This window comes from Heterocephalus glaber, unplaced genomic scaffold, assembly GCF_053883595.1.
Source record: "Heterocephalus glaber isolate CG9 unplaced genomic scaffold, H.glaber_assembly_v1.0 deba00000676, whole genome shotgun sequence".
In the NCBI taxonomy this organism is placed as follows: domain Eukaryota; kingdom Metazoa; phylum Chordata; class Mammalia; order Rodentia; family Bathyergidae; genus Heterocephalus; species Heterocephalus glaber.
In genome coordinates, this window is record NW_028258156.1 from 4,822,223 (window position 1) to 5,066,015 (window position 243,793).

Sequence of the window (243,793 nt, forward strand, 5' to 3'; positions counted from 1 at the left end):
TTCACCTGAGCACTACATTTAATATGTTACAGGTGGTCAGTAATAGCAAACTTCCAGGTGGTAAAAGATCTGACAACTTTGTCCTTCCTTCTTTTTTAAATAGTTTCTCCAGTAAAAGTTGATGGTGCTCCTCTTCTTTCTCCTTCTCTGCCTTTCAAAAATATTTTCTGAGCATTGTCTATGTGCTAGGCATTTTCAAGGCCCTGGAGAATAAGTTCCCAGGGTTCCCATGTGTCATGTCTCAGCTCTGATGGTCTGGCCTTCTGGGATCTCTTCTACAAGAGCATTGGTATTAGAGAGTGAATGCAGGGATATATAAGGCAGAGTAACTGGGGATTTAGCTCAGTGGTTCCGGCACCTGCCTCACAAGCACAAGGTCCTGAGTTCGATCCCCAGTACCAAAATAATAAAAAATAAAGCAGAGTTGTTATTAAAAAAAAAATAGGTAGAGTGTTTGCTGATACGTGTATGTGCGAATGAGATAGATTGCAAAGGAAGTTGGTGGATGTCACTGCCCATCTAGAATCCTGCCATTGTGCCAGACTGAGAAATGATGGGTTGACAGTTTTAGAGATGACCATATAATCATACAAGAGTAGAAAGGACCAATTAAAACAAAACAAATGCTTATGTCAGCAGCTTGGCTTCCATAATACCCATCTCTTCCTGACTAATTCAGGAGACATGGGGGCTGGGGATTTAGCTCAGTGGTTCCGCCGCCTGCCTCGCAAGCGCAAGGTCCCGAGTTCCATCCCTGGTACCAAAACAAAAAACAACAACAAAAAAGAGACAAGAGGTTTAATTACCAGATACTATTTCCTTCTTCAGCTTCTAAAAGGATTCTGGACACAGACTAGGATAAGTTTAGAGAATGAGGGGTTGAAGTTCATCAGTGGTCTTTAACGTGAAGAAACAGCTCAGTTTGTGGTTGAAATGGGGATATGCTATTGTCATTGCTTCAGCTTCTAGAAAACTAAATTCCCAAAAGACTGAAATTTGGCTTTCTGACTGGTCTGTGATTTCTTTCAGAGCAGCCTTATGCACCAGACAAGTTTTTCTGTTTCCTTGCAGACCCCTCATATGGGCTTTCAGAGTTGGAAAGAATCTCAGAGGTCATCTCTTCTTACCTTCACTGGTCGAAAATCGAACACCTGAGTCTGTTAAATGAATAAACATAGTATAAATAAGGCACTGGTTAGTGATACATGAAAAAATACCCAGCCCAGATGTATGCAATGTGATATATATGGAGAATCCATTGACAAAAAGATGTTGCTGGTATTCGAAGTTCAAATGTCCAACCCAAGGGATCGGAGGTATGTACCCAAAGTGACTGCCTACACTCTTGGCCTCATCACAGAGATTAGAAGAACTAAAGCACCTTCTTTTAACTGAATTCCCTACCTAGGCACATTGATGTTACTTGCTGCCATTTTTCTATAATCCTTGTTTCTTGAAAATTTCTATACAACTCAAGCAGTTTCTGAAAGCTGCAATTCAGTCATTATTTTTGAAAGTAATAGTATTTCCTTCCACATGTACACAGTGAGCTGAATAATTAATTAGCTTAATATTTAACACATACTTATTGTCTACAAGTTGCTTAGAAACAATCAAAGTAAAACTTTTCAAGTGGGTTCCCAACTAAGGAATGTAAGGAATATAAGAATAAAACTACTGCATTAAATTCTCTGAAGGGAATTTCACTGATTTTTTTTTCAAAAGTCATAAAAACATATATTCACCTTGACCCTACAATTCTATTTCTAGGAATTTATCCTAAGATAGGGGATATCATAACAAGAACTAGAAATAATGCAAATATTCAATATTAGCTGTTAAGACAATTAACATTTGCTTGCTCTTATAAGTAATACAAATCCCAGTTGCTTAACACAGTAACTTTAATTTTTGCTCATGATACAATTGAATTGTTTAGTGTCTCCATGCAGTAACTTAGGGATCCTTATTCTGTCTTATAGTTCTACTGTTTCAGGACCTCAAAATCCCGCTGGGGGTCCCCTGAATTCATCCAACTGAGGAGGGAGAGCCAAGAGGAAGACCTGAACTTGCTGTGGGCTGGATGTGGCTTACATCATTCTGATCACATTCTCTTGGCCAGAACCTGTTTATGTGGCCACAGGTAACTGCTAAGGATGCTGGGAAGTGTATTCTTCAACCATACCCAGGAAGAGAAAACAGGATTGGTAAGTATGTATGTGGTCTCTGCCATATCCATAGTTTGGTTAAGTTGAGTTTCCTACATGAATAAACATGATACTAATGCAGCCATTAAAAATGAAGCTGTAGAAGAATATTTAATGAAAAAGGAGAACTTAGGATACGTCAAATGCAAAAGGGCAGATGACAAAGCACTTAGTATATGCACCTGACTTTGTTAACAAACACATATTTACAAGTGAAAATCCGAGTAGATACTGATGTTTCCTCCTAAGTGGTGAGAGATGAAGGATCTTTATCCTGTATTTCTATATTTTCTAAACTTCACACCATGAATACACATTCAATTTTATAATAAGAAGAGTTGTTAAAAATAAGTTTACCCTAGGGAAAGGGAATCATGATGTTGGTCAAAGGATGCGAAGTTTCGGGTAGAGAGGATGGATAGTTCTGGAGACCTTTTGCACAGCATATTGAGTATAGTTAATAATATTGTATTGTGTACTTGAAAACTGAAGAGAGTGCTTAAGTGTTCCCATCACATACACACAAACACAAGCACACATGTATGGGAGGTGATGCATATGTTAATTACTTTGATTTACTCATTTTAGAGTGTAATATATATCAAAAATCATGTTGTATGCCATAAATATATATAGTTTATATTTGTCATTTATTTATTAATAAAGCTATGGGGTAGAAGCAGCTCTACTTTGGAATACTTTTCTCCAATAGAAATAGAATGCAAATCACAGAAACAATTTCAAGTTAAAATAAAAAGAACTAGGTAAAATTAATTTTGATAACATGTTTTATTTAATGCAGTCTATCCCAGATGTCATTTCAACATATAATCAATAAAAATTGAAATATTAAAATAGAATGAAATATTTTATACATTTTTACATGAAATCTTCACAATCCGGATGCATTTTGCACTTACAGCAGGTATCAGTTGGAATTAATCATATTTTCAGTGTCACATTTTCATAGCCTTGAGTGGCTGGTGGCTATGAACAGCATTGCTGTTGAGTGTAAGTGGCCCAGGGTAGATCAGGCAACAACATGAGAAAGCTCATAAGAGGCAAATGTCTCAGACATGTGTGATGCAGGAGAAACTTCATGAATAAAATAGCTTTCGGGGTTTGGCCTTTAAAGATATATATATATATATATATATATATATATATATATATATATATATATATATATTTTTTTTTTTTTTTTTGGTACCGGGGCGGATCGAACTCGGGTCCTTGAGCTTGCGCAGCAAGCGGCGAAACCACTGAGCTAAATCTCTGGCCCTCTTTAAAGATATTTTTAATAATGCTGTGATAAGCATAATCCCAGTAACTTCTAACATATATTCAAGCTTGGCGTATAGTCATCTCTATGATGACCACTAGGGGGCAGTAGAGATGAAGAGAAGAACTTTCTGAAAGTGGAAAAGGAGCAAAGGCATCAGCAAAAACAGAGTCTTGGTCGGGAGAGTGGGTATATAATCTCAACGCTCTGGGAGATTGAGGGAAGAGCAAGTTGGAGCCCAGTCTGGGCAATCTAGAAACTTAGAACCTGTTTCATAATAAAGACATATACATCCATCCATATAAAATGGCTGGGGGAAAAAATGGCTGGGGATAGACCATAGTGTGAAGGCCCCTGGGTTCAATCTCCAGTAACACACACACACACACACACACACACACACACACACACACACACACACACATGAGGCCTTGGCTTATGATAGGGCTGCTTTCCAATAAATCCACTATAAGCTGAAACTATAGCAGGTCAAAAATGCGTTTAATACACCTAGCCAACCAAACATCATTAGCCTACAGTTAGGCAAAAATCGTCTAACACAGAGCCTATTGTATAATAAAGTTGGAAATCTCATGTAATTTGTTGAAAACTACTGAAAGTGAAGGGCAGTATGAAAAAATTGTAAGTCAAAAGATCATGAGTCAAGGACATCTGTGTTTGGGGGGATTAGGACAATTCCGTGTTGGATTCGGGGGAGAGCGGAAGAAGAGAAGCCCAGAAGGCAAGGTGGAGGCATTTAGAAGAACTTTGAATGTGAAGGGAGGAACTAAACCTGGTCCAGAGAGAAAATACAGCAATAATACAGAACAATCCATAAGCTCCTGTGGCAGGTGCTATTTTCCTGCTTAACAAGCATTAATCCCCTATGAAATAGGTACTAAGATGGTCCTCATATATTTTACAGAGGGGGAAACTGAGGCACAGAGCGACATTAGGAAATTTCCCATAGTTACACAGTGTGTTGCAGAGACTGGATCCCAGACCAAGTATTTCTGGTTCCAAAGGCTACCTCTTAAATCATTCACAAAGGCTACAAATTTTGCATTCCATGGTCTACACTCATCCACAGAAGACCTGAAGAAGGTCTCTTGAGTTTCTGTGCCCTCACCTTTCACTTCCATGCCCTGTCTTGGCTCTCTAGAAGTGTTATTTCATGGATGCAATGACACTGGGCACAGAAAACACAAATTACACTGCCTGGCACTGAGCAGAGGTTGATAAATTTTGGTTTTCTTGCAAAATGCACTAGGGAAACATTTTAGGCCTTTGCTGGGGAAGTAACTAGACTACATTGTTGGCAGATGCATGCTGAAATACCCCTCTTCCCCAACTAATCTGCCCGCATGGATTGCAGCTGGGAGAAATGTGTTAGACTGCAATAGTCACAAGACAAGGTGGAGAGGGCCTGTGCTGGGGCAGGATGAGGGGAATGTGACTCTATTGTACAATCAGAGGATTTTAGACACAGAACAGAAATTACAGACCATGTTGTCCAACTATTCATTTTACAGAACAAAGGAGCCAATACCCAGACTTACATGCTGTTTCCAAGGATAAATAATGCAAATAGTCCAGGTCTTTAACTTTTCTCATTCGCTGATTCTTTTTCTCAACTCAACCAGTGCTGGTATGACACATCAACACTAGAACTCAACTCAAAGATAACAGTGTCTCAGTTTTGTGTCAGTTGTATACAGTACTTTCTGTTCCTCAGTAGCTTCCATGGACATTAGTTACCTTTGATCTTGTCCATAGCAACCCCACCAGAAGATAGGTAGGAGATAGATAGGCTAGAACAAGCCCAGTGCTGCACGGGGCTAAACTGAGGCACATAAGAAGACGACCCTTATTGGTGCCCCCAATTTTCTCATATCTACTTCTATTGGTCTTTTAAAAATTAAAGCTCATTTCGTTTTTATAAAAGTTAACAAAATGTTCACATGTTACAATATTGAGCAAAGTTTACCCTGACGAGAATTTCATAGAGACAAGAGGCTGAGAAATGTATCTTTATTTATATCTTAAAGGCTAGTTACTGTATTAGGGTTCCCTTCAAATTATGTCGAAAGGAAGATTTTATTCTGTGACTGACTGAAAGTTGTGTCTCTGTAGTTGTTCTATTTTTAAATATGGTGAATTACAATATATTATGCTGAGAAGCTACCTCTCACTATCGCTTTCCATTAAGAGCAAAGGAAAGAAACCAAACGGGATGATACAGAATTAGTTTTCCTATCTATGGTGAATGCGAAATTCTACCACTGGAGGGCGCGGGAAACGAAAATGCTTTTTCAGAACACAGACACTAGGTGGTGCCGCTCGGCTAGTTTTCTTTGAATCTGTTTTTAATTTAATTTTTTTATTCCTTTGTTTAGTACCAAGGTTAATGGTTTAGGTTTAGCCATGTAAAACTCGTTTTTATTTTCCTATCCTTTTTTTAATGTCTGGATCTGTCATTATACCTCTATAAAAGTATGCTAAGAAAAATGGAACTAGTTCATCAACTTTATACAGTTTCCTTACAGTATACAGATTGTATTTTGCTTTTGCAGCTATTTTTCAGAGCATCCAAGTATGAGCCTAGGTTAAATTTTCCTTTTTTGTTTTTCATTGTCTCACACTCTTTAAAGTTTTGTTGGAAACCAGTTTGGTTTGATTTTAACAGAAGGAACAATTCTGAATCCTATTAGAACTACAAAACTGTGGCATAACTTGCAAGCAGAAGGGCAAAATAGGCAGCAATATAGGAGGTTGAATGAATTCTCCTAATTGGATTGTGTAAAGTAGAGTTTTTCCAGCATTATTAATTATTTAGTTAATTAATTATGTGTCTGTGAGTTATAACTCTCTCCAGAGTTTGGGTTCCTAATTATTAAAATGAAGCAGAGCCTCTAAATATCTCAATGATCTCTTCACAGTCAATCATTTATGAAACTTTAATATATGTATATATATATATATATATATATATATATATTTGTGCCCTTGCTTGTCCCAAACAATTTTTGAACGTATATAAGTAAGCTATAACTTAAAAAAAAATCTAGATAATTCTCAGTGACACAACATGTGCAGTTATGAGCCCAAATTAGCTTTTCAACCCATGTCATTTGACAGAGTTCTTATGAGATAATGTCTTAGTAGAAGGAATAAGTTGTCAGACCTAGTAGAATTGTATCATGGAGCAGAATTTGCTGGACATGCTGGCTGGGAGGCTTTGAATCCAGCTCTGGTTCCATCTCTTCCTGCTGGGAGATGTTAATCCATTCATTAATCAATAAGCATTAAGTTTGGTGTTAGATACCATGAAAGATAGATGGAGAAGTATTCAGCAAGCACTGGGTGCCTCACATTTGTGAGGGGACACAAGTTGTCTGCTATTGGAGTGTTAATAATCATGAGGAGGAATTGCCAAATGAGATCAGGTCTCCATCCTTGGCCTAACTCTTGATCCAACTTTTGCATGTGATTGTCATCCTGAGAGGTGATCTTAAGTCAACACCAGAGACTGGCTGGGTTTTGCAGAATCATCAGAGTTAGGGTAGAGAAGACCCAAGGAGGACCAGGGAAGGATATTAATAAAATTGCTCAATATTCTTTGTTAGTTGGTAGCAAATGTTAGACATCTTGATCAAAGGTGTTATACTTTCTGTGAGACAAAAAAGGTGGTGTAGCTATAAATGTATTAGGTTAGCAAAGATATTCACTATCCTGGAAGTCATAATATCCAAAAGTCTGCAAAGCAGTGAGCAGAAGGAGAGTCAAAAATCCTTAAAATGCACTATGCATGCTTGATGATATTCACTGGGTTCAGCAAAACCTCCAACGTGTTCTCATCACATCTTATGGTACATATGGAACCCTTTCAAATGCTAGTAATGGTGATGATACAGGGCCCATTTCTAACGTCTTGCAAATGGAGACCAAAATAGTTGCACATTTTTCTGCACACTATGTCAACTGGTCACACAGGCACAATGGCTAAGTGACTTGCTGAAAACCACGAAGCATATTAATGTTACGAGAACAGGGCAAACTTGGAATAATTGTGCAACTAATGTCATGTAGGCGGAACCAAGTGAAAATATGGTAGGCTATTCTGAGCTCGCTGGTGATGTGGGAAGCAGAGGCCCAGATCTCCTGGGGTAGGATAGTGGATTGGCTATGGGGAAGCAGGAGAGGGGAATTAAGTGTAGTAGAATCTGAGTTTGGAAGCTGAGGCAATAAAACTAGGAATGAGGTAGAGGGTCCAGAGACAGCCACTCAGCTGCAAAAGTTTAAGACCCACATCTTTGCAAATCAAGAAAAATTCATTAAGTTTCAACATGGCAGTAACAACAGCAGTGGATAAAGTTGTGAGTCTCCCTAGCAAGAAGCTGGCTTGCTTTCTTCCTGATCCACCTTAAACTAATGATACCCAAAGGGTGTTCCTTGGCACATGAGCACTGAGGAATGTTAATGGGTGGGAAATGTATTGGTAAATTATTTGTTGGTGGGGCAAAATACCTGATACTGGCAACTCAGAGGAGGAGAGGTTTATTTGGCTCTTTGGCTTGTAGTTTCAGGGGATTCAGTCTATGTCTCCAAAGCAGGAATATCATGGTGGAAAGGCATGGCAGAGGCTATCTGATCACTCCATGTGGCTGGAGGTGAAGCAAGAGAAGACCCAAAGAAGGGATCAGAGACCAGATATAGTCCCCAAGGTCATGTCCCCATGACCACCAGACATACTCAGAGGGATGCTTTACTCATCTCCTAGGTGTTTCTCAAGTCAATCAAGTTAACAGTCATATTTACTATAATAGGGAGAATACATGTTTTGTATCAAATTAGTTTGGAAAATGCTGGGTTAAAGAAAATCAACCAAGTTTCTTTGGTACCCGATGCCTTTACTATGCTAAAACATATTATAATTACTGAAAAGAAGAACTTATTTTGTAAGGCTTTCCAAAATTCTATTACATAGGGATTCCCAAACCTTTTGAGTTCAGAAACTTTAAAAAAATTATAGAGTATCTCAAAACATATGATCTGAGAAACACTTCTTAGAAAACAATATCCCAATGAATACAAATTTTTTTATTAAACTATTTTAGCAATTTTCAGTGTGAAATTCTCAGGATGAAATAACAGAAAAGGATTCATTGAAGCAGCTTGGTTGTGACATGTAAATTTAAGGACTTTTATTTTACTCACATATTTGAATAACTTGTGAGCTAGATATAGTTTTAAAAGAGTCAGTGGCCCCATTTCTGGGTTCCTTCTGTCTCACTTGGATGTGTGAAGTCACCTCTTCTGGCCACAGAATCGGACCTTGTCCACACGGTGACACAGCCCAGGAACCTGGTGTCAGTTTGACTGTCAGTCTCTGCTGTGAGAGTAAGAAGAATAAATACAGTTCCTGATTTCCAAGTCAAAGACAGTGCGGATTGATATTACACAGTAAAATGCAATGAGATTAAATCAATAACATCTGCAATAAGGCATAATGAAGGTAAAATTATATCTCTGGCTTCCTGAACAGCTGTGAATCTATTTTTAATGATCCTCATTTTTGGCAGTCAGCTAACAACTTCTAAAATGTCCTAGAAATTGGATTGTTAAGCAGATGAGCACTGCAGTGGCTCAGAATATCATTAATTTCATCTGCCTTATCCATCTGCATGGGTGAGATGGAGGCTCATCGAGAAGATAAGAAGACTCATCCCCACTCACCCTGCTACTCACCCCACTCTCGGACCGTGGGTGGCCCCAGCAGCAAATGCTGACAACTGCAAGGGAGGGGTGCTGGGGAAAGAGGGGTTCTGCTGGCAAAAGCATAGGCTGTTGGGTTAAGGAGAGAAAGCTAGAGTTCTCATTCTTGTGATGTGGGTTACACCAGGGAATTAGTTCCACGTCACCACTGCAGAGTGCTCCACCCATGACATAGTCAAGGCCACACCCTTAGCACGTGCAGGAGCCAGGGCTCAGCCTAGGTCTTCTCATGCTAAAACCAGGGCCACATCTATTTCCCAGCAGGTCCTCTGCTTGTTTGAATAGTAGCCATGGGAAAGACACCACGAAAATTTTCCTGCTGAGGAAATATGAACACTGAGTATTATTCATACTTCTCTTAACTGCCTGGCATCTGTGGATTTTGCAGTAGCTTTTACTACTAGCTGTGCCTGGTTCAGGCACTGACCCTTTGGTTGCTTGTTTTGAGTTTGTTTCACTTCTCTGGCTGGCAGGGAGAGCCGTGGCAGGTACAGGTGCACACCCTGCTCTGCACCTGCTATAACCCCTGCATCTCAGGTTCTTAAGTCTCAAGTCACTGGCTGAGGCTCAGGAGAGCCCAGTCTAAATGGTATCTAGATTTCAGCTGAAGACGAGAAATCACTTCTCAGTTTCATTGCCTGAGTGCTGAGAGAGAGATGAACCCCTTGTGCTCTCCCCTGAGAAGTATCTATGTCTAGGGTGAAGATTTCCATGCACAGGATATAGCTGCAGCTGCATCCAAAGCCTGCAGACTCCAAAGCCAGCTTGTTTTCAGCAGCAGGCCTTTGCTTTTGCTGTCTGAACTCTGATAAGCAAGGATTTCATGGGGCAGGCGGTAGGACTGTGCCATGTGTGTGGCCTGGAGAGGAGAGACTGGTACCAGTTGACCTAGGACAAAGGGGATCTGAAATGTTGGATCAAAAAGTATAAATAGATCCTTCTGTTAAGGAAGAAGATACTGTCCAGTGCTGAGATCAATGAGCAGGAATGCTGTTAGGAAAGATGGGAGTAGAGCAGAGGAAACAAGTTTCATTATAGTGGGACAATAAAATAAAGTGCTCGTGGTTAGAGGATGGCTGGTGTGCTTAACAACAAAGGCAGCTGAGATTCTGGGGGAATGGGAGCGTTGCACTTCACACAAAATGATGCCCTGGAAGAGAAGGCAGGGAGCCCAGGGGAAAATGAGAGAGCTAGCAATGCCAGGCTGACGGGGGCTGCATGTTGCATGGAGTGCAGGGACCAACAGTCCATGCAATGAACGAGAGGCACTTTTGGGTGGACCAGCCACCATGCCAGGTCCTCCTGACGGACATGTCCAGATGTAGCGTATCTCTCCGTGTGTAGAGGACTGACACTTTCTCCAGGCTTCTCTACCACTAGCTCCCCCTGTATGTATTATCTGATGATATGAACCTTTCATTGTGGCTTAAGAGAAGTTCTTAACTGACAGCTCTGAAATTGGTTGCTTACGAATATATACTGGACTGGGCATAGTGATACATGCCTGGAATCCCAATATTCCGGGGGCTGAGACAGGAAGATCACAGGTTTGAGTCTAGCCTGGGGGCAACTTAATGACTTGATGAGACTCTGTTTCCAAATACATTCATACATACATTATGTGTACATATATGTTGCGCATATATATGTATATATATGTACATATGCATGTATGAGGGGGCTTGGGGATATGAGAAGGCTCTGTGTTTGATCCTTAGTACTCTTCCCCCAAGAAAAAGAACATCTATTGGCCTTGCAGTGTTAGTTGATGGTCCCCAGGGCTGGTGGCAATGACACAGCCTCTCATCACAATAGGAGCTGGTTGTCTGTCTGGGATGTGACTTCACTCCTTGCTCTACATTGCCAAGAGCTTAACGCAGGGCTGGAAGATAGGATTTGTCTCAGGTTCACTTCAGGCTACTGGATCACTGGGTTCAGAAGGAGTTCAAGGTTGGTTCCAAGTTCCTGGGAAAGAGCTTTGCATTCAGCAAGTAAAGAAGTAAAGTTTGCTTTGGGTGGGAAAGGAAGGAAACTGCAGAGCCCCCATCTCCACCCACTACTTTTTCCAGTGAGGAATTTGCATGTTATGTGGAGCTGCCGAAGCTTCAGAAACCAGGGGAACTTCAGACTCACAAGTGAGGGAGAAGAAATGGACAGAAGACAGCTCACGCCAAAGTGCAAAACACTGGGCCAATTCAGGCTCTGGAAATGTGAGGATCAAATTCACTGCTCATAAGGCTATTTAGAGGAATGGAGGCTCCGAAGAAAGGTTAAGTAGAAGCCAGAGGACCAAAGCATGTTGTCCAGGTAGCCTGGTTTAGAGTTAAGAGTAGGGAATTAGTGCTCTGAGAGGCTGAGGCCGGGAAGATCACAAGTTCAAGCTCAGGCTAGGCAACTTAGTGACTTAGCAAGACTCTGTCTCAAAGTATAACAAATAAAGGGCTGGGGGTGTGGCTCAGTGCGGAGGCTCTGATCCCCCACTACCAAGTCCCCACTACCAAAAAATAATATTAATACATATATAAGCTACGCTGATGCTTTTTTCCTTCCTACTTTTAACAGAAACAGAAGATAGAAATGCATCTTTACACACACAGGTGATCCACACTCTGTGTATGAGTAGATGTACATATAGAACATGCACATCACTCCTGACCACATATGCACACACACAGACCACAGTTGACACCTCACCATTGTCTGTATCTTGCATGGAAAGAGCAACTTGGGAAGGGAAGGCCCTGAAACCCATTGCCTCGCTGGTCAGGATTAGATTTGTGTTTTGCTAACCAGATCAGCACATTAAAAACTCAAGATTAGAGGGCAGGCACCTGTTGGTTAGAAACCTGAAAGCCAGTTGTACGACAAGCTGCAGCTCCCTGATACCATGGAGCATAGGCCACAGAGTTGGGGTAGCAGTTTTCCTGTGGCTATGAACAGTACAAATGCAGGATAGTAGCTGGGTACAGTGGCGCACACCTGTAATCCCAGCCACTCAGGAGGCTGAGGCAGGAAGATCAAAAGTTCAAGGCCAGCCAGGGCACCTTAGTGAGACCCTGTCTAAAATTAAAGGCAAAGGTTTTAAAAAGATAGAGTACCCCTGGGTTGGATTCTCATAATCCCTGGGTTGGGAAAACACAAAAATCAACATAGGATATTGGTGAAGGCTGGAAATTTTCACTGTGAGTTTTGGTGAGTTCTAGAGCTTTGTTGAGTTTCGAGAGCACCTATTTGGCCTGAGCAAGTTAGAAAGCAGAGTTTAAGAGTATACGAATCAAGAAGGGGCTGCTTTCCAAAGATAATTCTACATATTCTTATTTTCCACCAAATACTAGCTTTCTAATAAAAAGCATTTCATTGGCAGCATATTTTAATGGTAATAAATAATAGTATTTTGTCTTTAAAAAGGAAAAGCAACATCAAATGTCCCTGTCAGCTAGTTTACCTTTATGTGTCAATGCCACACAATGGTATAGAATTTGCCCACATGGACAGAATTGCCTAAGCCGAGGTCCCTGGTGACCGCAATGGAATCCAGTGTAGGCAGCATGCTGGGACCACCAGTGTTGGTAGTCACTGGGTGACTCTTTACCTTCCATGCTCATGAGTGGAAATCAACAGTCACACTAATCTATGACAAGAGTTACCCTCCCCATCCCATTCTCATAGATGAAAAAGCTTCAAAATTGTTCTCAAGATAGCACGAAGACCCATCAACAGATGAATGTATAAAGAAAATGTAGTATTTATACACAGTGGAATACTACTCTGCCATTAAAGAGGGCTAAATGTGAGTCATCTGCAGGAAATGGATGCACCTTGAAATCATAATGTTAAATGAAATAAATCAGACACACAAGATTAAATATTGCAAAACTTCTCTTATATGAGAAACCAAAAATATACATAATTTTTAAAAAGCAAAATAAAAGATGGACACTAGAAAACAGAGCAATAGATCTTTAGCAAATGGGAAGTGGTTCTAGAGATGGAGAAGGTGGGGAAGAGGAATAAAAAGAATTGAGATATGTCAAGTCCATGTATCTACTCCTTAAGATGAATGTAAATATACTGCAAACATGGACTAATAAAGAAAAAACGAAAATTGCAAAAAAGAAAAAAGGACACAAACATTACCTACAATCTGATTACAGTTGACACAAACACAGTGAACCTGACTGCGTTTAGGGCAGGGGTCCTCAAGTCCCAGATCACAGACTGGTCCTGGTCCATGGTCTGTTAGGAGCCAGACTGCACTGTGGGAGGTGAGAAGTGGGCCACAGGGGAAGCTTTGTCATGTTTACAACTGCTCCTCATCACTTGCATGACCGCCTGAGCTCCACTTCCTATCAGATCATCAGCAGCACTAGATTCTCATAGGAGAATGAAGCCTACTGTGAGCTGCACATGCAAGGGATCTAGGTTATGCATTCCTTGTGGGAATTTAATGCCAGATGATCTCAGGTGGACCTGAGATGGTGATGCCAGCACTGGGGAGCAGCTGTAAATATAGATTAACATTAGCAGAGAGGTTTGGCTGCACAATAAATATAATGTGCTTGACTTGTCCCAAAAGCAACATTCCTTCCCAGTTGGTAGAAAAATTATCTTCCACAAAACTAGCTCCTGGTAGCAAAATGTTGGTAACCAGTGATTTAGGGGACTTGCCCACCTATTAAATAGGGGAGTTTACCTATGTGCTCTTCATAGAAAGACAATAATTGTACTTGGGGTCTGCTGCTCATTAGCTGTTGAGATTACAAGCCATCCTAAATAATGAGATAACAATTTGTCAGATACTTTGAGTTCTTTGTTTTTTGTGGGTGCCCTTAAAGTTGTACAATATGGGAAGTCTTAATTTGAGGGTCCACAAGCCTCCAAATGGTCCATACATAGAGTCTGAGAGTCTGTGATCTTCATGTGAAAAAAAATTACATTCTTATTTTTACTGATTCTACTTGAAATGTAGCATTTCCTTTGATCATGAGAGTCAGCAATTAGTGCCAATTAGCAACATCTATGAATCCATCATTAATATAAATCACAGATTCCAGTATCCTTAGAATCACAACTTTGATCATCACAACCTTGAAATTACAACAGTTCTTAGGCTTGCCACTAGTACTTGCTATTTCATATATTATTAGAGAAGCACATATATTATTATGTCATAAATTTGGTTTCTCTAAAATATTTTGATAACTGTATTTTAGTACAATTGGCTTTCTTTGTAATCCAGTGTATGTTATTTGAGATACTAAAAGCATGATTCTGAGAGGTTGGCCTCTGAGTAGAAACAGAAGCCCCTTCTGAGGAGGAGCCCTGGATTATAGAACCTACTAAATGATTTCATCAAGCTTCCTTGTAATGTATTTTTATTATAAAAATTGAAATACAATTTACATAAAGTACATTTTGCCATGCTAAAATGTACAATGCACTGGATTTTTACATATTAAAAAGATTTTGTAACAATTACCACTGTCCAATTCCTGAACACTTCATTACCTACAGAAAGAAATCTGTTAGCAGTGACTCCCCATCTTCCCCTCCTCTAGCTTCAGGCAACCATGAATCTGCTTTGTTTCCTATAGATTTATCTATTCTAGACATTTCTTATAAATGAAGCCATAAAACTTGTGGCCTTTCTTGTTTGGCTTCTTTCACATAGCATGTTGTTGGCTGTGTTGTGCTTCATTCCTTTTCATGACTGAATCATATTCCACTGTGTAGATGCTCCACACTCAGTCTGTTGTAAAGTCCCTTTCCAGTCCACTTTCTGCTGTTTTGAATGCTGAGACGAGGGAAGATTATGGCTAAATATTTCTCCACCTCTCCAATAGTGTTGTCCTTTTAGCCTCACCTCTGTTGTTTTGCATGAAAATCTTCTTAGACCCAATTCCAAGTAAGTTCTCAAAGACCAGCCTATCAAATTCCTGAGCACATGATTTTCAAATATAAAACTTTATATATATATATCAAAAGCTTTTCAAAACCATTTTAGAAATCCTAATTTTTTCAGCTTTGTAAGTAGAAGGCCCAGCCTGGGTTATTTTCCCTCCCTTGTCCAGTTATGTTTACAACACTATAGCAACCAATCAAACTGTGCTGGGCTGGGCACATACACAGAAGACTGGATATGGGAAGCACAACCAATAGAAAATTTCTTTTTAAAACATCCGTGGTGCTCTGTATGTCCTTGGGAACAACTTGTGGTCTGTTCTAAGGTTTTCACTCTTATATTCTCAATCCTTAATTCTAAAATTTTAATTTGATGTTTCAAACTTTCAGTAGATCCCAAGAGGTTATTTCCACAAATATATAAAGGATTTGGAAGATGAAGGAGTAAAAGGGTCTTGAAGATAAGGGACTCACAATAAATACTCAAATGGTAGGACGGAGCACTTTCACAAAGTTCACTCGAGAACCTGGGCCTATTTCTTAACTCACTGACTTTCACTCTTGGTCTTTACTAGATTACAGAACAGCACATTACTAACTACAGTCAGAAATAACTTCATGTACAAAAATACATATTTAATGTGAAAAAAGAAATTGTAAATTACATATTTATTACATATTATAATATGTAATAATATTACATATTATTCAATTATATGCTACCTATGTAGGTTAAAGGTTAAAGGTTAAATGTCATCCTTCTTTAACCAGTTACTTCCTTGCCATCAGCAAAGCCCAGCTCACTTAGGGCTTGATCCTTCGTTACAGGATGACACTCCCCATCCACCCCTACATTTCCTTTGCAGGACTTCCCATCCTTCTGGGGCTGGGGACTTCCTGTTGGGGACACCTCATTACATCTACTGCCATGTGTTGCCAAGGAGGCAGTCACTGTGCTCCACCCAGGGCAATCTTTGCTTGAAAATGCTTCAGATTCTTTTCCTGGGGAGCTAAACGAAGAAACCTCCACATTCTAACCTAATCTGTCATAGCCCTGTCACCCAATTCTCTCCTCTCTAAACAAAATCCTTTTGGTGAGAGGAAGACAATACACCATTTCATAAATAATTTTTTTCCACCAACATTACTCTGCTGTCTATGAATATTAATGAGCCTCATCGATTCATGTCTCCATTTTACGTCCTATTTTAGACACCTTGCCAGAAAGCTAGCTGTCAAGATCGCAAAGGAGCCTATTTTACTTTCACATTAAATTAACAAAATGGAAAAGGGAGACTCTTGGCATGTAGGTTTCAAGAGGTCCCCTTTTAGCCCTACACCCTGCTTTCTTTCTCATCATTCCTACATTACAGGTGATCCTTAGAGGAAGGAGGAAAAAGTTACTTCTTTTTCTGTCTATTCCACAGAAGAGCTGACTGGTAATGGTGATGTAATGCCATGGGGGTGGGGAGTAGAGGGTTTTTGGTTTTGGAGGGGTTTTTTTGTATCTTTTTTTGTTTCTTCTAGGCCTGAGTTCCTCAGATTCTGCTTCCTCGGGCTATTCCTGCCTTTCAAATATTTTTCTAGAGAGCATATATTCAGGAAGACTGGTCCATGACTGCTGCTGGTTCATAGAGAATCTGTGTGAAAATTCTGAGAGTGCTCTTCTGATAGACATTCCCTCCAGAGGGCACAGTGCACTTGATCCCCAGGGGTACGTGGTTATGCTTCCGGACCTGATAGAGGACTGCAGCCTGTATGTTAGCACCAGCTCCTCCCTCTCCAGGGGCACCCAGATCATTTCTTCTATTAAATCTTTCATATGTCTCGCTGAGCATGTTTCTTCGACCCAAGGTGTTTCTGGGACACTTGAAGCCTGTCCTTTATGCTTAGATCCCCCTTGATTGCAATGCACTCTTCCCTTCTTTCCTCTTTTGGACAACGTTCATGTTAACGTCCTTGTTTATCTTCCAGATTCACTGAAACACCCTTAATTTATCTTTATGGCTTCGAGCAACGTGACTAGGAATTCCAATGGCATAGATGGGTTTTTCGATTCTTTATTTGGTTGGTTGATTTTTTAATGCATGTTTTCAAGTGTTTAATGACTTGCTGATCCATAGCACTATTTGTTGCTGAAATGGTAAACATTTGGCCAGCTTCCAGAGGGCGCTGTTTTATTTGAGGAGGCCTGGGAAATCTGCTCTCCTCAACATACCCCTTCTTGTTTGACACTAATGTGTGAAATTCCACTATAAAGTTATATCCTTTTGGATTAAATAAATACCACTCTGCTTAGCACTTTGAAATAACTAAATAAACTGTATCAGTCATGGATACTCTAGTGAGAATTAGTTCATAAATCCAATTCCAGGGACAACTATATGACAGAAAGGAGAGGGCTTTGGGCATTTAGGGGAGTAAGCTTCTGGAATGCAGGCCTAGTTAGATGGGTACAATGTAGTTTGAGAACATTAAGAATTTTGGAGGATCCTACACTGCATTAGTGAAATGCAGACTTCCCTTAGCTATGTTTTTGTCTAGAGTAATCTCAGGGAACAGTTTGGTACTAACTGTTCAATAGTATTGATGTTTCCCAAGGTGGTTCAGGATGAAACACTTTTTTTCCTTGTTGGAACAACTTAGAACTCTAGTTTTTTTCTTTGGAATTAAATCAATAACTCCATGTTTGACCTGTCTGGAGTAGACCTTGAACTTCTTCATAGGCCCAGGGTTAGTGATGTATAAGGACAGGACAAACACATCCAACAAATTTATTTCTCACATGATCATGGCTGTCTGTGCATGGATCTTTGGGAGACATCGCAGATGCAAAGAATATTGAAGAAGTGCATGTCCTTAAAGATCATAGGTTTAGTCCTGAGATTCTCAAAGTGGGCTGCATGTGCACCAGAAAGCACAAAACTATGGGTTATTTACAAATGAAACATGACACATCTTCCAGAGTATCAATTTTATTAGATATTAACAAATTTAAAATGTTCATTTCAAATTAAAATAAACATGGCTATATCATAGAATGGAATATAGTAGTAGCATGAATTTTAACTAGAACCAAAAGAAATGAATACATGACCACAGAAAAGCTTAGAAAGATCCTAGAAAGTATCTAGGCCTATGCTTTCAGAACTGATTGTGCCTCAGAACCATCTATAGAATTCCAAACAAAACTTCAAGCTAACCCAGCTCTGGACCCTATTCCAACTGGGTTCAGGCCCATTGACATTTTCCCAAGGCTCTGAGGATGATTTGAAGGTGTCCCCAGGGCTGAGAGTCACCAATTCTAGCCCAGCTGACACTCGGAAGGGTTAAGTGACTGGCCTAATGTCACACTGCTAGTTTTTATTTGGTTGTGTTAGCCATTGTCCTTTCTGTGATGTGCTTCTCAACAGGATTGGCTACACAATTGGTAGGGCCTAATACAAAATGTAAACTCAGAGCCCTTGTAGCTAAATTGTCAAAAAATTTAAGATGGCAACACCAGAGCCTTAAAGTAAGCACAGAGCCCTTTGATGCCTAAGGCCCAGTGTGAAGTCAGCCCTGCCCTGAGAAGCCTGACCAGCCAGAGCAGCCTTGGGGGAAGGAAAGGAACCACACCTCCTCCTAGTTATTAGTTCTTGGGATCATTCAACATGCACATGCACACACCTGCACAGATACTTCAGAGACACTCTCTGATAGAAGTGCTTAGCAGAGAGGAAATGTGTTTTCATCCTAATTTGAAAGCACACTTGCTTCTTAATCTAAGTCAAAGATGAAACTGTCATCTTTTGTTTGTGGTTGGGTAGCTTTAACATTCTAGGTTGTACTTTCTCCCCAAACCACAACTTCCTTCCCTGTGCCTACACAAATGGTTTCACTTCAAAATCTTTATCTGAAATTGTAGAGTTAGATGACTGAAAAGTATTTTTGTCATATTAAGACAAGTGGGTCAGGACCCTCTCTGAGGTCAATGAGTATGTCTGTTGTGTTGGGGGTGGCGAGAAGTAGGGGCTGCACACATGCACACGCATACACACACATCACACATCAGAGAAGGGAAACAGAACCTGTGAGGCCTCTCCAGAGAAGCATGCGCACTGTACTTCCCTGATGCCTTGGCACGGGGTTCTTGGGGAAACTGCAGGAAGGCCAGGACTGTGGCCAGTGTCCTGGCAGGATCCTCCCGCCCCAGGGCATCCATTGTCTTCTTGAAAATCAGCAGCCAGGTGAGGCAGAGAGCTGATAGGCAATGGCAGGAAGGAGATACCATGCAATTCACAGTGAGTGAATGAAATCCTCTTGATGTGGCCACTGGAAGCAACATACAAGCTTTCTCCTCTCCTCACGTTTTCTTTGGCAGTGGCTGCTATGAAATATCTGGGGCTGAAGACAGAGCAAAGTCTTAGAAGAAAGAAGGTGATTCATGTTCCTGGGAATTTGCTCTGTTTCCTCCGTTTATGTGCAGGGCAGGGTGGCATTTCTTAGGCATCTCTTGGGCTCCGTTCCAGTAGATGGAGAGGGCTCACCCCGATCTATCAGAACTTCTCAGGGGACCCATGCCCTTTATGAATGCATTATTGAGCTACTGCAACATAATAAAAGTAAAGTGAATGAAATGGGGTTTATTTTCTTCATAAAGCTTTCAATTGGAAAGACTATCTTCTGTGTGGAGATAATGGTTTGCTTATATTTTGGTATAAAGATACATTGTTTTGGTGTCAAAAAATGGAAGGAGTAGATGAGAGTGGTTATTTTTAACCCTGAGTGGCAAAATTAAAGATAGTTAACCTCATGTTATCCTCCTCATCAGCAACCACTCAATTTAATATATTATAATATATATATTTTTTTTTCATGAAATTTTTTTTAAAAAGCTGGAAACCACTGATGTAGACCACCCTGGCTGTTTGAGAAAGAAAATAACTTCCAGATTAGCAGTTACCTGGAATGTTTCCCCAGACTGTTGGCCCCTGGGCTTCTGCTGGGTAAATTACTTCATGTCTCATATGTGGCTAACCTGGCAAATGAGGGTGTGAGGTGCTTTATGAGAGTTTATAGGTTCCCTCATAAACCCACTATGTACTAGAGAGGATAGGAGCAGTCCAGTGAGCTTCCCTGTCCCACCACAGTCACAAACACTTCCTTTGTGGGACTGAGAACAGTCAGTGGTTTGGTACTTTGGATACCAACAGTATATTTTCGTACGAATGCTTATGTGAGAGTGTCAACTTCAACCTGGTTTTGTTAAGAGTTTGAAAAGACCATATTTTGGGGGTTGAGAAGAGTCTAATATTTTAATATGACCTCTTCTATCATTATAGCTAGTAGGTCCCTTCAAACTTTACTAGCCACAAGGTTACATTTGCAATCATCAATCCCATATTATACGGAGTTTTGTCCTGTCCTCATGTTTGCCAAGGCCACTGCAGTATTTCTAGAGCTCCCTGAGGAGGGCTGCTAATGGCTCACTTTGGGACACACCAATGCTGACATCACAGAGTGTCAGATACCCACTCATGTCCTGGTCATCCACTGCCTCCTACACTTCCTGCTGGCCTCAGTATCCATCATTCTCTCCTTTCCTGCCTGATAGCCTGTACAGTTTCTTTCTGCTGCCCCCTCCCAAAGAGTCCTTCCCCTCCTCCCGGGTCCATCCCTAATCACATTTCTTCTAGGAGCTCTAAGACCCTTAGGGTGTCAATTGTCTCTCCTCCTTAGCCTCCTACCACACAGCATGGCTCACAGGCCAATGTGTATGTGATAAATACTAACATGATTATTTTTGTATGCATCTTCCTGCCACCTCCAGCCACCATGTGAGCCCCAGGATGCAAGGACTGAATCTCATTCCTATTTTTTAATTCATCAAAGCTCTGACACAATCTATACATGGTAAGTTTGGCACACATAAATTAAACTAAATTGCTTCAAGTTCTCTCTAAGGTGTAAATGGTGGATGGTCATACCTCTTCCGAATATACAAGAAAAAACTTTTCCTCCACAGTAGGAATTTCTATTTTTAATTAGTCCATGGAGAAAAAAGGAGACTTTTAAACATTTAAGGAAGTCACATAGATTGAGCAGTCCAGATGATGTTCAGGTGGGTAAAGTGCCAAAGGAGAATCCTGACTCATGACAAGAAACTCCATCGTGCCCCGCTCAGTCTTTCCAGACACATCACTGGCAGACTTTGCACAATATTAGCCTCACTTAACCAGCCATCATTTCCTCTTTAAAAATGAGAGGAAGAGTTAAGGGTGAATGAAAAAAATGCGTTTGAATTAAAATCTTAGCTTTGCTTTGAACATCCATATGATTAAATGAGATCCAGACGAAAGCAGGCAATTTCCAAAAAAGCAAGGCCAGCCGGGGGTATCTGCATTCCCTCATGTTTCTATGGGTAACCCCGTGGTAAAGTCAAGTCATGATTGATTTGAGGAGAATTATGGCTATTATAAACTGTAATCAGTGGTGGATGAGAATAATTACACAGGGAAAGGGGGAAGGAAGCTGGAACATGGCTGAGCAGCATTCTGATGGATGGGGAAGTCATTTCCTGGCTGTTAATGACTGATGTTTTCAGCAGTCAGCGCACAAACTTTAATCCCAGAGGAGAGAAGGAGAAAGGAATGGCCATGTTATTAAAGATGCTACTGCTTTCACCTTAGATTTTCATGTGGCTCTAGCCAGTGCTTGTGCCTCTGCTGGCTTTGTGTTTGTCCCAGCTATTGCAGTCACAGTCTCTGTGGGTGGGGTTAGCACCTGGTCTTTAACTCCAAGACACCAGAGTGAGTCATGGTCACAGAAAACTGTCCCATAGCACACTGCAAGATGGAGCATCAGTGTGTCACGGCACATCCTACATGTAACAGCCTACGTCAGTGTATAGGTGCTGGAAGGAAGGACCACAGAAATCACCCAATTCAATCTGCTTGTTTTAAAGATGAGCCTAGAGAGGCAAAGTGACTTGATTAAGTTACACAGTAGATGGGCTTTAGACATAAGGGAAAATTGTCCCCAGAGGATCAGAGGAAGACTGTCCTGTAAAGAGTTATGCTCAGACTTGTGAGGGTGACTGCTTTGCTGAATCCAATTCAAAATCTACTTAGCCTCCTGCCATGGGAGACAGGCTCTGGGGTTCAATGTTCTCTCCGCATAAGCTGTCACTGAGCGAGGCTACACAAGTCAGAAAGGGCAGGGGCTGTGAAATGATCTGTTTTGGTTTGCAGACCAGTTGTGAGCTCCCTAAACTGTGACTGAAAGAGGAAAAGGGGGGGGGGAGAAACCCCAATTTACCTTATCGTTTTCAGCCATAAAACAAGATAACTGATGGAGGTAGATTAAAAGTCAGTCATAAAACTATAAAACAGGACAGGCAGGATTCCATTGGTGACAGACATCCCCCTTCAGGGAACTTATGACTTTGAAGGGCCTTTTGGATGCTTCTGTGAATCTCTGAACTTCCCTCTTGCCTGGGATGCAGAGGCCCCGGGGAGAGAGGAGATTCAAAGTGGTGTTGGACAGAGGACAAATTCCAACCCCCTCCCACCCCACCACTCAAGGACAAAGCCCATCAGAGAGAAGGGAAGGATCATCTTCTAAGAAACACCACTGCCTATGAGGCTAAATCATGTTGAGAAACAAGATGGGAATGTCCAGATGCACTTTATCCCATCTTAATTAAATTTGGACTTCTTTGGGGGAACTAAAATACCTCAGTTCCAGAAAAAGTTGTTTTGACCCCAAGGTTCTTTGGACTCTTTTATGAAAACAAACATTTTAATCAAGATTATAATCAACATTCTGGGATTTTCCCTATAGAGGTATTTTCTGGAGCAAAATCTCTTGAGCCACTACTTCTTGAAATTTGATTCGCTAGTGTTAAATATCTTGGCTACTTGTCCATTTTCATTTTTAGTTTTCTGAAATTACTTTCAACAGGATTCATTTTCAAAACATAGGCTCCAATAACTGCTGACAATGAGAGATGCATGATGAACCTGGAAATCCAAGTTATCATCAACAAGTCTGCTTAGCCTGCCCTATACAGTACTGTAGTCTGTTGTTACTTGCACAGTAATCTGTTGTAAATATTTCTACTTCAAAAATAAATACTGCACACTCTAACTAAAATTTAAGAGAACTCAGACCAGCTTCAATGAGAAGTTTTTGTCTTAGAACTCCTTGAGTTGAGAGTGACAGGAAAACGAATCTATCCAACTTACATCAAAGGAGGGAATCCATTGTTTTTGAAAACAAATGATTGATCATCAGTCTGGGCTAAAAGTCTTCCAGATATCATTAAGGACCAACTGGAAGTCTCTATCCTGTCCATAGGATTGTTTGACTGAATGCTTCTTATTTGTAAGCCATGCACATATCATCTTACATTACTTCACAGAAGTAAAGTACAAGCTCCCTAGAGGAAACGCTTGAAATAATTGCTCTACAGGCAATTTAAGGAAGAGTTCCACACCCTTCACAGATAATGCCAATGGCTGGATTGATTGAAAGGAATCCAAAGAGATCCAGAGATGCCATAGCAGAAATTCAGGTATCTGACTCAGCCATTGCTTTCCATTCACCTTTTCCTTGTGGGTCCCACCCTACTGTACCTGTCAGGATTAGGTTATGCACAAGCATAAACATTGCATTTCTCAGCTTCTGCCTGGTGCTGCACAAAGCAGGAAGGAAGCTGGAAGGGTGCTGAGATGCCAGTCCTGAGAACTCAGGTGCAGAAGGTGAGTGCCTAAGGCCCCCAGGCTGTCGAATGACTCCTCCCCTTAGGGCTTATCCAAGGGGACCACAGAGTACCTGTTAGAAAGGTCACTAGGTGGTGACTGGTAGAAGAGGCTGGCGGGGCAGCCATGTCAACAGAGACCACGAGAAATCATTCGGCTCCAGAATCCACCCTGGCATTGGGTTTGCACTATCCCAAGAGAAAACCCCTCTGCTCTGTTCTAGCAGTGTGAAGTGCAATTTCTCATATGGGAGGAGGGAAAGGGGAAAGAAGCCACCCTGGGCACAGATATCAGTGAAGATCATCATCGCCATGGTGGTACATAGCTTCTGGTCCAGATAGGGCCCTCCCCATTTTATCTGTGAGGATAACAATCCTCACAAAGAGTAAATGTATTATTTTGCAGCATATCACAGTCAATAGGTATCTCTTTGTCTTATTTGTTGTTGAACTGCTTGGTGTTACTTATTTCTGTGGATTTACCAGAAGGTCAGTGCTACATACTGGTGGGTCTTTGAAATTAATCATGATATAATCCATACTTATATTTATGTGGTGATAGACACCCAGGGCCATATGCACATATTCATGTGTATGCATAAGTGGCTTAGTGTTGTTTTCATTGGTAAAAAGTGAGAATACTCATTGAAGAAAAATTAGAAGCGGGGGCTGGGGATTTAGCTTAGTGGTTCTGCCGCCTGCCTTGCAGGTGCAAGGACACAAGTTCGATCCCGAGTACCAAAAAAGAAAAAGAAAAAAGAAAAATTAGAAGCAGAAATTCATAAAGAGCAAAAGGAAATGCCACCAAAAATTCCACTAAACAGAGAAAAGTGTGCTGCATTATTTGTTCCCATCTTATCAAGTGTATTTTATGAGTATACCTTTCTCATAGCTGAAACCATGGCACTTCAATTCTGCATGCTACTCTTTCCCATCTCATCCTCTAGGAGCTATTTCCCCACTTTTGTAAAACAAATTTGAAGCCTACTTTATGCATTTCTTTATAGGGGTCTCCAGCAAGTAAATGTGTGTGCTGTTTGTGTGGTCTGATCCCAGAATCAGACAGTGGGCTCTAGGGCCCACTCTCTTTTAAATTGTTGACAGGTCTGCCTGAAGGATCAGAGGATTCAATAAGGCTTTGCTCGCTGGCATGCAGCTGGCCTCCAATCCCCCTAGGGCTCCCTCCAGAACACCCTGCTCTTACCCTAGCACAGTGAGGGGTCTACCAGGCATGGTGGTACACAGGAGGCTTCTAGGCAGGTGAATATACCTTTCTTGAAGTGACAGTGCACAGCCCTGGCTCTGACTTGTGACTGGCACTTTACCCTGCACTGAAGGCCCCTGAGGTCAGTTTGTGAGCAACAACTACACATTTGTTGCAGCTTTTTATTTTCTGATGGTGGTCCTGGTTTTGAACCCAGGGACTTCACACTGAGCTATATATCAGGGTCTTGCTAAATTACTAAAGCTGTCCAGACTGGGCTTGAACTCACGATCCTCCTGCCTCAGTCTGCCAGAGTACTGGAATTATAGCTGTGTCCCATCATACGTGGCTAGGATGCAGCTCTGGAATGGGGACTTTCCTCCAGCCTCTCAAAGGCACTTGCTATCTCTGGAGTTGAATATAGGGAAAAAACTCGTGGCTATTTTCGTAAGAGATGTCACTCTGTGTGGCAGGAGCATTGCTCAGAAAGAGGCCAGGGGATGAGCTGCCTCTAGGAAGAGTCTTGGTGAATGGCTGGGTGAGAAATCAAGCCAAGAAGAAGCAGCAGTTCTCAGTTCAGCCGCCTCCACTCTACTTTAGCCTTTACCAGATCTGCTGCCATTTACTTGGGCCCAGAAGTGCAGGCTCCAGTACAGAAAACAAAAAGCACAAGATAGAGAACAAACATTGTAGAGAAGGTAGTTATGGAAAGATTTATGCACAAAACACTTTTATACATTTTTTTAAAGGATCCATAAATTCCTTCTCATAAAAATAACAGGAAACCAATTTGAAATAAAGGAGAGAAATTCACATAGAGGATCACTAAAGATATTTGAAGCCAAATTAATATAAGCAGAAAGAGCTCCGGAGCAAAGGCGTTGATCAAGAGGCTGACTGGGGCTCTGCTGGCCCAGCCCAAGCTCAGGGTGACACCTAGCCCCCAGTAGCTCCCAGGGACAGTGCAGAGAGAAGAGGAGACAGGGTCAAGGCATGCTGGGAGTTCAGCACAAGCTTAGCTCTCAAAGATGAACCTAGAGTGGCATCCACAGAACTGTGACTTTCCCACTCCCAGGGCCAAGCAGGTACCTGCAGCCAATAAGAGAGATTCTAGGAGGGCACAAGGAAGAGTAGGTGCCTCACTGTTGGGGATTAAGATTATGCTTTAACTAGGCTTGTCTGTCTGTCCATCTGCTAGTTCGTAATGATAGGACTTTGCCCTTTCTAAAACTGTGAAAGATTGATTTGAAAGAAAAAAAGTTATGTTTCCATGTTCTGTTCTCAAGTCTTAAACTTGGCAAAAAAATGTTTAAAGATAATTGTTACCTTTTTTGAGAATTAGAGAGTTCTTAGAATTAGAGAATTTTTAGAGAATTTAGAGACACTGAAAAAGTAAAAAATATTGACTCTTTTTATTGCCAGAGAACTATGAACTTAGAGATTACGTGTTCTTTCCTTTTCTCTTCTTCTCTTCCTTCCCAATTGACCTTGGACTGTACTTGCAAGAGCCTTGGAGTTTCCTTAATATTGGGGCATTTTGAAAACTCCTAGGCTATGATCTAAAAACACGGGGCATTCTGATTAAAGGTATTGGGTGCATCCTACCACCCCCTTCTCAGAGATGCTCAGAGAATCCTTGAAGTTGGTTCACAAGGTCTCATAGTCCCATTTGGAAAGTCTTGGAATAATCAATTCCATGTTAGCACACACATCATCATCCTGTGAAATGACTTCAAACACACAGATTTGGAATTGTGTTGAAATCATGAGAAATGTGAAGAGCCCCCTACCTGCTCCTGTGATGCTGGCTTGTACTTTACGCTGTAACAAGCAGCTGGTCAGCCTCCCTGAGCCCCAAAATGATGATTCTAGTTCAGGAGCAGGCCTTTGAAATACCACTGATGCGATTCCGCTTGACATCCTGGATAATTTTATTATTGAGCCTCCCCTTGCCATTCTGTTAAAAACACTTTGGTGTCTTGTTTCCTGCTGACTATCATCATCATTATCATTACTGACGTTTATTGAACATTTACTGCTTCCAGGCACTGTGCTGATCCCTTTATGTGAATTATCCTATTTAACCTCACACCAGCATTAGCATGGAGGTGGTATCATTCTTCTCACTTAATAGATGAGAAAACTGAGGCTCAGATTGTTTAAGTAACATACTTGGGGCAGTAAGCTTCTGCATGGTTTAACTGGAGTCCAAATGCATATGGCCTCTCTGCTCTTAACCATCATACTCTGCTCACTTCAAAGAGCTCACCTCAAAACTTGCAAACATCCAAGACATTGAGTGTGCACAGCTTATGTATTATCCCCTGCAACATATTCTGTCCCTTACCTTTTGTAAGAATTTATGAAATTTCTATTAGATGTCAAATGGTAAGTCCAGTGTAGTGTTGAAAATTCATTGTTAAGATGTTGGCCTTTCCCATAGGGAGCTAACAATCTGAGGTACAATTGAAATGAATAAATCAATGACCAAATGTGTTCCTTTGTGGACCCAGGAAAGCAACACCATCTAAACTAATGGAAGCCAGCGAGAACCATCCAGAAGAGGTAGCTAGAAGAATGGAAAGAAGACTGGAAGCCTGTTTTGGATGCTATCTGAATATCCTGCTCAAGAGGAACAGAGGCTCATCCTGGTAGTAGCAGAGGGCTGAGAAACAGTTGGAGCTGTGCTCATTTCAAAAATAGGTAGGAGGGATGTGTGAGGCATAGGTCAAAGGTAACACCAAGGTTTATGACCTGAATTGGAAGAATGGAGCTTTTGTTTATGGAAATGCATTATATGTTTATTTAAATACTCACATTTATTTTTTGTACCTGAAATAGATCTTTGTATCTTGCTTCTTCCCTCAGACTCCTACTAATTTCCTCTAAAAGCGAAAAATTAAAGGAAACCAAATTGGAGACATACTTCTTGTTTACCTTTTTACTTTTCTTAGGTTTTATTCCCACTTTCTCCTTTTTCTTGCTGGGAAATCAAAATGCACATGAATTAAGCCATGCATTCTGAATTTTGCTTGTGAAGGAACTTGACTAGAGGCTGCACTTTATTTGAACTTTGTGGCCAGTGGCCAAGAGAAATAAAATTTAATTAATGCTAATTTTTCTAACCCCTTTCTGTGCCTTTTCAGCAAAATAAAACTACCTTTGGGAGAACTAGTAAAAAAGTTAAAATGGACACTAGACTACTAAATCTAGCCATTGATATAGCACAAATATTTTCCTACATGGTTGTGTTTGGTCACAAAAGAGAAAATATTTTGTATTGCTCCTCCCCCTCCTCCAATTTCCTTTTTATTTTTTTGGTTTGAACAACTCAGTCCATTTGTGTTTGTCTTTATTTCTTTAGAAGATTCAGACACAGTCTGTGAGCTTGTTTGCCTTGGGCTGTGATCTGAGTGTCTGGGCCTGGTTGGCCATTGCTACAGCTGCTAAATTTCTGGGGTAGAAAGAGCTGGCAGGGTGGGCTACCTCCTAGGTTGCTCAATTACAGTTCAATTTGTTGGCCCATTTTGGTCTGTAAGATTCTTAGACTAGCACTCAGGGACAGCTATTAGGAAGTAATCTGTTTCTAGAAGTGATGGTCTTTGTTAATCAAGCTCAGAACCAAGGCTGACCTGTGGACCTAGTGGAGAGGGCCAGCAGCTGCTGGAACTGAGGGCAGCTTTCTGGCCTTTGGTGTATTTGCAGAGCACTTTCCAGGTTCTTTTGATACAATATGGTTGAGAAGTATAGTGGTCTCTGGAAGCTTCGGCAGTTCTCTGAGAAAATATTGTAACAGAAATCTTTAGAAGGTGATGGCTTTGTAATCATTTGAGAGAATCTAATCTGATCCTATCCCTCTCCCTTTCTCCTACACCCAGATTCAAAAACAAAACAAACAAGTAAAAAGAAACAAAATCCTCCACCATTACCACCACCACCACCACCACCACCATCCTGTATTAAGAATGAGGATCCCTGGGCCAGGGATTTAGCTCAGTGGTTCCACTGCCTGCCTTGCAAAAGCAAGGACCTGAGTTCAATCCCTGGTACCCAAAAAAAAAAAAAAAAGAATGAGAATGAGGATCCCTAAGTGAATAATGTGAAGGCTTTGCATAGAGTTACCCAGCAAGCAAGAAGCAGAGCTTGGGCCTAGCTTAGGAGGTTGCTGCAAAGGACCTTAGGAGGTGGCAGCTATAGTGAAGACTCAAACACATTTGCCCTCTAGTTGCATTTTGGCCATGACCTTCAATGGAGTCACGCATTAGGGCAGTGACCTGTCTCATCTGAACCACAGCCGGAAACACTCTGTGTGTCTTTTCTCTCTAGTTCTCACTGGGCAGATCTGGGAAGTCAAGAGAATCTCAGAGTATTGAGAAGATGAAAGCAGAGCAGTGACTAAGATTTGCAAAGTGGAGTGAGGTGCCTTCCATAAAGAGCTTTGTTTTCTTATGAGGCTCCTCTCCTGCCTGCTGATAGTAGAAAACACTCATTCTTCTCAATTTAAGCTGTTAGTATCTTGAGTAAAGCAGCCTCTTTGGAATAGTTACTTTTTCTGCTCTCAAGGGCTTTCTCCACCTCCTCTCTCATAAGAAGGCACCTGAGCCAGTTGCAAGAAAAGCCCATGTATATTCCTGATACTGTGAGGTTCTTTTTGTCCCTTTGCTATGTCTGTCAATGAGTAGCTGAGGCTGGTGAATCTCTGGAGCTCATGGCCTCATGGCTTTTGTTTCCCCTTCTGATCCCTGAGGCCTGCTCATAGCTTCTACTGAGAATCCAGCTAGGGGAGTATTGCAGAGCTGACCCTACAGGAATTCCTTGCTATGGGCATCTGCCTCTCCCCACAGAGCCTGATAACCAGCACATCAGCTATGGTCTGTATTCCTCTGGGATACATGGAAACTCCTATAATATGTATGAACCGTAAATTGGACACCAGTGATGCAGCAAACATTGTCCTGTCTCAGGCACCTCTCTCAAGAGCATCTCACCTTCTTGTTGAGGTGCCAGGCTAAAAATCATACCTGATTGGCAACAGGGCTTCTCGGAGGGGCCTGGAGTATTTTCAAGATAAACCCAAAGAAAAAATAAGAACATTTCTTTTGCTTCTGGAAGCACCTCCTGGAATCCAGACTTGATTCCTGCTCACTGGTTTTGTACCATTGCAAGGTGATGCTACATGCTTATTTCAAAAATGTTTTGGTGTGAAGGAGAGCCACTCCCAGCACCCAGAAGGAGGCTCCTGGGCCACCGTACCACCCCATCCCCCAGTGCAGAGGAGGACAGCTGCTCCCAGTAGCCAGGAGGAGGCTTCTGGGATGCCATACCACCCCCATAAGCACAGAGGAGGTGAGCCGCATGGGTGCCAGCAACACTCCCCCCACCAGTCAAAATGAGAAGACATGTAAACAAGTCTCAAAACAAGACTTCCCAATTACCTAAAGCAACCCCAAAGATGGAACACTCTGATACTCAACCACCTGGACTCTCTGAACTGGCAACAAAAAAGGATCTAGAAAAAATGAAATCAGAAATAATTTCTCACATAACAGCACAGATTGTGCCCATAGTGCAAGACATGATTAATAAATCTAGAAAGGACACAGATAAAAAAATAGAGGATCTGTGCAACATGATAGAATCCCAACATAGGAAACAAATGGAATCCATAAAACAGATGCAAATAGATTTCCAGGAGATTAAAACTCCACTGAAAGTCTACACAGCAGAATGAGCCAATGTGAGGACAGAATTTCAGATATAGAAGATAAGATTGCAATTAGTGACCAGGAAAAGAAAAATTGCTTTAAAATTGTAAGGGACTAGGAGAAATCAATCCAGCAGCTGCTAGACAATGCAAAGAAGAATAACATAAGACTGATCAGAGTCAATGAAGAAACAGGAGAGAGTGCAGATGACATTAAAAAAACTGTTCACAGAAGTGATGGCAGAAAACTTCCCAAGGAGGGGAAAAGAACTTGACATACAGGTAAGTGAGGCATATAGGACTCCAACTAGCCTTGATCAAAAAAAATCTACACATAGGCATCTAATAGTTAGGATTCCAGAAATCCAACAGAAGGACAAAATTCTACAAGAAGTAAGAGAAAAGAAACAAATCACATACAAAGGAAAGCCCATCAGAATCACAGCAGACTTCTCAATGCAAACCCTCAAGGCAAGAAGAGCTTGGAGTGATATATTTCAAGCCCTAAAGGAAAACAGCCTCCAACCCAGATTGATGTACCCTGCAAAACTATCTTTCAAAATTGATGGAGAAATAAGATACTTTCATGACAAAGAGCACCTTAGGAACTTCATGAATACCAAACCAGCACTCCAAAAAATTTTAGAATATATCCTAGGAAAAGACAATGAGGACCTCAACCCCAGGAAGCCCAACAGAATGAATCTGTTGAGCGTGACAAGAAATTAAATGCAAAGGGGGAGAATCCAATGAAAAGAAAAAGTCATGACAATGATAAGTCAATACATATGAGCTATAACCATCAATGTTAATGGTCTCAATTCACCAATCAAAAGAAATAGACTAGGGCCAGGGATTTAGCTCACTGGTTCTGCCGCCTGCCTCACAAGCGTAAGGACCCGAGTTTGATCCCAGGTACCAAAAAGAAAAAAAGAAAAGAAAAGAAAGAGACTGGCAGAATGGGTCAAGAAGCAAGATTCAACAATATGCTGCATGCAAGAAACACATTTAATTCAAAAAGAAATTCATAGACTGAAAGTTAAAGGGTGGAAAACAATACTCCATGTGACAGGAACCTGAAAAAAAGCAGAAGTAGCTATCCTCTTTGAAGATCAAGTGGATTTCAACCCAAAATCTGAAACACTTCTGGTCCCAAGAATTTCAGATAAGAGGTAATCAACTTGTATGTACAAATCTATTGTGAACATGTGTTTTCATTCCTCTTAAGTAAAAACTTAAGAACAGAACTATTGGTTCTTAACAGTAATACAAGAAATTTCTACATTGTTTTATCATTTTATATTAGCAGTATTAGAAAGTTCTAACTGGTTCACACCTAAGCTGACATTTGTTCTTTTAAAACTTTTAACTTTATCTCTCTAATGAGTGTATAATATGATCTTGTTATTGTACTGATTAGTATTTTTTTCTTTGTCTGATTAGTATGTTTCTGATTCTAGTGTTGTTCAGCTTTCCTTGTGCTGTACTGGCTATTTATCATCTTCTTGTGTCTACTTTTTAATTGGGTTGTCTATTAATGAGTTGTAAGAGTTCTTTATATATTCTGGTCATAGGTTATATGTATTATAAATATGGTCTGTTAAAGGACTACTTTTCATTTTCTTAATGATGTCATTTAAAGTTCTAAATTTTGATGGACTCTCATTTATCAATTTTTTTCTTTTATACATCATGTTTTTTGTATCCTAGGAAATTCTTGACTACCCTAAATTCATGAACATTTTCACTTACAATTTCTTCTTAAAGTTTTACAGTTTTAGTCTTTCATATTTATGTTCATAGATCCTTTCACGTGATTTTTATGTATGGAAATAAAGAGTTGAGGTTAATTTTTTACATACGGATAACAGGTGTTGTAGTACCATTTGCTGAAAACACTATCTTTTCCTCTGCTCTTGAGTTGAGTTTATGTTCTATAAAATGTTAACATTAAATAATCTTTCAAAAGTCAGTAGACCATATATGCGTGGTTCTATTTCTAGATTCTCTGTTTTATTCCAATGATCTGTATGTCTTTCCTTATGCCAACACTGCCTTGACTACTGTAGCTTTAGAGGAAGTCTTAAAATTAGGTACTAAATGTCTTCCAACACTGTTTTTTTTTTTCTTTTTTTTTCTTTTTACTTTTCTAGGTCCTTTGTGCTCCTACATAACTTTCAAATTTCAATATCCAATTATTCATTTATAACAAGTGTACATAGACCTGCATTTTTATATATACCTTGTGTTTTCTAATCCTGCTAAATTCAGATACAAGTTCTAGGGGCTCCTAGAGATTTCTTAGTATTTTCTCTGTAGATGATCATTTCACCTACATGTAAAGATTTTACTTCTACCTCGCCAATCCTATGGTAATTGTTTCTTTTTATTGCCAGACTATTTTGGTTTGGGCCTAAGTTTCAAAGTTTAATGGACAGATGAAGACTAGGCATATCTGCCCTTGTTCCCCACCTTAGGGAGAAAGCATTGCATCTTTTCCATTCATATAAGGCATTTTTACTGGAAGTATGGAGTACACATCTTTTATTTGTTGAGAAGTTTATGTTCTACTTCTAGTCTCCTGATAGCTTTTACCATGAACAGCTGTAGAATTTAGTCCAATACTTTTTTTGCAACTACTGACAGGATCATATGGTTTTTTCCTTTCCTCTGTTAAAATGATGACTTATGGGGATGGATCTTCCAATGCTGAACCAACACTGCCATCCCTATAATAAGACTATTCCTACATACTGCCAAAAAAACAAACAAAAATGTTTTGATGTGAAATATTTTGCCTGTATCATAAATTTTCTGATTAGATCATTGTCTGTTTTTAGGAATTCATCTTTAATGCTTTTGGAATTATGGGATATTTTGAGAATGCAATAAAAGTTATGTATTTCCTTCCAGAAATATACACTTCCTCATCTACATAACAACAATTTGGTGTACAAATTCAGAGAGTTGCAGACTACCTGAATGCCATCCTAGGAAAGTATAAAAGGAAGATAAAAAAGTTCTGTCTAAAGAGCAAGAAAAAAGAAAGTATTATAATCAAGCATGAACGATGAATCTAAAAGTGTACCTTGACTTAGCACAATTGTCTTACATGTTTTATATGTTCTCTGGCCTCTTAGTCTGGTTTTCAATCTATATGTATGATAATTAACTTTAAAAGGGTTTGTAAATAATTGAATCTGATGCTGGAAAAATAAAAGGAGGTGGATGGAAGGGGAGGGAGAAGGGAATGGAAATGTGTTATGTACATGTACCAGCCTAATCCCCTACAGTGAATGTAATCACTATGTACTGCAAACATATACTAATAAAAGTTTAAAAAGAGAATTATTCCACCAAAAAAATAAAATAAAAGTTTATTTATAAATTTTGCTCTAAATTTTAATGTCTTTAGCACTTCCAAAATTATGCTATAAAAACATTCTTAATGGGTCAAGAAGCAAAATCCAACAATATGCTGCAAAGAAGAAACACTCTTAATTCAAAAGGAAACTCATAGACTGAAAGTTAAAGGGTGGAAAACAATACTCCATGTGACGGGAACCCGAAAAAAAGCAGGACTAGCTATCCTCTTGGCAGATCAAGTAGATTTCAAACCCACACTGATGAAGAGAGACGAAGAAGGACACTACATCCTTGTAAAGGGAACAATCCAAGAGGAAGAGATGACAATCATAAATATTTATGCACCAAACACTAATGCACCCAACTATATAAAACAAATATTAACAGACATGAAAAGTCATGTATGCACTAATACAATTGGAGTGGGGGACCTCAACACTCCACTGTCACAAATAGATAGATCAACTAGACACAAAATGAGTAATGAAATACTAGAACTCAATCGAACTCTTGAACAAATGAACTTAACAGATGTTTACAGAGTCTTCCACCCCACAAAATCAGAATACACATTCTTCGCAGCTACACATGGGTCATTCTCAAAAATAGACCACATACTCACACATAGAACATGTTTAAGTAAGTGCAAAGGAATTGAAGTTATCCCCTGTATATTATCAGACCATAGTGTGATGAAATTGGAGATCCATAGCAAAAGAAGCTCAAAAAATTTCATAAACAGGTGGAAATTGAACAACACACTTCTGAATAACCAATGGGTCACAGAGGAAATTAAAGAAGAAATCAGACAGTTCCTTCAATTCAATGGCAATGACAATACAACATATCAGAATCTATGGGACACAATGAAAGCAGTCTTATGAGGGAAATTCATAGCAGTGAATACGCATATTAGGAAAACAGAGCAAGCTCAATTACACACCCTGATGCTGAAACTCAAGCTTCTAGAAAAAGAAGAACAGGACAACCCCAGAGCTCATACAAGGGAGGAAATTATAAAATCAGAGGAGAAATCAATGCAATGGAGACTAAGAGAATGATACAAAAAATCAATGAAGCCAAGAGTTGGTTCTTTGAAAGAATCAACAAAATTGAAAAACCTTTAGCCAACCTTGTCAGAAAAAGGAAAGAAAAGGCCCAAATCTATGCAATTAAGAATGAAAAGGGTGAAATTACAACAGACCCAGCAGAAATCCAGAGGATCATCAATACCTACTTCCAGAACCTATACGCCAATAAGATGGACAACACAGAAGAAATGGACAGATTTCTAGATACATATGAATTACCAGAGTTGAACGAAGAAGACCTAAAAATTCTGAACAACCCAGTATCAACCAATGAAATTGAAAATGTCATTAAAAACTTATCAACTAAGAAAAGCCTGGGCCCTGATGGCTTCACTGCTGAATTCTACAAGACATTTAGAGAGGAACTGCTGCCGCTACTGTTTAAACTCTTCAATGAAATTGAAAGGGAAGCAATACTCCCAAATTCATTCCTGGAAGCAAGCATCACCTTGATCCCCAAAGCAGAGAAAGACCCAACCGAAAAGGAGAACTATAGGCCAATTCACTAATGAACACAGATGCAAAAATCCTTAATAAGATACTGGCAAACAGAATGCAGAAGATCATCAAGAAGATCATACACCCTGATCGAGTGGGATTCATCCCAGGGATGCAGGGATGGTTCAATATATGAAAATCAATCAATGTAATACACTATATCAACAGAGCCAAGGACAAAAACCATATGATTATCTCCATAGATGCAGAAAAAGCATTTGACAAAATCCAACATGCATTTATGATAAAAACTCTACAAAAAATTGGAATAGTTTGTCTCTACCTCAAACTGATAGAAGCCATCTTTGAAAAACCAACAGCCAATATCATACTAAATGGTCAAAACCTGAAATCCTTCCCACTAAAATCAGGAACAAGACAAGGATGTCCACTATTGCCACTCTTGTTCAATATAGTTCTGGAAACATTAGCCATGGCAATTAGACAAGAGAAAGAAATAAAAGGAATAAAGATAGGAAATGAAGAAGTCAAATTGTCATTATTTGCAGATGACATGATACTCTATAGAGAAGACCCCAAGAACTCCACCAAAAGTCTTCTAGACTTAATAACCAAATTCAGTCAAGTAGCTGGTTACAAGGTCAACACACAAAAATCAATAGCTTTCCTCTACACCAATGACAGACTCACTGAGAGAGAAATAGGGCAAATGATTCCTTGCACAATAGCATCCAAAAAACTGAGATACCTAGGAGTCATCCTAACGAAAAAAATCAAAGACCTCTTCTCTGAAAACTATGGCACTCTGAAAAGAGAGATTGAAGATGATATCAGAAAATGGACAGACATCCCCTGCTTCTGGGTAGGAAGGATTAATAGAGTGAAAATGGCCATACTTCCAAATCTGCTGCATAGATTCAATGCAATTCCACTTGAGATCCCAGCAGCATACTTCATAGACCTTGAGAAAACAATCCAAAAATTCATTTGGAACAAGAAGAGATCCAGAATAGCAAAAGCAATTCTAGGTAACAGAGACATGGCAGGGGGCATCACAATCCCCAACCTGCAACTCTACTACAAAGCTACTGTGATAAAAACAGCATGGTACTGGCAAAGAAACAGACCTGAGGATCAGTGGAACAGATTAGAAGATGCAGAAACAACACCAGACACACTCAGCCATCTCATCTTCGACAAAGGAGCCAAACACCCTCACTGGAGGAAAGATAGCCTCTTTCATAAATGGTGCTGGAAAACTTGGGCTTCAACTTGCCAAAGATTCAAACTAGACCTGTATCTCTCACCATGCACTAAACTAAAATCAAAATGGATTAAAGATCTAAATATTAAAATAGAAACTCTGAACCATTTGGAACAGAGGTTAGGTAGAACCCTTAAAGACATCGGTGTAGGAAAAGATTGTATGAACAAAACCTCAGTTGCCCGTGAACTAGCACAAACAACCAACAAATGGGATCTCTTCTTATTAAAAGGCTTCTGCACAGCAAGAGAAACCACCAGCAGTGTGAAGAAACAACCCAGAATGTGGGAAAAAATCTTCATCTGCTCTTCCTCAGACAAAGGTCTACTATCTCGAATCTATAAAGAACTTAAAAAGATCAGACCTCCCAAATTTAAAGACCCAATCCAAAAATGGGCATCTGAAATGAACAGACATTTCTCAGACAAAGAGTAGAAATAGCAAATAAATACATGAAAAAATGCTCAACATCACTGGTCATTTGAGAGATGCAAATGAAAACAATTCTGAAATTCCATTTCACTCCAGAAAGAATGGCTGCTATCATGAAATCAAGCAATAACAAATGCTGGCAGGGCTGTGGGGAAAGAGGAACCCTGCTCCACTGCTGGTGGGAGTGTAAATTGGTGCAAGCACTGTGGAAATCAGTATGGAGATACCTCAAAGAACTAGGACTGGAAGTCCCATTTGACCCTGCTATTCTAGTGCTGGGGATCTTCCCCAAAGAATTAAAAGAATCATACCACAGTGATATATGTGTGCCCATGTTCATAGCAGCTCAGTTTGTAATAGCTAAAACTTGGAAACAGCCCAAATGCTCATCAACTGGAGACTGGATAAAGAAAATGTGGTTTTTTTATGAAATGGAGTACTACTCAGCCATAAAAAATGAGAAATTAGAGACATTTATAGCTAAGTGGATGCACATTGAGGTGATACTCTTAAGTGAAATAAACAGGACACACATGTGTAAATACTGAATAGTTTCTCTGGTGTGAGAACCTGAAAGTGTAAATGAGGACTAAATGTATAATAGGTCATGTGAAATCGGAAGAAAAGGGGCAAAGGGGAAGGAAGTGGGAGGGCTAGGGGAAAGGATAGAAGGGAATGGGAATAATATGAGAAAATGGAAAAATCGGAACAATATCTTAGTAAATAGAGAGGACTGGAGGGGTTGAAGGGAGCGCTGGGCAAGGGTGAAAAATAAGAACCAAGAGAGACTATGTAAAGGTGCAAATTTCCAATGATGAATGTCATTATATTGTATACCTAAAATGTACCAATGATTAGAATGAATAATCGATAATATAAAATAGGAAGAAAAGGTCCAAAGGGGTCGGAGTAGTGGGAGGGGCAGGGGAAAGGAAAGAAGGAAAAGGAAAAGTGATGAGAAATGGAAAAAATGGAAATAAAGTCTTTGTAAATAGGGAAGGGTGGAGGGGGTGAAGGAAGGGCTAGGAATGGGGAAAAAATAAGAACCAAAATGCATTATGTAAAGATATAATTCCCAATGAGAAATGTAATTGTATTGTATACCTACAATGTACCAATAAAAGAGTTTAATTTAAAAAAAAAAAAGAAAGTGGGATTAAAAAAAAAAAATTCTTGAAGGGCTTTGCTTCCCCAGAATTTAAACATTGTTCTGACTTCGATTATGTTTCTTCCTTTTGAAGCTGCATTATCTTTCAGCTGCTTGACTTGCAGTGTCTTTTTTTTTCTTGAGCCCTTAAGATATTTTTAATGCATTTTTGGAGCATTCCAGTTTCAGATCTATTGTTGTCTAGGGAGAATGTTTTTATTTAATTTACTGGAGAATATTCTTGTTCTATAGGCTTTTAAATATTTGACATACTCTGAGGTTAAACCCACCACCTATAGAGTTCTATTGTGTGGCGCCGTTATTTGATCACCATATGACAGTTCCAATGGTGATGCAAGGCTTGCACTGACAGCCAGCATCTATAGGGTCAAGCTTAAGTTTATCACTTCACAATTCAGAAATAACTTTTTTGGAGTTGTTTTTCTGGGCTGTTTATTCTGCCATTCAACTAGATGACTATTTCAAATTGTTTTTTCTCTCCTCAAACTCCAGGACTTCTTACCCACCTTCATCTCAGCTGAATAGTTTATTTTATATTTCACTAATAAAATTGAGCAACCTGGAGAGAGCTTTCCTAGGCTCCTATAACCATGTTCTGCCATCTGCCTGCACCTATTCTGTGGCGACCATGTGTCCCCAGTTAGGATGAGGTCAATCCCTTCACTAGTGCCCTAGATCTTACCCTTCTCTCCTACTCATAGATAGTGCTTCAGCAACTCCTCTCCTCTCTGCTCAAACATCACCTTTTTCCTTTGCCTGCCAATTCTCATTGGCAGATGAGCCTACTGTAATCTTTCCCATTGTAAAACAGAATTTCTCTTGATCTCACATCTCTCTCTACTTAGGGCCAGATTTATTGGCTCCAATTACAGCAAAACACCTTGAAATTGTTGTCTCTGAGAATCTTCCTTTTGGCTGTTCCCACTCTATTTAGAATCCGCTCCAATCAGAGTTTCATCCCCACTATGCAGTGGAAGCAGCTCTGGGCAAGTTTATTAGTGAGTGCCATGCTGCTTGGCTGGACTCTGTGTGCTCTCTACGGTTACACAAGGGCCTGTTCTTGAATTGCATGTTTGTAAAACAGGCTAACACATGAGAAAGGAAAGAATTTTTCCTCACCTGCTCCCCAAATTTGATAATGTTGCGTGTTTACTCTATTTGGTACGACATCATTTTATGAGAGAATTGACTCATACAATTAAAAATATAAGCTTGCTTAGGTCTATGAAGACAACACGGGACATTGACAATTGGCCAGTAAATTTGGATTTTGTAGGCAAAAAAGGAGAATAATAGAGTTTCTGACCCTTTCCCCCACAGCTCAGCACTATCTTTTGCCTCAGTTGTACAATTTGGTCCTTAAAGATATGAACAATTGTCTCAGCGTTTGTGCTATACCTGTTGAAGGTCTAGAATGTCATCTTCTTTACTTCAAAGGAAACCGTGCAGCTGAGAATGGAGTCTTAGGAACTGAGCCAGCTGTGTCCTCTCTTAACAGACTGTTGCAGAGACAGGGTATCTCACAGGATCTGGGGGGATGGCTGTGTATCAGGGCCCCCAGAGGAGTGTATGTGTGGACAAGACAGCATGGCGGGTTCTGGGTGCTGGAGGGAGGCATTCCTCGTAGATTTAAATTAGAAGGCATGCTTTATAAGTGACTCACAATTCATTGTAATGGGAAATGCATGTCTTTGCCAACCAAGAGAGAGAAGGAGCTCTCAATCCATCTTTTAAGAACTAAGACTACTTCTTTGTCTCCTCATGGGGCATTCTCCATTCTATCACCTTCCAGAATGAAAGGTTCATTTATTTCCCTAGATAAGGTCTGAATAAGGGCAAGATATAATTTAAATGCATTCAGCCGTAAGATAAATCAGTCATAAAGAGGCAATTATTTTATATTAAATCTGTGTCTTTTCTAAAAAGGAATTTGTATTTATCAATTAACTCATTTCCACCATTTAATTTTTCTGAAGAGGATTATAAACTTAAAAATATTCACTGTGGCTTTTTTATTTGTAGAAATATTTAGAGGTTTTGAGGTTTAATATTATATTATAGTCAATTTATTTGTCAACACTTTCTAAATGATGTTATGGAATACTGTAGATCTCATTACTTTGCTCTAGGTATTCAAAAACTCAGGCAACACTTTGACCATACATTGCACATTATTAGATTAATAGCAGTAATGTCTAGTCGGCAACTGAGAATAGGAAATATCAAATGTCACATGCAATTGGACTGGTGTTTGAATTTCATGCCTACACCGCATAGTCTGAGGCTTGATACTTCATCCAGCTCAGTTTCAATTTTCTCACCCAGGATATGGGGCTGCAAACAGCATCAGATTGTAGAGAATATCTAATTCTTTTTCCCTGTTCATCATGCATTACCTGTCTTTCTGGGTTTGGGTATTTTCTTTTCTCTCAAATACTAACCCCCTTCCTATTCTTAGCCCCCAAAGTTTGATATGATTAATCTACCTTCTGCCTTTGAATTGACTCAGAACTGCCAACCAGAGAACCTCACTTCTTCGGTGCTATAGTCTGAATGCTTGTGCCCCTCTCACCCTTCCCCATTGTATGTTGACACCTAATCCTTAATGTAATGGTATGAAATGGTGAGGCCTTTGGGGGTGATTAAGTCATGAGGACAGCACCCTCATAAATGGGCATAGAGTCCTTATAAAGGAGGCCCGAGGGAGCGTATTTATCTCGCCTGACATTTGAGGGTACAGCTGTGGTATCATCTTTGAAGATGAGAATAAGCCTCACCGTACTCTGAATCATATTCTTCGCACATGAAAATTGCATGTTCCATACACAAGTATCGTTTACACTGATAGCACATATGTTTTATTTTCCTGTCCTTTCTTGTAAGGCACAGTTGGCATCTTTTTGGTTTCCCTGTTGTCATAGTGGGTCTTTGTGATGCTGCACCTGCCTGTTCTCCTGTCAGCTCACCAGTGTGCTCCACAGATATTTTGTGTAGTTCCCTGGGCTGAAAGGTTGTTTTTCCTCTGCTGCAAATGATCTCTTCTGAGTTCTAGTCCCAAACCTTTAAGAAAATTTTGCCATAGTATTTTGCACTTGTTATTCTCTGTGAAATATTTGTGCCACACATGTTTAGGATCAAGTAAAACACAACCATTGGCCAATCCTTTGTGTTTTGAGTGACATCATAGTTGCTGCATAACTCTTCAACAACATCTATTCCTCCTTTGGTTTTGTTGTAGAAAGTTTCCATCTCAGGCTTCCATTTTGTTGAGGTTTCCCTATCAATATTTCCTTTATGGTGCAATGTTGACATCAGCAGTACCAGTTTGTTTTTCTTTGACATATACAAAGCCAATGTAAATCTTCCTGAAAATCAAAGACGGTACTGTACAATTCTCTGTTTTGAAATCATAACATTTCATTTAGAATTTCTGCTTCATTCCTGCATACAGTTCCTCAACAGGTCAACTTGCGCTCATATAACATCAATTGGAAACTGGTACACTAATTGTTGAATGTCACATTCCAATTCATTTGGGAGATGAGAGCAACAAGTCTGTTCACAACATCATTTGGTTTATTATTATATGAATAAGGACCCAATGGCTGAGTTCCAGGATCAATTGCTAAATGGAAAGTATAAAAAGTGTTCATATCTACAAGGGCATAAATTTTTATTCCATATTTTGACTCATTGCTTTTCCATAGGTCTTTTGCATTCCTGGGATTACCATGAGAAAGTACAACAGACCTATGAATGTTTTCAGTTCAGCTAGTGAGGTGTCATAATAAATAGACTTTTGAATATGGCTATTTGTGCATATGGAACATTTTAATTTTATTTCAGCTTTTGTGTATTTCACAGCATCGTGAAGCATTTCATGTTACAATTTTCTTTACTTTTGCAGGGGGGTTATTTATTTATTTATTTATTTATTTATTGTATTAAATTCTTTTATTGGTACATTGTAGGTATACAATACAATTACATTTCTCATTGGGAATTATATCTTTACATAATGCATTTTGGTTCTTATTTTTTCCCCATTCCTAGCCCTTCCTTCACCCCCTCCACCCTTCCCTATTTACAAAGACTTTATTTCCATTTTTTCCATTTCTCATCACTTTTCCTTTTCCTTCTTTCCTTTCCCCTGCCCCTCCCACTACTCCGACCCCTTTGGACCTTTTCTTCCTATTTTATATTATCGATTATTCATTCTAATCATTGGTACATTTTAGGTATACAATATAATGACATTCATCATTGGAAATTTGCACCTTTACATAGTCTCTCTTGGTTCTTATTTTTCACCCTTGCCCAGCGCTCCCTTCAACCCCTCCAGTCCTCTCTATTTACTAAGATATTGTTCCGATTTTTCCATTTTCTCATATTATTCCCATTCCCTTCTATCCTTTCCCCTAGCCCTCCCACTTCCTTCCCCTTTGCCCCTTTTCTTCCGATTTCACATGACCTATTATACATTTAGTCCTCATTTACACTTTCAGGTTCTCACACCAGAGAAACTATTCAGTATTTACACATGTGTGTCCTGTTTATTTCACTTAAGAGTATCACCTCAATGTGCATCCACTTAGCTATAAATGTCTCTAATTTCTCATTTTTTATGGCTGAGTAGTACTCCATTTCATAAAAAAACCACATTTTCTTTATCCAGTCTCCAGTTGATGAGCATTTGGGCTGTTTCCAAGTTTTAGCTATTACAAACTGAGCTGCTATGAACATGGGCACACATATATCACTGTGGTATGATTCTTTTAATTCTTTGGGGAAGATCCCCAGCACTAGAATAGCAGGGTCAAATGGGACTTCCAGTCCTAGTTCTTTGAGGTATCTCCATACTGATTTCCACAGTGCTTGCACCAATTTACACTCCCACCAGCAGTGGAGCAGGGTTCCTCTTTCCCCACAGCCCTGCCAGCATTTGTTATTGCTTGATTTCATGATAGCAGCCATTCTTTCTGGAGTGAAATGGAATTTCAGAATTGTTTTCATTTGCATCTCTCAAATGACCAGTGATGTTGAGCATTTTTTCATGTATTTATTTGCTATTTCTACTCTTTGTCTGAGAAATGTCTGTTCATTTCAGATGCCCATTTTTGGATTGGGTCTTTAAATTTGGGAGGTCTGATCTTTTTAAGTTCTTTATAGATTCGAGATAGTAGACCTTTGTCTGAGGAAGAGCAGATGAAGATTTTTTCCCACATTCTGGGTTGTTTCTTCACACTGCTGGTGGTTTCTCTTGCTGTGCAGAAGCCTTTTAATAAGAAGAGATCCCATTTGTTGGTTGTTTGTGCTAGTTCACGGGCAACTGAGGTTTTGTTCATACAATCTTTTCCTACACCGATGTCTTTAAGGGTTCTACCTAACCTCTGTTCCAAATGGTTCAGAGTTTCTATTTTAATATTTAGATCTTTAATCCATTTTGATTTTAGTTTAGTGCATGGTGAGAGATACAGGTCTAGTTTGAATCTTTGGCAAGTTGAAGCCCAAGTTTTCCAGCACCATTTATGAAAGAGGCTATCTTTCCTCCAGTGAGGGTGTTTGGCTCCTTTGTCGAAGATGAGATGGCTGAGTGTGTCTGGTGTTGTTTCTGCATCTTCTAATCTGTTCCACTGATCCTCAGGTCTGTTTCTTTGCCAGTACCATGCTGTTTTTATCACAGTAGCTTTGTAGTAGAGTTGCAGGTTGGGGATTGTGATGCCCCCTGCCATGTCTCTGTTACCTAGAATTGCTTTTGCTATTCTGGATCTCTTCTTGTTCCAAATGAATTTTTGGATTGTTTTCTCAAGGTCTATGAAGTATGCTGCTGGGATCTCAAGTGGAATTGCATTGAATCTATGCAGCAGATTTGGAAGTATGGCCATTTTCACTCTATTAATCCTTCCTACCCAGAAGCAGGGGATGTCTGTCCATTTTCTGATATCATCTTCAATCTCTCTTTTCAGAGTGCCATAGTTTTCAGAGAAGAGGTCTTTGATTTTTTTCGTTAGGATGACTCCTAGGTATCTCAGTTTTTTGGATGCTATTGTGCAAGGAATCATTTGCCCTATTTCTCTCTCAGTGAGTCTGTCATTGGTGTAGAGGAAAGCTATTGATTTTTGTGTGTTGACCTTGTAACCAGCTACTTGACTGAATTTGGTTATTAAGTCTAGAAGACTTTTGGTGGAGTTCTTGGGGTCTTCTCTATAGAGTATCATGTCATCTGCAAATAATGACAATTTGACTTCTTCATTTCCTATCTTTATTCCTTTTATTTCTTTCTCTTGTCTAATTGCCATGGCTAATGTTTCCAGAACTATATTGAACAAGAGTGGCAATAGTGGACATCCTTGTCTTGTTCCTGATTTTAGTGGGAAGGATTTCAGGTTTTGACCATTTAGTATGATATTGGCTGTTGGTTTTTCAAAGATGGCTTCTATCAGTTTGAGGTAGAGACAAACTATTCCAATTTTTTGTAGAGTTTTTATCATAAATGCATGTTGGATTTTGTCAAATGCTTTTTCTGCATCTATGGAGATAATCATATGGTTTTTGTCCTTGGCTCTGTTGATATAGTGTATTACATTGATTGATTTTCATATATTGAACCATCCCTGCATCCCTGGGATGAATCCCACTCGATCAGGGTGTATGATCTTCTTGATGATCTTCTGCATTCTGTTTGCCAGTATCTTATTAAGGATTTTTGCATCTGTGTTCATTAGTGAATTGGCCTATAGTTCTCCTTTTCGGTTGGGTCTTTCTCTGCTTTGGGGATCAAGGTGATGCTTGCTTCCAGGAATGAATTTGGGAGTATTGCTTCCCTTTCAATTTCATTGAAGAGTTTAAACAGTAGCGGCAGCAGTTCCTCTCTAAATGTCTTGTAGAATTCAGCAGTGAAGCCATCAGGGCCCAGGCTTTTCTTAGTTGATAAGTTTTTAATGACATTTTCAATTTCATTGGTTGATACTGGGTTGTTCAGAATTTTTAGGTCTTCTTCGTTCAACTCTGGTAATTCATATGTATCTAGAAATCTGTCCATTTCTTCTGTGTTGTCCATCTTATTGGCGTATAGGTTCTGGAAGTAGGTATTGATGATCCTCTGGATTTCTGCTGGGTCTGTTGTAATTTCACCCTTTTCATTCTTAATTGCATAGATTTGGGCCTTTTCTTTCCTTTTTCTGATAAGGTTGGCTAAAGGTTTTTCAATTTTGTTGATTCTTTCAAAGAACCAACTCTTGGCTTCATTGATTTTTTGTATCATTCTCTTAGTCTCCATTGCATTGATTTCTCCTCTGATTTTATAATTTCCTCCCTTGTATGAGCTCTGGGGTTGTCCTGCTCTTCTTTTTCTAGAAGCTTGAGTTTCAGCATCAGGGTGTGTAATTGAGCTTGCTCTGTTTTCCTAATATGCGTATTCACTGCTATGAATTTCCCTCATAAGACTGCTTTCATTGTGTCCCATAGATTCTGATATGTTGTATTGTCATTGTCATTGAATTGAAGGAACTGTCTGATTTCTTCTTTAATTTCCTCTGTGACCCATTGGTTATTCAGAAGTGTGTTGTTCAATTTCCACCTGTTTATGAAATTTTTTGAGCTTCTTTTGCTATGGATCTCCAATTTCATCACACTATGGTCTGATAATATACAGGGGATAACTTCAATTCCTTTGCACTTACTTAAACATGTTCTATGTGTGAGTATGTGGTCTATTTTTGAGAATGACCCATGTGTAGCTGCGAAGAATGTGTATTCTGATTTTGTGGGGTGGAAGACTCTGTAAACATCTGTTAAGTTCATTTGTTCAAGAGTTCGATTGAGTTCTAGTATTTCATTACTCATTTTGTGTCTAGTTGATCTATCTATTTGTGACAGTGGAGTGTTGAGGTCCCCCACTACAATTGTATTAGTGCATACATGGCTTTTCATGTCTGTTAGTATTTGTTTTATATAGTTGGGTGCACTAGTGTTTGGTGCATAGATATTTATGATTATCATCTCTTCCTCTTGGATTGTTCCCTTTACAAGGATGTAGTGTCCTTCTTCGTCTCTCTTCATCAGTGTGGGTTTGAAATCTACTTGATCTGCCAAGAGGATAGCTAGTCCTGCTTTTTTTCGGGTTCCCGTCACATGGAGTATTGTTTTCCACCCTTTAACTTTCAGTCTATGAGTTTCCTTTTGAATTAAGAGTGTTTCTTCTTTGCAGCATATTGTTGGATTTTGCTTCTTGACCCATTCTGCCAGTCTATTTCTTTTGATTGGTGAATTGAGACCATTAACGTTGATGGTTATAACTGAAACGCATTGACTTGTCATTGCCATGACTTTTTCTTTTTGTTGGGTTCTCCCCTTTTACATTTAATTTCTTGTCGTGCCAGATGGGTTCATTCTGCTTTGCTTCCTGGGGTTGTGATCCTCAATGTCTGTTCCTAGGATATTGTGTAAAATTTTTTGAAGTGCTGGTTTGGTATTCTTGAAGTTCCTAAGGTGCTCTTTGTCATGAAAGTATCTTAATTCTCCATCAATTTTGAAAGATAGTTTTGCAGGGTACATCAATCTGGGTTGGAGGCTGTTTTCTTTTAGGGCTTGAAATATGTCACTCCAAGCTCTTCTTGCCTTGATGGTTTGTGTTGAGAAGTCTGCTGTGATTCTGATGGGCTTTCCTTTGTATGGGATTTGTTTCTTGTCTCTGACTGCTTGTAGAACTTTGTTCTTCTGTTGTGTTTCTGGAATCTTAACAATTATATGCCTATGTGTAGATTTTTTTTGATCAAGGCTAGTTGGAGTCCTATATGCCTCAGTTACCTGTATGTCAAGCTCTTTTCCCCTGCTTGGGAAGTTTTCTGCCATTATTTCTGTGAAGAGATTTTTTATGTCCTCTGCACTGTCTCCTCTTTCTTCATTGAGCCCAATCAGTCCTATGTTATTCTTCTTTGCATCATCTAGCAGCTACTGGATTGACTTCTCATGTTCTCTTAGAATTTTGAAGCAATTTTTCATTTCCTGGTCACTAATTGCAATCTTATCTTCTATATCTGAAATTCTGTCCTCACATTGGCTCATTCTGCTGTGTAGACTTTCAGTGGAGTTTTTCATGTCCTGGAAATCTATTTGCACCTGTTTTATGGATTCCATTTGTTTCTTATGTTGGGATTCCATCATGTTCCTGAGCTCCTCTCTAGATTTATTAATCATGTCTTGCACTAGGGGCAAAATTTCTGCTGTTATCTGAGAAATTATTTCTGATTTCATTTTTTCCAGATCCCCTTTTGTTGCCAGTTCAGTGGGTCCAGGTGGTTGAGTATCAGAGTGTTCCATCTCATTTCCCTTTGGGGTTGCTGTAGGTGATCTGGAAGTCTGGTTTTGAGACTGATTTATGTGTTTTCTCATTTTTACTGGGGCGGGGGGCTGTTAGCACCTGCACGGATTATCTCCTCTGAGCTGGGTGAGGTAGAACAGGGCAGGGAGCAGCGGTAGGGATGGTGACCCAAAAGCCCTTTCCTGTGGGCTGGGAGCAGCGGGAGGGATGGTGGCTTGGAAGCCCCTTCCTCTGGACCAGGAGCAGTGGGATGGCAGCTCAGAAGCCCCTCCCTCTGGGCCAGGAATGGTGGGAGGGATGGTGGCCTGGAAGCCCCTTCTTCTGGGTCAGGAGCAGCAGGACAGAAGGTGGCCCAAAAGCCCTTTCCTCTGGGCTGGGAGCAGCAGGAGGGATGGTGACCGGGAAGCTCCTTTCTCTGGACCAGTATCAGTGGGACGGCGGCTCAGAAGCCCCTACCTCTGGGCAGGGAACAACGGGACTCAGTACCTTGGTCTGGTGTCCTCTGCATCTTTGTAGTGTGGAATCAGGTGGCTGCCTGTCTGCAGTGGGGTGATTTGGTGCCTTCCGCACAACTCAGGACCTCGGTAGGGCGTGCACAGACCTTTTTGTGTGCAGTGGGCTTATTCCGTATATTCCTTGCCACTGGGGACCTCGGTAGGACATGGGCAGACCTGCCTGTCTGGAGCGGGGTGATTCGGAGTCTTCCACGTGACTCAGGACCTCGGTAGGGCGTGCACAGACCTGCCTGTCTGCAGAGGGCCGATTCGGCGTGTTCTCATGTTACAATTTTCAACACTGAATCACAGGGCTGACATTCTGTCCAATACCTTTCACCCTTTCCAAGAGTCTCACTCTATTTTCAGATCTAGTTCTAACATTAGATCATTCCATTTGGTTGCATGATCATTTTGCCACATTTTGACTAGTCAAATATGTAACTCACATTGCTGCTTTCTTAGTCATCTGAATCAAGGAGGTTTGCATTCTCTGTGCCTATATCACTCAATTCTTGCTCCATTTCACTGTTACAGGAACTTTGGCTCACATGGCCGAGATCAAAGTCATCATCATCATCATCCACCCACATCACTCTTTTGCTATGAAAACATGTATTTTACTATAATGGATAATTTTCATCATCCATGCATGAGTAATCTGATGATTCACTTTTTACCTCCTCCAAAACTTGCAAATCTGGTTTTTCACGTGCCATTGTACTGAATTGTGCTACTTCTACCAGAAAAATCAAAAGAAAACTTAAAAAAAACAAATCCGAGAGTGATGTGGGTGTATTACACCTTCTGTGATGCTCAGGTAAACATATGTGAAACCTGTTAGAGCATCGTGTGGGTGAAAATCTTGGCTTAACACTTTTTGCACACATGCACACACCTTGCCTTTCATCATACCAAGTGGGTAAACACAAAGATTGATTCCTGTACCCTCAGGTAAAGGTAAGCAGCCAGCCACTATTCTGCTAAAGTAAAACTTTACAGTAGAAAAATAAGAGATGTGTTTGTGGAACCCAATATTATGTTCCACAGGTCAAAACTATGGGTCTTGATTAAACACTACCCAAGGTTTGTGAAGCTTCTAGTCCCATTAAACCTTACTATTGCTGGTCACTGGAAATGCCAAGCATGGCTTGTAGAAGATAAAGTGCTATACTTGAGCAGTGTGTGGGAAGGAATTGAATCTGTCTGCATGGGCTAAGGGTCCTGTGCTGAGGAGATGCTGTTAGTATTGATGAGTGCACAGGTAGTGAGGAAACTTTGCCCTCATGTCTTCACGAACCAATGCTAGTTCTATTTATCTTCTAGTAAGCAGAGAAAAATGGTTTGTTGTAACTATTGTTAAGAGAATGAAATAAAAGAGTAGATGATTGCTTCATCACATACACTGGCAATGAGAAACCCATGGTCTCTGCTTGGCCTCCATGCAGGGATTATGCTGTCTATTTACAGTATTTCTCTCTACTATCATAATGATAATGTAAGAAGATTCTGTTGTCCCTACCACCACCCTTGGATCAGCCTAAACCATTGAATCAACCATTTCTTTTTTTAGGGAGAAAAGGAAGCAGTGGGTGCTAGAGACTGAACCCATATCCTCACATATGCTAGGCAAGTGCTCTACCGTAGAGCTACATCATCAGTCTTTTTAAAATTTTATTTTGAGAGAGGGTCTCTCTAAGTTGTTCAGGCTGGCCTTGAATTTGTAATCCCTCTACCTTAACCTTGTGAGTAGCTGGGATTATAGTAATTCCAGTACATGCCTACTTTGAAATCAGTGATTCCATCATCATAGACATGATCTGAGCTTCAAAGTATGATTTTTTTAAATCATGTGGACTGAGTCCTTAGTATATAAAGAAACACAGGAAGACTTTAATATTCAATTTTGATGTTGTCACCATGGGTGAAACATTTAAATTTTGTACATTTCAGCATAGTTACAAAATACCTCTGACTGGCTACAAAGTGCCTTAATTTTCCTTTTCATCAATGCAAGATTCCAATTCCAATTTAATTTTCAGTCAGCTAGAGAATTCCCCAAAGATGATTTAGTATTAGTATTAGGTTTATGTTAAAACAAAATCTTTCTTTTAATATTATCAATGACAGAGCTGTCTATATTTCCCTTTTTGTGATGGTCATTAGGAAGCTCATGTTCAAATTTGCAGCCTGATCTTGGTAGCAAAATATGGGGAGGGGGAACCTGCATTCTACATATAAATTTACTCTTAGTGATCTTTTATTTTATATACCTTTATCCCAATCCTTCACTCATTTTCTTCTCACTTACTTTCATCTTTACCCTTCATATCATTTGCAATTATGTCAATTTCCAAACCATAGTAAAAACAAAATCCAAACATTTGCTATGATCAAGAAAAGCAACAGCTCTCTCATTTTGACTTCTCTAAATACATCTTCCATCATCCTCTCCATTGTTCACATGGGCCTCCTCACTCTTCCTTACACTCATTGAGCACTTTTTCATCTCAGGGCCTTTCCACATACTGTGCTCTTGTGGCAATGCTTTTCTCTCACATGCCCCACTCCTTTCTCTCACTCAGGCTCTGCTCCAATGCCTGCTCTTCAGATGGGCCATTCCTGTCTACTCTGTCTACAGCAGAATTCTGTAAATTCTTTCCCCTGTGTTTCCACCGTACTGATTTAGTTCTCTTAGAGTTTTTCTCAGGATCTTAAAATTTAAAAGCATTCTATGTAGTGAAGCACAGAGGAGTAGTTATGAGCACAGAACCAGGGGCCAGACTGGGCTCACAAACTTTCTTTACTGCTTAACCATTGTGTGATCTTGGGCAAATTATTTTACCTCTGTGTCTCCATTCCTTCATCTAAAAATGAAAAACATTTAAAAAATTACCCGGCACATAATGAATGTGATTTAAGTATTTCACTTGTAAATAAATAAATTGCTGCTTCGCCTGTCCTACTACATCACTGCACTCTTAGCTCCAAGAAGAGATCCTGAAATATGGTAGGCACTTATGTGCCTGTTGAATAAATTATCTTCTGGTAGAAAGTGGGGGCATTGAAAAGTAAATAAATATTTTTAAACCTGGAGCTAAAGAGAATGAGCACTGAGCTAAGACTTGGAAGATCAAGATTTCAGTTCTTTCTCTGCCAGTGAGGAGCCAGTTGATTTTAGGCAAATCAGTTAAAATCTGTCCAAGTCATCTACAAACTGGAATGGGACAGAATATTTTGTTGCAGGGATGTAGTGAACATAAATTAAGATTTTTGCAAACATATTCATTCTATAAGTAAAGATTTCAGTGTTTCACGGAGAAAGTGAAGCCATGTTAATTAAACACTCCTATGTGCTGGGCTCCGAATTCATCCCTGGAAACATGGAGACTAAAGACTTGCTCTAAAGAAAATGACACAATCACTAGAAAAGAAAAGGGAACACTTACATTAGCATGATGAGAGCATTGGTAGAAGTAATTTCAAGAAGTACAGAGAGGAGAGATACCAATAGATGTGACCCTCATGCTGAACTTGGGGGTGTAGTGGAGTAATCTGAATGAAGTGAGGCATTCTGGCAAAAAGTGTGTGTGTGCAAAGATGTGGAGCTGAGTTTTCATGGTGCATCTCAAGAAATGAAAGCAGCTCAGCGAGCCAGATGGTGGGAGCATGTGAGAGGAAACGGGAAAGTGTGTTGCAGGATGGGAAGGCACAAGTGGATTCTGTAGAGTGATGCTGAGATTCTCTGCTTTGTCCTCCCAGGCCTCTGTAGAAGTGGCCTGAGCCCCACTGGAGCCTAGGAGATGCCTCCTTGCCTTAGGAGCTCTCCTGACTTGGTCTCAAAGCTGTCTGCAAAGATGTGAGGCTGATATTTGAGGAAGCCAGTAGATTCTTCAGACAGAAGCTGGATGATCACTGAGACACTCAGACATGGGTGTCTCAAATTATTCCCATGCATTAAGTCTTCCAATGCTTGAAGACAGGGCTGGAAAGAGGGCATAGGCAAGAGAGACAAGAGCATGGCAGGAGTGAAGAGCAATCCCATTTTTTTAGACAGCTTGAACCTGTTCATCCTTTCTTCCAAGTTACTTTACTTATCATGGCCAGTGGACTACATCACTGGACTTAATTCTCCACCCACCTCTGCATCTGTGCCTTTTGCCATGGGACTTTGTGGCACTGAGAGGAGGAGCCTATTTCTGGCTTGGCTACATGATTTGCTTTGGTCAATAGAATGTGGTAGAAATGCTAGCCTGGGATTCTAGTCTAATCCCTAGGTGCACTCTCCCCTCTGGCATCTGACTTTACATCTGGACAGTCTTGGTTGGCCTGCAGAAAGATGAGGGACCAAGTGGAGGACTGCAGCATCCTTTCAGCAGAGACTGTTGCAGACAGGAAACCTGCTGGCCAGCCCAGCAGTTGACCTCAGAAGCCTGAGCAAATCCCACTGAGATCTGCCAAGCTGCCACCACCAGCAGAACCACTAACCCAATACCTAGGTGTGGGAGAGGTCATAAATGGTTACTGATCAAAGCCACAACATTTTAGAAGTGTTGCTACACAGAACAACTAACTAATACACTTCCCAATTATTTTTTCCCATTTTTTGTTCTTTCTTCCCCCAATAGGATTAAGGAGGCACAATACTAGTGGATGAAATAGAGAGAAAGCTTGAGTCACCATTTGGGGCCTCTTTCTCTTTACCCTTTCATCCTAGGATATCAAGTTTCTATTTATGTGACTATTAACTACCCCAAAGAGACACCATTTAGGCTGCGTGAAGTGTTTTCCATTCTGATGAACAATTTTCCCTTACCCACAGCATGACTCTTCTGTCTTCCCAGGGCTGAAGGTCATTGTTAATTGGCATGGCTGCTCAAATCATATTTGGGCATCGCCTCATAGAAAAATCCTTGCAAAGTGGAGAACCCGAGGGGAACAGCAGAATTCTGATAGTGGGCTGAAGATAATTTCACTGGCTCACCACGGGCCTTGTTTGTCAGTGATAAAATAAAGGACAGGAGCTCAGAAACCAAATTGGCTTCAGAGTTGATATGTGGCCGAATTATCTTGATGAGAAGGCTGGGAGCTGTAAAGCAAGCTTGCCCTTTAATGGGTGCTTTGTGCATGTCTGGCTTCTTGTCCAGAGATTGGGCAAAATCTATTAGTGAGATCCACACCATTTGCTCCTCATACCACAGCCATCTGGGAGACGACTTGCCCATTTCTTTTCTGATCCCCTAATTGGAACTGCTGACTGACTCTTAGGTACCTAAGTGGCTTAAAACAGGGATGCTAAGAGCTCTGGTATCAAAGCATTTTAAAGGGCAGCAGGAGACGTCATTCACATTGTCTGCAGATGGATGTGGATGTCTGCCAGGAGCAGCCGGCCTGGAAGGTGTCTGTGCAGAGACTGCTGATTGGCAGTGACCTCTGATTGCTCTTCAGCAGCAGAATTCTGCTCAGTCCATTGGGCCAACACTGCATATATTTGAAGTCAGCTAGGAAAGAGTAGAGGCTCCTTTTCTGAGCCTTCTTTATCACCTCAGGGAACACAGACAGGAAGTCTTCTGAAAGAGGCCTCTTGGCTGTAGTCTTCACTGGCAGAAGGAAGCTACCTCCAAATTTGACATGAAAAACAATTCAGACATACTTGGTTGGTTCAAATTAATCCCCCACATGGCTCTACAGATGACTGAAGGGGTTATGGTCCTTCCTTTTGGTTGACGGTTTAGTAACTGAAGTCTGCACTCTCAAAACTTGTCATTTTATTTAGTCATTTTCTGATAAGGCCAAGTCAACTGCTGTTTAGAGGTTACTAGGCTGCTAAGTCTCCAAAAGAGACTTTATCAGTGTGAGGATGGGAAATAGCTTGGGAGGAAGCAAGACTTTCTCCCTGCATTTCTTTACATTTTGCAGGGTAGGTCCTTTCTAAACAAGGCATTCAACTCAATTTATCAACCTTTTACTGGGCACTTACTATATGATGGAGCCTGTTAAGTATGGGAGAGCAAGAATAAATACAGCGTGGCCTGCTTTCAGGTTCCTCAAGAGGTGCCAGGCTCCCTTCTGGATTCTCCTCTCTTCTTTTTCTCCCTGCACTAAGTTCAGCAACTACCTTCTACCTGTATTCCCTAGGCTCTAATGTTGCTGTGAGGTTGTGGGTGGTTTATACTTTCCTCAGAAATGTGATGGGAGATATTTTCCTCCTACAAACTGTGAAAGTGAACCTTACATATTTTGTGGTTTTTATGCTATCATGTTTCAAAACGGACCTAAAAATTATAGGTCATAAAATAAAAATGGAAAGGACACAAGGAAAATACAAGAAGGAAATAGATAGCCAAAATATGTGCCATAAAACTTTATGTGTTTGCTTGGGATAGGTATAGGGAGCATGCCTTTGGCTTAGAGCATTTTTGATTCCTAATGTAAGGGAGAAAACCTAGACAGGCACTGTATCCATGGCATTCTTGGGACAGAAACAATTAGTTACTTTGAGGAAATTGCTGTTCATGAATGGAGAGAAATTACTTTCATAGGTCTATAGAGAGTAGTGTATAAGAGTATAACTTACAGGGTTCTCTTTGAATTTCAAAGATAGATAAGGGCTTTTATCAGGCCAGTTGTCTCATTCATTTGCTCTTTAGCAATGGTTTTTCAAAGAGAAAACCAATCCTGGTATTGCTGTGCTTCCAACATTCATTATTTTATTTTATTTTTTTAATTTATCTTTTCTTAAATTTTTTTATTGGTACATTGTAGGTATACAACAAAATTACATTTCTCATTGGGAACTTGTACCTTTATATGATGCATCTTGGTTCTTATTTTTTCCCCATTCCTAGCCCTTCCTTCAACCCCTCCACCCTTCCTTATTTACAAAGACTTTATTTCCATTTTTTCCATTTCTCAGCATTTTTGCTTTCCCTTCTTTCCTTCCCCCTGCCCCTCCCACTACCCCTACCCTTTTGGACCTTTTCTTCCTATTTTGCATTATCCATTATTCATTCTAATCATTGGTACATTTTAGGTATACAATATAATGACATTCATCATTGGAAATTTGCACCTTTACATAGTCTCTCTTGGATTTATTTTTCACCCTTGCCCAGCCCTCCCTTCAACCCCTCCAGCCCTCCCTATTTACAAAAATTTTGTTCCTATTTTTCCATTTTCTCGTATTAATTCCATTCCCTTCTTTCCTTTCCCCTACTCCTCCCACTTCCCCTTCCCCTTTGCCCCTTTTCTTCCTATTTCACATTACCTATTATACATTTTAGTCCTTATTTACACTTTCAGTTTTTCACACCAGAGAAACCATTCGTTATTTACACATGCGTGTCCTATTTATTTCACTTAAGAGTATCGCCTCAATGTGCATCCATTTAGCTATAAATGTCTCTAATTTCTCATTTTTTATGGCTGAGTGGTACTCCATTTTATTAAAAAACCACATTTTCTTTATCCAGTCTCCAGTTGATGAGCATTTGGGCTGTTTCCAAGTTTTAGCTATCACAAACTGTGCTGCTATGAACATGGGCACACATATATCACTGTGGTATGATTCTTTTAATTCTTTGGGGAAGATCCCCAGCAGTGGAGTAGCGGGGTCAAATGGGACTTCCAGTCCTAGTTCTTTGAGGTATCTCCATACTGATTTCCACAGTGCTTGCACCAGTCTACACTCCCACCAGCAGTGGAGCAGGGTTCCTCTCTCCTCACAGCTCCTCCAGCATTTGTTATTGCTTGATGTCATGATAGCAGCCATTCTTTCTGGAGTGAGATGGAATCTCAGTGTTGTTTTCATTTGCATCTCTCGAAGGACCAGTGATGTTGAACATTTTTTCATGTGTTTATTTGCTATTTCTACTTCTTTGTCTGAGAAATGTCTGTTCATTTCAGATGCCCATTTTTGGATTGGGTCTTTAAATTTGGGAGGTCTGATTTTTTAAAGTTTTTTTATAGATTCAAAATAGTAGACCTTTGACTGAGGAACAGCAGGTGAAGATTTTTTCCCACATTGTGGGTTGTCTCTTCACACTGCTGGTGGTTTCTCTTGCAGTGCAGAAGTTTTTTAATAAGAAGAGATCCCACTTGTTGATTGTTTGTGCTAGTTCACGGGCAACTGAGGTTTTGTTCATACAATCTTTTCCTACACCGATGTCTTCAAGAGTTCTACCTAACCTCTGTTCCAAATGGTTCAGAGTTTCTATTTTAATATTTAGATCTTTAATCCATTTTGATTTTAGTTTAGTGCATGGTGAGAGATACAGGTCTAGTTTTAATCTTTGGCAAGTTGAAGTCCAATTTTTCCAGCACCATTTATGAAGAGGCTATCTTTAATCCAGTGAGGGTGTTTGGATCCTTTATCGAAGATGAGATGGCTGAGTATGTCTGGTGTTGTTTCTGCATCTTCTAATCTGTTCCACTGATCCTCAGGTCTGTTTCTTTGCCAGTACCATGCTGTTTTTATCACAGTAGCTTTGTAGTAGAGTTGCAGGTTGGGGATTGTGATGCCCCTTGCCATGTCTCTGTTACCTAGAATTGCTTTTGCTATTCTGGATCTCTTCTTGTTCCAAATGAATTTTTGGATTGTTTTCTCAAGGTCTATGAAGTATGCTGCTGGGATCTCAAGTGGAATTGCATTGAATCTATGCAGCAGATTTGGAAGTATGGCCATTTTCACTCTATTAATCCTTCCTACCCAGGAGCAGGGGATGTCTGTCCATTTTCTGATATCATCTTCAATCTCTCTTTTCAGAGTGCCATAGTTTTCAGAGAAGAGGTCTTTGATTTTTTTCGTTAGGATGACTCCTAGGTATCTTAGGTTTTTGGATGCTATTGTGCAAGGAATTATTTGCCCTATTTCTCTCTCAGTGAGTCTGTCATTGGTGTAGAGGAAAGCTATTGATTTTTGTGTGTTGACCTTGTAACCAGCTACTTGACTGAATTTGGTTATTAAGTCTAGAAGACTTTTGGTGGAGTTCTTGGGGTCTTCTATATAGAGTATCATGTCATCTGCAAATAATGACAACTTGACTTCTTCATTTCCTATCTTTATTCCTTTTATTTCTTTCTCTTGTCTAATTGCTGTGGCTAATGTTTCCAAAACTATACTGAACAAGAGTGGTGATAATGGACATCCTTGTCTTGTTCCTGATTTGAGGGTGAAGGATTTTAGGTTTTGACCATTTAGTATGGTACTGGCTGTTGTTTTTTCATAGATGGCTTTTATCAGATTGAGGTAGAAACCATCTATTCCAATTTTTTGTAGTGTTTTTATCATAAATGCATGTTGGATTTTGTCAAATGCTTTTTCTGCATCTATGGAGATAATCATATGGTTTTTGTCCTTGGCTCTATGGATATAATGTATTACATTAATTGATTTGCATATGTTGAACCATCCCTGCATCCCTGGGATGAATCCCACTTGGTCAGAGAGTATGATCTTCTTGATAATCTTCTGCATTCTATTTGCCAGTATCTTACTAAAGATTTTTGCATCTACATTCATTAGTGAGATTGGCCTATAGTTCTCTTTTTTGGTTGGGTCTTTCTCTGCTTTGGGGATCAAGGTGATGCTTGCTTCCAGGAATGAATTTGGGAGTATTGCTTCCCTTTCAATTTCATTGAAGAATTTAAACAGTAGTGGCAGCAGTTCCTCTCTAAGTGTCTTATAGAATTCAGCAGTGAAGCCATCAGGGCCCAGGCTTTTCTTAGTTGATAAATTTTTTATTACATTTTCAATTTCATTGGTTGATATTGGGTTGTTTAGAATTTTTAGGTCTTCTTCGTTCAACTTTGGTAATTCATATGTATCTAGGAATCTGTCCATTTCTTCTGTGTTGTCCATCTTATTGGCGTATAGGTTCTGGAAGTAGGTATTGATGATCCTCTGGATTTCTGCTGGGTCTGTTGCAGTTTCACCCTTTTCATTCTGAATTGCATGGATTTGGGCCTTTTCTTTCCTTTTTCTGATAAGGTTGGCTAAGGGTTTTTCAATTTTGTTGATTCTTTCAAAGAACCAACTCTTGGCTTCATTGATTTTTTGTATCATTCTCTTAGTCTCCATTGCATTGATTTCTCCTCTGATCTTGATAATTTCCTCCCTCGTATGAGCTTTGGGGTTGTCCTGCTCTTCTTTTTCTAGAAGCTTGAGGTTCAGCATCAGGTTGTTCAATTGGGCTCGTTCTGTTTTCCTAATATGCGTATTCACTGCTATGAATTTCCCTCGTAAGACAGCTTTCATTGTGTCCCATAGATTCTGATATGTTGTATTGTCATTGTCATTGAATTGAAGGAACTGTCTGATTTCTTCTTTAATTTCCTCTGTGACCCATTGGTTATTCAGAAGTGTGTTGTTCAATTTCCACCTGTTTATGAAATTTTTTGAGCTTCTTTTGCTATGGATCTCCAATTTCATCACACTATGGTCTGATATTATACAGGGGATAACTTCAATTCCTTTGCACTTACTTAAACATGTTCTATGTGTGAGTATGTGGTCTATTTTGGAGAATGACCCATGTGCAGCTGCGAAGAATGTGTATTCTGATTTTATGGTGTGGAAGACTCTGTAAACATCTGTTAAGTTCATTTGTTCAAGAGTTCGATTGAGTTCTAGTATTTCATTACTCATTTTGTGTCTAGTTGATCTATCTATTTGTGACAGTGGAGTGTTGAGGTCCCCCACTACAATTGTATTAGTGCATACATGGCTTTTCATGTCTGTTAGTATTTGTTTTATATAGTTGGGTGCACTAGTGTTTGGTGCATAGATATTTATGATTGTCATCTCTTCCTCTTGGATTGTTCCCTTTACAAGGATGTAGTGTCCTTCTTCGTCTCTCTTCATCAGTGTGGGTTTGAAATCTACTTGATCTGCCAAGAGGATAGCTAGTCCTGCTTTTTTTCGTGTTCCCATCACATGGAGTATTGTTTTCCACCCTTTAACTTTCAGTCTATGAGTTTCCTTTTGAATTAAGAGTGTTTCTTCTTTGCAGCATATTGTTGGATTTTGCTTCTTGACCCATTCTGCCAGTCTATTTCTTTTGATTGGTGAATTGAGACCATTAACGTTGATGGTTATAACTGAAACGCATTGACTTGTCATTGCCATGACTTTTTCTTTTTGTTGGGTTCTCCCCTTTTACATTTAATTTCTTGTCGTGCCAGATGGGTTCATTCTGCTTTGCTTCCTGGGGTTGTGATCCTCAATGTCTGTTCCTAGGATATTGTGTAAAATTTTTTGAAGTGCTGGTTTGGTATTCTTGAAGTTCCTAAGGTGCTCTTTGTCATGAAAGTATCTTAATTCTCCATCAATTTTGAAAGATAGTTTTGCAGGGTACATCAATCTGGGTTGGAGGCTGTTTTCTTTTAGGGCTTGAAATATGTCACTCCAAGCTCTTCTTGCCTTGATGGTTTGTGTTGAGAAGTCTGCTGTGATTCTGATGGGCTTTCCTTTGTATGGGATTTGTTTCTTATCTCTGACTGCTTGTAGAACTTTGTTCTTCTGTTGTGTTTCTGGAATCTTAACAATTATATGCCTATGTGTAGATTTTTTTTGATCAAGGCTTTTTGGAGTCCTATATGCCTCACTTATCTGTATGTCAAGCTCTTTTCCCCTGCTTGGAAAGTTTTCTGCCATTATTTCTGTGAAGAGTTTTTTTATGTCCTCTGCACTCTCTCCTGTTTCTTCATTGACTCCAATCAGTCTCATGTTATTCTTCTGTGCATCGTCTAGCAGCTACTGGATTGATTTCTCATGTTCCCTTAGAATTTTGAAGCAATTTTTCTTTACCTGGTCACTAATTGCAATCTTATCTTCTATATCTGAAATTCTGTCCTCACATTGGCTCATTCTGCTGTGTAGACTTTCAGTGGAGTTTTTCATGTCCTGGAAATCTATTTGCACCTGTTTTATGGATTCCATTTGTTTCTTATGTTGGGATTCCATCATGTTCCTGAGCTCCTCTCTAGATTTATTAATCATGTCTTGCACTAGGGGCAAAATTTCTGCTGTTATCTGAGAAATTATTTCTGATTTCATTTTTTCCAGATCCCCTTTTGTTGCCAGTTCAGTGGGTCCAGGTGGTTGAGTATCAGAGTGTTCCATCTCATTTCCCTTTGGGGTTGCTGTAGGTGATCTGGCAGTCTGGTTTTGAGACTTATTTACATGTTTTCTCATTTCGACTGGGGGGTCAGGCTGGTGCTGTTGGCACCCGTGATGCTCACCTCCTCTGAGCTGGGAGAGATGGGACAGGGGCCGGGAGCAGTGGTAGGGATGGTGGCTGGGAAGCCCCTTTCTCTGGACCAAGAGCAGTGGGACTGCAGCTCAGAAGCCCCTTCCTCTGGGCCAGGTGCAGTGGGACAGATGGTTTCCCAAAAGCCCTTTCCTCTGGGCTGGGATTGGTGGAATGGATGCTGGCCAGGAAGACCCTTCCTCTGGGCCAGGAGTGGTGCGACAGAAGGTGGCCCAAAAGCCCTTTCCTCTCGGCTGGGAATGGCAGGATGGATGGTGGTCCAAAAGCCCTTTCCTCTGGGCTCAGAGAAGTGGGAGGAATGGTGGCCAGGAAGCCCCTTCCTCTGGACCAGGAGCAGTGGGATGGTGGCTCAGAAGCCCCTACCTCTGTGCTGGGAGCAGCAGGACAGACGGTGGCCCAAAAGCCAACATTCATTATTTTAAATACCAGACTAAAGAAGACCTCAAACCACATCACAAAGGAGATGCACTGTTTAACTTGCCCCACAATAGCCTAGGTGTAAGGTGGACACCTAGCTATTAGTAACACTACTAGATGATAACCTTGTCAGTTTAATTTCCCTCTCTGTATTTTAAGCATGAAGTGTGGGCCTTTAGGTTTGAGGGAAGATGGTATAGACTCTCACTTTACTGTTCTTCCTCTCTAAATACAACTAAATTCCACAATTTTGAGACAGTTCTGAAAGATGGGAAAAAGCACAAGAGTATCAGAACTCAAATAGCAAAATAATGAGTTTCCTGGGTTTTCTTTTTGTCTCCTATACATCCCAGACTAGATAACAGAAAGGACTTCAAGCCAGGAGACACAGACAAAAAGAAAGAAACAAGGAAAGCCTGTGTTCTCTAGCCAAAGCACCAGGAAAAGGGTCTGAGTGGGAGCTTAGTGTGGAGATTCATGCCCCATGGCAATACTGGATCCCATCTTCCTGCAGGAGTGGCAAGAACCCTAACGCTAACCCTAACCCCGGACCCAGGTGGGTCAACATCCCTGCCCCATACCTTACAGCAGCAGTGGGAAATTCACTTTCAGCAGAGGCTACATAAAAATCAAAGAAGGCCAATTCTTTTCCCTCCCCACACTGTGCTGCAGCAGCACTTCTGCTTCCTAGGCTGGTAGCTCCAGAAAGCCCACTGTGTCTGAGGCTCTCACCCAAAGCAGAAGACTATGAAGGCCAGGTGTCTCCATGCCCTTCAATCTCACTAACAGAAAAAAATCGAGGCCTAAAATCTTTTGTGTGGCAAAATGCAAACTAAGCCTACAGTCTTCTGAGCGCCTATCTAGTAACAGAACTACTCAGATCCCATGGTTTCTGGCTTTTCACCCAGCATCAGAAGATATCTTGGGTAGGCACTTCCCTCTTTCTGTAGAAACAACAAGCGTCATGTGACTGAAGAGTAGACTAGGGGACCTGCTCCTCATCCTGAGGGTTCCAAGAATGCTTCACCTTGCTTTCCACCTAATGCCAACAGTTGGTCCATGCAAGTGCCTTCCACCCTCACTGACAGCAAAGCAGTGGTCCAGTGGGGCCTCAGTAGAATCAGAACCAAGAAGACCAGAATCATACTGAAAAGGTGCAGAAAACAGAAATGTGATGGAACAGTACCCATTCAACTAAGCCATAACCTACATACTCAACTGGAACAGCCTGCTAAAATGTAGGATTTAAATGGGATCTATAATCTTCTAAAATAATATCCAAACAGTCCAGGATACAATTGAAAAGTCTCTTGGCACACCAAGAACAAGGAAAATCATAACTTGAGTGAGAAAAGACAATGAACTGGCACCAATATCAGCATGAATGGAGCTGTCTGAAAATGGCTTTAAAGCAGCCACCATAAAGTTGCTTCAGTAAGTGATTATGTACTCTCTTGAAACAAATGGAAAATGGAGAATCTTAGCAAAGAAATAGAAGCTATAAAAGAGAACCAAATGGAAATTATAAAATCTAAAATAAAATAACAACCCCTTCCCCAGGAAACAAAACTCTCAATGGATGGGGTCGATAGTAATATGAAGATGACAAAAGATAGACTCAAGCTGGGTGTGTTGGCATAGGCTTATAACCCTAGCACTCAGGAGGCTGAGGCAGGAAGATTCCCTAAAGTTCCAGACCAGCCTGGGATACAGAGTGAGTCCCTGTCTCAACACCCCGTCCCCTGACCAAAAAAAAAGTGTACTTAGGGAACAGTAGAACAGCAGAATTTATGTAATTTCAGCAATGAAATAAAATAAAGAAGAAAGGAGAAGAGGACTTTAGAATCCTGTGAAAAAAATTAAACATTTGTATCATCATATTTCCTAGTGGAGAGGAAAAGAATGTGGGGCTGAAATGCCACACAAAAAATGACTAAAAATATTCCAAATATGGTGAAAAGCATAAAGGTACAGATTCATGAACCTGAGTCAATCTCAAACAGGCTGAACTCTCCAGAAATTGTCCCAAGGAACATCATAATTAAATGTCTTAAAATTAAGACAAAAATCTTAAAAGCAGTAAGAAAGAATAATACATTACCCATAGTGGAGCACAATTTGAGTGATAGCAGGTTTCTCATCTAAAACCATGAAGTCCAGGAAGAAATGATATAACATGTTTAAAATGTTGAAATAAAAGATTTTTCAGTCACAAATTCTATATCCTTCAGGAATGAAGAAGAAATAGACATCCCTAGGTGAAGGAAAGCTTAGAGCATTTGTTACTAGCAGCTCTACCATTACAGAATGGCCACAGGAACCTCCCAAAACAGAAAGGTATCAGATGGCTGGGGATATCAAAAACCAAAGAAAAACAACAAATTTGGCAAAACTAGGGTAAAATATAGTAGACTTTGAACTTTTAAAAATATTTGATGGGTGGTACAAAAGTTATAACAATACTATAGTGCTTAATGTACATGGAAAAAAATACTCAAGAAAACTATATTCTTAAAACAGAGCATAGGTATCTAAATATAGGTAAGTTTTCAATACTTGACTCAATCAATGCCAGTGGACTACCAAAAGTTGTACTATGTGTGTTGTAATATTTAGAGCAACCACTGAGAAAATGAAAAGCCAGAGACCTAAAAAATGGTCAAGTAAAGCACAGGAAGAAGAAAATAAAATAGATGAATAATAAACTGAAGAAAGAGACAATAAATAATAAAATGCACACATATACTTTCACATACTAATAACTACTTTATATGTAAGTAGTCAATTAAAAGACAGGGTTTAGGCATACAGAAGTGAATCAGACCTTGAAAATATATGGAACATACTAGTAGAACCACCATATAAATTCCTTCAGTAAGTAATTATAGATTCCTTTTAAACAAATGATAAAACAGAAAAATCTTAGCATAGAAATGGACATTACAAAAAGAACCAAATGGAATTTATAGTATTGAAAAATACAATAATAAAAATAAATCATTGTGTGGTCTCAAAGATGTAGAGTGCAAAGATGTCAGAAGACACAATCAGTGAACTTTAAAATACAGTGGTACCTTGGTTCATGAACTTGATTTGTTCCACGATTTGGGAAGAGATGGCCATGTTCATGTTCATGTGGGAAAGATGGCCATAATAATGCTCATTACCCAAAGCAGAGTTCACAAACAAAAACAAAATTTTTCCAAATTCTTCTGTTTGTGAACCAAATTGTTCACAAAGAAAAGTGTTTGTGAACCATAATACCATTAGAGATCATTTTGACCCAAATGTACACTGTCTACAAGAAACTTCAAAACAAATACCACATAGGTAGGTTGAAAGTGAAAGTATGGGAAAAACATCACAACATTGATCAGAACAAGCAAGAGTACCTACGTTGTTTACGTTACCAAATAACATAGACTACAGAACACAATTACTAAAAGTATTACATAATTTTGACACCAATCCATCAAGAAATCACAGTCATTTTAAATCTGCATACTATAAACAAAAGAATTTCAAAATACATGAAACAAACAGAAAATATGATAAAGATGAAATCCACTGATGCATCTATGTCTTATTTACTTCCTGTTTGCTGAGATAAGGTACCTGACACCTGCAACTTAAAGGAAGAGGTTTATTTTTGGCTCACATTTTCAGCCCATAGTTGACTGGTTCCAAGGCAAGAAGTACATGTTGAAAGGGATTGGAGAAGGAAATTTCATGTCATGGCAGCCAGGAATCAAAAAGAGAAGGGAGGAATTGGGGATGCAGATATACCCTTTCAGGTCACACCTCCAATTACTCAGGTCTAACTAAGCCCCACTTCTAGTAGCAAGTCAGCTGTAGCACACCCATAATTCAATTAGCCTCCAAAAGCCCTGTCAATAAGTGCATGAGGACTTGGAGGGCATTCTTGATCCAATCCATAACATTCCACCACTGCCCTACCAAATACTCCTATGTATCTCTTTATGCAAAATTCATTTAGTCCACCTCCAACAGTCACCACAGTTTTCAGAATTACTTTATTGCTAAAAAGTTCAAATCTAAAGTCTCCTCTGAGACTGATGGAAATCTCTTAGCTGTGAGCCCCTGTTTAAAAAAGAAAGAAAAGAGACAGAAATAAAGTTAAACATTGTGACATGCAATGGCATAGGATAAGAATTCCCATTCTAAAAGGGATAAATAAGGGAACAGAAAGCAATGGGACCAAAGCAAGACCAAAATCCAGCAGGGTAAACATTAAACTGTGCAATTCCATGTCCAGCACCAAGGGCAAAAATGTGAACTCCAAATGCCATGGGCAGCCCTACCCCTAGAGCATTGCTGGTTGCAGCTCTCATAGCCTCTCTCTTGGGGTACTCATTGCCTAGTGTTTTCCTCAGATGTTCCATATCTCTGGCTTCTCCAACTTCCTGGGGTCTCCACTGCACTTCTGGATTCACTCTCACATCTTCATGCATTGTCCTTCAGGAGCATTGCCTGGCCTCCTAGGCCTTCTCATGAAATCTGAGTGGATGCCTCCCTGACCTCACAACAGCACCATGTGGATGACACCAAACTCTGCCATTTGCTCAAGGAGTAGCCAGGCCCCTTTGGATCATGGTTGCAGAGACCTCTGAGTGCCTGGATGGCTGAGCCCTGTGAATGAATCTCAAAGAACCAATTTTCAACCTTTTTGAGCTGGTTGCCCTGGACTCTTTTCTCAATGCAAAGTCTTTTGTTTTTGGACCTATGTGCCTGTGAAGAGTGGGGGTTTGCAGATTCATAGGATGCCCTTGAGGTATCCATCTTACTGTCAAAGTCATTGGCTTCTTTTTAATACTAATCTTTTTAGCAACCAAGCTCTTCTCTGCTTCAACTTTACAGTTGCTATTTTTCTGGAAAAACTGAAAACTGAATCAGGTTTTTCCTCTAGTTTCTCAGTGTAAATCTTGCTAAAAGAAGTATAAAAGCTACACCTTGAATTTTGGGCTGCCTTGAAATCTCCCCCACCAGATTAATGAGTATGCCAGCCTTAATTTCAGTCTCCCACCATCTCAAAACATGAGCAAAATGTAGACAAATTTTCTACCACAACATAATACACATGGCCTAGAGTCCAACTGCCAGTAGAGTCCTGTTTCCCAACTAAACCTCTTAAGCCTGACTTTTTTTTCTGCATTTCTATCAGCATTATGATCTTCTGAGCTCAAACTAGAATCTCCACCAAGGTTGGCCTATAGCATATCATGGATACTTGAAATGGCATTTCCAAACCTATGGAAACTCCTCCCACAAACCAGTTCCAAAGGCTTCTGAACCACACAGTCTGGTAGTAACAATAACAATGCCACTCCTGGTACCAAAATCGATTTTAATAACTTTCTTGTCACTGAAACACAATACCCAACACCTGCAACTTAAATGAAGAGAAGTTTATTTGGGCTCACGTTTTCAGTTCATAATTGACAGCTCTGAAGCAGAAAGTACAAGATGGAAGGGTCTGGATGGAAGAAGAAGTGAGGGAAGGGAAGAATAAGGGAGGGAAATATATGCTTCAAGGTCATGCCCCCAGTGACTCATCTCTGACCAGGCCACACCTTCTAATAATAAGTCCATTGTAATGCCCCCATAGTTCAATCACTTTCCTAAAGCCCCTTCTATGAGTGTGTGAGAACTTTGAGGTTCATTCTTGATCCAAACCATAACAAGTTAGTAGATGAAAAATTAGTAAAGATGGGAAGAAACTGCACAACCAACTAACATGCTACAAAACAGGATCTAACTGATATTTAAAGAATACATGACCCAGAAATATCAGAATACACATTTTCTTTTTATGCAATCATGGAACATTCACTTAAACAGATCATACCCTGAGATACAGAACAAACCTCACCTCAATCAATGTAAAATAATTGAAATTATACAAAGAATGTTCTTTAACCATGATGGAGTCAAACTAGAAATCAAGGGCTGGGGATTTAGCTCAGTGGCATCCCACCTACCTTGCAAACACAAGGTCCTGAGTTTGATCCCCAGTACAAAAACAAAACAAAATAAAACTAGAAATCAATAGCAGATGAACAATAGGAAAATATTCAAATATTTCTATATTAAAAAATACACGAGACAAATATGTAACTAGGGAAAATTTTTAAATGCATGGAACTGAGTTAAAATTAAAAACACAACACCTAGAATTTGTGGAATGCAGCTAATACAGTGCTGAGAGGAAACTTTATAGCACTAAATGCTTACTGTGGAAGAGAGGAAAGTTTCTAATTCAAGAGTCAAAATTTCTATCTCAAGTATGAAGTAATCTTAATGAATTTAAATATTCCCTCTGAATAGATGTCCATAATAATATTTTAAAAATTCTCTTTCCTCTATAACTATTTTCTTTTGTATAAATTTGTTTACTTGGGAGCTACAATTACGTGACTGAGTGAAGAGATGACCTCATCCTTTTGGGACCGCTCCTGGATTGGCTGAACAAGAAGTTCTTGGTCAAATGGCCATTTCACTCAATATTGTACTTCTCAGATGAGAGCTTCTGATGGACTTTTGTTCCTACCAAAAATTCTACTTTGATGAATAAGTACAGAATACAAGGGAGCACGTTTACTTTCTACAAGAAATGTACCAGCCTAAAGAGTCACAACCAAATGACCATTCATATATTTATTCATTCAGATCCTATGTCCTGGATATTCTTCTAGATTCTGGGGACAGATTGAACAAAATGGAGGTTCTGGCTTATAGTTCTACTTGCTGTAAAAAGCATAAAATATCAGGCAACAAGCCTTTCCCCTTAAAGCCTACAATCTATCTAATAAGGCAAATAATCTTATAGCCTATAAAATAGAAATACGCAATTGGAAGTGCAGTATCAAATGGGAATCTGTGGAGAGCTTAGACAACACACAATAGACCTGAGGAAAAGATGATGTTTGGTGAGCAGGGAAATTTCTGAAGAGGCTGAGTTAGGGTTTGGAGGAAGAGAAGAGGTAGGTTATAATGGTGGAGAGAAGGGGTTAGCATTAGAAGTGTAAGGGCAGAGATGAGAAAATACACAACTGGGCCCACTGAAGCCTGTAAGCAGGGGACTAATGTACTTTTCCCAGATCTTTGGAGGAGTAAGAAGTAGAAAACAACCACAAACAACAACTAAAACTGATGCCTATTTTATGCCAGTGGCTTGACGTAGATTATTTTATTTAGTATCCCAATACCGAAATATATAGATAAATATTCTTATTTTACAAAAGAGAAATTTAGGTCCAAGAAATTAAGCAACTTGCCCAAAAATACAAAGCAATAAGCAGTAAGTCTGAGATTTGAACCTGTTTGGTACATTTGTTCTGTACCAATACCATTTTTTATTCAGCTACATATTTAATAACCTCCCGTTTTCTGGTAAATTTCTTTTTTTCACCTGACTCTATTACTGCAATTCACAGTCCTGTCATCACTTAGATTGCAGTTAGCTGGGTTGTTTCCAAGCACAGAACCTACTTTTCTGCTGAGTTTGGCTTTAGTAATACACACACATCAACATGACCATATTAGTATATTTTACCAGGACATTCCTCCTTAGAAATAAAATCCAGCATACACAGAGATTTAGCCAAAGCTCATTCTTTGTTCTCTATACAAAAGTATTAACTAAAGTATTGGATGCAGGTGAGGTAAAGAAAGAATAAGGGATCAAAGATGGTTCCGAAGTTTTTAAAAAAGTTATTTGGCCAGGAGAATACTGGGACCACTATAAGATATAAGGGATGGTTTAGACTAAGGAGAATGAGTTTGACTTGGGAGTTTGTATGTGAGGGAGGGGTAAGACATTAAAGAAAAAACTCTTCTAGTTAATAAACTGATAAGGTGTTGTATCGCTAAAGCATAAACCTCATAAGAAAGTGGACACCACGGTTCATGGTTGCATTCCATCAGTCAAATTTGTATGGTAGTGTAACTAGAATTCTGAGATGAACATAAAAAGGATAACAAAATAACATAAAAAGGAGATTTACCAAAAAAAGAGAGAGGTTATATAATTACAGTTAATTCTAAAAGGATTTTTGGATTTTATAAAATTTAATTGTGTACTTCTTGTATTCACTTTTCCTTACTGTGGCAAAATATTTGTGTCTGACATACAATTTAACATTCTAACCAGTTTTAAGTTTAGGAGCATTAAATACACTCTCAATGTTGTGTAATCATCACTGCTTTCCATCTCCAGAACTATTCGTCATCATGAACAGAAATTCAGTATCCATTAAACAATAATTCTCAATTACGCCCTTTTATTAGTCCCTGGTAATCACTATTCTGATTTATGTCTCTATGAATTTGACTATTTTAGGTACATAATATGAATAGAATCTTTGTCCTTTTCTTCTGGCTCCTTTCACTTAGCATAAATGTCATCAAGATTCATCTATGTGATAGGATGTGTGAGAAATTCCTTCATTTTTAAGGCTGAGCGATATTTCATACTGAATAGGGAATTATGTTTACTCACTCATTCTTTGATAGGTGTTTGGCATGTTTTTGCCTTTTTGGCTATTGTGCTGCTATGAATGTGAGTGTACAAATACCTGTCTGAGTCCCTGCCTGTAATTCTTTTAACTGAAGATCCAGGAAGCTATATGGCCAATTTAAAAGAGATATCTAGAGTGCATAGATAGACCTGTTCTCCAAGAGTAGAAGACCTGAATTCTCACCCTGTTTCTACCAGAATAGGCTAAGTGACTTCAACTTATCACTACATTCCTCTGCAGCAGACAAAGTCTAACATTCCTGAAGCGCTGATCCTCACCAAATGTTATGCAAAGAGCTCTGGGGAACACCACTGATGTCCTCTCATACTGGCTGGAATTTGAAGGCAGGAGAGTCAGTAGATGTATGGGTTTCTTATTCTCTCAGCATCCTGCACAGAGGTGGAATGGATATACCATCAGAACGTGCTCCAGAAGAGAGACCATGCTCTCTGCTGCTTTTCTTTTTAATAGGTTGAATATTAGAATGTCTTTGCTCAGGAAATTTTGGGTTCATTTGGGTTCATTTGGGTGCTAGTAGATGCTTAAGTATTTAGAGGTGTTCTGGGAAATATTTGCATATATTGTTTCCTATTTTCTTTGAACATAAAACTGGCTGTCCAGCCTCTCCTGATGAAGGCCAGGGGACTCACCTCTGGCTTGTTTCCATGCAACCCAGAAAAATTCTTGGGTCATTCTTTGAATAATCTTCATTTCCACTGTTCTGTATTTGTACTTCAGATACAAAATTAAGCCTTCTTTCTTGGGAAAATGCACAATACAGTAAAGGAACTATCAAGCAACAGGGTAAATCACAATGGGAGACATGGAACCCAAGGATTTTGTGATGACCCTAATGTCACAGTGCAGAAATGGCAGTCACAGTCTAACATGTGGGGGCACACTGTGGGCACTCCTCCCCCAGCTAGGAAACATTCCTATAACATCTGTTATATGGAAAAAATCTTGAGAACTTGTTCCTAGAGGCTCCTCACTACTGTGCCCTAAGAGCCCTTCGGCCTGTAATCCCCCTCCCCACCCATATATAATCTTTATACCTTCTTATCTCCCCCAGATAAAGAAGAATAGAACTGAACATATTCTCACTGGGTTTGTCACATAACTGGCTAAAGTGTTGGGTCAGGCATGTATTCTTCCAGTCTAATCTACTATTGGGTGTGGAGAAAATCAATTTCTTAGGTAATAAAATTAATTCTTAGTAATGAGATGAGTCTGCATTATCTGTATCACAATTGTGCCAAGGTATTTCAAAAAATCTACAAAGGGATGATAAAGTATCTATTCATTATAGGTTAATAAACTGATAGTATAGGACATTTATTCATTTTCATATAAATGTAGTGGCTGCCTGTTATCATGATTTATTCCTCAAAGTAAGTCTTGTGTGCTTAAATTGAGAAGTTACAATGTAAAAGGTTTATCTTTATAGCTGTCATTGGTGTCATATTTATATACATGCTACTTCACCAACACTTTAACAACTAAGTAGCAATATAAATTGAATAACTTTAAAGACTATATATGTTTCCTTCTAGTACAAGTGTATATTCATTTATATTATAACCTCATTTCAGTAAAAGATTGGCTGCAGCAGAATTGACTCCAAATGGATTCAATCATTGCCCCCTTTTTACTTGAAACACACAATATATTACTTTAGTCTCCTTTCTTATTACTATAAAAATAACTATAATATTAAAAGCTAATGATTGAATGATTGAAACACGTGCATAATGAATTGTCAATTTGAGAGCTAACATTTTACTATTGTTAAAGTACTGTTCGTATTTTAATATTTCTCTACATTTTTGAAGAGTAAGGCCCTATATTCTATGATATTGTTACTAATGTTCCAGAGTCAGGTGGACTTGGTTTTAAAAGATATGTGGGCTACTGAAAGCCATTTAAACTTCTAAGATTCAGTATCTTCATCCAATCAAGGAGATAATAGGATTTCCCTTGTGCAAGGGGTATAAAGATCCATAAAATAGTGTATGTAGAGCATTAGTGGTTAGAATACCTGCCAAACAGCAAATACTGAAACACTATCAGTCAGTACTACAATTGTTATTACTTAAAAAGTTGAGCAAAAGGATTCCAAGTCAATTTGTTCATGTTTTCTCCTATGACCTCCTTTGTAAAAAGAAATTGAGTAAGCTTATAATATTTATTTCATGGAACAATCCTGGGAATTTACACTTTCTGTAACACGCAGATAAACTAAAAGAACATATTAAAAGCTAAATAAGTTGACCTCATGGACATAGAGTGTAGAATAGTGATTATCAGAGTCTGAAAGGGGGAAGGGGAAAAGGAGGTAGAGAGAGATCGGTGATCAAGTACAAGAATAGTTATAAGGAGAAATAAATTCTAATTAACAGTATTTTATTTTATATTTCAAAATAGCTAGTAGAAAGGAGTTTGAATGTTTCTAACACAAGCAAATGTTTGAAATGATGGATGTGTTACACTATAATAACCTGATTATTGCATATGGTATATATTTATGGAATTATTGCACTAACTCCATAAGAATGTATAACTTTGATTTTTAAAAAACAGGAAATTGAAAAGAAAGAATTGGAGTCTGTGGACGTTGCTTTCATATAATGATTTCAGTCCATGTGCAAATTAAATATTTATGAAATTAGAGGTGGGAGGTCTGTATTAGCAATTTTACAGAGAAAAAAGGAGGCAAAAGAAATTTAGACTCTTGTCCATGCTCAGAAAATGAGTGGTTGAATTGAGACTGGAGTCCCTTGATTCCAAGGTCAATAAATTTCAAATCAATTTTCAAGCATTATTGAATTAAGCCCTTGGTGCTCATTTAATATAAATTCTGTGGCTTTTTCCTACTTCTTGGGTTTATATAAAATATTAGGATCTGAGCATAAGATAGAGAAAAGTCCCTTAAAACTGTATATGTAGTTCTGTTCTGTTATATATGTTAATATACGGTACATGTTATCATCTGGCAGCTGCATTTCTAGACTGTACAAAATTATGTATCTTTTTGAACTTCCAGTAAAAATTAAATATTCTAGTTTCTGAAAAAGCTAAATTACTGCTACTCTCTGCCACAGCTAAAGGAGGGGGAAAACAAAAATATAGAAACAAAACTGGTCGATATATTCTGGTTCTTCATTTTATCCAGGGGAATTCAGATAAAAGTGGTTGTTAATTCCTAATAAATTAAACATTTTGTTCTTTTATTTTCAAACAGTTTTTAATCCCCACAGTTGACACTGAATTTCTCTGTCAATATTATTTATTGCCATCCATGTGGCTAGGCTATTTGGGATAACATAATGGAAAACTTTGTCCAGTGTGCCTGAGGCACTGAATGATGTGTATCCAGTTTGTTCAGAGTTGAGGATGTGATCTTGAGGTGTTAGTGGTTCTCATCATCATACAGCTCCATTGTATTTTGCAGCTGGTAAAAGTCTGGTCCTTTAGATGTAGTTTATATTAGTCTTACCTTTCATCCTGAGGAAATGATTGGATCCTTCTAGAAAAGGCTGAAGAGTAAGAAAAGATTCTGAGGAAGAAAGGTATCCCCACTCCTGAATCTAATTGCTAAGTATCAGCACATCCAAAGTTGGGTCCACATAATACAACTAAATTTCAAGCAGCAAATGCAGCACCATTGAAAGTTTTAGAAAGACTGGGAAAACCATGTAATTTTTCTTGCCTTTTGATTTCTACTCTAGCAAATGCAACCAGTGATATCTACTTTAGCTCTTAGAATTCAGTTATAATCATATATGCAGGGTACACAGAAAGAATATATATATATAGAAGATATACATACAGAAAGAAGATATATATATATATATAAAACTATTTTAAATTATATGATTCAGTAATATTAGGCACATTTATGTTTTTCTGCAACTGCCACCACTATCTATTTCCAAAACTTTTCATCATCGTAAACTGAAACTCTACACCCATTAAACAATAACTTTATTTTGAAACCATTCATATTAGAAATGAAATTTAATGTCATATATGGTTTTCCTTCTCAATTGCTTCCTTGTAAATGCACTATTTTTAAAAACGTTTTCTTTAATCCCTATGTGCTGCTACATGAGATACTGAGGAGGACTCTTGAAATCTATCACAGAACTGAGTTTTCACTAGCTGTACTCAAATATTGGACTTGAATGGGTTACAATACTGGAATCTTGCTTCCCATTGCTCCTAAACTGTTTCTAAAAGGGATAGTGTGAGGCCAACCATTACAAGTCACTCTAGGATCTATCTTAGCCTACAATTCCCCTGGTCCTCAGTGGGATGGAATCTTGGAAGCTTAAACTGGAAAAGAATGCAAATTTTGAGGGTCATGCCTGGTCTAGTCAGTCTTATTTCTCTAGTTCTAACATTCCAGATAACCCTATTAGACCAATTTCCTTACAGTTCATACTTGATCCACATATTTTCAGTTGCAGCAGAGTTATTTTCATAGCATCAGTATTAAAAATGGCAGCATCCTACATTCTCATAGTACATGCCTTAACTTTCTTACAAGGCTTTAAGGTGCAAATCATAATTGATTATTTGTACAACTTGGATCCATAGAACTTTAGGAAATGCTGTGGTTAAAATATGGCTTCCCGTTTTAGCTCATATTTAATGTATCATGTCTTCAGTGGTTCCCTCACTAATTCCTATAAACATTAATTAAACACCATCTATGTGTCTGTTTACTGAGATACAGAGATGCTCGAGGTACAGTCTGGTGGAGAGATAGGCAGGAACATCCAGCCAGAGTCCAGGATGAGACCTTGGGAGACATGCTAGAGGGCAAATAAAATATAATGGAAACAAGTAAGCACAACAAACTCCCATTTTCTCAGAGCAGATGACCTTGAACTGATCCCTGAGTGAGCAGGAGAATCCCTTGAGGGAGAACGGTGGAAAGTGTGCCAGGCATAAGAGCACCAAATATAAACTGTGAGCCTTCTTGGTAGTCACATTGTATCTGACACATACTGAGGAGAAGCTAAGTTTAGGAAAGATTTTTGAGGTAGAGAATCATTGGGATTCGGTGACTGGTTCATTAGGTATGGGGTCTGAAGGATAAAAGAGGGAAAGAATTAAGAATGATTGAACCTGCTAGTTTGAAACACTACATAGATGGTACTAGTGTTCATTTCTTTAGTTCAAATAACATCTTGAGTTTTAATCACATTTTAATCTACAACCTTGAAAAAAATGTTCTGGTGGAGTTTTCAAGTAGACACGTCTGTTATTTTTAATAAATTTCAATGAAATATGGCTATAAATACCAGTACAGAGACAAATGACTATAACAACTAATATCTTCAATTCCCAGCACTACTAATTTGTGACTTTTCCCAAACCTTTTATTCTAAAAAAGTTTGCAATTTACTAAAAATTTTGAAACAATTGTACAATGAGCACCTATATGCCTTTCATCATGATTCAATAGCTATCAACATTTCACCACAGTCCTTTGACTGAACTATTTGAAAATGAGTTGCACTTATGATACTTCAACTCTAAATGGATATTCTTAGACAAAGAACTTTTTCCCAAGTAACTGTATAGCATCACTATTACTAGGTCTTTTGTTTGTCTCCTCATTATTATATTTAAGTTAAACATTTTTTGAAGGAGTACTAAACAAATGATATTATATGCTTCCCTATTAGGAGGCATATAGTAACAGTTTGTCTTATGATTGGTGATGCCAATTTGAATCAGTTGGTTATGGAATACCTTGTGATTCTTTCCATTGCAATTAATCTATATGATGATGTGTATGTAATCTATATGATGATAATGTGACACCATATAATGTATAACTATCTGTTAATGACCTTTGCCTCAATTAATTATTACATTGATAAGCCTTCATTTTAATTTAACTGTTCCTTAGTAATGATTGCACTACTCCAACATTTAAGGCTGGTGTTGTTGTTCACTGTCAAAAACCTTGAGACCAAAAGAGATCATCCAATTCTATGAAAAGATTTTTCATGAAATGGAGCACATGTTAGGAAAATGGCCAAAAAGACATTGTGCATTATATTTCAGAAATCAATGTGGATTTTATAAAATGGATAACTCTTGCACAAGATTTAATATTGTCCATGCTGTTAAACTTTTGTAGTTTGTGGAAGAAACACTGTAATATGTCATTTAACATCATAAAGGAATCTCATGTCTGTCCACTGATAACTCACTGGCAATAGACCACAGCTGTTAAAAGGCAGCTAAGAGAAGAGAAAAGAAAAAACCCACAAGTAAACCATTTGCATTTAATTAGAAAAGATAATAGTCCCCAAATATATAAAGATGAGGTCCTTTTCAGGTCAGAATAATATACTGGAACTTGGAGAGAGGGGATACAAGGACCTTATATGTGAAAGTTCGTTCATGCCTTAAAGGATTTCATGATATAGAGACACTTTTCTCACCATTTCTTGACAAGTCATCCCTTACTATAGCTATAGTAGACACTAATTTAACACAAAGATTTATGCTTTCTAATTGCTGACGGCTCTCCAGAACAAGAGTGCAGGTATCTTTGTCTGAGTCAGGGAAGACTATGTTTCTGTAGGTAAAGAAGACCAGGATTTCAGGTTGGGGGATGATAATTTTGAGACATCCAAGGAGAGACAAAAAGTTGACAGATATTTGAGCTAATGTTCAGAGCAGTGGTCATGGCAGAAGGCATGCATTGGTCATGGCAGAAGGCATGCATTGGAGAATCATTTGAAGACAGATGCTATTTAAAGCTACGAAACTGAGGGAGAATCAGTGAAGGCGTGAGTATAGAGAGAGAAGAGATAAAGAGACTGTGGACTGAGTCCTGGGGAACATTAATACTGTGAGGTTAAGGGGTTAAAGGGAATGAGTAAAAGGGGTTGAGAAACAGTTGTCAAGGGAGTTGAGGGAAAATGAAATACATACAGTATGTAGTGCCTCAGAGAACAGGTGAAAAAAATCATTCCCATAAGAAGGGAGCAGCTAGCCCTGACAAGATGCTGCTGATAGGTCAGGTGAGATGGTGACACAGAATTGTCAACGTAGAGGTCATTGGTGATACTGACAGGCAAAGATGTAGCAGAGTTTTGGAATCTAAATACCCACTGGAGTGAATTTAACTGAGAAGAGGAGAGGTAATGGAAGCAGTGATATTGGACCACATTTTTAAGGAGTTTTGCTCTAACGATTGGGATGAGGAGGCAGAGAAAAGGGTGGAGATGAGAGGAAACGTAAACTCAATTTTGTTTGTATTTGCATTTTTAAGACAAGAGAGATAATAGTATGGCTGTGTACTGGTGGAAACAACCTAATAGAGAGGGAATATTAACAATTTTGAATAAAGTGGGGAGTATTACTAGGGCAAAACTTTTGTGTAAGCAAGTGGGATAAGATCTAACACACATGCAAAAGCTGGGCTTGGGTAGAACATAGTTAAATCTATAATGGCTTTGGGTGGGGTGGAGGGAGCAGTGTATGAGGTCCAGACCTTTGTTGACAGGAAGATATTGCTGTGGGAGTTGGAAATTGTCCTCTGAATGCCTTCATTTTGTTTTCCAGTGAAATAGGAAACAAGGTCATTTGCTAAGAGCAAAGACAGAGAAGAGTTAGAGATTTGAGGAGCCTCACATCAGTGAGATAGTTGTCTATGAAAATCTCAATAAATCCCCCCAAATTAGAAATATCACAGTCTCTAGTCACAATGCAATAAAAACTGAAATGTAATCATAAAACAGAATGTTTCTATTCACCAGATATTAAAATACATTATTAAATAATTTTTGGGTAAAAGGGAAAAAAGCAGAATAAAATATCCTGAAAATAAGGATGACAAAAACACTACCTACAAAATCTCTGCCCAGTGATCACACTGGGCTCATTCCAGGAATGCAAGGCAGCATCAATTTTAGGGTATTATTAATTTATTTACCATATGAATAGATTCCAGGAGAAAAATCATATGATCAATCTCATAGATTTTGAAAAAGCATTTGATAAAATTTAACATCCAATCAAGTTTCATTCTAAATTCAATACACATATTTCCATTTTTAGTATTATATAAGATTTTCTGTAGCTATTAACCCATATAATTATGTAAACAAAAGCTGAAGGTACAAATACTGAAAAGCACAAAGTAAAATTATTATTTTTGGATGGTAAGATTGCACATTTGGAAAACCTAAATGCATTCATTAAAAACTTATTACAAACAATAACAGATGACTGGCTACAGAGTTAACATGGAACTTTAAAAAAATATTAACAGTCAACAGGTAATTAAAAGGTAGAATTTTTTTTAAAAAAGACTAATTACAGGAGCTGCAATAAATATAACATATGTTTAAAAAAAACTTTAAGTGATGCTAATGAAGATAACTTTAAAAGCTCCTGAGACAAAAGATTTCAACAAATACAAATGCAAAAGGTAGACTCAATACCACCATTATGTTAATTGTCTTCTTAATTTATCAATTCAAGTCACACTGAAAATATTAAGTCAATTTTGACTAAATAAGTTGATTCTAGATTTTGTATGAAAAAGCAAATAAGCAATATATAGAAAAATTCTAAAAAATACCAAGAGAGAACCAGCCTACTCAGATATTGAAATATATCTTAGAGCTACTATAATTAGAACCTTATGTGTCAACATACAAATAAATAGCAAATCAGTGTAACAAAATAGTAAACCTACAATCAGCCAAAATACATTTAGACATTTAGAACATGTGCATACACCTAAGAAAATTAGAATGTGATTAAGATGGCATTTCAATCATTGAAAAGCAAGTTGATTATACAATGGATGATGTTTGAATAACTGGGTACTCTGGAAAAATAATTAAGATGAATCCATACTTCCCTTCTCAAACTAGATTACATTCCAATGGGGATCAGAGATTTAAATGCCAAAAAAATGAAGTCATAAAAGTTCCAAACATTTGTGTGTGTGTGTGTGTGTGTGTGTGTGTGTATTTAAAATACTCTAGTCAAGAAGCTCAGACACAGGTTGTATCTGAGTAGGGCATTAGGTGATTGGACATAGGTAGGAGGGTGTTCTGAACCATGTGGATGCTGAAAACATTTTTAAAAATCAAATAGATAAGTAGAATTATCAAGATGATTTTTTTTTTGCACTGGTGAGATTAATGCACAGAGTAGGCATTCAATAAGTAGAAGTCCTTGGAAATATTGAAGAACAAATTCTTAGTCTTCCTGACGAGCTACTGTTGTCCCTTGCCTCAGGTCCTACAGGAAGTTAAAGCAGCTGGCTGGGAAGTGGGGAGCAAGTGGAGAAAGACAGGGGGACCTGGGGAAAGAGGGAAGATGGGGCAAAAAAACCCTGTTACATATATTTTTTTTACATTTTATATAGTATTTAGCACAATATCAACTCACTCCATATGAGTTGGAGGAGAATAATGTACATTGAAATTTTTTCTAGCCTAAAGATGATAAAAAGAATCCAAATAGCTACAAAAATTTCCATGACCCCAGAATACCAAGCAGCTTCAGCTCTAACAAGCCATTACTCCCCTCTCTCCACCTGGAGAACTGAGGCTTGGTGGCCCCACAGGCCTGTACTGGGCACAGAACACTCCCTGGACATACTTGTCCTTCCTCCCATTTTGTGCTTGTCTTGATTCTTGTCTCCTCTGTGAACCAGAGCTCTTCCTTCCCCATGAAATGCAGACTGAGCATGCACCAGCCTCTGCAGGTGGCATCTTTGCAAAAGCTCAGGAGAGAAGGGCTGGAGAATGCTTTCCAAGATTCCTCTCAGTGGGAGGAGGCCACCCGTGGTGCCAGGGTCTGGTCCACTGGTGGCTCTTACATACACTGGCTGGCTGTGGGACTTCCAGCACATCAATTGCAAATTTCTCATCAGCAAATGGGATCAGGATAAAGAACAGGAAAACAAATCTTGTGATTGTCAGTTCATGCTGCTTGCTCTGAAGCAAAAAGTACTTTTTCTTTTCTCTTTTTCTTCTGATTTCAGCTTCTGTTTCTTTAACTTTCATTCCTTTACCTTTTCAATTGAACTTTCCTATTTTTTATTCAAACCTTTCATTTTCCTTCCCTCAAAATTGGAAAACAGCAGCTTGCCAATGTTCAATTTATGGACATAATGAGTCCCAAGAGACTATATCCTGCTAATTTGCCCACCTCTCCCTGAAGCGGCTTCGGCTGGTTAGTCTCGGCCTTTTAATAGGAAAGGGGTTTTGTGAAAGTCATTTGTGGCTGCCTGGTTTGACTGCAGAGAAGAAACATGGGGTTGGTGGGCACTGAAGGAAAAACATCCATGTTATGGCAACCAAGCCTTCATGTATCATTTCAGAGTTTGAGAACTGGGGCCCAAATGTGCCCTGAATCAGCCATGCCTCTCATTCCAGGCAGATTTTTTAAAGTCTTTAAGTTTCACCCTCAATAGAAATAAACTCTGCAGTCATGTGACCCACAAGAATAATTTCAAGTCTTTGGAAAATTATTCTCTACTATTTGATAGCTGATGATGAGGTAGAAGTGATATTATACCTACCCACTAAGTTTAATACTCAGATTTTGGAGAGCAATTCATTTTATATTTATGCTTTCCTTTATGAGCCTGATTGAAATAAAATGCTGGCTGGAGTTGCATTAGAGTTCTCTGAATAGAGTCTCTGCAGAATTGCAAAGAATATAAGCTGACTATTCTGAGTGGTGACTCCAAATATGACTGTTTCTTTCCCTCTTCCAGAGATAATTTTTTTGTGGTTTGTTTCTGGTTCTCTTCCAATTTGCATGTTTACCAAAATCCCAAGGAAAGAAAAAAAAACCATTAAGATTTTTTTTTCTATAATCCATTTAAGTCAAAAATGGAGATGAGAGAGAAAAATTTGTAGCTTTCAAACACCATTAGTTTGCTAATGATAGCTTTCATCCGATGACAGTTCTCAGACTGATAAGATGTTCCAAACATCCACCATGAAGGAAGAGGACCATTTACAGGCCCCTGCTCTGTCTCTGCAGCTTGCACATGTTTTCAAACATAATTTCATGCCTGCTTTCTGACAGCTCATTAAACAAAGGCCTCTTGGTGGCTATATTGCCCGTCTCCCTGCTGAGAGTGTAACATATTTACAGCCTTTGCAGATTGCTGGCTGCTGGCGTCTTCTCTTGCCCGTGGCCTGCCTGCCAACTGCTTATCAGTCTCCCCCAAAGGTGACATTGTCGTCGTTTGTTTAGGTAGCGATGATCCTGGGTTTGACCCTTGAAGGCAAGCAGCCCCATGATTACGAGCGGCTCCTGCACAGGCTAGATAAAGGCAATCACGCAGCGAAGACAGTGGCAGGGCTGCTCAGGGATCCTGGGCAGGCTGCGCACTCCCATTCAGGAGCACACTGGCTGTTCGTTAGCTCGACAGCTGGCAACGTGCAGACCTTGTGGGATTTCTGCCTCAGAGAAAGCAAACAAGGCTTCGGGAGTGTTGAGGAGCTATCTGGGGCTGTGTACAAGGGTGATCAGAGTGGCTTGCTCCTAATTACCTGCCTCTTGACTGCCATTAAACCATCATTACACATCCAAAGCCATAAAAGCCCCTCTGAATGTGGCACCTTACACTGGCTTTTTATTCCTTCCTCCTGTTTTTGCCAAAAGCATTTTTGTGGGGATCCTAGGAGGACAGATGAAGACATCTTGGATGTAGTGAGAAGCTGCAGGCTGCAGCCATCTGCCGTTTCAGGAGCTGACAAAACTGGTAACAGGTTTCTGCCACTGCCACCTCCTGGGGTGCTGTGCATTTTCCACTAAATGGGAACAGAGAGAGAGAGAAAAGAGAAGAAGGAAAAGAAGAAGTAGGGAGACCAGCTGGAAGACGGGAGAGGGAGGTTTCATTAATTCACCCTTAGCTGCTGCAAGTGAACAGCCAGGGTCCAGAGATGAGATTCTGTCCAAGCTTCGGATGTCCTTGGTCCCTCTAGAAAGCACTGTGATGTGCCCCTGGGGTGGGATCAGTACCAAAGGAGGAACTAGACTGGGATGTGGCTGTGTTTGCTTTCTGGGCAGATTAGACAGTGGCCATTATATTTCAAGAACTGTCTATGAACAAGGAAGTGGTTTAAGGATTTTTTTATATAGAACATCATCTCGTTTAATGCAATACCACTGTGAGGTAGGCAACATTAAATCCACTGCACAAATGATAAAACTGAGGCTCAGAGAGACTGAAAAGATTCAGCAAAGTCCCAGTTAGCAGCTGAGTCCAGGCCTGTGGCTTCTGAAGTCCCAATTCATAACCTCCAAGCTTCTGTGGAATCAACCACTACACTGGCATAGCACTCCTAAATCAGTTGTTGCTAAGTTTGTATCCTCTGGAAATTCTCAAACTCCAGCATGCGTGAACATCAAATGGAGAGGTGATGAATGCTAGAGATTCCCAGGCATTCTGCATTAGGAAGGACTCCCAGGAAAGGAATGAACAATCTTTATCTCCCACCCCCCTACACACACACACACACACACACTTTTTTTTTTCAGAAGCATCTTGGGTGACTATACAGGAGTAGGAGGGGCTTTCAGTTCATATAACGAGAGGCCATCTCTGAACATGGGAATTCCTTGGAAGAGATCAGTCTGATTTATCTTTGTACCTCTAGTCCCCATGCAATGCTCTAGCACATAGTAGGTTCTCAATCAATGTGGAACAGTGAGAAAAATTGTTGTGTTGAATTCAAACCCTGTGTATGTGACTTATTTTAAACTGTACTGACACCTCTATAATCTAATTCTTTTGAAAGGAGGCATGAAATAAATCTTAAATAAAATTTATATATCTAATACGCCCTGAGTACTGACAACGTGCTGTCTTTCATAGTCACTTTGCCTCTGCCTTCTGTGAAGACAGCTGAGCCTCTCTGACCTCTAGCAGTTCAGCATGAACACGGCTCTGCCAGACCTTACTGGTTTATTGTATATTTACAATAGAATTTTCATTGCTTAGAAAGTATCTCCACATGCACATTTGTGGTGATGTACGTAAGTATTGTTATCCATACAAATAAAAATTATTTACTACACTGCTTATAAAAATTTGAACTGTTGCTTGTTTTCTAGATATGCTCCATAGTTTTGTGTACACACAGTTTCTGCAAACTGATCTGCGTACATCTTAATTCTTTGTGCGTGCTATTTTGGATGAATCTTGACCTAGCAAGTGTTATCATCTCCATTTTATGGATGAGGAAATTGAGGGCCCAGATGGCATAACTAGCAAGTGACAGAGACAAGATTTTAATAAGCTCTGTGTGATTCCAACATAAAATTTCTTTTGTGCCATATTGTCTAAAGAACAAGTGATTATTTTAAAAAACTCACCAGAAAAAATAGGAAATAATATTATTACTAATGATGGCTGCCTTTGAGAGATGATATTTTGATTCTTTACATTTGTTTTGTGCTTTCTAAATTGTACGTGTATAACTTTTATGATTGCAGGAAACCTTAAATAATCCCACTCAAGGACCCCAGTCCTTAGCTAAATTTATTGCTAATTCAACAACAGACATTTGTTTTAGTAGACCATTTGAATATATGAGTTTTTATTTAAAAACTGCAAATATTAGGGTACAAAAGGACTATCTCCTAATTAAAAATATTCTCACTACAGTGAGATACATTGTTGAGAACAGAATAGTATTTGCCACCATTTAGAAACTAACTTTTCCAGGACTTTATGACTGTGTGTTGTTTAAAACTGAGCCTAATATGGGGTAAAGAGCTCTGATGTTTCTTTGCCACTCTGCAAGACCATAAAGACTTTTCTCTCCTGCCATTTCTGCTAGTTTTAGTGATCACTGACTCATACATCCCAGGCACCAGGCACTGTACACAGTGATTTCCTGAACATTAATAACCAAATCTGAACTTGATTGATTCCCAGCAGCCTTGTAAGGTAGGTTAAGGATGTTCTATTATCTATCCCTCCTTTACCAATGAGGAAACCAAGGAGCAGGAATTATTGGGGGACTTGCTCAAAACCCCCACTTGGCAGACAATGAATGACATGAGGTCTCCAACCTAAGCAATCCACCTCTCAACTTGGTTCCTTTGACCAATACTGCCTCCTGGTGGGTCAACTCTGTTCTTGAGCAACACTATCATAAAGATTATATCAGATTTTTCAATATATTTTCAAACTCAGTGATTTTGAACCTATTTCTCACTCTCACACTAGCCCAGGGCCCAGCTGCACAATGCACCTGCGCTGTGCACCATTTGTCCAACTACCCACCAGCAATGGCTCAGGATCCTCCCTTCCTGTCCTCCCACTCATCCCTGCCTTGTCTTCCAGAAGAACTTGCACTCCATTTTCTCAGGAAACAAGTGCACCAGTCTGTGATAAGCCATGATGGAGATTCCTAGGTGATCATCTTGCTTTTAAAAAGAGATTTATGAATGCAGTGCCTTTGTCCAAATCTGTGCTCTGGTGGTGGAATAATTAGATAACATGAGAGGCCAATGTTATGTATGGGAGGGAGGAAAAAGAAAAGGAACCACAGAAATGTGCTGGAAGAAAAACAAACAAAAGCATCTTTTTACTTTAGAGAAATACTTTGTAAGCAAGTGCCTAAATTTTACAACCCTTGGAGAGGTATTGGTAAAGGCTAATGAAAACCTTTAAAAAGTGCATAACCTTTGGCTTGGTAAGTTCATTTCAAAGAATCTATCTTAACAACTCCAAAAATGCAAAAAGCTTTGTGCATGAAGATGTTCTTGCAGAGTTAATTATAACATCTAAAAATGATAAAAGGGACATTGATTATATAAATTATGATATAATGAATTATAGGATTACAAATGATTCTGCAAAATCACATCTTGAAATAACATGAATTTTTCTACATTGTAACATAGAAATAAAAACAGTATAATTTAAACAAGCATTGTGATAACCATGTCCAAAATATTTGAAAGATGATTATCAAAGACAGTTATGTCTCCAAACTCCTACCACAGGTAGTACCTTCTTTATTTCCAATTTATTTTCCACGGTTTGGGGGGTGAAAATATCACTTTACTGTGGGCAAAATTAAACTTTTGTTGAGAAAATATTGTTTTTACTTAACGCTGACTTTTACAAATCTCAGTGCAGTATACAAGTCACTATTTTCAAGAGTGATCTAAGAAACAAATGCCCTCTATCACTGTGCAAAAAAGAGCTGATGTAGCATGTTGGACTGTTATCCTTTGAAAAGCCTACTTACGAGTTTGGTCCTTGGCTGCTATCTGGGAATTCAGATTTCGGTAGGGTTCCCACCACAATTAACTGATAAGACTGGCTCTCTATGTTTAAACTGTTTACATAAACAATACAGTTTCTGCTGGACACCTGCTTTCCCTCTAAAGATCTGGAATTTTCATGCATGACAGGCAGAGACTGTCCATATGACCATCCCACAATAAAGACTGGGGACCCTCTCTTACGAGCTTCCCTGATTGACAACATTTCACACACATTGTCATACCTCACTGCTGGAAGAACTAAGTGCCTTCTGTGTGATTCCTCTGGAGAGGACCCTTCATTGGAACCTTTCCCTGGACCTCACCCATGTGGCTTTTCCCTTTGCTGACTGTCTTTGGTTTCCTTGCTATAATCAATCATTGCTGTAACTATGACTTTATGCTGCCTCCAGGGGGTCCTTCTGGGGAATCATTGAACCTGGGAGTAGTCTCGGGAGCTCCTAATATAATAATCAGCATGTAACTTTAAAAAGTCACTCTGCACCTTCATCCTTAAAAGTTTAACTATATATAAACCACAAGACGGTGCTTTTCTAAAATGTTATAATTAAACACACATAATTTATAGTGCTTTTCCTTTGCAGATGAGGAAACAAAACCAAGAGCAAGTGAAGTGATATGTCCAAATCAGCATTAGAACCTAGGGCTCCAGGTTCTTCAGTTCACCTTCTAGAACACCCTAACCTTTTCACAGGTCATTGCTCTTCTCCGAAGGCAAAAGCACGAAACATAATGGGGAAAGAATAAGCAATAGTCTCAACAGAATATGGAATATATGAAGAGTGACTGGGACATTGGATGTCAACCCACTAGTGACAGGAAAATGGGCTTTCCTGTTTATTAGTATAAGATGTATCAAGAGCTAGTGCTAGAACAGGGAGTTCATACTTTGTGGCCCCAGCTGCAGTCACCTCCCCCAAGCAAGGAAATACTAAGGGTCAACCTCAGAATAAAAAGTGGAGCAATTTACTGTTCAGTCTTTTGGCTGGAGGTTATAACAAGCTGTTGAAATGTACTTTGTTAATATTTCCCCATGAAAATACATAAAACCTAACTCAGGTTGACCATGACAAAACTGAATGTTTAGAGGTTGGTTGCAGGATGAATTGCATCAATATACCACTAAATGAATGAGACAATGGCACACACAAGCCTGATGAGGAAAATGACAATGCTCAAATGCTATGACTTTTAAAAATGGCAGCAGCAGAAGAAAAGTCTGGTGATATTATCCCTATACCAAGTCATCAAGGTCATTCTAGTGCACTGACAACTCCTAGAGCTTATAACTAATGCCCCTGGATTAGTCTGCTTAAGCTGCAATAGTAAAGTACCACAGACTGGGTGGTTTAAACAATGTAAATGTAGTTTTCACATTCTGGGGCTTGAAGTTCATGAGCAAGGCGCCAGCAATGTTGGTTTCTGGTAGGGAACTGACTTCTGAACTTAGAGACAGCTACTTTCTCATTGCATCCTTACATACTTTTCCTTTGCATGCAAGGAATGCATGGGTCTCTTGGGTCTCTTCCTTTTTAACAAGGACACTAGTCCTATCAGATTAGGTCCCTATCTTTAATGACTTCATTCAACCTTAAATATTTCCTCAAAGGCCCTGTTTCCAAATACAGTCACGTTTAGAGCTCAATGTATGAATTTTGGGAAGGGCTGGGAGACACAACTGAGTCCATAACAGTCCCAAACCTGAAAGAGTATTCTCACTTTTTCCCCATGCTGTATTCATGAAGCTCTGGAAATTTTTTTCTTTCCCTCTATGCCAAGCACTCTGTAAGCTACATTTAATAAATAAATGTTTACAGCCCAAATCTGGGTTATTTCTCTAGATTTCTACAAATTTTGTATCTCTCTGTTAAAACTTTCCTTAAAAACAGCACTTACACAAATAAAGCTATTGTCAGATTAATATTGTATCTTTGGCCCAGTAACCCTGGGAAACTGACCAGCAGTCTTTTGAATCCAGGCTGCATGACATTGTTTGGTCACTCTTAGACTGGCAGAGGTGTAGGTGGGAAATTGTGACCAGCTGGTGACACCAGTCATTAAATAGCATTGGTTTTTAACTAAGTGAATCACATATCTTGGTGTTGTCCAAATCAGACTGGGGTTTGGTTACCCCAATGTAAAATTCTGGGTTTCTCATCTCAAAACAGCAGATTACCACAAAGCAGCTAAGCTAACATCTTAACAACAATCCCTTGCCTCAGTACAAATGTGGACAAGAAGAATGCACAGCACTGAACACTTAACTTTTTTTCCAAGGTAAAAAAAAATCTTTATAATGGTTTTTCAATTAAAAACAAAAAAGTCCAAATTCTACTCTTCCCAAGATCAGTCTCTACTATTCCTAGACTTGATCCTTAGTTTTAATATTTTAGAGGCTTAATATGTAAGTTTAAAACTTAGGATTAGTAGCGTTTTCATCAATCTTAATGATTGAATTAAATACATATATTAAAATTTTTACCTAATACCTACATTCTTTTTTAATAATACTAACTACAAGAAATTTCCTACAATGGCCACTTTTCCCCTTCATTTGCAACCTTGGATCTCTTCTGTTGGTGGCTACAGTATTGGTAGCGATGAAGAAAAGACGATCCAATAACAATTCTAGAGAGGATCTACCCCACCCAATACCCTCATTCCCACAGTCATAAACCTTCAGGTAAGAAGGCATTTGGGAGAAGGAAGAACAGAATTTGCATTTAAATACAGTACACAGAATCACAAATAAGCAATTACTCACTACTTTCTTTTTTCTCTCACTTTTCTAATCTTTCCATAGTACAACAACTGCTTTCCCATCAGCCCGGAGTAATGGAACAGAATTCCACCCTCACTTCAAGAGCATCTGATGAAAACATGATCCTTTTGTTCTTTCTAAAGAGAGCTATAAAAGCACCATAAATCAGTATCTTATTAGTTCATTGTTTGTTACATTTCTTTGGTGTTTTGTCAGTTGCTCTGTCAATGGCAACTACCATGTGTTAAAAATGAGCTTCTGGAATGCAGTTCTGGCTTGTGTCCATCAGAGAAGGACATTTAGGAACAGCCCCACAACTTGTACTTTCCTCTAATTCTTGATTCTTAAGGCATTCTAAAATTCCTCTCATTCCAAAATCTACTTCTTTTAAGTAATTAAAATTTAAAAAGACTAGGCATCTGAAGGTACATCATATCTATGTTTGGGCAGAATTGAAATTATTGAGTTTATTCAATAGGAAAGATGCAGGGATATTAATTGTCCTTGGTTCAGTTTGCTGAGAACAAACTCCCAGACTTTGAGTCAGATTTGCATGCAGGAAGCTTACTGGGGAACGAACTTGAGAACATTTGTAAGGAAGTGAGGGAAGCAGGAGGGAGCAGAGGGGAAGTTGAGCTGCAATGCACGTACCTGCAAGAGGCCTCAACTCCTTCCCCTGGGAGCCCTGCAGGTGAGATGGTCCTTAGAGTTAGAACCAAGTGAGGAGAAAGGCTGGGCCTCTGAATCCCCATCCATCCATTATTAGTCTCAAGTCACCTTTGGGAGGTAAGCAAGGCTACTTTCTAAGGCACAGGGCAATACCCAGGGAGGATCACAGTTGTGAGCTTTCAGTAGCCAACCCCCCTGCAGCTGAAAAAATGAATGCATCCACCATACAGTGGCCATTTGAGCAGGCAGAACATATGTTTTCATCAAATGTATACACATTGTGAAGAAGAAATCATTGGATCATCCTTTTATTAATTTTGGCTATTCATCCTTAAACTCAGGTGTGCATGAAAATATCATATCTGTTACTTAATTTCAACTCCAAGTCCCCATCTTACCAGGATATAATGGAAATATAACTTCAGTTATTCTTGGGACCTCCTTTCCAACTCAGGCTTATTTCTAGGATCTAGGGTGTTAAGGAGGGACAAGACAGGGAGCAAAAGGAGAGAATGGTTTACTTATGACATGGACATTCTGATTGCCCCTAAGATCACTGTCATCTCGTCAAGGCCATGCTTGGGGAACACCCATACTTATGGTCTTATTTCCCTGGCCACTCTTTCTGGAGACTAGTCACTGTCCCAGAATACTGCCAGAGAAAACAGCACCTTTCTTTACTGTCCTGGACGCACTGACCTATTTTTCTCTAAAGCCTACCTCAAATGCCCCTATCTACCTACCACATTTATAAGCCACTCTGTCTTTTCCTACAGATCCTACCTCTCTTGAATTTCTGGAACTAAACAGCAAATGCATCTTTTTTGGAGGTAAAAGGGGCTTAATCTTCAAATCTTTTTTGAAGGAAATAGCTGCCATCTACCTTTCTCAGGAATCAAAGAAAGGAAGAAAAGCAAAAATAGTTAAGTTCCTACACGAAAACAGTCTGAAGATTAGTTTTTGGCCAAATCACTTAAAGGACTCTTATTTGCTGCATATTCTGGCTACAAGAAAAAAGTAACATTTTCAATAGTCACGAGCAATTGGGTCTTATATACAAGACAATTTCAAGAACAGTTATCCAAAATGACTCTTACAAAAAGGTTACTTCTTTAAGGCTGAATTTGACCATAAACACATTGAAACATTTTATTTTAAATGTATCCAAATTTTAGGCTATTTTCCCTCCAACCTAGCCTGTGTATTGTAATGATTTCTGTTAGCAAGCATTCTGAACTTAAAATCTTATTTTGGACACATCAGAGATGTAATTAGCTACAGGAAGCCCCAATCTTTGAATGTGTCACTTGCCAAAGGATTGTTTGAACATCTGTTTTTATTAGACTGTATGTTCTAAATGTCGCAAAACAATAGCATAAATTGTGCTGTGTGTGTGTGTGTGTGTGTGCGTGTGTGTGTGTTTGCAAGATTTCAAGCATTTTATAGCAGGAACAATTCCTTTCTTTCTCTCTTTCCACAGCATTTAATGTTTGTATTATAAAACTAATACATGCTTAATGCAGACAAACTTAGGAAACAAAGGGTAAAAATTTTTAATCATCCATAATCTCATCACTGCTAACATCAGTTATATATGTTGGTATTTTTTCTATGCCTAGGAATACTTATTATTTCTTCTTATAAAATATTATCATACTGTCCTTTGTTTAGTAGTATTCTTTATTTCACTCGGTAATACCCTAAAAACATAAAAAGTTGATAGTCTCAGGAAACAGTACAGACAAACAGTACATTTGTCTTTCTGTGGCTTTGTCCTATGCTCTGTCCTCTTCTCCCAGGCTCCAACTTTCCAGTCCCCATTCCCACCTGCTTTCCTTCTCCCATTATACCTGCATGATCCACAGTTCTGGCTCCCTTCTTGTTCTCCTGATTAAAACATCTCCACTACAACTGATCTTGGAAAGACATCTGAGTGGCAATAGTTATATTGGTAGGAAATGACAGGTAACCTATCCCCCAGGTAGTTTTTCAAGGATGTTTAAACTGTTCCCATCTTTGATCTGTAAAAATCAACTCCTCTTATTCAAAATGACTTGAAACCTCAGCCTTATTCCTGTCTTCTCCCTACTCCTTCCCTCTGCCCTGTCCCATCTCAATTCAATCAGATTTGAGTTCAGGCCTGCTGAACTTTGCTTTTACATGCCCTTGTGCAGCAGCCTTTTCTCTGTGCTCCTAGCACTGCCCCAGGGTGGTGTGGTCTTTCACTCCACCGAGTTTTGAAATGTCCTTCTCCCTGACCTTCCTGGCACCTTCTTTGCCTACTCCTGCTCATCTTACCTACAGACAAAAGATGAGACCTTCTGCAAGCACAGTTCAAACTAGGTCTCTGCTACCTGGAGAATAAAGACCAAATGCTCAGCTCCTTGCACAACCTCTGCTTAATGAATGACACCTCACTTCGTGTACACACTGCTACAACCAAACACATCTACTCTGCACTGCCTGTGGCCCTCAACCTTCCCTGGTCCTCACCTTTTCTCTTCCCAGCTCCTTAGTTTGGAACATTTTTCCCTCAGTCCCAAAAAGTGTATGTTAGAAATTTAGTCTCCAGTGCAACAGTGTTGGGAGGTGGGGCCTATGAGAGGTGCTTAGGTCATGGTGACTCCACTCTCATAAATAGATTAAGATTAAGCTGGTTATAAAAGGGCTGCAAGGTGGATCTCTTGCTTTTTATGTGCACTGTCTTGTCCTTCTGCCTTTCATCATGGGATGAAGACCCTCACCAAATGCTGGCACCTTGATATTGGACTTCCCAGCCTCTGGAACTATGAAAAGTCAATTGATATTCTTTATTAATTACTCAGTCTCTAGTATTCTGTTATAGGAGCACAAAACAGACTATCAGCCCCACTTAGCCTCGACACAGGTATTTGTGTCTAATAAACACATATCTGATGCTTACAATATGCCAGGTATTGTTCTAAGTACTTTATCTATATTAACATTTAATCCCCATACCAACTTTCAAGAGGTGATGCCTATTATTATTCCCATTTTGAACATGGGAAAATTGAGTTTCAGAGTTATACGATCTCTCTGCTGCCTGTTTTGATGTGATCCAAAAACTGAGCCTCAGATTAAATATTACTCTTGATAGTTCAGTGAAACTTTTTCTCATGCACTTCTCATATCCACGCAACAAGGCCTTTACTGTCAGTATGCAGACTGTGCTGCAGGTGAGGACATGGAGGTGCAGGGAGTCGGCCAGATTCAGATCTGGTCACAAGGTTATGAGGAAAATTACTGGTTGTCTGATCTCCAGCTTCCTGCTCTGTTCTCATTCCCGGCATGTGTATATGGTGGGGAGCTGTAGGCGGGAGGAAGCAGAAGGTGGGGTCACCACAAAGTGGGGCAGCTGTCCTGACTCAAGGCCCAGGCCTCTGCTGGCTCAGCAAAAGTGAGAGGCTGGCACTTTCTCTGAGATTTACTTCTGCTTTCCATCTGTTGCATTAGACTAGAGGTCAGCAAACTTTTTCTGTGAAGGGATAGGTAGTAAATATTATAGGCTATGCAGGCCAGATGATATCTGTTGAAACTACTTAACTCTGCCATTATAACACAAAAGGAGTGACAGACAATACATAAACAAGTGAGCATGCCTGTGTTCTAATTAAACTTTCTCTACAGAGAAGCAGGGGCTGGATTTGATCCTCGGCTTGTATAGTTTACCCGCTCTAGATCATATTTAATCACGTAAGGAATACAAGGATTGTGGGGTGAGCCAGCCAATTCTAACTGAACTGGAGAAGTCAAGGAAAGAAGATGATGGATGTAAAGTTTAAAATTCTCATTTTATGGTATAGAAAATCAGCAAAATAAATCTTTTCACCTATAGTCTCAAGGCCAATGTAGTCTAATTACAAGTCAGAAGCAGTCTGGTCCTATAAAGTGCTGCATAAACAATGTAATGTACTGGCAACCTTGCCAATTCTCTTGTGAGAAAGTTGGGCATAGACTGGGAAAAATGGGGCATCTGTTAATGATTCTACTGTCCATGAGTGCTCTGAACCCCCAAACCACTTCTCTTTGCCTTCTAACCTATAAAATGTAGATCTGAAGTCTTTCCGTAAGATAGTCCAATTAAGATAGTCTACCCTGAAAGTTATGGGTATAATTCCCAAAGTGTCCCTGTCTTAGTCTCTTTTGTGTTGCTATAACAGAATACCTGAGACTGGAAAATTTATAAAGAAAAAAATCAATTTCTTATACTCCTGGAGGCTGGGAAACCAAGGTTGAGAGGTTCACATCAGGTGAAAGCCTTCTTGCTGCATCATCCAGTGGAGAAAGGCAGAAGTGCAAGAGAGCATGCATGAGAGGGGGAAGAGGGCCTGATGTCTCATTTCTATCAGGAGCAGCTCCCATGAGAACCTACACCCTCCTGCCATAAGGGCATTAGTCCATCCATGAGAGCACAGCCTTCAGGAGCTGAACACATCTCAGAGGTCCAACCTCTCAGCACTGTCACACCAGGGATTCAGTTTGCAACACATGAGCTTTGGGGGATGCATTGAAACCACCACAGCCCCATCATCACCCACTCTACAGCCCCTGCAAGCTATTTGCCTCTCCCCATGGTGCCCTCTACCTTCAAGCTTGCATACTGCTACTCATGCAGTTTCCTCTTCCAAACTGTCTCTTCTCTTTTCACGCCAGTGTTACCTGCTCCCGGGCCTTATGTAATGGCATTTGTTTCTCCTGTTTTGTCCTCTGCTGGAATCTATGTTGTATTTTTCTTTAGTAATTGATATATTAGTAGTAACCCATATAGACCACATAGAATTTGTTCTAACATATAATTTGTTTAATATTAACTATTAAAAATGTGAATATTATTAGTAATAAAATATAGTTAGAAAATGGAAAGATAGATCTTATTCATTAAAAATACATAATTTGAGCCCAGCATGGTGGCATGTACCCACAATCTTAGCATTTGGGAAGCTGAGACAGGAGGATCTCCGCATCTTAAAGGCCAGCCTGAGGTAATAGTGAGTTCAAGGCCAGCCTGAACTACATCATGAGACCCTGCCTCAAAAAAAAGGAAATAAATAAATAAGTAAATAAATAAAATGCATAAGTTCAATATAAGACCTAATCACTTGTCGATTTTTATCAAGATAAAAAGTACTCTGGTACAGTTTGCTAACTGCACAAAACTTTGCATGCAAGCACACAAGCACAAATAATTGACACACACACACACACACACACACACACGAGTTTATTCGCTCATGTTAAATAACCAGAGGAGGAAGTATAAGTCAGATGTATCGGAGGTATCAGAGACCCGGATTCTAAGTTTTTGCTCTTTCTTTATTAATATGTGACTTTGACCTCCAAAGTCCAAAATGATTTTCCCCAGCAAAAGAGAGAAAAGAGAAAACCAACACCTCCTGGCCAACTCAACTCCCTTTAGGTAACTTCTCCCTAAAGATCTACATAGCATGGTCCTCGCTGGCCAATCAGATAGCCATATTGAGCTGCAAGAGAAATTGGGAATCAGTCTTTCAGCTGGACATGTGTGCAAGACTCTGTCATTAAATAGGAAAAGAAGAATGGGCACTGGGGCATATAGAGAAACTGAATTTAATGTAACCTGACTAAGGGTATCAAGGTTAAAGGGGTTGGCATATCTGTGCACCAGATAACACTGTCAGGGACAACCCTAGAAGTTATGAGTAAATAATTATGAAGAATAAAATGCCAGAGGTAAAACTGATAAACACTTATGAAAGCACAAGATGCCAGAATAAGCTCAATATAACTATTGATGCAAATTGACTACCTCTTGTTTACTGAAAGTAGAATGAGCTATAATAAGTATAACTTTAATTTCATATAAATAGAACTGATTATAAGCTGCGTAGTTATCTGCTGGCTATCTGCATGCATTGAGTGCCATATTCCTTTGTGTCTCAGTATCTGTTTTCTTTCCCTTCTCCTCCCTCTGCTACTGCTCATCCCCCTCCTCTCCTTCTTCTTCTTACTCTTTCTCCTTCTTCCTCCCCCCCCCCCATCTTGTACCAAGATTTGTATTTAATGGATGAAGCTGGAGTTGATCTATAGAACTGGATGGTACATTCAAGCAAGAAGCATTTTTATTCTGACAGAAATTACACCATGATCAATGGCTCTAGAAGAGAATATCTTTGTTTCAAAGCCCAGAGGCCCCAAACACTGCACAGATATGGACTAAATATTTGGTAGTAGGTCCAGGGATATTGTATCTTCTTGATGGAAATCGTTAGCTTGATCAGTACTTTTTGAAACTTTGCCTCCCACAGTTATTCATAATTCAGACAAATATAAGATTATATTCCAAAAAGAGCTACAGAAATTTAAATATAATCCCAAGCTCAAATAAATCTGCAAATTGCTTCTGAAATTGTGACTTGTTCAACCAAAACAACAACAAAACAACTCTCCAGCTATTCAACACACATAGTTGAGGTTGTTGGGAAATGAATTCAGGTTTCAGTTGTTAACTGTCCCATCCACACATTTATTTGACTTGGCTAATATGTAGAAAGAAAGACAGATGCTCGATGTTCTTTAAATTTTCCTTCACTTTCAAGTTCAAAGCATTTGGTTGCTGTGCCACATAGGAAAGAAAAAGTCTTATGAATCTCTGAAGGCAAATAAATAAAAGGTCTCAGAACTCTCTACTTTCCAAAATCCCTTGCTCTAAGATACCAGCTAAATAAAGATTTCCAACAAACTTCCGCTGCCTAGCTATATGAGAATTCTTTTTAAAAATTTGATATGCCCTCTTCATTTCCAAATCTGATAAATATCCCATAAGTTGATCATGATTGAGGGCCAAATAATCACCTTGATCACATTCTTTATCTTAGCATAGAATGATCCTGGTTTGCAAAGTTCATGGCACAGATTTGACTAGTGAATGAAGAAATGAAAGATTTCTATTCCTTATTTTTATTTCACACTTTTTTTGGATTTCATAAGGCTACTGAAACCTTTTTTCTCCCTCTATTCTAGAAATTACCTAATCTGTTGCAAGTGGTTTTATCTTTATCCACATTAAGACCAAACTTCTCAGATGTCTTATGGCCCTTCTGAGGACATACAGGAATTTTCAGCATTGAAACTGGCTCACAGGCCACAAGCTGATGCTTCTGTCTTAGCAACAGGTACATTCAACAAATGTTAGCTTTTCCCTTCTTGTCTGAAAAAAGTTGTGGCCTCTATTCCTGTTGGCATATAATTACTCATCATCATCCTCATCCTCATCATTATTGTTAGGTACCAAACAGGAAGGCCTTGATCATTTAAATGTCTAAGTTTTTAGCACTTAAATTTCCTTTAATACTCTGTTTAATTTATCTTTTCCATTTTTCATGAGCTCTATTTCTACACAAGTTACATCAGGTTTGGGCTTACAGTGGTGAAATACTGTATTACAATCAGAATTGTCCTTCATTGAAACTCAGCCAGTGTCTTTGAAATGAATCTTACCAAAAACAGTATTTTTAATTCTAGTGTTCTTAGTCAAAACTCAGTACCACAAGTCTGCCTTGGGAACTGTTACAGACATAGGCTGATAGATTCACTAACAACAACAAAAACAATAACAACAAAACTTTTCCCTGCATTTTCCACTCAGAAATGCCCAGCCCTGCAATAGTCTTGATCCTCACTACAATGACATGACAGAGATCCTTGCTCTAATGACATGACAGAGGTACTGTTCCACCAGCAAGCTGGCACCACCTCTGTCTATGAAGACCTTGGTTGCAGAAAGAGGGTGTAGATTGCTCAAGATATTAACTTGGCACTTTTCGTCTTCATTCAGATGCCTTTGGGGGTAAAAGTACTGAGCCAATCCACAATAATAAAACGGTCATAAAAATGAGAATCGTTATCGTTGGAGTCTCTGGATTTGATTCTCAGCAAAGAAAGTGCCTTTGAGGAAGCGCCAACATTCCAAGCTCTACCTTTGTCCTCTTGCCCAACCCCCTGTCCATTCTTTGATGTTCATGGGAGAAATCCTTTATAGGGGCCAGATCCTCTCCCTTTGCATTCCCCCGTAGCAAGCAAACCCTTTCATTTGTGTGGCACTCTTGGTTTATGAACTGTTCCCACATCTTTGGCCCCACCTCTGCTGTCTTTGGAGAAATAGAAGCCTGTGTGTTCTTAGGATGCATTTTCAGCTTGCAGCCCTGCCCTGGCCACCTGGCTGAAGTGAACCAAATTCATGTTCCCAACCTTGTGTAATTTGGAATTTCCTTGGTAAGGCTAAAGGATAGTGACTTATCCTTCATCCAGGTTTCTCTGACAACTTGACCAGTAAGTAATAGGAGCAGGGAGAATCCTCAGGGCTAAAGCAATACACCTGGTGTGCTGGGGACAGGAACTTGCCTGCCAGGCTTCTGTGTTTTGCATAGCTGCTGGCTCACTTTTCCAAAGGGAGTTGACATCTGCTGACCCAAGGACACCTGAGCCCAAAACAAAGGAGGATAAAGTCTCTTAGTTTCCATTAATAAGTTCCAACATCTGTAATCCATAAGCAACAAAGAAAGCGGGATTTGGACTTCATGATTCTACCAGTCTTCGCTGTTTCCCTGTGATATGGTCCCTTTTACAGTTTTTCTATAAATTCTCTTTTATCAGAAAACTGAATCCTATACATAGAAAAAAATTCAAAGACTACAAGTTGTATACAAAGCAGAAAGTATATCTCCTTTCTGCCCCTGTCTCCCCATGACTCTTCCCAGAAGATACAACTGTTAATGTTTTCTTGGTTTCTTGTGCATCTTTCCAAACCTATAGTCTCACACTATCTCTTTTCTGTTTTTGTATTGATGTAGGTTGACTATTTAATTGTTAGGTAATAAATCTATCTTTCTATCTATCTATAGATAGAAAAATAGATATAGGTATATAGATATATTATGCATCAATACAGAAACAGAGAAGAGATAGTGTAAGACTATTCAACACCATTCAGAGGGCACCTTATGTGCCAAATTCTTCATTATCCCTAAAACACTCATATGTGAAGCTTTGAAAATTATAAATTTTACATACATCACACACTTTTTCTGGCTAAATCTAAACACTGAAATAAATAATATTTCCTATAATTAATTCCCCAAATGGGTTTTTACACAGTATCAATGAACTGCAAAAACTGTACAAGGAGGTTGATTTCTGAGAACAAAATGGCTCCTTTTAGGTTTGTTGTCGAGCTTTTGCTTAGGAAATGCTTCTCTGTGTACATGTTGGGGAGTGCTACTGAGAAGCATCCTTCAGCTTCATGCAGACTTTCTGGTTTCCTTCTCTCTGCCCAGAACCCTAGGTTAGGAACTCCTCATCTCAGAAGTCACAGGTTTGGGGGTTGGCTTTTCTCCACTGAAAAAGACTCTCAGGCAAGGCAAACATGGGAGACACTGAAACCAAAGACTGACCGACAGTACTTACTAAGGACTTGCATTGCCAGGCACTGTGCTAAAACTCCCCGTACTATTCATATACCTTCTAACTCCATTAGATATGTACACCTGTGATTCCTATCTTACAGATGAAGTCTTGGAGGGGTTAAGTATCTTGCTCAGGATAAGTGTTCTGCCCTAAAATATAGCAATAAAGGGCCTGTTTTAACTCTTCAGCCCACGTTCTCCGCTTGTTGGATTACCACTGCATATAAACATCCAAGCTAATATTGATCCCCAATCACTGCATTTCCTAACCTCTCCAACAAGGAAATCTTTTCTTTCCCCTCCATCAACACTGATGCTATCTGGTTCTATGACTCAGTCAATCCCCTGACTCCTGTCTTTATGTCTTGTCAGATGGCTCAAGTTTGCACTTTTGGCTTTTTTGCTATTTGGCCATTTTTATTACTTATCATTATAATGTGATTTTTATGAGGTTAAAAGATCTTCAGGGAAAGAACTAGTGTGTTACCTCTCTTATACCCATGGTATGCCACCTTTGTGGACTGACAAGCTTGAATGACAAACCCATGTCGGTGAATTGGTGTCAACAGACAAAGGGGTACAGTATGAAGGTTAGCCCAGGGTCACGGTGAGAGCTTCAAACCAGCCTTCTCTTGTTGCTACTGAGTATTCATGCACTTTGGAAGTTAAGAGAGAGAAGATACTTCATGCTGGCTTAGGAAGTAACACAATTTTGAAAAAGGGAAATGTCTCCATTGTGGGTTATGGGCTGAACATGGGCAGTAGATTGGGAAAAAAATGCTGCATCTGGTCTCAGCATCATTAGTTCTACCACTCAGAGCTAATCCTGCTCTAGCACCTCAGGGACCTTTGCCTTTTGAAGAAATATAGCTCCTGTGGTTACCAGGCACATGTGCACAGGAGAATGTGTATTTCAATGGAGTCTCACCATTTCTGCAGGCCTTTGGGTGATCACTTTTCTCTCTCTCATTCTCTCACCATTTAATAGTCCCTATATTCTCACTGGAGCAAAAGTGCAGCAGATAATGTCTCTCCACAGAACTGAGCTAAGGACTACTGCAGCCTGAAGCATTCTAAGACCACACACACCCATTAACAAACACAGGTCACAAACAGCAATTGGGGGCAATAGTTGATTTCTGGGTCAATACCTCTATCAAATCAAAGGCTCTGATCCCATGGAAAAATAATGTTTGAGTGATTGCATGTGATATAAGACATCAGTCAGAGAACCTAAAGGATCAGACCATCCCAATTCTTCTGTTACCTTCCTCACACACATCACCAACTTCTTCCTTTTCATATTTACCCCAATATTCTCAGGAAGGTGGCAATTCCCATCCTGCTTAAAACACAGATTAGTTGAAATCTCTATTGGAGTAGTAGAGTGAACTTGACACCACTTTGGAGAAATATGTGAGCCAAATTTATTTATTATCCTTTAAGACCTAGAGAACTGAGTCCACTTGACAGAGAGAGAAGCATCCATGACAAATGGTGGATCAGGTTGTGTTTTTCCCTAAGCACTTGCTCATTCTTTCACTCAGAAGTGCTCCTCCAAAGCTGAATTCATTTCTGATATGCTCCTTCATTTAGTGGATCAATCATTCCTTTAGCATGAGAGGAGGGCCTGCAGATATAGGTGTATATGTGGGTGAAGGTAAAGATGCAAACACGGGAGAACTTGGAAGTGACACTACGTGATATTTTCTTGATGTCATCACAAGGGTCAATAGGGGCAATCAGTTTTGGTCTATTTCCTGGATAACCATTATGTGGAGACAGGGACTGTCACATGAAACCTTTCTCGGAGCCAAAGAATTACTGCCCCCTTGTTTATCCTCCACTTTTTCCTCTGCATAAAAACATTGCAAGGCAAGATCTGAATGTTCCTGTTTTCTCTGGTTATGGATTCATTAGCCCTTTAACTTTTGAGCTGTTAATATATCAGGATAAAGGCCAATTGCATTAGTGGAATGAAGTACAAATTAAAATAATTTCAGCCACCCAGCATATTTTCCAAAACTACCAAGAAATCAAAGTTCCTGTGGTTCAAAAATGGGATGCCAAATGTTGGAAGGAATCAGTGTCTGGTCTTTCTCCAAAAGAGGCTGTCTTGAAAACTCTTGCCTGGTCATTAAACCAGAGAGGTCTGCTTTCTTACACTGAGGTCCTATGCTCCTTCAGATGCATTTTCTGCCACATTCATGCTATTTTGTTTATGTAGGGGGAGGTGTTTTGTTAAGAGAAAGGAAAATGGGTTAATGGAAGGGGGTCCCAAATTCTTTTCTTATGTGCCTAAAGTCCCTCTGGGATTGATTTCATTGCTGCTACAATAAAAGTAGTGCTGACTTTAGGTTTTCTGGTTCAGTCAAATATCTTTAATCACTTTCAAACTGAAATAAAAGGAACTTGGCAATGTAAAACTTTGGAACACTTTGATTCTTAAAAAGAGAACTTGGGGACTGTTGCAGATATGTATATAAATCATCTTGTAAGCATTAGAAAGGATTCCTCTTCTTGTAATGCTTTCAGGATCCCCTAATCAAAACAGCCCCTCCTTGTTGCCGACAACATCAGAAATGCACAGAGGTACATGTATTAGAAGGTAGATTCTCAATTTCAGTTTTTGCTTTCAGGGCCAAACCTTGTCCTTAAGAGATGTTGTCACTTACCAGGTCGAAGACAAATTCAAAGTAGTAAGTGTCTGGATCCCCACTAAAGGTAGACAAGACTGCAAGTTGACAAAGAAAGGCTTTGAGTCCACGTGCATTGTCCTTTCATCTGTCCCACTGGGAGAAGAGGGAGGAAGGTTGAAGAACCTCAGGAGGGATCAATAGATAGTTGGTACTGGGTTAGATCCACAGCACTGCAAAAACAAAGCACAAAAATCAGATCTGGATGAGATGGAACATTGGCAGGACTTCGAAGTGGCAATGTGAGAGGGAAAAAAGCAGGCAGCTGCAACTTTTGGTGACAAGGAGGGAAAGTAAATCAGGCTGTCCGTTTTATGTGAGCAAGCTGCTGTAGTCCTTGAGATAAAAGGTGAGAGGCACAGAAACACTGGATGAGATGGATGCAAGGCAAAATGGCTACAGGTCTGGCCCAAAACTGACCCTAACTTCACCACACCTTCATTATGATGCATTTCCCTAATGAGATCTCCTCCCAAGGAGCAGAGCATAACACATTTTTTTATATATTAATTGGTACATTTTAGGTATACAATACATTTATATTTATCATTGGGTGTTTGTACCTGAACATGATGTATCTTGGTTCTTAATTTTTTCCCCATTACCTATGCACCCTTCACCCCCACCACCCTTCCTATTTACATAGACTTTGTTTCCTTTTTTTTTCCTTTCTCACACTTTTTCCTTTCCTTTCTTCCCTTTCCCCTTCCCCTCCCACCACCCCTCCACCTTTGGACCTTTTCCTATTTCAAATTATCAATTATTCGTTTTAATCATTTTCATCCTTATTTACACTTTCAGTTTCTCACACTAGAGAAACTATTCGGTATTTACACTTGTGTGTCCTATTTATTTCACTTAAGAGGATGGCCTCAATATGCATCCATTTAGCTATAAATGTCTCTAGTTTCTCGTTCTTTATGGCTGAGTAGTACTCCATTTTATATAAAAAAAAAACAACCACATCTTCTTTATTCAGTTTCCAGTTGATGGGCACTTGGGCTGTTTCCAAACCTTAGCTATTACAAACTGTGCCGCTATAAACATAGGTGCACATATATCACTGTGGTATGATTCTTTTAATTCTTTGGGGAAGATACCCAGCAGGCGAATAGCTGGGTCAAATGGGCATAACACATTTGAAAGCACATTTTGAACCATGTGCAAGCTCACACCTGCACAGTAACTAAAATACACCTTGTTCAGAGACACCTACTGCTTTTGGAGGAAAATAATGAATAATGACATTGCTCTGGGATGCCTTTAAAAGTAGAACATATCCTTTATTAGGTGCTTTTCCATCTGTGGAGTTGCGGGCTGACTGTGGAGCAACCAACTCCTCTCTCTCTTCCTGGGGCTGCCTACAGGATCATAAGCTCTATTTTCTCCCTATAATAAATTTTACAATTAAAACATTTGTCTGTATCAAAATAAAAAAGGGCTTGGGACTCAGCTCAGTGTCAAGGCCTTAGGGTCAATTCTCAATACCAAAAAGAAAAAAAAAAAGCTTCTGCCTATAAATTCATGATGTTTTAATTTCCATGATCACTGAAACGAGGGCCCACAGGGGCCAGTGGCATGGTCACAAAAATACAAATCAAACAGATCTATAAGAGTTATGGGTCTTAGTGATATATTTGCGCCCATGCTCATACCAGCACAGTTTGTGATAGCTAAAACTTGGAAACAGCCCAAATGCCCATCAACTGGAGACTGGATAAAGAAAATGTGGGTTTTTTAATAAAATGGAGTACTACTCAGCCATAAAAAATGAGAAATTAGAGACATTTATAGCTAAGTGGATGCACATTGAGGCGATACTCTTAAATGAAATAAATAGGACACACATGAATAAATTCCGAATAGTTTCTCTGGTGTGAGAAACTGAAAGTGTAACTAAGGACTAAATGTATAATAGGTCATGTGAAATAGGAAGAAAAGGGGCAAAGGGGAAGGAAGTGGGAGGGCTAGAGGAAAGGATAGAAGGGAATGGGATTAATATGAGAAAATGGAAAAATAAAATCTTTGTAAATAGGGAGGACTGGAGGGGTTGAAGGGAGGGCTGGGCAAGGGTGAAAAATAAGAACCAAGAGAGACTATGTAAAGGTGCAAATTTCCAATGAAGAATGTCATTATATTGTATACCTAAAACTACCAATGATTAGAATGAATAATTGAAAATGTAAAATAGGAAGCAAAGGTCCAAAGGGGTAGGGGTAGTGGGAGGGGCAGAGGAAAGGAAAGAAGGGAAAGGAAAAATGCTGAGAAATGGAAAAAATGGAAATAAAGTCTTTGTGAATAGGGAAGAGTGGAGGGCATGAAGGGAGGGCTAGGAATGGGGAAAAAATAAGAACCAAGATCCATTATGTAAAGGTACAATTCCCAATGAGAAATGTAATTGTGTTGTATACCTACAATGTACCAATAAAAGAATTTAATATTAAAAAAAGAGTTATGGGTCTTGTCCTTTAGGAATAAAATGTGCAATTGTTTAAGGTGGGGAAAAGGCTTATCATGCCAGCCTCCTTCTTAGTTCTTTGGCTCTAAAGTGAGGGGAATGGCATGTGAGACCATAGTTAGATTTGTCTTGTATCAGGGACAAGAATCTCGGTCCTCCAAAACATACTTTTTTTTTATTCCCAGAGCAATTGTGCTGTATATTCTATACATTTTCCAAATGTCAAAATCCAGTTCTGATGACATGCAGCTCCATGGTGATGAATACTCACCCCAGTAGCTGGCTGTCTTGGCTTAAAAATGAAGAAAAGGAATAGAATGCTGGGAAGAGAGTGCTCTACCCTTTGTCTTCAGGCTCTTTCAGAAGCAGAACTTAGACAGTTGGATGTCAGTATTCTCCTGCTGGATCCTTTTAAAGAAAGAGCTATTTTTCAAAACACTGAGCATTAAAAAGTCTAAGTGTCAAGTAACTGTCACCTGTTACCTGCTCTCCTTGCTGTTTCATACTCAGCCCCAAAACTATATTCACAAAGAAACCTGCTCCCCAGTGACTTTTCTGATACAGGCATTGAGACTTCAGTTCTACTTATTTTTCTCTTACAATGAAATGATTGGTTTGTGTTTTGTGTTTTATTAGTTTATTTCAAACTTCTCCTACAAGTAGTTCTTATTTTATTTGGTAAATGATGCTACACTTCTTTTTTTCTCCTAAGCACAAATTCAGTTCCCTTGCTAAGAGAAACCTCTCCTGCTCATACCTCAGAGTTTGCCTAGTTCAGTCCAAGGTGATATTCTCATAAGTGCATTGAATGTCTACATGGATGCAATTAGAGTTCATTGTCATTTTGGCTGCTTAGGCAATCACCTTTATCTTAAATATTGAATCAGATCTCTTTGAGGTTCTCATCTTTTCAAAATATGAGCCATATCCACATTGATTTTTAGAAAATTCCCACTGACTTATAGCTAGATATTGATTAGAAGCTGTGCCTACATTTTCTCAGTAACTGGGTTTTGCTTTCTTCTTGGGATGTAATGTGGCCCTGATATTCCTAATACAAATTTATGAACTTTGCACTGCTGAATTGATGCCATAAAAACAAAATCATTTTCAGACCAAAGGGCATATATGTGTGAATTTGACAGCCCTGAGCATCATATTGCAAGCAACAATCTTTCTTAATATCTGCCACTAAAACAAAGTTACATGTGAGTGATGTTGCTATTATATGGGACCACTGATGGCCAAGCCAAATGCAGTGTGATTTCTCTTCTGGAAATTATTTGCTCTCTCTGCCTTGTGTGTCTACAGACACTAAAAATATCATTTGACTCCAGCCTCAGGTTGCCCTGGCCTCCACTCCCTTGAGCCAAAACTTTCAAGGGAAATCAAACCATTCCAGGAAGAAGTCATATCTATTTTGGATCACTAAATAATGTAAGTGATCCAAGTGTTTATCTGACTATCTTTCTCCTCTTAATTAAAATTCTTGGAAGTTAATTTATTGGCATTTTTAATCTATTACACTGTTTGCCTAAAGATGAGGCTCATAAAATTCCTATCCATAGTACTTAGCTGCTTTCAGGGGTGCTTGCTTATTTTGAATGTGGTATCTTGGTCATTTTTTCCTTTTGTAAAATTTAACAGTGGGAAATTAAGGTTTGCTCTTTTTGTTTGGGGCTCTATATTATTGGAATAAGCTTGAGAAAAGAAAACAGAGGCCAGAGGCCTGAAAAATAATTTATAATTAAATCCATGAAGATGAGGGAGAAAAAGCAAATACAGAATTAATGATCTCTTGAGAGTTCAGTCCGACCTGCTCTACAGTTTCGTGGACTTCCTGACAAAACTGAATGTCACTTTAACCCACCACAAGGCACCCTTAGAACTGACACTTGGATCTGGTCATGAACGTGGCTCTCACTCTTTTCTTCTTGAAACTCTGAGAAGTAGAGGAAGAGAACCTCTGGGAATTCAAAGTTATTTTCCCCTGCCTGGCTTTTCTCACTCCGACTCACTGCTTTCTCATGGTATGTAAGGATATTTTGAGGAGTTTTTTGTTTTGCTTTGTTTTTATTTTTTTTGTCATATTCCTTTTATATGACAGCCAAAAGCATTTGCTCATTTTTTTCTTTCATTTATTATTTTCCCATTCACTGATTCATTTATGGGGCTGTCAGTTTTCCTAAGGTCTTTTTTAATACTTGATATTCTGACAGTTTTCTATTGTGCTACTGTTCTGTTCTCTTCTACAATTGTTAACTTAAAAGAAAAATTCTTTAGGCCCTCTTTTGTCCAAAGCCTTCCAAAAAACAAAAAATGGAGATTAAAGAGGCTATCAGAAAATGGAAAAATACCCCTTGTTCTTGGAGAGACAGAAACAATATAATGAAAATGGCCATACTTTCTAAACTATTATAAAGATTTAATGCAATCCTGATCAAAATACCAATAGCAGGGCTGGGGATTTAGCTCAGTGGTTCCGCCGCCTGCCTCGCAAGCAGAAGGACCCAAGTTCGATCCCTGGTACCAAAAAAAACCCAAAAAAAACCCCAATAACATACCTCACAGGACTAGAGAAAACAATCCCAAAATTTATCTGGAACCAGAAGACACCTAGAATAGTGAAAGCAATTCTGTACAACAAAGGCAAAGCAGGGGCCTCACAATCCCTAACTTGAAATTATACTAGAAAGCTACCATGATAAAAACAGCATGATACTGGCAACAACAACAACAACAACAACAAAAAACCCACCAAAAAACAAGCAAACAGAAACTCAGACCCCCAAAGATCAATGAAACAGAATAGAAGATATATAAATAACTCCCAACACACACAACTACCTTATCTTTGACAAATGGGCCAAACATCTTCACCGGAAGAAAGATAGCCTCTTTAGTAAATGGTGCTGAGAAAATTGGCTTTCCATGTGCCAAAGATTAAACCCGTTTATGGTTGGAGTTAAATCGCTCAGGCACAGTCCCAGCCCAGGTTTCACTTACTGAACTGACTTCAAATGTATAGAAGTTGATTTTTCTAATCCTTATCTGTTTAGATTTGGGAACAGCTTAGGACAGTTTATACTCTGAATCTTAAATGCTAGGTGAAAGCCTAATCAAGCTCACGAAAAAATACTCATACGTAGGAACCTCCAGAAGTTAAGACTTTTCTTTTTCATGTGATTGGATTTGAGAGCAAGTGAGTTGCCACTATCACCTCAGCAATTATGGAATCATGACTCCTGTGACATCTGGATTAAAATTCCAAGGTTAATTGTAAAATCTATAATGTGATGTCATAATTTATATAGTGACCGTTTTGGTGAAGACTACAGTCAACTCACCTAAAGGATGTGGGCTGAGAAGTGGCTGGTAGGCTCATGGGCTCCATAAAAAATACCCGCTTTGACACTTCAACAAATCCAGAAATATAAATCCTGCAGGGGGGAGCTCAATAGCAGATTCACAACTACAGAGAGAGGTGGTTGGAGGTTGATGATGGTAGAAGACTATGTCCAATTGTGATGATTAATTTTATGTATCAACTCTGTCCATTTTAGGTGCTCAGATAGTCAGTTAAATATTGTTCTTGGTATATCCATAAGGGGGTACTGGATGAGATTAACATTTGAATCCATAGACTAAGTAAAGCAGATTGCCATCCTTAATGTGTGTGGGCCTCATCCATCAGTTGAAGGCTGATTTGAATGAAAAATCTGATCCTCCCTAGAAAAAGGGGGAACTCCTCCCATCTGATGTCTCTGAGCTGGAACATCATTTTTCCCCTTGTTTTGAGAATAGAACTATACCATACGTTCTTCTGGTTCTCAGGCCTTCAGATTTGAGCCAGAACTGTGCCATCAGATCTCCTTTCTCTCTAGCAGATCTTGAGACTTAGCAGTCTCCTTAATCATGTGAGCAAATTTCTTAAAATAAATTTATTATACTGGTTTATGTGAGATATGCACACAACTCTTTTGCAGGTTATATTCTTTTGGTTCTGTTTCAGGATAATGCTGACTAGTACACCAACTAAAGAGAGTTGGAGTTAAATTAGTAAAGTACTCATTAAATTGTTGTACTAAAAAAAAGAGAGAGAGAATGAAAAATCAGCAACACCTTTTAAATTTGTCTTTAAAGATACATTTACAGTGGACCCTTGACTTACGAACTCAGTTTGTTCTCAAGGGCTGATTGTAACTCAGGTTGGTTGATTGAAGGCTCAGGCTCCTCCACACAGCCTTCAAAGTCTCTCCTGTATACAGGCAGATCTCAGTGTCCTTAGAGAGACAATTGGCCCAGGATTTCTCAATTAACCCCACATAGGAAAGGATGTTGTAATATTCCTTCCAGAACTCTTGAAGGGTTAAATCTGTATCTGAGGCCATCTGGAAGCACAAGCGGCCGGCATTCAGGTCATAACTCAAGATTCTGGTATTAAGTTAAAATTAAAATTCTGTTCATAACCCAAGTTGTTTATATGTAAGGCTGGTCATAACTCGAGGGTCCATTGTATTAAATGTGCACTATTTAACAGGAATTTATCTGATTTTTCCATTCACCTTTAAACAGCTGTATAAAGTTGGTGCTATATTTATTTCCATTTTTTAGTGATGAAAACTGAAGCATAAAGAGGTTAAATGGATTTGTCAAACTGAAAAGGAAGCCACAATTAAAATCTAGTCCAATAAGTCTTCAGAGCCTCACTGCTGAACTGTAAAAATTTTCTCTAGTTTATGGATGGCTTTCTCAAATACTCCTAACACATGTAATAAATAGAGTTCAATTTTTGCCATGGTGTTTCACATAACAATCAACATCCTCCATCTGGTTTAAATTCAAATGCATAACAGTGCTTCCCACCATGAAATGTTCATTAAAAGCAAACACAAAACCAGCATTTTCCACTTTATGCTTATGAGTGTAGACCATCACAAAGAAAGAGCTTTGTAACATCTTTTATCTTAGTGCAGGCTGCTATAACAAACATAGCATAGACTGGGTGGCTTAAATAATAAGTGTTTCTTCTAGTTCTGAAGGTGAGGATATCAAGGTATAGAAGGTCCAATGTCTGGTGAGGGCCCTCTTCCTGGTTTTAGATAACTGTTTCTCACCATATCCTCACCTGGCTGAGAGCAGGTGAAGAGGAAGTAAGCTCGCTTTGGTGTCTCCTTATAAAAGAATTAATCCCATTCGTGTGCACTCCAACTTCCTCACCAATTTATCTCCCGAAGTCCCCACCTCCACATCATTACCTTGGGGACTGGGCTGCAATAAATTTGGGAGTAATGCAAACATTAAGGCTATAATATTATACTACAGAAAATCCAGTAATAATATTAATAATGGTGATAATGTATGACTCAAACCCATTTTATGAAATATTTTTACTTTATTAGGACATGTTTGCAGTATATACTGTTTGCATTTCTGTAGAGTTGGCACTTGTATGTAACTCATCTTCTTTTTCTAATCCTCTTTCCCTTCCTTCTCTCCTCCCTCCCTCCATCTATTGATCCCCCTCCCATTTGATAAAGATCTATATACCTACTTCCAATTATCTATCTTTTAGTTTGCTTTTTATTTGTAATTTGGGTTTCTCATATAAGACAAACCATGCATTATTTATCCTTGTGTATCTGACTTATTTCACTTAACATTATAGTCCTATGGTGCAGCCATTTTCCTAAAAATGATCCAAGTTTCTTTATGGCACAGTAGTATTCTATTGTGTGTAAATATCATATTTTCTTTATCCATTCATCTATTGATGGACATATAGGCTACTTCCAAGAGTTAGCTATTATGAATTGTGCTGCCATGAACATGAATATACATATATCACTATAATATGATGTCTTTAACACTTTCAGGAAGATACATAGAGGGAGAATAGCTGGGTCAAATGGAATTGATAGTTTTATTTTTTTAAATTAATTTTACTGGTCCATTTTAGGTATACAATATAATGACATTCATGATTGGAAATTTGCACCTTTACATAATCTTTCTTGGTTCTTATTTTTTCCCCTTTCCCCTCCCCTCCCTCCAACCCCTCCATCCCTCCCTATTTACAAAGATTTTGCTCCATTTTTTTCATTTTCTCATATTAATTCCATTCCCTTCTTTCCTTTCCCCTACCCCTCCTACTTCCCCTTTGGCCCTTTTCTTCCTATTTCACATTATCTATTATAACTTTTAGTCCTTATTTACCCATTCAGTTTCTCACACTAGAGAAACTATTCGGTATTTATACATGTGTGTCCTATTTCTTTCACTTAAGAGTATTGCCTCAATGTCCATCCACTTAGCTATAAATATCTCTATTTTCTCTTTTTTTACGGCTGAGTAGTACTCCATTTTATTTTTTAAAATCCCACATTTTCTTTATCCAGTCTCCAGTTGATGGGCATTTGGGCTGTTTCCAAGTTTTAGCTATTACAAACTGTGCTGCTATGAACATTGGTGCACATATATCATTGTGGTATGATTCTTTTAATTCTTTGGGGAAGACACCTAGCAGGGGAATAGCTGGGTCAAATGGGACTTCCAGTCCTAGTTCTTTGAGGTATCTCCATACTGATTTCCACAGTGCTTGCACCAGTCTACACTCCCACCAGCAGTGGAGCAGGGTTCCTCTTTCCCCACAGCCCCACCAGCATTTGTTATTGGTTGATTTCATGATAGCAGCCATTCTTTCTGGGGTGAGGTGGAATCTCAGCATTGTTTTCATTTGCATCTCTCGAATGACCAGTGATGTTGAACATTTTTTCATGTATTTATTTGCTATTTCTACTTCTTTGTCAGAGAAATGTCTGTTCATTTCAGATACCCATTTTCGGATTAGGTCTTTAAATTTGAGAGGTCTGATTTTTTTAAGTTTTTTATAGATTCGAGATAGTAGACCTTTGTCTGAGGAAGAGTAGATGAAGATTTTTTCCCACATTGTGGGTTGTCTCTTCACACTGCTGGTGGTTTCTCTTGCTGTGCAGAAGCTTTTTAATAAGAAGAGATCCCACTTGTTGATTGTTTGTGCTAGTTCACAGGCAACTGAGGTTTTGTTCATAAAGTCTTTTCCAACATCAATGTCTTCAAGAGTTCTACCTAACCTCTATTTCAGCCGGTTCAGAGTTTCTGTTTTAATATTTAGATCTTTAATCCATTTCAATTTTAGTTTAGTGCATGGTGAGAGATACAGGTCTAGTTTTAATCTTTGGCAACTTGAAACCCAATTTTTGCAGCACCATTTGTTAAAGAGGCTCTTTCCTCCAGTGAGGGTGTTTGGCTCCTTTATCGAAGATGAGATTGCTGAGTGTGTCTGGCGTTGTTTCTGCATCTTCTAATCTGTTCCACTGATCCTCAAGTCTGTTTCTTTGCCAGTACCATGCTGTTTTTATCACAGTAGATTTGTAGTAGAGTTGCAGGTTGGGGATTGTGATACTCCCTGCCATGTCTCTGTTACCTAGAATTGCTTTTGCTAGTCTGGGTCTCTTCTTGTTCCAAATGAATTTTTGAATTGTTTTCTCAAGGTCCATGAAGTATGCTCCTGGGATCTCAATTGGGATCGCATTGAATCTATATAGCAGTTTTGGAAGAATGGCCATTTTCACTATGTTGATTCTTCCTACCCAGAAGCAAAGAATGTCTTTCCATTTTCTGATATCCTCTTCAATCTCTCTTTTCAGAGTGTTATAGTTTTCAGAGAAGAGGTCTTTGATTTCTTTTGTTAGTTTGATTCCTAGGTATTTCAGTTTCTTGGATGCTATTGTGAAAGGGATTATTTGCCCTATTTCTCTCTCAGTGAGTCTGTCATTGGTGTAGAGGAAAGCTATTGATTTTTGTGTGTTGACCTTGTAACCAGCTACTTGATTGAATTTGGTTATTAAATCTAGAAGACTTTTGGTGGAGTTCTTGGGGTCTTCCATATACAGTATCATGTCATCTGCAAATAATGACAATTTGACTTCTTCATTTCCTATCTTTATTCCTTTTATTTCTTTCTCTTATCTAATTGCCATGGCTAATGTTTCCAGGACTATATTGAACAAGAGTGGTGATAGTGGACATCCTTGTCTTGTTCCTGATTTTAGTGGGAAGGATTTCAGTTTTTGACCATTTAGTATGATATTGGCTGTTGGTTTTTCATAGATGGCTTTTATCAGATAGAGGTAGAGACCGTCTATTTCAATTTTTGGTAGGGGTTTTATCATTAATGCATGTCGGATTTTGTTAAATGATTTTTCTGCATCTATTGAGATGATCATATGTTTTTTGTCCTTGGCTCTATTGATATATTTTATTACATTAATTGATTTGCATATGTTGAACCATCCATGCATCCCTGGGATGAATTCAACTCGGTCAGGGAGTATGATCTTTTTGATGATCTTCTGCATTCTTTTTGCCAGTATCTTATTAAGGATGTTTGCATCTAAGTTCATTAGTGAGATTGGCCAATAGTTTTCTTTTTCGGTTGGGTCTTTCTCTGCTTTGGGGATCAAGGTGATGCTAGCTTCCAGGAATGAATTTGGGAGTATTGCTTCCCTTTCAATATCATTGAAGAGTTTAAACAGTAGTGGCAGTAGTTCCTCTCTAACTCTCTTGTAGAATTCAGAAGTGAATCCATCAGGACCGGGGCTTTTCTTAGTTGGTAAGTTTTTAATTATGTTTTCAATTTCATTGATTGATATTGGGTTCTTTAGAGTTTTTAGGTCTTCTTCTTTCAACTTTGATAATTCATATTTATCTAGGAATCTATCCATTTCTCCTGTATTTTCCATGTTATTGGCGTATAGGTTCTCGAAGTAGGTGTTGATGATCCTCTGGATTTCTGCTGGGTCTGTTGTAATTTCATCCTTTTCATTCCTATTTGCATGGATTTGAGCCTTTTCTTTCCTTTTTCTGATAAGATTGGCTAAGGATTTATAAACTTTGTTTATTTTTTTGAAGAACCAACTCTTGACTTCATTGATTTTTTTGTATCGTTGTCTTAGTTTCCATTGCATTGATTTCTGCTCTGATCTTTATAATTTCCTCCCTTGTATGAGCTTTGGGGTTGCCCTGCTTGTCTTTTTCTAGAAGCTTGAGGTTCAGCATCAGGTTGTTTAATTGGGCTCACTTTGTTTTACTAATATGCATATTCACTGCTATGAATTTCCCTCATAAGACTGCTTTCATTGTGTCCCATAGATTTTGATATGTTGTATTGTCTTTATCATTTAATTGAAGGAACGGTTTGATTTCTTCTTTAATTTCCTCTGTTACCCATTGGTTATTCAGAAGTGTGTTGTTCAATTTCCATGTGTTTATGAAATTCTTGCAGTTTCTTTTGATATTGATCTCCAATTTCATCGCACTATGGTCTGATAATGTACAGAGGATAACTTCAATTCCCTGGCACTTACTTAAACATGTTCTATGAGCCAGCATGTGGTCTATTTTGGATAATGAACTGTGTGCAGCTGAAAAGAATGTGTATTCTGATTTTGTGGGATGGAACACTCTGTAAATATCTGTTAAGTTCATTTGTTCAAGAGTTTGATTGCATTCTAGTATTTCTTTACTTATTTTTTGTCTAGTTGATCTATCTATTTGTGACAGTGGGATATTGAGGTCCCCCACTGCTATTGTATTAGTGCTTATTTGATTTTTCGTGCCCATTAGTATTTGTTTTATATTGTTGGGTGCACTAGTGCTTGGTGCATATATGTTTATGATTGTCATCTCTTTCTCTCGGATTGTTCCCTTTACTAGGATGTAGTGTCCTTCTTTGTCTCTCTTAATTAGTGTTGGTTTATCCCTTGATCAGCAAAGAGGATAGCTACTCCTGCTTTTTTTCAGGTTCCTGCTGCATGGAGTATTGTTTTCCACTTTTCAACTTTCAGTCTATGAGTCTCTTTTTGAATTAAGTGTGTTTCTTGTATGCAGCATATTGTTGCATCTTACTTCTTGACCCATTCTGCCAGTCTATTTCTTTTGATTGGTGAATTGAGACCATTAACGTTGATGGTTATAACTGATATGTATTAACTTCTCATTGTCATGACTTTTTCTTTTTGTTGGATTCTCCCCCTTTGCATTTAATTCCTTGTTGCACCCAACGGATTCATTCTGCTGGGCTTCCTGGGATTGTGATCCTCATTGTCTTTTCCTAGGATATTGTCTAAAATTTTCTGGAGTGCCGGTTTGGTGTTCATGAAGTTCTTAAGGTCCTCTTTCTCGTGAAAGCATCTAATTTCTCCATCAATTTTGATAGATAGTTTTGCAGGGTACATCAATCTGGGTTGGAGGCTATTTTCCTTTAGGGCTTGAAATAAGTCACTTCAAGTTCTTCTTGCCTTGAGGGTTTGAGTTGAGAAGTCTGCTGTGATTTTGACAGGCTTTCCTTTGTATGCGATTTGTTTCTTTTCTCTGTTTGTAGAATTTTGTTCTTCTGTTGGGTTTCTGGAATCTTAAGTATTATATGCCTATGTGTAGATTTTTGTTTATCAAGGCTAATTGGAGTCCTATAAACCTCACTTATCTGTATGTCAAGTTCTTTTCCCCTGCTTGGGAAGTTTTCTGCCATCACTTCTGTGAAGTTTTTTTTATGTCAATCTGCACTTTCTTCTATTTTTTCATTGACTCCTATCAGTCTCATGTTATTCTTCTGTGCATCATCTAGCAGCTGCTGGATTGATTTCTCATGGTCCCTTACTATTTTAAAGAAATTTTTCTTTTCCTGGTCACTAATTGCAATCTTATCTTCTATATCTGAAATTCTGTCCTCACATTGGCTCATTGTGCTGTGTAAACTTTCAAGGGAGTTTTTAATCTCCTGGAAATCTGTTTGCATCTGTTTTATGGATTCCATTTGTTTCCTATGTTGGGATTCCATCATGTTCCTCAGCTCCTCTATTTTTTTTTTATCTGTGTCCACTCTAGATTTATTAATCATGTCTTGTACTATGGGCACAATCTCTGCTGTTATCAGAGAAATTATTTCTGATTTCATTTTTTCCAGATCCTCTTTTGTTGTTAGTTCAGGGAGTCCAGGTGTCGAGTATCAGATTGTTCCATCTTGTTTCCCTTTGGGGTTGTTTTAGGTGATTAGTTGATTAGGGAAGTCTGGTTTTGAGACTTGTTTATGTGTCTTCTCATTTCAGTATGTGTGTGTTGGGGTGTGTGTGGGGGTGCTGCTGGCACCTGAGCAGCTCACCTCCTTGGCACGGGGAGTGGCTCTGCTCCTAGGTGCTGCAGGCAGTGGTATGGTGGCCCAGAAGGTTCACCTCCTCTGTGCTGGGGGTGGCTTATCGTTTTAGTTTTTTGAGCAATCTCCAAACTGATTTCCATATGCCATTTTCTAAGCACATGTTGGAAGAATTTTATTATATCTCTTAAAAACCTGACATCTAACCTGTCTTTCCCCCCATTCCTTTGTTTGTATTTGCTTGCTTTTGCCCTGTTTAGGATGTTTATCTGGGTAAATATTTGTTCTAGTTGTATTATTATATAGCTTCTGCAGGAGATGAGGTCTCCTACTTGTAATCTATTTAAGTACAGCAGAGTGCTTGGGATTTCAGCCCAATAACAATTCTTGCACATTGTAATTAAAGCTGTAAGGCTTATTCTAGTGTCAATGCCAGACCTACATGCCACTGATGCCAATGTGATAGTCCTTAGGTAAGGGATTCTAACAAGAAGCAATCTTATACCTCCAGGAAACATGTGGTAATATCTGAAGACTGTTTTTTTTCTTTTTCTTTTCTTCTGATACAGGGGATTGAACTCAGGACCTTGCACTTGTCAGGCAGACACAGTGCCCCTGACCTATATCCCCAGCCCTGAAGACTATTTTGATTGTCACAGTTGGTACAGGGATGGAAGACTGCTACTGGCCAGGAATATTGCTAAATATGCTGCAACACACAGTCTCTCCCTATTCCAATAAATTATTATTCTACCCAAAATGCCAACATGTCCAAGACCAAGAAACCTTGCCTTAGATTCAGATACCGAATTGTTTCTAAGGTCAGATTTTTTTCATAAAGTGACCTATAGAAATTATGATCATGTATATTTAATTTCCTCATCTGTTAAATGAATCACCTCTCAACTCAGTGCTAGGATTTGGAGCTAGAAGATCATGGCTGAGGAAGAATGATGTGACCACCAAGTGGTGTCCAGCATAAGCATAGATGAAATGGTGGCAGTAATGGCCTGGATGCCAAGTATTTGCTGATTGGAGATGAGATGATTTCCAAGGTTCTTCATTCTTGTTTTGTCTAAATATCAATTTTGCAATCTGGAACACAACCCCAGAAAGACTTGGTTGCTTACACCTCCTGGGCTCCCCTGCTTTAGAGGTAATTCCAAGGGCTATTAGGGTTGAAAACAGTGCTCTAAGGAGAAAGTTTCTTTTCCTAAAACAAGTTATATACCCTTCAAGATTTCATAAAGGACTTGGAAATTGTCAGCTTTCCACATCACAGGGGCACATTTTCAATATTGACCAATCCTTAATAATAGGAAGGTTCCCAGACATTTGTCAGACAAAGAAGTAGAAATAGCAAATAAATACATGAAAAAATGCTCAACATCACTGGTCATTCGAGAGATGCAAATGAAAACAACACTGAGATTCCACTTCACTCCAGAAAGAATGGCTGCTATCATGAAATCAAGCAATAACAAATGCTAGCAGGGCTGTGGGGAAAGAGGAACCCTCCTCCACTGCTGGTGGGAGTGTAGACTGGTGCAAGCACTGTGGAAATCAGTATGGAGATACCTCAAAGAACTAGGACTGGAAGTCCCATTTGACCCTGCTATTCCACTGCTGGGGATCTTCCCCAAAGAATTAAAAGAATCATATCACAGTGATATATGTGTGCCCATGTTCATAGCAGCTCAGTTTGTAATAGCTAAAACTTGGAAACAGCCCAAATGCCCATCAACTGGAGACTGGATCAAGAAAATGTGGGGTTTTTTAAATAAAATGGAGTACTACTCAGCCATAAAAAATGAGAAACTAGAGACATTTATAGCTAAGTGGATGCACATTGAGGTGATACTCTTAAGTGAAATAAATAGGGCACACATGTGTAAATACCGAATAGTTCCTCTGGTGTGAGAAACTGAAAGTGTAAATAAGGACTAAATGTATAATAGGTAATGTGAAATTGGAAGAAAAGGGGCAAAGGGGAAGGAAGTGGGAGGGCTAGGGGAAAGGATAGAAGGGAATAGGATTAATATGAGAAAATGGAAAAATAGGAACAAAATCTTTGTAAATAGGGAGGACTGGAGGGGTTGAAGGGAGGGCTGGTCAAGGGTGAAAAATAAGAACCAAGAGAGACTATGTAAAGGTGCAAATTTCCAATGATGAATGTCATTATATTGTATACCTAAAATGTACCAATGATTAGAATGAATAATCAATAATGTAAAATAGGAAGAAAAGGTCCAAAGGGGTAGGGGTAGTGGGAGGGGCAGGGGAAAGGAAAGAAGGGAAAGGAAAAATGCTGAGAAATGAAAAAAATGGAAATAAAGTCTTTGTAAATAGGGAAGGGTGGAGGGCATGAAGGGAGGGCTAGGAATGGGGAAAAAATAAGAACCAAGATGCATTATGTAAAGGTACAATTCCCAGTGAGAAATGTAATTGTGCTGTATACCTACAATGTACCAATAAAAGAATTTAATACAAAAAAAAATAGGAAGGTTCCCAACCAGAAAAAGTTCCCCTGACTGGTAACCAAACTTTGCTCATGAGAACTGGTGGAAACTGATGCTATCTCATGGTCACTCTGTAACTATTTCTTCCATACTAGCTGGAAGTGTAGCTCAGTGATAAAGTGCATGTATTTCTTCCCATATACTTCAAAAAGGCAGCATGAGGGACTTCTAGAGCAGATAGTCCTGATCTGAATCTCACTCTGCAACTTATTAGTTATGACTCATTTTTGCATCCTGTCTCTCAGTTTTCTCACCTGTAAAATGGGAAATAATATAACCTACCCCAAAGCTTTTGTCTAAGCATTTAATAAATAATAGGATTTAAAACAGTGCATAGCATACAGTCAGTGCTGGATAAATGTTAGCTATAGACTTTTATCTTTGTAATACATACAGATGATGATTCTTATGTCCTTAGATTTGGTGTCTCCTTGTATTGAGTTTGATTAATTAATGGGGTTTGAGATCTGGCCCATGCTCTATTCGTATTTCATCCCTGTCTTCTCTGACACTTTGTTTTTCCATTTCTTAATTATCTAGAATCACCTGCAAAATATTTACATCTTTAAGCCAAAGAAGTGATATAGTTATTCTGACCAACAAATCCATCCCAGAGAAACTCAGAATCACAGAAAGCTTGTCATACACCAAGAAATATACATTTTTTGTCTCTGGTTCCTGACACAGAGTTTCTGTCATAAGAGTGATAGAATCTTGAGGAGTCATAACAAGTTTCTTTTGACTGTACCCAAGTTTACGTTAATAATTTGACTGTTGATGCCCCCTAGAGAGCTTTAGGATGGGGGTTGGCTGCCAGGGGAATCAATTGTATGGATAAAGGACTGGTATTTTCAGGACTGCCTCCCTACTTTTTCTGTTGAACTTCAGAAGAAGGCAGAGGGACTAGAAATTGAGTTAATCACTAATAATCAATGACTTAATTGTGCCTAGGTAATGAAACTGTCAGAAAAACCCTAACAAAGGGCACAGAGAGCTTCCCAACTGATGGACATATCAGCATGCCCTGAAGGTGATGCACCTGGAGAGAGTATGGAACCTCCATGCAGCACCCCCTATACCTTGCCCTGTGGTTCTCTTCCATCAGGCTATTCTTTGTTTGTTTCCTTTGTAATAAACTAATAATAAGTACAATGATTTCCTGTGTTCTGTGAGTCATCCCAGCAAATTAACCCAAGGAAGATTTTGTGGATCCTCAAATATATAGCTGGACAGTCAGAAGTGGAGGTGACAAGCAACACCTGCAATTGGCATCTGAAGTAGGACTGAAGTAGCATTTGAAGTAGCACTTATTCATAGAATACAATGCTTAATCCAGGTAGGTAGTATCAAAATTAAATTGCAGATTATCCAGTTTTGTCCACATAGTTGAAGAATTGGCTGATTTGAAGAAAAAAAATCCCACAGATTTCATGTTGGAAATAAATCCAGCAGTAGAAGGAGCAAATTACTTAGATGGCATCTACTACAAATACATTTTTAATTATTCTCTGTCCTGTGAAGATAATCAAGAGTTATATATGCTTTGGGTAGCTTTGGGTAGTAAAATTCAAAAAGTGAAGAAAAACTCATCATCCATGAGTTGGTAGATAAAGACGTTCCTCTTTCTGGATTGCTACTGCAATTTTTATGGCTCTGTTTTATAAAACTCCATTTGTATTGTGTTTGTTTTATTCACCCGTTTTTCCTCGAGATGGGCAATTTGAGGAATGGAGCCTCCAGACCTCTATGGATCTCTAGAATTCTATGCATCATGGTATGCCTATAACTGCCACCTTCATTCAAGTATAGGTGTGTGTATAAATGATTAACTATATGAAGTAATGAATGATTGGGTGAATGAAGGATGAAGACAAAGAAGGAAAGAAAGAAAAAGCATTTCTTAACCACTCTTAGCTTATGAATGCAGATCACTTAAGATTGGAATGAAAATCCCAACTATACCTCCAAGCTGTATTATATGTGTACACATTTTTATGTCTTACATTGAAAATTAAGCACTTGATAATGACCCATTTCATTTTTATGAACGTGTAAATTAGAATAATAAAACCTGAAATTAAATTCACAGACTGACCTCAATTCAACCATTTCCAGTGTCCTTTCTAGGGCACTCAACTCAATATTTTATTTCAGAATATTTTTTAATGTCCTGAGTTGTCTCTCTCCTTGTATTAACCCTTTTGCCGCTCCTTTGCAACATGACTGCATGATCTAAGGTTAGATAAAGTAAATAAAAGGCAAACTCACCAAGTGATATCTTGAGGAACCTCTGGTAGTAGAACTTACAACAGTCCTTTCCTATCCTCAGAAATTTAATCAAAAGAAACTCAAATATGAAAGGCTAGTAAAGCACATTAAAGAGTGGTGTGGATTGTAGACCTGATCAGTCTCCTAGATCCATTAGTAATTGGTAGGAGATAAAAAGGACAGAGAAATATGAGTATTTAATCAGGAAAATCAGGGATGTGGGAGATGCTACAAAACAAAGACTGCTTCCCTCCTTAAATACACAGAAAAAGAGCTGGAGGAGGAGATGGAGTGGGGAAGAGGGAGATGGAAGGGTAACCTAGAGATTAAGGTGCCACATCAGCCAAAGCCGAGGTGTGAATCTTTGGGTCTTCATTCAAGCAAACAAATGATAAAATACAGCAACACTTATGTGACAATTTAATAATGCACATTTTAAAATTATAAATTTTTAGAGAGGAAATAGTGGTATTATGGCTGTACGTTTTTAGAGTGTTCTTATTGCTGTGTTTTGGGTATTATTTGCATATTTTCCCCACAGGTTCATAGATGGGAAGCCAAGTCCTCAATGTGGTGATGTTGGGAAATGGAGGAATATTTAAGAGGTGGAACTAGTGAGAGGTGCTTAGATCCCTGGGTGTGCTGCCCTCAGAGGGTACTCATGGAGTGAGATAATTCCTGCAAAAATGGGTTGTTGAAAAAAGAACAAGACTGGCCCCTCCCAAATCTCCCCATTTACTACTGTATTGCTGTAACAGATACCTGAAGCTGGTTATTTATTTTAAAGTCACTTATTTTAAGATACTTATATTTTAGTACACTAAAGGTATTTATGAGCAAAATAACAATTTCTCAGGTTCAAAATAGTATAGGAATAATTTCTACAAATGACCAAGATGGAATGACAGGGGCCAGATAAACTTCTGCCTGAAATAATATCCCCCCCTCCAAAAGACAAAATATAGGAATCACTGGTATTTAGGGCAGTGAATATCAGACAACAAAGGACAGTCTTCCCTGAGTGGTTGGGAAAAAGATGGTGACCCTATAATTGTCACAGCTTCCTGTGCTGTAAACTTCAGATGGTGGCACAGGAAAGATGTAACCCAAAGAGTTGAGGTGCCTCCACAAGTTGAGGAAATAGAGCCAAGAATCCAAGAAAGTTTTGTTGGCAGAGTAGAGTACCACAAATGAGAAAGCTGCACAAAGAACTCCAGAGATATATGGTCACCCTTGGGTATTTCAACACAGAGTTCTGATCTGTGAATGGGTGTGAATGAAATAGAGGAGACAGGAGAAAGAGCCATTTAGAAGGGTCAGTGGGAACAGTGCTCAAGGCTCACACAGGACTGGGAATAGTGTCTCCTCCCACCAACCAGACTAGAGAAGCCACACATCAAGCAACAACGAGCTGTTCAAGAAGGTCTTACCTCAATAGTGGAGAATCATGAGACTTAGAGGGAGTACTGCTCTAGTCCAGATCGATGAACAAATCATAAACCCACAAGACAGAAGGACCAAACCATTTCTAAATAAGATAACTGCAACCCAGAACTATGCTGCAGAACAGTCTTAAAATAATAAAAATGTCCAATCAACAAAGCAAAATTCTTGTCTGGCATCCAACAAAAACTTACCAGGTATGCAAATAAGCAACCACAACAACAACAACACACTACCTATGATGAAGAGAATTATCAATCATTAGAAACCAAAAACTACCATAGATTTTAAAAATAGAAGACAAGGACCGTGAAAGTCATAATGATTTAATTTCAGATATTTGAATGTGGCTGGAATACTAATACCGTAGAAAATAGAGGATAAGACCAAAAACGTATTAGAAACAAAGAACATTTTTATAATGATGAAAGGGTCAATTCAGTGAAGAGAGAATAATTACATACATATACTCCCCTAAAACAAAAACTGAAAATATAAAAGCAAAAATTGACAGAATTAAAGGTAGAAATAGATAATTCAACAGTAATCAAGATGTCAATATCCCTGTCTCAATGATGGATAGAACTTACAGAGAAAATTAGCAAGTATAAAGGACTAAAAAAAACACTTTCAACTAATTTGACTTAATACCTATACAACACTCCACCCAAAAACAGTTGATTATGCATTATTTGTAAGTCCACACAGTACATTTACCATGCAGATCACAATCAGGGCTGTAAAATGAGTATTAAACTTAAAATGTTTCAAGTTATATAAAGCTTGTTCTCTGATCACAATAATAATACAGTAGAAATCAATAACAGAAAGGTAACAGGAAAATTTCCAAATATTTGTAAATCAACACAGTCTAAGTAACCCATAAATCACAGAATAAATCAAAAGAAAGTTTAGAAAACATTTTTATTTGAATGAAAATGAAAATCCATCAAAATTGTGGGAAATAGTTGAAACATTACTTAGAAGAATATGTATAACAGGGCTGAGGATGTAGCTCAGTGGCGCCTGCCTGTCTGGCAAATGCAAGGTCCTGAGTTCGATCTCTGGTACAAAAAAAAAAAAAGAATATGTATAACAGTAAATGCCTATATTAGAAAAAAGAAAAAATCTCAAAGCAATTGCTTTATTTTTTACTTTGAGAAACTAGAAAAAGAAGAGTAAATTAAACCCAAAATAAGATTAAATTAGAAGTCAATTATAGAGAAAATCAATGAAACCAAAACCTTCTTCTTTAAGAAGACCAATAAAGTTGCTGAACCTATAGCCAAATTGATCACAACACAAAAGGAAAAGACACAAACGATGGGTCAGGAAGAAGAAAGGTGATGACATTACAAATTCTACAGACATTAAAATGATAACAAGATAATATAATGAACAATATCATACATATACATATAAGTACCTTGGTTCGCAAACTTAATTCATCCCACAATTCAGGAAAAGATGGGCTCATTCATATTTGTGTGGGAAAGATGGCTGCAATGGTGCTTGTCACCCAATGCGGAGTTCACTAACAGAAGCAAAATTTTGCTGAACGTTTCTGTTTGCAAACCAACTTGTTCGCAAACAGAAGCATTTGTGAACAGATGCATTACCGTAAATTTGAAAACTTAATTAAAACGGAAAAACTCTTTGAAAGACACAAACTATCAACGTTCACTCAGGAGAAATAGCCTGAATAATCCTGCATCTATCAGAAATTAAATTTATGGGAAAAAATATTTTCACATACAAAACTCCAAGATCAGATGACTTTAGAGTACTGTTGAATTCTACCAAACATTTATAGGAGAGATAATAATTCTATACAAATTGCTCCACTAAATCTGAGCTAATGGAATATTTCTCAACCTATTCTACTGTTAATATTACCCTGATTGCAAAATTAGACAATAATATTATAAGAAAAAAATTCACAAAAAATAGAGGCCCTTCCAATGATAAAAGTTTCAAGGAGAAAACAATCACCAAATCCTTTCTATTCTGTTTTCTAATTATAATCTAAGTAAGCCACTTCTTCCCATTCCCACAACTCTACTATGTTTTATTTGGAAGATTACCCAAGCCTCCTTGCTGTCTTTCCTTCATCTAATATTCCTTCATCTAATATTACCTTAAGCCCCCCAAATTCAGGCGCACGCTGTAGATGAAGGGATCTTCCCACAGCCTGGGCTCACTACTCTTTTTTTCCCCCAGGTAGGAACTAAACTCCTGGGCTTCAGCATCTGGCCTGTCAGTCACCCCAGGCTCATCTGTCATCTCCCTCTTCTTCATGCTTCTCTCCATGAGCCAGCCACACTTGCCTACTTTCTTGTCACAACACAAAAGCCATGTGCTTGTGCTGTCCTCTGACTTCTCATATTCACTGTTCCTTCTTCTTGGAATACTTCTTCTCCCCTACCCATTTCCCAGCACCCTTTACCCTAACTCAGCTCTTGGTCAGATCCTCCAAATGCTCCCATAGATCATTTTGCTACAACTGCTGTAGCATTTACTATAGTCTCTGACAACTGTCTACTTATTTTCTCATTAGTTTATAGCCTCTCTGATGGCAATGAGTATCCATTATTCATTATGGCCCTCCCAACCCCCAGAACATTCTGGAAGACAGAAAAAAATGGTCAACAAATATTTGTTAAATGTAATAAATTCCATTTATCAAATGCTTATAGTATTCCAGTCACTGTTCTAAGAACTTTATGGACATTATCTTTTTCTTAGCATGTCTGTCCAAGTGGTACTATTCCTATATTCATTTTACAGAAGAAGAAACTAAAGTACAAAAAATGATGTGACTCATCTGACATCACAATTCATAGAGCCAGAATTCAAACTCAAGTGAATAAGTCTCTAGGTTCTATACTTCTAAGCAAAGTAGTTTACAAACAAATGAATGAATAAATAAATGGATAGATGGATGATTTCAATAGCTACTTACTGTATAACTGCTCAATGTCAAGGCCTAATGTAGACGCTGGGAATACTGTATTGAATAAAATAGACCAAAATCCATGACTTGAAGGAGTTTATATTCTAGAGAGGAATACAGCCAATAAACAAAATACATAAATATTTTGATTGTAAATGCTATAAAGGGAACAGAGTCATGGAAGAGAGATGGAAGGTCATCCAATTTTAAACAGGGTGATTGGGAGATCACTGAGAAATGACATTTGAGCAAATAAATGAGGGAGATGAATAAACAAACAAAAGCTTTTCTAACATTACACACTACTTCGTAAACAGAAAATTTCCCATAAATGATAAACAGTTTTTAATATAAGTGTATACCATGCATAGGACATATTTATACTAAAAATAATTTGATGCGTAGTTCCATTTGTTAAATCTGACAATTCTATACTCATAACAAAGCTTACTTCTAGGTCAGACTAGGAAAACTGGTCTTTATTATGGGCTCTGGGCCCATAGGATTTGTGTTTCTGCTGAAACTTCTTGGAGATGAGATTGCAGGGCATTGGGATATTAGCATGCAGCTTCAGTGACATTCTCCTTGGCAGGGCACTTAGCTCTACCAAGATGTCTCCCATAAGCAGGAAATATCATTTTGTAGATCTTGACAGATGGGTCTTGCCCATGAGGGAGGACATTTAGGATGATTCATACCAACTGGCTCATCAACAGACTTTGAAACAGAGCCATTAAAAATGGGATTGTGTTAGCTCTAATGTATGCTAACTAAAATAAGTAAAACAAGGAGCTTATTAGAAGGAAGATGTAAGGTACTTAATTAGCATTTGAAGGCTTTGAAAGGCAGAAGAGGAGCACATAATTAGTTTTTCTGCCAGCCTGTAAAATTCTGCTTTTCAAGGAAAAGCTAATAGTACAATGATTTTTTATTAGACCTAAAATGTTATCTAAACTTGAACTGAGCTGGACATTTGTACAACTGAGTGGGTTTTTTCCTCTGGGCTCTAAACCATACAACCACAGAGCAGACTCTAAATTGATAGCAGCTTTAACAATGACATTCTCTGGTAATATGTCTTTCAATTGCCTTCCCTCAACTCAAGGCTCCATAGGCTCTTACCTGAAGCATCCTTCATGCCATGAGCTTAAATGTTACTTCCTCAGTGAGAATTCCAACACCTTTAGGATTCCATCAAATCTTGTTATCTGCCCCCTCTTATAATACTTATCCTACTGGGAATTCATTGTATAGTCTCCATCTTCCTCACTAGACTGAGATCATGTTCACATGATCACTTTCATTTCTATCTTTCCAGGACTTAGAATGATTTGGGAAATTAGGTGTTGCTCGATAAATGTGAATTGAATTGATTACAAGGCCTTAAAGGGCTTGGCAGTCTCAATAAGCTGAACCAAGATAGTGGCGGGGGTGGGGGTGAGGGGTGGACAGCAGCCCACACATGTGTGGTGCCCTTCTTCTGGGCATGTTGATCTCTGTGGCTGAGGAGAATATAAATACTCAGGAAGAGATAAGTTTGATATTTTTGGTGGATGTCTCCAGGCCCATGTTTGAATCTCAGGGTAAAAATGAACTGACTCTTTTGATATGAGCATACAGTGTGTGCACAAGTAAGATCATAAGCAGTGACTGAGATCTCCTGGGGATGGTGTTCTATGGTACCAAAAAAAGACAAAAATTCAGTGAATTTCAAAAATATTTATGTTTTACAAGAGCTGAATAATCCAAGTGCTAAAGGTATGCTGGAGCTTGACCAGTTTAAGGGGCAGCAGGGACAAAACCACTTCCAAGACCTGATTGGCCACAGGTGTGAGTACTCATTGAGTGAAGTGCTGTGGGTGTGTGCCAACCTTCTCAGTGATGTGTAGATCAAGATGAGTCATAAGAGGATCATGCTATTCACCAACAACGATGATCCCCACGGCAGTGACAGTGCCAAGGCCAGCCGGGCCAGGACCAAGGCCAGCGATCTCCGAGACACAGGTATCTTCCTTGACTTGATGCACCTGAAGAAATGTGGGGGCTTTGACATATCCTTGGTCTATAGAGATATCATTAGGGTAAAAGAAGATGCAGACCTCGGCATTCACTTTCAGGAATTGAGCAGGCTGGAAGACCTGTTGAGGAGGTTTGAGCCAAGGAGACCCGGAAGAGCGCACTCTCCAGGTTAAAATTTAAACTTGAAAAAAATACAGCACTCACTGTGGGCATTTATAACCTGGTCCAGAAGGCCAGAAAGCCGACGCCAGTGAGGTTGTACCGAGAAACCGATGAACCAGTGAAAACCAAGACTTGGATGTTCAATGTGAACACAGGCAGCTTGCTTTTGCCCGCCGACACCAAGCGGTCTCAGATCTATGGGAATCGGAAGATTGTGCTAAACAAAAAGGAAACGAAACAGCTGAAGCAGTTTGATGAGCAAGGTTTGGTTTTCATTGGCTTCAAGGCCTTGGCCCTGCTGAAGAAGTACCATTACCTGAGGCCTTCCCTGTTCATGGAGTCCCTGGTGAATGGGAGTTCAACCCTGTGCAGTGCCCTGATCATCAAATGTCTGGATAAGGAGGTCATAGTCCTGTAGAGATACATGCCCCAGAAGAGCACCGCCCTCCCTTGTTTTGTGGCTTTGGTGTCACAAGAAGAGGAGCTGGATGACCAGAAAATCCAGGTGGCTCCTCCGGGCTTCCAGTTTGTCTTCCTACCCTATGCCGATGATAAACGAAATGTGCTTGCTGCTGAAAAGGTCATGGCCAACCTAGAGCAGATAGACAGGATGAAGGCCATTGTTCAGAAGCTGCGCTTCAAATACAGAAGCAACAGCTTTGAGAACCCCGTGCTGCAACAGCACTTCAGGAACCTGGAAGACTTGGCTTTGGCTTTGGATTTGATGGAGCCTAAGCGAGCAGTGGATCTGATCTTGCCCAAGGTTGAAGCAATGAATAAAAGACTGGGCTCCCTGATAGATGAATTTAAGGACCTTGTTTACCCACCAGACTACAATCCTGAGGGAAAAGCTACCAAGCAAAAGCAAGATGGTGAAAGTTTTGGAAGCAAAAGGCCCAATGTTGAGTCATCTGAAGAGGAGCTGAAGGCCCATGCCATCAAGGGCACACTAGGCAAGCTCACCATGCCCATGCTGAAGAAGACCTGCAGGGTGTGTGGGCTCTAAGCTGGGCTAAAGAAGCAGGAGCTGCTGGATGTGCTCACCCAGCACTTCCTGAAGGACTGAGTGCAGCACACAGCTAGCTGCCTTCAGCCTTCCACCTTCCTTGATCAGGCCAGGCTGCCTCCATTCCTTTTACCAACTTACCAGATGTTTCTGCAGAGTTGCCAAGTGCTGCCTGTTGGGAGCCAAGGACTTCAGGTTTGTGGAACCTCTTGTTACCATGGAGACCATGCAGCTCTCCCATTTTGCTATGCCTTATCTACTTCATGAATAAAGGCCTAACTTTGTACTAAAAAAAAAGTTGAACCAATATGGAGTCTGTTCTAACTGAATGATATCAGACCCTATAACAGAGAGGAAAAGAATGGTAAATTTCAATCCTCTGGATAGTAAATTTATGTTGCATTTCTTTTACAAGGGAAAAAATTATAAACACTATTCTCCTTAAAAGGTTAAGCATCAGGATGCAGTAGATTAAAAAAGTGTTTTCTTTAATCTTTAAAATTAAAGAAATAAAGGGAGCTAATGTGTCCATGAAATCCTAGACTCTTCTTGCATAGAGAGTTTAGAACATATTATATGATAACAAGGAGATTATGACCAATAATATGTACAAGTTAATCCTACATTGATAAGCATCCATTTGTTTTGGTAGCAAATCTTTCTGTTAAAGTAAGATGACAGGATTCTATAGTTACTCATGTTTTTCCCGTTTCTAGAGATCTGTATCTCCATGAAGCTAATACAGATGAAAGACTCAGTATTGTCACAGGCATACCAATATACTGACAACCAACCTAGGGTCTCTCAAACTCAGCACTATTGGTATTTTGGACAGGATAGATCTTTTTTTATTTTTATGTTTTGATGGTTTCGGGGGCCAGGGGGCTGTCCTGTGTATTATTAGATATTTATTAGCATACATGAATCCTACCCACTAGATACTATTAGTACCCTTCCACACCAAGGTGTGACAACTAAATACATTTTTATACATTAATAAGTGTAAGAAATATAGAGCTAATCATTACTGAGTGCTTAAATCATTCCATCATTCTGCTAAGGTCTCACTGGAACCATCTCATTTAATTCTTGAAAAAAAATTACTATGAGTCAGGAATAATTAGTATATCCATTCTATAGATGGGAAAAAGATTAAAGATTGCTGAATGTCACGCAGCTGCTAAGTGGTGAAACTCAGGCTTGTCATCACTACTCTATTTTTCAAGGGGTTTGTGGATGGAAAGGGGTGAAGTAGGATTTGGTAAAAGAGAACAAACTAGACACTTATATTAACTAATTAACATGATGGTTTTATGATTGCTTTTCAGCAAAGGCCAGCTAGGGACAGCTAGGAATTCCTTATAGGACTTCTTTAAAGAGGTGACCCTAGGGCAATCACAGCTAGCCCATTTTCCATTTCTGTTTGTGAGCTTGCCAGCTATCAGCAGGCTATGTGCTTAAGTAAACAAGAAAGATACGAATGGGAAGATGAAAGCCAAAATTGAATTACTGTGTTGTTAGTTCTCTTACATTTAGAAATAGGGAACCCACACAAAATAAGTCTATTTTCTGTGTACCAGATTTCATGGTAGGATGCCAGACTTAAAAACTGATACCAAATTTCTGATCCTCTGGCCCACCCTAAACCCCCTGGGTCTAGAAAAGCCAAAGGAAGAACCTAGACAGACTACCTGAGTGTGAAGCCTCTGTGTGTGATAGAGCTCCTTTATGAGCAGTCCACATCCTGTCTCAGGAAAAGCAAACCAATCTCAGTGACATTGGGAAACTCCTTAGGTTTCCTGTGGGCCAGAGAAGGGATGAGACTCCTCCAGACTTGGTTGACAGAAAATACCTCAACTATCACGACAGTTAGTCTCTGGGTAGATTGATTAGTGAAAAGTCTTTCCTGTGGGAATCAGCCTGCCTGGAGAAGCTGCACCAGAATTGAAGAGAGAAGCTTCTAGAGAATACCCATAGGCAAATTCCCCAGAGTAAATCTGGGGCTAAGACTACAAATCGCTAGGAAGTAATAGTTACATAACTCAGAATAAACTCACATATAAAACAGAAGACATGTGTAGGATTGTCTAGAGAAGTGCTGTTAATAGCAGCAAAACACAGATACAAACCTATATACCTATCAGTTGGAAAGTGGATGATTAGCCCACTGGACATTCACACAGGGAATATAACATAGTGTTCAAAATCAGTGTTTGAAGAGGAAAATATAAAGTCCCAACCCCTGCAGCCATCCTATCCCACTAATAGGAATAAGAATTACTTTTCAAGGTCACACTCCATGGACCCAGACTAGTGAAAACACAGGACTGATTATAAGATGACAGAATACCCCCTCACCCACAACACCATATTACTAAAGGCCTATTTACTTCAGTTTCTTTTATTCAGTACATCACATCTTACTATCAAAAAAATTACAAGAGATATATTAAATGGTAAAATATATAGTTTTAAGAGACTAAGTAAGCATTATAACCAGATGTAGATATGTCAGGAATGTTGGAATTAGCAGATCAGGAATTTTTTAAATGAATAGGATTCATATGCTAAGGGATCTAATGGAAATGATAGACAAAGTACAAGAACATAGAGACAATATAAGTAGAGATACTGAAATTCTACAAATCAAAAAGTAATGGTAGAGATCAAAAACACTGTAACAGAAATGAAGATTAACTTGATGGGCTTACTACTAAACTGTTTAAAAGTGAGGAAAGGGCCTGAACTTGAGGATATGTCTATAGAAACACCTAAGACAAGAAAGCAAAGAGGACAAAGTACTGGAGATACAATGGAACAGAATATCCACAAAGTCTGAATGACTGAAAAAAGTATAATGCATGTAATAAGAACACCAGAAGAAGACAAAAGAAAGAAAGAAAAAACATTTCTGAAGTAGTAATTCGTGAGAAATTCCCTCAAGTCAATACCAAATACAATACCACAGATTGAGGAAGCTCAGAAAACACCAAACAGAATAAATGTAAAAAAAAAGAACAAAACCCAAAAAACCCCTCTACACCCTTGTATCTTATATCCAAAGTACAGAAAACTGAAGATCAAAAATAGTTGAAGGAAGCCAGAGAAAAAGAACACCTTATCTATTGTCATGGTTTAGCTTGATTGTGTCAATTTGATTAGCTTGGGAGCTTCCTGGTGGGGGGGGGGGGTTGATGGATCATACTTTTGGGTGTGTCTGGGTGGTTTATGGAGGTACTATATCTAGTTCCTTCCACTTGGGTACTATATCTAGCCCTTTGTCCCTTTCTCTGCTCTGCTTCTCAGTCACCTTGAATGAAGAATCTTTGTGTATACCAGGCCCTTCCACCAGCTAACCACTGACTGAATCCCCAAAACAGTGAGCCAAATTACACCTCTTCTCCTTTAAATTGTGGGTGCTGGTTATCATGTCCAGCAATGGGAAAGTCAGCCTATATATGATCAAAGATAAGAATTATATAGGGCTGGGGATTTAGCTCAGCGGTTCCAGTGTCTGACTTGCAAGCGCGAAGTCCTGAGTTTGCTCCCCAGTACCAAAAAAAAAAGGAATTATATTCAATTTCTCCTCAGAAACCACAAAAGTGAGAAAAGAGTACAGTGAAATATTCAAATTGGTAGAAAAAACTCACCAACCTATAATTTTGTACTCTGAGAAGTGATCCTCACAAGTGAATAAAGAGTTTCTCAGACAAACAAAAATTAGAGGAATTTGTGACCTGGCTTACAAGAAATATTAAAATAAGTTCTTTGAAGAGAAGGAAAATGATATAGTTTGGAAATACATATCTACATAAAGAAAGGAAGAGCACTAAAGAGAAATAATTAAAGGTAAAATATAAGTTTTCATTTTTCTTTCTCTTAATTGGTCTAACAGATAACAGTCTGTTTAAAATAAGAGCAACAATGTATCCAAGTATGTGTGGTAACATATTGTGTATATATGGTATATATGTTTTATGTGTTTATTTATGAATAAAATGAATTATAGCAATAATACAAGTGATGAGAAGCAGGAAATAAAGAATATTCTGTTATTATAAGGTGCTTGTAGTACTCATAAAGCAATATTCTGTTATATTCTAAGTGGATTTGGATTAAGTTATGAGTGTATATTGCAAATTCTAGGCAACCACTAAAAACAAAACAAAAAAACCCAAAACAAAAATACAACAAAAAGAATTGACATGCTAACAAAGGAGATAAAATTGAATCATACAAACTGCTTAGTTAAAACTGTAAAAAAAGAAAGAGTGGAAGGCAAATATAGGAACAAAGAACAAGGGCAATATATACATTTTTTAATAAATATGGTCGCTATTAATCCAACTATAACAATAATCACTTTAAATACCAATAGTCTAAATGCACCAATTAAAAGAGATTGTCAGAGTGAATCAAAATACAAGACTCATTTAGTTGTCATTTACAAAATGATCATTTTAAATACACAGGCACTTACAGCTTTAAAGTGACTGGATGGGAGAAATATGTATTATGTTAATGGTAAAAGGAATCAGGAGCAGCTATGTCAATTTCAGATGGAGCAGACTTCAGAGCAAGTAAAGTCATCAGGGATAAACAGGGCATTTCATAATTACAAAAGGTCAATTCTTCAAGAAGACCTAACAAGTCTTTATGTGTGTGCACCTGATAGCAGAATATTTATAGAAAACTGATAGAACTGAAAGAAAAAATAATCCACCTATTTGATATCTAAATATCTTTCTATCAAAAATGGACAGATTCAGCATGCTGAAAATAAGTAAGGACTTAGTTGAACTCAGTTAACTTGATACTTGATATAATTGATATCTGTAGACTATTTCACTGAACAACAGCAGAATATGCATTCTACTAAAGTTTACATGAGGGCCGAGGATTTAGCTCAGTGGCGCAGCACCTGCCTGGCAAGCACAAGGTCCTGAGTTCAACTCCCAATACCAAAACAAAAAGAACATACTAAAGCTTACATGGAACATTCTCTGTAATATATGACACTCCATGCCATAAAACACATCACAAAAAATTTAAAAGAACAGAAGTCATACAATGTCTGCTGTCAGACCACAGTGGAATTAAACTAGAAATAAGAAAAAAAAAAGATAGCTGAAAATCCCAAGATATTTGGAGTTTAAACAACAAACTTCTAAATAATATAATTGTCAAAGAAGTCTCAAGAGAAATTTTTAAATATTTTGAATTAAATTTAAAAAATGCAACTTATCAAAATTTGTGGGATATAGCAAAAGCAGTACTAAGAGGAAAATTTATAGCATTGAAGGTGTATATTAAAAGAAAAATCTAAAATCAATCATCAATCATCTAAGCATTTACCTTAGGAAACAGAAAAAGAAGAGCAAATAAAACTCAATGTAAGTAAAAGAAAAGAAACAATTAGAGTAGAAACAAATAAAATTGAAAGTAGAAAATCAATAGAGAAAAATTAATAAACCAAAAGTTAGTTCTTTGAAAAGTTCAATAGCATTTATAAGCTTCAAGCTAGGCAATTTAAGAATAAAAATGACACAAATTACTAATATCAGAAATGAAAGAGGAGGTATCACTACAGATAACATGGACAACAAAAGGATAGTAAAGAAACATCATCAACAACTTTATGAAAATATATTTAACAATCTAGATGAAATGGACCAATTTCTTGAAAAACACATCCTGCCAAAACTCACAAAAGAAATAACAATTTGAATAGTCCTATATGTATCAGAGAAACTGAATCCATAATTAGTAACTTTCTGAGACAGAAAGCACCAGGCCCACACATGTTCACTGTTAAACTCTATCAAACACTTAAGGAAAATTTTACGCAAATTATTTTCAATCTTTTCTGGATAACAAAAGCAGAGGGATTGCTTCCTACCTAAGTTATTCGGGGAGGCCAACATTACCCTAATACTAAAATCAGATGAAGATATTACAAGGAAGAAAATTACAGATCAATACCTCTCATGAACATAGATGCAAAAATCCTCAACCAAATATTAGCAAATTGAATCCAACAACATTTAAAAAGAAGTAAATACCACTACCAACTGGTATTCATTGTAGGTATGCAAGACTGGTTTAACATTTTAAAAATTAGTTAATACAATTCAACACATGAGTATGCTAAAGGAGAAAATTTATATGATCATATCAATAGATGCAGAAAAAACATTTGACAAAAATTAATAACTATTATCATAAAAACTGTCAGTGAACTTGGAATTGAACTGAGAAACTTGAAATTGGAAGGAAGCAAAGTTGAAAGCAAATTGCTCTTAATTCCAAATTTGACATTGAAAGTAGAGCTCCCTCAGCTTGATAGAGCCTCTACAAAACATTTAAAGCCAACATCATACTTAATGGTGAAAAACTAAAAGCTTCCCCACTAAGATTAGGAATTGGGTAAGCATATATCCTCCTGCCACTCCTTTTCAACATTATCCACGCAACAGAATGAGAAAAAGAAATTAACAAGTATACAAATTTGGAAGAAAGAAAGCTCTCTTTTGTTGCATATGACATAATTATTTAAAATAATAAAAACCTCCAGAGACCAATAAGTGATTATAGCAAGGTTACAGAGTACATGGACAATAACAAAAGCCAATCACTTTCCCATTTACCAGCAATAAACAAGTGAAACCGCAAATTGAAAACACAATAGGTCCTGAGTCATGCGGAAGACGCTGAATCACCCCGCTGCAGACAGGCAGGTCTGCCCATGCCCTACCGAGGTCCTGAGTCACACAGAACACGACGAATCAGCCCGCTGCAGACAGGCAGGTCCGGGCACACCCTACCGAGGTCCCCAGTCACACAGAATATGCCGAATCAGCCCGCTGAACATAGGAAGGTCTGTGCATGCCCTACCGAGGTCCTGAGCAGCGCGGAAGACACCGAATCATCCCGCTGCAGACAGGCAGCCACCTGGTTCCACACTACAAAGACGCAGAGGACACCAGACCACCCGATCAAGGTACTGAGTCCCACTGTTCCCTGCCCAGAGGTCAGGGCTTCTGAGTCGTTGTCCCACTCCTCCTGGTCCACAGGAAGGGGCTTCCCGGCCACCATCCCTCCCGCTGCTCCCAGCCCACAGGAAAGGGCTTTTGGGTCACCATCCTTACCGTTGCTCCCGGCCCCTGTCGCACCTCACCCAGCGCAGAGGAGGTAATCCGTGGAGGCGCTAACAGCCCCCCGCCCAAGTCGATATGGGAAAACATATGAATAAGTCTCAAAACCAGACTTCCAGATCACCTACAGCAACCCCAAAGGGAAATGAGATGGAACACTCTGATACACAACCACCTGGACCCACTGAACTGGCAACAAAAGGGGATCTGGAAAAAATGAAATCAGAAATAATTTCTCAGATAACAAGAGAAATTGTGCCCCTAGTGCAAGACATGATTAATAAATCTAGAAAGGAGCTCAGGAACATGATGGAATCCCAACATAAAAACAAATGGAATCCATAAAACAGATGCAAACAGATTTCCAGGAAATGAAAAACTCCACTGAAAGTCTACACAGCAGAATGAGCCAATGTGAGGACAGAATTTCAGATATAGAAGATAAGATTGCAATTAGTGACCAGGAAAAGAAAAATTGCTTCAAAATTGTATGGGAACATGAGAAATCAATCCAGCAGGTGCTAGATGATGCAAAGAAGAATAACATAAGACTGATTGGGCTCAATGAAGAAAGAGGAGAGAGTGGAGATGACATAAAAAATCTCTTCACAGAAATAATGGCAGAAAACTTCCCAAGCAGGGGAAAAGAGCTTGACATACAGATAAGTGAGGCATATAGGACTCCAAATAGCCTTGATCAAAAAAAATCTACACGTAGGCATATAATTGTTAAGATTCCAGAAACCCAACAGAAGAAGAAAGTTCTACAAGCAGGCAGAGACAAGAAACAAATCCCATACAAAGGAAAGCCCATCAGAATCACAGCAGACTTCTCAACACAAACTATCAAGGCAAGAAGAACTTGGAGTGACATATTCCAAGCCCTAAAAGAAAACAGCCTCCAACCCAGATTGATGTACCCTGCAAAACTATCTTTCAAAATGGATGGAGAAATAAGATACTTTCATGATAAAGAGCACTTTAGGAACTTCAAGTATGCCAAACCAGCACTTCAAAAAATTTTACACAGTATCTTAGGAACAGACATTGAGGATCACAACCCCAGGAAGCAAAGCAGAATGAACCCACCTGGCACGACAAGAAATTAAATGTAAAAGGGGAGAACCCAACAAAAAGAAAAAGTCATGGCAATGACAAGTCAATATGTTTCAGTTATAATCATCAACGTTAATGGTCTCAATTCACCAATCAAAAGAAATAGACTGGCAGAATGGGTCAAGAAGCAAAATCCAACAATATGCTGCATACAAGAAACACATTTAATTCAAAAGGAAACTCATAGACTGAAAGTTAAAGGGGGGAAAACAATACTCCATGTGACAGGAACCTGAAAAAAAGCAGGAATAGCTATTCTCTTTGCAGATCAAGTAGATTTCAAACCAACACTGATTAAGAGAGATGAAGAAGGACACTACATCCTTGTAAAGGGAAGAATCCAAGAGGAAGAGATGACAATCCAAACATATATGCACCAAACACTAGTGCACCAAACTATATAAAACAAATACTACCAGACACGAAAAATCAGATAAGCACTAATACAATAGTAATGGGGGACCTCAACACCCCACTGTCACAGATAGATCAACTAGAAAAAAATAAGTAATGAAATACTACAACTCAAACTCTTCAACAAATGAACTTAACAGATGTTTACAGAGTCTTCCACCACACAAAATCAGAATACACATTCTTCTCAGCTGCACATGGGTCATTCTCCAAAATAGACCACATACTCACACACAGAACATGTTTAAGTAAGTGCAAAGGAATTGAAGTTATCCCCTGTATATTATCAGACCATAATGTGATGAAATTGGAGATCCATAGCAAAAGAAACTCAAAACATTTCATAAACATGTGGAAATTGAACAACACACTTCTGAATAACCAATGGGTGACAGAGGAAATTAAAGAAGAAATCAGACAGTTCCTTCAATTAAATGACAATGACAATACAACATATTGGACTCTATGGGATACAATGAAAGCAATCTTATGAGGGAAATTCATAGCCATGAATACGCATATTAGGAAAACAAAATGAGCCCAATTAAACAACCTGATGCTGAACCTCAAGCTTCTAGAAAAAGAAGAGCAGGACAACCCCAAAGCTCATACAAGGGAGGAAATTATCAAGATCAGAGGAGAAATTAATGCAATGGAGACTAAGAGAATGATACAAAAAAAATCAATGAAACCAAGAGTTGGTTCTTCGAAAGAATCAACAAAATTGACAAACCTTTAGCCAACCTTATCAGAAAAAGGAAAGAAAAGGCCCAAATCCATGCAATTAGAAATGAAAAGGGTGAAATGACAACAGACGCAGGAGAAATCTAGAGGATCATCAATACCTACTTCCAGAACCTATATACCAGTAAGATGGAAAACACAGAAGAAATGGACAGATTCTTAGATACCTATGAATTACCAAAGTTGAACAAAGAAGACCTAAAAATTCTAAACAACCCAATATCAACCAATGAAATTGAAAATGTAATTAAAAATTTATCAACTAAGAAAAGCCCGGGCCCTGATGGCTTCACTGCTGAATTCTACAAGACATTTAGAGAGGAACTGCTGCCACTACTGTTTAAACTCTTCAATGAAATTGAAAGGGAAGCAATACTCCCAAATTCATTCCTGGAAGCAAGCATCACCTTGATCCCCAAAGCAGAGAAAGACCCAACCGAAAAGGAGAACTATAGGCCAATTCACTAATGAACACAGATGCAAAAATCCTTAATAAGATACTGGCAAATAGAATGCAGAAGATCATCAAGAAGATCATACACCCTGATCAAGTGGGATTCATCCCAGGGATGCAGGGATGGTTCAATATACACAAATCAATCAGTGTAATACATTATATCCATAGAGCCAAGGACAAAAACCATATGATTATCTCCATAGATGCAGAAAAAGCATTTGACAAAATCCAACATGCATTTATGATAAAGACCCTACAAAAAATTGGAATAGATGGTCTCTACCTCAAACTGATAGAAGCCATCTATGAAAAACCAACAGCCAATATCATACTAAATGGTCAAAAACTGAAATCCTCCACCCTCAAATCAGGAACAAGACAAGGATGTCCACCGTCACCACTCTTGTTCAATATAGTTCTGGAAACATTAGCCACGGCAATTAGACAAGAGAAAGAAATAAAAGGAATAAAGATAGGAAATGAAGAAGTCAAATTGTCATTATTTGCAGATGACATGATACTCTATATAGAAGACCCCAAGAACTCCACCAAAAGTCTTCTAGACTTAATAACCAAATTCAGTCAAGTAGCTGGTTACAAGGTCAACACACAAAAATCAATAGCTTTCCTCTACACCAGTGACAGGCTCACTGAGAGAGAAATAGGGCAAATAATTCCTTTCACAATAGCACCCAAAAAACTGAAATACCTAGGAATCATCCTAATGAAAGAAGTCAAAGACCTCTTCTCTGAAAACTATGGCACTCTGAAAAGAGAGATTGAAGATGGACAGACATCCCCTACTCCTGGGTAGGAAGGATTAATATAGTGAAAATAGCCATACTTCCAATACTGCTATATAGATTTAATGCAATTCCAATTGAGATCCCAGCAGCATACTTCATAGACCTCGAGAAAACAATCCAAAAATTCATTTGGAACAAGAAGAGACCCAGACTAGCAAAAGCAATTCTAGGTAACAGAGACATGGTAGGGGGTATCACAATCCCCAACCTGCAACTCTACTACAAAGCTACTGTGATAAAAACAACATGGTACTGGCAAAGAAACAGACTTGAGGACCAGTGGAACAGATTAGAAGATGCAGAAACAATGCCAGACACACTCAGCCATCTCATCTTCGACAAAGAAGCCAAACACCCTCACTGGAGGAAAGAGAGCCTCTTTCATAAATGGTGCTGGAAAATTGGGCTTCAACTTGCCAAAGATTAAAACTAGACCTGTATCTCTCACCATGCACTAAACTAAAATCAAAATGGATTAAAGATCTAAATATTAAAATAGAAACTCTGAACCATTTGGAACAGAGGTTAGGTAGAACCCTTAAAGACATCGGTGTAGGAAAAGATTGTATGAACAAAACCTCAGTTGCCCGTGAACTAGCACAAACAATCAACAAATGGGATCTCTTCTTATTAAAAGGCTTCTGCACAGCAAGAGAAACCACCAGCAGTGTGAAGAGACAACCCACAATGTGGGAAAAAATCTTCACCTGCTTTTCTTCAGACAAAGGTCTACTATCTCGAATCTATAAAGAACTTTAAAAGATCAGACCTCCCAAATTTAAAGACCCAATCCAAAAATGGGCATCTGAAATGAGCAGACATTTCTCAGACAAAGAAATAGAAATAGCAAATAAATACATGAAAAAATGTTCAACATCACTGGTCATTCGAGAGATGCAAATGAAAACAACGCTGAGATTCCACTTCACTCCAGAAAGAATGGCTGCTATCATGAAATCAAGCAATAACAAATGCTGGCAGGGCTGTGGGGAAAGAGGAACCCTGCTCCACTGCTGGTGGGATTGTAGACTGGTGCAAGCACTGTGGAAATCAGTATGGAGATGCCTCAAAGAACTAGGACTGGAAGTCCCATTTGACCCTGCTATTCTAGTGCTGGGGATCTTCCCCAAAGAATTAAAAGAATCATACCACAGTGATATATGTGCACCCATGTTCACAGCAGTGCAGTTTGTAATAGCTAAAACTTGGAAACAGCCCAAATGCCCATTAACTGGAGACTGGATAATGAAAATGTGGGTTTTTTAATAAAATGGAGTACTACTCAGCCATAAAAATGAGAAACTAGAGACATTTATAGCTAAGTGGATGCACATTGTGGTGATACTCTTAAGTGAAATAAAGAGGACACACATGTATAAATACCGAATAGTTTCTCTGGTGTGAGAAACTGAAAGTGTAAATAAGGACTAAATGTATAATAGGTAATGTGAAATCGGAAGAAAAGGGGCAAAGGGGAAGGAAGTGGGAGGGCTGGAGGAAAGGATAGAAGGGAATGGGATTAATATGAGAAAATGGAAAAATAGGAACAAAATCTTTGTAAACAGGGAGGACTGGAGGGATTGAAGGGAGGGCTGGTCAAGGGTGAAAAATAAGAACCAAGAGAGACTATGTAAAGGTGCAAATTTCCAATGATGAATGTCATTATATTGTATACCTAAAATGTACCAATGATTAGAATGAATAATCAATAATGTAAAATAGGAAGAAAGGTCCAAAGGGGTAGGGGTAGTGGGAGGGGCAGGGGAAAGGAAAGAAGGGAAAGGAAAAATGATGAGAAATGGAAAAAATGGAAATAAAGTCTTTGTAAATAGGGAAGGGTGGAGGGCGTGAAGGGAGGGCTAGGAATGGGGAAAGAATAAGAACCAAGATGCATTATGTAAAGGTACAATTCCCAATGAGAAATGTAATTGTGTTGTATACCTACAATGTACCAATAAAAGAATTTAATACCAAAAAAAAAGAAAACACAATAGCATTTACATTAATACTCCAAAAGATGGATAGAAAGACTCAATATTGTCAAGATGTCAGTTCTTCCTAACTCATTCCATAGATTCAGATTCATTCCATTCCCAATAAACATCCCAGTGGGTTATTTTGTACATATCAAAAACTGAGTCTAAAGTTTATGTACAGAGGCAAAAGATCTAGAGTTGCCAAAACTCAAATATATATCAAAAAGTGAAATAAAATTATCCAAAATGGCTTTATACTGTATACATTCAACTTGATGACATTTGGGAAAAGGTAAAACTATTGAGACAGTAAAAATTTCAATAGTTGCCAAGGGTTGTGGGGAGAGAAGGACGAATAGGTGGAGTACAGAGAATTTTTAGGATAGAATATTAGGATAGTGGAATTATTCATTCTATACATTTATCAGAAACTATAGAATGCACAACAGCAAAAGCATACTATGCACTTTGGGTGATAATGATGTGTTAATACAGGCTCATCAATTGTAACAAATATGCCACTGTGGTGGGGAACATTGATAGTAAAGACGGCCATGGGTGTGCAGGGGGTATATGGGAAATCTCTGTGCCTACTACTCAATTTTGCTGTTAACCTAAACTCCTCTGAAAAACAAAGTTTATTTTTAAAATATATACCACACACACACACACACACACACACACACACACACACACACACACACACAGAGTCACACAAAAGAGTTGAAGAAATTTTAAGTACAAAATGTTTTAGAAATAAGTGTCCACTGTATTATAATTAAGGTATTATAATACCAATTTTATGAAAGTAAAACATACATTATAAAGTTAAATTGAGCTTTTTAAAAGTTCTGCAAATTATTATTTAAGAAGTATTAGACAGAGAAACAATAAACTGGACAATGTGATAATATAACAGTTTGTTTGCAGAATGCCATTCCTGGTCTAAGTAACTTTAATTACAATAATGAAAGTTATTTTGATATATAAAAAAAAGGAATCTATAACAAGGGAGAGGGTAAAATACTTAGATTTTTAAAAATGAAAACACTATATATCAATATTTGTGACAGTTATATAAGGTAGTACTTAAAAAGACAAACATAAATTTGAATACACTCATCATAAACCAAAAAAAAAAGAAAATTAATTAATTCATTGTTCCATTACAAAAAGCTAGCAAAGAGCAACTGATTATACATAAAGAAACATAATGGTGAAAATCAAAGTTGGAGAACTAATAAAAATTTAAATTATTGCTGGGCATGGTAGTATAGGCCTGTAAACCCAGCTACTCAGGAGGTTGAGAGAGGAGTGTTCTAAATTCAAGATCAGCTTATCTCAAAATAACAAATACATTTTTAGAAAAGGGACTGAGTACGTAGCTCAGGGATAGAGTGCTTGACTAGCATGCACAAAAACATGGGTTCAATTCCCAGCACTAAAATAAAAAAGAAAGAAAGAAAGGAAAGGAAGGAAGGAAGGAAGGAAGGAAGGAGAGAGAGAGAGAGAGAGAGAGAGAGAGAGAGAGAGAGAAAGAAAGAAAGGAGATTTTCTGAAAACATTAGTTTTCTTACCAAAATGTGTGGTACGATCACAATACAAAGCAAAACCACAAACAAATAAAAGATGAAGTGAAAAAAGATTCAAATGAACCAGAGATTTTATTTTTACAAGTATATTATCACAAATGACTATACTCCAATAAATTTTACAACCTAGATTTCAAATGAATTTTTTCAAGAAAAATATAAAATACTAAGGTTGACTCTGAAGAAATACAGAAGTTGAACATTGATACCAATTTTAAAAATTGAAATAATTATGTCTCCAATCATACAACCCTCACTCATCCAAATCATTTTTATTGATGAGATTTACTAAACTTTCAAGGAATAAATAAAACTATGTTATACATATTCTAAAAAAAAGAAAATATGTCCAATTAATTATCTTAGGTTAGTTTAACCTTGACACCAAAGTAAATACAGACAGCCCAAGAAGAGGTGGAAAACTCAGAAAATATGTGATGAAAGAGAGAAATTATTTATTATTCTCTAATAAACACTTTTTAGCAGTTAGCATATGTCAGTCTCCTATGAGTGTCACATTCTTTCATTTAATTGGCAAAGCAAACCTATAAAGTAAGTACCAGCATTGTCCCCATTTAAAACAGAAGGAAACTGAAAGAATATGCATAGTACTACTTGGCTAATATTTGATTTGTGGGGATACTGGGGATCGAACTTGGGACCTCATGCTTGCGAGGCAGGCGGTAGAACCACTGAGCCCCTGGCCCGATATTTGATATTTTGATAACTTAAAAATAAAGATTTCTACTTAAGATAATATAGGTAAAATGAGCATATTGAGTTTAAAGATAGTAACAATATATAAAATTCACTACTGATTAATATATAAAGAATTTTTTAAAATCAACAACACCCCATATAGTCTCGTTTTATGGCTGTGAAACAGATTATCCTGAAATTCAGTGGCTTCAAATAATTATCCATGAAATTTGGTTCATGGATTTGTAATATGGTCAGGGCTTAGTCAAGAAAACTCATCCTTGTCCCCTCATCTATACCTGGAGTGCCTTGAAGATTAGGGACAGAAACCATCTGCAAGGCAAATGATAGTCTGGTAAGCTAAACTTGTCTGTTTTCATATGGCCCATGAACTAAGAACAGCTCACACTGGTTGCTTATGTGGTCTGGATTTCTTTAAAATATGGTGGTTAGTTTTCCAGGATGAGATGGCACAGAAACAGGGAAGGGAAAAATGAGAACACTGACAGAAGCTGTATCACTTTTTATCACTGTGGCAGCCTGAAAATCATACTGTCATTTCCACTACATTCTAGTCATTGAGGAAGTTACTAAGTTCTGCCCAAATTCAAGAGAGAAGTTGACTCCATGTCTTGATAGAAAATGATAAGGTTCTGGAAATGAATGTAGAATGGAAAATATTACTATGGTCATTTTTAGAAAAAACAGTTTGCTACAGAAGCAAACTTCAAATAAATATGCAAAAAGTATGAGAAGGCATCTTGAGTAGGCTTGGATGGCAAATAAGCACATAAAGTAATAGAGAAAGGCAAATTAGAATGATGAGCTCCTGGTAATACTGCCAATTTCACAAAATAAAAAATAATGTGGGATAATATTAAAACTTATCAGGTTGTGGAGAAAACTATAAACCTCATGCCCTTACAGTAAATTGTGCAAGTTATGGGAAAGCAATCTAGAATAATTAGTGAAACTATATATGTATGCCTACAGTCCAACATTTCCATCCTTAATATATATAATAGAAATACTCTCATGGCCTATCCAAGGAGGATGCCCATTATAACACTGTGTTAGGAAAAAATGAGAATTGTGAAATTCTCATCAATAAGAGGATGAATCTCAAAGTGTTATTATGAATAATAAAATTACATGTAGCACTTCAATATAAACAGATCCCCAAAGGATAGTGAATAACAAAAGTAATAAGTAAAAAGACAAGTCTAGCATAATATCATTTGCAAATTGAGAGTATAGGAAGAGTAATCCACATAGTGTTACAGATTGAAATTAGAAAGGTGAAAATTAAATTTATTTTTCTAGAAAAATTAAATTTATTTACTTGGGAAGCTTAGTAAGAAAAAGCTTTCTTAGGTCCTACTACTGGAAGTTCTGATTTAATGGGCCTGAGGTAGAAACTGAGAACCTATATTGTTTATAACTACACTAGATAAATTTTAAACATTTTGTGAAAAGTTATCAGGTGAGTTTTGAAAGCACTTTCTATCATAGATCCAGAGTCGCAAGTATGTTTCTGGTTCAGACTTTTGGTTTGAAAGCAACAGAAATTGATGTGAGCCAACAAAAGCAAATATGGTATTGTTTGGAAGAATGTATGGAATTAGAGGATTGTCAGGGTGGGGGATAGGCCCAGCCTTGGACAAAGCAAACCCCCCCAAAACTCCAGAGGGTCTGGGGAGCAATACCTGGAATGAAGTGAGACCAATTGTTTCTAATTGTTTATTACTGCTTTGCTCACAAAACAATTTAAATTTCAGGTAGTACATATGCAATTGGTCTAAAAGGGAGCAGTTCATCCTCTTAATCAATAGTCCTGTCAGCTCACATTTAGTGGAGAAAGGTAATTCCCTAAAAGTAACCCAGGGATTGTTACAAAAAAGAAGATCAAATGTGTGATGGGCAGATACAAAGCCTCAGTTTCCCACTATGGCCAGGCATATTGGATAGAATTAGAAAGAGGAGGAAAAAAAGATAACAGACATTTTAGATAAAGAAAACTTTGGGTTTGAATTCTGTTTATGCCTATTTTGCCTCATTTTAACTGGATTACTTGGAGAGAGGTTCTTTAAATGCTCATATATATAATCTTCTTTCAGGATTTTGAGGTCATCTACAAAATGCCTGGCATAGCTGACTCTCTCCTTGCTCTCTTCCCAGAATCATAGAGGATGGCCCAGTGAGCTCCTACCATGGCAGAGACCACGGAGTTGCACAGAAAGGCTCCTGTGCAGTGTCCATGCCTGGAAATTGTAAAGATGTGTGAAAATGGGTATTTCTTTGAGAGCCACTTCCAGGGTTAATGTTCTGAGACTGTATTGAGGCAGCTGGAGGCTTTTGGAACTTTTTCTGCATCTCAAGCCTTTGGAACTTTCTACAATCATCATCTTTCTGCCATCATCATCTTTGCATTATCCTCATCATCTCCACACTCAACTCCACACTCATCTGTGATCTCCAATCTTCTCTTTAGCCAGCGTGTATTTTTCATAAATACATTTTATACATAACAATGTAGATGCGCATTAAGATTTGACTTTAAGGTTTAAACTTATCTAGTAATGTAATCATTTGTTAACATACCTGCTGCACACTTTCCTTGACACCTTTGCTTGTGGATTGCAACAACAGACAGATAAAAACAATGAAGTGCACTCGGGGCAGTAGGTAAGTCAGTCAGCTAAGTCCTCTTGGCAGGAAATACCCTCTAGAGTTCTGTGGTGGCTGACTTTAAATATGGATGGCCCCCAACCTTAGCAAAATGTCAGCTGGCTAATCCATCATGACAACCAGATTCTTACGCCCCATGTTTGACATCTCATCCTCCCTTACCTCATGCAGGCATCAGCTAAAGTACCCATTTATTACTACGTTGTCAGGTTTTATAGGTGACTTCCACCCACAGAAATACTCACATGGTGTTGGAGAAGAATGGAGGAGACTTTATTAGTTTGTGAGACATCAAGAGAAAGAATGTTCTAGAAAGACATTAGGAATGGCATGTGCATAAGGAGAAATCCGAAGAGGCACACAGATAAAGACATAGAGTCACAAATGAGAGCCTAGGATGAAGAAAATTAAGAAAGTTTAGAAAAAGAAAATTTTCTTGAGGTTTTTCCTATAAATAAATGTGTATTTTCTAAGAGTAGTTTTAATTTCTGTAAAAAACATTTTTCAATAGTAATTCTTTCTAACTCAATTCACCAAGAAATTACCTCATTGTCAACTCTGGGACAACCTATTCACATTTGGGATTTGTCCAGAGAATAGTTTGAATAAAATGATACTATGAGTTGGTTAAAGCAATTTACAGAGACCTTGTCTCAAAATTTCAAAGGACTGAGATGTAGCTCAATGTAAAGGCTCTGGGTTTAATCCTTTGTACCCCCCCCCCAAAAAAAAAGAAAAAAGAGAGAGAGAGAATAGTACACATTATGAAATATGACTCAATTATGCAATAGAATACACAAGTGCCATTTAAAATGACACACATTGGGTGTGGTGGCACCCACCTATAATTCTAGCATTCTTGGAGGCTGAGGCAGGAGCACCACATATTCAAGCCAACTCTGAGCAACTTAGTGAGACTTGTCTCAAAGTATAAAATAAAAATAAAAAATGGGCTGAGGATGAAGCTGAGTGAAAAGGCTGTGAGTTCAGTCCTCAATGTCACACACACACACACATGCATGTGCATGCACGTGCACATACACAAATTATGTTGTAGAGACATGTTTCTTAAAGTATGTCTTGAGGGAGCACCCAGAAGGAGGCTCCCCTGCTGCCATTCCACACTTCTAGGGCAGAGAAGGTGAGCCAGTCCCAGCACCTGGAAGGAGGCACCCCTGCTGCCATTCCACGCTCCTAGGGCAGAGGTGAGCCAGCCCCAGCACCTCGAAGGAGGCCCTCCCGCCGCCATTCCATGCTACTAGGGCAGAGAAGGTGAGCCGCATGGGCACCAGAAGCACCACCAACCCCCCGTGGAAATGAGAAGACACATAAACAAACCTCAAAAACAGACTTCCAGATCACCTACAGCAACCCAAAAGGGAAACGAGATGAAACAATCTGATGTTCAACCATCTGGACTCTCTGAACTGGCAACAAAAGAGGATCTGGGAAAAATGAAATCAGAAATAATTTCTCAGATAACAGCAAAGATTGTGCTTATAGTGCAAGACATTATTAATAAATCTAGAGAGGACACAGATCAAAAAATAGAGGATCTGTGGAACACGATAGAATCCCAACATAGGAAACAAATGGAATCCATAAAACAGATGCAAACAGATTTCCAGGAGATTAAAAACTCCATCAAAAGTCTGTGCAGTAGAATGAACCAATGTGAGGATAGAACTTCAGATATAGAAGATAAGATTGCAATTAGTGACCAGGAAAAGAAAAATTGCTTTAAAATTGTAAGGGACCATGAGAAATCAATCCAGCAGCTGCTAGACGATGCAAAGAAGAATAACATAAGACTGATTGGAGTCAATGAAGAAAGAGAGTGCACATGACATAAAAAAAACTGTTCACAGAAGTGATGGCAGAAAACTTCCCAACCAGGGGAAAAGAACTTGACATACAGATAAATGAGGCATATAGGACTCCAGCTAGGCTTGGTCAAAAAAAATCTACACATAGGCATATAATGGTTAGGATTCCAGAAATCCAACAGAAGAACAAAATTCTACAAGCAGTGAGAGAAAAGAAACAAATCCCATACAAAGGAAAGCCCATCAGAATCACAGCAGACTTCTCAATGACAACACTCAAGGCAAGAAGAGCTTGGAGTGATATATTTCAAGCCTTAAAGGAAAACAGCCTCCAACACAGATTGATGTACCCTGCAAAACGATCTTTCAAAATTGATGGAGAAATAAGACACTTTCATGATAAAGAGCACCTCAGGAACTTCATGAATCCCAAACCAGCACTCTAAAAAATTTTAGACAATATCCTAGGAAAAGACAATGAGGATCACAACCCCAGGAAGCCCAGCAGAATGAATCCATTGGGCATGACAAATTAAACGCAAAAGTGGAGAATCCAACAAAAAGAAAAAGTCATGACAAGACTTTCAAAACTTTTAACTTCATCTCCCTAATGAGTGTATAATTCAATCTTGTTATTGTACTGATTAGCATTTTTCTGATTCTAGAGTTGCACACCTTTCCTTGTGCTGTACTGACTATTTATCATCTTATGTCTACTTTTTAATTGGGTTGTCTATTAATGATCTGTAAGAGTTCTTTATATATTCTGGTGATAGGTTATATGCATTGTAAACATAGTCTGTTTAAGGACTACTTTTCATGTTAATGATGTCATTTAAAGTTCTAAATTTTGATGAAATCTCATTTATCATTTTTTTCTTTTATACATCATATTTTTTGTATTCTAGGTAGTTCTTGCCTACCCTAAATTCATAAATATTTTCCCTGATAATTTCTTCTTAAAGTTTTATACTTTTAGGCTTTCATATTTAGGTTCATAGATCCCTTCAAGTTATTTTTATGTATGGAAATAAAGGGTTGAGGTTAATTTTTTATATACGGATACCAGGTGTTCTAGTGACATTTGCTGAAAACACTATGTTTTCCTCTGCTCTTGAATTGAGTTTATGTTCTATAAAATGTTACTGTTAAATAATCTTTCCAAACTCAGTGGACCATATATGTGTGGTTCTCTTTCTAGATTCTCTGTTTTATTCAAATGATCTATATGTCTTTCCTTACACCAACACTGCCTTGATTACTGTAGCTTTAGAAGAAGTCTTAAAATTAGGTATTAAACATCTTCCAACACTATTTTTTTGTTGTTTTTTGGGATTTTTTTTAACTTTTCTAGGTCTTTTGTACTCCTACATAACTTTTAATTTCAATATCCAATTCTTCATTTATAACAAGCATACATGGACCTGAATTTTTATATATACCTTGTGTTTTCTAATCCTGCTAAATTCAAATACAAGTTCTAGGGGCTCCTAGAGATTTCTTAGTATTTTCTCTGTAGATGATCATTTCTTCTACATATAAAGATTTTACTTCTACCTTGCCAATCCTATCCTAATTGTGTCATTTCATTGCCAGACTATTTTGGTTTGGGCCTAGGTTTCAAAGTTTAATGGACAGATAGAGTAAGCATATCTGCCCTTATTCCCCACCTTAAGGAGAAAGGATTGTTATCTTCTCCATTCATATAAGGTGTTCTCACTGGAAGTATGGAGTACATGTCTTTAATCTGTTGAGAAGGTTCTGTTCTATTTCTAGTCTCCTGATAGCTGTTACTATCAACAGCTGTAGAATTTAGTCAAATACTTTTTCTCCAACTACTGACAGGATCATATGGCTTTTTCCTTTCCTCTGTTAAAATGATGACTTTGGGGGTGGATCTTCCAATGCTGAACCAACACTGTCATCCCTATAATAAAACCACTTTCTACATACTGCCAGATCTGACTTCTAAGAGTTTGTTTTGTTAAACAAATTTCTATCTATGTTCATACTTTTTTCTTCTATTATCTTTATCCAGTTTTAGGATTAACACAATGTTGATTTCCTAAAATGAGGGGAGAAGTGTTCCTTCTTTTTTCTACTTTAAATGTTTGATATAATTTATCAGTTAAAATGTATATGAGCCTGCTGTTGTCATATAGGTAGGTTTTCAAGCTAGGAATATACTTTCTTTAATAGGTGTTATTCAAATTTTATATTTCCTCCAGAGTAAGTTTCATTAATTTGTCTTCCAAGGTACTTTTAGAAGTTGTCAAATTTATTTTAAAACAGATTTTTGTAATATGCTTTATATATCCATTTAAATTCTGAAAAAACTGTAGTAATGTGTCCTAGGTCTTGCTATTTTAATTTTAAAAATTTATAATTGATATTGTGTAATAGGAAGTAAAGGTGTAAAGGAGCAGGGGAAGTGGCAGGGGTAGGGGAAAGGAAAGAAGGGAAAAGAAAAAATGTGAGAAAAGGAAAAAATGGAAAGAAAATCTTTGCAAATAGGGAAGGGAGGGCAGGGGAAGGGGAAAAAAATAAGAACCAAGATACTCATGTAATGGTACAAGATCCCAATGATGTATGTAAATGTATTTTATACCTAAAATGTACCAATAAACTTAATGGGGGAAAAAAAGTATGTCTTGAGGAAGAACAGTATTAGAATCAGCTAGCAATTCTCCTGAGAAATGCAAACTCATGCAGGTCACCCTAGATTTGCGGGTTTAAGGTATCTGCGCAGAAAGATTAAGAATAGTCAGCTGAACATCTTTTACAGTTGAATCTTAAGCATACTAATGATTTAGCATCATTGTAGTAGAAACACATTTAATGATAGAAGAAAATGTTTTCCTATAATACGTGTAGTATACTCCCAATTTTGTAAAACATAAAAATGCTCAGATTATAGACTGGAAAGAGAAATGATACACACTAAACATTAGAAGTGGTTGCCTCCAGAGGATAAGATAATAGATTATTTTTATTGCCCTGTCTTAACTCAAAACCTTTTACAATGTAAATGTATTAATATTCTATTTGAAAAAGTCTTAATTTTCCTTAGAACATTGATGTTTGTATGGATTCTGAGGAAGCCCTTACTGAGAGCAGCTTGCTGCAAAACAAGAATAAACAGAGTCAGAAAGGGGGTAACCTGAGCAGGATGGAGCAGAAACGGGAAAGATGATCCTCCTCAGGAGTCCAGAGCCAAGCAAGGCTGGGAGAGGGTGACTCAGCCTGCAGGAAGGACAGACTTCGGCCCCAGGAATTACATTGAGATAAGTACTTAGAACAGCATTTTTTAAAGCCTTTAATGTTTGGAGAAAACATCCACAGGAAAAGAGGTTAAACCACAAGCTATAGATCTCATTCCTTGATGCTTTATGTCCACTTGGAGCTACTCCTTGTCATGATGCATTTACTGAGAAAATATCTCAGTCCCCAGAGGAAGAAGCAAGCAATTGAATAATGCTCACTGGCTGCCTATCATGTGCCTAGCTCTGAGCCATGGACTATGAGAGATGAAAAAGAATCTAAGACAAACCCCTTTTATGCTTTTTTTGCATCAAGGAAATTATATCAGCAAAGTCCTTTGCTTTAAACACTTGGCACTGGGTGTGAGAACCTTCTGGTGAGAATAATGGGACACAGGAGGCCACCCTGGGCCTGGTAGAGCTCATCCACTGACCTGAAGGAAGATGCTCCAGGTGACAGTTTAGTGCAGTGCTTCTCAACACTTCTTGGCAAGTGTGGTTTGGATGAGGAAGCTATCACCAGTGGAACTAGCTTAGAGAAAGGAGAGTTTCTCTGATTCTTGTTTCTAAAACATAAAGTGCACACACATTATAGTGATGAAATAAATGACAGTATTCAGTATACCAAACCGTTTTGAAATGGTTTGACACAATCTGGTTGACCCAGACTGTTTTGTGTGACATTTAAAATCATTAAGTATGGTATGATTTGTGCTAAGTGTTTAGAAATGTTCCTTGTATCAGGGTTTATTGAGAAATCAATGATTTGCATTTATTTGGTATCCTATTCAGAAAGCTCAAAGGATTTAAACACTTAAATCCCATCAGTATCAACTTTTAGATCTTTTCTAGTCCCTAGATTAAATAGCTCTGTTTTTCTTCCCAATGTAGTATAAAATGAGCTGCCATTGTAGGTTACATTGCACACTCCTGTGCATCTGTGTCAGGGGAAAATTGATGGAATGAATAAGCACTGGGTACCACCCATGGACAAGTAACTACTATAAAGTAATATTGAGAAAGTATTTAGGGAAGTAGATTTATCATTTTTTAAATTGCCTTACATATGCCATTAATTTTTCTAACATCACTTTGAAATAAAAAGTGAGGAAAGGAATTCATTTTTCTATTTTGCTAATAGAATATATGAGATTTTGAGATGCTGATTGTCAGTGGCTAAGGAAAGTATGAAAAAAATATGCTTGTGCTTAATGCAAATGGAAGACTTAGTTGGTCTAGAGCAAGAAGTGGTCAAGCAATTGGAAATTTTCCAGCCCAGTGAAAAAGCTCAGTCCACACTCCTCTTTCCGTGGTTTGACTTATGTCATGACCATTAATATCGAAGCCTTGTGGAAATTCCAGCTGGGCTTTTCATCCAAGATATTGAAATAATAGGTTGATTTACAAACAACAGTTAAACAAACAGACCCCCAAAAAGAGGTTAATTCATTAAGACAAAGATTAGTAGGGCTGGGGATTTAGCTCAGTGATTCCGCCACCTGCCTCGCAAGCAGAAGGTCCTAAGTTCGATCCCCGGTACCAAAAAAAAAAAAAAAAAAGATTAGCAAATTCCTTATCTTGTTTAAGAAGGATAAAAGAAAAAGAAAAACAGCTAGTAATTTGAAGTTTCAAACTCAGGTGAGGAATGAACTTATATAGAATATATTTGATTCCTATCTAATCATTTATTCACCAAAATGAACAGTTCTTGTTAAATAATTTAGCCTAAATACAAAACACAGGCCCCAATGTCATCCTAGAGTATCTGACCCATTTTCAAGAGTTCTCTATGCCCTCTTCCCTGTGTCCCATTCCTATGAGCAGGAGTCCTGGACCATTCCCCAAAGTGGCTCCTTGTGGAAACATAGAGGTGCAGACCTTGTGAGCTCAACCAGTGGCTCTGTAGGCCACTTTCTACTGTTTGTGTAGATGAATTTAAAGGTTAGAGAAGTTAGAAGGTATTGCCTTCACTGGTCCCATCCCATTTTGAAGGCCCATGTAATGATCTTGAGCAAGTAATTCAGTCTTTCTGTTAAAATATGATTACAGTGCCACCTGGTAGCTCCTTGGGCAAAACCAGTTATTTCCTCAGGGTTTCCTTTTCCATTAAGTGAACATGAGAAGAATATTTATCCCATCCTATTGCATTGTACGCCAGGCATTCCATCATGAAGCTTACATATGTTATCTCATTTAATTCTCACAGCAATCCATAGAGACAGTTGTAATTATCATCCCCATTTTACAGACCAGGAAACAGAGCCACAGATGGTTAGTAAGCTCCCCAAGGTCACACACTAAGTGGCAGAAGCAAGGATTAAATCTGGATCTGATACTCAAGTCTGTGCTCTTAACTCACACATATTATTTACTTTTCTTTATATACTAGCCAACAGCAATCTAGCTTTCATATTATATGGAACTGGCCCAAGGCAAGGGCCCAATAAACCTTGAGATTGCCAAGCATATACTTTCAGAGGACAATGCCTGAACAAGCCCTTTTCCAGTTTAGCTGCATCCACTCATGTTGCCCAGGTGTTAGAAAGATGAACTCAGGTACGTTAGCTATGGCCTGTTGTGCTGGATGCTATGGAGCTGGGCAGACAGCAGCCACACATGGCCTGGGCATATTCTTTCTGGACAAGTTGCTATGCAGGTTGGCTGGCATCAGGCCAGTCTAATGAACCAAAGCTTTTATGTACCAGGCCTCTCTCATTTGGGGAGTATCAATGCAGAGCAAAAGCAGGGACTTCTCTCCCACTTCTTTCCTAAGGATGCTACGCAACTCTCCCTCTGTATGGAAACATCAGCTCAGAGTTGGAGAAACCAAGGCCCAATGCAACCAGACCTCTTCGAGACAACCCAACATGGCACAACCACCATGATGGTCCTAGGTCTGCTTACAGTTAATCGCCTTCTTCAATGGGAAATCCTCTGAGTATATCACTTTCTTGTGGCCCTGTGGAATCAGTCCTGCTAGACCAGTGTAACTATCACCATGTTGGAGAAGATTACCCAAAGCCACATGGCACTTGGTAGAGGGGCAAGGCTCTCTTTGAGTCATCATTACCTCCTGCTATCCCCTTCCCCACTTTTATCACTGCCTCCTGTTAGAGACCCCTAAAGACATCTGCTCTCTTTGGCTACTTGGCTTTACCCCTCTTAGTGAGCCCTTCTTCCCTCAAAATATATCAATCTATTGTTCCATTCTGAGGTAATCTGATAAATTTATTCAGTTGTGACAATAATTGAATAACCTACTAAAAACAATCTTTCACTTTTTCTGATGAATTTTTTCCATCTATGGCTCCTGATTGCACAGCATGTGTAAAAAGAGGTTCTCTCTTCAGCTGTTCTCATGTCTTAGAAAGGATCTCCCTGAAGCCCTGATAGAAAGTTTCCAATGCTACTCATGGGAACAGAAATTGAAGAGTGTCCTTTAGATGGCCTATACTCAGGAACTCAGGCCCTATGAGTCATTCAAAAATTCCACTGAAGTGCAACTACAAATTGTTTACCACACATTTAAGTGGAACCAAGAAATTATTTCTTCTTAGTTTTTTTTTCCTTTGCAGGGTATTTACATTCTTATGTGTTTATTTTTTCCGAACATGTAAACACTGTACATTTGTTTAAAATTTTTAAAAAATATACATCATCTGCAAAACTTTCCAGGAAAATATGCTTGAGACTAGAGGCATAATTTATCTTTAGGTTTTGTCCTTGCATCCGTACAGGCAAGAAGAAATGGTGAGTTGATGTAATTATCAAGATAACTCAGACAAAATTATCCACTTCTGCTATGAAAGAGATTGGAATTTTCTTAGGTTTGGAATTCCTCAAATTGGCTAATTCTGTTTTCCCATTTTCTATTTTATCTGCATATATTATTTTTCTCCTTGAGCTGATTGTGTTTTTTTCTCTGGGGGATGGGGGCATTGGGAAGGACCGAAAAGAGAGAAACAGGGGAAACAATGGAATCTCATTCAGACACTGGGCCATATCCAGTTCAAGTCCCACATGAGCTTTATTTCTATGTTTTAAGCCATCCCAAATCTCTTTCCCTTGTTCTGGTAGTTAGATAAAGGGAGAGAAAAGAGTCAATGGGCCTCATGGTACCCTCATTACAATGACCCCAAACAAATCCCTCCTCTCCCAACAGTAACCATATGCCAGATCCAAAATCATTCATTTCCATGTGTTTGGTGATTGAATCCATTTCCCATTGGCAGCATAAATGTACTCTATCACCAGCCATTTCAGAGCAGAAAGGTTGCTTTAAGTTTGGCACAGCCTGGGCAGGAGTCTGCCTCTTTCAGGAATGATCACTTCTTCCACAAGCATTATTATTGGCATCATCATCCTTTGAAATGGATCCCTGGTGGTCTGTGGCTTCCCTAGCTGCTGTGCATTTTCTCTGATGGGTTTGTAAAATAAACAGCAGAAAATTCCTGAAGTTAAGGAATACTTGGAGGTGGCAGCATTACCTAGATGAGTCAAGTATCATCAAGGTAGAAAGCAGCTGCCAAGGGCCAAGGGACATGAGGACCAGGAGTTATTGTTTATTGGGTGTAGAGTTTCAGTCCTGGAGGTAGACAGTGGTGAACATATTGAATGCCAATTAACTGTACTCTTAAAAATGGGTAAAATAGTAAATTTCATATTGATTTCATCATAATAAAATATTAAAGAAAAAGAGTCAAGTCCCCTTCCAGCACTGGTCAACATTTTAGAAAAACAGTTTCTATTGTCATGGAAATTTTTCTTAAGCCCCTTTTGTTTCTCTCTCTTTCTTTTCTTTTCTTTTCTTTCTTTCTTTCTTTCTTTCTTTCTTTCTTTCTTTCTTTCTTTCTTTCTTGTAATGGCTTTCATATTGTACTTAGGTTCGTTGTGGCTGCCTTTACATTTTTATTGTAAAAAGTTCCAGCCAAAAATACAGAGTTGCAGGATCTGGGCAATATTTAGTCAACCTGAAAATAAGAGTGGCCCTCACTGACAATAATGTACTTAAGTAACATGAGAGTTCTGCCTGTGGATTTTGTCATGAGTTAGGGCACTGGAAGTCTGGAGCATCTAGCTGTTCTGAAATGTATGTGGAGAACTGGGAATTTCTCTAGGGTCTGATGCATGTCTCAGCAAGACCTTCACGTCTTTTTCCCATAACCTCTGAAGATATGCTTTGCCTTGGGTATTTTCTGTCCACCTAATTATTGCTTGGATCTTTAATACAGTGACTTGGTTTGTAGACCATTTTCTACATTTAAATAAATTTTAAAAACTCCACCAAAAGTAATTTACAAGATTTTACTTATTTTGTCAGAGTGTGGTTTTACTCATTGTTTTCCTTTAGTTATCTGTGTGTCAAAAACATGCGTCATGATATTTTAACAAAGAGATGACACTGACAAGAGAGTAAAATAAGGGTCTGCAAAGATCTTCATAAATACCATAGAATGTTCTCTAAAACAAATGCCTTACTTACAAAAAGTGATATTACCAGTTTTGTAATTTTCTTAAGGAATTTGGCCTAAGTGCAATACCTTGCTCCAAATGGAAAATGAAAGGAAAATCAAATGGAGAATGACGATCAATGTTAATACTGGCTCACACCTTCCCTCCTGTGATTATTTCACAGTTAAGCAGTTACCAGCAGCAGCAGCTGACACTGGTACCTGTGCTCCTGCATCAACATTTTGCTTAATGAGACCTACTCGTGTGTAGCAACTGCTGGTTGGAATCATTTCTGCAGACAAGATGAAGTCATTATGTATAGATATACTATCTTTTAAAAATTATTAACTTGAAAACTAAATAGGGCCTCAAGCCAATTCAAGACAGAAGCATCCAGAAAGATGCAAAAGCTGTCAGAGTTTTTGCTGAACCTTCTGAAAATAACACTTCAGCCTGTCTCTAAAAGATTCTGGATCTGCAGGAGCAATAACACTTTACAGAACAGACTGTCCTCTGTAAGTGGACTGTGTACAACAAAGATACTTTGAGTATGACCACAAATGCCAAGTGCTTTGGTATTTTTTTTGTTAATAAATATTGAAGACTTTAACTTTTTAAAGATGCCCTCAATCCCTGAGCAAGAGTGTAGGAACCTGCCTACAAGCTGAGATCAAATCTAAGGGGTGATGAAGATGAAAAATAAAGACTCAGAAACAAAAACCGCATTTTCTTTATCCAGTCTCCAGTTGATGGGCATTTGGGCTGTTTCCAAGTTTTAGCTATTACAAAATGAGCTGCTATGAACATGGGCGCACATATATCACTGTGGTATGATTCTTTTAATTCTTTGGAGAAGATCCCCAGCAGTGGAATAGTGGGGTCAAATGGGACTTCCAGTCCTAGTTCTTTGAGGTATCTCCATACTGATTTCCACAGTGCTTGCACCAGTCTACACTCCCACCAGCAGTGAAGCAGGGTTCCTCTTTCCCCACAGCCCCACCAGCATTTGTTATTGGTTGATTTCATGATAGCAGCCATTCTTTCTGGAGTGAAGTGGAAACTCAGAATTGTTTTCATTTGCATCTCTTGAATGACCAGTGATGTTGAACATTTTTTCATGTATTTATTTGCTATTTCTACTTCTTTGTCTGAGAAATGTCTGTTCATTTCAGATGCCCATTTTTAAATTGGGTCTTTAAATTTTGAGAGGTCTGATCTGTGGGGGGCCTTGCCCCCCCCCGCTGGAATTCTTGAGTGCCTATTACGGACATGCCCGGGCTTGTTGCAGATCTACCCGGCAACAAGGAAGTAGCCCCAGTACACTCCTCTTGCTCCTCCCCTCTCGCCCTACGGTATATATGTTGTAGCAGCTTCCGCAATAAACGAGACTTGATCAGAAACCTGTCTTGTCTCCATCTCTCGTGTCCCCTGTCCCCTCTCATCCTCGCTCCCCCTCTAGGGTCTCCGTTGACTTACCCGCGGGCCGGGACAAGTGGCGCCCAACGTGGGGCCAGAGAACGGGGGATCCAGTGAAGGACGCTGCTCAGGGGCCCTAAGATTAAGATTGAGGAACAAAGAGCACACTTGACACAGGAGAGGCTTGCAATTGATGTAGACCTGCCGTCTTTTTCGCACCTCGGTAAGTTGAGCAGCGATTATGGGACAGGGCATTAGTCAGCATGAATTGTTTGTGCAAGGTCTCAAGGAGACATTACAGGCACGAGGGGTAAAGGTTACAGTCAAACAATTGCTGAAATTTTTTGATTATATTAAAGATCTCTGTCCCTGGTTCCCTGCTGAGGGAACCATTGACGAAAAGAGATGGAAAAGGGTAGGGGAAGCTCTTCAGGATTACTATGCCGCTTGCAGACCCGGAAAGGTCCCGATTGCGGCGTTCTCGTATTGGAATTTGATCAATGATATTATTTCCCAAAAAACGAGGGACCCACTGGTAGCTCAAGCTATCCAGGTTGGGGAGATAGCCCTCCGTACGGGTGAGGATCCAACGCCTCCAGGCGGCTCCGACGCAGTCTCCCGGGACGCCAATATGGCGCCGGGACCCAGGCCCGTTAAGGCCATGACTTCCTCGCCAGACGAGGAGGACTTGATGTCCTTTGACAGTGACGATGATCCCGCCCCCGACGGACGTAACGCTCCCTCGGACCAATCCCAGACGGCCACGATCCCTGCCAAGCCCTATAAGGCAAAGCTTCACCGGACCCCCTCCTCCTCTCCTTCCGCTCCTGCTTCTGAAGCAGCCCCACCCCTGCGGGAGGTTCCGCCCCTATATCCCTCCCTTCAAGCCTATCGCTGCCCGCCTCCACTCCCAGATCTGCCCCAACATGGCTCCGGGACTGACGAGTCTGTGGGGGGGGGCACTGCGGGGCGGCTCTGGGTGCCCCCCTCCTTACATTCCTCCGGGCCCCAACACTCCTGCTCTGGCATATCCTGTTGTTGATCCCCAAAAGGAACTCCGGGACAAGATAAAATTTCTAAAAGTACAAATAAGATTAGAAAAGGAACATCAAGAACTTATTACCCAGCTTGAAGGCTTAAGAACAGGCAAAGCCTATAAAAATGTCCATAGAGAAGACAAACTTAAGCCACGACCCCCCGTTAGAGGGGCGGCCCCTAGGGTGCCATCCGGGTCAGGAGTATCCCTGAAACTTAAAAATGCGGAAGCCTTTCCCGTAACTAAAACTACTGACGCACAGAGACAGGCGTGAAGACACCACAGTGGTTTCGATTTTAAGGTCATTAAAAAATTTAAAACGGCCGCAGCTCAATATGGGGCCACTGCACCTTACACCATGGCTATTTTAGAATCGGTGGCAGAAAATTGGCTCACTCCAATTGATTGGCAGACTCTGGCCCGCGCCACCCTTACAGGAGGTGATTATTTATTATGGAAATCTAAATATGTTAAAAATTGCCGAGAAACTGCTAGGCACAATGCTCAGGCGGGGAATGGATGGGTGCTTGACATGCTCCTTGGGGAGGGGGCCTACGCCGCCAACGACCAACAAATACAATTTGATGCGGGGTTATATGCCCAGATTCAGACCGCCCCCACTAGGGCCTGGAAAAAGCTCCCCTCCAAAGGAGACGTGAGTGCCTCCCTCACTAACATTCGGCAGGGCCCAGACGAGCCGTTTGCGGACTTTGTCCACCGCCTTCTCACGGCTGCAGGTCAAATTTTTGGGAGCGCAGAAACCGGGACAGATTTTGTTAAACAGCTTGCTTTTAAAAATGCAAATGCTGCTTGCCAGGCCGCCATCCGCCCTTATAAAAAAACTGATCTTTTAGGTTACATTCGCCTTTGCTCAGAAATTGGGACCGCCTACCAACAGGGACTTGCTATGGCTGTTGCCATACAGGGTTACACGGTCAAACAGTTTTTGTCTCGCCGCCCAGGCAACAAATGTTTCCGGTGCGAGACAACAGGTCGTTTTGCCAAAGAATGTCAGGCCCCTAGGGCATCGGCCCCTAGGGCCACACCTCCGGGGCCTTGCCCTCGATACAATAAACGGAGACATTGGGCAAATAAATACAAGTCCATGACTGACGCTCAAGGCTGGCCCCTCCTGCTTGTCCATAACCTGGACCAGGGAAATGGGAAAGGGGGCCAGCCCCGGGCCCCCGCACCCAAAAAAATTTACGGGGCACTCAATTTTGCTCCAACAAACAACAATCCATTTCAGACCTCTTCAGAACAACAACGGGAAGTGCCAGACTGGACCTCAGTTCCACCGCCCACACAGTATTGACTCCAAAAATAGGGGTACAGGCCCCCCCGACAGGGGTCTTTGGACCCCTACCTAAAGAGACCTTTGGGCTTGTAATAGACAAGAGCAACAGCACTATGGATGGGCTGCTGATCTACCCGGGGGTGATTGATAGTGATTATTCCGGAGAGATTAGAGTTATGGTTTCTTCCCCCAAAGTCATTAACACCATTCAATCAGGCCGAAGATTTGCTCAATTGTTACTCCTTCCCCTTCTCTCTACCTCTAATAAGGCTCTTAACAACGCCCGAGGCAGCCAGGGATTCGGCTCATCCGATGTCTACTGGTCGGAGATGCTTTCAGCCCAGAAGCCTCTCATGACCTTGTGGTTAGATGGGAGACAGTTTTCTGGATTGGTAGACACTGGTGCTGATGTAACTATCATCAAGGGAAAAAATTGGCCTCAGGCATGGCCATTAAAAGACACCCTCACCCATCTCAGGGGTATAGGTCAGAGTCAAAATCCTAAACAAAGTGCCAAAGATCTGACCTGGAGAGACCAAGATGGTAATCAGGGCACCATTCAACCTTATATCATCTCAGGGTTACCCATTAATCTATGGGGGAGAGACCTATTATCACAAATGGGGATGATTATTTCTAGCCCTAATGAAATTGTCACTATGCAGATGTTTAAAAATGGGTACATTCCAGGCAAAGGGCTAGGTAAACACTCTACAGGTATTGTGCAGCCCATTAAGCCAGTCCTTTGTAGCTTCAGCTATTCAGGCCGTACGTAAATCTTGGGCCCAAATATATGTTATACACTATATGGATGTCACACATTACCCTAAATTTGGAAATCTTAAATATATACATGTCAACATTAATACATATAGTGGATTCATATTTGCCACCCTGCAGTCTGGGGAAGCTACTAAACATGTCATCGCTCATCTCCTCATTGCCTTCTCAGTACTTGGATGTCCACAACAAATTAAAACAGACAATGGTCCAGGCTATACCAGCTCTGGCTTCTCAAAATTTTGCAAACAATTTGAAATAACACACATAACGGGAATCCCATATAATCCTCAGGGACAAGGCATTATAGAAAGGGCTAATCTCACACTCAAAATTACTTTAGACAAAATAAAAAAGGGGGAATGGTACCCTACCAAGGGGTCTCCTAGAAACCTGATATCACATGCACTATTTATTCTTAACTTCTTAAATTTGGATGCCAAAGGTTTATCTGCAGCCAATCGTTTCTGGCAACCAGAGACGCAACGACAATTTGCCTCGGTGATGTGGAAAGACCCCCTGGACCACTCATGGCACGGGCCCGATCCTGTACTTATCTGGGGCCGAGGATCGGTGTGTATTTACTCCAAGGAAATGAAGTCAGCCAGGTGGCTCCTAGAATGCCTAGTAAAACAAGTTGATAGGCGTGCTGATGATGCTGATGACCTGACGTTGTCCAATCTTAACCAGTTAACAATGGCGCCTACAATTACAATCTAATAATCATCAAGAGTATAGTATAATTCAATTTGGCTAGTTGTGTTTGGGTGCACCCTAGTTTTATATGCTGTCTTATATGTTTGTCTATTGTCTGTTGTTTGTGTTCGTACAGTTGAGCTCAATATGTTCCTTCCTCTTCAAAGGATATTCGCCTATTGTTAAATTGACTTATAGATAATATTATTAAACTAAAGACATGCTTTTCTTCCCAGGTTGTTAATTGATCAAAGTACCACTGAAATTTATTTTATGAAAGTGACGTGCATTGTCACCCACACGCAACAATCAAATTGCAATTAACAGTTATAAAATAAAAAGATATATATTCTTAATTGTTTGTCAAAACGATTATAGATGGGAACTCCCTTTGATGAATATAGAAGCGGCCACCCAGAAAATGATTATTCTGGTCTTAATTCATTAAAGGGACCCCCTAGTAAATTTTATATTATATAATCTTATGGGAGACACATCACAATGAATATTATCTAAATATGTTATAAATTGATTGTATTGGTTGTCCTTGATATTTAAGCACTGAATATGTTGTTACAAAACGTTCATATTGGTTAAGTTCTGAATGTGTTATTGTAGCATGTCCACATTGGTTATCTTCAAAAGCTTAATCAGGGTAGCTTAACTCTCTTATTCACAGTCTAGCCTTAAATGAACATTGCTGTTTTTATGCCAACAAATCTGGGATCGTCAGGGGAAAAATTCGAGAACTTCAAGAAGATTTGAACAGAAGACGACAAGAACTCATACAAAATCCCCTTTGGACTGGCCTCAATGGTTTTCTCCCCTATCTCCTCCCTTTGTTGGGGCCTCTATTGGGTCTACTCTTGCTCATTTCTTTAGGGCCCATACTTTATAACAAAATCGTGGCCTTCCTAAAAGCCCAAATCGAGGCAATAAAAAAAACAGTGCCCATACAGGTCCATTATAATCGGTTAGCCATGGCTGATCAGGATGAGTACCTGGTGAGAGGGCTGGCAAGCCAATGACGGGCAACTGAGCAAGCGTGCTATGCTATGAAAAAGGCCCTCGTGCGCCGCCTAAGACAGGTGCCAGAGCTTTAATTCTCTGGTTAACCGAGGACGGGTAAGGTGCACGGTGCAGACATGTTTGTTGCTCTGACCCAAGACAGGCTCAGCCCCCGCAGGCTTGGCTCTCCTGATGCCTTTCTTCTAATTATAATTTTAAAGGGAGGACCTGTGGGGGGCCTTGCCCCCCCCCTGCTGGAATTCTTGAGTGCCTATTATGGACATGCCCGGGCTTGTTGCAGATCTACCCGGCAACAAGGAAGTAGCCCCAGTACACTCCTCTTGCTCCTCCCCTCTCGCCCTACGGTATATATGTTGTAGCAGCTTCCGCAATAAACGAGACTTGATCAGAAACCTGTCTTGTCTCCATCTCTCGTGTCCCCTGTCCCCTTTCATCCTCGCTCCCCCTCTAGGGTCTCCCTTGACTTACCTGCGGGCCGGGACACTGATCTTTTTAAGTTCTTTGTAGATTCGAGATAGTAGACCTTTGTCTGAGGAAGACCAGGTGAAGATTTTTTCCCACATTGTGGGTTGTCTCTTCACACTGCTGGTGGTTTCTCTTGCTGTGCAGAAGCCTTTTAATAAGAAGAGATCCCACTTGTTGATTGTTTGTGCTAGTTCATGGGCAACTGAGGTTTTGTTCATACAATCTTTTCCTACACTGATGTCTTCAAGGGTTCTACCTAACCTCTGTTCCAACTGGTTCAGAGTTTCTATTTGAATATTTAGAGCTTTAATCCATTTTGATTTTAGTTTAGTGCATGGTGAGAGATACAGGTCTAGTTTTAATCTTTGGCAAGTTGAAGCCCAAGTTTTCCAGCACCATTTATGAAAGAGGCTATCTTTCCTCCAGTGAGGGTGTTTGGCTCCTTTATCGAAGATGAGATGGCTGAGTGTGTCTGGCATTGTTTCTGCATCTTCTAATCTGTTCCACTGGTCCTCAAGTCTGTTTCTTTGCCAGTACCATGCTGTTTTTATCACAGTAGCTTTGTAGTATAGTTGCAGGTTGGGGATTGTGATACTCCCTGCCATATCTCTGTTACCTAGAATTGCTTTTGCTATTCTGGGTCTCTTCTTGTTCCAAATGAATTTTTGGATTGTTTTCTCTAGGTCTATGAAGTATGCTGCTGGGATCTCAAGTGGAATTGCATTAAATCTATATAGCAGTTTTGGAAGCATGGCCATTTTCACTCTATTAATCCTTCCTACCCAGGAGCAGGGGATGTCTGTCCATTTTCTGATATCATCTTCAATCTCTCTTTTCAGAGTGCTATAGTTTTCAGAGAAGAGCTCTTTGATTTCTTTCATTAGGATGATTCCTAGGTATTTCAGTTTCTTGGATGCTATTGTGCAAGGAATTATTTGCCCTATTCTCTCTCAGTGAGCCTATCATTGTTGTAGAGGAAAGCTATTGATTTTTGTGTGTTGACCTTGTAACCAGCTACTTGACTGAATTTGGTTATTAAATCTAGAAGACTTTTGGTGGAGTTTTTGGGGTCTTCTACATAGAGTATCATGTCATCTGCAAATAATGACAATTTGACTTCTTCATTTCCTATCTTTATTCCTTTTATTTCTTTCTCTTCTCTAATTGCTGTGGTTAATGTTTCCAGAACTATATTGAACAAGAGTGGTGACGGTGGACATCCTTGTCTTGTTCCTGATTTGAGGGTGGAGGATTTCAGTTTTTGACCATTTAGTATGATATTGGCTGTTGGTTTTTCATAGATGGCTTCTATCAGTTTGAGGTAGAGACCAACTATTCCAATTTTTTGTAGGGTTTTTATCATAAATGCATGTTGGATTTTGTCAAATGCTTTTTCTGCATCTATGGAGATAATCATATGGTTTTTGTCCTTGGCTCTATTGATATAGTGTATAACATTGATTGATTTTCATATATTGAACCATCCCTGCATCCCTGGGATGAATCCCACTCGATCAGGGTGTATGATCTTCTTGATGATCTTCTGCATTCTGTTTGCCAGTATCTTATTAAGGATTTTTGCATCTATGTTCATTAGTGAGATTGGCCTATAGTTCTCTTTTTCAGTTGAGTCTTTCTCTGCTTTGGGGATCAAGGTGATGCTTGCTTCCAGGAATGAATTTGGGAGTATTGCTTCCCTTTCAATTTCATTGAAGAGTTTAAACAGTAGTGGCAGCAGTTCCTCTCTAAATGTCTTATAGAATTCAGCAGTGAAACCATCAGGGCCCGGGATTTTCTTAGCTGATAAGTTTTAATTACATTTTCAATTTCATTGGTTGATATTGGGTTGTTTAGAAATTTTAGGTCTTCTTCGTTCAACTTTAGTAATTCATATGTATCTAGAAATCTGTCCATTTCTTCTGTGTTTTCCATCTTACTGGTATATAGGTTCTGGAAGTAGGTATTGATGATCCTCTGGATTTCTGCTGGGTCAGTTGTAATTTCACCCTTTTCATTCCTAATTGCATGGATTTGGGCCTTTTCTTTCCTTTTTCTGATAAGGTTGGCTAAAGGTTTGTCAATTTTGTTGATTCTTTCGAAGAACCAACTCTTGGTTTCATTGATTTTTTTGTATCATTCTCATAGTCTCCATTGCATTAATTTCTCCTCTGATCTTGATAATTTCCTCCCTTGTATGAGCTTTGGGGTTGTCCTGCTCTTCTTTTTCTAGAAGCTTGAGGTTCAGCATCAGATTGTTTAATTGGGATGGTTCTGTTTTCCTAATATGCGTATTCACTGCTATGAATTTCCCTCAAAAGACAGCTTTCATTGTTTCCCATAGATTCCGATATGTTGTATTGTCATTGTCATTTAATTGAAGGAACTGTCTGATTTCTTCTTTAATTTCCTCTGTCACCCATTGGTTATTCAGAAGTGTGTTGTTCAATTTCCACATGTTTATGAAATTTTTTGAGTTTCTTTTGCTATGGATCTCCAATTTCATTGCACTATGGTCTGATAATATACAGGGGATAACTTCAATTCCTTTGCACTTACTTAAACATGTTCTATGTATGAGTATGTGGTCTATTTTTGAGAATGACCCATGTGCAGCTGAGAAGAATGTGTATTCTGATTTTGTGTGGTGGAAGACTCTGTAAACATCTGTTAAGTTCATTTGTTGAAGAGTTTGAGTTGTATTTCATTACTTATTTTTTTCTAGTTGATCTATGTATTTGTGACAGTGGGGTGTTGAGGTCCCCCATTACTATTGTATTAGTGCTTATCTGATTTTTCGTGTCTAGTAGCATTTGTTTTATATAGTTGGGTGCAGTAGTGTTTGGTGCATATATGTTTGTGATTGTCATCTCTTCCTCTTGGATTCTTCCCTTTACAAGGATGTAGTGACATTCTTCATCTCTCTTAATCAGTGTTGGTTTGAAATCTACTTGATCTGCAAAGAGGATAGCTACTCCTGCTTTTTTTCAGGTTCCTGTCACATGGAGTATTGTTTTCCACCCTTTAACTTTCAGTCTATGAGTTTCCTTTTGAATTAAATGTGTTTCTTGTATGCAGCATATTGTTGGATTTTGCTTCTTGACCCATTCTGCCAGTCTATTTCTTTTGATTGGTGAATTGAGACCATTAATGTTGATGGTTATAACTGAAACTCATTGACTTGTCATTGCCATGACTTTTTCTTCTTGTTGGGTTCTCCCCCTTTACATTTAATTTCCTGTCATGCCAGATGGGTTCATTCTGCTTTGCTTCCCAGGGTTGTGATCCACAATGTCTGTTCCTAGGATATTTTGTAAAATTTTTTGAAGTGCTGGTTTGGTATACTTGAAGTTCCTAAAGTGCTCTTTATCATGAAAGTATCTTATTTCTCCATCCATTTTGAAAGATAGTTTTGCAGGGTACATCAATCTGGGTTGGAGGCTGTTTTCTTTTAGGGCTTGGAATATGTCACTCCAAGTTCTTCTTGCCTTGATAGTTTGTGTTGAGAAGTCTGCTGTGATTCTGATGGGCTTTCCTTTGTATGGGATTTGTTTCTTGTTTCTGACTGCTTGTAGAACTTTGTTCTTCTGTTGGGTTTCTGGAATCTTAACAATTATATGCCTATGTGTAGATTTTTTTTGATCAAGGCTATTTGGAGTCCTATATGCCTCACTTATCTGTATGTCAAGCTCTTTTCCCCTGCTTGGGAAGTTTACTGCCATTATTTCTGTGAAGAGATTTTTTATATCATCTCCACTCTCTCCTCTTTCTTCATTGAGCCCAATCAGTCTTATGTTATTCTTCTTTGCATCATCTAGCACCTGCTGGATTGATTTCTCATGTTCCCTTACAATTTTGAAGCAATTTTTCTTTTCCTGGTCACTAATTGCAATCTTATCTTCTATATCTGAAATTCTGTCCTCACATTGGCTCATTCTGCTGTGTAGACTTTCAGTGGAGTTTTTCATGTCCTGGAAATCTATTTGCATCTGTTTTATAGATTCCCTTTGTTTCTTATGTTGGGCTTCCGTCATGTTCCTGAGCTCCTTTCTAGATTTATTAATCATGTCTTGCACTAGGGGCACAATTTCTCCTGTTATCTGAGAAATTATTTCTGATTTCATTTTTTCCAGATCCCCTTTTGTTGCCAGTTCAGTGGGTCCAGGTGGTTGAGTATCAGGGTGTTCCATCTCATTTCCTTTTGTTGTTGCTGTAGGTGATCTGGAAGTCTGGTTTTGAGACTTGTTTATGTGTTTTCTCATTTCAACTGGAGCGGGGGGCTGTTAGCGCCTCCACGGATTACCTCCTCTGCGCTGGGTGAGGTGCGACAGGGGCTGGGAGCAGCAGTAGGGATGGTGACCCAAACTCCCTTTCCTGTGGGCTGGGAGCAGCGGGAGGGATGGTGGCCTGGAAGCCCCTTCCTCTGGGCCAGGATCAGTGGGATGGTGGCTCAGAAGCCCCTCCCTCTGGGCCGGGTGTGGTGGGAGGGATGGTGGCCTGGAAGCCCCTTCCTCTGGGCCAGGAGCAGTGGGACAGAAGGTTGCCCAAAAGCCCTTTCCTCTGTCCTGAGAGCAGCAGGAGGGATGGTGGCTGGGAAGCCCCTTCCTCTGGACCAGGAGTAGTGGGATGACAGCTCAGAAGCCCCTACCTCTGGGCCAGGAACAATGGGACTCAGTACCTTGGTCTGGTGGTCTGGTGTCCTCTGCATCTTTGTAGTGTGGAACCAGGTAGCTGCCTGTCTGCAGCGGAGTGATTCGGCATCTTCCATGTGACTCGGAACTTCGGTAGGGCATGCACAGACCTGCCTGTCTGCAGCAGGCTGATTCAGTGTGTTCCGTGTGACTCAGGACCTTGGTAGGGCATGGGCAGACTTGCCTGTCTGCAGCAGGATGATTTGGTGTCTTCCGCACAACTCGGAACCTCAGTAGGGTGTGCACAGACCTGTCTGTCTGCAGTGGGTTTATTCCGAAGTAAAATCTTTATATGTAGATGAAATGATCATCTACAGAGAAAATACTAAGAGATCTCTAGGAGCCCCTAGAACTTGTATTTGAATTTAGCAGGATTAGAAAACACAAGGTATATATAAAAATTCAGGTCTATGTATACTTGCTATAAATGAAGAATTGGATATTGAAATTTAAAAGTTATGTAGGAGTACAAAGGACCTAGAAAAGTTAAAAGTAAAAAAGCCAGTGTTGGAAGACATTTAGTACCTAATTTTAAGACTTTCTCTAAAGCTATAGTAATCAAGGCAGTGTTGGTGTAAGGAAAGATATATAGATCATTGGAATAAAACAGAGAATCTAGAAATAGAACCACACATATATGGTCCACTGACTTTTGAAAGATTATTTAACAGTAACATTTTATAGAACATAAAGTCAATTCAAGAGCAGAGGAAAAGGCAGTGTTTTCAGCAAATGACACTAGAACACCTGGTATCCGTATATAAAAAATTAACCTCAACCCTTTATTTCCATACATAAAAATAACTTGAAAGGATCTATGAACCTAAATATGAAAGCCTAAAAGTATAAAATTTTAAGAAGAAATTATAAGGGAAAATGTTTATGAATTTAGGGTAGGTAAGAATTTCCTAGGATATAAAAAACACAATGTATTAAAAAAAAGATAAATGAGATTCCATCAAAATTTAGAACTTTAAATGACATGTTTAAGAAAATGAAAAGTAGTTCTTAAACAGACCATATTTGTAACACATATAACGTATGACCAGAATATATAAAGAACTCTTACAGCTCATTAATAGACAACCCAATTAAAAAGTAGACACAAGAAGATGATAAATAGCCAGTACAGCACAAGGAAAGGTGTGCAACACTAGAATCAGAAAAATACTAATCAGTACAATAACAACATTGAATTATACACTCAGGGAGATGAAGTTAAAAGTTTTAAAAGAACAAATGTCAGCTTAGGTGTGAACCAGTTAGAACTTTCTAATATTGCCAATGTGAATGTAAAATGGTAAAACCATTTTGGAAAACAATATAGAAATTTGTTATATTACTGTTAATAACCAAGAGTCCTGTTAAGCTTTTACTTGAGAGGAATGAAAACACATGTTCACAATAGATTTGCACATACAAGTTGACTATCCCTTATCTGAAAGTCTTGGGATCAGAGTGTTTCAGATTTTCGTTTGAAATCCACTTGATCTGCAAAGAGGATAGCTACTCCTGCTTTTTTTCTGGGTTCCCGTCACATGGAGTATTGATTTCCACCTTTAACTTTCAGTCTATGAGTTTCTTTTTGAATTAAATGTGTTTCTTGTATGCACATATTGTTGGATCTTGCTTCTTGACCCATTCTACCAGTCTATTTCTTTTGATTGGTGAATTGAGACCATTAACATGGAGGGTTATAACTGATACATATTGACTTATCATTGTCATGACTTTTTCTTTTTGTTGGATTCTCCCCCTTTGCATTTAATTTCTTGTCGTGCCTGATGGATTCATTCTGTTGGACTTCCTGGGGTTGTGATCCTCATTGTCTTTTCCTAGGATATTGTCTAAAACTTTTTTGGAGTGCTGGTTTCATATTCATGAAGTTCCTAAGGTGCTCTTTGTCATGAAAGTATCTTATTTCTCCATCAATTTTGAAAGATAGTTTTGCAGGGTACATCCATCTGAGTTGGAGGCTGTTTTCTTTTAATGCTTGAAATACATCACTCCAAGCTCTTCTTGCCTTGAGTGTTGTCATTGAGAAGTCTGCTGTGATTCTGATGGGCTTTCCTTTGTATGGGATTTGTTTCTTTTCTCTAACTGCTTGTAGAGCTTTATTCTTCTGTTGGGCTCTGGAATCTTAACTATTATATACCTATGTGTAGATTTTTTTTTTTGATCAAGGCTATTTGGAGTCCTATATGCCTCACTTATCTGTATGTCAAGTTCTTTTCCCCTGCTTGGGAAGTTTTCTGCCATCACTTCTGTGAACAGTTTTTTAATGTCATCTGCACTCTCTCCTCTTTCTTCATTGACTCCAGTCAGTCTTATGTTATTCTTCTTTGCATCATCTAGCAGTTGCTGGATTGGTTTCTCGTGGTGCCTTACAATTTTAAAGCAATTTTTCTTTTCCTGGTCACTAATTGCAATCTTATCTTCTATATCTGAAATTCTGTCCTTGCATTGTCTCATTCTGCTGCGTAGACTTTCAATGGAGTTTTTAATCTCCTGGAAATCTGTTTGCATCTGTTTTATGGATTCCATTTGTTTCCTATGTTGGGATTCCACCGTGTTCCTAAGCTCCTCTCTATATTTATTAATCATGTCTTGCACTACAAGCACAATCTCTGCTGTTATCTGAGAAATTACTTCTGATTTCATTTTTTCCAGATCCCCTTTTGTTGCCAGTTCAGTGGGTCCAGGTGGTTGAGTATCAGGGTGTTCCATCTCATTTCCCTTTGGGGTTGCTATAGGTGATCTGGAAGTCTCGTTTTGAGACTTGTTTACATGTCTTCTCATTTCAACGTGCAGGGTGGGGGGTGCTGCTGGCACCCACACAGCTCATCTCCTATGTGCTGGCAGGGCTGGTACAATGGCTCAGAAGTCTCCTCTTGTGCACTGAGAGTGGCTCACCTCCTGCATGCTGGTGGGGGTGGTATGGTGGCCCAGAAGTCTCCTCTTGTGTGCTGGGAGCAGCTCACCTCCTGCGAGCTGGCAGGGGTGGTACAGTGGCCTGGAAGTCTGCTCTTGTGGGCTGGGTGTGGCTTACCTCCTGCGTGTTGGCAGGGGTCCGTGTTAGCATGCTTGCATGCCCTTTTTCTCCTCAGTGCTAACCAAGGAGACCAATTAGTCTTCATTCTTCCCATTCCCATCTCATCTCCACATGAGAGTTTAAAAGAATTTCTACTTTTGCCTTTTCCCCATATTACTTTTATCTTATTTACCTGATGGGCTTACTTCAAATGTATTTATATTCCATAGGGTGCAAAACATATAGGCAGTTTCCCTGACTTGGGCCTCTGAATTCTGGCTCAAAGTCTCACAGCATCCTTTCTCCTCCATTCATACTCTTCACCCTCAAAGTAAAAGTAACTAAGACATGAATAAGTAACTAAGACAGAGTTGAGAAGAACTGAGTTAGAAGCATATTAAGTGGAACTTAGAATGAAAGAGATCCCTTTAATAACCATGTCTATCTTCCCAGAGAAGCCAAGTCTGACAGTGTTGATGAGAAAAAAAATGTCACTTTGTTCATGAATCATTTAGTACCTTACCTGTGTTGGAAATCCTTATGTATGCTAAGAAAATAGATGGATTCGCTCTAAAGAATGAAATGAGATGACAATTTAGATGGTGTTATTGACTGACCTCCAGAAGAAATCAAGAATTGATTATCCAACATCATTTGATAGGTACATAATGCATTGCCTGGAAAGAAAATCGACTGGAATATCCTAATGATGTCCGGCACTGGCCAAGAATGGAGTAGGGAAGCAAGAGGAGAAAGATACAGCTGACCTGAGTGTGGGTCTATGAAATCTTTTCAATCTCCATAAACTGCTGAGGAAGATAAGGAATATCAAGAGCTTTTTAAAACATGTATTGTACTTCACACCTAATAGGAGCAGTGTGGCTATAGACAGCCAATTCAACATAATAAGAACAGCACTTCTTTTGAAAGTCATTTGTGTCTAATTCCTATGTACCTCGTGGCTATTTTTAGCCTTATTAATACCTTCTGACCACTTTGTTTCTTGGCTACTTTATCTTAACAGCAAATTCTGAATTCTGTCTCTAGGCTCCAAAAATTCACTGAAGCCATTACCATTTTCTTTGTAGTAAGCCCTTTTTAAAATCTGGAATTTCATAAAAGAGAATATTCTAAGGGTCCATCAGGCTGCTGAGCTATTTAAAATGAGAAATTGATCCAAAAAACCCAAGGTATTTTTTCACCTTTTAAAAATATTTTCTAAGAAAACAAAAGGAGAAAAAGAACTAAAATGAATGTGCATGTGCACACACGTCTATCCAGTTTGTGTTTATGTGAGTGTGTGTGTGTGTGTGTTCACTGAGACAGGACATGTGAATAGGAAATCATGTCTCCAATTCCAGATAAATGGCTCTATTATTTTCAAATTATTTCTAAAAAGCCATACAATAGAAATTTCTGCAGGCCATCGTATCAGAATCAGACTTGATTTTGGACATCCAGAGTCTTAAAAGATGAGGTGAGAAAGTTACTTTTTCTTTAAAGGGGGGGGGTTAAATAAAGAAGTACTTAAGTTATACATTAGCAACTACCACTGAGCTCATCATTACTCATGAAAACCTTAAATAACAAAGTCATTCTGTGTTATACAGCTCACCTATATGTTGGGGCCACCATTTTAGCCCTTGGTCTCTGTTTCCTTCTTTATGAATTTCTATTTCTAAACTGCTGGTCTGGATTTTAGCTTTGTCAGGTCTTCTCTGTCTTGAACAGTTGTAGTTATGCTTTGATACACTCCTCACCATTATACTTTGTTCCTGAGGCTCACAGGGATCATCTTTAATGATTTTTACTGTTTTCTGAGGTTGGAAAACACTGGACTCAGTGATTCCTTCTCACTCTGAGCCTTCATCCAAAGTGCAAAAGAACAGAAGTGTAGTACTATCACCTCATGTCATCAGTTTGGATCCCAGTTTCAATGTTTTGTGACAAAGAATCTGATTTCCCAGTTGTCTGTCAAGGGCCTACACCATTCAGATAACTTTGGCAGTAGGGGCAAGATGGTACCCCACAAATATGGCCTCTAGAACCAATCACTCTTGGCAGAGAACAGGGCTGGGAGACATACCAGACGGGGCCAGCCACAGCACAACTTCAAATGGAAAAGTCAGGGTTTTCTGTTCACCAGGGAGTTCTGAATGCCCCCAGCCTCTTGGCTGTACAATTTCCTTTTATGATATTCCATGAAGACACCCTTCTGTTGACACATTCTTGGCAAATTCCAGTGATTTAGCTATAGTCAACTTCTCTCTAGGTAGACTGCCTCTTTAAAGTAATTTTTACGAATGTTTGATTTTACGCATTAGGGTTGGTATAATTAAACTGAGTTTTGGGAGAGTGTAAGTGCTGCTGCTTATATTCATTAAATTGCAAAAACTCACTAACATTTAGTGCCTTAAAATTGAGTAGCTCTTAGCTCCATTTATATGAAAGTTTTAACTCACTTAAGAATAAATTCCATTAGTAAGTTTGTGATTTTTATGAGAATAAATTAATCTTTGAATTTCATATATAAATTATGTCATTGTGTAACACACTAAAGTGCCTTTAGTGTCATGTTGACTCCAGAGTCTTGAGTTTTTAGCATCTCGGTAAATCTGGAAAGGACATGTCACTCTTCTGGGCTTTCATTTCCCCATTTAGGAAAGCAGCATTCATCACATAGGCATGTCTGCTAAAAATTCAGATTCCTAGCTGAGTGTGGTGGCATGTGCTTGTAATCCTATCACTTTGGGAAGGCTGAGGCAGGAAGATTGCAAGTTCATACCCAGTTTAGGCAATTTAGATAAGGGTGGTCTCAAAATAAAAAATTAATAAAAAGGGCGGGAAATGTAGCTTGGTGTGAAGCCTCTGGGTTCAATCCCCAGTACCAAAAATAAAAATAAAAAATCAGATTCATGATCCTGACCTCATATCTATGAATAGGAATTTCTGGGTTGGTTGCCTGAGAATCTGCATTCATTACAATTTCCCCAGAGACTTCTGATGCACAGAAAATTTCAGAATTAGTAGAAGACTGTATGGCCCCATAATTACACATTCTATGACTCCATGCTTCTAAATTAATAGTGTCTCTAGTTTAAACAAATTGTATGTCTCCACTGAGCCTCCACTTCTGTGGATAATTTTTTCCTCCAAAGAAATATATGATTATGTTTTCCTCAGTGCTTCAAAGTTTAGAAATATTATACACCACTTTGAATAAAATAATTTATTACTTTATAAGGGGACATCTGAAAGTATACTGATTTGAAAGTAATGATAAGGATTTGAATCCCAGCTTGGAAGTTTATCAACTAGCTCTACAATTTTTCAAATATTTAATTTCTTTTTTAGGGACTGTTTTATCCTGGGGGAAATGTAACTGAATGTGTCTGCTTTGCTGGGTATCTGTAAGGCTGAAATGAAAGGCAAGTAGAATAGTGTCCTGGTTCAAAGCGATGACTGACAAAGCAGATTGGATCCAAAATCCTATTCTGCCACATGCCACCTGGGGGACCAAACATGAGTTCCTGACTCTAAGCTTCAGTGTCCTCATTTATAAAAGAGCAACCAGAATCACAGAGCAGAGTTGATGTAGAGGAATTAAGTAAGTCAACATGTGTGAAGCATTCTGAACAGGGCTTGGCACCTCACAAGCTCCACGCATTGATTAAATTAAAAACAAGATTCTAAGCAGGACAGTGTTCTATAAAGGGCTAACCAAGTGTAAGAAATTAAGAAAAAAAGATGTTATTAATAATCCTGTTCAAAAAGCATTCAGAAAGTCATACAGCTCTTCAAATGTCCCTGAAGTCACAATAGTTTTAGAATCCATTTTTCAAGTCATCAGTTATCCTTTCTGCTGTCATAATTAATTCCTATTGTTATACTTAATAATGGCCAACATCCTCATCTTGGGGGTTATTGTTTTATTCTATTAACCTATTTTATTACACTCAAACAGGATGAGGGAATGTATGTAATTGACTTGTGAAAATTATTCAATTTGCCAAAGAAATTCATCCAACATGTAAGAGAATTGGGTCAATGAAAAGCCACACTAACTAAATTATGAGGCCCTTCTCTTTGCTTCCCACTTTTTTGTTTAACCAAAGGAGTAGACAGAAAATCTAATTGAATTTTATTTGAAATTTTGAGTATGCCTCATTTTTAAAGCCCTCATCTTTTCCTAAAGCAGATTCACTGACATCAGGAGTCTTCATGTCACTTGAAGACTGAGAAGCTGTGAGACAGAGGGCTCTGCAGAGGAGGGAAGCCTCAGTGGGCATTTTCTACTCATATTGGCTTAGTGCTGACCTAGAAATGGCAACCATGTACCAGAAGGGGCCAAGGAGCCTTTATTCGTGTAGTTATGATCTCTCCTACCCATCTCCTCCACCATCACCAACAGGAAAGGAGGCTTATAAGAAAGTTCTTTTAGTAATAAAGAAAAAATAAGTATATATATTTTTGGCAAATGTAAGTTATGTAAATGTAGTAAGGTCAAAATACTGTCACATTAATAACATTACCCATTATAGTCCTCATGACAAACCTGTAGAGAAAATATTATACTGAACTTTGTAGATTTTTTTTAAAACATATCTAAAAAAAGGGGGAAAGTAGGAAGAGCACTGTTAAATTGCTGATTAACCTGGGAACTAATATGTATTGACATTATTTGGATGCATCATATTAAATAGTGTTCCTACAAGTTTCATTTTTAAGTAGATATTTGAAAATTAAATGGATTCACATATATAAGATGAAGAGTGAAGTTCTTGACATATAGTTGTTCCACCTCAGGTTCTCTTTGGGGACTGGGGGGCAGAAGTTTGTCCTATCTTCACCAAGAACCAAAGCCACCTTCCTCCTTAAGGTAAGATGGGTTTGAACAAGTCTCCCAGTGAATCATTATCTATAAAACAATACCTTTTCCTCCCCTTCAGACCCTGAATCCAAAATTATAACCTTTTTCTAAGTTATAAGTCATGGAGGGAGGTGTTGGGATCATTGCAAAAAGGAATCTCAGGGGGGCAAAAAGCTAGGGGAATCTTGGAACTGAGCATATTCCATACTAAATCTTTAGTTTTTATCCAGATGTCCTGCTTCTATGAGGCACTTCAATATTATCCCAAACAGGCATAGATCTAACACACCCTTCCATCAGCGTGTTTATGGCTTTTCTTTGTTTTTAATGTCTTGTTTACGACCTTTATGCCATAATAGGAAAAACAGAACTGTGAATTGTGAACAAAGATAATTTCGTGATTTGTATAATACATAGGTTTTTTTTCTGGGACACTGAAATATAATGATGTTTAATATATGCTCTTGGTGGCCTACTCAGATCCTTCTACTGGTATCCACCCTCCCAGCTGCCATATAAATTGTCTGCTAACAGCTGCACCCTTCCACCCTTCCAGAGGATTGCCTAGGACCAAGTGTGTGGCCTAGCTCAGAGATGCCTAGGAGGTTCTGCCCATGTCTCATCGGAAGCCCAACAGCCAAAGTCCGACTGCCACATGAGTACAAACTCCAGCCCCTTTCCTCAAAATGGAACAACCATTCAGACTCCAGGTATTCCATGGGAAAAAAATTCAGGAAAGACTCCAGCTGGGCCTCCACTTTGCCTACATTCTGTCTTGTCCTGTGCTATATCCTTCATGGTCTTACAGGTTTACCTGAGAGCCAGTCTCTCAATAAATCTGTTGCTCAAGTATCAGCATCTCAGGTTCTGGTTCTTGCAAACCTGACTTCAGATACTGTCTGAGTTCATTTGCTGTTCCTACCACAAAACACCTGAGACTGCACAGTTTATAAAGAAAAGAAACTTATTTCTCATAGGCTGGAAATAAAGGCTGGGAAGTTCCAGGCTAAGGAGTTGCCTCAGATGTGAGCCTACTTGGTGGTGAATATTGCAGATTCCCAAAGTAGCACAGGGCACTACATGGCAAGACAGCAAGTTTGCCAGAGAAACTCACTTTTATAACAAAGCCACTCCCTTGATAATCTATTATTTCATTAAACCACTAATCCATAAAGAGATTAATTCATTATGAGAGGAGAGCCATCATGACCCAAACATCTTCTGAAGTTCCATCTCCAAATATCACCACTATATGAAATTGAAGGTTAAGTTTCCAACATATGAATTCCAAGGGATAAAATTATAGTAGAAACCTTGTATTTTATGTATTTAGGTGGCTGTGTAGCAAAATGAAAGGAAGGAGCTCATTTTCATCGGTGAGAGGTGAGTTTAAGGACATACTTCCATTACTACTGGTCAGACTGGAATCAAATTACATGGTTTTTTTAATCATTTATTTTTCAAATGGTTAATTAAAGCTTCCTACCCTTTCATAGGATGGGATCTAGCCCTCCAAATAAAATCCAGTTGGCTAAGCCTTGGACCATCGTTAGTCTGCATACAGAGATTCCCTGGAAACTCCCCTTCCTACTGTACGACTGACTACAACTAAAAATAGGTAGTGTGCAATGATGGCATGGAAATAAGGGAAATGTTTCCCTTATTCTTTTGAAATAAAAAGAGGAAAATAAGGCATCATATCACTTTTCATGCAGAATCTTAATCATCCGAATGAAAGTATTTGTGATTATGACTGGTGAGAGGTTTGGTTCTTGTTCTGCTACATATCAGCTATGTGATCTTGGACAAGCCATTGAATTATTGGGAGTCTCAATTTCCTGACCTGGAAAATGAGTGAGTAGAGGAATGTACTTTGGTCTTTGGGAATGTATGTACACATAGCCTTGGGGGCCATGAGTGGGAAAACTCCATCCTGCTTCACTAATCTCAAATAGAGGAGAAACTTATGTGTCATAAATGTGAATCAACTCTGAAAATTATGTGACGTGAGCTACATAAATTATATAACACTAGTCATGCTTCCATTTGATCTGTGGTAGTGTAAAAGTTGCAGATTTGCCAAGTTAGAGAAAAAAATCCTACCACATGTACATAACCTAAGCCTCTCCACCACACATTCCATGTGTGGATCTCAGAATGGTGAGGCTAGAGGGGTCTTATGATCTCCCTTAGAATCCTAGGTAAGTTACTGCTGTCCTTTCCCTAGAGCAACATAGCTCTATCAGGAAACACAATGCAGTGTGTCTTCCCTTAGCTGACCCCATCTCTTTGGCTAGGCAAAGCAGTTTTCACTCTGGGTAAGAAAGAGGTATGAAGACAGATTAATTAAAGTTCCAGTCACCATGGTCTCACTGAAGTCATGTAATGAATCATCTCTTCAATTGCTTACAAACATCCAGTGCCTTAATGCAGAGAAGACTGGGCAACAATTCATGTTTTATAAACTTTGCCCAAGCTATCCTTTTCTCTCTCTTCTTCTTTCTTTTCTTTCTTTATTTCTTATACTTGAAGTTGATTTTCAAATTTATTTTTCTTCTTTATTGTGAGCCCTGCAGAATAGTTTACACTACTTGATAAGAATTATTGAGGTTTGGGGAAAGATTTTAGCATTGGTGAAATACTACCAAGAATAAATGAAAGCAAGATCCTGATACCAATGAGCAGAGGAAACTTTTGGACCTGGATTCAAACTTACTAGATCACATTTATCTTAGGGCAACCATAACATGGGCATGAGTGAACATTTAGACACAAAAATCTATTCATCCAGTCTACTTGGAGTTAATTTCATAGGTTCCTGAAGTAGTAAATTAGTTATTATGTCTCCATTCATTCAGTCACCAAGTACTTATTGATCACCTATATATCATACTGTGCTAGGAAGAGGAGGCATGAAGTTGAATAAGACATTCTCTCTTTCTCTAGAAATTCAGAGTCTCCTGGAGGAAACATATATACACATAAACAATAAGGTCCTTATTGCCATAAGGACCATAGTAGGGGATGTACAAGGCCTATAGGAGTAGTAATTTTGCCTTTAAAAATCAGGAAAGTCTTCACAAAGGAACTGACATTTGAAGACCCTTCAAAAGATGTACACTTGTCCACATGGAGAAAAAGGAAAAAGTTATCCCAGAAAAGAGCAAGAAGAACCAAAATAAACCAAAGATCCATGGGCTTAATTCTTACTTCCTCACCAAATCATTCCTAGACTTCCATAGCCAGTGGGGAATACCATGTCCAGCCACTGTCAGAAGTATGGTGTTGGGCATCTGCTCTATGGCAGTGGGCAGAGTCATATGAAAAGCTGTGGATCTCAATGGTTGGATCAATTGGTACATAAATAGAGGCCGACAGAAAATAGATACCTCCTTAATAAGCAGTCTAGCCCTCTAGATGACCTGTGGATCACTGTTTCATCCTACTTGGGATGTAACATTTCTGAATCAATAATAGAGAAGCCCCAGCAATCAATTTAATAGAACCAAGTTCTAGGCTTCCTAATAGGGAGAACCAGAGCACAGCCTGACCCATGTTTCTCTGACCCCCAGCCCATATTTTTCCCAGTTCAACTTAACTCTTTAAAATTTCTAAAGTTAAACAAAAATAGGCTAGGGAATTTTTCCATTTAAGAATAAAACAAACACATAGCCTCCCCCACCCCACTGCCCTTTTTCAGTTTCTTAAGCAAACTACCATATGTTTTCAAATAATAGTGGCTCTCTGTAAAATATTATAACTTGCTAGTTTTTCAGGTTTAAAACCATTTCCCTTTAACTTAATTTTCTGAAGAATTTTGTAACAGTAGACTCTATGAATGTGACCAGTTGTCTTTTAGAGTGTGCAAACTGGCATCTACTGTTTTAATACAGACTCATTAATTTCTCATCTTTTGTAGGTCACCCAAAGGGGAAGCAGATGATGATTATAACATGTTTGTTCATACAGTTTAGATTCCTAATGAAGGTAGCCTGGGTTCTCATAGGTAGGGATTACTTACAGACAGGGAACCTGAGATTCAGGTTAATAATGCATCTCATAGTAGGACTGGGATTTAAATCCAGATTTTTCTGACTCCAAAGTTTGTATATGTTGCATTTGTCCAACAACACTGTTGTGTGTTTCATGTGGATTATCTCATCCTGTGTAGCTTACTACTCCACCACAGCCCATTTCACAGATGAGGAAACTAGGTCACACCAAGAGTTTATATGACTGATCCAAGATCATGCAACCTGTTAGTGGCAGATCAGAGAGTCACATTCATTCGTCTGTCTGCTTTCATGCCTGTGCTTTTGCATTATCAATAGCAATAAGGATCTTGTTTTGTTTGTACAAACTTAACAGAATACACTCAATAAAATGAGGGCCACTTTTCTACGGATGAAAATACCTGACTCAAAAAGTGAATCTCAAAAGCACCCACAGTACCAGAACAAGATCTCTACATGCACGGATCCCTCCCTAGAAGGCCAGCCTCTTGCTCTGCAGCACTCTTAGGCCCAATCATCGCCCAGGTCGCACTTCCATTATCCTCTTCCAACATAACCCCATAACCCTTGTTACCATTCCCTGTCGCACTGTTGACCAAACTAAGGCTTTTCGTTTGTTTTGTTTTTTTGAAACAGGGTCTCTGTGTAGTTCAGGCTGGCCTTGAACTCACTATGTAGCCCAGGTTGGCCTCAAACTCGTGCCATTCCTCCTGCCTCAGCCTCCTGAGTACTGGGATTACAGGCATGTGCCACCATGCCTGGCTCTCCAGCTCAATTCTTGAACTTGCTCTGATTTACTTATAGGTATAAAAATAAATTCAATCACCCTTAAACACAATCACTTGTTGCTCCTGAAGATATTTAAGAATGAGCTCCTGACTCTGCATTCTACATAGAGACTCTCCAAAGGCATTCCTGGCAGAGGCAGCATCACTGGAATTCCATGGTTTTCCAAGGGAACCACCTAGAAGACTATTTTAAAATACTATCAGTCTTACGCATCTTGTACTTGTGTCTTCAGGGGAACTGCAAACTTTCTATGCCTGGAATATTATTATCATATTTTATCTTGGAGGAGAATGTGTTATAATATTTTAAACTCATTATCTTCCTTTAATCAATCAATTTTTCCCAATGGTTCTGGGACTTGAGTATGTCACGCACCTCAGGTTTGGAGTGTTACTTGGCAAAATGGTCCTTTCTCATGTCTTTTGCTTTCACGATTTTATGAAAAATGTATAACTGACAATAGAATATGAAGCCTAGCTTTTAAAATATTGGATACTAATGCTTTCTAAATCTAAAAACTGGGTGTACTTTGAGACCTATTTCCCATAATATCATCTCTTCTTAAGAGCACAAAGGATCAAATGGAAGAAATGGAAATTGACAAGATAAGTCCTCAGTGGTCCTTTAAGGTCTCTCCTGTTAATACAAGCTTTGGCTCAACTGCACCATTCAAACAAAATCACTGTTCTTGAGGATATCTTCCCCCAAGCATGAAAAGCCATAACAATAATCTGGGTTAACTAAAACTGAAGATACGAGAGTTGATTAAGATTAATTTCCTCATTGAAAGATTATTTTGGTGAGGTGGGAAAGGGCACTTCAGTCCTGTCACCTCAGCACACACTCGGGCCTCCGCATGAGCAATCTCTTTGCAGTGGTGATCCCTGCCAGGTGGGGCTGACATCAGCTCAGGAGAGCTGGGTGAGACAGGGCAGAGGGTGCAGATTTCCCTGTCACCATTTCCCATCCTCTGCTTACACTGTCCTCTAGAGCAGAGAAGAAATCGTCATTAAGTTTGAGACCCAAGCTCAACCCTAGGCTGCACTCCTTCCTCGGATGACCTGCTGATCCTCTGACCAACAGAGCAGCAAGAAACATCTGCAGTTCAAAAGAAACACACAAATAAGTGCACTCCTCAGATGAAAGGTCAATACACTTCCTGAGACAGAAGATCCTTTCTCCCCCTTGCAGGGTGATTGCTGGCTTTTGCACATTGTTGCTAGAAACTCAAAGCTCCCTTTCTGGCCCCTTCCACCACATCTAGCCCACCTACAGGATGTCCCTATCAACCCTGGCCTCGCACAGAAGGGAGCTGCCCTGACAGAGTGGGCCCTGCCCCAGGTTTCCCTTTGCAAAACCCAAGAGAAAGATGCAAAGGAGGACAACAGCTGCCATGCTGGCTTGTTCTTGACAAATGGGGCTGTCACTCCTCCTATTGATTAGCAATATTATGACATTTCCCTTCAAAAACACAGATGTGGCAATGGCCAGTGACAAGGCTGTGGCTCTGGGTAGAAAATAAGGTGGGCCATTGTTTGTTCTTCTGCCTGTGTATCTGTTCAGATTCTGAGAGATTAGGAAACTGAGATTCTAATAACATCCAAAACATTTCATTTCAATAAGTGGAAGTTGTGATGCTCATGTACTGTATTTACATATGTGTAACTGTGCATAGGAAAGGGGGCTAGTAGTAAATGCAGATGTGTCCAGGACATTGCAGAAAGCAAAGTGATGTTCTGTCTGTTCAGAAAGCAGTGTTCTCCCTCTGTCTTAGCAGAGGGACTGTTGAGGTCTCCTGACTACATAAATCAAGGCATGGAGAGCTCTGTTATTTCTGTCCTGTCACACAAAATGCATGAAGGGAACCAGTGTATCATTGGTTCATTGCCTCCTCCCATCCCAAGTGCCTTTAATCTTCTCATCCTGGTCCTATGAGACTGATGGTGTATTAAGAAAAGAAATGCACCTAATTTCATTTTCTTTCCTTGTAGAAAGGACTCAGATGATAACATGTACCTCCTTTAATTTGTGAAGCTTCTATGGGGTAATTTCCCCCAACCTATTCTCAACATCTAGTCCCATGTCAAGAAAAAACAGTGTTCTGAATAACAGTCCATTTAAGTAAAAAAAAAAGGAAAAGTGCATCCTGCAGTCCAACATATGGTCCATTTTGAGGTAAATTACAGGTAATTCATGAACATTTCCAGCAGGGAGATTGCCATCATGGGACTCTTGTCTACCCATTATGCTCTATTCTCATTTTTGTGGTTAAAGGAATCTGAAGTCTTTGAAGCAGAAAAAGTAACACTCTCTCTGCACCATTTTGTCCCGCTAAGGAAAGTTATTATCCTGCTAACACAAGGGACTGATCCAGCAACTCGATTTAGGCAAAGCTGATGGAAAGCAGGCTGCAAGGGGCGTGTGAAGCGCAGGTTTAACAATTCAAAGGAGCTGGGGGTTGCCAAGCACAACAGTTAAACAGGAAAATGAAATTTGAGTGAATGAGAAACAGTCAGATGGACACTGTTGGACAGAAAGAAAAAAGAAAAGAGGAAGTCATTTGAGGGATGGGGAGAAGAAACAAAAGGAAGAAAAATGCTGCCAGTTAGCCCTGGGGATCAGGGATGTAAATTAAAAGGAGCTAAAGGGAATGTGACTAATTTGTAAGGGCTATGTTTCTCTCTCTGCGATAGGAAATCTCTGTCCCAAGCAATCAGAATTGGCCTGGGGCTACCTCTCGACCAGTCTCTATAACTGAGTTGACCACCTCTTTTAATAGACAGAAGCCTTCACTGCTCCCATTATATCCAAGCCCAACAGCCTTGTAAATCTACTTCAGTGACACTAATGTCCTCTCCTTGGGACAAAACCCTACATGTTGTGTCCTGGCTTGTTGGGAAAGAAGAAGGGGGGGGCAGGTCTGGGAAGAGAGGAAGGACAAGAAAACTTGACATGTTTGGCAGCTGGGACTCCTAGGCACAGGCTTGCATCTGGATGGGGCAAGAATTATGCAACTTCCAAAGTCTCTTTCACATCAAAGGCCTTCTGGAAGAGCTCTCAGAGCTCAGAGGCAGGCGGCCCTGCCTTCCCCTGCCAGTGTCCTAAATCATGCTTTTATCTGCCTCCTCATCAAAACTGATGCTAAGTGTCCTTGACACACATATCCTCCAAATAATTTGAACTTGATCTGAAGCTTTCGGCCTTCTTGACTTAAAAAAAAAAATTGCCTATGATTTTCTTGGCAGCCATCTGCCTCAGCAAAGGCGATTGTGGGCAGTGATGTTGATGTTCATGAAGAGTAGTTGCCATGGCAATCCAGAGTTCAAAGGAAGAGCTCTGAGTGGTGTCAGAATGGAGGAGAGTGATAAGGGGGATAGTGATAACATCATGAAGGCTGGTGTTTTCTCAGGAGGGACAAGCTCAGGCAAAGGAATGGGGCATGGGCAGCCACACAGGCAACTATTTGAGTTATGCATGAACTATACATTTATTTGTCATTTGGGCATCTATTATCTTACTGGGAAGTGTGCATAATAGGGAATTTTAAGACTGTATCCTAGCCCCCATTCTAGTTAAATGGTTGAGTGACTTCCACTTTGTCACACATTAGTTTTTTAATCTATAAAATGAAGGGGTTAAAGTAATAAAACTCAAAAAAACTGCTAAAAAAAACTAGATTGGATATGCCACTCATTTTTTTAGCCCTCCCTCAATCATTTTGTTATCTAAAACTTTATGTTTTCTTTTCTCCTGCTTATATTTGAAAGTTCTCTCAATTAAATGTCCCTTGTGGAAAAAAAAAATCAACATGCTTTCAATTGCTAAATTGTTATGATCCAACTCCTCCAGGCAATCTAGGAACTTTCTGGATCCATTAGGAGGCATTCTGGTGCAGACAACGTTCTGTTTTTCCGAGCCCTTTCAAGATGCAGAAATGGATGCTTCTTTTAACATTGGGATTCAGACATCGATGGAACCAATAATATTTCTTGACCCTATAGTTGGCTCTGAGCATTGTTCAAGGTACTAAGAGGGTAGAAAAGATCAACAAAGGCCTTATGTTTTCAAATACAGCATCTTCCAGCAGAGACACTGATTGTATGCAGTTAATGATGGTTAGTGAAAGGGTCACCATGCTGAAAACAGCATGAAGTTGGAAAGCATCAGCTAGTCTAGGTGGGCTGATGAAGTATCAGAAGTCTTCCCAGCAGAAGTGGTGTCTGGGATGAGATTGGAAGAGTAAGTAGTAGCTGGCTAGAGGAAGGAAGGGAATAGGAGGTTTGCAGACAGGGGGAACAGCATGTGAAGCTCAGAAGTGAGAGGGAACTCAGATGGGACATGCAGTGGGAAGTTGGGAAGGTATGCAAGGCTGGGTCCTGCTGGAGCATGAAGGCCACCACATTCAGCAGTTCTGTTTTACCTAAGAGTAATGAGTGGTCACTAAGGATTTATAAATAGGGTTGGCTGCTCAGATTTACATTTTTAAAAGATCGCTCTAGGTATACCATAGATAAAGATGGCAATTTGGAGGAGGTAGTAAGAGGTCAAATTTCAGCAATGACAATAACCTCAAGACAAGTGTAAATACTGTAAATAATTGAGGGACCAAATTTCTTTTTTACTCCAGGTCATGCACTTTGATAGTAGGAGGCAATTCAAAACATAATTTCACAATCTTTTCTCTTTTGCCTTGCCTGGGTGGGCACATCCTGTAATGACTTTCCTGAGCCCCACTTGGTGAAAACTGCCAAGGGAATGTATGTGACTGGAGGTGAATTGTTATTGATCTGTTATTCTTCCAGTGTGCCCCCACTGCTCTGCAGACATTTTCTGTTCCAAGTGGGATGAGGTGGGTAGAAAATATATGTGAAATATTCACTTTAAATTCTAAAACATTTCCTCCTAAAATGCAGAAACGTTTACATAGCCTATCCATGGAATGGTACCCAATTAAAACAAAAGCAGTCTCAGCTTTGAAAATACAAAAATTATGCCTGTAAAGGATTATTCTCAGAGCACGCATTCTGGAGGGGCTGGGGGTATCAGACTGCCCACGGCAGGAAGACATTTCAAGAAGCCAGGAGGTCTGGTTGAAAAGAACCTACTGGTCACCTAGGGTGATCAGTTTGGCATGCCTGGGAAATGGAGGCAGGAGACAGTGGAGGGATGGCCCGGAAAAGTCTGGTCACTTTTTTCAGTTTTAAAATGCATGGCTTTTTATTTCCTAGTATCTATGCCCCATATGAAATGCTCTAAGCTCCTTACCTTGTTTAATCTTCAAAACAACCTTATGAATGGGTACTATTATTACCGTCACTTAACAAAAGATGATGAAAAGAATGTTTCATTGACCTGTGCATGGCACTCAGCTTTCAGGCCATCACATATCCCCTCTATGCTCTGCTGTTCACCTGATGTCAAGGGAGGAGAATGAAGGAAAAAGCTTAAAGAAAGAGAGCCTCATGTTGCTCCCCCTCCAGTTCTGTGCCCTCTTCCTCCCTATTCCTGCCTCCTTCTTTCCCACTCCTAGAGGGAGGCCACAGGGAAAGATTTATGAATAAGGAAAAGCTCTCTAACCCCCTTATAAACTTTATGGGCCATGTGGACATGTACAAATCAGATATAAACATGATGTCCAGGCCCAGTGTTCTGTAAATAGTGATATCACTGAGGAAAATCTCCACGAGAATTTGGTTCCCGGGAGAGGACAGACAAGGTTCCTACAAACAGCGTGTGAAGAATGATGAAAGCTGCTTTGAAGTGAGGCCCAGGGCCTGTGGTGTTTTCAGCAGCCTTCCCCCTGCAGCTCTTGGAATTCTTGCTGCAATAAAAAGATACCAAAAGAAAACAGCTGGTCGGATTTCTTAAAGTGAAAGCAATGTGTGGCCCTGTAGGGAGAAACATGATGGTGGGAAAGCAGGTGTGATAAGGGAGAGGACAGAGAGGTAATTTTCAGAATTAATGTACCAAGTCCACCATGTTTCACTATGCATGTGTCAAATGCTAGGCAGGTGACAAAATATTTCCATGTTAATTTTTCTCCTTGGGTCTATACTAGCCCTGTTGAGCAACTTTGGAAATAATAAGTAACACATCCATTTTATGGATGAGAACACTAGAGTATTGACATTGGCCACTGAAAACTACTCAAGAGGAAATCAGAGTGGAGTTCTACTGCCCAGAGAGGGTCATCTTGTGACAAAGGTACATAAATATGAGATGAAGGTTCTACCTCTGCCTAAGAGTTTCTTCATCTGTGTCCATACCCAAGAAGGTTTTGTTGATTGCTGAGGGCCTGACACCTGAAGAAATGCTAGGGACCATCTCAGTCGTGACTTCCTGCACCATTACCAGGGCCCAGAAATACTTAATTGAGAATCGTGTTATGATAATCTCATTGAAGTAGATGGAATCAGGCTCCAAGATCCCTGCCATTTGGCACTGATGCCATGTATAGCCCCTCTCAAGTTGTAGCACTTGGTCTATGAGATCAAAAGAATATGGCAGAAGGGGAAGCATGCCACTTCTGAAATATGAAAGAGGGGCTTCAATCCTGGGCTCTCACCCTTTTTCTTGAATTTCTGCTATAAGTAAGGCCAGACAGCATCCTTTGAGGACAATCATGCAGTGTGTTGGGAGCCTGCTATTGCACAGCGAGAAACTGATTTTCCAGTCATCAGCCAGGGAGAAGCTAAGACCTTCCAACAACCACATGAACAGGCATGGAAGCAGATCGCTCCCCAGTCATCCTTAAGAGAACTATGGCCCTAGTTGATATGTAGGTGACTGCCACCTCATAGGAGGATGGGAGCCAGAACCACACAGCTAAGCTATTCCCAAATTTCTGACCCATAGAAACTCTAAGATCATCAACATTTGTTATTTTAACTTGCTAAGTTTGGGAGTAATTTGTTACACATGAAGAGATAACTAAGGCATGGTATATAGTTCTTCTCTGAGGCATTAAGGAAAAATGTCAGAGGCTGAAGACTATTATAATTTCCAGTAGATTTGTTAATTGCTGTTTATCTAAGTAAGATGCTTTACAAAAATCTGACATGGCAAACATTTCCACACAAGATATAAATTACAATATTACCAATGAGACTAAATAGACACCCTGCTAAGAGCTAGGAATATGCACAGCAAAAAGTGGATGCAAATAATGACAAACAACTGGAGACCTGAGCCAAATCTCAAAGACAAGTAGGAGAAGAGGAAGTCAGGAAGAGAAGTGAGCAAAGGTAACAAGGGAAGAAAAAGCAGAGTATCTAGGAAGAGCAAGGAGGGCTTCAGTTATGACTAAAACTAAGTAGAAAATAATATGATGAAGTTGATGGTTAAGAGAATACCAAGCAAATGGTGGTTATAGCTGAATCAGTTGCAAGAAATGATCAAACGTTAATTCATAGAGTTGATATATATAGCCATGCTTTCCAACATGTAGTCACCAGGCACATCTAGAATATACTGAAATACTAAGACATGTAACAGATCTGCAAGCATCAAATAGATGATACCTAATATAACTGATGCCTGAAATCCATGCTTAGATCAAACCTCGGGAATGTCATTGTGCTGAGATTTTTCATATGACTTTCCTGTGCTCTTAGGCATGTACATGTGTTAAATGTAAATAACTGTATAATATTATGTAATTGTGCTTAATATTGTAGTTCTGGGTATATTGTTAAATTTGATCAAAGAAAAAAAATTTCTCCACTAAAATCCTGATGGTGTTTCAGAGTACTGGTGCTCTGTGGAAGACAATTGGAGAAACTTTTATAGGCTATGGGGAATTTAAGGAGGAGAGGGTATGACTAACCTAATAGTTTAATCACTTTTATAAGACAGATCAAGCAGGATGGCTAGAGGTAGGGGCTAGTGAAACATAGGGAACAGGAAATAGGAGGTAACAGAAATTTCCAGAAGAAAACACAGAAGAGACTAATCTACAGAGGAGCCCAAGTGATGGGCTAGGGAGGTAAAAAAATTCTAGTTTTGGCTCCTGCCCTGAAGGAAGTGGTCTTGTCACTGTTTGAAAGACTCAGGTCCTTGCTACAGAAAGCCACTTAAAGTACAAGATGATAGCTCTGGACAGCATTCTCACAGGCTCTAAACCTGTCCCATCCCTGAAAGCAGCATCTTTAGAAGATTAACATATTTGGTTAAGGTATTTTATCTCTAAGATTCCTTTCTTCAAGAGGAACAGAAGGAAAGTCTTTTTAATGGTGTCAGAGCACAAGTTCAGTAGCCAGATCTCAAAGATCCAATCCTGACTCTACAAATTACCAATTGTGCGACTCGGACAAGGTACTCAAGATCTCTGTGTCCCAGCTTCCTCACATCTATAAAAGTGAGCTATCAGTAGTACCCAGCCTATTGGGTTGTCGCAAGGTTAAATGAGTTTTTTGCTACTTGATACATAATGAGTGTTATATAAATACTCACTGATATTAATATGTTTGCTGTCATGACCAGGTAAAGGAAATTACAGAGAACATGAGCATGAACGTGCCCCATCCCAACTTCTTCCTGAGGACGGAAGGAAGCAGGAGCTCAGAGGATAAGCCTTTGCAGGGTGAGGCAAGGGCAAGTCCTTCACCTCCACCTGAGGCTCCTCTGTGCAGGCTCCCCTGTGCCTGATGGTCCCAAGCAGGGACAGGTCTAGAGCAGGTCCTCATTGTGTGACCAGGCTCTGTTCCAGAGGGATTCACATTTGTTACAAGAGAAGAAATTTGTTTTTGATCTGGAAGAAAAGTAATGTTCTTTGTTTTTCTCAATTTGTGTTATAAATCGTTGGGCTCATACAAAGCAAATAAATACTGGTTGTACAAAGAAAGAAGAAAAACAGGCCAGTGAAGGGGAACAGGGCACATAGGAATAGCAGTGACTAGAAAATGGCAAAGAAGAGACCTGGATAGTCAGTGATAACCACTGATGCCAGGGACAAGGATTTCAACAACCAAATTGAACAGAGGATGGGAGACTCTATTTGGCCACTTCTACAGGATAAACTAGTCATTAAAAAGAAAAAAAGAGAGAAAGCTCAGCAATTAAAGTCACAAAATATTCTAAAATGATAGCTAACATATATGCACCATGTCCTGAGCAATTCCTATGCATTAACTCATTTAATGCTTGTTGGTCTATAACAAACCTACAAGATATATTCTCTCCATTGCACTAAGAGGGAAGGTCTCAAACTTAAGGACAGTAAGAAACTTTTCCATAGTCACATGGACAAGAAAAGGCAAAGCAAGGTCTAAATCTAAGTCTGGATGATTCAAGAGTGCATTTATACTCTCAACCAGATTGGCACACTGGCCTCCAACATAATATTTGTAGTTCCTTAGGGGCTGACAAATAGAATTGATTTTTGGAATTTTCTAATGTAGATAAAGCAATAAAATGCCAAGAATATGCTGTGAAATTGATGTCTCACTTGCCTCTAGGATGCAAAAATTAAATAATCCTAATCAGCTATTGGGAACTATTTAGGATCCATATTATATACATAATCATATATGATTTAATATAATTTAATTTAATAACATCTCTGTAGGGTGGATATTCCTTTTAAATAAAGAAAACAAGAGATCTAATTTGCTTGAAGTATGGACTAAACTTAGGTTTTACCGGGTATGATCCAAAACAATGGTGAATGTTTAAATTTTTTTAAGTTTTGTTACAGTAAAAAACACGTTGCCATTAGTCCCTCTCAAAATACTTCACCTTGCATCGAACACATTCATCCCATCATTCTTGTTACTTTCTGAAGCAGTTCTGGAAGTCATTTTTCCTGAGTGTCTTTAGTTGTGCTGTTGTGGCTGCCTCGATGTCCTAAACCCATTCAAAATGTTCACCTTTCTTGGTCATTTTGCTCTTCAGGGGAAGCCAGAAAGTGCACAGTGCAGATCCAGTAACTAAGGTGGCTGAGGACTCAGGGCAGTTTTTATGAGCTGCCTTTCCCTTGGCTGGCACTTGGCACCAGCACTCTGTATTTTTGATCACCCCTCATAAAGACATGGAGAGGACTTCCAGAACTGCTTCAGAAAGTGGCAAGAAGGATGGGGCAGGTGAGTTCAAAACAAGGGGGAGTGTTTTAAGGGAGGTTAATAGCAATGTGTCTTTTATTGTAATAAAATTTTAATTTATGCATTTACCATATTTTTTATCATCTCATACATCTATATATACTTGATTTCATTATATGTATTCTCTTCATTAGGTATGTTCTCCTTTCACTTGACATGTATTATCTGTTAAATAAAATGGCTTCTTGTTAGAATGGAGAGAAAAGGAAAAGACAGTTCACATTTTTTAGTTCTGTGATTTGTATGTGTTTACTTCATATTTATCAAAAATAATTTGCAGCAAGTTTGTTGGTTTTGTTCCAACATCCACCTTTCACCCTTGGGACCATAATTAGCAACCTGCTGGCAGTGCACTGTCCCATTCTACCTCACATATTCTACCCTGATAATGTCCCTGAATGGATAATGCCAACCTGAGTTCCTGGAGGTGATTTGGGGGTGGCCAGTCTTGGCACTAGAAAACAGGCCAACTCCATTTTCTAGCCAGGGTTGTCACAGCAGACTGTGGATGGGAGACTGCCCCGCTCAGAATCTCCACATAACCCCACATCATTGCTGCTCCATCCAGCTGCTGGCTGGATGCAGTTTGCCTTAGGCAATCTGCTGCAATTTACCATGTCCCAATCTTACCCTCCATTACAAAAAAAGATGGGAAATATAATGGGCTGAAAGAATTCTGATAGCAGATGCAGACATCAAATTACACAGGTAGTAATCACACAGATTAGGAAACATAATGAATACAATATTCAAGCTGAACACAGACAATGAATTTTTCAGTATGACACAAGCTTCTTGTTAATAAAATGAAATAACAATTTTCTCCTTATTAAAGCTAAAGCAATCTCTGTTTTCTGAGGGAGCACATGCCACCAAGACTGTCTGGGCTGAAATGATCTGAAACTCAATACGCACAAGACCAATGGTCTAACAGACATTTTGGCTGACTCTTGCATTTCAGATCGTGTTGCTGTGATTGTTCATTTGAAAGTTTCCTCCAACATTTCTGAGTCCCTTTCAGAAACAAATGCATTATCTCAGCATGTTGCACACAGAATGGTAGTGACTTAAGGATCAGGAAACCTGGGTGTTAGTTGCAACTCCCACTGTTAAATTTTGTGGCCTTGGATACATAACAGTCCCATGCAAAGATGAGGAGGTGTGCTCTAGAGATAAGCAGTAAGTGGGTACACCATCTGCAGAGAATGTCAAGCAATAATACAACTGACTAGTTTGCAGTCTACTTCTTATTATCACCACATCCCATTCATGCCAAGCAAAGTCAGCAGTAAAATGCTCCTCCCTCTCAAATCAGTTGGTCTAAGTTTCACACAATTGATTTTAATAAATAAATAGATAAATTAATACATAAATGTACTTCAAATCAGCACATTTTATTACTTATCTTTAAGTAGGCATTATATTTTACATAGAAGTTAGCTTTTAATACTACCACTTATTCAGCAGGGCTGTGATCCATGTGAAATCAACAACAGGACATAAAATTTGTTTCTAGAATAAGTTTACAATGGTTTAGAACAGTGCAAGCTCACTTTGAATTCTGTCTGTGTCGTCAGCTCCATAGTACTACAGATTCCTAAACAGTAGATTTGGAGTAAACAGCAATAGCAAGGGATTATAAAGACAAAACCCAGATTTGTGTAAATTCAAATCTGTCACTCTTTGTGAATACTTGGAGTTTTTAAAATTTACAAGTGTGAAATAGTCTGAACTGTGAGGTATTGTGTGGTAAGTGAAAATTTTGGTTCATTCATAAAATAAATAACTGAATTTGAATGATATTTTTAGATTGAAATGTATCCTTTTTAAAATGCTTAGGCATTTGCTTTTAAACTAAGAATGATTATTAATGGTTACATGTCTAGTCCTGGATAATAACTGCTATGTAGGAAAAGGTGGTGTTAAAAGTGGTCTGTTGGGGCTATCACATATGTGGGGCATACAGGAGACACATGAGCCCACTGTTTATAATTGTTTTTCTTTTTTAGATCAGAAGCAGCATTTCTCAAGGAGAGGGGATCTGTAGGTACCCATTTCCTTAGTTCTCTGGTTCCCTAAGCCCCTCCGTGAAATTAGAAATCCAGAGATGTGTGAAGTGCTTTCTTCTTCCTTGTCCTTGCATTGGAATTGAAAATGTGCAGTGTTGCATTCGAGGCTCTGAAAAAATCCCTCTAAACAGAACAAAATGTGTTTAATTATAGTCAGCACCAATGGCCACTGGACCTCCTTGCTTTTATTCTTGGAGTAAGAGTTGGAGAATGATGGTGGAGGGAGCAGTCACTGCACACTCAGGAAAATAAACATCTATCACCATCGCATGGGCATAGAGAAGGCACTTTGGGTTAGGCCAATGGTTCTCAAACACTCCTGTGTGTTGAATTCCCTGGGCAGCTTGTTAAAATCCCAATGCCAGGCTATACCCAAACCAATTACATCAGAATCTCTGGAGGTAGACCCACTTATATATTCTTAATTCCCAGATGATTCTGATTTACAGCTATGTTTGAGAAGCATGAGTTAAGTCACCTTAAGATCTTTTCCAGGTCTTATAGTGTAAGTCTCTAGAACTATTTACCCCTCCCATATTCCATCCCTACTCAGGACTGGTGGTAGTAAGCAAGGACAGAGGGGTGATGCAACCTTCCAGCTTAGCCACAGCTGCTGTGTCAGGCAAGGGTCCTGCCCGAGATCCTTACCTCCCAGACTATCTCCATAACCTGAACAAGCAAGGCTGTCTGGAGCCTTTCAAAAAAGAGGATGCCATTAATAATAAGAAAAAACAAATGGCTCTTTAGCCAAAAACCTCCCAGAAGTTGAGAAATGAGATGTTTGTACATGAAGATGGTGCCCAGATGCCTTGAATTGTAAGAAAAGCCAGGAAAGAGAAGAACTACAGCTGGTTCCTCGATTTCTAGGCTGATTTGCCTGTTAACCTCCTGGAATTCTGAGCCGTGGCTCATTGAGCCTGTTTCTCTCAATAGCCCACACAGGCCTTGCCTCTGGGACATAGCATGCAAGGGTTTGCATTTAAAAGTTCACATTTGTCACAGAGTTCAGTGCTCCCTCAATATCTCATTGAAAAAGAGAGAAAAATGGCTTGGCTTCAAGAAAGCAAATTTCTCAGTAAGACAAATGCTGACATTTTCTTGAAAGGCACTATAATTATTGAAAGAACAGCATCATCCTCTCTCTCTCTCTCTCTCCTCTCTCTGTCTCTCTCCAAAGATCTGCTCCTACTACCCTTATTCGGCAAAAGCCATTTTTGGTTTCACAACCTCATAGGCAGCAATGGGTGATCTGTAAGTTTTATCAGCAGGCAGGATCAAGTTCTCAAGAACATGCTCTGATCAGTAATGACTTTCACAAACTGTTCCCAAGCTGAACTGCTGCTCCTTGAGAGTCTGATTTGGAATGAAGGACCTGAATTTGGAGGCCCCAGAAGGCTCTGGTGATCCTATATCATCAATTTCATGACAAGGATCTTGTTTCCAGAAAAGGCTGTGGCAACAGGGAGCATGAAGTCAAATGAGATTTGCTGGGACCTGGAGCGTTCCTGCTCGGTGCAGAGGTAGCCACTACTCCAGCACTGCCTCAGGCATCTTACATCCTAGATCTACCCCTTGCCCAAGGGCAAGTAGTTCCTGCCCCCTCGACCCAGTGCTAGTCCCAGCTGTGCCAAAGGCCAAATGCTTTTTATTTGGAAAGGACATTGCCATTCATACTCCATTGAGCAGATCATATAAAGTTGACCAGTTGGACTTGGTCATCAACACCCTACATGCTGAATACCGTCTGATGTCCCTGGTGCTTACTCACCACCTTGAAATGTTCCAGCATTGAGTAGTGGCCAACGTGTTTTCTGCAGAATATTAAAAGCAATTATATCTAAGAGGGCTTCTGTTATACATAAATTTGAGAAGCCCTGGGTTAAACAAAATTAAACAGAAATGTCATTGTAGGACTTCTCAATGTTAGTAATCGTGTGAATATTCAGAAAGGTGCTAGAGAAGAGGTTGGGAATATAATTATTCCCAAATTTTATTGTTGATGAAATTTTTGTATTGTAGAATGCATTTTGGAAAATAATGCCTTAGAACCACAGAGTAAAGATGCTGCGTCTCTCTATGCTTCTGTTTCCTTGTCAGTGAAATGGGAATAAAATAATACCTTGAGGGATGGCTGTGACTGAAGAGTAAATGAGATAAATGCTTCTAAATCAGTCAGAACATTTGGCACAAATGTCATCAGAACATGAGTTCAAAATCTGCCTCCTTATTAGCTATGCAATACTGAACATGTCACTTAGGCACCTAGAATCTCAACTTCCTTGTCAGTAAAATAAGGATACAGTCAGTTTCTTGCTCAAAGGCATCAAGGACTACATGACATATTGCATGTAAATTGGTCAGCAAACTTGGCATAAAATGCTCAAAAACTGCTGCCTAAGAAGAGCATTACTATGTTTGGTGAAGGACAGCTTGGCCCATAATTTCAATGAATTTGAAATGCCACAGACTGAAGTTCATTGACTCTGAAAAAAAGGAACACATCTTAAACACAACTAGGAACCAAGTCGTATAAAAATCTAGCAACTTTGAAATTTATTATAGGACTATAATCCCACAATTGGATTTGTAAATATCATGTTATACTCATGCTGGTAATATAAAATAAAATAATACAACAAGATAATCTTAAAAGTGAGGCCTTATTTTTAAACTACAAAAGAATGAATTTGGAGGTGATCAAAGCTGATCTAATTCGCATTTAAATTACAAAAGAATGCCTCAGATTTACCATATGCTATCACTTTTTTTTTAAGATCTGAGAAATTTTGGTAACTAGGGAATAGGGAAAGGATTTTTGAAAGTCACGGAAGACTTAAGTGGAAAAGGCACACACAGAGAACTCGTGTGTTGATTTACTTTCCACTGTCATTCTTCTCACCCAGTAATGAAAATCTCAGTAAGTTCTTGATAAACAGAAAAATTTAAAGGAGCCCATGGACTATTGTTTTCTTACCATTATGTTATGGGGGGCCTTTCCCTCTACTTAAACCAGCCCACATATAAATATCGCAGTGTCACAACTAATTAGAAAAGGACAATTATAAGTTAAACCATTTGGAATTTTAACATTCAGCCATTTTAAACATAAAAATTTGCAATTAGTATCGCCAGATTTTCACTAAATTAAAATTTAAGTAATAATTTGATCACATTTTTCTAAGTTCTTAAAAAATTGTTTTAAAAAATCAAGAGAAAAGAAACCAATATCCTTTTAGAATCGGCAAAGTTAAGTAGTGCGCATAAAGGCTCAAGTCCTGCTTCATATTTATTTTGAACAACTTGCCGTCTGGTAACATTTTTCTGCTCTATTTTTAATGGCTATAAAGTTTCTATCACATTCAGTAATTTTCTTCAATCTCAAAAGGAGAAAGGAAATTCCATAATAAGAACTACATGAAACACTGAGTGTACAGGTGCCAGAAAATATTGTTTTGTTTAGTGGAGATGAGATTGTAAAAATATGGCTCTTTATAGATGCATGTTCTCAAGTTTATTTATAGATACTATGACACCCACTCTTAAACTCCTTATTTAATCGCTAACAGAAACATTACTTCGAAAGGGAATTAGGGTGGTGAAAATATATTTTAAAGTGGTATATTCTCTAGAGCAGTCTCATTTTTTCTTAATATTATCAGCTACAACTACTCAGGAAAAAGAAAAGTCAGGAGGTAATTTAAGTCATAACAAACAAAAATGTTTTAAATTTCCCCAGGGCAAGCTGTTCTACATCTTGAAGGAAATTGGAAAGGATATCAAAGAGAATTTATTGTCTGATGACCACCCCTAGTTATTTAGTGAAAGCTGCAGGAGAAAAATACAGCAGCAGTTAAGAGATCTGATGTAAACTTCTTCTAAGGAGGGATAACCAAGACAGAGTTTGAGATTTCACTAATTTGACGTCCTGGAACCATGGATACCTTTGATAAAAAGCAGTTAATTCATGGTTGCATTTTTAGATAAATTATATCAAGCATTTATATTAGGTCAGTGTGATTACTACTGAAAAGGCAAAATACTAACTTTATTAATCATGAATTCCATTCTGTAAAGATAAAAGCATCTACTGCATTTACTATTCACAACAGTAAGAAGTCATTAAAAATTACTTTTTCCACTTATAAATAATGGTCATCAACTGTATGTTAGAAAAGTAAATGAAGTTCTTTCCTCAAAGGGGAAAAATCTAGAATATAAAATGCTATATTTTATTTCTATCAAAGTATTTAAAAAGTGTATCTATTTATTAGAACCTCCTTCACTGTAGAGATCTCCTTAAATAAACGAAGTAAAATTATTCATCTATATTTTTTCCTCAAATCTCAGTGATTTAAATTTATGTTCTCCCTGAGAAGTAGGGCAACAAGAGCTTATTACAGAAAGGACATTGAAATAAATTGTTCTGATGCAAATATGAACAGTGGAAATATTGCATATTCACTTGGTAAATAAATTTTTGAGGATACCTAGTCTTTTTCAATGAAGGGGAACTGGATGGGGGGGGGCAGGTGGCAGAAGGAGAATGTGCACACGCTCTTCATAGACTTTGGACTGCTCAGCTAATGGGTAAAGAAAGCGGGGCGGGAATGTCTTTGTTCCCGATATAGGCAATGACTACAAGATGGCCACCAAGGCCACCCCCACTTCTCCTGCAAGCCTGGCAGCTGTGGAGTTAGAATAGGCTTGGGAGGACTTCTCATTGGAACGAGATCCACTGCAGAAACCCAGGCTGGTGAGACAGAGTGGCTGATGGCCCTGTGACACTTTAATGCACTGGGTTTTCTTCTGCTGACCCGCGACATGAGTAAATAAAGATAACCTTCGCCAAGAAACACAAACCGCTTCCCTCCCAGGGCGACACCAGGGAATTGGGGCAAAGAAGCGAGCGGCCGGCTGGCAGGAGCGGCCGTCATGCTGAACGTGAAGACAGAGGGTCAATCCACAGCCAGCGGCGGCGCGGGGTTCTGCCCCAGGGAGGACAGCAGTTATCTGACCGCAGAGCCTGCTGGGGAAAACCCTGCACCAAATCTGTTACTCGGTTCCTATGAGTGGTTTCCTTGGCTTTGTTTCTCATTAAACATTTAGAAAGGGATTATCCCAAGTTTTGCCTATTTAGTTGTTTTTGTTTTCTGACTTAACATGCAACACACTACCTAATAAAAATCACACCACATTAAACGCCCTGTGTTGAGTGTGCTGCGGTTAGTGTGACTTTACTGGTGTTATTTCAAGTGTCTGCTCTCTGAATTCCCTTGGAATTTATGCTGTTAACTCCCACGGATACAAACAGACCTCCCAAGCCTATGCTCACACACTCTGTATGTTTATTAAGAGGCAATTTCGCTTCCAGACTCTGCACACCGGGCAGTATTTTTTCCCTGGACGTTTGAGTTCCTGCGCATATTTGTTTGAAAATGCATCTTAAAATATATGGTTTAGCTGGGCAGACTAAAAATGTTGTGTAATCAGAGCAACTGTTTAAAAAACACTGTTTGGGGAGGGGGGATAATGCTTCAGTACTCCAGGACGGTACTTCCAAGACAATAAATAACGAAGCTCTCCTCCAGGGTGTGCGTGTGCTGGTTAGTATTGGTATAAAACACGGTCCTCAGAAGGGAGTGATATGGAAACATCAAATATTTAACCATTTGGCCTGGAAACGTGTACAGGGACCAAAATCAGATCCTTTTGCTAGTACAACAAATATTTTAAAAGCCAGTTCAAAGGCTTTTCAGAGGGAAAGATAAGGCCAAAATCAAAGAGAAAAATCTCTTGATGAAGCTTGTGTATGTGTGTCTAAGGAAAAAATCTTCATTCTGTCAAGAAAAGTTTTCATCTAATTTTAAAAGATTAGAGTTTATTTTAAATTTGGGTTTAAGGAGTCAGCATATTCCCCTCTTTAACTTAAAGAGCATTTGGTATGTTTTCTTATGTTCCAGTTGAAATTTTTGTACATGGCACTCCATTTACAATAAAGACAAACTCAGCCCAAACTGTGATAGATTTTCAGTTTGTAACAATCGCTTCATAAGAGTTCTGAACAACTAGGGGTGCCTTAATTTTTGTAACTTACTCATTGTGAGTTGTATTGCTCAGTAAAATCTTGCATTGAAAAATCCTGCACCCTGATAAAAACATAGATTAGAAACTATGCCTCTGTTCAGGTTTCCCAAGCTTTCACATTCTCCGAACACAAGTAAGCTAAAGAATGGTACAAAATCACTGATGAAGTGGCACCACCACCTGGACATTTTTGGGATGGCAGTTATATGTTCCTTTTCCTTACAAAGGTGGGCTCTGCAACAGCACATTTATCTCTGGAAAGAAAAGAAAAAAGAAAAAAGAACTTTTCCTTTTGGCTAAGTGTACCAAGAATATTCAGTGGAGCACACCACCATTTTCCTGTAGTGTTGCCTCATTAAGGGAAAGAAAGATTCATTCTACATCAGGGATGATGACTTTCTAAATTGCAGAGTGAGTGAACTCATTTGTAAACAGAAGAATTTAGCATGAAAGGAAGCTGAATCCCAACATACTAAACTTGCAACTTAGACACACATGTGGTTAATGAATGTGTGTGTGTGCGTGTGTGTCCATGGACATTAAAATTTCTCATTTGTAAGACAAGGGTAATCAGAGTATCTACTGAACAGGGGAATCGGAAGGTAGAATGAGATAATGCCTGTAAATTGCATAGCACTGTCCCCAGCAAGTAGTATCAATCAATAATGGAAGAGAACATTAAAACTGATATTTATTAACTTCTAAGACATATAAATGAACATTCATAGGTTGGCAAGGACCTCAGGTGGGTTTTAGGTCTGGCTCCTGTCCCTCATAGAAAGCTTCCACTTTTCTTTCAACTCTTGAGAAGCGGAGGATCCACTTCCTCCCATGAAGTCCTCCCCTTGCCAATTCCCCACACCCTACAATCTGTCTCAGTCTCCCCTTCTAGCCTCACATCTTTCATCCAAACCTTCCATCTACAACTCCAGCTGCTGCCCAAGCAGACCTCTTGCCTCCTGTACCTGCATATTCCTCATATCACTTACTTGGTCTACAGGTTGTGCCTCTCTTTGCTTATTTAAACCCCACCCTTATTGGAGGCTTAGGTTCTGCCTGTTCTGTGTTTTACCTCCTGCAGTCTTCTCTAGGGCCCATTTCACATGCGGAAAGTGGCAGCTATTCCCCAACTGCAAAACTCAAACAGGTAGAAGATGCTAAATATCACTGTACCTACGACAGTGTCCAGATACGTTTTTATGGTATGAATCATTACAATGGAAGTAGATGTCAATACTCACAACTTTACAACCAAGATGATCTATCAAACAATGACACAAATTGATGGTGGAAAAGAAACCTAGATCCCTGGATAAATTAGTAGATAACAACCATCCACAAATTGGCAAGCATAAGGACTCAGCTCCCGGGACCCACTAAAAGAAACATCAGAGAAACTTCTTTATTTTATTATGGATGTAAGGTAGTAGTAACAACTCATTCCGTCCCCAGTCATTTACCCAATGAACCCCCATGTAAGGACTTACTCATGCACCCTTGCTAACCATCCCAGTGTCTCTCCCTGTTGGAGAAAAGGAACTGAAGGCAGATGGAGAAAGCTCAGAAGGCTGAGCTGAAGATAAGACTGCTCTGAGTTAGAATCCTGGTTTTACAACTTACTAGCTGTGTGGTCCCAAATCAGTGGTTTTAACTTCTCTGACAGTCACTTTCCATTCCCATAGTATATTCCTAAAAATTCCTGCTCCTGAGCCAAGCATGACTGTAATCCCAGCACTCTGGGAGGCTGAGGCTGGAAGGAAGATGGCAAATTAGAGACCAGCCTGGGCAACTTTGTGACTCAGCAAGATCTTGTCTTAAAATAAAAAATAAAGAAAGGACTGGAAATGTAGCTCAGTGCAAAGGCCCTTGGTTCAATCCCTAGTACCACCCCAAAAAAGAAAGAAAGAAAGAGAGGTAAGGAGGGAAGGGAAGGAAAGGGAAAGGGAAATAAAAGAAAATCCTGCTCCCTCTCTTTCCAGGACTGCATGAGAAGTAAACGACTGCATGGTGCCTTAGCACACATGCTAAGGCCCAAACCAGAGAGATGGGTGAGGATAGGGGTGTTAGAGAGTTCCTCCCACGGCATCTTTGTCCATTTCAGAATTTCCCCATTTTTAATCCAAAAGTTTTTTTAAAAGACTTCATCTTAGATTAACCAGTAGAGGTCACTCAATGACAGGCTGAATTCTCTCTCTCTGACCCCAGGCCTGCCATGGAATTTGAGCACTGTATATCATTACAGTTAGAGTACCATGGTATTTTATAGCAATGCTTTACTGTTAATGTTATTATTCTACATTGTCAATTAAAGACCACACAGCAGCAATTTGATCAATATTCTTTTAACAGGAGTTTCCCTCAACTTTATGTTTTTTCCTAAATTCTTTATGGAGAGAAATCAACCTGAACACCTCAGACTAGAGAAGTAAGATGTAGAATATAGAAGAGATAATGATACAGCACTTTCAATGACATAAAAGTGTAAAATGATGCTCACAGCAGGCAGGCAGAGACCTGGGCCTGCATCCTACTAAACAGTGCAAATTTGGTTCATGGGAGAGATGTACTAAGGTAAGGAAGAGCAGTTTAGGGTGCTCTGGAAAGTCTACAGATGTTAGAAAAGGAAAACCAGCAGAGGGCAACCCTTACAGAGCCTGACCTGGTTGCAATATATGAAGTAAGTATGTATCCGTGAACTTGAGACCACATAAAATGAAGCAATGCAATGTCACGAACACCTATTTTGTAATTTAGATTTTGCAACTGACAAGTAAGAGATGATTCTCATAGAATTTATCCCCAGCTCCATTCCATGGATGGCCCTCTCTGTTTAGGAGTAGGTAGGGCAGAGGATGTCCTATCCACTGTGCTACTCAACAGAATAAAGAGCGCTAACCAGTAAAATCAATGGTGTAGCAAGTAGCCACACCTCTAGTCAGGTACTAGACTAAATGTATCTGGAGGTGTCTCAAAAAAATAGAGCAAGCAAAAATCACTGGGGTTAAGCTCAGGATTTTAAAAGACAAACTAAATACCACACTCAAAACAAGCAAAGGAAGGGCCAGTGAGGCATCCAGGAGCAAGCAAAGAGAATGACGAAGCTGTCTTCCGCTTGTCTGGGTAAACTTGCTTGAAGAGTAAAGATGGAGAGTGCTTGTTAGACAAGTGGTAATTTAAATGTAATTGTTGGGAGGTTTAGATTCAACATGAGGAAACCATAGATTTATGAATCATAGATCAAGATTTGATTCATCTTTGTATAGTCAATGTTCAAACCATATTCATTTGAATTTAATTGGAAAACTAGGTAATTTTAATCTTCCTTTAGATTTTTTTTTTTTTTTTTGCAGATTTACTCCTTTCAGCGTTCACCTGTCAAGGATGATGAAGGACAGCTCTGATCTCTCCTGTAGGTGGCAGCCCTTCAAATGTCTAAACACTTCTGTGTCCTCCAGAATAAGCACCTGGAGCTCCTTTGTGTTTCTACCTGTCATGGTGCCAGCTGTTCATCTCCAGCTCTTGTCATTTGGCCAATGGCCCCTTTAACTGGATGCCCCAAAAGAACTTTCCAAACTATGTGGCATTAGGGAGGCTAAGCCTCATCTCATGAGAACTTCATAACCACCACCAAGTTTGTCACCTCTCAGCAGAATCATTTACCTGGCTCTCTGTATCCTTGCAAAATCAGCTTGTGTGACCCATTTCCTTTATGAAATCCAAATGCACCAACTGCACGATCCATTTTCACCACATTCTTCTAAAAAAGTGTTTACTGCCTCCATTTTTCAAGGATGAATGGTGATAAGATAGAGCAAAATCGGAGAAAAATTAAAACACCCAATTTGCTTGGCTAACACTTCCAGCCAATAGTTAAGGAACTAATCACGTACAGTCCTCCCAACTTCTTACCAATAGAATTTATCTTTTTTTTTCTTTAAATGAGACCACAGTCTCTGTAGAGGTAAAGTCTGGCAGTTGGAGACGAGATGAAGGGAGCCTGCTCACTTCCTAATCTCTGAACAAGGACTTGGCCTTCCTCATGGTACAGAGTCTCACCACCTACCAGCAACAACCTAGCACCAGCCTTCCAGTTGGGTAGGAGGACAACACCCCAGTCAGATCTGTCCACCAGGTGTTTGTTGTTGGCCTAGGGCATGAGCTGTGCCTTTCATGGGCATAAATGGATATGGTTCGTATTCTTCTTTCATTAGGAAAGGAAGCAGTGTTTTGCTCCTTTCATTGTTTACTCCTGGCCAAATATCAGTTGGGTTTTGGCCAGTAGGTGAGAGAGAATGACAGGGACTAAATGTAGAGAGAGGCCAAGCTCCTGCCAGGACCAGTCCACTGAAAATCATTTGATTCCAGCAAAATCTGTGTATTTTATGATAAATTTAGGAGGCTAGCAAATGGTTGGGTTAAGAGTCTCAGTACTAGTTTCTTCTGTCACATTGCACCCATTGACTACTGTCTATCTCCTCCTCCTCCTCTTCCTCCTCCCCATTGTCCCCAACCTCTGGTAACCACTCTTCTACTCTAACCTTCTATGAGAGTCAATCAAAAACACAGAACAAAAACCCCAGCAACCAACACACAAACATATATTCTCCTCCCCCCCTCCCCAAATTGAAACCCTCCTTCTAGGAGGAAAGTGGCCATTTTCAATCTCACACTGGCTCCCAGCCCAGAGGACTGGCTCCACCTCAGCAGGGCAGAGCTCTGCAGCCACCATGGTATGCAGGTGGCTGGCTACTGTCCCTGCAGCTCCTGAGCGACTGCTCTAAACCTGTGCCTGGTGGATGGTTGCAAAACAGTGATTCTCTAACAGAAATGAGCAAGTGGAGCTGGGCTCTCAGCTATGACTCATCCTATGGAACCCCCATCCCTTTTACTACCCCTCCCCATCATTCTCTACTCTCCCTTAGGACTGCCTGCATTTTAGCTCAATGTAATGAAAGAAAGTTGGCCCAATAGGTGTCTCTGAGCATCTCTGCTCAGAACTAGAAAGAATTTTTTTGGCAGAATTTCCAACGTAGAGCAAGCTCCTAACAGGGTTTTGGCACATCACAAAAAATTAGGTGACTGCACTCCCTAATCAGTCCCTGGGGATGTGGAGGTCATGTGCCTGCCAGATTTCTGGTAAAATGTTGCTTTGGTTGGAACTAAGAACCTTTCCTTCTATGTCCCCAGGACCCTGGAAGGGAACACCAGGACTTCATATTTTTAGAAAATCTGACATGTTGAGGTTTACAGAGGACCATAGGGGTCTCTAGAGTCTGCCAGAACTGCCTGTAGGGAGAGGGGGACGTTATGCTTGGAGTAGACAGTCCCCTTTCTGTTCCCTTCTGTTTTGTTCCAAATCTGCAGAAGCTGTGAGGCCCTGTGTTTGATCAGCTTTCTCACCATTATGAGAAATGAGCTTGAAGCTTCAAGCTGCTGAGGATCAAATCACAAATGAAGTTGCTCCTTCTGGCTCCAGATGATGGAGATAGATGAGCCTCCAAATCCAAGGGGCCAACTCCCCAGCAGGGTGGTCTCTGCCATCTGTGAGGCGCTGGGTTTGCCTCAGCTGGCATAACCAGGGACCAACCCTGCAAGAGTCCTCAGAGACAAGAGCACCAAGGCCCACCTTAATCCCTCTTCAGGGCCTGCCCAAGCCACCCAGGTCGTGTGTGTGGTCCAGGTCTTCTGCACACACACAAAACCTACTCGGTTTGGCAGCAGTGGCTTTGCCCAGAAAGGTACATTTGCTCTGCACACAGGCCAGGTGCTGAGAGAGCTGATATTTCACCACTTTGCATCCAAGCAGGGTGGATCTCAGGTGAGCTGCCCACTGGTGGAGCATAGGCTCTGACAAAAATGGCCTTGGTGCTCCAGCTAATTGGCAAATGCTTCAGAAATGAGCTACAAGTTCGTTTACAAAAATGGAGAAGAGGGAAAAATCTATTCAGTTGCAATCTCTGCTTGGGAAATGTGTTTCTAAAGGGAGTTTACATGCCATGGAAGCAAATCCCAGAAGCCCAGTTTCAGCTTATTAGCGCTAAATTGGCCACAGCAAATGAGCACTGCAATTGTCAGTGACCTGAGGTTTTATAAGCACACTGGGACTGTTTGCAGAGATTTTACACACGCCCCGCAGAGCAGCTGAGGGGCAGCAACTAGACCCGCCACTCTTGCTTCCTGAGCTCAGAACAGCAAGGAATCCAACCCCTCATGCACCCTTTGTAAAGGAATCTCCCCTGGGCTGGACATTTCCATGAGCTCTTTGCCCTACCACTTGGCTTTATTATAAAGAGAAGAGTAAGAAGTGAAAGGCACAGTTTAAAAGTTCTACTTGGAGCTAGGCGTGGTGGCACATGCCTGTAACTCCAGCTACTTAGGCAAAGGCAGTAGGATCACACATTGGAGGTCAACCTGGGCAATTTAGCAAGACCATTTCAAAATAAAAAGGGCTGGAGATGTAGCTCAGCACTCCCTGGGTTCAATCCCCATTACTGGAGGAAAAAGAAAAAGAAAAAGAGTTCTACTTTGGGTTTTTTTGTGATGGCGTATCCTTCATCTCAGTCTGTTTAGAGTGGATTTGGAATATCCCTATCCTGGCAGAGAAGTAGTGAGATCACCTATAATAATCTGACAACAAGAAAGTGCGCAGTTCTTCCCTGCAGGGAACATGGTGAGGTGGTGAAGTGAGCAGAAAAATGCCCTCTTGCACAGAGCTCTGCTCAGGAACCAGATTCACATCTACCTTATGTTATTATTTTATCTGCTTCTTTCATTAGGTCTTGTTCTTCATAGAATCCACATGCTAGGGGCAGAGATGAAAAGAAAATAGGAATAGAGTTAAAATCTGATCTGTGTAGGGAGTTCTGTGTAGGAAGCAAGAGGTTGGAAAGGGGGATAATGTGAGAACCTGCATTAGGAAGAGAGGTAGGAGGCAGATTTCCAGTGGAGACCTCAGAAGCTGGAAAAGAGGGCTCTGGGGAGCAGGAGCAGAAGGGTGTTCCAGGTGGAGAGATGATGGGCCCAAGGGTATGAGCCAGGAGAGCTCACAATGCTTCTGGAAGTGAAAGGCAAAGGATGAGGAAGAGTTAGACAAAGGCTCAGACACGCAGAGCCCAGGTACCAGTGTTTGGATTTGATTTGTGAATTTTTCTTCTTGAAACCCTTTCTTTACAATAACGGTATCCTAGCTCTTCTACTGGTGCTCTGACCAGTTCCTGGCTGCCTTTGCTAGCTCAGCTTCCTTTACACCCACATACACCAATGAGGGCTCACTGCAGCTGGATTCTTGGCTGTTTACATTTTCTCTCTCTCCTCCCTTCCTGTAAGCACTCAGCTTTTGTGCTATCTCCGGCATAATATAGCTCTATATTAGTGACTCTTAAGTCTGTTCTTCCAAGCTCCCTTATTTAATTCAGCAAACTCTGAAAAACCATCTACTTTGTCAAATACAATATTAACTACTGGGACTAATAAATAAAGCCCCTCCACTGACCCTTTAGCTCTCCACTTGAGGACTATATTAAGAGCATCTGTAGGGGTACATCCCTCATCAGAGGGGTTTAATGAGATGATGTTTGAGCAGGATTCCTAGGGAAGAAAAGATTTCTACTGAGAAGTGAGAAGGGGCTACTGGATAAAAAGGCATATGCAAGGCAGAGAAAAGGGAGTGAGTTGTAAGGGTCCAGGGTAGCTCTCTGCATCCTCCTTTCTGGGCCCCACACCTGTTGGGTGGGTCTGTCAAGGTCTTAAGAGGAAGTATGAAAAACCATCTCTGTCCTCCCAGTTACCTTCTCTGTGAAGATGCAGCAGAAAGCTGGAAAGGCAGCATCCACAGACGAGAAGAGTGTGGATTTGAACCCAGGAGTGAAGCATCAAAATATTGTAACAATGATCTCATGATAGCTTATCAGGATAAAGCACAGATGCGCAAAACTTTGAAATTAGAGTCTCGTATTATTAGGCAGATATCCTGCCCTTAGTAGTTACTAGCACGTCCCTAGAATGCTCTGGAGCAAGGGTGAGACCTTCAATGTGGAGGGATGTGAAAAATGGGGTGAGTTCACTTGTGGGAGTTCCTAACAGGTGTTAATACACTTGAAAAATAGCACTGTGGGGAAATAGTAACCACACTGGGGTTGTATAGCTTGGGGAAGATGGGAGAGTGATTACCTATATTACAACATATGACAGGCTTTTGTATGGCAAAAAGTGGTTGATCTTATTTATATTCGTTTTCACTAGGGACATAGCAGAAGGAAAATGGTTTATTTACAACCAAAAAGGTTTTGATTGGACATATGAGTTGTCCAGATAGACAGTGAGGCTTCTTAAAAGAATGGCCAGTGTTTCTCTCTGTGGATTTGCCTGAAGCATGTTGAAATGGATCAAGTGACCTGCTCTCCTCTCAGAGAGTTTTGGTACCTGAATGGAAGAGGTAAAATTACCTAATAACAATCTGGAAGGCCATTTCAGCTCAGGAAGAACATTTCAGATTCTTTTGCCAGAAATATTTTTACCCAAACCTTGCTAATGCTCTACCTGCTCAAATTCTTTCCTAATTCTTGATCTATTGAAGAACAGACGGACCCTGCTTACGTCTACCTGCCCACTCTATTTCCTACTGAGTCTACTGAATGGTCGATGTCATTTGTTACCTCTGCTGGTATTATCAACAGCTTTCATTTCTCAGTTCTGAATAAAAGTTCTGTTTACCCGTGTCATAAATTTCTAGTCCTTATTGCCACAAAAGACAGAATTATTGTGTAAACTGCCTTCTCTGAACCTGTTCAGTAAACAAAATTCAAACATGATCATGCCTCTCCAAAGGATGTTCGAGGTGGTCTTGGAGATGACACAGAAATGCATTACTTGTCACTAAAAGTCCATCACAGGGTTGAAGGTAGAATTAATCTATTCTTGGAATACAAAGAACTTGAAAAGCTAAAGTTCAGTTCCTGTTAGAAACAGTCCAAATCATACACTGTATTTGGGTAATGAGGAGGAGTTTCTTGTATGGCTTTTATTTCAGATAACCACACCTCTCCTCATTCATTCTCCTCCACCTCTCACAAGTCCTCAGGGGGTTGCCCTGCAACAGCTGTGTACCGGGAGAGTGTGGACTATGCATCTCCCTCATCATGATCTTGCCACATGCTCAGTGAATCTGAATTGGGACTCTTGCCTGAACCAAGGTTGTCAGAATGCCAAGCCCTGCAGGAGACACCAGATTCTGAGCACCGTCTTGTAGGACCCACTAAACAAACCTGCCACCTTGACTATCAATCAAGCTGAAAAGCTGTCCCATGCTCTGTTGTTCTTTTTGGGAAAGCTCTGGTGCCCTAGAAGCTTCCTGAGCCCCAAAAGCTATTCATTTCTATCCAACTTTTTTTCCAAAACTATTCCAAGCTCTCCAACTCTGATGTTGAACTATGTTAACAATGGCTGTCTTGGAAAGTCTCTGTAGGATTTGTAAGAAATTACTGTTAGCCTCCTCTCAACAGAAAGCTAGGGGTTTGCAAGACATACCATATGCTTGTCACTTTGCCAATGAATCAAGATGTTTGTGCAGCTTTCTGAGTCTAAATAATTAATGGTAATGTCTAAAGATTACCCCAAGGTTCAGGGAGTAAGGATAGGGCCTCTGCAGAGCCCAATATTACTCAACCTCAGTTCAACCCAATATTTCATGTGATAAATGGTTAGGCTGCATGACCACACCCCCCACCGACACCCCTCCCTTACCGTCATTGTTCATTCCTTTTTCTTTTTCCCTTCCTCTTCTTTTCTTCTACAGTTGGATTCTCTGGGTTACTTCAAGTAAGTGTTGCTACCTCTTCCCTGCTTGCAAATAATACAGTTTCTCCAACTTCCCTAGATGAATGAGTAAATACAGGTGTGATCAAAACATGCTGATAATTAAATTTTAAAAAGTATTACAGGAAAAGATACATTGCCATTAACTGCACTCAAAATATGTAATGTTTTTATTTGACAGACATTGTCGTAAATGTTTTAAATCAATTCAGGATATTAAGGCAGCCACAAAAAGACAGGAAAGAGGACTTCCAGAAATGCTTCAGAAAGTGGCCAGAATAATGGCATAAGTGTGTTCAAATTCAGGAGGAGTATTTTGAGGTGGGTTGATGGCAATATGTCTTTTACTGTAATAAATGTTTTTTAATTTAAGATCATGACTCATATATCTAATTGTTTATCCTTTAACATTAGCACTGTTTTTATCAAAAGATTAATTTTCTTTCAATAAGTTGTCACCAATAAATTAATTGAAACCAGTGAATCAAGCTAATAAATCAATAGACTAGCTAATTTTGATGATTGTAGATACTACGGATAGTTCTGAATTTTTTTAGTAGATATTAAGTTCTTGGTCTGTAAAATAAAAAGATACATCCATGATCATTTTAAATGGTTCATGTGAACCAGCAGAAGCCTTCTTCAATTTTATGATCTTTAGGAAGAAATTAATTTATATAACAGTACTTACTATTGGTACTTTATTCTCTCATTTCATTTTGTCAAAATGAAGTGCTGATAAGCCTTCACCTGAATAAGGCATTGTAATATTTTATTTATTATTATTCTTTAGGTTTTAATTCAGCTTTAATTTATATAAAACCATCTACTTATAGCTACAACGGAAGCTGGCTTGGCAGGGACATACTCGTTAATTAACTTCACATAAGTTAGCAAGAAGTTCAATGTTTATTGGTAAAAGCTTTAATTTATCATCAATTCCTATAAAAATGAGATATAACTTTAAGTCCAGGTGGTTTTATTCATCAAATTATCATTATCATTACTTATATATGTTTCCTAGTAGCTGGTATTCTTATTTTTCTGTCTTAATTGCTTGAATCTTCAGAAATATTAACTAGAAATGATGGGAGTAAACATGCTAGAATAAGTGAGATCACAGTCAATATTTTAAAATAAGAAAAAGAATGACATATTGCCCATAGAGTCATTCTTCCAGGAATTCAACAATCTTTCAGACACATTATGGTATTCATTTAGTGTATTTGTGAGTTGAACTCACAATTGTAGTTAATATCTTATTATATGTACAATGTTCACCTTGGACGTATAGCTTTATTATATAATCATTGTGCATATAATTGTATTATACATCATATAATATGATTTTATATATTATTACTATATAATATACTATACTATTACTATATATTAGTAAAAATAAAGAAAGTAGATGTTAGGAAAATAATAAAAATTGGGGAGTGATTCATTATTTTCATTTTTTCCTCAAAATGAAAAGGTATCTAATTAAATTCTGGAAATAGTTATTCCAAAATTCATTTTAATTTTGAAACTATTTTTGGTGATTTTTCCCTTTTCATTTTTCATAATTTATGGTTCATAATTACAAAATTTTAATCAAATATTATAATATTTAATCAAATATTATAATAAAATTATAATCAAATATTATAAAGGCATCAAAAATACAAAACATTATATTCACTGTATTTTATGAAGTTGCAAGCATGAAAAAGAAATATATAATTTAACTGAATCAATAGTTAGAGACCAGCTTCTAGGCCAACCTCCATCAGGCACTTTGTATGATTGATACAGAGATTTAAAAAAAATATTTTCCCACTTTCAAGGGGTCTGTAATCTGCTTAGAAAGGCAAAACACAAAGAAAATCCTTACTATTCAATTAAATAAATGCTTTAACAGGGGCCGGGGATTTAGCTCAGTGGTTTTGCCACCTGCTGTGCAAGCACAAGGACCCGAGTTCGATCCTTGGTACCAATAAATAAATAAATAAATAAATAAATAAATAAATAAATAAATGCTTTAACTACAGTGTCAAAATTCAAACAGAGACACCACCCCCTTGCAGGCCTCCCATCCAGGTGCGCACAGGTGAAGAGAAGAGCCGTGTGGGAACCTGCAGCAACCTCCCCCACCACATCTCTGGCCTCCTGGTTGTGCCTATACCTGGATCCACACCCCAAAGGCACAGGGGGTCATAAAGGCCATTGTCCTGAGCTCCATAAGATAAAGGCACACCAGACCGCCGTACTTGGTAAGTTGGAGGGATCACCCCCTCCCATCGCAACCTGGACTATCTGCAGGGGAAGGGCAGCTGGAACCTGCAGTAGAACCTTGCAGAGTTCAACCCTGCAGGTCAGGGACCTCAACTTGGGCCTTGCAGCCAGAAATCAGCCTGGATCTCAGGGGTCTGCTGCTGTCTTGCTGAGACTAATTGACTTAGATCTGCACACTGCTGCCCATGTTGTCTATTGTGACAGCAGAGACATATCCTAAAGGAGGCTCTTCATTTTTATTTTTTATTTTCAAAATTATTTTTTTCTCCTATTTTTAATTTTTAGTTGTTTTTTTATTTTTTGCTTAAATTCTTTTATTGGTACATTTTGGGTATACAATACATTTACATTTATCATTGGGGACTTGTATCTGTACATGACGTATCTTGATTCTTATTTTTTTTCCCATTACCTGTGCACCCTTCCCCCCCTCCACCCTTCCCTATTTACATAGAATTTGTTTCCATTTTTTCCTTTTCTTGTAATTGTTCATTAAGAAAGGAAACAAAAAATTAGTTTTTTTCTCTTCTTTTCAAATTTTTTCTTTCTTTTTCGTTTTTTCTTTTCTTTTTCTCTTTCTCTCACTCTCCCACTCTCCCACATTGTTCTTCATCTCCCTTTTTGTTCCTGTTCCTGCCCTCATTCAAATTTCTTCTTTCTTTTTCTATTCTTTTCTCTTTTTCCTTCTCTTGTCATTAGTTTCAAAGCTAGCTTCCCTATTGCTGATAGGTTGTTCTGTTCTTGTCTTTGTTCCTTCATTCTGTCTTTTCCTCTTGTATTCAACAGTTCCCTACAGTCTGCATGATCTTTCTATGTCCTCTGGCCTCACTTCTAACCTTTCCCTATCCTTCTACCTGTCTATCCCTCCCTTCCCAACTTCTTCTAAGTCCCCATCCCAAAGGGTAAAGTTGCTATATTGAAGAGCTTATTCACTATAAACACATTTTGGGCTGGTCCTTGATTTTGATTTAATTTAAAGGTGATAGATTGATAACTACCACGAATTGTCATTTTCTAAACTGTACTTTATACTGTTGTTATTGCTGATTGTATCACTTGGGCTAAGGTGTTGTGATTGATCTAATCAGCTTTCCTTCTGGTATAATGAAAATGAGATTGTCCCAGAGTCATTAGAGCTATATCTGGAAGACATCTCTGAGAAGCAATCATTCCATGAGGGTTCTAAATACAGGCAACAAAGATACCTACTATAAGCAATATTGAAGTGTTAACCCAGAAACTAAACCAAGGACAGTACCAACAACAAAAATAGAAATGAGAAGATGTTTAAGCAAGGCACAATCCCAGACGTCCAGATCACCAAAGGCAAACTCTGGGGGAAACAAGGTGGAAAAGTCTGACAATCAGCCACCTGGACACCCTGAACTGATAGCACAGGAAGTAACAAAACAGATCAATGAGGCTCAAGAAAAGTTCAAAACAGAAATAATTTCCCAGATAACTACAGAGATGGTGAGCAGAATGAAAAACATGATTAGAGACTATAGAACAGAAACACATTTAAAAAAATAGATGAGTTCAGGACCATGATGGAAGCCATGAATGCCCAGCATAGGAAAGAAGTGGAAATAATGAACAACCAACATAGGAAAGAAATGGAATCCATGAAACAGACTCAAGCGGATATCCAAGAGATTAAAAACTCTATTGAAATTATACACAGCAGACTGAGCCAATCTGAAGACAGAATATCAGATATAGAAGACAGGATGGCAGTCAGTGACCATGAATAAAGAGATCTCTTAAAACTAGTAAGGGACCATGAGAAATCAATCCAACAGCTCTGAGATGATGCAAAGAATAATATAAGACTGATAGGAGTCCATGAAACAGCAGGAGAAAGTACAAATGACATAAAAAAAACTGTGCACACAATGAATGACAGAAAACTTACCAAACAGAGCAAAAGAATTTGACATACAGAAAATTGAGGCATATAGGACAAGAAATTAAAAGGAGAGGGGGAAAAATAAAAAGAGCCAACAAAAGGAAAATAATGTGACAATAAGTCAATATATATCAGTTATAACCATCAATATTAATGGCCTCAACTCACCAATCAAAAGAAACAGACCTTCAGGGCCACTGTACAACCACCCCAAAAGCCTAGGAGCAGAACAGCCCCCAGCACAGAGGAGGTGAACCTTCCGGGCTGCGGTACCACTGCCCCAAGTGCTGAGGAGCTGAGCCACTCTGGTGCCAGCAGAACACATCCTCCCTCTCCCCACTGAAATGAGAAGACACATAGACAAGCCTCAAAACCAGACTTCCAGATTACCTAAAACAACCCCAAAGGGAAATGAGATGGAACAATCTAATTCTCAGCCACCTGGACTCCCTGAACAGGCAACAAAAGAGGATTTGGAAAAAATGAAATCAGAAATAATTTCTCAGATATCAGCAGAGATTGTTTCCCTAGTGCAAGACATGATTAATAAATCCAGAGAGGACACAGACTAAAAAACAGAGGAGCTAAGGAACATGATGGAATCCCAACATAGGAAAAAAATGGAATCCACAAAACAGATGCAAACAGATATCCAGGAGATTAAAAACTCCATTGAAAGTTTACACAGCAGAAAGAGCCAATGTGAGGACAGAATTTCAGATATAGAAGATAAGATTGCAATTAGTGACCAGGAAAAGAAAAATTGCTTTAAAATAGCAAGGGACTACAAGACATCAATCCAGGAGCTGCTAGATGATGCAAAGTAGAATAACATAAGACTGATCAAAACCAATGAAGAAATAGGAGAGAGTGCAGAAGACATAAAAAATACTGTTCACAGAAGTGATGGCAGAAAACTTCCCAAGCAGGGGAAAAGAATTTGACATACAAGTAAGTGAGGCATATAGGACTCCAAATAGTCTTCATCAAAAAAAAATCTACACATAGGCATATAATTATTAAGATTCCAGAAACCTAACAGAAGAACAAAATTCTACAAGCAGTTAGAGAAAAGAAACAAATCACATACAAAGGAAAGCCCATCGGAATCACAGCAGACTTCACAATGCAAACCCTCCAGGCAAGAAGAGTTTGAAGTGACATATTTCAAGCCCTAAAGGAAAATAGCCTCTAACCCAGATTGATGTACCCTGCAAAACTATCTTTAAAAATTGATGTAGAAATAAAATACTTTCATGACAAAGAGCACCATAGGAACGTCATGAACAGCAAACCAGCACTCCAAAATATTTTAGAATATGTCCTAGGAAAAGACAATGAGGATCACAACACCAGGAAGCCCAGGAAAACGAATCTATCAGGAATGACAAGAAATTGAACACAAAAGGGGAGACTCCAACAAAAAGAAAAAGTCATGACAAGGATAAGTCAATACATATCAGTTATAGCCATCAATCTTAATGATCTCAATTCACCAATCAAAAGAAATAGACTGACAGAATGGGTCAAGAAGCAAGATTCAACAATATGCTGCATAGAAGAAACACAATTCATTCAAAAAGAAATTCATAGACTGAAAGTTAAAGGGTGGAAAACAATACTCCATGTGACAGGAACATGAAAAAAAGCAGGAGTAGCTTTGCTCTTTGCAGATCAAGTGGATTTCAAACCAACACTGATTAAGAGAGACAAACAAGGACACTACATCCTTATAAAGGGAACAATCCAAGAGGAAGAGATGACAATAATAAACATATATGCACCAAACGCTAGTGCACTCAACTAAAAAAATCAAATACTAATGGACATGAAAAATCAAATAAGCACTAATACAATGGTAGTGGGAGACCTCAATACCCCACTGTAACAAATAGATAGATCAACTAGACAAAAAATAAGCAATGAAATACTAGAACTCAATCAAACTCTTGAACAAATGAACTTAACAGATGTTTGCAGAGTGTTCCACCCCACAAAATCAGAATACACATTCTTCTCAGCTGCACATGGGTTGTTCTCCAAAATAGACCACATATTCACTCATAAACACGTTTGAGTAAGTGCAAAGGAACTGACGTTATCCCCTGAATATTATCAGACCACAGCACCATGAAATTGGAGATCAACAGCAAAAGAAACCTCAAGAATTTCATAAACACATGGAAATTGAACAAGACACCTCTGAATAACCAATGGGTCACAGAAGAAATTGAAGAAGAAATCAGACAGTTCCTACAATTAAATGATAATGACAAAACAACATATCAGAATCTATGGGACACAATGAAAGCAGTCTTATGAGGAAAATTCATAGCAGTGAATACTCATAAATGGAAAACAGAGTGAGCCCAATTGAGCAACCTGATGTTATAACTCAAGTTTCTAGAAAAAAAATGATCAGGACAAACTCAAAGCTCATACAAGGGAGGAAATTATAAAGATCAGGGCAGAAATCAATGCAATGGAGACTAAGAGAACAATACAAAAAAATCTATGAAGTCAAGAGTTGGTTCTTTGAAAGAATAAACAAAATTGACAAACCCTTAGCCAACCTTATCAGAAAAAGGAAAGAAAAGGCCCAAATCCATGCAATTAGAAATGAAAAGGATGAAATTAAAATGGACCCAGCAGAAATCCAGAGGATCATCAATACCTACTTCCAGAACCTATATGTCAATAAGATGGAAAACACAGAAGAAATGGACAGATTCCTAGATACATACGAATTACCAAAGTTGAACGAAGAAGACCTAAAAATTCTAAACTACCCAATATCAATCAATGAAATTTAAAACATAATTAAAAACTTACCAACTAAGAAAGCCCAGGTCCTGATGGCTTTACCACTGAATGCTATAAGACATGTAGAGAGGAACTACTGCCACTACTATTTAAACTCTTAATTGAAATTGAAAGGGAAGCAATACTCCCAAATTCATTCCTGGAAGCAAGCATCACCTTGATCCCCAAAGCAGAGAAAGACCCAACTGAAAAAGAGAACTACAGGCCAAACTCACTCATGAGCATAAATGCAAAAATCCTTAGTAAGATACTGGCAAATAGAATGCAGAAGATCATCAAGAAGATCATACACTCTGACCAAGTCGGATTCATCTCAGGGATGCAGGGATGGTTCAACATATGCAAATCAATCAATGTAATACACTATATCAATAGAGCCAAGGACAAAAACCATATTATCATCTCAATAGATGCAGAAAAAGCATTTGACAGAATCCAACATGCATTTATGATAAAAAACCCTACAAAATATTGGAATAGATGGTCTCTACTTCAATCTGATAAAAGCCATCTATGAAAAATCAACAGCCAATATCATACTAAATGGTCAAAAACTGAAATCCTTCACAGTAAAATCAGGAACAAGACAAGAAAGTCCACTATCACCACTCCTGTTCAATATAGTCTTGGAAACATTAACCACAGCAATTAGACAAGAGAAAGAAATAAAAAGAATAAAGATAGGAAATGAAGAAGTCAAATTGTCATTATTTGCAGATGACATGATATTCTATATAGAAGACCCCAAGAACTCCACCAAAAGTCTTCTAGACTTAATAACCAAATTCAGTCAAGTAGCTGGTTACAAGGTCAACACACAAAAATCAATAGCTTTTTGTACATGAACAACAGACTCCTTGAGAGATAAATAGGGCAAACAATTCCTTTCACAATAACATCCAAGAAACTGAAATACCTAGGAATCATCAACCTAAGAAAAGAAATCAAAGACCTCTTCTCTGAAAACTATGGCACTCTGAAAAGAGAGATTGAAGGTGATATCAGAAAATGGAAAGACATACCTTGCTCCTGGGTAGGAAGAATCAACATAGTGAATATGGCCATACTTCCAAAACTGCTATATAGATTCAAAGCGATCCAAATTGAAATCCCAGCAGCATACTTCATGGACCTAGAGAAAACAATTCAAAAATTCATTTGGAACAAGAAGAGATCCAGAATATCAAAAGCAATTCTAGGTAACAGAGACATGGCAGGGGGTATTAGAACCCCCAACTTGAAACTATACTACAAAGCTGCTGTGATAAAAACAGTATGGTACTGGCAAAGAAACAGACCTGAGGACCAGTGGAACAGATTAGAAGATGCAGAAACAATGCCAGACACACTCAGCCACCTCATCTTCAACAAAGGAGCCAAACACCCTCACTGGAAGAAAGATAGACTCTTTAATGAATGGTACTGCAAAAATTGGGTTTCAACTTGTCAAAGATTAAAACTAGACCTATATCTCTCACCAAGGGCTAAACTAAAATAAAAAATGGATTAGAGTTCTAAATATTAAAATAGAAACACAGAACTGGGTAAGACAGTGTTAGGTAGAACTCTTGAAGACATTGGTGTTGGAAAAGATTTTATAAACAAAACCTCAGTTGCCTGTGAACTAGCACAAACAATCAACAAGTGAGATCTCTTCTTATTAAAAAGCTTCTGCACAGCAAGAGAAACCACCAGCAGTGTGAAGAGACAACCCACAATGTGGGAAAAAATCTTCACCTGCTCTTCCTCAGACAAAGGTCTACTATTTAGAATCTATACAGAACTTAAAAAGATCAGACCTCCCAAATTTAAAGACCCAATCCAAAAATGGGCATCTGAAATGAACAGACATTTCTCACTCAAAGAAGTAGAAATAGCAAATAAATACATGAAAAAATGCTCAACATCACTGGTCATTCGAGAGATGCCAATGAAAACAATTCTGAGATTCCACTTCACTCCAGAAAGAATGGCTGCTATCATGAAATCAAGCAATAACAAATGCTGGCAGGGCTGTGGGGAAAGAGGAACCCTGCTCCACTGCTGGTGGGAGTATATATTGGTGCAAGCACTATGGAAATCAGTATGGAGATACCTCAAAGAACTAGGACTGGAAGTCCCATTTGACCCCGCTATTCCACTGCTGGGGATCTTCCCCAAAGAATTAAAAGAATCATACCACAGTGATATATGTGCGCCCATGTTCATAGCAGCTCAGTTTGTAATAGCTAAAACTTGGAAACAGCCCAAATGCTCATCAACTGGAGACTGGATAAAGAAAATGTGTTTTTTTTATAAAATGGAGTACTACTCAGCCATAAAAAATGAGAAATTAGAGACATTTATAGCTAAGTGGATGCACATTGAGGCGATACTCTTAAGTGAAATAAATAGGACACACGTGTAAATACTGAATAGTTTCTCTGGTGTGAGAACCTGAAAGTGTAAATAAGGACTAAATGTATAATAGGTAATGTGAAATAGGAAGAAAAGGGGCAAAGGGGAAGGGAAAGTGAGAGGGGTAAGGGAAAGGAAAGAAGGGAATGGAATATGAGAAAATGAAAAAATGGAAGCAAAGTCTTTGTTAATAAGGAGGGATGGAGGGGTTGAAGGGAGGGCAGGGGAATGGGGAAAAAATAAGAACCAAGAGAGATTATGTAAAGGTACAAATTTCCAATGATGAATGTCATTATATTGTATACGTAAAATGTACCAATAAAATTAGTTTCTAAAAAAAGAATCTAAACCATAAAGTACCAAAATAAAAAAGAATTCCAGTCATACAAAGTATGTTCTGACCACAATGGGTATTTATTGGAAATGGAAAAACAGAAATGTGGAAAATCCCTGAATATTGGGACAACATGATAGACTTCTAATTAACCCATGGAAAAAGAAGAAATCAAAAAAGTAAATTAAAAAGTAATTCAACCTGAGTGAAAATGAATACACAACACATCCGAATTTGTGAGACACATCTAAAGAAGTACTTACAAATTTATTATATAGACAATAAGCACCTATATTAGAAAGCACCTCTGTAAAAAAAAAAAAAGAAATATATCAAACCAAGGACTGAGTGTTCACCTTAAGAAAAAAAATTAGGACGCGGAGCACACCAAATCAGCCCGCTACAGACAGGCAGGTCTGTGCACGCCCTACCGAGGTCCTGAGTCACGCAGAAGACACCAAATCACCCCGCTGCAGACGGGCAGCCAACTGATTCCACAATACAAAGATGCAGAGGACACCAGACCACAAGACCAAGGTACTGAGTCCCACTTTACCCCCGCCCAGAGGTAGGGGCTTCTGAGCCATCGTCCCACTGCTCCTGGTCCAGAGGAAGGGGCTTCCCGGTCACCATCCCTCCCGCTGTTCCCAGCCCAGAGGAAAGGGCTTTTGGGCAACCTTCTGTCCCACTGCTCCTGGCCCAGAGGAAGGGGCTTCTGAGCCACCATCCCACTGCTCCTGGTCCAGAGGAAGGGGTTACAGGCCACCACCCCTCTGGCTGCTCCCAGCCCACAGGAAAGGGCTTTTGGGTCACCATCCCTACTGCTGCTCCCCACCCCTGTCCCACCTCACCCACCTCAGAGGAGGTAATCCGTGCAGGCGCGAAAAGCCCCCCACCCTAGCCGAAATGAGAAAACATGTAAATAAGTCTCAAAACCAGACTTCCAGATCACCTACAGCAACCCCAAAGGGAAATGAGATGGAACACTCTGATACTCAACCACCTGGACCCACTGAACTGGCAACAAAAGGGGATCTGGAAAAAATGAAATCAGAAATAATTTCTCAGATAACAGCAGAAATTGTGCCCCTAGTGCAAGACATGATTAATAAATCTAGAGAGGAGCTCAGGAACATGATGGAATCCCAACATAAGAAATAAATGGAATCCATAAAACAGATGCATATAGATTTCCAGGAGATTAAAAACTCCATTGAAAGTCTACAGAACAGAATGAGCCAATGTGAGGACAGAATTTCAGATATAGAAGATAAGATTGCAGTTAGTGACCAGGAAAAGAAAAATTGCTTCAAAATTCTAAGGGAACATGAGAAGTCAATCCAGCAGCTGCTAGATGATGCAAAGAAGAATAACATAAGACTGATTGGAGTCAATGAAGAAACAGGAGAGAGTGGAGATGACATAAAAAAATCTCTTCACAGAAATAATGGCAGAAAACTTCCCAAGCAGGGGAAAAGAGCTTGACATACAGATAAGTGAGGCATATAGGACTCCAAATAGCCTTGATCAAAAAAAAATCTACACATAGACATATAATTGTTAAGATTCCAGAAACTCAACAGAAGAACAAAGTTCTACAAGCAGTCAGAGACAAGAAACAAATCCCATACAAAGGAAAGCCCATCAGAATCACAGCAGACTTCTCAACACAAACCATCAAGGCAAGAAGACTTGGAGTGACATATTCCAAGCCCTAAAAGAAAACTGCCTCCAACCCAGATTGATGTACCCTGCAAAACTATCTTTCAAAATGGATGGAGAAATAAGATACTTTCATGACAAAGAGCACCTTAGGAACTTTGTAAATACCAAACCAGCACTCCAAAGAATTTTACACAATATCCTAGGAACAGAAATTGTGGATCACAGCCCCAGGAACCAAAGCAGAATGAACCCATCTGGCATGACAAGAAATTAAATGTAAAGGGGGAGAACCCAACAAAAAGAAAAAGTCATGGCAATGACAAGTCAATATGTTTCAGCTATAACCATCAATGTTAATGGTCTCAATTCACCAATCCAAAGAAATAGACTGGCAGAATGGGTCAAGAAGCAAAATCCAACAATATGCTGCATACAAGAAACACACTTCATTCAAAAGGAAACTCATAGATTGAAAGTTAAAGGGTGGAAAACAATACTCCATGTGACAGGAACTCGAAAAAAAGCAGGAGTAGCTATCCTCTTTGCAGATCAAGTAGATTTCAAACCAACACTGATTAAGAGAGATGAAGAAGGACACTACATCCTTGTAAACGGAAGCATCCAAGAGGAAGAGATGACAATCATAAATATCTATGCAACAAACACTAGTGCATCCAACTATATAAAACAAATACTAACAGACATGAAAAGTCATCTATGCACTAATACAATTGTAGTGGGGGACCTCAACACCCCACTGTCACAAATAGATAGATCAACTAGACACAAAATAAGTAATGAAATACTAGAACTCAATCGAACTCTTGAACAAATGAACTTAACAGATGTTTACAGAGTCTTCCACCCCACAAAATCAGAATACACATTCTTCTCAGCTGCACATGGGTCATTCTCCAACATAGACCACATACTCACACATAGAACATGTTTAAGGAAGTGCAAAGGAATTGAAATTATCCCCTGTATATTATCAGACCATAGTGCAATGAAATTGGAGATCCATAGCAAAAGAAACTCAAAAAATTTCATAAACACATGGAAATTGAACAACACACTTCTGAATAACCAATGGGTCACAGAGGAAATTAAAGAAGAAATCAGACAGTTCCTTCAATTAAATGACAATGACAGTACAACATATCGGAATCTGTGGGACACAATGAAAGCAGTCTTATGAGGGAAATTCATAGCAGTGAATACGCATATTAGGAAAACAGAATGAGCCCAATTAAAAAACCTGATGCTGAATCTCAAGCTTCTAGAAAAAGAAGAGTAGGACAACCCCAAAACTCATACAAGGGAGGAAATTATCAAGATCAGAGGAGAAATCAATGCAATGGAGACTAAGAGAATGATACAAAAAATCAATGAAGCCAAGAGTTGGTTCTTCAAAAGAATCAACAAAATTGACAAACCTTTGGCCAACCTTGTCAGAAAAAGGAAAGAAAAGGCCCAAATCCATGCAATTAGGAATGAAAAGGGTGAAATGACAACAGACCCAGCAGAAATCCAGAGGATCATCAATACCTACTTCCAGAACCTATACGCCAATAAGATGGAAAACACAGAAGAAATGGACAGATTTCTAGATACATACGAATTACCAAAGTTGAACGAAGAAGACCTAAAAATTCTGAACAACCCAATGTCAACCAATGAAATTGAAAATGTAATTAAAAACTTATCAGCTAAGAAAAGCCCGGGCCCTGATGGCTTCACTGCTGAATTCTATAAGACATTTAGAGAGGAACTGCTGCCACTACTGTTTAAACTCTTCAATGAAATTGAAAGGGAAGCAATACTCCCAAATTCATTCCTGGAAGCAAACATCACCTTGATCCCCAAAGCAGAGAAAGACCCAACTGAAAAAGAGAACTGTAGGCCAATCTCACTAATGAACATAGATGCAAAAATCCTTAATAAGATACTGGCAAACAGAATGCAGAAGATCATCAAGAAGATCATACACCCTGATCAAGTGGGATTCATCCCAGGGATGCAGAGATAGTTCAATATACACAAATCAATCAATGTAATACACTATATCAATAGAGCCAAGGACAAAAACCATATGATTATCTCCAGAGACACAGAAAAAGCATTTGACAAAATCCAACATGCATTTGTGATAAAGACCCTACAAAAAATTGGAATAGATGGTCTCTACCTCAAACTGATAGAAGCCATCTATGAAAAACCAACAGCCAATATCATACTAAATGGTCAAAAACTGAAATCCTTCACACTAAAATCAGGAACAAGACAAGGATGTCCACCGTCACCACTCTTGTTCAATATAGTTCTGGAAACATTAGCCACGGCAATTAGACAAGAGAAAGAAATAAAAGGAATAAAGATAGGAAATGAAGAAGTCAAATTGTCATTATTTGCAGATGACATGATACTCTATATAGAAGACCCCAAGAACTCCACCAAAAGTCTTCTAGACTTAATAACCAAATTCAGTCAAGTAGCTGGTTACAAGGTCAACACACAAAAATCAATAGCTTTCCTCTACACCAATGACAGACTCAGTGAGAGAGAAATAGGGCAAATAATTCCTTTCCCAATAGCATCCAAAAAACTGAAGTACCTAGGAAGCAATCTAACGAAAGAAATCAAAGAGCTCTTCTCTGAAAACTATGGCATTCTGAAAAGAGAGATTGAAGATGATATCAGAAAATGGACAGACATCCCCTGCTCCTGGGTAGGAAGGATTAATATAGTGAAAATGGCCATACTTCCAAAACTGCTATATAGATTTAATCCAATTCCAATTGAGATCCCAGCAGCATACTTCATAGACCTCGAGAAAACAATCCAAAAATTCATTTGGAACAAGAAGAGACCCAGAATAGCAAAAGCAATTCTAGGTAACAGAGACATGGCAGGGGGTATCACAATCCCCAGCCTGCAACTATACTACAAAGCTACTGTGATAAAAACAGCATGGTACTGGCAAAGAAACAGACTTGAGGACCAGTGGAACAGATTAGAAGATGCAGAAACAACACCAGACACACTCAGCCATCTCATCTTCGACAAAGGAGCCAAACACCCTCACTGGAGGAAAGAGAGCCTCTTTCATAAATGGTGCTGGAAAACTTGGGCTTCAACTTGCCAAAGATTAAAACTAGACCTGTATCTCTCACCATGCACTAAACTAAAATCAAAATGGATTAAAGATCTAAATATTAAAATAGAAACTCTGAACCAGTTGGAACAGAGGTTAGGTAGAACCCTTGAAGACATCGGTGTAGGAAAAGATTTTATGAACAAAACCTCAGTTGCCCGTGAACTAGCACAAACAATCAACAAATGGGATCTCTTCTTATTAAAAAGCTTCTGCACAGCAAGAGAAACCACCAGCAGTGTGAAGAGACAACCCACAATGTGGGAAAAAATCTTCACCTGCTCTTCCTCAGACAAAGGTCTACTATCTCGAATCTATAAAGAACTTCAAAAGATCAGACCTCCCAAATTTAAAGACCCAATCCAAAAATGGGCATCTGAAATGAACAGACATTTCTCACACAAAGAAGTAGAAATAGCAAATAAATACATGAAAAAATGTTCAACATCACTGGTCATTTGAGAGATGCAAATGAAAACAATTCTGAGATTCCACATCACTCCAGAAAGAATGGCTGCTATCATGAAATCAACCAATAACAAATGCTGGTGGGGCTGTGGGGAAAGAGGAACCCTGCTCCACTGCTGGTGGGAGTGTAGACTGGTGCAAGCACTGTGGAAATCAGTATGGAGATACCTCAAAGAACTAGGGCTGGAGATCGCATTTGACCCAGCTATTCCCCTGCTGGGGATCTTCCCCAAAGAATTAAAAGAATCATACCACAGGGATATATGTGCACCCATGTTCATAGCAGCACAGTTTGTAATAGCTAAAACTTGGAAACAGCCCAAATGCCCATCAACTGGAGACTGGATAAAGAAAATGTGGGTTTTTAAATAAAATGGAGTACTACTCAGCCATAAAAAATGAGAAATTAGAGACATTTATAGCTAAGTGGATGCACATTGAGGCAATACTCTTAAGTGAAATAAACAGGACACACATGTGTAAATACCGAATAGTTTCTCTGGTGTGAGAAACTGAAAGTGTAAATTAGGACTAAATGTATAATAGGTAATGTGAAATAGGAAGAAAAGGGGCAAAGGGGAAGGAAGTGGGAGGGCTAGGGGAAAGGATAGAAGGGAATGGGATTAATATGAGAAAATGGAAAAATAGGAGCAAAATCTTTGTAAATAGGGAGGACTGGAGGGGTTGAAGGGAGGGCTGGGCAAGGGTGAAAAGTAAGAATCAAGAGAGACTATGTAAAGATGCAAATTTCCAATGATGAATGTCATTATATTGTATACCTAAAATGTACCAATGATTAGAATGCATAATGGATAATGTAAAATAGGAAGAAAAGGTCCAAAGGGGTAGGGGTAGTGGGAGGGGCAGGGGAAAGGAAAGAAGGGAAAGGAAAACATGATGAGAAATGGAAAAAATGGAAATAAAGTCTTTGTAAATAGGGAAGGGTGGAGGGCGTGAAGGGAGGGCTAGGAATGGGGAAAAAATAAGAACCAAGATGCATTATGTAAAGGTACAATTCCCAATGAGAAATGTAATTGTGTTGTATACCTACAACGTACCAATAAAAGAATTTAATACAAAAACAAATTAGGAATAACGAGCAATTAAACCCAATGTAAGTAGAAAATTAGGGGAACTGGGCTCAAGCTCGTAGTGGTAATCAATGAAATAGAAAACAGGAACCAAATGCCTGTTCTTTGAGGAGAGCAATAAAATTGCATTGGCCAGACTGATCAGGAAAAGAAAGAGGAAAGGCGCAAATAGCTATGACAAGAAACAAAAGAGATGACATCACTACAGTTTCTACTGATATTAAGAAGGTAAGAGGACATAACATATTTAGAAAACCTTGGTGAAATGGACCAATTTTTTTTGACAGACAAAATTTTCCAAATATCACTCAAGAAAAAACATCTGATAGCTCTAAGTGTATTACAGAAATTCAATTTATAGGAAATTACCTTCCCACAAATTAAACTCCAGACCTAGATGGTTTCACTGGTAAAGCCTACCAAATATTAAGAAAGAAATCAAATCAATTATACATCAACTTTTCCATGAAATTAAAGTGGGAGTAATAATTCCCAACTAACTATGAATACAATATTATCCTGAAACCAAAACTAGGCAAAAACAATAAAATAAATTATTGGATCAAAATCCCTCATGAACACAGATGTAAAAAGTCTTCATAATATGATACCAAAACAAATCCAACAATACATTAAAAAAAATGGTACAACATGACAATCAGGTTTTCTTCCAAAGATTTTGAAAAATTGATTTAACATCTCATGAATATTTAATTGTTTCAGCACCATTTAAGTTTTCTTTCTCCATTTAATTGCCTTTGCAACTTTATCAACAATTGATTATTCACATAAATATGGGGTTATTTTGGATTCTTTATTCAGTTTCACAGATTCATTTATCTTAATGTCAACATTATACTATTTTTATTACTATAAATCTATAATAATCTTGAATTTAGACTGTGTGGGTCTTGCAACACTTTTTTCAAAGTTAATCTATTATTAATATCCAAATCAGTCAATGTAATTAATCATATCATTAGGCTAATAAAGAAAAATTTATGTGACCATTTCAGTATATGAGTAACAAGTACATATTTGATAAAATTCTGCATCCATTTCTGATTTTTTGAAAAATCAGAAAACTAAGAATAGAAGAGAACTTCTTTAACCTGATAAAGGGTATCTACAAAAAACTTATAGCTAGCATCATAATTAATGGGGGAAGATAGAATGATTTCCCTCTACAGTAAGGAACAAATGAAGAACATCCACCTCTTACATTTTTTATTTAACATTGTACAGAAAGTTGTACATAGCACGGTAAGCAAGAAAATAAAATATATTGCATCAGATTGAAAAGAAGTCAATATTTACAGGCAACATGATCATCTATGTATGTAGATCATATGGAATCTCATAAAACAGTTGTCAAATCTAATAGAATAAAAAATTCAATGTAACTGTGCCTGCCTCACAAGCACAAGGTCCTGAGTTTGATCCCCAGTATATATATATATATATATATAAAAACTTCAATTATATTTCTTTCTACTACCAGTGAACAAGCCAAAATTGAAATGTATGAATCCTATGTATAATTGCATCCAAAAATATGAAATATTTAGGGATAAATCTCACAAAAGGCATGTAAGACCTGTATACTGAAAACTACAAAATATTGTTTAAAATAACTAAAGAAGACCTAAATAAGTGGAAGATCATACAGTATTCATAAACTGGAAAACTCAAAATTGGTATGATATCATTTCTCCACAAATTGATCTACATAGGTTCAAAAGTATTCCTATCAAAATCCCAACAAGTTATTTTATTGTAAGAAAGTAAACTCCAAAATTCATATGGAAAAACAAAGGATCAGAATAGACAAAATGACTTGAAAAAGAAGAATGACTTTGAAATAAAATTGAAGGATTTACAAACTCTTACTTCAAGATTTATTATATGGCAATAGTAATCAAAACTTTGAGGAGGTGACATCAAGATAGGCAAATAATGAAACTGGACAGAGTCCAAAATAACTCCCCTATGTGGGTAGTTGGCTTTTGACAACTTCTTAACAAGATAACCATATGATATCAGTAAAGATACGGAAGAATTGGGGTTCTCCACTGTGGAAATCAGTATGGAAATACCTCAAAGAACTAGGACTAGAGGTCCCATTTGACCCAGTTATTCCCCTGCTGGGTATTTTCCCAAAAGAATTAAAAGAATCATACCACATGTGCACATAGTGGCACAGTTTCTAATAGCTAAAGCTTGGAAACAACCCAGTTGCCCATCAACTGGAGACTGGATAAAGAAAAAATGGGGTTTTTAAAAATAAAATGGAGTACTACTCAGCCATAAAGAATGAGAAACTAGAGACATTTATAGCTAAATGGATGCACATTGAGGCTATACTCTTAAGTGAAATAAATAGGACACACATGTGTAAATACCAAATAGTTTCTCTGGTGTGAGAAACTAAAATAAGGACAAAATGTATAATAGATAATGTGAAATAGGAAGAAAAGGGGCAAAGGGAAAGGGAAAGTGGGAGGGGTAGGGGAAAGGAAAGAAGGGAATGGAATTAACATGAGAAAATGAAAAAATGGAAACAAAGTCTTTGTAAATAGGGAGGAGTGGAGGGGTTGAAGGGAGGGAAGGGGAATGGGGAAAAAATAAGAATAAAGATATATTATTTAAAGGTACAAATCTCCAACAATGAATGTCATTATATTGTATACCTAAAATGTACCAATAAAATTAATTTTTAAAAAAGATGTGGGGTTCTCATACACTACTTATTGGAATCCAAAATGGTACAACTACTTTAGAAAACAATTCTGCTCTATTATCTAGTCACTCTTTCTAGATGTTTACTACAGAAGGAAAAAAATAGAAGTCCACATAAAGATTTGTATGTTAAGGTTCACAGCATTTTATTTTCAATGGGCAAAAATAGAAACAACCCAGAGGTTCATCACCAAGTGAAACAACATAAATCTTCATTAACAACAAATTGTGCTTTATTTATACAATGAAATGCCACACATCAATAAAAGAATAAACTAATGTCACATGCTACAGCATACGGCAAGTGATGAATCTTGAACAAATACTGAGTAAAAGAATTCATATAAAAAGATAACATGTATCATTTAATTTTTATAGAAATTTTTTCATTAGAAAAAGTTGTGACTAAAAAAGAGGGAAAAAACTTTCTCCTAAGAAATTGTCCACATAATTTTACATTCAAGTGTAGTGGTACATAGATTCAGAACTACTTAGATAGGGCCAGGGATTTAGCTCAGTGGTGCCAGCACCTGCCTCTCAAGCGCAAGGTTCGGAGTTCGATCCCCCATACCAAAAAAGAAAAAATTACTTAGACAATGAAGTAAAATACTCATTGCTGTTGTTACATCTTGAAACTAACTAGTGAACAAATAATTTTCTAGCTTCATTTGCACACTTTGGAATGAAAGAGAGCCCACTATTATCTCAGTCAATCCATTTTATCTCTGTTATCAAAAAGATATTCTTTCTTTGATTCAGAATGTGCCTCTCTATAACTTTTTTTGTCTCATTTATGCTTATTCCATATTAATAATCAATTTGTTTTTACTTTCTTCTTGGAACTTTTCCACATAACTAATGTTAATCTCCTATCAGTAATTTTAAAGTTTCTAGGCTAAAGCTATAAAACCATTACTTTTGCTCCCCTAAAAATATCCAGTGGGAAAGGTTAGGAAATAAAATATTCCCCACCCAGCCTTCCAAGACATTACTGGTTGCTTGACCATGCACTTTGAGATATTAAGATGCCAACTGGAATGGTCAGAAAACATAGTTTGATTTAGATTGAAACAGTTGATAACCACTGGCAGCAGATGTCAGGTGAAGACTAGACTTGGTTAGACTGGAGATTAGATAACCACCTGCATTGAATTTGGGAAGCTTCAAGAGACCTACAATTCTCCAGTCTGATCAGTACTCTAACTTTCAATTCTTTGGTGTCATCAGGAGGCTCTCTGGCTTTTACATTTTCATAATAGCAGCATACATTGATTTATTCCTCATCTACACAACACTGCCAAGGAAACGAAGCCTATTATTTCATGGTCATTCCATGCAAAACCTAGACTATAGTCCTATGTAACTGAAGGATCACGGAGTTTGGTAAATCATTCATAGGCAACAAAATCCATTTGTTTCTCTTACATATAGCTGGAGAGGACCTAACAACAAATATCTACTAGTATGCAGGGTATGTTGCTTTCAACAAAAGTGGAAAATCTACAATATTCGAACAACAATTCTATAACCTGCCATCTAGTTTCCTTAAAAGAAATCCTTCCATGATTCGTTCCCAGAATGGAATCAAGACTAACATGTCACATGTTTTCCCCTTAGCTTTAACATCACAATGGTGGATGAACTTCCAGTCTCTAAACTGGCTCCACCCCAGCACCAGGCTCTCTTGCTTTGAGTAAAAATTGGCCAAGAGCAAACTCAGCAAGAGGGAATATGCAGGGAGGATGGGAGCCAGGGGCAGAACAAGTCCTCTCTCCCAAGGGGACAGGCTCCACAGCTGGCCCAGGCTGCAGAACCCTGCAGTGCCAGTCAGGACACTGGCTCTGCCATGTCTCTTCCTCCATTCTCTTGGCAAAGAATCTTCTTGTTGTTATTCTGCCTCCTTCCTTTCTGATTTCAGGCCCAGTGTTTGCTTGACTTGCAGCCAAAGATAAACTCCCAGGCATTCAGAAGGCCACACTTCAGAGACATCCGTACAGAGCACTGACTGAGGAAAAGGAACAATTTGTCATAGAAATTGCTTTCCCATTTGCTTTTTCCTTCTTAATTCATTTTGTCACAGTGTACATGGATTCATGAAATCTCGGTTGAAAAGTATCATCCAATGCATCAACATTCATCCTATTTAATCCTTGAACCCCATTCACACTATTCCAAGTCTGTCTATTCTTACCAATGACCCTAAATTTACTGTCTTGCCAAGAAGCACTCAAAATTTCAGACAATGCTATCAGAGTTATCTTCTTCCATTTCATTCACTGGGAGCAAGATAATGTTTATTTAAAAAGAAAAAAGTCAAATTTGTGGATGTATACACTGTGGACAGGAATTCTGTCTCCATTTCGGGTGCTTGTGTTCAAATCAAGAAATTATACTGCTTAGGCGCTTTCTGGTATATTAGAAAATTAGAAGAACACAGGAATTTGCCTCTTTAGAACAGAAAATAAAATGCTAATGCACACTGTTGTGTTTTAGAGTTGTGCTTATTTGGGAGGAGTCCAGAAGTGGCAGTAGGAAGCAGACAGGTTCATCCTTGCTTTCTGGAGAGGTCAGTCCATCTAGCGACACAATAATGTGCTCCATCTCAGTAAGGGGCTGTGCTTGTTCAATGGCTTTTGAAATGCAAAACATGCACTCCCTTTACTGAATAATACATAGAAGCACACAACTCCCAAAAGTAACTAGGGAAAGAGGAAGCTGGAACAGTGAACATGAGATACATGCTAAAATACAGAATATGCTGTACAGCCAGAAGCCACTGTTGGCTTCCAAACCAGAAAAACCACCACTTGCAAGATAAAGAAAAGCATGATTTGCTATCATCTGAGATTGATCTGATCTTTACTACACTGAAAGTGAATATAAAATACAGACAGCCTCTGCTCCCCATGCATTCAGCATGTCAATTAGAAAACAAGGGGCAGGCGACACAGAAAGTGCCACATAGCTTTACGAATGTTCCCTTGTCCCTGGGAAGGGCCCTGGTGAGGATATAATGGATGGTAAGTGAGCCTCATTTCCTTCTCAGCACAGGAAGTAAAGCTTATGAAGCCAAGAACCAATAATTCATGAGGGATTGGAGAATGGACATTTTTCTTCTGTTCTTAAAACTTTCAGTGACCAGCTGGGTGCCGAGAAAATGAGCAGGTGATATCAGATTTACAAAGCTGCATCCTGACCCTCTAACTAAGCCTCTGAGAAGACAAGAAGTTGACAGAGACAGGTAGATGTGAGCATCTGAACTGCAAATACCACTTCTAGCTATATATGAACCATTGAACCAGATACTAAAAAGGGTTGCCACGGTGCCAGAAAACAGTCCCTCTCCCAGTGTGGAAAAACCAGGTAAGAATCAGCATGTGCTGAAGATTTCTGTTGAAAAACTAATTTTTTAAAAGGGAGAAAGGTTTATTTAGCTCACAGTTTGTAGAGTTTTCAGTCCATAATCGGCTGGCTCCAAGGTAGGGTGGCATGGAAGAGAGACATCACAGAGGAGAAACAGTTCATGATGGGCAGAAGGTAACAAAGAACAAGGATCTACCACAGCTTTCTATCCCTATTATCTTATCCAGACTACTTAGGGCAGGTAGCACTCACACCCTTAGTCCTAGTGCCCTTGAGCCTAGCATTGCACCATGAATCAATTCCAGTGTCACACACTCTTGATCCAGCCACCTCTGAAAAAGCCCCCACCTATGACTGCATGAGGCTTTGAGGGGACATCCAGACACAAGCCATAGCATTCCACACCTGGCACCCCAAAGACTCATGCATATCCTTTTATCTAAAAGGCATTTAGTCCATCTCTAAGAGTTGTCAAAATCCTAACAGTTTCAGTATTACTGAAAAGTCCAAGCCCAAAGTCGCCTCTGAGATTTAATGCAAGCCCTTAGCTGCCAGCCCTGTACAAATGAAAATGAAGTTAAACACTTCCAACATTCAATGGCACGAGGTAGACATTTCCATTCCAAAAATTACAAACCAGGGGATACAAAGGAATGGGAACAAAACCAAAAAATTTTTGAATTTCAAATTTACTTTAAAATTTCTGCTGCCCATACTTCTGATTTAGACTTATATAACCTTCTAGAATTTTCCCTGAGATATTATTTTCCCTTTATTTAGATATCATTGCCTCTTATTGATAACAAATTCATTTCCACTAATAGCAGAATCTCTGGCTCATCCCCTCATAATACCTGTCCCAGGGCAATGAAAACAAAGTGGAGAAGGAGGAAAGTCAGGAGATGTGAAAAAATCTCACACTGAAAAAGAAACATCCCATTAATGTTATAACTCCAATACTTGCAAAGGAAGAACGAGACACTAAACTAGGTAGATGATATAAGCGTTATTATTCAGAGATACTTGGCAAACTTCCCTGAAAGAGGATTATATTTTCTCACCTATTGATATACTTGACAATATGACTTGATTTCTAAAATGAAATAAAAGTGGAAACAACATGTCATGCATTGTTTCCAAGTGAAAGCTTTATGGCCAGCGCAAGACCCACTATGTTCTCTTTTCCCTCTGTTAGGACATCACTCCCAGCAGAGGATGATCCTTTACCATGGATCCCTGGAATGAAGAGCATGTGCACCAGAGCTGAAGAGGACCTGCGATTGACACACTGTGATGAGAAACTATTGTTATTATAAACCAGTAAGATTAGAGGATCATCTGTTAGAGGAGTATAACCTTACCTCTACTAATTAACACAAAGTAGTTTTAGAGGATATACATCAACCTTGTTTGTAAAATAAAATATGTGCATGTAAATTAAAAGATTGATAAGAACTATAGCAAAATATCAATGGTGATTATTAAGAAAAACATAAAGGTGATGTTCTTTCAAAGCCAAGATATCATTCCATCCCTAGACTGGAAGTTCTATTGAGTATCACCAATAACTATCGGACTTTAACTATGGGACTTTGGGTGACTAGCACAGCAGTTTTATATGTATCTCTAGGACCTATAGCAGATTTCATTAACTGCAGCTGGCCTCATACACTCTTTCTTATTTCTTTCCTTCAACTCACACTCCCATTGGTTCTGTCAGGTTAGAACTTAGCCAGTGACTTTATCGCCAGTATGGGTGGTCAACAGCAACTAGCCCTCAGCATAGAGGAAGCTTCATTCTTCTTGGTAGCTCTGTACACACATCCTTCTCATCTTTCTCATTTGTGACCATCAGAGTCAAGAAATTCCTTTCCAAAGTCTATTCCTTTCCCATCAAGTATGAAAGGTGCCTATCATGGATAAAGGAATAGAGAAAATGCTTCCTTCCTACAGACCTATAAGTATATTAAAATATATCCCAGAATTAAAACATCTGGTGGGGGGAACTCCCTGAATAGATCAAAAGTTAGGCCATGACCTTCCAACAATATCTGACACTAAACCCCCTCACCCCTGTCCTCAGGGGACAAAAATCTCTTGATAGGGCCCTGATTCTGTTCTCTGGAAGGAACATCCTGTCCATTGTCCTTTGAAGCTTCTGCTCTTCCCCTGCCCATAGGGACTGCTCTTGGTTTTTTCCTCTCACTGGCCACATTTAAGGAAGGCCACATGAAAATTAAACAACATTTGAAACCTATTTGTAGAGAGAAAAAAAGCCCCAGGATGAGTGAAAGGTTTTGGATAAATCAAAAAGTTTTCTTGTTTTGTTTTGTTCTGTTCCAAGCTGGTGGTTTTATTGACAATATAGTATACTGACAATACAATTCCCTGAAAAAGTGAGTTGGCTTCTGAACTTTTGGTCTGTAGTTAGCTTCAGATGCAGAAATTACATCTAAATTCTTTCTAATATGTACTTCTTTATTCTGTCTTTTTTCTCTGTTTGGTCAACTTAATAGTGGTCACCCAGAAACATTAGGGCTAATTTAAAGGACTGGTCTTAAACTAATCTTTGCCTTGCATCACTCTATTCAATGGCATCGTTGCTCAAAGCCTTTTTAAAATCACATTTGTCTGGAGTCTTTAAAATTTTTCAAAGTTCCAAATTTGGGAGATTTTGCAATTTCTTTTCATTTTTACTGAAATCTGTCTAGTGTTTTCCTGAGCTTTTCTCTTCATCTTCTTGCTTCCTACCTTCCTTTCTCTATGCTACTTTCCTTGAAGGAACCAATTTCTGGAATTACCAGGCTACAATCCAGTAAACAGAAGCTATTATTGATATGTTGAGAAGTAGTTAACACAGGAATTAGAGAAGGAACAGCTATTGAAACATCGTGAGAGTATAGATCAGGAAGGCCACTTTTAAGACTTCCAAAAATACAGGACCAAAGGTTTTAGTTTTAATAGCACACAATTCATTCTCAGAAAAACCAGCACTAAAGTTAGCAGTCACTCCTCATGAACTCAGTCACCTACAGCCCAGAAGTGGATTACTATGAATATGTTTTAAACTAAGTTACCAACAAAATCCTTTATCAACTGCCTGCTCAAGCTTATGAGAGAAAATAGCTTCTATTTTCCTTCTACTTTCTAAATAACCAGGAGGTTCCCCTCCTGGTGGAATCTAATCAAGATTGTTCCAGCAACAAAGTCTGGGAAATGTAGTTTCTAGGTTTCAATCATTATAGTTTGGAGAAGACTGCTTAGGAGGGGGTGATAATACTAAAAATGAAAAATTATATTCTGCACGCTAAAGTCTACAGAAGTTATTAAAATCACAATTTTGGCCATGTTCATTTTCTGGCTCCTTCTTAGCTTGCTCTGTGTATCATATTTAGTATGTCCACTACATAGACAGGCACAACACAGATCACTTGAGGACAATGGCATGAGTATTCAGCATGACAATAGCATGAGACTTCAGAGTCTAAAAGTTCATGCCCTGACCAATGTGCTTTAAATAAATCTGAGCATTGATCAACTTTATTGTTGAGAAAAAATTACGTGACAGGGAGTGAACAGAACAATGTCTACTCTGGAGTTTGCTGCTAGGCTGCATCTTAAAGAAAGTGATAGATCTTCTTTAGATCTTATGTTTTGCCTCATTTGGAATAAAGGGATTAAGCAAGACGTGGTTTCTAGCCTTTCCTGTATCCATGGAGCCATTCTTCAAATGAAGTCTTATAACGAGTTCTAATAAAGGGAAGGGCTTCTCATTTGCTGTGGGGTGTGGCCCTGGAGCCAAAAGTCCCCCTGAAAGCTCCAGAAAAATCCCTTGGGCTCCATGAGACACAGTTTGAAAACTTCTGGATGAAACTATCTGTACAATATCCCCTCTGCTTCTAAAGTCCTATGACTGTTAGCATTTTCCTAGCTTTGGCTCTCTTGGAAGTAATACCAAATGTTCATGTTTACAAAAAATTAGCAAGCTCTAAGACTAATTAGTATTTACAGGCACTTCTAATCCAAATAAAAGTAGGGAGGGGCAGGAGAGAGGGCCTGTTAAAGCAGGACAGGTTCAATATTTTGAAAGCATTATATTTGGGACACAAAACTCAGGTTCTAAATGACTTAAAGATTTGATATGACATTACTCAGGAGAAGCTCTGATTGCTGGAACAATGCTACAGGAGAATGCCCATAAGCACTATAAAAGAAAAATGACCCCACGCTGCCTATGGGATAGCAATTAGACTTAACAAGAACCTGCTGACATTGTCATTTGGAAACATAAAACCAACAGTATTTCCAAAATGGCAAAGAATTCCATAATGTTCACCAGACCTTCCTTTAAGTGGAAGACCAGCCTCGGTTAGGGTCAATTTGGAGTAATTTAAAAGACAGTTAATGCAAGAAAACAGACAGAACAAAAATACACGATTGCTAGAACCTTCTTGACAATTGTCTTATTATCCATTTTCCAATCAAGCTTTCATGTTTTTCTTTTTCATTGTATAGCAACCTTATTATTTGAGCCACTACAAAGGCCAGATCATAAAAGTTACCACAGAGAATTCAGGAGAAGTAGCCTGTTGCAGCAACATCAGGAACCCCAGCGATGGCTATAATTTTGCCATAGCCCAAGGACTGTGAGTTTCTACAGGTTGTGACATGCTCCTAAAGCTTTGGAGTCTGGGATGCCAATATATTTGACCTCAGTTCTCATGCTTTTCTCAGCTCATCATGTGGTCACAGATCTGCAAAGCATCAGAGTCATGTGGCTCTTTTGTTTAATCAAGATTACAATTGTGCTTCTAGATCCATTTAATTCTTTAAAAATGGCTTAAACCCCACAACTTGTTTAATCCCATCTCTGACCACCAATACCATAGTGGTTTCTCCCCTTGCATTATTGTCTCTGTGACTTCATTAAGCATTCTTAAGGGTTGTTAGTGTTAACTTTCTCTGGACTGTATCCTCTCCCTTTAACAGAATAAAATGGAAAGCTTACAGACTTTGATAGCATAAGGCTCAGGATTTGAACCCACACTCCACCTCTTAATAACCGATGACTTTCATGTCACTGTGAACTTCAGTTTTCTTGTGTATAAAAGGGAGATAATGATTCTGCAACCTCCCAGTACAATTTCAAAATGTTTAGCATAAAGCTTAGACATAGTAACTACTCAATAAATAATACTATCTTGTTCCTCCTTTCCTAGAGAAATTTCATATATTTGTATCCTGGGTAGTTTTTACCCTAGAGATAGTTATTAGTTGTTGTTGATAACAAATGTGATAACAGCATAGCTGAAGAAAACTTTACTATTTTTTATCTTTGTGCCCCTCCTCTGAGAGATTCACACTGGAAATGTCCACTTGACAGATTTCCAACTGAACAAACATAGATGCTGCTACAGTCACTTATTTTCAAAACCTGTTTCTGTCTACATTTATGGGGGTCTGGTAACTTGATTGTTATCTGTGAATATAGTGAGTATAGATATCCCAAAAGTGAGTTGTATAGATTTCTTTCTCCTTCACTACAATATTACCCCAATTTTCTAAGTCTCTGCTCTTTTTCTGGTAAAACAGCATGCTGGTGAAATATGTAGGTTTTTTAAAGTGTGACTAAATAACATTTGACCAAATAAGAGCATGACTCAGAATTTCCATCAGTTCAAGCTAGTTTTCCCCTTGCAAAAGAACTACCAGTTCAGGATCACTGCCATAGTTTGGATATTGAATATGCCCCAAAGACCCATGTGTTGACGACTTGATCCCCAACCTATGGCACCACTGGGAGGTGACAGATTCTTTAAGAGATAGGGACTAGTGGGAGGAAGTTAGGTAACTGGGATGTGAGCCCTTAGAGAGAATTTTGGGATCCCAGCCCATGGCAAGCATCTTTCTTCACCAAGAGCTCTTAATTTGATGTGGATACAGGCTCAAAAACAACAAAGCCAACTTTCCATAGACTGCAACCTCCAAAACTGGAAACCAAAATAAGCTTTTCTTCCTTCTAATTTTATTACCTCAGGTATTTTGTCACTGTGATGGAAATGTGACTAACACAATACCCCAGTATCCTATGGAAGCTTACAGATTTCCCTCAACAAAGTGGTCAATTATCAAGTTTGGAAAAAGCAGTAATTTTGCTATGTTTAAAGATATTCTCTCCAAATTTGGGTGTTGCCAATGTTAGTATTAGGAAGTATAGCCTTTAAGAGGTGATTAGGCTATGAAAGCTTCTCCAAGTTAATGGTATTAAAGCGTATATATATATATATATATATATGCTCATATAAAGCATATATAATACCAAGGTAATGGCTTAAAGCATATATATAAGCTTATATAAAAATATATATATATAGCATATATATATCTTCATATAGCAGTGGCTAGTTTGCACTAGTTTGCCCTTCTGCCTTCTGTCATGTAAGAATACAGCAAGAAGTTCCCCACCAGACCAAACAGCAGGACTTTGATCTCAGACTTCCAGGCTCAGATCTCTCAAAGAACAGTGAGAAATAAATTTGTATTCTGTATAAATTACCCAGTCTTGGGGATTTTGTTGCAGCAGCGCAAATAGACTAAGCCAAGCTTCCTCTGGTCAGATTCCTGATTAATCAATCACAGAGGACACTGGAGGACAGAACCATCTGTTTTCTCTGACGTCTCAGACTCATGTGACTCCATGTATTCCTGTTTAGTGTGCATTTTTACACAGGGGTTGATTTTTTGGTTGTTTGTTTCAGAAAGGTATTCGAACACTGGAGATACTAGTATTCATTGGTACACAAATTGAGAACATTTCATCTAGTCCAAGTCTTTCATTTTAGAAGGGAGGTTGCTGAGACCCAATTAATGACAGAGAATCTAAGACTGCCAAGTTATTCAACATTCTTCCTTCTTTCTCACAGTCTCTTTGTGTTTAAACAAGGACCTCATCAGAATCTGTGTCTTCCCTTTGTTACTTTTCCATTGTATTATTTGCGGAAGTGCAGTGCATGTATGTGTACCCTACAAAACAAAAGAACATCCCCTTGAGAAATGCTGGCTCTCATTTCTAAATAGACAATAATTTGTGTTTATTCCACAGAACTAGACACTGGCAATGACATGGGAGGGGCATTTAATGGCAACATGATTACAAGGGGAGTGCCTGATATCAGTCAGGAGCTTATGGCCAGGGCTGGGTTACGGTAAGTCATTCATACACTGTCCATTTCTTGGTTGTCTGCTGTGCCAGAAAGTGTGCTAGGTGCTATAGATACAAAGATGAGGAGGACATAGTGTTGCCTTCAAGCTGCTTACATTCTAGTGTAAGAAACAGGCCTGCAACAAATCAGCTTAGTGCAATGATAGAAGAGTTTTAAGAAAAGCTCACTTCTACCTAGGACAACAGGAAATTAGACATTGTTTTCAAGCAATAATGTTTTGAATAACTCCTAATAGTCACACACTGACTTTGTTTCCTTTCTCAAAAGGAAAAATATCCCAAATTTCAATTATTCAAATTAACCAGAGTAGCAGTACAGATAATATAAAATGGGGACTAAAAAACAGTGAATTTTCTGCTTTAGCATACATCATATGACTAACCACCCCCCACCCCCAGCAGCAGCTTGCCTTCCTAATTGTGTTTCCTCAAAGCAAATGCTAGCGCAGGCTTATATCCCTTGAGCACACACCAGCTGGATAGTAAGAGGAAGCCAGTTCAGCATTAAAAATTGACCGCAGATAATTTAGAGGGCAGACGAGCCACAGGCAGGTAACAAGAGTGGAATATATCATTATTTATAACCAGTGAGGACTTGCACCGGCCCACCCTGCAGCCCTGTCTCCCATCTTTGCTGAGGTTGTGGTCCTGTTATAAGTCTTAATAGACCCTTTTTATGAATATATCAGTAGGAGCATAAACAAGGTCATGTGGAATTTAGAGAATATTAATGAGACCTATGTAAATTTAGACAGCCCAGAATGCAGTTGTTAGATCATTTTCAAGTGAATGAAATCTGAAATGTGCTTTTCACTTGCAAATCATCTTCTCCCCAGCAAGTGCCCACTGTAAATGTACTCCAAAGTGCATAAAGCGATGGGTCTTTGAAGTATGTTTCATGGAATAACTGAATCAAATTAAATCACTATTTACTTCTGCCATAATAGAGGCTCTGACAAATAAAATGGAAGATGTTGTTGCCATTTTCGTTGACTAAAACAAATCCTTACTGGGGAGAAAAAGATGAGAAAGACACTAAAATGTCACTTGCTGACACTGTCATTCCCTGACACTCAGTAAATAAACATAACATCTATTAGTTGTCATGGAAACATTCTGCCTGATTCTGAGCCTCAAAGCTTAACAATAAAGAAACCCTGATATTTGAGGCTGTCCACAAACAACTCTTGGCATTTCTCATGAGCTCACCAGCACAGGAGCTAACATTTTCCCTGTCTATTTTCTTTCTTAGACATGAATGCATTTGCTTTGGAAAGAAACATGTATCTTAGAAACCTATCAAAAACATTTGAATACAGCTACCTTGGCAATCTCTGCTGTCCCTGCTCCTCCCCCCACCTCTCTTTTAACCTTTGCCTGAGATGAATTTAAATGGCATATTTAGTGGCTGCGTATTGTATTTCCTGTACCCAATACTGCACAAAAAGCATTGATTTAAATCATTTACAGTAACCATGTGGGGGAGGAGAGCCCAGCTTTCTGCACCAAATGCTCCCAGATCCACAATAAGCAGCCACAAATATAGACAACAAATGAGTGTGCTGGTATTGTCTCTTTTGGTAAAGAATTTTTCTTTAGTAAAGACTTACTGCACACTTCTAGAGTTCAACAAGAAAGCAGCTCAGATGTGTGAACATAAAGAATACTCAAGCTTACATCTCCCAGGTAACAAGTCTCAGAAATGCTGGCCCAAAAAGTCAGTGAATGTTCCTATTGTGATATTTTTTAAATCATGGAATTTATAACACCTCAAAAAGCAGGAATGGAGCAAGTTTAAAGGTTACAGCTGAGCACCACTAAAGCACTAGAGACACCACTGTTAATAATAATCAGCTGAAAAGCAAGACCCGGCTTAAACTTCGAGCTGTGCTAAAATATTCAGCATTTCTAAAGCTCAGGAGACTTTGACAAGCTAGGCATAAATCAGCGGGAGGCAGGGGGGTAAATTCCTGATTTTCTGGTCTTTTCCCACACATTCTTAACACCACATTGTTCCATAACCAGAGCTGAAGGCCAGAGTGGGTTCAATTTAAACTGGGGCCCGGGGATGTAGCTCAATCACACAGCGCCTTCCTGGCAAGCTTGAGGTACAGAGTTCGATGTTCGATCCCTGGTACCAAAAAAAAAAAAAAAATCAAATTGGAATAGGTTTTCTCTAGGTCTTAAAACAACTGTTTCTAAAAGACATTTAAGGATTTTTTTTTTTTTAAGTTTTCTGAAGTGAGGCCAAGAGGAGATTACATTGATCCCAACACTCTGCCAAACCCTATCTTTGGACATAAACATCTTGGATTTCTCTAGAACTTATTAATCCATGTCTCCATACTCAGAATGGTTTAAATAGCCGGCAGTCAGAAAGTAATTGAAGAGAGGAAACTAAATGGGCTATAAATGAATAAGGTTGATTCATAGCCTCTTAAAATGAGCTCAGGGATCATTTGCATGAGAAATTCAGAATCACCTGAGATGCTCAGGCTCCAATACTCCACCCCAACTGAGCCATACTGAATCAGAACTCCCAGGGAAAAAGACTTTATCATTGGCAAATGTCACCAAGCGATTCTTTCCATCAGAAAACCATGCATTAAACTTTAACCTCTAAAAGTGGAGCCCAGGAATCTACATTTCAACTATACAGTCAGTCACAAGCATGGGCCCATAAAATATTTGTTATATTGACTGGAATGTATCATATACTAAATTTGTTTCTCCAAAGAAAAATCATTGTTCACATTCTCATTTTTCTATTTTTCAGAAATTATTTTTCAAGTAGATTTTCCCCTCCAATCACAGTGTTCTCTCTTGGAGAGAGACAGTTGGAAGAGACAATGCATTTTGCCCCAGATTTTTGCAGAATGGGCCTCCCTTCAACCAGGCTGATGCCATAGCAAAAGTGGGGGTTGGGACTCAGAAGACCTTCATGACCTTAACTAAGTCCTTCACTGCGCTGAGCACCAGTTTCTTCATAACTGGAATTTTCCCAGCTCAACTTATACTGCCATGTGGTAAACTTTCTAGGGTCCCTAACACTGGCTAGTAAAGGAGAAGAGGAAGGGAAAAAGCCTGTAACATGTTCTTGACCAATTCATATTGTTTTCCAGTAGTTGAGGAAGGTAGAACTTCAAGGCTTCTAATGCTAATATATTTTATTTTATGTTGCATTTTCTCCCTATCAGTCCAACTTCCTTGTTTTATTAACATATGGAAGAATCTTGACCATGAAGACACACGAACACCAAGTTTCCCTCCCTCCTCTATGTCAGCACACTGGGGGCATAAGGTTCCAAAGACACTGTGGCATAAGTAAGGTAAGAATGAGAGGGAGCAAGAGCAGGCTGACTTTTCTCCACTTGCTCCTCTTGAATATATTAGCCCAGATGTGTTTATATAGTTCCCTGCCTTTTGGCCACTTTGCTGATACCATAGAAAGGAGGGAATGAAAGGCTTAACAGGCCATTTTGTTCTATATATAGTACGCTGTAATTCTAATCCCATGAAGAATAGAAGCCATAGGAGAAGTGGCAACCTGGCAGCAAGTCTGCTACACTAGAATGGAGAAGAGTGGGCACAAGTGGGATGTGTGGTGTGTCGACTGTGAGGCCATCTCAGGCAAAATCAACCCCTCACCCTCCTGACTTCTCCTTCCTGCATGACTCCTTATCAGCCACCATCAGGCCACCTTTGGTTGCTTGTACATGTAGGGCTCCAGAGATTTCCCAAGACTCCTCTGGGTCCTTCCAAGCTGTGGAGATACTCCTGCTAGCTCTCGGTGCAAGGCGGCAGTGTTTTTTTCCCAAGAGGAGCTTTCATAGCAAACTAAGGGAAAACAAAATCAATTTTTCATTAGAAACATGAAAGCATGAGAGATACAAAATTCCAGATCGTCTCAAGTAACTTTAACTCATTTCCAACCAAGTTTGATTTCCCTGGCACAGAACCTGGTGGAACCAATCTAGAACCTTCCCCTCATCCTCTCCTGTCTGAACTGATTGTCAGACAGATAGACTTCATGTCTTAGCCAGAAGTTGAAGTGAGTTCTACCTACTTCTAGGCCTAGTTGGACTCTTAATACTTTTCTGAACATCCTATCAGGTATTTTCCTGGGGGAGATGTTAATGGCAGCAGGCATTGGACACAGGTCATTGGGGTTCACATTTCCACTTGTCACCGGCAGGCTGTATGATCTTGCACAAGCTACTTACCATCTCTTAGTCTCAATGTCTTCTTGTCCAAATAAGATAACCATGCTAAATTCGTGACCTGCTGACAAGATAAAAACACATGAAAACCTGCAGGAAAGATATACCCATAAAACACAGGGTGTAAATCTTTCTGCCTCTCACCCTCACCCAGCTATTCTTTTGGCTCCTCACTTGTATTTGAACTCTAATTCTCTCCCCTTTGGGTGTCCTGCCTCAATCTGTGACTTTATGATGAAGAAAGAGTTCAGAGTAGGTGAAAGAAAACACAGCGAAATCAGCATACCTGGTTTAGAGGCACTAAGTCAAAATGAGATGAAATGAGGAGCCAAACTAGAGGATGGCAGAGAAAATGCAAAATAAATGTGTAAAATGTGATGAAATCACAATCTGAAGTTTTATGCACTTGACTGAATTTTGCATGATGAGAGGTGGAGAAAGAAAGCTTAGTCACGGCAAGAAAGGGAGAACCCAGCATTTGGAGCCAAGAAACCTGGACTTCAGGTCTTTATTGTCCTTTACTGGTTTTATAATTCTCAGAAGTCTTTTTACCCCTGAGTCTCATTTTCTTCCTCTGTAAAACCAGGCTGGAAATGCCTACAAATTAAATGTGAAAATGTGTAAAATGTCTGAAAGATGATGGGAGGAACAATTATTCAATAATAGTTGCTTCAGTATTTATTATGGCCTTGAAGTCACCTTTCTTTCTGGTGCCTCAGTTTCTTCATTTGTAAAGAGCAGACAAAATTGAACTCTACACGCCTTTCTGTTTCTTACTCATTCTTTATCTATCAGGAGGTGAAAAGTTTGATTTGCACATGTTAGATTCAGGCATACATTCATGCAGCAGAGGTTTCTGGTCAAGTTGGTGACATGGATGAGGACTTCTAGAGACATAGTTCTCAAATAGTCATGCCAGCCCTATAGGTACTATGGGGAGGCCTAGGAGGCATTTTGATTGTCAAAATGATGGAAATGATGTACTATTACACAGAAGGGAGATTATTATCAACAATATTGTATTATATAATTCCCAATACCTATGAAAGAGGATTTTGAATGTTTTCATCACCAAGAAATGATAAATGATGATGGATAGCTTAAATATCCTGAGTTGATCATGTACATAAATGTACTAAAAAATCACATTATATCCCATAAAGATGTACAATTATTATCTGTCAATGAAAAATAAACAAAACCTGGGTGTGATGCCATATGCCTGTAATCATAGCACTCAGGAGACTGAGGCAGGAGGATCACAAGTTCAAGGACAACCTGGACTAGATAGTGAGTTTGAGCCCAGTCTGAACTACATAGCAAGATGACAGTCATAAATAAATAAATAAACAAACAAATAAATAAATAAACAAATAAATAAATAAATTAGAAGGCACTACTGACATCAGAAGGTAGGAGTCAGAGATATATTATGTGTACAATAGCTACAATAGAAATAGTGTAATGAATTGTACAATGTATGTCCCCTCAGATATTCAAGTAGGGTTCTCAACAGTGGAGCCTGGGAACATCTAGAGGTCCCTGAGATTGTTTCAAGGAAAACATCAATGTCAAAAAGCCATTTCACAGTAACACCATGACATAACTTGGTTTTTTTATTGAGTTGAACTTTGCAATGATAAGACAGAAAGAACTGGTGAGTAAAACCCCTGGTGCCTTAGCACAAATCAAAGCAGCAACACAAACAATGCCATACTAGTAGTCATTGTATTCTTCACTGCTATGTATTTGTGCTTAAGCAAACAAGAAAATACTCCAGTTTCACTTAATATGCTTGATAAGACAATAAAATTACCAACTTCATTAAACTTGATCCTTGAGGACACACCTTTTTAATACTCTGCTTAACAAAGTTTTGCATGTCACAATATGATTTTGTTTTAATTGCAAGCTGAACAAGCCTGTTTTTTCATGGAATACCATTTTTACTTAAAAAGAAATCAACTAGCAGACAAACTATGGTTATTCAGATCTATATCTTACAGAGCATCTTATAAAAAACTTCTTTTCATTTCCAAGAAAACATACTTGTTACCAATAATAAAATTCAAGCATTCAAGCAAAAACACTAGAATTATGAAAAATTTGTACCTACCACCATGAACTTGAGAGCCTTCCCAATAATAAAAGATCTTTCTCTAGGGCCAGAGATTTAGCTCACTGGATCTGTCACCTGCCTTGCAAGTGCAAGGTCCCAAGTTTGATCCCTGCTACAAAAAAAAAAAAATCTTTCTGATGAGATCAATAGCAATATTAACAGTATATATTCATTTTTTCTTATTAAATTATTTTACTGGTACATTGTAGGTATACAACACAATTACATTTCCCATTGGGAATTGTACCTTTACATAATGCATCTTGGTTCTTATTTTTTCCCCATTCCTAGCCCTCCCTTCACCCCCTCCACCCTTCCCTATTTACAAAGACTTTATTTCCATTTTTTCCATTTCTCAGCATTTTTCATTTCCCTTCTTTCCTTTCCCCTGCCCCTCCCACTACCCCTACCCCTTTGGACCTTTTCTTCCTATTTTACATTATCCATTATTCATTCTAATCATTGGTACATTTTAGGTATACAATATAATGACATTCATCATTGGAAATTTGCACCTTTACATAGTCTCTCTTGATTCTTCTTTTTCACCCTTGCCCAGCCCTCCCTTCAACCCCTCCAGTCCTCCCTATTTACAAAGATTTTGTTCCTATTTTTCCATTTTCTCATATTAATCCCATTCCTTTCTATCCTTTCCCCTAGCCCTCCCACTTCCTTCCCCTTTGCCCCTTTTCTTCCTATTTCACATGACCTATTATACATTTAGTCCTTATTTACACTTTCAGTTTCTCACACCAGAGAAACTATTCGGTATTTACACATCTGTGTCCTATTTATTTCACTTAAGAGTACTGCCTCAATGTGCATCCACTTAGCTATAAATGTCTCTAATTACTCATTTTTTATGGCTGAGTGGTACTCCATTTTATAAAAAAACCCACATTTTCATTATCCAGTCTCCAGTTGATGGGCATTTGGGCTGTTTCCAAGTTTTAGCTATTACAAACTGCTGCTATGAACATGGGCGCACATATATTACTGTGGTATGATTTTTTTAATTCTTTGGGGAAGATCCCCAGCAGTGGAATAGCGGGGTCAAATGGAACTTCCAGTCCTAGTTCTTTGAGGCATCTCCATACTGA

General features: G+C 39.0%; 1 long non-coding RNA gene and 1 pseudogene across 2 annotated transcripts; one reads left to right on the forward strand and one right to left on the reverse strand.

Annotated features, from left to right (window-relative positions):
• Positions 1–94,408: 94,408 nt before the first annotated feature.
• On the reverse strand, positions 94,409–242,804 carry LOC110348078 (uncharacterized). Of its 2 annotated transcripts, none has more exons than XR_015449335.1 (7): positions 242,691–242,804; positions 240,578–240,635; positions 240,003–240,191; positions 214,944–215,053; positions 206,838–206,966; positions 100,514–100,707; positions 94,409–96,854 (listed from the first exon to the last, which is right to left on the reverse strand). It is a non-coding gene; the product is annotated as an uncharacterized LOC110348078 (long non-coding RNA). The 2 variants fall into 2 exon arrangements; XR_015449334.1 differs by having other exon boundaries at positions 240,578–240,638.
• LOC101697554 (DNA repair protein Ku70 pseudogene) lies at positions 125,203–126,648 on the forward strand (annotated as a pseudogene).
• Positions 242,805–243,793: the final 989 nt, after the last annotated feature.